At 34.6% G+C, this 235432-nt stretch overlaps 5 protein-coding genes across 9 annotated transcripts; 2 read left to right on the top strand and 3 right to left on the bottom strand.

The window, feature by feature from the left end:
* The first annotated feature begins 9566 nt into the window (after positions 1-9566).
* Positions 9567-106169, top strand: LOC131851981 (plasma membrane calcium-transporting ATPase 3). 5 transcript variants are annotated; one of them, XM_059202545.1, is made up of 24 exons: positions 9567-9846; positions 14690-14757; positions 32898-33105; positions 66827-67027; positions 70441-70561; positions 71711-71876; positions 74923-75016; positions 75763-75879; positions 78849-78896; positions 80768-80937; positions 81486-81701; positions 82381-82623; positions 83043-83281; positions 83700-83862; positions 84254-84355; positions 84753-84932; positions 85282-85476; positions 86066-86272; positions 87095-87293; positions 87986-88197; positions 88782-88933; positions 89494-89620; positions 101914-101982; positions 103870-106169. In XM_059202545.1, exons 3-24 carry the CDS (start codon positions 32949-32951, stop codon positions 104086-104088), a joined length of 3597 nt encoding a protein of 1198 aa, XP_059058528.1. In that variant the 5' UTR covers positions 9567-9846; positions 14690-14757; positions 32898-32948; the 3' UTR covers positions 104089-106169. The 5 variants fall into 5 exon arrangements, with proteins under 5 accessions (XP_059058528.1, XP_059058534.1, XP_059058551.1 ...); XM_059202551.1 differs by lacking the exon at positions 78849-78896; XM_059202568.1 differs by lacking the exons at positions 101914-101982; positions 103870-106169 and adding an exon at positions 98615-99135.
* A 3060-nt stretch (positions 106170-109229) lies between these two features.
* On the bottom strand, positions 109230-130333 carry LOC131851529 (nuclear receptor corepressor 2-like). The gene is made up of 21 exons (XM_059202039.1): positions 130213-130333; positions 126515-126683; positions 125121-125231; positions 124414-124581; positions 121240-122467; positions 120715-120852; positions 120169-120366; positions 118650-118775; positions 117622-117828; positions 116999-117131; positions 116306-116444; positions 115233-115810; positions 114687-114891; positions 113841-113962; positions 113234-113366; positions 112757-112880; positions 111953-112149; positions 111135-111204; positions 110724-110814; positions 110019-110466; positions 109230-109297 (listed from the first exon to the last, which is right to left on the bottom strand). Exons 1-21 carry the CDS (start codon positions 130285-130287, stop codon positions 109230-109232), a joined length of 4728 nt encoding a protein of 1575 aa, XP_059058022.1. The 5' UTR covers positions 130288-130333.
* A 1690-nt stretch (positions 130334-132023) lies between these two features.
* On the bottom strand, positions 132024-137893 carry LOC131851540 (uncharacterized). The gene is made up of 5 exons (XM_059202050.1): positions 137861-137893; positions 136418-136518; positions 133391-133560; positions 132868-133046; positions 132024-132488 (listed from the first exon to the last, which is right to left on the bottom strand). The coding sequence occupies exons 1-5, from the start codon at positions 137891-137893 to the stop codon at positions 132024-132026; spliced, it is 948 nt and encodes a 315-aa protein (XP_059058033.1).
* Positions 133488-170911, bottom strand: LOC131851275 (tyrosine-protein phosphatase 69D). Its single transcript, XM_059201757.1, has 27 exons — positions 170827-170911; positions 163551-163686; positions 162679-162959; positions 161615-162354; positions 160398-160580; positions 159981-160087; positions 159330-159474; positions 158077-158162; positions 157503-157640; positions 156476-156721; positions 155744-155874; positions 155131-155234; positions 153471-153598; positions 152458-152602; positions 152032-152217; positions 150597-150805; positions 150101-150204; positions 149214-149374; positions 147650-147841; positions 147172-147321; positions 146615-146792; positions 145421-145536; positions 144875-145006; positions 144350-144498; positions 143721-143856; positions 142636-142730; positions 133488-133560 (listed from the first exon to the last, which is right to left on the bottom strand). The coding sequence occupies exons 1-26, from the start codon at positions 170909-170911 to the stop codon at positions 142659-142661; spliced, it is 4440 nt and encodes a 1479-aa protein (XP_059057740.1). The 3' UTR covers positions 133488-133560; positions 142636-142658.
* A 1137-nt stretch (positions 170912-172048) lies between these two features.
* LOC131851507 (uncharacterized) lies at positions 172049-204444 on the top strand. Its single transcript, XM_059202018.1, has 22 exons — positions 172049-172300; positions 178349-179041; positions 184113-184286; positions 185061-185212; positions 185780-185887; positions 186585-186745; positions 187867-187970; positions 188685-188883; positions 192706-192815; positions 193190-193246; positions 193498-193618; positions 194195-194367; positions 195387-195550; positions 195959-196117; positions 197117-197307; positions 197693-198301; positions 198392-198503; positions 199633-199765; positions 200239-200396; positions 201070-201956; positions 202216-202470; positions 203121-204444. Exons 1-22 carry the CDS (start codon positions 172201-172203, stop codon positions 203152-203154), a joined length of 4854 nt encoding a protein of 1617 aa, XP_059058001.1. The 5' UTR covers positions 172049-172200; the 3' UTR covers positions 203155-204444.
* The last annotated feature ends 30988 nt before the right edge of the window (positions 204445-235432 follow it).

A 235432-nucleotide genomic window follows, 5' to 3' on the forward strand; every position in this document is an offset into this window, starting at 1 on the left:
ATATATCTATTTTATAGTCGTGCCTTCCATTTAAGTCCATATCCATCATATTCACTTTCCTCACCATCTTAGAGATGGTTGCCATAAACTATTACACCACTTTGCTCTCAAGGACTTCGATACTGGTTTAAGTTTATATGCCTTATATTAGCAACTACATTTCAACTTGCAATCGAGTTAACATGTAACCGATTTTTTGAGCTCAAGGCGTAAACCGAGACGCTCACACCACCGTTTACGCAATTGTCATTGTTTAGTTAGATGTTCTCGGTGAAAGACAGTCTATCCAGCGCTATTTTGCAGCGCGGTACTTTCCTTCCGCTTCATTTTAATACAATACCGCTGAATAAATGCATATTGTCTTGCATATCTTGGAATATATTGAATAGCTATGTAGTATGTCTTGTTTGAACAATAATGTTGTCTGACAGTCAAAGCCGGTTTACTCCTCTTCACGGGACTCAACGGCGTTTAAGATTTTTTTTATTTAAATCGTCGCATTAAGTCAACAAAGTAGAAGGTCTGAAAAAGAATTTTATTTAAGAAACACTGTAAAAGTAACTTTTTCTCCGTATTTCCTAATTGAGTTAGTAAATGCAGGAGCTTTTTCAAAATGAAGAACATTTAATTGCGATCGCCAACTGGCAAAGCATTTGTAATCTTTAAACAATACAATCCCTGACAATTTTTTATAAAAACTTAGAGAAACTATTGTAATATGTAGTGTTTTTTTTTTCATTGGGCTAAACATATTCTAGGATACGTAAAGTACGCAAGATTTAGTAGTTAAGATGTCATGTAGTCAATAGTAGGACGGCAACCCATGAGGGATATCGTGGGTCATGAAAACACATATCGGTGTCAGTGATGCTGCTCAATAAATATACGATGATTCCTACTACCAATAGGTACACCGTCACCTCTTGATTATCATTTCAGTTACATAAAAATTATGATACTGTCACTTGCCTTTATTCTGGAAATATTTAACCAACATTCATAATATATAAGTATAAACAAAAACTCAGTAAATGTAATACCAACAAGGAGCAGATTTACATTAGGGTCTCAACATCTCGATTAAGCAGAGAACGAAGAAGTGACAATAGACAATTGAAGCTAAAGCGGGCTCCCAAGTGTTTCTCTGCAACGCTTTGAATCCGACTACTTGAAATGGCACTTTCGTCTCACATTCTTGGGTTGGTTTTGTGTAATACAAGACAAGGTTGATTGTGGAATATGCATAATGCATTTTGTTCCACAAATAAAACACTTTAATATTGTTTCCAAAAGATTTATCAAAATTGTTTAGTTTGAATAACATCCTGCGGTTGGGATTGTTACCTTAGTATAATTATAGAAAGCTATTAAAAAGAGAGAACTTAATAGTCGAACTTCAATAAAATCAATATACTGGCAGTAGAGTCCTAGATGTTAATAACGGTTTTCTACTTATTGCTATAAATATAATTGTTTCCTGTTTGTTTTCAAACCTTTACTAATATTGTAAAGATACAAATACTAATATTACAAAGAAGAAATATTGAAAACAGTTTCTATTTTTACAAAGGATTAACTCAACTTGAATGTTTTTAATATTTATTTCAATTATAAAAGTTACACAGGTCTAAGTCAATGCGGGTAACATTGTTGGAAGGTCCTGTGAACTTGGCACACGATATTCAAAAATCGACTTTTTTTTTAGAGTTCTGACATCCTTTTGAATAGTTCTAGAGTTCTTTATAATCATTTTAAATAGTTCCGATGTTTAAATTTAAAAAAAACAAATTTTAAAAAATCGTGCGCTAAGTTCACGCAGCGCACGAAATCACGAAAATCACAAATTTCTTCGGAGTTCTAGCTTGCTTTACAATAGTTCTACAGTTCTCTATCAGTTATATCAATAGTTCTAGCGATTAAAACGAAAAAATCGATTTTTGAAGTTCCGCCGCGTCCAAATTATAATTCATATAAGAAAAGATCAATTTCCGACGCGAGTTCTAGCCGATCTGATAATAGTTCTGGGCAGCATTCTCCGAGTTCTACAGAAAAGCTTCATAACTTTTTCCTGGAAAATAATTATTTTGCAAGTTATAGCAAAATATAAACCTACAAAAAAAAAAAAAATACGAGTTCCAGCTGATCTGATCGGAGTTCTGGGTAGCGCTACCTGAGTTCTATCGAAAAGTCTAGTAACTTTTTCGTGTGAAATAATTACTTTCCAAATTATCGCCATTTTTTACTTTTCAAGACTGACTTCTAGGAGAATTTTTTTTTGACGAGTTCTAGTCGATCTGATCGGAGTTCTGGGTAGCGCTACCTGAGTTCTATCGAAAAGTCTAGTAACTTTTTCGTGTGAAATAATTATTTTCCAAATTATCGCCATTTTTTACTTTTCAAGACTGACTTGTAGGAGAATTTTTTTTTGACGAGTTCTAGTCGATCTGATCGGAGTTCTGGGTAGCGCTACCTGAGTTCTATCGAAAAGTCTAGTAACTTTTTCGTGTGAAATAATTATTTTCCAAATTATCGCCATTTTTTACTTTTCAAGACTGACTAGTAGGAGAATTTTTTTTTGACGAGTTCTAGTCGATCTGATCGGAGTTCTGGGTAGCGCTACCTGAGATCTATCGAAAAGTCTAGTAACTTTTTCGTGTGAAATAATTATTTTCCAAATTATCGCCATTTTTTACTTTTCAAGACTGACTTGTAGGAGAATTTTTTTTGACGAGTTCTAGTCGATCTGATCGGAGTTCTGGGTAGCGCTACATGAGTTCTATCGAAAAGTCTAGTGACTTTTTCGTGTGAAATAATTATTTTCCAAATTATCGCCATTTTTTACTTTTCAAGACTGACTTGTAGGAGAATTTTTCTTTTGACGAGTTCTAGCCGATCTGATCGGAGTTCTGGGTAGCGCTACCTGAGTTCTAGCGAAAAGTCTACTAACTTTTTCCTGTGAAATAATTATTTTCCAAATTATCGCCATTTTTTACTTTTCAAGACTGACTTGTAGGAGAATTTTTCTTTTGACGAGTTCTACCCGATCTGATCGGAGTTCTGGGTAGCGCTACCTGAGTTCTAGCGAAAAGTCTAGTAACTTTTTCCTGTGAAATAATTATTTTCCAAATTATCGCCATTTTTTACTTTTCAAGACTGACTTGTAGGAGAATTTTTCTTTTGACGAGTTCTAGCCGATCTGATCGGAGTTCTGGGTAGCGCTACCTAAGTTCTATCGAAAAGTCTAGTGACTTTTTCCTGTGAAATAATTATTTTCCAAATTATCGCCATTTTTTACTTTTCAAGGCTGACTTGTAGTAGAATTTTTCTTTTGACGAGTTCTACCCGATCTGATCGGAGTTCTGGGTAGCGCTACCTGAGTTCTATCGAAAAGTCTAGTGACTTTTTCCTGTGAAATAATTATTTTCCAAATTATCGCCATTTTTTACTTTTCAAGACTGACTTGTAGGAGAATTTTTCTTTTGACGAGTTCTAGCCGATCTGATCGGAGTTCTGGGTAGCGCTACCTGAGTTCTATCGAAAAGTCTAGTGACTTTTTCCTGTGAAATAATTATTTTCCAAATTAACGCCATTTTTTACTTTTCAAGACTGACTTGTAGGAGAATTATCTTTTGACGAGTTCTAGCCGATCTGATCGGAGTTCTGGGTAGCGCTACCTGAGTTCTAGCGAAAAGTCTACTAACATTTTCCTGTGCAACAATTATTTTTCAAATTATCGCTAAAAAATTCTCCTACAAGTCAGTCTTGAAAAGTAAAAAATGGCGATAATTTGGAAAATAATTATTGCACAGGAAAAAGTTACTAGACTTTTCGCTAGAACTCAGGTAGCGCTACCCAGAACTCCGATCAGATCGACTAGAACTCGTCAAAAAAAATTCTCCTACAAGTCAGTCTTGAAAAGTAAAAAATGGCGATAATTTGGAAAATAATTATTTCACAGGAAAAAGTCACTAGACTTTTCGATAGAACTCAGGTAGCGCTACCCAGAACTCCAATCAGATCGACTAGAACTCGTCAAAAAAAAATTCTCCTACAAGTCAGTCTTGAAAAGTAAAAAATGGCGATAATTTGGAAAATAATTATTTCACAGGAAAAAGTTACTAGACTTTTCGATAGAACTCAGGTAGCGCTACCCAGAACTCCGATCAGATCGGGTAGAACTCGTCAAAAGAACAATTCTCCTACAAGTCAGTCTTGAAAAGTAAAAAATGGCGATAATTTGGAAAATAATTATTTCACAGGAAAAAGTCACTAGACTTTTCGATAGAACTCAGGTAGCGCTACCCAGAACTCCGATCAGATCGGCTAGAACTCGTCAAAAGAAAAATTCTCCTACAAGTCAGTCTTGAAAAGTAAAAAATGGCGATAATTTGGAAAATAATTATTTCACAGGAAAAGTTACTAGACTTTTCGATAGAACTCAGGTAGCGCTACCCAGAACTCCGATCAGATCGGCTAGAACTCGTCAAAAGAAAAATTCTCCTACAAGTCAGTCTTGAAAAGTAAAAAATGGCGATAATTTGGAAAATAATTATTTCACACGAAAAAGTTACTAGACTTTTCGATAGAACTCAGGTAGCGCTACCCAGAACTCCGATCAGATCGACTAGAACTCGTCAAAAAAAAATTCTCCTAGAAGTCAGTCTTGAAAAGTAAAAAATGGCGATAATTTGGAAAATAATTATTTCACACGAAAAAGTTAGTAGACTTTTCGCTAGAACTCAGGTAGCGCTACCCAGAACTCCGATCAGATCGGCTAGAACTCGTCAAAAGATAATTCTCCTACAAGTCAGTCTTGAAAAGTAAAAAATGGCGTTAATTTGGAAAATAATTATTTCACAGGAAAAAGTTACTAGACTTTTCGATAGAACTCAGGTAGCGCTACCCAGAACTCCGATCAGATCAGCTGGAACTCGTATTTTTTTTTTTTGTAGATTTATTTTTTTTGCAATAACTTGCAAAATAATTATTTTCCAGGAAAAAGTTATGAAGCTTTTCTGTAGAACTCGGAGAATGCTGCCCAGAACTATTATCAGATCGGCTAGAACTCGCGTCGGAAATTGATCTTTTCTTATATGAATTATAATTTGGACGCGGCGAAACTTCAAAAATCGATTTTTTCGTTTTAATCGCTAGAACTATTGATATAACTGATAGAGAACTGTAGAACTATTGTAAAGCAAGCTAGAACTCCGAAGAAATTTGTGATTTTCGTGATTTCGTGCGCTGCGTGAACTTAGCGCACGATTTTTTAAAATTTGTTTTTTTTAAATTTAAACATCGGAACTATTTAAAATGATTATAAAGAACTCTAGAACTATTCAAAAGGATGTCAGAACTCTAAAAAAAAAGTCGATTTTTGAATATCGTGTGCCAAGTTCACAGGACCATTCATGTTGCTAGTAAATAAATAAATGTAACCAAATTAATTTCTAATTTTCTAAATCATCTACATAAACCAATCAGAGCATCATCTAATATCTAATTTGTAGTCAATTTTGAAATTCAATTCAAATCTAAATATATTATACGTTTAAACTTTATTATGAAGGAACTTGCAGTCTTCAAATTGTACCTTAAGAAGTTTTATTCCACATATTTATTTGTATAACAGTAGGATATGTATCCTAGACAAACTTATAATTTACCTTAATACACTGTAGCAAAATACATAGTGTTTGTCTGCGTTATTGTTTTATTATGTCTTGACTTTTGTTCTAGTGGGTGTTAGATAAAGTTTTTGTTTTCATCTGTTTGTCCGCTTACTTTATCTAAACCACGTAACGTAGTAACTAAGTATAGTAATACCCTTTTCACTGGCATTTTGAGAATTTCTTCTGGAATGTTTATGTCTATAATATAATACATGCATATGTATGTAGTTATACCTACAATCTCCGTTACATTCGAGCGAAGCAAGAGCGAGTGGCTAGTATTTTATTAACCACATAACCATGCTATTAAATTGTAGTACTTTGAATCGATCTTTGCAAATGATAGGGTGACTAAGTAATGAGCAATAATACTACTAAGTTAGTCCTATTAAGTTATTATTATTAACAAAGTCAAGGTTTTACGATGGAGGCCCATTAAAAACTTACAGAGCTGCAAAGTTTTTATTTGATAGCTTTAATCAGGGTATATCTTAGTAAGTAAACTTTTATTTCGTTTAACTATTACTAGATCTCCAACTATCGTTATACAGCAGGGTAACGTATTTTTAATTTATGTGTTTTTAATTTTTTTGAATAGTTTTTTATTCTTTTGAGGTGAAATAATATTATTTAAATTGAAGCGGATATCATTTGAAGTTAGGTAAAATATTATTCTATGTATAACTTGAATACAATACTAATTTAATATCTACGACCATACCTTCATTAAAATACAGCTCTTTAAATTTAATTGAGCAACATTTACAATAATAGTAGGTAATATGATACTTGTCTTAATAGACATTACCCTACAATTTGGATTTTTTTTAATGATACAAAAATAGATCGGTATGGAACCATCAAACTGTAACAACTACTCGTCGAGTATTTTCTACTTTTTAATAATAGCAAGTCTCAAATCGATATACTCGTTATGACTCTCCTAGAATGATGTCATATAAACGTTACGATATTAGCTTTTTAAATGAATAACGTTTCCAATAACGCTGACTTTCCAAGCCTAAAGTAGAGCAGGTGATGTGTCACACATAATATCCCATGGGATCGGATCATCCTATATACTAAGTGGTATGAAGTTACCTGCGCCCGTAGGTCGTGTTTCGGCGTGGACCGTTCTCAAGCTCTTGTAAAGACATGGCACGTTATTTGGTCTTTCTAAGCTTAATACTTTTTCTACAGAGTAACAATTTTTTTAAGAAGGGTATATTATATTTTTAATGTTAGTGAGTGAAGACGATGATGATTATGATGATGATGACGACGTGACAGAGCAAGTGTTTTTGATGTCCAGAAGCTACGGTAACCGTTTATCAACTGATGGGTCGTATGCTTGACTATCACCATGGTGGTACAAAAAAACATCATTTGATGAGTTTCTGGTCGCAGTAAGAGGCATTAACAACTGTCAGATTTCTCTGGGTATATTTGAATCCAAGGTTCAATCCAAGTGGCGACCCTACCGTACTCTCAAATCAGTATTATGATGAATTATCTACGTTCGCCATCACCGCAGAGTCAATAAGATATATATATTAATACGCAATGTTGTTTTTATGTTTAACCTTTTAAGATTTTTTTGTCCGAGTCGGATTAGTGAATTCATAAGACGAGTAGTGGTCCATTCGTGTTATAAAATATTCCACTCAATGGCATGTAGATACTATATCGCGTATGTCCCTTAGTAATACCTGAAAATCAGTGGTTTGCTGCTCGAGCAAACAATACACTGAGGTGCTGCCTTTTTTGCACTCGTTTTTTTGTACTTACATATATTGTATTTTATTAACTGACCAATGTAATTGTGTATCTATTTTTTTTTGTTTTTTTGTAACTTGTGTACTTTAACGCAAATAAAAGTTTTATTTATCTATATATGTAAAATTTTAAACCCAGATTACGCAGCATCTACAATCAGCAGGCGATAGTCCGTAATTGCTCAATAATGGATGTCATTTGCCGTTCGTATAACATAAATGCGATTAGCAAGCGAGTAATTAACGTCGACTCTGCCTCTGCAGAGCGATTTGGGATGAGTTAGTTCTATTTATTCCACTTAATTAACAGCAGTGCTGTTTTCACAGCAACGTTTAACTATATAAGTGCATACTACAGAGTTACTAAATGATGTATTCCGCATGAGAAAAAGCATTATTCATTAATGAGTATGTGATAGTTAGGCGTGTCTGATCGAATGGTAGCAATGTCAGGTTGCTCTCCACTCGGTTCCCCCTGGAAATCATAATGATAAATTCCTGGTGATTTTATCTCGATGAGCTACCGGACCTGTCCTCTGACCTGACCTCATCTATCATTCTCCACTGGTGCCCCGCCAGGGTATACAGTTATCGCAGGAGGTCGAAGTCATTGTTTCCTAGTGGGGTATCATTCTCTCAATTGAATATGTATACTGAACTGGACGTAGGGTAAAAATATAATATGAAAAAATTGATGTTCATAAGCGGCAAAAATATCCTACATGAATAAATGATTTTTTAATTTGAATTTGAATTTAAACTCAAAACCTATTTCGTTAACGTACTGCAAAATCTAAAAAAGCCTCTTCTTTGAAATATCTAACTTTAACGCATATTTTTTTAATAATTTAAATAAAATATTTATAATTTATTAAAACACGAAAGAACGTCGTGTGTTGCTTGTTTGCCGCTATCGTAGTATAAATATATAATAGTGGTCCATGTCATTGATTTTTTTGTAGTTTTATTACTAATACGCTGATTACCTACTTTATTTTCAATCACCCCATATTTAATAGCCTTGTACTGTGTATAGATTATAGGAAATTCGACTCAAATTCCGATAAGCGTACTCCTACAATTATGTACCTGACTATTCAATTACGCAACCATATATTTAATTCTATAGCAATATACTAGTAGTAAGCGATAAACCCTAAGAATTACTGAGTACTTAATTATTGCTCAGAAATGTAAACGTTTCTTTTAACTCTTAAGAAATATATGAAAGTAGTTTAAATCAACTGTACAAACTTCCCATCCATAATTTACACCCCACCAGATTTCTTTTAAGATCGCCTACATTTTTTTTACCCCTACAGGCGCTTAGTAGTGAAAAGGTAACAATCAGATAGACACGCTCGCATTTGTAATATTTGTATTCATTAAAGTGTTACATAACACATGTAAGTCTAAAACTAAAAATGGATTCATTAACTATTCTATCTTTTAGCCTAAATGACGTACGCTTCATGCATACTTGGCCTTTTTGTACTGTGAACCCATTATACAGGACTTTAATTAAAAATGAAAAGTTCTATGTGAAGTGTCGTAACTCGTAACTATACGTCGGTTATTCTTTCAGTTCCTCTCTCTCGTATTTGCTGACGTCCTTTTCTGGCAACCTACATTGTTTCCGTGCCAAGTCTGTATATCGAACCGTATAAGCTAGCCAGCTTTATAGATTTTCATATCAAAGAGTGTAATGCTAGGGATTCATTAGAGTATTAACGCAGCTAGACCCAAGCGGGCATACGGCTACGGAATTCCATGAATAGTCTTGCAGTAAAAGGAGCAGGAAGTGCATAACTGGTAAGTAGGTACGTAGGGGTAACCTTGATGGTGCAACTGAGCGGGCCTCCCGCCGCGTCTGCCCGGGCCGACGTTCGATTTTCACTTGGAGCATCAGCGCCCCGTGTCTCGCCCGGGTGGGCGTGGTCTGCAGGCCGGTCAATAGCACGGCATCTACCCTCTCGCTCTCACTCACGACGAACGTATATCTATGTCTCTATCCCCCCGGGGATGATTGAAACGTCTGATGCCGCAGGCGCCCCGCGCGCCCCCTCGCCAAGGACGTTCAGTGAATCCGTCCCTCTCTGCCCCGAAAGCACGTGTCTCCGTTACTATTTCTTATAATGTGTGCCCCCTTGATACCCCGCGAAAATTCACAACCAATTATGAGTCAAGTGCCTGATAAATTAGGAGACGTATTCGATGTCTGAAAGGAATCGCGAAGTCGCTTTTAGCGATGTGTGAAGAACTCCACTTTCTTGGACAATTAGGTGCCCATGTGAAGTGATATGGAGATAAGGAAATTTTCCGGGAACATAATCTCTTCGTGTTTTCCGTCCTGTGTACTATCTTGCCTTTTTACTACTGCTCTCGTGATATACCTTCAGGTACGTTGTGATTTTGATAATTATTTCGTGATAGTCTATCAAGAACATACATAGCCATTTAACCTTCTCATAGATTTCATCTGCATTATTCTTTCCAGTCAAATGTTTCAGCTCCATTATATTACCATAGTCGCCTGGCTGTCGCCAGCAGTCTAGACATATAATTATTACACATCGAGCCAACAAGGGCGGTTCAGGAGATGTGACTCATCCGAAGCCGTCTTCGGCATCGATCGTATCTCCTCTACATGTCGAAAAGGTCAGAGAGTAATAGAATACAGTCAGTAGTTTCTGATAAAAGCCTATGAAACATACACAGCTAGTCAACAAATTTTGGTACCACCATCAGTAAGCAACATATTCATGCGATACCTTCGGTGAGTTGTTACGTGATCACGATTGTAATGAAGTCAGTGAATCGATTAAATATATGATTGCCATGACATGCACATTAGCTGATGATGTCAGAATGACATCACCCTTCCCTACTATAGCATATTAGTTTCAATACTACTGCAATAGTATGTCCTACGCCCAGCGATAGTGACTGGTGGTATAATCATAGCCAGGGACGTAATTTACGTAACCGATATAAACACATTGTGAGATAAAACGCCTACCGCAGCGACGATTTCGAAATTGTGTGGTTCTTGAACAGCTTTTTGATGGACTCGCTTGGTTTCGGCATATCTACCGTATGCTGTTTATAGTCCATTGACGTCCAAGATTAATGTAATCAAATTTTCATTAATTTACTAGTTACCTTTCCTTCTATTAAGACATCATGAGTTTTTATTTAGCTCAAAATTTTCACTTTTTTAAGCGCATCTTCTCGCGGCTGCCATTCGTATGAAATGGGCGCTATGCGTGGGATTAATTATTTAATTTCTTGAAAGAGTCTGGAAATCTTAATTTCAAAATGAAAATAGATTACCTTCTTAGATACGAACGAACGTGCAAGGATAGACATACTCGTTTATACATATAAAATACAAATACTCTTTTAACCGTGAACGCCTTATATAGTACGTGAAAGGTGACTAATGTAGAAATCACTGTTGGATCTACATCACTTGCATGTCAATTGGTCGTGTCTCCTATTTTATATGTAGATGAGATTCATTCCATATACGACAGTATAACGTGAAATAACTCTTCAACAGAGTTCGGATATTGGGAGTAAATCAAAATATTTTTTCCAGAACAAAGTAACTTGTCTATTGGTACTATTATTATAATACTGTCTGTCCATAAAGTTATAAATCGCACAGAACATAAATATTTGTATTTCAATATAAAGGAATGTAAAATACCTATACTTTAAATATAATATTTCCTGTTCAATACTGAGTTTGTGTAATAATATACAGCATTTACATTTATCTGCATATTAAAAAAGTTTTATTCTCCAGATTTCTCACAAGGATATTTTGAGAAAAGTATTAATTATTCTATCATTGAACACGTTAGATGCTGTTCCGTCTATGAGTTTGGTCTTCTCTCTTATAATAACTTCAGCCTGACTAATTCCTCCTATCTCTAAATTCTATTATCGTTACACTTTCTGTTGATTTAAGAATGTTTTCTCTTAATCTTGGAACTACAATATCGATGACTAATTCAAACTATTAATTGAATATTTTTACTTTATTTCTTAGGTTATATCTAATATTTTTCTTTTACTATTTTTATCATTTTATTTCCCAATAGTGCCTTGAAACGATTGCTTTCAGCAACTCGACAACGACTTGCGTGTCATTGTTAATCCTCTGTGTCATACCTGTACTGTAAATAGAAAAATATTCTCTCTTATTTTAACTTTATGTGTTACAGCTGGTCGTTTCGCGTATATCATTAGTCATAGATATTATCTTGAATTCAAAACGCGTCATACTTAAGTCATCGCAATATCACCATAACAATAATTCTTGTATTACACGCCTTTTACGGTGGATGTTTATAGTTTTTAGTTGCAATGTCACGAATTATGATGTTTTCTTGCGACAAGTAATCTTTGTTTGCGACCGTGGTTACCAACGACGGAATATTTTCGGCTTTGCTGTGTCGGCGAATTGCAGATGTCTCAATTATTCGGTCACGTAAGTCTAAGTCGTTAAGATGCTAAAATTCGGATCTTAGAGATCAGTACAGCCCATTATAGCAATTCTGCTGACAATTCGCGTGATGCAAAGCAACCGTGTTCAAATGAACATCAAGGCATCGTACAATTCACGGTACATTAATTATATTTTATTATAGTGAATATAACAAGTTGTGTTTGCATACTATATAAGCATTGTTGCATTAAGTATTACTTTAAACCTCGAAAAGAGTACAAACATATTAAAAAGATTTCTAGAAATACGAACGTGTGAATTCGCACATTTTCTACAATCTTTATAACCTAATTTTAAGTACTACTTAATGTTAATTATAAAAACAACAATTATGTTGATATTAGATATACATTATGCGTAATGTAAAAACAGATATGCTGTTGCCTACCATAAATAAAATCTTACGAACACTATGTACATAAGAAAATACTATGTACACTCGAATAAGTCTATCTCGACATATCATGAGGAAATGTCACACTGAAACCTTGAAAAATATACTTTAGTAATTAAAAGGGAGCAAATAAAATGTAACGTACTAAAAAACGGCCTCGGTGGTCTAGCGGATTAGCACAACGCTTGAATCCGATGGTCGCACTTTCGATTCCTCACACGGTTCAAACATTTGTTTGAGTGTTGTTGTTTGTGTTAGGGTGCTTTCTATGTATATTATGTGTTTAAGTATTTATCAGTTGTTTAGTAACAGTACTACAAGTTCTGTGTATTTAACGATTGGAATGTGCTATGTGAATTGTTAAGAAACAAAATTAATAAGATTTTATTCAATATTCCATTATGACAGACACTCCTCTGAGCAAATATTTTCCAAATGCAAATTTAATCATAGAACTGTAATGTTTAATTAATATCGAAACAAGAAATAAATGTACTTGCAAATATATATAATTATTTTCTCGTTAAGTATTCGGAGACGTTATTACGTTTCAATTTTATTTCATTAAATCAATACATTTTAAGATTTTGATCATTTGAGATATGAATGTTTCATGCCTCAAGTGTTAATTTGTAACTACGTCGGAACTAAATGGGCAAGAGAAGACTTGATCTGTTAACAGAAAGATGGGAGAAAATCTCCTACCTAAAGTAAAAGACTAGGAAATCCACCTTGCTTAAAAAAATCTGAGCTGAATGGATCGATAATCCATACCATAATCAATACTTGTGTATACGTTATTTAGCTTTTTAAAAACGCTCTTATTTTATCTTACGCGCATCAGACAAATCTATCTGATGTTTTTTTTATTTGTGTATTATTTAGTTACTTATATATATGATTATTTTACATTATTAAATATTTAATTTAATTCATTGTAAGGTCGAAAAGAATCTGTATGTTTTACTTCATTGTCACTAAGTCTCATGTAAATAATGTCAGACTTGTGTTTGTTAGTATTTTGAATAAAAATAAATTATGTGAATGAAGGTTATCTAAATATAATAAATTTAAACTAATAATGTTATCACTTTTATATCTTTTTATTCTACCGTTTGTTTTACAGCCTCGTTCTTTATACCGTAGTAGCTAAACTTTAAATTATTTTAGGGTTTTCAAATCAGATCACACATTTTTAGCCAAGTCGGACATTTCGCGCACTTTTTGAAAGCACGTCATAATTTTTTATCACTATCGCGACCGTCCAATTCAGTGAGCTACTTCAGATGAAAAGAACTGACAAGAACTCAACTCACTCACTCAAGCTGTACCAGTTAAGTTATATATTTTTTTTTCCATACTTTTATTCTATTAATTTTCTCAGCTACAATATGATCTGGAAAAAATCGTTGTAAGTACAGAATGACCTTTTTTTTTTAATTAAATTGCATTTATGTGTTTGTTATAAAAAATAGTCCTTTTCGATTTTGTCTTCATTTTCTTCTATCTAAATAAATAGAGTTTGCAATTCAGAAATAAGCATCGCCATATCTACTGACGTTACGTCAACTCATAACTTGAACACATTTATGAAACTGAAAAATTACTGATTTTTCATAGTATACACGGCAATAGTTGTATTGTCATTATATTTTCAATGATGGCAACCCTATATCATCTAGCGAATAACAATAGCCAAGTAAACAAATTACCTGTGCAATGCGTCACAAGTCGCGGCTCGACATTTTGCAAATATTTGTACCATCGCCAGCCAGCGACCTTAATTGCTTATTTGTACTGGCATCTCAGGCTTGTGTGCTTTGCCCCGAAGATATCGAGTCTTCGGGGGTGTTGTGATAAAATCTACGAGGGGTTTATTCTCTTATCGTTATTAGGTCAAGGGTGTTTGAGATAAAATAGATACGTGTGACAAATGGATAGTATAATATACGTTCAATTCACACTAAACGGTTTTGAAATAATTTGTGACTTAATTACGAAATAGATTTTCAAACTTGACAAAAATTATTTAAATGGGACTTAAATCTGAGGTAGCAATATCGATTTTAAAAAAAAAATTGGTTTATTTGCTTTAAAACCAGGTAAAGTAATTTTTTGCTTCCCAAAAATTTTGTTTCATTCTCAAGTGTACCGATTTTATATTGACTTTGAAAGACAAGAAAAAAAATGTGAGACCAATGTAAAGCATACCTTACTTCCATGTTAATTTGGAAGTTATTACGAGTATAATAACATATTATATTGATATGCCTAATTTGTTGTAATATTCGAATTTTCAAACAATATGACATAAGATTTTTATTTGTTATAGGTCGCCACCTGCAGCATAATAGGGAGCCATACGCCGCGGCGGAAAGACGGGTGCGACACGCACTCGTGGTAAGTAACATCTTTAACAATTATTTGTCTTTCCTATAGTATAATTGCTTTGATATGGGTGAACATCGTCGACAATATACGCAAACAAATAGGCAAAAATGTAGCCTACCTTTTTTATCTAATTGGAATCCTAAACAAGCTGACAGGGCACCTGATAGTAAGCGGAAATCGTGGCCTATATACATGAATCACGTTATCATGTGACGCCCGTGATATCACTCATGCTTTGCTATTCTGTAGGTGTAAGATATCATGCCTCTTACACTGAAATAATTCTTACCTGATGGAAAATGCCAACCATTGCCCGTTATGCATCACGGACATAAAGATGAGGGACCATATTCCTCATATAATGTCAGATCCAAAATATGGAATGCAAAAAGAATATATTTTATCAAATCAGGTGTTATTTTGTGAAAGTCCAATTCATTACTTAATTAATACTTCAACTAGCTACTCGCCCCGGCTCTGCATGGGTGTATTATATATATAAACCTTCGTTTGAATCACTCAATCTATTAAAAAAAACCGCATTAAAATCCACTGCGTCGTTTTAAAGATTTAAGCATACATAGGGACGGAAACAGCGACGACAACGCTTTGACAACGACTTTGTTTTATACTATGTAATAGTAATGATATTGCAATATGGGTGTAGATAATCCAATAATGGTCAGAATTTGATCACTAATAGATAAAGTTATAATGCTTCCAGTAGCGATAGTCAAGTTTTCGCTCTGAATGCTTGAATTAGACATAATAATAATAATCCATTTAGTTAGAAATAGAAAAAGAAGTCATGGATATTAAAAAATGTCAGTCCAATAACCCGTTAGTTGTGATTATTATTTCACTTCATCTATTATTCGATATTCACTTCTCGATTCACAGTCTTTCACACTCACATAATATATATTGGCTGTCAATACGTCAGCCTGTTCAACCGATGTCCGATTCGGAGACACGTTCCGTTTCCATTCTATTCGCGTTCGGAACACTTTTGTATCGATTCCCACACGATACCAAACAGTGATTTTGTTCTCTTTAGTTCTCATCTTATTACTTAATAGTTTAAATTACTTATCTATCTGTTTTCGCTTCAGCTCTTACAAATAGATCTTATGTACTTTAGAGATTAGCAGTGATAGTGTTTACAAAAATACATATATATATATGGAGATAACACACAAGCATCATCTTTAAAATTAAAAAATAAATAAAAAACGGCTCACATAAAAATAATGAAAAATTGAGAACCTTTTTTCGAAGTCCATTAAAACTATTAATAACCTTTGTCTTAAATATTAGTCTCGACTTGATGTATCTACCAAAGGAGTATAGTAATATTCGTTGTAGACTTGCAGTGAACGTTACTAGATTTTTAACATTATTCAAAGCCCTAGTAGAGTATCAAGGCAGGTGAGGATCATACAAATCGGATTACCTCCGGATAGTATTTCCATAACGTGCCATTTTGCTTGCACTAGCGATACATGGTCGTAGTCAATTAGAATTGGTTCATATATTTGCTTATAGGCGAAAGAAATGAGATACCTAACGGAATAATTTCAAAACACAATATAACTTCTTTGTAAATTCTGTTTTGGTTGAAAGGTGAGATATGGCAGTGAAACTACAGAATAAGAGGCATAATATCTTAGTCACACATGAGAGTACTACTGGCGTTACAGGAGCATGTAATGTATGTGGTTCTCTTCGAGCATATGATGACGGTCACCATAGGGAAGGAGGCTGTTTTGCCATTCCGTTTCATTAAAAAACATATAGTATTGTTTTTCCTATATATGCATATGCACCCATAATTAACCAAATATACACGTTTCAATATCGTTGTATCACATCAAAAGTTATTTGAATACACAATAATGAGTATTTAAATAGGAGGACATAGCGTAGTTTACAACGTGTATTTGTATAGGACCCTATACTTCGTTCAGAAATGAAAAACGTCTTCTCAATTTAATTTCCGTTCAACGTTACAGTGATGGAAAACACCAAATTAACCCGAAAGAAATGGCACGCTCACCCGGTTAGACCGGGTTAGATTTATCATTAGATAATAGTAATGCGGGCGATTTGAGTTGTTTTGTTAAAAAAACAACAATTGACTAATGCCTCTCATTACCCACCGGAACATGTTCTTTTTTCAAGTACGTTTGACATTGTTATCGATTCGAAAGAAATGTTTATCCTTGTCTATGAATTCATGGAAAGTAAACCGTCATAATAGTTGACTAATACTATAGATTAACTATGTGTAGTAATAGTTATAATATGACAATACTATCTAATTACTAAGAACAATTGCCAGAGTATAAAATTCCAGTTAAAAATTGATTTGAATTGATTGATAATAGATTTTTTCAAAACTATCACACAAACAAGCTTAAACTGCTCATTTTCCGACCACAAATAATGAGATGTAGGCAAGGCAATATTCTCCATCAACACTTATCATGTAAATCAATTTCGATTTTGTGACATTATTTATTTTAATTTTCAAGTAGATTTCCAAAAAGCCAAATTACTCGTTGATAATACAGCTTTTTACAGGTGAAGCAATTTTTTAAATCTATCAAATATTATTCGAGTAACCATTATAAACAAAAAGTCAAATCTTTCCTCGGTATATGTTTAGATAGTGGAATTACCATTAGTTTCGTCGTGATCAGAAACCAGTTGTGGTCCATTATCGTTAATCTATCTGCCCTACACGTCACAACAGTTTCAATCATTCGTATTTCGAAGTCGTGAACTGAAATAACAGTTCAAACAAATGTATACAGCGATTGACATAATGTCTTTACTGGTTTTTCACGTGAGATTAGGTTTTTGAAACAATTATTATAACTTTACGTTTTCGAGACTTGTTGTTAACGTGGTTATGGCTAATGTTTATTGTGCTATAAAGATTTTTTATTCCATACATATATCAGTATGGTGTCTCCCATACCTATTAAGTATTAGGGTGTTAGTTTTTCACGGCTAAACGGCTGAAAACGGCGGATCTTAATGAAATTAAATATTGAGATAATATTATGAGGATGAACTAAACTAATCGTTTTTTTATGTTGAGTTTGAGTTGATGTCGAGAGTAATAACTAGTGTTTTATAAATAACTGTTTCTATGTGATATTATACAGGTGGCAGGAATAGTGATGGCAAAAAAATGTTCTGTACATATGATCGATTTTAACTTGAAAGCTATGTTATATTACATACTTAAATTTATTGATTTTCTTTTGTAATTAATATTGAAAATAAAGTAACACGTTTGAATATCATGTCAGCTACGTAAGAACGTATAAAATACAATTTTAAACGTTATTTTATGAATTGTACCAGTTGCAAGTAATTTATGTGTTCTATATTATTCATTTTCATCTTTAAATCAACTAGTGAATGTTTCCTTCTTTTTTCATCTTTAAATAATTAATGCCATATTCATCTACATAAATTTTGTAAACAATAGACTAGTGAATGTACTTGAATGTTCAAGCATGAATACGTGAAAAGTTAGATTGCTGTCTGGTGTTTGTGGCCATATCTACTCTAGCCCTAAATGTTTCCTTCTTTTTTAACTTTAAATAATTAATGTCATATTCAACTACGTCAATTTTATAAACAATAAACTATTGAATGTACTTGAATGTTGAAGCAGGAGCTCGTACGTACGAATACGTGTAAAGTTAGATTGCTGTCGGGTGTTTGCGGCCATATCTACCTCTAACCCAGTTCACAATCAATTAAACGTACACACTCCACGAGTTAGTTATCGAAATGGCACTTCTATATCTGAATGTGGTCTGAGTGCATGACATTTGGGTTTCACCTGTCTGTTCTGTTAGTTTAGTAATTCCACATTTTGCGGATTTGTTGAATTTGGGTCTATCAAATTGAATTTCAACTTTCCATTGCAAAATGAAATAGAACTATGATAAAATCATAAATTCCACAGATGTGCTTAATTACTTTTATCTGTTAGACAACCTTGCTATATTGGTTATAAGACCGCCTAGCCTTTCAGGTGGCGGGTTCGAATTCCACACGATATTATCGTAATATTTATAAAAAAATGTATTTCTGTTGGATAGATAAAAAAATATTAAGATAAGAAAAAATATTATTAAAAAAATATAGTAGTACACTAGTGTAGATTCAGATATAAGAAGAATACATTACAGAAGATGTAGAACAATAAAATTGAGTCTGGGTAAATCTGCATGAGTACTACATCAATACAAATTGTTTCATAGATCAGTGCATTGCAAACAACCGATTTTCAACAATGATCGCGAGAGGAGGAATGTACAATTAAAAAAACTCGCATGTTAACAATAGAAAATAAATAAGAACAATGAACTTGAAATTGAATGTATGTCTATCAGTTACATGTTTAATAGTCATAGTTAGTAAAACTTTACTATAGGTATAAGATGTACCCATAGTCAGGGTTTAGGTACTAAATTTGGAAATATGACACTGAAATAAAAAAAGAAAAATCTATCAAAGACGCGCCTCTATTAGTTGAAAAGAAAAACTCTTCCGATCAACTGATAAAAAATTCTCACAACTTTCAAGTAAAGGGGAGTAAAAAATGTCATTAAAGTATAACAAGACACGACAAAATAATCAAATAGGGCTTTCAACCTTCCTATAGTGTTAATAGTCACGCCACAGTGATTTTCTGGAAAGTTCACCGAACTCCTTTTTTGTCCTCATGTTTCGAAATAGCGCCTAGGCGTCGACTGTTTGATATTTAATAGCCCCGAATGTTGAAGTTTTGCTCACTTCTTCAATGGTACCATAATTTGATTTGAAGTTTTATACTTAAGGTAACTTAAGTTAAACATTTAAATTACTTTTATCTCCTTCTGAGCTATAAAAATTATTTCTTTGTATTTGTCCTCAGCGACATTTTCATCATGTTTTACTCTCATATCGGTTCTATGCAAATAATAATTTTGGAAGGTATTGTAAATGATCGATGGTCGTCACATTCATGACTAGATGCTGCTGTCGGGAATTGATCTTAAGTTTAAGACTGCTGATTAATTTATTAATATAGTTAAACGAGTTTTAACACGAATAACTTTATGGTAAATAAAGGCGTATATTTACCATAAAATTATCGTATTAAAACTTGTTTAACTAAATTAATAATGTGTACCAAACGAGACAGTTTAAAAATAAGTATTGCCGATTAATTTATTATTCATTAGTAGCATATACCAGTGCTTAGGTACTGTATTTATCTTAAACGGAATTGCTATTTATATTGATGTATAATCTCTTTTGAAAAATATTCGCTCTAACACTGAATCATCCGTTTAGTAACATCTATATCATTAATTCCGTCGGTTCATATTGAATTCTGAGCTGAAGAATATTTATTGGCTTATTATTTCTGTCTAAAGTAAACCTGCAGAAATATATTTTGAAAAACTACAATTAAAATGCGAGTACTATCGCATTTTAATTGTAGTTTTTCAAAATATAGTACCAATATATGTACATAACGGTAAGCAGCAGCAGATTCTATACTAATAGTGTAAAGATAAATAAAGGGGATATTCTTATGTGCAAAACTCTGAAACCACTGCACCGAATTGTAAAATTCTTTCAGTAGTTGATAGGTACATTATTTGAGTAAATGCAATGAAATCTCATAAAGTTATTAGCACTCGAGTAACGGCGACATTTAAACCATCAGTACTAGACATTACTCTTTAACCACAGACTTAAATAGCAGTGTCCAAAATCATTAGTTCTGTCCCATAAATGTTCTATTTCTTATTCCGTAGTTCCAACTAACAATGTTACCAGGTCATATTGACTGTTTGACATTGTGTCACATTTTAGTTTGCCGTGTGTATTTATGGGTCGCAACAACTGCTTCCGCTGGGTTAAATTGAGCTTAAACCAACGTGTATTTCCAGTAATTGACCACCCAGCTATTTGCTAATTGTAATGCATATTAACATTAAACACATGACTGATACTGTTATTGTAGATATCGGAATACAGTTTTAATTTAAACACTGTTTTACACCGTTTCTACTATTTATATACATTGTATAAATGGGATATTAGAATAGAATAGAGATATCTTTATTCAAATAAACTTAATATTAAACACTTTTGAATTGTCATGTTTTTTTTATTCTACCACTCATTCGAAATGCAGACTCGGAAGAAACTTGTGTGTTGTTGTTTTAAATAAATGTTGTTCTGAATATTTACAACGAGAATATTATTTAGGTATTAAATAAGGTTCCACGTTTGGTCGACAACGTGTGGTATAGATATAATAAGCACTGTATAACAAGACTTGGAGCAGTCACAAACTTGGTGTAAATACCCTAAAATTTGGGATTCCTCCCACCTTGTTTTTTTTTTTACACATTTCAATACTGACCAGCTGTGACAAGGTTGAGTGGGGTTTGATCGGAAACGGGGAGAGGAGGGTAAAAAATCTTTGAAATGTAAAGTTAATTGTCTTTTATATAAACGTCGTATTTTTGGTGTCGAAAAGTCAATAAAGCGAATCCCCTGGCTCGATATTACACTATATTGTACGTGAATTTAAAAATAAAAGCTACCTTTCGTATTGCTTCACTTAATTGCCTTATGAACCTTAAAATAGCCCGTAAACAACTTGTAAATGCAATTTACCGCTGCTAAATGGACCCGAAAAATCCGCTTAACGCGCAATTTGTCCAGAATTTCAATATAATTAAAACAACCAATTTTTATTTTGTACGTCAGCTTATTAACCAATATTCAGTTCATTGTGTGTGAAACTTTATATTCCAGCACATAATTGAATTTAAAATAGTAATTGTTGGTATTTTGTACGAAATGTGGTGTTAAAATACATTTATATCAATATTATAAAAGTATCTGTCTGCCTCTTTGCAACCTGAACACTTAATTAATCTTGACATGAAAATAAATTGTATTACGAGAACGAATATATGCTATAAAATTTATCTGAAAATGTAGAAGTAGCGGGTAACACAGTTATTATTTATTTATTAAAACTTTTTTGAAATTTTTTACAATAGCCGGCTTAATACTAATGACATTCTCTACCAGCCAACCTTAGAGAGTGCAGAGATACACGAAGGCGTCATTGATAACCACAATTGAAGCTGCGTGGAAGTTGACCTCATATGGATTATAGTTTCCTCCCCCTATTAATATTATTAGTTTAGTGTTAAATTTGAATTGAATTTGTGTAAAGTGTAGTAAATATATTCTTAGCTGTGCATATGTAAAATGTTACGTCAAAACGATCACGTACCAATAGTAAATTATATTTCCGTCTCAATTCAACGCATGACGTTGACCGCATAATAGCTGCTTATGTGCGACTGTAAATGTTTAAATGAATAAACATACAATATTTGGAATGGTTCACTATACTACGTAATTACGATAGAGTAGATTTTTTTATGGATGATAATAAAATGAAGTACTCGCTTATATAAATATACAACTAAACGTATTTTTACAATAGACATTGAGTGCCGAAAATTTATACATAATTATATAGTGAGCCTAGTGAACTAAAATAAAAACTACAAGTTAAAAAATAATTATTTTCAATATCTATAACAACTATTTAATTAAATTACAGACCCACGAATTTACAATCTTTTTACAAATAATATTAGTACCACGAATCAGAGGAGTAACTTACTACTCTGTTCTGTGTTTAGGACACACACTTTTTACGTTCTTTAAGGTTAAGGTAAAGGTTTTACTTAGACACTTCAGAGTAATAGCGTTATTATACAATTTGTCTTGATTCATTTATGTACAGCAATAGAAAGATCTGTAAGCTGTATTTTAAAGGATGAACGAGATAAAAGGTTCTTGAAGGCCTCGGTAGCAACAATTGTTTTTGTCCAAATTATATTATTTCTATTTAATTCTTTCAAGGTTTAAACTTGGTATATTGTCTAGATCAAAACAAAATTTTACTTTCTTAACTAAAGTCTGACAATTGGCACGCCCTCAGGAATTCCAAAGATTTTATAAATAAAATACAATTGTCTACATTGGTTCTTCTTTCTCACTTATTTATGTCAATGCATTTAAACTATTATATATTTCGAAGTAACGGTATATTTGACTTATAAGTGTCTGTAATAGCCCTATTTTAATAATAATAATAATAATAACCCCAGACAATTCACACAGTGCCATCTGGTTCCAAGCAAAACAAAGATTGTGTTATGGGTATTAGACAACTGATAGAAATACTTAAATACATTTATTTTTTAATTTATTCATAACACCCAAAACAACACAAACAAATACTAATGAATACAAATATTGAACCGTGCGAGGAACGTAACTCGCAACCATCGGAAGTAAGGCGGTGTGCTCAACCACTAGACCACTGACTATAAAATATATATATATGATTTGTGTTTTGAAAAACAGCTAGTACATCACAATTGCTGTTAGTAAGCATTGGCGTTATTATCGTCGCTATGCTATTATATATTCACGGCGCATTTTAGCGTTATCGTCACAGTACTAAACTCACACTCACTTCCACGGCATCCAATTCCGTGATACGAATACTGATTTGACAGCCAACTATATTGTCACCCTGAATATTTTGAGCCTTCTTAAATCGATAGTGTATGTGGATTGGCTTGATTAGGGTGTTAGGGGATATGTTCACATTCAGTGCTAAACCTATTTACTGTTTTATCCGAATGAGTTTGTAGTGAGTTGTAGCCTGTTTATACAATAGCCATCACTTTTAAAATCTCCTAATTATTGTCACATTCAGTGCTAAACCTATTTACTGTTTTATCCGAATGAGTTTGTAGTGAGTTGTAGCCTGTTTATACAATAGCCATCACTTTTAAAATCTCCTAATTGTTGTCACATTCAGTGCTAAACCTATTTACTGTTTTATCCGAATGAGTTTGTAGTGAGTTGTAGCCTGTTTATACAATAGCCATCACTTTTAAAATGTCCTAATTGTTGTCACATTCAGTGCTAAACCTATTTACTGTTCTATCCGAATGAGTTTGTAGTGAGTTGTAACCTGTTTATACTATAGCCGTCACTTTTAAAATCTCCTAATTGTTGTCATATTCAGTGCTAAACCTCTTTACAGTTCTATCCGAATGAGTTTGTAGTGAGTTGTAGCCTGTTTATACAATAGCCGTCACTTTTTAAATCTTCTAATCATCTATCTACTTGGCGTGTACCAGCTTAGACCATGTACTCATAATAGTGAGTTTTTTTATATATTAACATAGTATATAGTTTACGGCAAACTGAAATAATATACCTTTGAAATACTGAAAGAATTCCTCGAATCAATGCCGTGATTCAATGCTTTAATTTCGTCTTATTTATTCGTTCTCTGACTCTTCATTACTTTACTATTATATTATATCTCAGAACAATTCACACAGCGTCATCTAGTCTCAAGTTAAGCAGAGCTTGTGTTATGGTACTAAACAACTGATACAAACATTTATACTTATGAATTAAATAAATAAATGTTCGCATTGTGCGAGGTATCAAACCATCGGAAATAACGCGGTGTGATCATGTAGGCCGTCAATTGTATAGTATAGATTATTCAAAATGATAAATATTTTGATACCTACTACGATAGTATTTGGTATAGTATGTATACCGATAAGAGGGGTTAAAAATATAGATTTGTTTTTTTTATATGTCGAAAACAAGAATTTCTTATACTTTTTTATTACCGCAATTCATATGAAACCGTGTAAACTTTATTATACGACTCTTTTTACGTCAATTTTTCAAGACCGTGAACTGAATGTTAAAACGCCAGGCACCTTTTACGTACGAATATGGTAAAATTAGAACATACGATAACCCAAGGCGTATAATATTGCAAGTTAGTGAAATTATTCGTTTTCGAATGTTAAGAATATCTTATATATTGTATTTTAAAATGTCAATAGAATTAGGTATAACTTTATTGTGTTTATAACTAATATATGCAGTTGAACTTCATCTTAATTATCATAAATTATTGGAAATCCTTACAAAATTTATTAATGCCTTAAAATTCATAAGCAAAATATAGAATAACAATTACCAATCAAAATCAGTTTGGTTTTGGTAATGATATTTCGTAACAACCTTTCCAAGGAAGTGAGTTTGGACGATCAATTGAAAATAACACTATTCCCTTCCTCGAAATATAGTTCAGAGGAAACTTAAAATTCAAAGCTGACAACGTAATGTATTGAACTGTTCCTGTTCGTTTCGTGCTCGGCTTATTCCGGAAGTGACGTCGCGACGTGGACACATTTGTATTACTTATTGTATTAATACATCCATGTACATTTACAACTCTTCTAATTTCTAATACAAAAAAGTTCGCTCCAGGGTACATCCTGGAAAGAACTTTTTTGTCGTGCTCAGCAATCAGTATTAAACGATTCGGATCTGGAGGTTTTAATGATAATGGAATAATCTCCATAAGCTCGTGGAGCACTAATACAAGAATAAATGAATAATAGTAAAATCGGGTCTATACAGGCAACCATGCTGAATTTATCAGGAATTAACCACAATAGTTTACAGAAGAAACCTCCTCTTAATTTTTAATGTTAACCTTACAGAACATATCGCATATGCAAGGTCTGTGATTGGCCACGAGTGTGACGTGGCTATAAATCCATTTTGTGTTATCTTTTAACCCGATTTCAATTCTGTTCTTAAGAATAGAAGAGATCTGGTATAAATACGTGAGCGCCTTAATACAGGTCCAAACTTCTATATAGTTAACAAAGTATCAGGTTTAACTTGGAATTTAAATTCTTAGTTAATTTAAGTTTCGTCATATTTTCAATGGCCTTAGCCACCCTCGGCCTTGGATTACGCGGCTCTTTGTTAAAAGAGTCCAATGGGAAATTAGACCTTATTGTAGATAAAAAATATTCTGTTATCAACTTGACTTGGGTGGAAAGTTGTTACATTGCCTTTAGTCTAAAACGTCGCCATCGATCTTACAGTAAACACCCGTGGTAGCTCACAACTTACCTGGACAGTTATTTTTAAACTTTCATATTAGATACATATTATTAATATAGTTCCCTAGGTTAAGCCTATTTTTACCTTATCTTTTATTTACCATAAAATGATTCGTGTTAAGACCGAATTAGCTATATTAATAACTTACCTGAACAATAATACAAATTATATATTACCTGACCGCATCCTATCGAGTTTCATTACATTTAAATTGTTTAATTTGCAGATATTACAGGTCTTTACTCAAAGACTATGGGTACGATTTTTCAAAAGGATTATTTTTAAATCGGGTGTCACAATTTAATGTTGAAATATTTTTTTTTGCAATTCTTTCGACTCTCTTTTAGGCGATTGTTAGTCGTATTTTCCATCATCAGAAGTAACATAATTATATTAAAACTACTTTTTGAGGATGTTTCATAATATTTCGTGGAAACAGAAAGTATAAACGATCCTTTAGCAAACCATGTAACGTATCGCTATCTAGCTAATTAATCTTACCTAATAGAGAATGTAGACAGATTTTACATGGTAGAGATATAGGTACAGAATAATACATGGTAGAATGAAATCGTAAACTATCTATATTTTATTCAATAAACGCTTTTGGTCCATTTTCTTAAAACTTTTATTAACTCTAGTTTTTCGAATAAGGCATATCATGTCCCAAACGGCTAATTGTAAATATAACAGTAGCTATAAAAAACAATGTACTTACACAAAAAGTCAGTGATCTATTCGTAAGGCCGATTGTAACCTAGACTTGCTAAACATAAGTTGATTGAGAATTATTAAGCTTTCGGTTAACGGACTGAACGTTTTCAAGACAAACATCAATGAATCATCTGATCCGCCTTTGTTTTTGTTCACTGTTTTTAGGACGACTGTCCTATCTTTATCTAGAACGTAGTCCATCTTCGCGTCAATATCGTTCTGTGTGATCGAATAAGAAATTCATCCTAGCAAACTTTTATATTTGTTGTTACAAGATCTATCTGTAGTGCATGCAGTATTTTTTTAACCTATTATCATATTAAATTATCTTCAACAAGTCATGCAGTGACATCTAGTCCCTGAACAACATTTTTGCTCTGTACAAGACAAACATATAGTAGTAGACATACTACCCGAACCCATAGTATAATACATACTCATTAGATATTAAACTATAGCCCACGTTAATCCATAATAATCTTTGATGAAAATATTTATACTTAACTTAAAATTATATCTTTTCTCTTTATAAAATTTATTATACAAAATCTATTAATCATACGACTGTTTATTTTGTCTTAGCATCGAACCGATGACCAACAATATAAACGCGGCAATAAAATATCTGATAGCCCATAAAGCCTTAGTAATTGCAAAAATTAACCTAGCTAACACTGATCCGCCTAGCCTACTTGCGAAAACTGCAGGTGTGGCCAAGATAAAGCCTTTCCAAGCACGCGATTCGACAGTACATCAGAACTATTGAAAGCAGCTATAATTTGTCTATATATTACCAATTTCACCTTCACTGCTTATCCAATTTACCTGTAAACGCGTTCACAGACGTTGTAAAAATTGGTCATAGTAACCCTAGATTGCCTCTCAGATCACCTCATGTGTAATGGTATCCATTTACCTGTTCGCCCATCTATCATCAGTTCTAGATCTTCTATGACTCTTTCCATTACAGTTCCGATATTATACATACAAGGGCAGTATTTACCTTTCTCTGATCTTTGTGCCCTTAAGTTTGTAGTTATAAAAAAGTAATTTTGTAATAGATGTTGGTGAACCTAATGGATAAATAAATTAATATCGTCATCGATTTTAGGGCCGTGTGATGCTTTAAGGAAGTACTTTTGCAAAATGGGCACGTATAAGGATATCATTTAACGGCAGCAGTCTTACATCCGATGGTCGCGGGTTCGATTGCTCGCACGGTAAAAACATTTGTATTCATGAGTATGATTGTTTTTATCAGTTCGGTGTTTTCTATATATATTATGTATTACTCAAAAAATATGTGTTTAAGCATTTGTATGGTACCCATAGCACTAGCTCTACTTAGCTTGAGATTAGATAGCGCTATGTGAATTGTCCAGGGTTATTATTATTATCATTCATACCAAACGGAATACAGATTATGGTTTTCTCCCCAGAAGAGCATTTAACTTGATATTACCATGTTGACTAGATCAATTGATTTAGGGTTCTTACAAGTTTTCTTACTCTCTTATGAATGTATTTGTAATTTGTTCAAATGAACTCAATTACTATGTCATTGATATATAAAGTAGTAGTAACAAATTGTATAGTTACTTATCACCACAAGGACATTAAAGTAATACCTTTCAACATAAACATTGAATTTTTATATATATACCTATCAATACGTATTTCTATTGTTGGGTTTTGTTTTATTACAGGAATGGAGGTCAGTGAGCGTTTGCATTTTATAAAAAAAAAGTATAACAATAAGTACTAACGGTAATGACAACGACCGCAATTGTTGGTTACACAATAGTTCAACAACCTTTCTATAGTCGATGAATAACTAATTTGCATCAGCAGTAAAATGACTAAAATAAATAAAAATTTCAGAAATTTAAAAATCACATGTGAGATAAAAGAATTAACGAAAAAGAAAAATCTTGACGTCACGCCTGAAAATAATCGTAGTAAAATCAAATGATGTTTCAAGAAAAAACAAATCGACAATGAAGATTGTCGTATGTAATTACAGAAGCAAAATTCAACTTTAATATATCAGGGTCTCTAGATCCATTAATCAATGGAGGCCACGTACGCAAGCCGCACACATCGATTAATCCTGTTCAGTGTAACCGATTAGGGGCACTTTCAATCAAGATTGTTTGCCTCGTTGTGCCAAGTTTGCACTGAAACGCCATGATTGACCCACTTAAAGGCGTTCCTGTACGCTTTTCAGCCTAAATACTAGTACATGGTATAGTACTCGGAGCCCTTTAGTACACTTTCTAAGAGGCTTCTATAGTTTATAGAAATTCTCAGGCTCAATTGATCTATTTTGCTTTATCTTATTGTGTTATCTAAATTCGTTTTAAGAAGTAAGCAACATTTCTTAGAAAAAAATATAAAAGTGGAGATGATAGTAGAAATAGTATTTTGTTCAAATAATCTAGAAAAAATTTCTTCTGTCAAGTTCCAAAATTTATCTCTTTATTATTATTGATTAAACTCCCAGAAGAGCCCACAAGTTGATTGGTATTTCTGATTTCGTCTCATCGCAATTTAGAAATGAAAATTCAGACCACTTTCATTTGATCTAATTGTGATTTATTTAATTATTTCCACCCGATACTTTGACATTTTCTAAGTAACCGGCAGTCTCAAATGTCAGACGTCAAGAGTTTTGAACTGAAATTGCTTGGAAAAAAATATTTGTTGTATTACCGGCAGCGGTTTCTTAATTTGGATGTGGCAAAATCTATTTTCTCTAACTTATATTAAGAATGAGAAAATAGTATAATATATTTATTCTCTAAGTTCAATATTTTAGAAAAAATTATTATAAATTATGTTGAAATATTTTTGTTACAATATTTCTTAACCTTGCTGAACTTATACACATATCGGTAAAACTAAAAGATCCAACTTCAAGCTAGCGCATACTACAAAGCTGGCCACTCTACCGACCTAATTGCTGGCCGTTCAACACTACTCAACCCGGATGCAGGCAACCCTCGTAGGGTACGCCCTCTCGGCTCATCCCTCTTTACCGAGGGTTAATAGCGAACACGTACTTCAGATGTTGTTTATAATAATGAAGCTTTAAATAAGGTCATTGGAATTAGAACATTTATTTTTTAAATATTTTGTATGATTCTGAAAGAATTTCGTCTTTGTTTTCTCGTTCGTTCTATTGCCATTTTTAGTACGTTAAAGAAAATCTAACAACTAAGAATGTAATGTAGGAGTATGTTATGGGATTATCGAGAAGTGGTAATTTAGATAAGAATCATGATGATCTAATTTTATAACAATGCTTGTAATAATACCAATCTGAAGGTAACGTTAACCCTTGTTTACTCGAAGAAGACAGTGATGAATTATTAGCTCTGGCTAATAATTTAATTGCTTATGAAGCGAAGCAAACTTTGACAGGAACAATAAACAATCTGCAAAGATCTGGAGTTTACGTACATGTCGCTACGGCGAACATAATTTCCGCTCGAAATACTCAAAATGTTGCTCATAAAATACGGGAGTTAGTTCTGCCTTCCCCTCCTCATTCTCCCTCCTGTTGTGTATACTGTTCACTTTATGGGGTACTTAACCCTTTATTTTTGGCAAGGTCTTACTTTGTACTCGTAATCTACTGACAAGAATCAATGTGACATTGTGACATAGATAACTTAAAAAGTCTAAGTAAATTGTATTCTATACAGCTTTTTTATCTAATGTACTCTTATTAGAATTGTCACAAAATACATGGAATATATTTATATCCAATAGCAAGAGATTTCAAAGTTCAACAGTTTCATTAGCTTTCCAACTGTAATTTTGCAAAAGTTATAAATGTTGTAAGTGTATTGCAGATACGGATGTTATAACCACAACTCTCCTACAGTAAGCTAACGGAGGCCAATTTTATTAACTTCCAACAGCCCTTTAAATTATGCATAACATTGCAATAGGCACCAGATGATTTTATTGGTCTATAAAAAACGTGTTAACTGCCTTCGCAGGTGTTCAATATGCTACAAATATAACTTTGCCATCAAATTCTAATAGATCTCTGCAGGTATCTCTGTCTCTAATGCTTATTGTATCATGCCAATTTTTAAATATTGTACAATAACAATCCTTTTCGTTACACTTATGTCAGTGATATTTAAAAACAGTATTATATATTTGGGTAACGTATCCACGAGGCGTTGTTCTCCATATTATGTCTATAGTTGCCAAATCCTTGCTTCTACTACTAATCTGTTTGTACAGCTCGTCTGTGCGTAGTATACGCGCTGGCTTACCATAATGTTAACAACAAACACGTTTGTATAATGAATGAATTAACATTTTAGGGAAGTCAATTATTCTACTGTAATCTGCAACTGCTGACGTTTGAATGTTTAATATCATCTCTTCAATTGAATTACGCTTGCGTTTTAGTTGTTTCCTAAAACGTATTTGATTTTATTTCATTGACATTATTTATTGCTAACTATTACTACTTGTTTATCTGTCGTGTCATTTAACACGCTTTTGAACAAATTAACCATTACAATAAAATTACTGTTGACTGTCTGCAATTACTATACGTTATCAGTGCCGTGACTATGTATTTTTATATGCCATTACATATCCGTGTGTAATCGTCCTCAATTTTGTCCAAATCAATACTAACCATGGAAATAACAAATGGTGAAAGAAATGTTTTGTTGTGAACTGTTCCATAATAAATATCCTCTAAAATTTGACATTTATGAAAGATAAAAGCTTTCACGTTCAATATTCATAGCCGTTAACTGCATAATTGTCACGCCCTCATCGCGAACCCCACTCAAAAAAATACTGAACGCGCCGATGATATTAGAGGAAAATTTTACTCTAATTTTAATATCTGTATTGAATTTATATGTCTTATATATATATTTTTATGACTGATTTTTAATGAGAGACTAATAAGTCTACTACTTATATTATTTTATTCATAATTAATATTTGAATATATTAGTACAAAGAATAATATATACTAGTAGATTTGTATATAAAGGTCCCGTTGGAAATGGCGACAATCATTTAATGTATAAAAAAAGTCTTATTGCAATGTTTTTAGACTCATTTTGTTTTAAATTCTATGAGAGTGATTCCTTCTATGTCAGACTTTTACTAGTTTCCTATAGTAGTAGTAGATATACAACTGCTATAAGAAACAAGTATCAATCACCAACCAAGTAATCATTCCTCATCCATGTTAAATCGTGTGATTGGGTAGGTCATTCATCATGTTATGGGTACTGATTACTATGATCTAATTGGGTGAAACTAACACCAATAAATCAAAGTAGAATTGATGACGCAGGACGAATTCGGAAGGAAGTAACTTTCTATTAACGATATAATATCTTTCTTGCCAGATTTATCTTGCACGAACAATAGTCACATACCTAAGGCTCTTCTAAGTCTCTCTTCAACCTGTATCAGTAGTACTACATTTATCTTTTGCTTCATTTACTAGTAGTATATGTAGTAATTCGTCTCAAGGCTTATTTTGAGATTATTAATGCAATAAAAAGCAGTCATATTTATAATCCTACATACATCAATTAAAATTGTGTAAATAAATTAAAGATTTCTAGATAAATTATGTCCTACTTATGGTGAGTATTTTGCGCATACGGAATCAACACTCAACATAAATAATTCTGAGTGTTTACGTTCTTGAATTGTCAGATTGAATCAATATCTATCAATTTCCCTTATTACAAAAATAAATCCACAGGTGATCCTATTTGAACTTCTTTTTAAAGCTACAAAATCCAATTAAAATGTTGTTGACATAAAAACGCCCCCATCAACATCAACAACGACAAACAGTTTTATGGCATTGCAATCTGAATTGTAAATGAACATCAATTGCGTAGGGACACGAGTTACAACATTATCTTACATGAGAAGACGAGATTAAGACCTCACATTTAAGCAAAGTAGATTAATATAAAGGACTATATCGTGAGACTTCACCGCGTGATGATGTTTTTTTTTAATTTAAGTGGAATGGCAAAAATCTTCTCATGCACCACCTCATGTAAAACCTGCAATACCTCATGCGTTGCCATTTCCAGAGGTCTAAGGTGTCATGCCACTTAACCTGTAATTTCATTAATGTGGTATATAATATGAATTTAATGATTTTGTTAAAATGCTTAATTTTGTGAGAATTGGTAATACTTGACCACGATCAAGTAAATGAGTGTGTCATCGCAAATTGCTGATTTTGCTCTCTCCTTCGTTCGGCCTTATTCCATATCATCCGATTGTCCTGAGGTTTACATTTGTGATCTTACTAAATTGATGTTTACTTGTTCCAGAGCTAGAGGGTTGTCGGGCGTGGTGCGGGCGGCGGCCGCGAGCCCGGCACCATGGCGACGGTGGAGGGGCGGCCGGCGCAGTATGGCGTCTCGCTCCGGCAGCTTCGGGAGCTGATGGAGTCCCGCGGCGCCGAGGGCCTGGCCAAGATCAACGCACTCGGTGGTCCGCAGGAGTTATGCAAGAAGCTGTACACATCGCCCACAGATGGTCTGTACCCTAGTTTTTAACAATTAACATATTTTTTCATGCTCATTCAATTTTAACACTCTAGAAGTCAAGGCTTTATACCTCACGAAAATAAAGCTGTCTCAAGTAATACCAATACCTATGAACAACGTACATATTTATACAGACCTTAAATTGGTCTGCATACTGAAAAGCAATCTATTTTTAAGTTAATAAAATGTTAAACAAGCTATTACTGGCATGAATGACCGAGCTAATACTTTTTATGATGCTAATTTTAACACAATACATAGTAGGTAGTTGGCGAGTAAAAATTTATACAAACATTTTCCAGGGCATCTTTGATAGCGTCATTTATTTTTATTTTCCAAACAGTAATATCAAAACGACACGACAAGCTTTTTTTTTTATAATAGTACCAGAGACGTACAGAACACATTAAAATTACAAGAACTGATTTATAATAGAAAGCTACTTAAGTAAATATCAACCGCATCTCAGACCACTCTCATTTTGCATTTACAAATGTACTTTGTATAGCGATCTAACAAATAGTTGTCTTTATATATGAGTAAGAGGAATAAAAATGTAATGCCAACCTTACGAAGAAGTCACTTCGCGGAAATGGAGTTACGACATTAAATTTTCATGACTGTCACAAATTATTCTGATGTGCTCCCAATAACATGATTGCTAGACAATTCAGTTCCGTGCCATAAATTCTGTAGTAATCTGTAGCCTATATTGTAGTAATAAACCTTTTGAATAAAGAATCATTTTGTATTTTCCACTTACACTATTCTGCTTTTCTGATGCATTACTTGCCCTTTTCTTACACTTGTAATTGAAATATTTTTACAAACAACTATCACTTGATGAGGTTAATTTAGTAAAGTTGTAGTTTGTCTATAAAATATATCAATACTATAAATACTCACCTTTACATTGCTACCTCGTTATTTATTGAACTCAAGGGTAGACAATGATAAGTGTCTGGTAACCATATGGCAGTTACTTGTTCACATTGCTTATAATTTGTAATCAAAGGCACGCTTCGTGTCAAAATGTTATTCATAAACATGTTTACTCCTACGAACTCCGTTTCTATATGATGTTCTGTCACCTTCTACATGACAAGGTGATATAGTACCTAAATCAACAGCGAAATTTACTTTCCCTATTAAATTCTAATCCAAATTTTTGTACATCTACACATACTCATTTTATACTTAGAAAACATTTACGTTCTAAATTGTTCGTACTATAGTATACTCTTTTACTCAGTTATTATTATGACTATCATTGCTATCGCATTTTTGTTCAGATATCATGTCATATCTTGAATGGAATAATTTCATTCATAAATAGCGTACTTTTAAAATTTTCAATATCAACGTTTAATTTTCATCAATTTCAATTTTCATCCGCTCCCTCAAACTAAGTTTGGACTGCAGTTAATATTAATAAAGGAAGCTTAGGTAGTACTAATTTTGTGTAGCCAGGTTTAAACGGTGTTTGTACGGACTTATAATAGGCTACCTTTATAGATTTATAACCGTTACTCATAACTAATTCAATTCGTGCGATGTCCTTATAAGAGAACAATGCCTTCACGCTCGCATGAGTTACTAACTACTTTGTCCTTCGGGGACGCTAAGGTTTTATTTATACAATAATGGAATCAATTTCTAAATTATTCATTAAATATTCAACCAAAATATTGTTCAGAAAGAAATTTTACCATATTTTGAAGCTAAGTTTCAATACAAATCTGTTAGTTTTGAGTTTGTATCATTAGTCTTAATTCTAGTTTAGTTATAAATATATATATATATATTTCCAATAAAAACGATGTGTGTAAGTGAGTATATTTTATTCATTTCACATAATGCTTTTGTAATACAATTTATTTTACTATAATATCCTAAATGCATATTATGCTAGGTACTACTTTTCTCAGCAGATAAACTTCCCTAAAATTACAAAGAAAAATATTCACAGAATATATTATAATTCAATATGGACATAACAAGAAAATATACCGAGAAATGGCATGAAAACGTAGCCTCCAATGCTTTTGTCAATCTCATTCCGTAATTCCGAATAAGTTCACCGCAATCGGCTGAGGTGACGTGGGTTCTCCCAGGAGACGGCCTAGGTACGTGCCCTCCGGATCGCCCCGGGAATGCCACATCGATGTTTTATCGGTGCCCTGTCTCTGATGATGGATATCATCCCCGGATTGGGACTATCATATATATTCCATATGTGTTACTTGACAAAAGTATAAATTGCTTACCAAGCCACGCCTATATCAAATTATTTATACATTTTTATTCAGGACTTTCCCCAATTTTGTTTTACTGTAACTTTGATTACAAATTGAAATAGGTAGTAAGTTTCTTTTATGGAATAGGCATTTTCTAAGATAGGATTTGAATCTGTAAATAGGTGAAGGTAGAGAACAAAATCAAAATCGGTTGATTACATATATTGTATAACAAGTTATGTATCAAGATAGATCATACGTATATATGAGCAGGTTGTGACTTGGTACAACAACGCAGAATCACGTGCAAAAGCTAATTGATAATAATAATAACCCAAGACAATTCACATGGCGTCATCTAGTCCCAAGCTAAGCAAAACTTATGTTATGAGTACTACAAATACCTACATAGCTTTTTTTTTGTAAGTGCATATATAATATACATAGAATACACCCAGACCAATACAAACAATAATGCTTATGAATACAAAGATTTGCATCGTGTGAGGAATCGAACCCGCGATATCCACTAGACCACTGAGGCCGTAATTGATAAAACCATAAATCGTATAAATAGTTGTCAAAGTATAATTATCCCAGAGATAAATATATATAATATAGTTAGAACGACTCAACCAAAGTCTCGTACACAAACTGCTGATATATACATAAATCGCATAACAGGTTGTCAGACAAAGTTACAAATGAACGCGTTATTTTGCAACTATCTATTCACTGGCTTTAATATCGACGATGACATTATCGGTAAATCGACGTCACTCCCCCTGAATGTTGTGGTACTTATCTGCGATCGCTGCTTATTTATTTCACCGAGCTTCTCGGTACGAACTAACTGGAGCATCATATACATGATAAAATATACAGCAAACTTTTAGATAGCGAATTTTCATTCAAACTACCGTATCGTTAATAATTTACTATCGGAAATAAATATTCCATTAGACCCGAAACCTTTGACTGACCTCTCTCGACTCTTTATACATTTTTAATTACCTATAACGAAACCTCAACCCCGTTACTATGAAACTATCGACAGTGTATACAAAATATCCATTACCAAAGACGAAAGTCCCATAGACGAATACAATTTTATAGATACTGAAATGTTCGTACTTATTATTTGATAACAATTAAATACAATTTGGCATAATTGAAACATTGTTACAATCAATGGTAATGCAGAATTAGCGTTTGAATACAATGTTGAACCAGAATAGAATCGTCAAAAGGACGCGAAAGCAAACAGACTCGAAATTAAACTTTTCATTGTGACGTTGGAGACAATTCCGCAATAACCCCGACAGAAGCGAGATTAGCATTTGTAAACTTGGTTATGTCGTTTGAAGATCTTATCGATTGTTCGTTAAGGTTCAGTTTATGGTTAACCGCAATGTGACCAGCTGCTTGCGTTTCTTTGACTGAACTCTTAAACTTATCCCATAACGTTTCCCACTCATTTAAAAATGTACGTGCTAATAGCGCTATTATAAGGAAAAAGTGGAATGTGCGACGTACTTTTAATGCATCTCATAATCTTGTTACTCAGCCTTCTCTCATCAAAAAGTAATTAGCGCCAACTAAAATACATTGTGAGTCAAGCGTGACGACGCCATCACACAAATCCATTTTCTTTTCGAGACAGTTACTCCATTGGCGAGGCGTCTCGTCTCGGCTAATTTATAAATGGATATGACAGACACTCAAAGGAGGCTTAATTCTGGAATTTAGTAGGGATTTTTACGACCCTCGTAACACCTACTGGATCGTTAATGAGGTCACGGTTTGCTCAGCAATGTTTTACGATGCTGACATCTCTCTTTTGGACTATTTTGTGCGTTGAATCGAACAAAAGTGCCGCAGAATAGGACGCACCGATTTTCGTGGATGCCAAAGTGATTTATTGATAGAACGACCTCTTAGATACTGAAACGGTGACCTTTGAATGATATCACTTGAGTCCCAAGGTTAAACTTGTAATTTAACATTGGACATAATGAAATGATAGGAATATTACAATGTCTAGGTTCTCCCTTGGATCTTTGCAGTTATATGCCTGATATCGTACTCGACTTGAGGTAAAGGTATATAAAACTTGCTAATGTAAAAGTTTATAAAAATTGTATGTGCTGGTAACGCAAATGTATATAAGTACATTGTAATTGATATGACAACAATAAATGTAAAATGATAGTAAATTCTAAGTTCTAAGAAATTGTTAACATTAGCTACTAATGTAATTGTTAGACGAAATTATTTAAGCAATGATATAAAAAATGGAATTTTTCTTATAGAAAATATTTTTGTATAAGCAATGTGGTATATAGGATACATAAAATGTATATATATAGTTCCAACTCGTGTTGGTTCATTGAACCAACTAGATCGATACTACGAAGGTCCAATGTGAACTGTGAACTTTGTGGAATACGAAAGTATGATATCTAAATATTATACAGAGAAAAGATTCGATGTTTGTTTGTAACGAGTACTCTTCAAAAATATTCAACCCATTTTTAAAAGTCTTTCGCCTATTGTTAGCTACATTATCAGTGAAACGTAGGTTGTAAGTATATTTTTATAATTTTCGAGTTTTCTACAATTGGAACAGTGAGAATGTCACAGGAGTTTTTATATAAATAAATACCTAATTACCAATATTATAAAAAGGATTTTGTTATTCTACATAAAGTAAAGTCCTAAACTGCGGCACCGATTTTAGAAATTCTTTCAGTTTTTGATGGATATATTTATCCAGAGTCACATATGCTAAAGTAATATATTATGTAGATATATACAAAACTCAGAAAGTCACGAACATCCTGGCGAAGCGTGGATGGTGTAATAGTCTTTTATATTCATAAGTCAAATATCTGTGTATGTAATACTAATATTGTAATAGTACATAATATTTAATGCGGCACATAGTAATGACTTCAATAAATGTTAAGCGCCAATAACATATTATGATGTTGACTAATTAGATTTCGGAATTAATCGTGCATCATTTGCGTTGACGAGCTTACACCATTCCCGTTTACGATAAAATACTAATCGATTAGATGGCGCCACGTGTTTGTAACCAAAATATGAAAATACTAACTTATTCCCCTGACTTGGTCTATGATTGATATGGTATAAAAGAACCTAATGGTAAAATAGTAACGTTAACAAATAAACGCAAGTGTGTATATTAAGAGTTAGTATGAATATGCTATAATACATGTAAATTATAGTTCTATCGGTTTTCTACACCGCCTCATTTCCGATAGTCACGGGTTCGATTCCTCGCACGATATAAACGTATGTATTAATTAATATGACTTTGTATAGGTATGGAAGGAGTCCTGGGTTATTATCTTATTATTAGTAATAATGTTGGTAAACAATACATATACTAAGCTGCTTGCTTAGTATATGTATTGTTTTAATTTGAGATTCCTTCTCTGCTACTAACACTAATGCGACGGTTGCCATTTGTGAAAATGAATTGTAACCACGTTTTTGCTCTATCAGCACACAGAGAGCTAAGCTGTAGGATATAGATAAATAATATTTTTATCTCTGTATTATGTGACTAGGTTATCTATTACATATTTCAAAATCTTGTTACATAATTGTAAATACACCGTGATAAATGCCTGATAGTGCTCTAATCACTGTATGTACGTCCAATGACTATATATTTCTATTCTGGGACAGACATACTTTTTTGAAACCTCATCTACAGAAAATTTGTCTTGAAAAACAAAGATTAAACTGTTTAGCCTGATTAAAAGCTTATCCTTTGGAAAACATACAACGAGCACAACGAACCGAAATAGATTAGAATCTGAATTCAACGAATGATGTATGGAAAAACTAAAAATAGTAACAGGAATTAATTCTCTATTAGATCGCTACGTTTTAATTTGAACCGACCAATACTTCTGATAGAATACATTTGTATGAAGCAAAATGCCGAATATAAAACTAATCTATCATACATATTATTTCGTTTCTTTAATCGAAATATATCTTTAATTATATAACTTTAAAATCCACCTTTTCCCACAGAACAGACGTTTCAAAATAGATCAGTACAAATATACCTTCAGAATTAACGCCCGGACCTTCAGACCATTCTTTTGATATTCTAGATTCATTTATGATTTTACAACTCGCTAAATATCATTATAGTTCTAAAGCAATTTGTAATAAGGCTTATATTGTCTTGTATAATGCTAAGGAAATCTTTCTCGCTGATAGATCGTTTGTGTCATCCATTTCACTGAACTCTAGCGGTACAACGAAAAATGATATTCGACGTCCCGCCAACAAAAAATAACATCTTCATCTAGTGCAATACGTCTTATTACTCATTTTTACAAGCCTAAAACACTTATAAGTATTCAACCAAATTAAACGTCCGCTGTGAATATTTAAAACGTGTGGAACGGTGCCAAATATCCTACAACATTGTGATATTCATGAAGAATTCCTTTTGACGACTGAATTAGTGACTATCCTATAAACAGGTGGAGATCTAAACGGTTTCCATCGGTATATACCGTCGCTTTTCATACAATTTATCGAAGCTATTAATTAAAGGTCTAGAAGTTGTCGTCGATTATAAATTTTGGAATATTACCAAAGGTATTGTGGCCGACCGACCTCTATGGGCCCTTGTAATTAGTGAACCTCGCACCAAAGTCAAGGACATTTATGCCGTATGAACAGCATTTGCATACATTAACTTTGATTAAATGATAATAATAGAAATACAGAAATCGCTCGTGTATAGATAATGTATCAAATATTGTTTGAAACGTTTCTAACGATAATGTTTATTCAATAAACATTATACTATTAAATCGAAAGGAAATAGACAGGGACCAAACTCTCAGACTTACGAATAAATAAAATTTAATTTGACGATACTTCAGATCTACGGTAAAATTTACATATATTATTAAAATATTTGTAAATAGTAGTAGTAATGTTTATAAATAAAGCAAAACTACACCAGCAAGTTAATATAATCCTGTGGCACGCAGTCTTCTGCATTGAAGTGCGCTCAATGTCATCTCGTTTCCTATTATGCATAACTAATACTCGAACGTTCTTTTAAAGATGACTTAATCAATCGTTGTTCATATTTAATTTGCAATATAAAGTTTTATTGGTGTTAAAAAATCATAAAAAGCTGTCTTCTTTATCGAATATTAAGTACTATCAGTCGCAATAAATATGACCAAAATGAAGCGTGAATTTGCTAAGACAGTAAATAAAAATGTCGTCAAATAGTAGTTCGTTTTTGGAGTTTGTTTGAAAGACTGTCCTCTAACAGAATCAGAAAAGTTTTCGTAGCTCATGTTAACTTGAGTAAACCGCTACCGAACAAGAGGGCAAGGCGAGTCAAATCACATTACCTTTAATCGAGGCTCAATAAAGAGGTTACTCTTTTATTTCCCTTAGATATAACAGAGATAGATAGTGTTCGTGAAAGGAACATCAAAGTTAGTTAGAAGATATATTCGCTACCTAGACTATGTACTCTTAATGGCCTTTCTTCAGTCCTTGATTTGATTGATAGATGTTTAGATATATACGAGGAACTCTTTGTTTGCTCGTTTGTTAATAGAGGTTACTCTTTTATTTCCATTAGATAGAGACATACATTGCCGTGAACGGAATGTCAAAGTTACTTAAATAACATATATTAAGAAACTGAATCTGATTTGATTGATGGTTGCTGTTTATTCAATGACATTTTTATTTGCTCGTTTCTCTCTTATTTCTTCTATTGGGCGACCTAATACCATTATATACAGGAAGGCTGTCATTGACTAAGATTCATCGCGGCCTTGGATACTCTGTGGCTTTGAATCAATGAAATTTTATATCAGCAATCGACAACGCTTACATCATGCTATTAAATAACTTAGCAGACTATTACAAACTATATTTAGAACTTTATTTACTTCAGACATGTTTACAATGTACTTTTTATACATTGTATTATAGATGTTTCAGGTAATTAAAATTATAGCAATGTGAACGAAAAAAAAATCAATCTAAGTAATTATTCCTGCAGCTACAATGCCTTTTGTCAATCAGTCATGTCCCAGCCAAAAGTAACATTTTAGGTCCCATGCAAGAATACTCAAAATAAAAAAGTAAACATACTGTTTTACAGTTAGAGATTATCCAGGTAGAGTTAACCCTATTTATAGAGATCAGGCTACGAGTTATTGGGAGCATTGCCCAGAATAACCAGACCTATTTTAGAAATTTTGGTTTCCTAAATTGACAATGAAACTCGTAGCCGATTTTGCTGTTTATAACTGTAAAAAGCTCTTTCTTCCTACTCTCTTTCTCAAGTACAATTTTTTTTTTATTCTTGGATATGCAACCCTGAAAGTAATAGTTAATGTATTTTGATGCACACTGTTTCTAATTACTCATCGACTATGCACGGTATAAAATATATTTACGTAGGTTCTAGGTTAGTTTCTTAAGGCCGAATCATTAGTTAAAAAATAGCTGAATTAAGAAATACCTCTTCTTTTGAAACCGGTTTAAATCAAGCCCGCTATCATGGCCAAGACCTAGTTGGGACCGTGACATATGCATCACTCATGTGCTTATGAAGGACTGGGCGGGTCCGCTCAGCCCTCTGTCATAAGTGACGTCACTCAATCAACCCTCGTGTTTATGGCATTGACAGCTTGTACAAATGACATCATCTCTTTTACCTCTCCTACTGCCTACATTGTTTGTAGTGTTGTAGTTTATCTATAATTTTTAATCTTTACATAGTATAAATCATAAACATAAAAAAGTCAACGCCGCTGACTGTTCGCTTATATCTATTATATTTCAGTAATAGATAGAGTGATTCAAGAGGAACGTTTTTATGTTTAACACGTGTTTTATATAATATTAAAGAACAAACCGAGAAACTCAAAGATTTGTAATGCATCCGTGCAAATCCGGGTGAATTGATAACTAGTGACGTCTGTTTAAATATAAACATAACACTTGACATGCCCATATTTTGCTAGTTATATTTGAGTCCACAGTAGAAACTTCCGATTTATTTAGTCCTTCATAGAATCTATTATCGCTAGAGAATTAGTCAAAAATATAAATTCATTTCCAAAGATATTTAATCTAGGCTAGATTGAAACTGTCTACCTTTGGAGAATAAGTTAGGGTACTAAACCACCAAACAGCGGCGCTCTCTCTTTATTTTATCGCTAACTATTACTTTTGTAGGAAAATTGTATGGTGCCGACAACCATATTGTACCGTGATATCAAGGTTTTTATCGTCATTTTCATTGAATACTGGTTTTCATTGTGTGTCTAATAACGAAATAATGGCATATTTTTTTCGTATCTTAATTATAATTGCCGTTTACCAACAATCGTAGTTAACTGCTATGTAATCTGTCGTAGTGCTTTAACGTGTGTTCTTTCATTAACCAGTCCTAGATTCAATTCTCAAATCTTGATTTGATACAGATATATAATAACTCACTGTCTAACTCAAGTTCATTATAAATCGAATATTTAAAATTATTCATTTTCTAAATATTTTAGTACAAAATTAGATTAGTCATCAAAAGAAGGTACATTAAATTATTCCTATCGACAATATCCAGAAAATAATACAGTTCTAAAACTCTACTCATAGATAAATAATAACCATTTTACAAAATGTACATGTACTAAATACAAATTATAGTGTATATATGTAATTACATACGAACAGACTCACTTCCATGATAGTTTATGCATCATTGCATGACTAAGAGTTTATTAATTATTCATTAGTCTATTAATTATTGTATAATTATTAAATTCAAGTTATTTGTATATAATGTTGTGTTAAAATGTCTACTTTAATGTAATTATTTGTTCATAATTTTACCGATCTTTAAAAATTTCCACTGAATATTGTCACTTATTCATCATGCAAATTATTAGTCATCTGTCAATTCATAATACCATTATCACAACAAAATTATGTATCATGTATACATACAAAAACGTCAGCGCTTGATTATAATTTTAACTGCGATCTCCCAACTTCTATAATTAGTCGCATTATCGTGATAAATGGAGTCATGCACACTCTTACGTCATATTATGGTCTTACTCCAGTCAATACCATCAATAAAAATTGTGATCGTAACACGTTAATGACGGGGAGATGATCTCAGTAACAGGATGTTTGTCTGTTTGAGTTTGCCTTTGTGTTAAAAGCCAAATAAAAATAATGTTAATAACGTTATTAAACAAGATAAAATATTTTAAATTGGAATTCGGTACATGTTGGAAATGTGGAAATATAAAGACTACGTCTAAGTAAAATATGAGTATAAAACCTTCATTGCCTTCTCACAATATTTTACTTTTTATTTATATATTTAAAATATAATACATATATTATTTCGGTAAATATATAAATAAACGTACGTACGTTTTGTATTAAAAATATGGCAAATTTAGTGATGAGTGCTTAATCCGTTTAGGAAATTGAAAGTAAAACAGATAAAAGTAAATTATTATATTAAAAATATTTTTTATATATTTTATGTGAATTTTGATACAAGCAACATACGTCAAAAGTATAAAAAAATTACAAAGATTATTAATTAAATTAATTAAAAGGAAATTACTGTGGAATGACTGAGATATAACAACATGTAAAATTAATTACTAAAATAATACATACACCAATAATGATATAATTTAATAATACACTATAATACAATTAAAAGTATTTATTATTTCCATTAACTAATATATTATTACTTAAAGATCTAGAATAATAGAATTATCAACATATCTAGCATTGAAAATTCTATTAAACCCATAAACAATGATCAATTTATAAAATAATACGTCCAATAATGATATAATTTAATAATACACTTTAATCTAATTAAAAGTAACTATTAATACCATTAACAATGTATTAATAAAGATCTAGAATAATAGAGTTATCAATGTATCTAACATTGCAAAATTCTATTAAACCCATAAACAATTAAAAGATACAATAAAAGCAGCAATATTTGCATAATATCTTCATAACTGCTGACGTTAGTCCATTGGAATTCGGAATTACTACAGCAACTTTATTGTATGACATAAAGTTAAAATAGACCCATCACAAGTGGGAAGAGGTTGGAATTATTTTGAACAATGACATAATTGACTTTATCACTACGTCCGCAATATAACGCAACTAACTCATCTTGAAAACCGACCACGAACTGTTTGGCTACATTAGCGTCGTATAATGAATTTCGATTATGTTCTTCAATGAGAATAATATTTGATAAAACATTGTTGTCATCGTCTAAAAATATAAAACAGGTCCCTAATCTATGTTTCTGTCTACTTCACTAGAATTTACTGAGGCCATTATTGAAATAACATCCGTACACAGAATCTGTGCTGTACTAAGGACATTAAATGCTAACGGTTAGCGCTACCAATTCGTTCTTTTATCTGTACCATTTACTGTTGTACGAAATAGTAAGAGTAGTCTTCCCAACGATCTGGTGATGGTGGGTTCCAAGTGGGTGTCAGGTTTATAGACAATCTTTTACCATCAGGCGTGTCGTATTCTTATTTTCCATATGTTTTATATAAAACAAAGTATATAAATAAATGTAATTTGAACTGTTTAGCGTTTGAGCATCTGAATATACCTATCAATATAAAGTTTGAGAAGTCTTACTCATAATATCGATGCTGTCTACATTGAAGGTCACAGTATTCATCCTAGCCTAAAAGGTCATTGGCCGATACAGTTACATCATAAACTATCTGCATGTATCTAAAAATCCATTACGCAGAATAAAAGATGAGTCCCCATGCGACTTAGCAAATAAACCAGTAATTTATGCTTCGTCGGCGGACGCGGCGCCGGTTTTGTTGCGGCCTCGTTTTTCGCCCTCGAATCAATTTCCACGATGACGTCATCCACTCTCTCCCACTCCACCGCTCCCTTCGTGCCCCCTTACCAACATCGTACCCCCTAGGAACAGAGATACGACTATTTCCGTTCCTTACGTAGCACTGTCTTTACATTCCATCTCATCTTACTCACGATTGTTTCTCTTGTACAATGGATCGTTAACATTTGTATTGTCTATATTATTTTCTACAGATACATTGTCAGTATTATACAACCTCCGCTCAGGATGCTTAATGGATAAATCCACTCAAATATTTTATTTCATTTGTAATTTCCGAAGTATTTTTTACTAACTTTATTCATGACATTGGATCATCTATCATTATAAAAATAACATGTAGGTTTTTATTCATTCATCATCACCCACCGTATTGAAATAATTGAAGTTATTTTGATGTAAACGACTTGAATTTGTTTATATAGATTTATTTTATTATAATAGCCCAATCGTGAAAATGAGGAAAATATACAAATCTAACAGCACCCCACCTGTAAATATTTACTAGGTTTTGATAGCGGGATTTACTTACGCCGACTAAGTCTCTCGGGTTCGTCAGTAACATTACACACATATTCAGTCAATGGTGTTACTGTTCCGAGCCACACGCTCATTAGGCAACCACATAGCGGAAGCCCCAAGCGTAAACTGTATACCTAGAAAACAACTAAATCCGTGCGCAACAGAAACAAACCAGGTACCACTTATGATTGAACACTCGCAGGTATTTTCGTAACTAATATTAATACCAAGATTAAAATAAACTTTAACCCAACGAAAGACGGACGATCGCCTAACTACAAAAGCTGTAAAACAAATAACCAATATGTTCAACATACGAGCTCGGTAGCCCATTTTCTTGGTGGTACATCATTTTATTTACTTCACTTACAGGTTAATGTGGCTCGTACAGTAAACTATACGAAACAATCGAGCTATTTTAAACTCTGTTTACATCCAAAGTTATGAGGCCTGGTCGTAATGTAAGAAACACCAAAATATTCAATTAAAGATATGTTTGGATTATGTACCATAGTATTTCAAACAAGTGTAAATTAATGCCATTTCGGCTACTATAAATTAATATAGTATTGACAAACACGTCGATGTCTGCGTCAAACTTGGCAAACGGAAATTATTTTTACAACAGAACTTACATAACTCCTGATGTCATTCAAGGTAATAGCCCTGAATTCATTATCTTATATCGTGTCATAACATTTAATAGGAATAGCAAACGATCCCAATGTTTTTATGTAGCAAGAACACGTCATTTTTAAAACTAAGCAGTAATTGTAGAAGTGTTTTGCCTGCAATTAGCACGGATGTGACTCCCAACCGTGGTGTTTGTAGTAATTCTCAAGCTTCTACATGTTAATCTATACTGTTTTAGACTGTAGATCATTAGTCACATGATTTCTGATGTTACCAGACACATAGAAACGAATTCCGAGACATGTTTTGCGACGTGCCGAAATAGAACGCAGCGGGTACTATGCGTGCTCCCTGTGTGACGCCGGCTCAGATCTCCATCTCGCTCAATCTTATAACCTGGACATTATACCTTTCTCATTCACGCGCACTCAGTTCATTGTTTCAAAGCGTAACTCCGTTGGCCGGTGGACTGAAATAGGTCGGGAGCGTCCGAAACAGACAGTTCATGCTATCGAAAGCTATTGCGAGGTCACTGTCGAAAAATCAAGATAATTTTTTTCTTATAAAAAATATTAATTTTGAGAAACAATAGAATTACTTATATAACAAAAAAAAGTTTAATATAATTGGCTGATAGAATAATGTTTTTAGTCTTTCATTTCATGAATATTTCATTTATTTTAAATCATGAATGTTACAGGTAATCCAATTATTTCGTCAAGTAATTTAATGTTAAAAGAAAAAAGCTGATGAAACTACGGTTGATAACATGTCTACGGCATTACGAAAATCATTATTTCCTATTATTTTGACTTCCTATACGACTTGACACAACATTAATTCATTTTACATGACATGTTGATGAAGGGCGTGTTCATTATTAACCATAAATTATCGATAATGTAAACCAATTCTTAAGAAAAATAAAGATATTTTAATTGTAATTCATAGGGGTAGGCTATTCATAATCAATTCTCCACAAGTTCGTATTTAAGATTATATGTACAATGAAAATGGAATAACAACAGTTCACTCTTACATTGTTTCTGAGCTACAATAAGCAATAATTAGATTGTTACCATAACTGTAGCTCGTGTTATGTAACAAATTGTATAATGTTCTACTTCATTTCCCCACTATACGGAATACGCTATAATAATGGTCGCCATTTAGTCGCGACCTCAGCCTTCGCCGCCGTAATTGCTATGCCTTTGTAATCCTTGGGGTAATCTTATTGACGCCAAAGAAATGTCTGCATTTAAGGTTAAAGATCTCCAATCCTCTTAACCGCATTAATTTGGCGTAGGTTATACATCAGAAATTCAGCAACTATTTTGATATCTATCAAACCGGATTAGAATTGAGTATTTCGCAGTAACTATTTATTTGTACAGCTAAGCATTGTCGGTAGATAACACTGTTATTCCATCAGAAACGAAATGGGTTTTCTCTCCAGCGTGTATTTTCTATTTGCCTCTGGGGGATTAGTATCTAAACGGAGTATGTTTACTGCTACAATGCTCTCCAGTGACCGCTTTGCGTGTCGTCATCATGTATTTTATTTATAAGTTTGTCGGAAATGTCTACAAATGTGAAACCTGCTGCAAAGTATCCTGCATATTTTATATCAGCTGTAAAATTTACTTAAACATTATCTCTTCCCAGCGCCTTATCTATGAATACATTTTTATGACTGAAGTCATATACTTTTATTGTACGGTTGTACCTTGTCATTTTAGTATTGTGATATCGGTATAATATTTCTATGGTTAATCACAGTTAATAACCTTGAAAAGTCATGAAAATACGTACTTACCATTGATTTAGTTCTAGTTGGTCTGTATAATTTCTTTTGAATTGAAAAAAATATTTGTTTAATATTGATTATGCCTACGGTATGTGTAAATTATCGTTCTTAACCCAAAGTCTTTAACATTGACTTTAAAATTGTTCCTTAATCTAAATCCAAAAATTTAAAAACAAAGAATCTCTTTCTATAATATTATTTTACACTGCATCTGCTATATCGAGGTTCGAACATAAGGCTATTAACTATCAGACTCTCTAAGATAAAAGTGCTTGTACTAAAGAAATGACTGTAGTGAGCCGGTCGTATACACTTGAACAGATCTCAACAATGTCGTTGGGACATAATGTATGAATATCTATTTGTTATTCTTATCGTCCTTTAGCTTTCATGTTACAATATCTTTTCCATTTATTCATCTTTGACATGGTTTGAAAATAGTAGTAGGTAATTGTCAATTTAAAGAATAGTATGATGTATCGAAATTGTGTATTAAGCATTGACAATTGAAGTACAAACATCAAAGCTTTCCGTCTCAGAAAACTAATATTTCCTGTTCAAGTTTTTTACGATAGTTTACTCGGAAAACATTAGGTTCAAATAAATCGTGTAAAAAATTCAACAAACACATTGCCAAAGTCAATTCTTTCAAGCATCATATTCGTGTATGCAGTAGATATAAACGACAACCTCGCCCGCCCTTTGGCATTCGCCCGGTACCAGTACAACGTGACCAGATTTCGTGGACCTCTGACAGTTCATTGGCTTCACCTCCTCCATCGCTTTCGTTAGCTACTTTGGGGAGGCGGAGGAGGTCTTGTGGGCTGGGCGCTGTGTACTTGGCACATACGCTTACGTCTGCTTGCTTCGATTAATGTTTTGTTAGCTGACTCTGTAGCTAACATCAACTTACCTACCAATCTATGTCCTTGTATATAGTTGCACCCGCGCCTTGAAATGTGGGTCAAAACAGCGCAAATCTTACACTATTTGTATCTAAAATTATATATGACATATCATTTAAAAGGAAAATATTAGGAAGGATTTTAGATAGTAGTAATGCCGCCTTAAGATTCAAGCGATTTTGTTTTCTTGTTAATAGGTTGTAAAATTAAACAATAATGAGAAATATCAAGAGCAAGCAAGCAAGATCTCCGCCGATAACAGCGCAGCTCTTAAATTATGAATGAATGAATGAGGTTGTAAATAAGATTTTTTGCGTCATTATTTCCAACAACTACTGAAATCATCCATCAACTATTTCTTTTATTACTATTGCTATCTCATTTAGACAAGAATAGTGTGAAAGTGACAGAACAATTATTAGAAAGGTTGAATTAAGTCGTCAGAATTCAACGACCCCTATTACAACAGATAACAAGCCAAAACTGAATTAGTGCCATCCAATTTGTTAACGTTATAAAACCGCACAACCTATTAATGTCGAGCGAGTAGTAATAGAGTCAATTAGTTAAGTCACGTTCATTGTAACTAACGCGAAGGGACTTGGGGTTCTATTCTAACCAAATTTCTACGATTTCTCTTTCTCTTTCTTTTATTTTTCGACTTCGGTATCACATTTAGTTAAAGTATTTATTTTATTGTTAATAGTCATAATAAAGATAATGAAGAATCAAATGGTTATTTCAAATAGTAAATTTAACTTGAATAGGATAGATTATCTGTCTTTTTTTGAGTGCTAAAGTCACAAGACTCTTTTACAATCTGTTTTTTATAGAAACCTGTTTTCTTTCAACTTTAAAATATTACATCATATCGTAAAAGGTGTATAGTGACATCTCTGAAGACTAATGCTTTTCATCGACCATCATACGGACCTCCACCTATATACATAATATTTGAAGCTTTAAAATGCACAAAAGGAATATGTGTATTAACAAAAGCTGAAAAAACTTTCCACATGTGTTCATGTTTATTTGCTACTCACCCCAAATAGCCAGTTCGCAATCAAACCGAGCAATAATGTAAGCACACAATAAAAACGTCATAAAATAACACTTCCTTGTGTTGTTTTAAAAATAAAAAATCGCAATTTGATCAGACCAGAGATATTAGATAAACCGTATTCAGAGCATTAGTATCGCGTGACGTTATTTTTTCTACGTCAATGCGGTCGACATGACGTTGAAATTCTTCCAGACGTGAGACACGTCTCTACATTTTTTAAACAATAACTATAATACCTGTTATTTATGCCTGTGACGCGGGAACATACTATTTTGGTTCATGCCTGGGAATAGTTCATCTATATTTATAACCTTTCAACACTAATTAAATATTTGAAACTGAAAAGTATTCCCCGAATTAACGTAAACTCTAATCTAAAGCATTATTTACAGATAATAAAGTACTTTTTGATGAACCTATTAATACTAATTAATTATTTATTGTATTATGCAATTCAACTATTAAATAGGTTCTATAATAATTATACATGTCAGTATTACATTCTAGTTTATATCTCTAAGATCAATGGTGTAGTTTGTTTCGATGGGTTATTGTGTATTCTAGATGCCATTCTTAATACACTTTTAGTATATAATGTTGTTCTATATAGTTTTATGTGAATATCTCTTATTTCTTTTATTGCATTCAAACGCCATTTAAATTTAATTAAATACCCTTATTTTGACAAATGCTTGAATCGTCTTCATTTTTAATTGTTACTGCCTATTCAGAATGTAGATTCAGCGAAAAAGAAAGCATAAGAAACTTGACTGCTGTAACTTTGTAAGTTATAACAAAACCTGCACATAAAATAAAAATATACTTACTTCAAAATATATACACAATGTACTGGAATTTGTAATGTTATGTCTACTATATATGTTGCTAAATATGCCGAAATTATGTTTTGTAAACACAATTCGTTGAATACTACATTTCCTAAGCCAATGTACTACGTAAATTGGAACTCACGATTGCAATCTAAGTAAATCTAACCTAAGATTTGGATTCCGCCGACGAGGAACTATTTAAGCCAACCAATTTCAAACTACCCCTGCAGGTATTTCATTTGTCAAGCACAACCGTGTGCTCAAATTAGATCCAACGTTTTGCAAATAGGATTCTGTTGCAGTCTTAGTTTCTTCTACGGTATATATAAACTAGATTCTTTTATTAAATCCTCTTATTGTGTAACAACTATTGTCATCTATAATGTCATGTCATTCTGAATTTTCTTTATCACACAATTTTTGTCCAACCTTGAACTTATAAAAACTTAATTCAGTTGCATTTTGAAAGACAAAACAATAGATACTAATATAATAAATGCGGAAGTGTTCTGTTTGTTTATTACTCTTTCACGTCTAAATCTTAATAAATTGTATGAAATGGATGGTTATCATTTAACTTAAAAAAGCAGACGAAGTCGCGGGTAACAGTTAGTAGCGAATAATATTTAACAATTCTATTCCATATTGTAGTAATATCAAAGCCCAAAATGGACAGGGTATGGCTCCGCAAACAAAATAAGTTTCATAACATAAGGCTTTGTCATATGCGAGTACTGTAATCTCATATCTTTATTTGTTTCGTCTTATATAAAACCAGGTGGAGTGGAGTACCTTTACAACCACTTGCTTTTGACCCAATAACTTCGCAATATTTGTTTTGTAATTGATCGAAACATTCTTCACGTAATGGAATTAATAATATTACTATTAATTATATAGAAAACTAACTCCGATCACTTTATATATATTTACACTCATTATAATTCTTCTTGTTATTAAAATTTACCGTATCAATGAAATTTTATATTATAAAAAATAAAAGATACAAGCAAAGCCATTGTGAAAATAACACATTTATTCCTTAAAAAACTATACCTTGAATAACTTTAACTAGCTGTGTGGCTAAATATTCTTTATTTATTTATTGTTGAGTATATTGTATGGTTACGACATATATTACGTGTTTATTCTGACACTGAATTTATATCAGCTAAAATGTTGACTATACTAAACGCTGCCATCTATATCGAATCTGAAATGTTTAATCAATACGTATGTGAAGGTTTCTGGCACTGAATAGTCGTGATTAAACTTAGCTTTATGTACGTGAATACTGCAATTTGCTCAGGAAGCTACAAAGATAACTGGATGTAGATTAAAATTTATATCGCAATGGCAACCTCGTGTGCCCATTTCTAGCCGTTTAGTAAGCCGAAACTACCTTCTGGACTCCAGTTAAATTTGGAATCACGCTTCCTAAATGAAATAGATCTCGTTTAGACGATTGACAAAAAACATTGCAGGTGGTATCTTGGAATCGATTAGGCGCGGTAAAAATCAACAAATAGATCTTGTAACATCATAGTGAGTAGAAAATATAGGTCACGCTTTGTTTTCATAAACAATTTGTTCTTGCAAAGTCTTATGGAAAGAACTTGTCTAAGTGTTAGACAGTCTGAAATTGTTAATCTTTTAATTAATCTTTCTTTAATCTTCGATTTCAGGTTTAAGTAGGGTAGCAAGTGTGTTAAGTGTAAAGACAGTTTGCAATAAATATAGTGAAACTACTACAAAAAGTTTACCCGTAAAGACTTAAATAATATCATAATATATACATCTTGGACTAGCTTTTATCTATTATTATACATTTGCCGTATATCGTTGTTGCTTCTTTATAATAAATGTTAAATTCCACTTCTAACCTAGACAATTCATTTATTTAGCAAACTCAAAAGATAATATGATATATACAAAAAAGATTTATCATTATGTATACAAATATTGTATTTTAGTAAAATGTATTGGACCAAGAATTAGAGAAAAAAAAATGCAGGGTAATCCAAAATCTGGATGCGTGAATGATCTGCCCATTTTGAAAAAAAATATTTTTGATCTATTTTATATTATACTAAGAAATGCACGACGTCCATACGTACAGTTACTGTAATAAATAATGATTGAACTTTTTAGACTATAAATGACCATACCATGAGTAGTAGTAGTAGTAGCCATATCTGAGTATAAAACTATCTTCGCATAAAATGAAAATATCCACGGACAATTAATACCTCAAACATAAAACGAAAATCCAGCTAGGCTTTTGTTAAATCACTTCACAACATAACATGAGCAATGTAATTTAAATACAGTATTAATTTAGAGCAAAATATTATATTTAGACGGCGGTTTCTCTTCCGCGATTTCGTAACAATGTAACGCAAATTCACCTTTATGAGCTGGTGTTAGAACATAATTTGTATTACGGTGCTGCTTAAGAGGATTATATTTGGCTTCTGTTTGACGGGCTCCGTGTACACTTGAAAGTGAACGTTACGTATGACGCGATGGCAGCAAATAACTTTGGAAAACAGAACTTTGGAAGCTCTCATAGTAAAGACATCGATATATATTGATATCACATGATACAAGTTTACTTTACATGACTTGTAACTAGAAAAACCGGCAAGCAGCGAGTTGGACTCGTAAAAGAGGGTTCTGCGCAAATAATATAAAATTCATCTAAGCATGTTATATGAAGTAGAAATTATAAACGTGTGATAAGAAATTCCTTCACTTGGACTAAATGTAGCTATAAAATCAGACAACGTAACCTCTTCATTTCTGAAAAATTTGTACGGAATTTCTTATCACACGTTTATAATTTCTACTTCATATAACATGCTTAGATGAATTTTATATTATTTGGCAAAGAAACTTCAGTTTTTTTTCTTGTTTCAATTTTTTTTCTTGTTTCTGTAGTCTTTATCAACTTCATTACCAACTTTGCGTTTATCAACTGTAACTATTTAAAGTATTTGCTTCAGAACTCGGAAATAAGCATAGAAATTAAGATCTACTTCGCCTTCAATATGATTAGGTCAAAAGTATCTGAAACTATTCCAAATGTGATCGACAGTATCAGAAGTTTCAGAATTTTAATGTTGTAGACGGTTGGACATAAGGACAAAATTGTTCAAAAAGTTAAAATTCTAATTATTAGTGCTATTAAGCATAATTCTAAGCAACAGGAACATAATTCTAGGCTACGAGAAGCCGTCAAAGTGTATACCGTCTTCGTTTGTTCATTTTGAAATACTTTTTGAATCAACTTTAAAATACATTTAATGAACGCAAGCTGTCATGAATGATGACAGTTGTTTTCAAAATGACACGATAGAAACCAGTAAGTAACGTCAACAAATATTTTCGTGTCCAATGACTGTCTGCGAAGTGACAGGTTATATAAACTGTAGCAATCAATGTTCAATGTAAACAAAATTAAAACGGAGTTGATATTGTTTTTTTACTCCGAAATAATGTAATATATATTTACCTTATTTCTACTATGTAGAAATAAGGTGTAATTTCTCCCAATATCAGATATGTTTTATTTTTTAAAAGATACACAATTTAAAGTAGATTTGCAACTACAGAGCAAGCTTTTATTTGAAGTCTATTCATAAACAATCGGACGATATCAATAGCTCTCTATAGGTAGACCTGAAGAACTTATATGATCTTTACAGTATGCTATATATGTATATTCGTTTTGTTTCATTACTGTGTTAATCCAAAATACGGTCTAATATCTAATAATACATGCATTCAATTTCATTCAAATCCATTCTGTTACTTAACCTTGATTTAGCAAATCTTAAAAATGTATTTAAATATCAATCAAAAACACTTTTCATACTTTATTATTTCAACAATATCAAATATTTTACTTACCCGATACTTAGGGTTTGTGGGAAAATGCAGCTGCCACAGACACTTTTAAATCAAATTTAAACTACCTTATATAAATTTACTATCTAATGCAGATTTCTTGAAATGGTGGCAAATTTCTATACGGTAGTCGTAAATTTTATTATCCAATTCAATTTTATGATTATTATACTAATTCATTGAGAACTTATCAAGACTAATATAGACAGACAAATAGGCGTGATCCTATATAATATGTATTGAAGATATATTATATATTCAGTTTGTTAACTTGTGCCTCATTTCTTAGTTTACTCAACTGTACTGTAGCGCAGACTTTGTAGCTTCGACTGTTACGTTTGACTTAGAAAATTGCCTTGTCGTAAAAACAACAATGTTGTATTAAACGTCAAATCATAACCCTTTCTTTGTTGCTTAGAATATTACATCCACAGCAGGGTTGTCAACCAAGAATTTCAACATACATCCTTGTATGAGTACGATACTTTTTTTCGCATAACTAACTTACTTCGTACTTTTTTTTAATGTACATAACAAATGACAATAACTATACTAAAACTGTGACGACACTGGTCAAAGTATAGCAATTTACCGACGATACGAAGATGGAAAGAAAAATCGTGCCAAGAGATTTTTTTACATAATCTACAAGACTAAAAGTTTTAAGGTTGGCAACCCTAATCCACAGGGACTATATTCACGATTTTCGACACTATATTATCGATATCTCATCGCTCGCTGTAAGTGTTCCCGTTTCGGGCTTTACGTAAAAGAGTTGCCGAGATTTTTACGATCGTCAGAGCGTGCCAAAATTCGGATACGGGTGGTATCGGCCCGTAATCGAATGTCCACCTTATCTGAACCTTGGAGATTGTGGAAAGAAAATTGAACGTCGATGTTAATGACAATGCATGAAAAAATGTCGGAGTCTTGGGTCAGAAGTAATAAAATGGGTTTAGAATGATAATATCTGGTCCTATCGACTTGGAAACAAAATGCTGGCAGTCGACAATGGTAAAACATACCTGAAATATTAATGCTATTTGGGCAACAAATATATTCTTCGTAACTGAAAGAAGTGTTTTATAAATATTTATTATAGAGATGTAACAAACGGTCTTTTATATTCATATAAAATAAACACTTCCACATATTTATCACTGTTTTACCACTCGTCTACTTATTATGAATATATTTCTAAACAAAAGGAGAAAACAGGATATTTTACATTTACATGAATAAGGGTGTAATATTTTAGATATTGCATAATAATCTAGAGTAATCTCTAGGTATTTATTTCTCTTTCAACCAATATTAAAAGCCATAATGGTTATTCTTTTGAGGTCGATACTTCTTTATGTAGCTGTAATGGTATACAATATCTTCGCCAATTTTATAGCTATTTGAACGATTATTTCATTAAAAGTGTGCATTCAGGATGCGCTTATACTTATTTTGTTAAAATTAAAGGTGGTTTTTCATGTCATTACAAAACTGGTTGTATATAGTTTATATCACTTATTGTCTGTTTAAAAATGTATCGAGTATGTCAATTAAAAATAATACTGTACTGTACTTTGATAATGCAACTGTAACAGGATGCAGACAATTATGTCGTGTCACAACGGAAGGTCAGTTCATGGAACTTGTACTTATTTACATTTTTTTGGTATGTAATTATCCTTATTGTAGAATTATACGATTATGTATAAGTAAAATTATAGAAAATTTATAAAATATATCTTCAAAACAAGCCCTTGAGCAATGTAAGCTTAGCTCTCTTTTCTTATACACAACTGTTATTTCATCCACTTTCATAACTCGTCTTGTCTCACAAGCTGAACACTATAAAACTTGACTCCATGTAAATGCCCCATAGCTGGCAATATTCATTACCAACAATGGGGTGGCCAGTATAAGATTGACCTTCACGCGATCATCTGAAAAGCATCATAGTTAGTTCCTGGTGACACATTGGACAAACTGACCTGTCTTCATCCACATCCCACCATCTTCTACTAATGGTACACTTGTAATTTATACATTCGCAGTTTATATATTCTACCATGGTTTCCAGGCCTGTTGGTCTTAAAGAATTTTTACAATCGAACATATCTAATAATAGGTACAACACTGCTCTTTATTAACGACATTACGCCTTCTGTGATTTATTAGTAGTGAATAAATTGTCGGTATGTCTTATATAAACAAACAGAATCTCAAACTAACAATAACTATATGTAATAATAGTAACTCTGGACAATTCATACAAAGTTATTTAGTGGACCTAAATAACTTTGTATGAATTGTCCAGAGTATGCAGCTATGAGCTATGCAGAGCTTGTTCTTTGGGTATAAGACAATTGATATTAATTTTTTTATATAAATACATACATATTAGAAACAGAAAAACGCAGACCAATACAAATAGTAAAACTCAAGAATACAACTAGTGTGTGAGAAATCTAACCCGCGACCCGCAGAAGTGAAGCGGTGTGCTAAACCGTTAGACCACCGAAGCCGTCAATTTACCTTTATAACTTGACTTACATTACCAGTATTCACTAGGAACTAGTCTAATTATTCGACACTAGTATTAGTGCTCTATCACTATGTCTTCTAAACTTAAATATAGCAACAGTCGACAAACACGAGAGTCGAATTTAGGCTACATTCAGACGATGAATTTTTTAGTCAATTTTTCGTTAACAGAAACAATTTTGTTACATTAGAGGAAATGTGTTTTAATAAAGTAATAGTTGCCTTGTGCCTTGCTCCTTTTTAAATGACAAGTCTATATTTATGAATGAATGAATGAAACACTATTACAAAATACTATTCTGTCAAGTTTAATCGCTACGGAAAAAAGCGGCGTCACTAAAGTAATAAAATATATGCATAATATGTATACATATATATGTACATAGATTAAGCCGTTAAACCGCCTAGTGGCAGCGGAAAAACAAACTGACTTTCATTTAGATATAATGTTATTTATGATTGGTAATTATGTAGGTACGTGTTGTATCATTTTACTATGACAAACACGCTTTTTAATAGTACCGCCACTTTTGCAAATAACCTACGTTCTATGCCGACAAAAAAAACATATTAATACGTGAAGCAAAAACTTTGTACCCCTTTTTACGAAAATTGCGCGGAGGAGTATGAAATTTCGCACATTTATACATAGTTTATACAGAGGAAGAGTACAGAATACTCATTTTTTTTATTATACGTGAAACATACATTAAACGATATAAAATACATTACCTACATTATCATGTATTTGACACACACGCTTTCTTTTGTTTAATTGTTATTGCTGCTTCAAAGATTTTGTTGTTTTTTTTTATTATGGTCGTATTTCGCGTCGTATTTATGGCGACCACTGATCTTTATTCGTATCCGTCAGACAGGAGTTGGCCTTCAGCCGCTCCGTAAGTCCTTCCGCGGGTTTGGAGTGACATCTGCACTCGCACCCTAACGTCCGGTGAACCTGTAAAGGACAGCTGCGGCCAATATTAGAGTAGTCCGAAAAAAAAAATGGTCTTTATAAATATGTAATAAAAAAAAATGCAACACCGTACAAATAAACGTAGCGTGTAGCGTCGGCCTTAGTTCTGCGCTAGTGGCACCACTATCGACATTCTATTTCCGTAGTGGCCCAGACAACCGGCGTTGTGACGCTTCATCAGTTATTCAGATAACTTGTATTGTTTCGGTCACGTGACCGGCGCGTCCTTCCTTCCACTTCCACCACGTTCGCATACCATATTTGTGTATCACGAAATATTAGAATGACTTTCTTTGTTAGTTTAATTAAGGTAAAAATTTAGGTCTTTACCAAAGATTTTTAATTAATGTTTTTTTTTGTCTTATTCAGGTAAAAATTTAAATCGGTAATAAATTACAGGTTCAAAAGTAGTTCAATGAAAATAAAGGGATTTTTTATGTTTTAAAACAATGTACACAGCGCCATCTAGTCCTAAATTAAGTAATTAAGAGCTTGTGCTATGTAATACATGTCAATATACATAAAAAATACACCCGACAAACAAGCACACTCATGAATACAAATGTTTATACCGATGAAACGACCCGGAACCTTCTACCATCGGAAGTGAGGCGTATGCGTAACCGCTAGACCACCGAGGCCATCAAATCTACTTACATAATGTAATTGTTCTTTCGGTTTGAAGCCCAGTATAATTACATGGTACAGAGGCAAATGTAGACCTCGGGAATTGTAACACAACCTAGAAGGAGATGTCCTTACTGCTGTTAATGTATGATATAGTCGTAGGTTATATTTCACCAAGTAGATCGTCTTGTTTATCATGCCAGTTACATAAAAAAGTCTTAACAAATTCACTAACCCCTAAATCCGTGACCACCACAACCCCGTAAGAAGTGTACAGCTAAGATTCGGTACATAAATCTAACAAATAGCGCACTTAATCCCTCCCTGCAGCGCTCAGAACTTTTTCTATAACCAAAATGTACAACAGGACTTATTAGCTCGAGACTTTGTTCTATTTGAATTACTACTAACGGGTTTTAAACTAGATTATTTATTTCAGGCAAATTATATTCGTATATACCAATATTGACCCATATTATATATATCTTAGGGACTAACATATAGAGAAAATAATAAAACAAAATATTAATATAGATTTTGTGGTCACCACAATCGCTTTGCGAATCTGTCACGGTAACGGTGGTACAAAACTCCCTTCGGTCTTACTTCATGAAGGTGGACAGCATGTTGGTGGAGACCGGGCACGTACGCTTTCGACGCGTTGTGACTGGATTCCAGACGCGTCATCCTAAATGTCAAATTACTCTTGATCCTTATGTACATTTCCGGCTCGTTGGAATACGATTACTATATCTAATAGTTAACTATAATACTAGCTGAGCCGAGCGGTTATTTGAAACATTTTTTATCAGCTTGTAAGGGATGTAGCGACACATTGTCAACTGTGTTACGACATGGTGAACGCAAATTAGAATCCTACAATTCACACAGTACTTATAAAGTTTATTTTATTAAAGATTACTTCCAACGAAGTAATTTCTTTGATGATTATTTTTGCAACTGATGAACTAAGGGAAGTTAAGATAAAATGTACTCATGTATACATTATAAACTTTTCCTAGTAAATTTATTAATTATAATTTCGGTTACAGAGTTTCATTATCTATTTTTTTTTTTATTCACAATCGTCTAATTTTAATTCTATATCATTGATTTCAGTTTTGGCCTCTTTATGTACGTCTTTGTAATATATGAATATGTATTAACGCATATTTACTGTACTAATATATAAAGTTGAAGTTATTTTGTTTGAACTTGGTCATATCTGATCGGATTTCCAAGTTTTTTTTATGTGATCGGAATAACAAACATACTGACGTAACCTGACGGTAAGTGGTAACCAACGCCTATAGTCACGAATAGCACTGCGGACATCCTGTTAATATGTAACACCAGGATCCAACATTTGCGTTGCCATTCTAGAGGACGTATCATGTATCATGTTACCTATCATGCTTCGTATTGTATCATTTGATAAATACCTGAGAAACGTTATAGGCTTTTAAACTTTACGTTACGACCCATAAGTGCAGAGCAAAGGATAAAAGTTTTAGTATGCGGACGGGTGGTGCCATGCTATACGTAATGTGTCATAATCGTGGAAGACCAAAGGCATTTCTTTTAAATTAAACAACGGGTGAAACCAAACGTCTCAGCTAGTATGTATATATGCGATCCAAAGAATACCGTTCCATTCCATTTCCTGTAACGACCTCCATAACGTTTTTGTTGGTCGAAGGTCGAAATGGTACGCATAGCGAGGGTCAAGGACGGTTGGTCATATATTTAATATTTATTTAGCCGTGTGTACGTAAATACATTTCGCTTTTTATTTTGTAAAACCCTACTTACAGTTAAGGTGAATAAACTTATTAATCTTACTTTATTAGGTTCAGTTGGCTTTATTATATGTAATCAAATCGAATCAAAATATATTTATTCGTGTAGCTCTATTACAGACTCTTAAGGTATGTCAAATCTAATCAAATCTATCGTCAGTTCTTATTTTACTCATCAGTCTTTACATCACCGGAAAGACAGTTGAAAACAAAACAAAATAACAAATAAATTTTATGTCAGGCCAGATTCGAACTCCCGTTCTTTGAATGTAATAAAACACTAAGCCTCATCGCTCTACCTTTATTAAGCGCCATATATTTATGGGCGCGATAAAAGTATTAGATGCTTCAATTTCGATCGATAATTACGACTCATAAGGTGCATTATTGAAATCCAATATGCACTTGTACGTCAAACGTGCATGACAGATAACGAAGGGTCATGCATATACCCTTCACATTTAATTTTACGCTGTAATGTTGGATTGGAATCTATCCACAAATGTATAATATAGATAAAACTAATCCACTACCATGACTACATTTTATAAAACTAATAATAATGTCCTGCCATACCTACGGTCTTATTTAACAGTCGTCGCAGTGGTCTAGCGGTTTAGCACGCCTTTTTTTCGAGGGTTCGATTCCTCGCACAATGCAAACATCAGCATTCAGGTATATGATTGGTTGTAATAATTTCGGTTTTTCAGCATGTATATTGTTTGTGTCTGTTGTCTAGTACCCATAACACAAGCTCAACTTTGTTTGGAACTTAATGGCACTGTATGGCCTGTCCTGGGTTATTATTAATATTTATAACTAGTGCCCTGGGCTATTCACGTCATATTTCATTGAAAACTTATTTTATGATATACCTACTAGCATTTAAAACGTTTTTTAAACGTTCAATATTGTATGAGGATATATGCAGGCATCTTGGAACTTCAGAAGTAACAAGTACTTACTGATCGCATGTAAATACGACCCAACATATTAGGACCGTAACGCTCCATTTACAATTAATTGTCCATTAACATTGTACCGAAACTAATTTCGGTGTAGATTTTGTTTGTGCGTATTTTAATTTTATTACTCGGATAACATTAGTCGTGCGTGTGTGTTTGTTCAGTCACGAGTGCCGTAACACCGATTTATCGACAATAAACCGTTTTTTATATGTAAAGAGTAGGTGCCCAAAAAATAAATTGTTTATACATTAATCGATAAAAAAACGCGTGCATAAAATTCATTTGTATACAATACATTTTGAGTTATTCTTAGTCACAACATTGTAGATACTGAATTGTTTATGGAATCGATGTCGACGAATCGATTTTTATCGATCAAATTGCAATTTTGTAAATGTAAATAAATGGAGCAATTCAATTATTTTCGCAATTTATCTTAAAGAAAATATTCTATATACATATACAAGAATACCCAATTATATATCGTGGCAAAATCGTGGTGTTCTTCAAAGAAAAGATCGTAGTTATTTCCTTGTGAATTTTGTCACCACCTGACTGACTCCACTCTCAGTCTATTTCATATTTCACTGTCGCCCCTTCACATCGTTATCGCAAGCGATGAACACTATTATATCATCATCTATTATATTTTAGAAAACGGTAAGGTTCCAGTTCTAATGGAATGAACGATCCGAGCAAAAAATCGCAAGTACAAAGTGCGAGAAAATCGTAAATCGAGACGCTATCATACTAAACGTAAGCATAACGCGCGGTGCTGGGCAGGTAGTGTTATTTATGAATAGACTGACTCATCATCACATCCCACGCACACCGTACTGGAGAATCAACTCCCCGTGGTAATATTTCCGAACATCGGAACATCGGAACATTGAAATCTTTTATAAACAGGATTCTTGACAAAAGACTGCGGTAACCACTTACCACTAGGTGCCACTCATGCTGCTTGTCTTTTACTCCTCCGCTGTAAAATAACATGTAAACCATTCTTGAATCTTCTGTCATAAAATTATTTAATCTTAATTTGTGAACAGAGAAGACTTAATCAACGGAGTCTGTAAACCGTAATTACTAAAATATATCAGTTACGTAAATACCAAAAGTGTGCCTTTCCCATTACTGCCCTTCAACCGTTCTCTGTTTTAACGCTATGGTAAGCTGTACAGAATGCCATATCGCATTAAGCTTTCCAATTTATATTTATTTTAAATACTACAAAAAAAATATATATCAAAAGAATATATATATCAAATTTATAATTATATATTTAATATAGTTAATTACAATAATTATATCCTTCATACATTTGCATCGCTAATTATTTTTAACAAGTTGTGTTTTCTCTCATTAAAACATTTCAACAATTTCATATAGAAATTGCTTTCTATTGTAGGCGCTGTGTACTAATTAAACAGACTCTTAAAGAACATTTCATTGCTAACTAGAATATCTGGGTGCCATCCACGTTATGTTATCGATTACTATCGGTATTTATAGAATAATTGTTGTGCGCCTTTTTTATACTCTTGTATCTCTTATACTTACAAGCTACATATTAAGTCCATATTTTATATTAAAAAAAACTAACTGCCATCTGTACATATAAATAAAATTGGAGTGTCTGTTTGTAATATTGAAATAACCGGTTTTTACTACATGCATATGAATATAAATACACCAAAATAATATTTTTTACAATTTTTGTCTCTTTGTCTGTCTGTTTGGACCTGGACCGATTTTAACAGTACTTTTTTTGACAGGTAGCTAATGTAATAAGGAGTAACTTAGGCTACTTTTATTTTAGAAAAATGAAGTTAAATTTCACGCGGACGAAGTCGCGGGAGCAGCTAGTTATATATAAATGTCTTATTCGGTTTAGTTTTCATAACGTTTTAAAAGAATATAAAGATGACTTCAGGAATGAAATGCCGAATGAAATCGTCTTTGAGGTAGAACTGCTAATATTAATTATATATCTGCATATAGCTGCAAATAGCGGTACAGATGCGTTATATTTAACCGATTGAATCTGAAACTTACTGAACATTACCAAATTAGAACAGTTTTATTTAATCCCGTTAAGTAATTTTGAACTTTACAGACGCTATTTCTTCCACTAAGAAACTTGTTTAGGTAGTTATGTTATGATTTGTTAGGTGGCTATGTTTTTTTTTATAATACACACAACAATTTAGCAGAGCTTGCATATGTTGTTGTCAGTACAACTGATATATATTTTTTATAAATACATACATAATATACATAGACCAATACAAACAATAACACGCATGAATAGAAATGTTAGTGCCCTGCGAGGAATCGTACCCGCGACCATCGGAAGTAAAGCGGTGTGCTAATTCGATAAACCACTGAGGCCGTTAATATATGGTAGTGAGAACCATCAAATTAAAACAGCTTTCCTTTAATCAACGATTGAATTGTCTGAAAACAACGTAATTGGACCCCTACCATAGCATAAAACGGCATCGTCTGCCATCTATATCCAGAAATAATACAATAGCTGTTCCCCTACCCATACAATTTTATAGATTTAATCTTCTCGTAGCGAATATTTCCTTATGTTTATAAGAAATTTAAGATCTCAAAACGAGTTTCTCCCCCTTTCTTTCTTTGAGTCCCTTCCGGCATAACAACGAATTTATTCAACAAATTATCTGATACAATTCAGTAAATGTTGCATGCAGAACTTCTTCCTCGGTTGGGTGAATTGATGCTTTTTCTTCATTAAATTAAATCATCTACAAAGTCATTACTGAATTATTCATATTGATTACTCAAATATCTTGTTGTGTATGTTATACAGATGTTACGTAGATTTATAATTAATTATAATAGTATTAGGTGAATATTGTTTGTATATATGTATGGGGATAATATCTGAAACTACTAGTTCAAAATTTCCCGGATCAACTAATGACCTTTTTAGACCTGTACCCAGAAGTGAAACAGCATTAGCTACTATCAGTTTATTTATGTAAATAACAATAGTTACTTCAAATCTATAAGTCGTATTCAAAGAATTGTATTACAGAACTGATTCATATACTTTCCAATGTTAGTATGAATTGTATTGAGAGATATTTCACATTCCTTTCAAAAATCTTCCACAGTTCATTCCAATGATCATACAATATACGAAAATGTGTTTACATGTACGCATATAACTGGAGAAAAGCTTTACGCCTGATGTAACAATAAATTTCAAATATGACCTATGTTTATATTAGTTTTAATGTAGTAAACTACAAAATACCAAAGCACATGTGTTGAAAACTGTATAATATATTATTGGGGTTCCTGGATAGTGTTCGACGTTTTGCAATTTCAAGGAAATTTTCTTTTTTTATACGTAGTAACATCAAAATAGGAGAAATAGTAGTGGCTTCGTGTACTGATTATTATAAGTACGTATTGTATACTATACAAGTGGTGTGCAAACAAACAGATAACATAAGAGCTATGGAAAATATTAATCGATATGTATAGATTAATAATACCATACACTTCACAGAAAATACTGGTGCACCCATTGCGTTATCACTCTTCGGTACTAAATTATTGTTACTACAAGAAACATCATTGATCGTAAAAGAATGCACAAAAAAACATCACTAATTGATTATAGATTTAATCGAATTAGATGTTATTTTGCCAAAGTCTACGTAGTACTTAAAATACGTTAAGTAGTGAAGTATAAATTTCACTACTTAATGGATTTTTATTATTTTGTTTAATTCCGCCACAATTAATTAAACAAAATAATATAAATGTATCAAGTAGTAACTCATAAACTAATACTCATCTTGAACAAGTGCTTTTTATTGTCCAAAGTAAATCCAACATAACTTGGAATTTAACTAGCAATTTCCATGATATGTCCAAACTTAAGTATTAAGAGCCACGCCTTAGTTTTTTTATACTAGGACAGCAGCATTTACAAATAAATTAATATATTATTACTTTACTTTTTATTTCTTTATTTTATTGTAAATAGAAAAGACACCTACAGATGTTTCATTGTTACCCGCTTTGACTTCAAGATTGATTAAAATCACAATATATAGGAATATTTACTTCACTATTTATTTCATTATTATAAATCTATACACAGCAATCATGGTAGTTATATTATTAACAAATTATTTAACAACCAGCCATAAGAGAACGTTACTGAATGAATGCTAGCGTCCTAGTCGCTAGATAGTTATTTAATTGTTACACTTAAATTTTATTACGCGACACGTTTCGTTTCACGGATGGGTGTGCGTGTTATTTTATCACTAAACCGTTCATGCTCGTCTATTATGAATGAAAAGGAATACGTCCCAGTGAAACTGCTCTCGCATAAACTTTACGATTACGTGCCTACTGGAGCGGTTTCTGCAATCAAGTTTCGTGTCCAAGCCGAAGAGAATTTTATCTCACGTTATAGAAGGTCTATTTATAAATAAACTAATATAGAGAGTATAAAATTAGAAACGCTTCAAAGGTAGCTTAGAGCTACCGGGGGGAAAGAACTTCAAACGCATTTAAAGTAGTTTTAGTGTTTGTTTGTATAATTATAGTAACGGATGTCTTAGATTCTAGGCTCCAGAAATGCTCTTCACACTTTTATTGTTTTAAGTTACGTGAATACAACTGTTTGCAGGTTGCCTCTATCACTATGTAATAAAAAATAAATATATGTTACAATAAATAAACAAATTCTTGATCGGAAAAAGTAACTTTACAAATCAAAGTAAAATAAAGCGTGTAGTAATGAAATATAAAAAAACTGCCCAACTGAACTAGTAAGCATCAACCTATTTAAATCCACTTATTGACAGATTTATTGCAATGCTTTCTTTTTTTTGTCTACAGGTCTTAGCGGTTCGAAAGCGGACCTGCAGCATCGGCGCGAGGTGTTCGGTTCAAACCTTATCCCGCCGAAACCTCCCAAAACCTTCTTGACGTTAGTATGGGAGGCACTGCAGGACGTAACACTGATCATCTTAGAGGTGGCCGCCGTCGTCTCCCTAGGTTTGAGTTTCTACAAGCCGTCCGATGACGCAAATGATCCTGGTAAGTTTTACTTGTAGTAAATGAATTATTCACTGCTCTCAAATCATATGTAGGACTTACGTGCCATCAAAGTATTAGAATAAATTACAATAGATTATTAAATTTGCATGAAAATACACGATCTTCTCAAAGTTTCGTGTATCAAACGTGTACTCTGAATTATTCAGAGCGAGCTTTTGATGTTTTTTCCGCAATTCGTGTGTGCAGCTCACGTCCAAAGATTAATGTCCAGCCAGCGGAACATCTGCGCTGTAATTCTGTAACCTTACCCGGACCAAATTTAGTCATGATGTACATGTATACAGGGAGTGAATTTGAGTTGATTATCCTGTTTTATAGTCTTGCAAACTGGTATCAAATACGTTAAAGATCTGAATGTAGTTTGTACTTTTAAACAAAGTTACTTCAATACAAGGTTAAATATGTTAGTATTATAGATTACGTGTAAACACCGAAATCTATTAAAATTTATACAAATAAAGTTTAATAATACCGATAACGGTAATTAAATATAAATTAAAGTAAGTGCAAGTGTTTATTTGAAGCCTATATGTCCCTTCGGTACGAGATTCCGATTGTTACCAATTATTAATTAGATATGTTTGGTCAGGGAAATTAATCATGTAGAGTAAGTACTCTCTCTAATAAATTTATCGATGGCCATCAAACTAAATACTCATCATTTCTCGTAGCCATCGCATAAAAGATTAATTATATATATTTTCTTTTTCAATAACAATTTGGAAGTATCTGACGATCCTGGTAAGAATATATAACATTAATGATATGATAAGGCTCGTCTACCACTAATGTACTCAAGTCATTGCCATTGATTTCAAGTATTAAAACCATATGAATACAATACAATTTGCAACTAAATCAATGAGGCAACGTCTTCTGTAGTATAAATGTTTTATATTTGTTTCGTTTGTGTAGTTCAGTTAGTATAGTTCATAGCTTCAAACATATTAATTAGCAGAATGTGTGACGTATCATTATGCAATGGATCAATGGAAACATGGTTATACGGCATGTTGTTGGTTTAGTTGCATACGAGCCTTGAGTACAGTTTACTCCGTCTCAGTAGTTAATGCACCCTGACCATCCACAAGTGTGTCCTTTGTAGGTCTGTCTTTCCTGTCTGCTTGTATGCTAGTCTTATCTATATGTTTTTTATAATCACCATTTGTTAAAATTGTGTAATCATTATAAATTCTATTAATTGTGTTACAATTTTGACAAATTTCATAGTCTTTGTTAATTAATGTCAGTCAGTATGTCAGTGTAACTGAAACGTCATTATATTATAGTTAACTAATATAATGTTATTATTTTGTTTATATGTGAGTAATTGGTACTGATTTAAATTATATAGCTATTTATAATGTGTAATCATATTGTTTGCATTTTCCTGTCTGTACCAATATTAATGAAAGGAATAATTGATACTATAAATATAACACATCTATTTAATTTTTAATAGTACTTAACCCGCATATGATAATATGAAATTTATAATAAAGTACTGGACTAAAAGCTAGTAACAAAAATAATTATGATAATTTTACCAATAGATTTTAGTCTGGTACTTTTTATAATTTTAATATTACGTTAGTTCACCTCATTCTAAATTATGAAAGAGTTTATTTTATATTTGTTATCCAATACTTAACATTTTCATTAAGAATACAATATATTTTACATTTAAAATAAGATTAAAGCGGGTGGGACTTTTTATCTCTATTTTATATCTGTGTTCCATTTGCCACCGGGAACACAGCCTTCACTAATTGATTAAGCTACCGCCTTCGTAGACTCCTTCATCTCGATCTTATCAATCCACGACGCCATGTGTTTATGACAGTAATTGAATGAGTGAACGATCCGCTTCAATTTTAGCAATCACAAAAATATGTTTTTCAAATTTCGAATCGACAATCAGCAGCTAATTTTCTTTGTCTGTTGTAATATTAGGTAAAATATCTGTGTGTATATTGTATTCAGGATTGAACTACAGTCCAATAGGTTCATAATGATTCAATGAACCGAACTTAATGTACTACGTATTAGACCGCATATAACGAATTACTATCCAAAGAAATTCTTGGATTAATTTGTATTATTGTGATTAGGATTTAAACTACTTATATAAGTGTATAAAATCTGGCATCGGGATGTATGACCAGTATAAACTCCTACAACTACGAAACAAAACTACTGAAATCTGGTTCAACTTAAATGTATATATTTATATATAGTTTTTAAATAAATTATTAAATTGCGCTATATTAATACTACACTATTCAGCTCTTTGCTTAATACATTGTTACATGTTCTTTCTCTGTGCCTATATACTTAAGGACTTGGTGTAGAAATATTATAGCTAAATCTATAATACTTTTCTTACTGAAAATAACAGTAGCATACAAAGATTGAAAAAAAAAATGAATACATTACTACTGCCACAATAGAAATGGCTAAGCAATGAGTATGTTTTATACTTATTAGACAGTTTTCAAGGATTTCTGAATTTTCAAAACGAAGGCGACAAAATGCATCTAAAGAATAACACCCACAAATATGATGATCATGTCGCTTAAATTCAATATCTGCTATTATCACCGAGTGTGCTGCCTGATATGGTGGCTTAATATCCTGTTGTCCCCTTCACACCCATTGCTATAACCGTTCACGACCGAGAGAGAACTATTGACGTCGTCCAGTATCAGGGTATTGAATTAATAATGACGACTAACTGGGTGCCCAATTAACTAATATATTTATCACACTGCAGAAACACCGGATCTACAGTCTTAATTGACCCTGAATATCTTTATGATCTCCTTGATTTCTTGATGTGGTTAAATTAGTACAATGTGAAATAATATTTCAATTGTACTTGGTTTAGTGTTAAGCTCACTGAGTGATTCATTTAGTGGCACACTTTAATATTTTAGAAGAAATGTTCCTTGTCCTATAGTACCCTGGCAATTCGCTTATTATTGTAACAAATTAGTTTTTATTTGTTTAATACCACCACCGCTATATGTATTGTTATGACACGTGTTTTACCTCTAAACCCATTAATATTAAGCAATAGACATCTGTTTTCTTTTTAATTTTTATTCAATTCATATTTTTAATGATTAACTGCGTGATAACTGCTGGTAGCAATACACTAATGGTGGTAGAATTAAACAAACAAACATTACATCAGTACTTGGTGTAATGGACTTCCTGATTAAAAAAATATTTGCTCCCAATACAACACTTACAGTGTTTCAAAATACGCAGTATGAGTATAGCAATTATGACATAATTCCTTGCGTAGAATTTGTGATGTTTTATTGTCCAGTTGTATGCAAAATTATATCGTATGTACATTAGAGTAAGTGTGGAATTGTATGTTTCAGCTCATCTGGACGAAGAGGAAGGCCACTATCAATGGATCGAGGGTCTGGCGATCTTAATTTCTGTCATAGTCGTCGTTATAGTTACAGCGTTCAACGATTACACGAAAGAGAGGCAATTCAGGTTTGTAAACGGACCATTACATTATATATCTACTATAGCACATTACAATCGACCTCATTTATAAATATGATTGCGTATTAGCTTTATATTTGGTCCCAGTATGTGGTAATCCAACTACCACTACAGAGAGAGAACGATTGCACAAGGTTGAAGCCAATTGGGAAGGCTTTAATCCAACAGTTGATAATGATACATGCTGAACTGATGATGAAAATAATTTAGCCAACTATCGTTATCATCATCTCATGATAAGGTTGTTATTGTATCTGGCTGAAGAAGAATTTGAATAAATTTCTATGAATAATTCAGATTCCTGCCACCAAGCGATTTGCTTTATAAGCTAGGTTCCGATGAAAAAGTTGAGATAATAGAGTGAAATTACAGGTTTCGATACCTTGTCATGGTAGGCCCTTTTTACTCAGTAATGGCAGAGTATCATATGATGTACATGTATGTAAAGTCACCTACATTTCTTTTATTAATTCAGGTATTTTTCTGTATTTCATATAAGTTATGTGTCTATAATAATTGGGAATAAAGAATTTATCTACCTATCTATCTATATTAGCGACAGTTACCACTTAGTGTTAAGCAGTATGGTAGTATTCGTTTACCAGATGTGGAGTGTGGAGTCGCCTGCATATATATGTACCTCAGTCTCACTTATTTCAGCCGCTAAGAAGCTTACATTGTAGCTTTCTGTAGTAAGTAGTGAAATTACAGGCTAAAAGTCATGATATCTTAGTGCTTTGGAATGCATGAATGGTATCACGTGTAACGTTATATCCGTAGTACGGTTCATGTGTATAGGAATCAGATGGGTTGTCAGCTTGTTTGCCATTAAATAACAAAATACACCCTCAGTGGACTAGCGGTATAGCACACCACTTTGCTTAGTTGCGGGTTCGATTCCTCGTACGGCACAAACATTTGTATTCATGAGTATGATTGTATGTATCAATCTGGGTGTTTTATAGTATATTACGTATGTATTTACAATAAAATATATCTATGTAATTATACCAATTGTTTAGTACCCATAACACTAGCTCTACTTGGACTAGATGACGTTGTGTGAATTATCCAGGGGTATTATTACAATTAAAATGAAGGTCTTCGATTTTTAAAATTTCTTGTTGCTGTTTTCAGAGGTCTTCAATCTCGGATAGAGGGCGAACACAAGTTCGCAGTAATCCGGGGGAGCGAGGTGAAACAGGTGGCGATCAGCGACATAGTCGTAGGCGATATCTGTCAAATCAAATATGGTGACTTGCTGCCCGCTGATGGACTTCTGCTACAGAGTAACGACCTAAAGGTAACTTACTTTGTTACTATTATCAACATATACTATAGCCGTTTTGTAAACTACCTCGAACTAGAGTACACAGTCTCAGTCCCAAGGCAGTCTAGTCTAACTTCATTGTTTGTAAACTAATGGGACAAATAGAATTGAATAGAAATAATCTTTATTAAAATAAACTTAATATAAGCACTTTTGAATAGTCACTTTTTTTTATTCTAGGACTACACCAAATATAATTATAAAACAAACACAAAATTTGAAGTGAAGTACAATACATTAATGAAAATCGCACCCAAATTGCTTAAGTCGTGTCTAAGATTTGTGCAAACAAACCGACAGAAAATCTTACAAACATTCTCTTCAATGCAGAGATTAAATCTTCATTGTCATTGCCTTGTCTTAATCACCATTGTGTGGGATCGGCGCAGTATATCATATTCATCTCTTATCTGATTATTTTTAATTTTAGTAGTTTGTATTATTCGCATAAAATCAAAATGTCTAAACATATAACGATTATATTTGTAAAATCTTTCAATCGCTATTTCTTTCAATTTCTAGCTTAGATAATTTACTGTTGTTTCTATAATTATACATTGTTTATGGTTTACCATCGACATTTCTATTCTATTCAGTAAACTGGCCTGAAATGTCGGTCTAGATCGTGGTCATTGTTATTTATCTACAACAGAAATCAAATGATAAAAAGCCTTGTGGTGACATTACTGTGTCAAAGTTTTATACGGCTGCCTACATTTTGATAAACGAATCAATAGAACTCATAGAGTGTGTGTTGATTGTTGAAAAGTGATATGAAATCCGTTCAGATCTTGCTAGCCGATTTCAAAAAAGTTCAATTGAATATTTCAGTGTTAGATTTAATTGTGAAGTGATTTTTTCACTAATTAGTTTCAGTCCTTTGACTGAACGCTCATTAAGAAATAAATACGAGCAAGTATTTCTCAAATCGGTGCAATAGTTCCAGAGTTCATGTTCCTCGTAACAAAATCCGCTCTTTCTCTCTCTCTCTCTCTCTCTCTCCTCTCTCGTCTCTCTCACTATTTTTTGTCTTACTCCGTAATATTACTATAGTAACAATTTTCTAAACAAAGTGCAATGTTAAAAAACGAATACCGTCAAACAGTTTTAATAATAGTTATCTTTACAAATATCGCGGTATCAGCTGTTAACAGGTAGCAATAATTTATATATTTACTTTTTATCAGATTTATTGATACAACGTGCGTCACAGGTATGTAGATATCGAAGATTACTGTAATCGGGTCGATATTCGCATATTGGGTAACATATATATATAATAATACAACACAGCTGTGTTTATGCCATCTGTATTTGAAGTTCAATGTTTTTCCTGCAATTTTTCTAACGACTTTTTTTATACTATAACTAATTGTGCCCGCGGTTTCACCCGCAGGAAATTTATAGCTTCTATATTATTCTTATGTATAAGCTATATTACTGTAAAGTTTCGTATTTTTTGCGTGAAAGTGTAACAAACATCCATCAATACTCACAAACTTTCGTGTTTATCATATTAATAAAATATCTCAGGACAATTTACACAGAGCCATCTAGGCCCAAGTTAATCAGAATTTGTGTTATGGGTATTAGACACCTAAAAATACATACATAATATAAATAGAAAACACAAAGAACGATACAAACAATCATACTCATGAATACAACTGTTTGTGCGAGGAATCGAACCCACGAACATCGGAAATAAGGCAGTGTACTGAACCCCTAAACCATTGAGACCGTCAAACAATATAGGCTATTTTTTCCTTAACTAACCTGTGTGAAATTATTGCTTTGTTAAAATATTATTTAGCACATCCCATTTTTAATCGTCTTCTCTCGGAATATTTTGTTATCAATTTTTGTATCATGAGAGAGTAAGTAATTGTAAAATTGACAGAAATATTTGTCAGGTAATTTCAAATTCACTTACAAGAAAATTTTATGGCAGCAAATTCAAACTCACGACCTTTAAGTGTCTAAATCGGATTGTAAACCACAGGTACATAATGCCCTTCGGAAGATGTAATCAGTCTAAGATTACTCTATTTGTGTTTACTTCCGCGTTAGTCCTATAATTGTTTTATTTCAAGATAGAAATCGCTTTATCTGACATTTCTTTACGTCAATACAATATTATGTCATACAACAAATAAATATAATATCCGATTACATTGTAAGTCGCTGATAATATAGCAGAATGCGGCATTTTTATCTATCACATTTGTTGTATCACTATTTGTGGAGACATGTTGTAAACATACGATATGTATGTTTGTATGTTCTGCCATTGTATGTATATTGCCAATGCCATTGCATAGTATCAGCTGATAGCAGTTGAGTTGTATTTTCAACTACATTAAAAAAAGAGGTACTCAATGCAATTACATAGTATCAGCTGATAGCAGTTGAGTTATATTATCAACTAGCTGTACTCGCGACATCGTCCGCGTGGAATTTAACAAAAAAGTTTATTAAAGAATTTTTCTAACATAAAAGTAGCCTAAGTTACTCCTTATTAAAAAAACATATCTATACGTTTTTTTATACATATATAATAAACATAGAAAATAACTATACCAATACAAACAATCATACAGATAAATACAAATGTTTGTAGCGTGCGAGGGATCCAACCCACGATCATTGGAAGTAAAGCGGCTATGTTAAATGACTCTAAAACTTTAGTTGAGTTTCTTACCAATTCTTCTCAACTGAGGGTCTGCTCTTCTAATGAGTGGTAGAGTCAAAATAATATTATGTGACAATTGAAATCTGTATATGTGATATATTATTAAGTTTATTTGAATAAAGATTATTTCTTTCTATTTTTAATTGAATATATAGTCAGAACTGGACTGTAGGGAAAAAAATAATAATACAAAAGTCTTAACATGCATAAGTGCATTAATTGTCCTATAGTAATTATTTTTAAGTTTGATTTTGAATTAGTTCACCCTTATTTCACAGTAAAGAGGTTGTTTTAATCAAAGGATGCTAAAGTAGCTGCTTGTTACAGATCGACGAGTCATCGCTGACGGGCGAGTCAGACCATGTCAAGAAGGGTGAATCTTTTGATCCCATGGTGCTATCTGGTACACACGTTATGGAAGGTAGATATTGTGTACGCCACAAAGTTCAATTTCACTTGCAAAGATGTGTGTATAAAAAAAATTACTTTATCACATGTTTTTAAAAACAATCTTACGTTGGTAAGGTCAACAAAAATAGATAAAAAGTATTAAAATAAAACTGACATCAGAATAGGCATTAACGATGGCAAATATCATATAGGATTAATATATTATGTACTGCTAATGCCCTCGACATCATCTGCGCTGTATTAGTATTGTGAGGAATTTGATAAATTTTAAATAGTGACATAATACGTATAATTAGAGTAAATCATAGGATCTTACCACGTTTTTTTATTTCGTTCCCGATAGTTCCGCCGGTTAGATCCCGTGATTTACTAAATTTATACCTATAAATAATGACCGGGTCAAATTTAAAACAGTATATAAGTGATGATATAAATGTAAATTATAAATTCCCTATATTATATTTCGTCCTTTAATTTCCTCTCATGTGAAGGAATATATTTATCTCCCACTTTTAGATATCATCCATTCTGATAGTTCTCTTCATATGTCATCTGTATCTACACCTACCCTACGCCTTCTATATAATGTCTTCATTTCTCCGAATAACGAGATAATCTATTACTTCACAAACTCAATTATTAATGACTAGTATCATTCTTCTATAATTTTCTGTGACCCCACACATTCATACTATTTGTACATAAACATGCATATGTAATATATTCTATCATTAAATACTATGTTAAATGTTCCAGGCTCTGGCAAAATGCTTGTGACAGCTGTGGGTGTGAATTCACAAGCTGGCATCATCTTCACGCTACTCGGTGCCGCTGTGGACAAGCAGGAGAAGGAAATTAAACAAATGAAGAAAGGTCAGTGCCTGTTATAATAACAATTGGTTGCGGTAGCAAGTTGTCCTCTTAGTTGGTGCTTTCTGATGATTTTGTAGTGTTGTGCCCGATCGTACACTGCGCGATTCGACAGCGACAGCGGGAGTGAAATAGTTTAGTTGCTTGCGTATTAGTGGACCCAATTTATAAAACAATATTGAAACGTGTGTAAAATCACCACAGATCCCTATAGTATATTGTGTTAACTGAAATTAAGTCCTATGTGCTTAGATATAGAATTCAAATTGTATTAAGATACACAACGCGAGTTGTGACGTTGTTCGCCAAATATCGTCGTTGTCATTGTCAAATTGAGTGATCGACTTGATATATATACTGCATAGTGTTGTTAGTTAAGTTGATTAAGTTCAATTATCGTGCCGACAAGATACCGGCACGATGTGTTTGTGGTTTGAACGCAATTACAAAGCTGTGTATAGCATGCAAGGTCCCAATTTGCTTGGCAACGGATTGTCGATAGAGGAACAATCGAGTGTGTATATCCCGTGTAGCTTTAATTCTTGCGATATTTTAATGCTTTTACGTTCGGCCTCATTAACATAAAGATGAGAGTAGATGAAAAGAATAAAGAACACAGCAGTTCTAATATACATACTTAAAAAAGGTAGGTATATTTTTGTAATACTTTTATATAAAAAAGTATTAACATGATAACACTAAATACAAATTGGAGAAGTAGAGGAAGAATGAGAATTCTAATCTAGCAGATTAGTGACAAACGTGCCTGACTTTATTTGTTCGTGTAGGAGATATTCAGTATACATTTATTGCATGTAAATACAGACCTACTTAAGAAATTTTCGTTTAAATTTTTTAATCTCAATTTCTAGATTCGAACCTGCAATACTCAAATAGCATAAGAAATATAGATTAAGTACTATTTGTAGTTCAAGCTACTGAAATAAATTGTGGAAACTAGTACGAGATTAATATTATTGGTACTACTCCAACTGGGATAATTTATGTGGGTGTACTAATTTAAACAACAACGAAATCAAGTACTTTTTTTTTTGTGTTAAATTTTAGTTTAAATGAGGTCTAACGAAACGATATCGTAATGGAGATGTTCCCTTAGAAACTGGTTTTGTTTGAATTGTAATGATTGTTGGTTTCGTTTGCCGACTGGCTGTTGCGCAGTGTGCGATGGGCTTTATGTTTAAAGTATGGTGGTAGTTATTGGCATACATTTGTGTTACGCATTATTTTTTAATAATAAGTATTTAAATTTTGTTTAAATGTGAATTATACGTATAAAATATAATAAAGATTTCGGTATACATTAAAAAGAAATTCCTCTTTTCAATATATATTTATGTCCTATTTTGATGGTTTTAGATGAAGTAAAGTGAAAGTATTCGTTCTGATTTATAAAACTTTAATTGTCTCTGTATTACCATCACATTCCCTTTGTTACCATCCGTAACTTAAGTAGTACAGATAATTTTAAACCACAGATAAAATTATATTATATTATACTACATTTCAAACCAAAACTCTAGCTTACTTCTAATAGAACAAATGCGTTACAAAATATTTCTTAAACAAATCGGTCTCGTGTCTTAGTGACTAATAAACGTCAAGTTATTTTTATATATATAGAATATATATACGTGATGATACCGTTACCGTATTTCGTTCTAATAATTCTACTATTATATAGAAACAAACATATAATGTAAGTACTCAGTGTATTATTTTCTCATAGACACAGTGTAATATGAACATGTATGCCATAAAATAATTAATCATCACATCAATAGCTTCAAAATCATCAGATCGAGCTTCCCTAATAGTGATATTTGCAAAATATAGTTTAGCATTGTCATAACACTCTGTTCATTTAGCCATAGAGAAAACCATAGACTTATAGAAAAGTCAACATGTAAAATAGTAGTGTAATATAAAATATTAAAATATAACTCTGAAGGTAACAGATCACGAATCACTTTTTACTTTTTATATTTAATCTGTAATCTTCATGGTTATATTATATTAAAAAAAAGTGTCCCATCTTTTTTTTCATACACTAAATGAGCATAGTGTAAGGTTTATGCTTTATTGCATATTTTAGTGTATCCACAGTGAAGTAAATCTCCTGTACGATCCACCCTTGTTCACCGCACTCCCTTGACATTTAAACATATTATATAATGGAAGAGATTCGATAAAAATTGTCTATTTCTACAATTATTTTTTTAATTCATAAAATATCTTATATCTTTGAATTTAAATGCAGTTAAACTATCATTTTTTTATCAATTTCTTCCACAATATGGGATTATTTTATTTATTGATGGTATTTTATGACGACCAAATATGTGTTTTGTAAGGTTATAGTTGCAAATTTATTACATATTGTAATTGTTTAATGTTGTCCGTACAGTGTGTTTGACTAATAGCCTGAGTTGTCTTGTGGGAAGCATGATGTTAATTTTGAATTATTATATTATTATTTCTATGTACCTACATCAATAAAACAAATAATCTCACCGATTTAAATCATAAACATGTTTTTTAAAAACAAACCCTTAAAAGCAACCATTGTAAATGCAATTTTAGATGCCGCATTCAAGCACTTGTGGCGAATAAATAAACGATATGAATATATTTAATGTCACAAATGCTTGAATGAGTTACGACATTAATTTCCATAGAGTTAGTGCCACCATAGTGTGATCCGTTCAATGACATCCAAATTTTTTTTCTCCACCCCCGACCCCGGCCTGCTGCACGCCCACACCCATGTCGCCGATGAAAATAAATAAATAAATATATATACTAAATAAAAACATACACATTGATACTGCATCGTGTAACTGTCGTGTTGACTGCATGATGTAAAAAAATGAACTCGTTGCCATAAATGTGTATGCTTGTATGATATATCATTGAATACACTCGCAACGGATATGGGAAATTGATGAAATTAGAAGCTAAAAAGCAGCAACGAAAAGGAACCCAACGCAAGAGTTTGTCCGGTAAGTAGTCCCTTTTGCTATGTCCCCGCTTATGAACACCCTGCGTACACTCAGGGCCAGAATATTATACAGGGTGTAATGAAAATAACGTAACAATCTGAAATCCAGCGGTGCTCTCAAAGCCTCGCAGTTAAACTATGAAATAATTTATTGCACATATGAAATTGATAAACAAGACCGTTCGATTTTAATGAAAGCTACAAAAAATTGTTTCATATTTCTACTAGTGGAAAATTATTCAGTTTAATGAATACTAGCCCTGGGTTTCGGATTGATATAGAACTGTTTCCATTACAACCTAAATACGTTTTATATACCGGATAACTGCTTACCGTACGGAACAAAATATGGCATAAAAATAATATGTAATTAAAAAGTACATGAAAGCAACATGCTTTATGTGTATATTTTTTAATTGATTTGTCTAAAGGTTATTTCATTATTTATACAGTATTTAGAATTAGTTTTTATTAGAATTATTAGAGAAATAAATATTTTTTGAGAATTGTACAAAATATACAGGTATATCAGTATAGATATGTTCACCATCCAGGTGGCTTACGTGCACATCTCCTGGATGGTGAACATTTTTTTATAGTATTTTCAGGATATATTCAAATATTTTTGTATTTATTGTAATTCTTGTTTGACTACGTATAGCATAAGGTATGCCCTAATTTTCTCCGAACTGGAAAAAAGTCAGCCTGTATATCGTTTTATTGGGTAATGTTGGTGCTTAAAATTGTAGCTTTGCTTTATTGTGGTGGGATTATGAATCTGTCCTTAAGTGTACGCCGAGCTCGTTGACTCAATAAAAAAAAACCTTTAACATATTATAGTCTTATTTTAGGGGTCATCCATATTTATATTACGTCGCACCTACGATTTGAATGAGACTGATGTTTAACACCCCTTGTTATAGTTGAGGAGTCGCAAATTAGTGTAAAAAAAAGGTAAAACCTAACAGGATTTCCCATCTCTGAAATATTGTAATAAGAAATTTAACTTCACTCTATATCGACCCCCCCCCCCCCCCTCTTCCTAACCCGTTTTATCCCCCATTTCTACGACGTAATTTGTGGATGGTCCCTTACCCGGTACAGTTATATAGTTGTTTATGATCTTTTGAAAAACAACACTTAGTATTGGATTTCTAACGTTAGTATTAATGGTAAAATTGACTAACACCATTCTCATACCATAGTTTGATGCATTTTAGATTTTTTTTATACATAGAATCCAATCGTATCATTGTAGATTAATCTAAGTACTTTATATTTATTTCATTTGAAATAATACGAAAATAGCCGAGTAATAATATTTACTAAAAATCTTATTGTAATTATATATTTATATTCTAAATTCACAGTATTGTTTTAAAATACTTACGCACCTCTATACCTACTTGTTATATAATTTTTAATATTATAATAAATTTGTCCGGAAGTGTAATAATTTTGACTATACATAAATATTGTTTGGTATGGAAAGAAGTTTCATTAAATTAGTAAAAGTGTATTTCAATATGAATTAAATGTTGTTTATTGACACATAATTTTGAATATTATATATATATATTTTTTTTTTTATTTAAAGTATATATATCAATTTTATTTGTTAAAACATTCGTTGTAAAACTTTTTTTGGGTTTTTTTATCAAAAAATTAATAGTATACAGTTTAACCTACATACAACAATACTGTATAAAAGAACATACATTTAATTCAATAGCAATAAATATCCAATATTACTTTTAATTCAAAGAGAATTCAAGATTTTTTACTTATAACCGCCAATATAAAAGATTCGGAACCCGTACCAAGCAATATATACGTGTTAACAATCCATTGACGCGTACATTGGTGGTGTAGGTGACGAGGACGCAACACTGCCAGCGTCGGGCAACAGCCACGGCGCAAACCACGCGCGTCCTGACGATAACCACGTGCCCGCCCCGCCGGCTGACAAGCCCGCCGCCGAGACGGGACACAAGAAAGAGAAGTCGGTACTGCAGGCCAAGCTCACCAAGTTAGCTATACAGGTACGGTCGCCAATCTGCCAGCCAGTCACTCTATCCTGACCCCGATCGCTGCCCGAGGCACATTCTTATTAATCCCGACAACCTCATAACGACAGCAAACCTTCCAACGACACCGTCCTCGCCGACGAAGACGACGACCTCAACCACACCATACCGCGCAACCAACGACCTTTCCAAGCTTCTTAGGAGCAATGGTAGACCATCGTTCCTAAGAATTCTTGTCCCCGACGGGTCTAGTACAATAAGTACTATACTATATCGACTCCAGAAATGTTTCTATAATGTATTTATAAAAATATATATATTCGCAGTGGCATAATTACTAAATCAGTCTAAATTTTGAATACTTCAATCTTACCAGTTCGTGGATTTCCTGATTATTTGTCAATCAAGATCTCGATACTAATACTAATATTTTAAAGAGAGAACTGATTTTGTTTAAGTAATTATAACAGTTGCCTACTACCCACAAGCTCTGCTCAGCTTGAGACTAAATGATGTTGTGTGAATTGTCCAGGGTTATTATTATTATTTATTATATTCAACAGATCGGATACGCCGGTTCCACTATCGCCGTTCTCACTGTCATCATCCTGGTCATCCAATTCTGCGTGCATACCTTCGTCACTCAAGGAAAGAAATGGAGCGCAGTATACGTTAATAATCTCGTCAAACATCTTATCATTGGTGTCACCGTGTTGGTGGTCGCCGTACCTGAAGGTCTACCTCTTGCTGTCACACTCTCTCTGGCTTACTCCGTTAAGGTGAGAATGAGATACATATAGTTTAATTAATGTGTCTATCGTGTAAGAAACATTATACACAAAAGTAGAGAGAAGGGATAATGTATCCAATGCAGTTTTCGACTTTACTTATATTATTTGTATAATAGCATATAAAAAATTATATTATAGCTTAGTTATTATAAAGGCTGTTGTCCCATTAATTTAAGTTAACTGTTCTTTATTTTTGTTACTTAATATAGGCGCAATGGGGTGTCATAGTCACATTTGCTGCCTTTACACGACATTTTCGTTCATGCGTAACCAGGAGTGCGCCCGATTTAACGAAGTAAAATCGGTTGTATCTGTTTTTGCGTACACTTTTTCGCGCGTGTCACCCGTGTATTCATTTTTTTATTTTGCTGTTATTCTCCCATATACACATTTAAAATTCATAAATTAACATTAAATCTGTATTTAAGTATTTGTTTCATGGTCAGATGGGCGCCATTTTTCAGAGATATTATTATATTAATATAATTACGCGCGAAAGTACGCACGATTGTAGTACGTGGGATTGTGCGAATGGCGCGCTCTCTCTTTCATGTTCTCTTTGTACATTTACATGCACACTCTTTCCCGCGTGCGAAAGAGCGTACGTGTAAAAAAAACAAAAATATTAAATCAAAGTCCAGTACTTATTAAGTGTACATTGTTACAGAAAATGATGAAAGACAATAATCTGGTGCGGCATTTGGACGCGTGCGAGACGATGGGCAACGCAACCGCGATCTGTTCAGACAAAACGGGCACACTCACCACCAATCGGATGACGGTCGTACAATCATACATATGCGAGAAGTTGTGCAAAGTGACACCCAACTTTAGAGATATACCCTCGGAAGTTGGCGAGACGCTCGTCGAGGGTATATCGGTCAATAGTGCGTTCACCTCCAGGATTATGGTGAGTTTTTTTGTTGTTTTAACAAACAATAATGATAATAATAAATCTGTCATATTAAACACACGCTGTATAGTCTGAAACACATTACATCGCAATGATTAATTAGAGAAAACTATTGTATACTTGACATAAGCCCGTGTACAGTAGTAAATCAGTTAATACCAAGAAATAACGGCCTCAGTGGCTCGGAAGACGACTCAAGCAGTTTAGCAATAATAATGCTTTATCAGCAAAAAAAATATCCTGAATGAATGTCATTTTGCGTATTAATATTCCTTCCCTACCGTCCAGTTCAGTATACTAATTCAATTGAAACTGGCTAGAAACAAAATTGTTTTTTTTTAAATAGCCTGTTGCTGTACCTTTTGTCCTAAGATATATATTAACTACGCAAATCTTTAATAACCTTATCTCCGCAGCCATCTCAAGACCCTACCGGTCCCCCAATGCAAGTCGGCAACAAGACGGAATGCGCGCTACTCGGGTTCGTGATCGCGTTGGGCCAGAGTTACGATGGTGTCCGGGAGCGACACCCTGAGGAGTCCTTCACCAGGGTCTACACCTTCAACAGCGTCAGGAAGAGCATGTCCACCGTCATCCCGTACAAAGGCGGCTACCGGCTCTATACCAAGGGGGCTTCCGAAATTGTCCTGAAGAAGTAAGTACAGTGAAGTTTACAATCTTTCTTCTAATATATAAAACTCTCGTGTTTATTATTATACCGATTATTATGAAATTTTAGATGTATACTCGGTAGGTCTGAGTATAGGTTATCTATTTTTATACCCGTAGTGATAAGGTTCGCCCACACAAAAATTTTCTTTTTTAGATAGTTTTGCATTCCAGTCACCTAAAAAAAATACAGATACATACATACGTACATACATACATATGCATATGAAAATACACTCCTTATATTATGGTCTATTTAAATACATTTTTTTTCTTTTTTTATGTAGGTGTCAATTTCTTTACCATCCCAGGCACAAAAAAAATATCCTGTACTAAAATATATAGTCTATTTTTTTTATTAACCTAACTATTACAAACCGTGTAATGTGTACCTAACTGTACAGATGTGCATTCATCTATGGTCACGAGGGTCGGCTAGAGAAGTTCACCCGCGACATGCAAGACCGACTGGTGCGGCAAGTAATCGAACCTATGGCCTGCGACGGACTCCGAACCATCTCGGTGGCGTTCAGAGACTTCGTGCCGGGGAAGGCTGAAATCAACCAGGTCAGTTTATGTTTTTATTTGTGTTTTAAATATAACAGTGAAATTGTTTATCGAAATCGGCTTAATTTTAAGTACATCTTAATTTATCGAGAAACGCGGAGCGATCTTAGAGATCAGATGTGCACTCTTTGTAATGATACTCCGCCGAACGGCTTGACCGATCGAGACCAAAATTTCATTGAACGTCGACCTTCGGGCCTTCATCGTTTACCATTCAAATAAATTCCGATCGGTAAAAGTTTAATTTTTAAGAATAAATACGCTCCACTCAACGTGTGACTGAGTGTATAAACAACACACCAGAAACAAAGTTAGTATTAGTATAAACTCAGGTATAATAGGTATGTATATAATATAATCAGAAAACTAAAGTCTTAATGTTGTTATACAGGTGCACATAGACCAAGAGCCAAATTGGGACGACGAAGACAACATTGTGAACAATCTGACCTGTCTCTGCGTAGTTGGAATTGAAGATCCTGTCAGGCCAGAGGTACGAAACTGTTTATTATTATAATCTATTCTTTTATTGTTATGGAAATTGAAATTGAGACCAACTTTTGGTTTATATTTACAAAGTTCTCGTATTTGATCTGCCCAATAATAACAAAGATATATATGAATTTATTATTATAATCATGAATCTTAAGATTTTTATATTTGTTGTAATTCTACTCTCGTGGCAAAAAGTTGAGAACCCCTTCAATGAATGGTTATATTTATATGATGCAGATTATGAATCTAACACTAATGAGTTCATATAAATATAGCCAGCGAACGGTACGCGGCTCAAGTATTTCAGTCACCGCGGTAATTGACATATTTCTGACTACTCCAACAGAGGTAACAGTCATTACGTTGTGTTTTATTTTTTTAATATTATCCTTAAGGTGCCGGAAGCCATCCGCAAGTGCCAAAAAGCGGGTATCACAGTCCGTATGGTCACTGGTGACAACGTGAACACGGCGCGGTCCATCGCTGTCAAGTGCGGTATACTCAAGCCTACCGATGACTTCCTCATACTCGAAGGGAAAGAGTTCAACAGGCGGATTAGGGATAGCAACGGCGAGGTATGCTATTTTTTTATCCCTAACTAATCTCAAATAGACATATTAAAATGTTAGGACACTTGTTACGGCACGATGAATTTATGACAATTAATAGCTGTGCAGCTTAAAGCTGTAACAGTGCAGTTTCACCTGCGTGAAATTTATAGCCTGTGTTATTCTGATGTATAAGCTGCGTTATTGTAAAGTTTCATTCAAATCAATTCAGTAGTTTTTGCGTGAAAAAGTAACAAACATCTGTCCATCCTCTCTGTTTTCACCCAATGGATAGCTGGTAGAGAATTCCATATGGCATTAAGCTCGTCAATTGTACATACATTTCAAATATTTCAATATAAATAAATATTTGCAGGTCCAACAACATCTACTTGATAAGGTGTGGCCCAAGTTACGTGTGTTAGCGCGTTCCTCACCAACAGACAAATACACACTAGTTAAGGGCATGATAGAATCGAAGGCGTTCGACACGCGTGAAGTGGTCGCTGTCACCGGCGACGGGACCAACGACGGGCCGGCGCTGAAGAAGGCCGACGTCGGATTTGCTATGGTGAGTAACGTACTTTAACTCTGGACATTTCACACAGCGCCACTAGTCCCAAGCGAAGCAAACCTTGTGGTATAGGTACTAGACAACTGATATAAATACGTAGATCATTTTTTGTTAATACATTCATAATATAATACCGGAAACACCCAGACTGTTAAAAATGTTGGGAATGAGTACAATAATGTGCGAAGAATCGAACGACCATCGGAAAGTAAAACGATGTGCTTATATCAGCTTGATTGCATTTCCAATTACATAAAAATTAGATCTTGCAGTGAATTTACAGCATTCAGAAGTGTGACACCTTTGCAGTCAAGAAGATAACACATGATGTTTACCATAAGGGTCATAATATGATGATCATGATTGAATTTTACTATTTTTTGTCACCACTCTTTCACTGTGATGGCGCGAATGTTTCAAGTCCCTTCAATTTCTTGTTATATCTTTTTCCACCAATTTTTATTTTCTAAAAACACGTTTATGATTTTTAAGTACATTTACATGCACATTCTCCTGTGTAAAGGCAGCTAATATTAATACAGTAAATAAATATAAAATAATAACAGTATATAATGATGTGTTCCAGGGTATCGCCGGCACGGACGTAGCGAAGGAAGCTTCCGACATTATCCTAACGGATGACAATTTCTCGTCGATCGTAAAGGCTGTAATGTGGGGTCGGAACGTGTATGACTCGATCGCAAAGTTCCTCCAGTTCCAATTGACTGTCAACGTGGTTGCCGTCATCGTCGCCTTCATCGGTGCGTGCGCGATACAGGACAGTCCGCTCAAGGTGCGTACGCGTAGGGTTCATCTCACTCGGACATCTCTTAACTCGCGGATCTGTATTTGTTTTGCTATTATTATTCATATTTCTGTCCTTAAATACTAACAACACTGTTAAACTGTTTCAATCTCAAATAAAGAAATAACTACTGTGGCTGTTTTAAATATGAGTTTACAACATAACGTTCGTCTATATATACAGTCATGGTCTATTCCACAATATACAAGCTATAAGATAAACATTTTAGTTATGGGAATAACCTGGTACAGTTACGTCAAAAGAAAATTAACGATTAGGTTATAGAAGAGTATGATATATATATACAAACCAAATAAAATTAATAGCCTCTGTTAATACTAATAAAATTAGAATATCGTCAAGAATTTTTTTTACTACATGCATATTTTTTACAATATAAACATAATCATTTTAAGTATTAATGTGTTTTGTATTCGGAGTTTCGGATTTTTTTTATCTTAACCAATATGCTACATAGTTGATAGTTAATTATACAAAATTTATTACTTACTTATTGACTCATCATGTCCGCTATATTTATTTTACTGTTCTTATTGATTCTATAGTTGTTCTAGAATTTCAAACGTCATATTTAGTACACATTATTATCATCGATGAAGGTAAAGATCATAGAATTATTCATGTTAAGACCCGATTTACAGTATTAATAATAGACCAAGAAGTCACAAATCTAAAGACATTCATTTAGACAACATTAGAATTGATCAAGCAGCTTGCTTAACTGTAACGTCAAAAAATCGAACACAAAAACTATTATTCTACCCCAATTAATGCTCACGTCACCACCAGGCGGTGCAAATGTTATGGGTGAATCTGATCATGGACACGCTAGCGTCTCTCGCCCTCGCCACCGAAATGCCAACACCAGATCTGCTCCAACGGAAGCCATACGGCCGGACCAAAGCTCTAATCAGTCGCACCATGATGAAGAACATCCTCGGACAGGCCATATACCAGTTGTTTATAATATTCGCGCTGCTGTTTGTTGGTGAGTAACTGTTTCACTATATATTTTAATGATAAGAGGCGTGTACTATAATGTTTTTTTAGTATTTACCTGATTCCTACACTAGGCCTGTCCTGTAGGGGCCAGAAAACAATGTAATTGAATATACTATATGAGCGATCACACTTTTAAAGTTTATATTTAAATAATACATACTAAACAACTCTTAGATATGCTTAAATATATTTCTTAAATAATAAAAATAAAACACTTATTCATTCAAGTAAATATTGGTAGTATGTAAAAATGAACCAACCTTTTGAAGGTGAGGAAATGGTGCAAAACTTGTCGTTTTTGAACCGCCAAAGTAATAATCCTTGAACAATTTACACAGCGCCATCTAGCATCAAGATAAGCAGAGTTTCTGTTAGGGGTACTAGACAAGTAACATAAATACATAAATACATTTTTTATAATACTTACGTAATATCTATAGAAAACACTCAGACCGATACAAACAATCATATTTATGAATACCAATGTCTATCATGCGAGGAATTGAACCTGCGCCCATCGGAAGTAAAGTAGTGTGTAAACCGCTAGATCACCGAAGCAGTCATAAATATTTAATTTTTATTTAGATCAGTTGTTTGGTTTTATTATCTCATATATTTTACCTGCAAATATAAAAGATTTCGGGTTCAAGAAAGACCTTAATTCTATCAATATTCCAGGTGATGTCCTTCTGAACATCCCGTCGGGTCGGGGTCAGCCCCTGGGCGCGGAGCCGACCCAGCACTTCACAATAATCTTCAATACCTTCGTAATGATGACTCTCTTCAACGAGATCAACGCGCGAAAGATACACGGCCAGAGGAATGTGTTCCAGGGTCTCTTCACCAACCCTATCTTCTACTCTATATGGATTGGAACGGCGTTATCACAGGTCTGTATCCGGTCTTCTCTAGATTTTTTTTATAACTTAAATCGGTACAATATTCATGTAGGTCTATTACAGACAGTTATTATTCAAAGTTACCTCCAGCCGAATATAATTTTAAAGCTAAAACTTAAAAGAAATTCAAGAGTAAGAAAAGTTACAAGTTACAACTTCTTTGTTCACAACTTGTTAGTGTTGTTTCGTCCACATGGAATTGAATTATTTTTTATTTTATTAAAATAAAACCAACCAGGTTACTCCTTATAATATTAGCTATCAGCCGATTATGACGGGACTTTCAGAGATTAATAAGTCTAGATTGACAATTATTATTATTATATTGGTACCGTATTTAAAATAAAATTTAACTGTCTGTTTGTTATTTCAAATTAATAACTTTCTACTAAATGGATATGAAAGTGTATATGGTACTGACATAAAAAAAGGTCTACAAGTTACATTAAAAAACCGTGTTATACTTTATTTTACTTGTTCATTTTGAGAAATACTCTCAATAAAGAACTACTAAGAATGTTTGCTGTATATATATGAAGACAACTATTGTATTGGTGTATGCCGCCAATTTCCAGGTAATCATAATCCAATTCGGCGGGATTGCGTTCAGCACGGCCGGGCTATCGATAGACCAGTGGTTGTGGTGTCTGTTCTTCGGAGCCGGTACCCTCGTTTGGGGCCAGCTCGTCACCACCGTGCCCACTAGGAAAATACCAAAGACTCTCACGTGAGTATTGAAAGAGAATACAGGTTTAGGGATTACATCTGGACTTAGTATTTACCCCAACTTAGATTTAGGTCCAATACATTAAATTTAAATTTTTAACTAACGTTCGGTTATTGATGGAAACACCAATAACCAGATGGCCACCATGAGTTAATCGACCTGACCACATCTTATCATCCTCGGCTGGTGCCCTTAGTTGGGCTTATCCTTTAGCGTCAACACTATTCCATTATGATTAATAAATAAAAAACAAACCAAAATAATTCCAGCAACGAGTAGGATTTTTTTTTTGTTTTCTCTATATTCTGACACATACAGCCATTAAAAAACATATGCAATACATTATTAATAAATCTAAAGATATTGAATGCCGAGATATTATTAGTAGAAACACAAAGAGTCGCTTCTTTGACATATTGTAATTGAACATAACATTGAATACTGTAAAGACAAAGATTTAGAATTTGTTCTGTTATTTTATAACTCGTTTAATTTCTTCACTGGTCATCCTAGTATTTTGCATAAAAAACCCTAATACATCGTCATAACGTTGTACGCAGGTGGGGCCGCGGCCAACCGGACCCAGAGACAATCCAGCCGGGGCCCGACTACGACAATGACCTGGACAAGAAGCCTCGTGCTGGACAGATCCTCTGGATCCGAGGACTCACCAGGCTGCAGACGCAGGTACATAAACCCCTTCATTCTCCCCACAACCCCCGGGAACTGCTGGCGAGTTCTACCGCCAATTAGCCACTTGCCACTCGCTACCATCCCGGTTTTACAACCGGGGAGGTAGCGAGATCCATGGATGAGACAATTGTTACATAAACATAATATATATACATATATTAATTTACATAATTAAAAAGACTGACTATAAAATAAGATTTAATAAATATGTATTATTGGAATCGTCTCGTCCATGTATGACTTTTTCGGAAACCCTATTTGTTTTTTTTATCTCTTTAAGGGTACTCTTAAGTCTATATAGAATATTACACTAGTGGTAATATTTTATATAGACTAAAATTGGGAAAATGTAGTTTTGCGGTAATTAAATGTTGGGAATTTGTTATATATGTAAAGGTGTCGATTATTCATTACAAAATGGGTCCCAAACTTTTAATGTGAGTCTTAAAATATAATAAATATATATTTTTTGGACTCAGATTTGCATATAGAAGAAACTGTAAACAATTATCGCTAAATATAAAATATTTATTTAATATTCACAATGTATAATTCAAGTTTAATAGTTAGACATTATTAAGTTTTTGTTTTGTACAACGATTATTCTTTGCAGTTTTTTTTAACTTACGGCCAATTTCAAGGTTAATAGAATATATTCAAAATCATACATTTTGTACAATTTTGTCATTTAAAAAAATACTAAAATTATAAATCAATTGGCTGTTAGTTATTCCCTACAATAGACATCATGGGTATTGTCTACGAAACAAAACTAAATCAGCTGCCAATAGACCATGATGATTTATTTTTTAAGAATCTTGTTTGTTGTTACTGTATAAGTTTACTAGTTGAAATATAATTAAACTATAAATTTAATTATATATTAAATATATATGCTAAATTTTATACAGTAACAATGTGAATATAAAAATTTAAATATGGAATATAAAAATCAAATATGGAATATATAAAAAAAATAGGAGTGGCAGAAACATGTTCGTGCTTAATACGAAAGAGGGATAAGTTTTTAGTTTCCAGCTAATATATAAATATATATACAGCAAAGTCAACAGGTCAACACTGCGGATACCTTGGGCATCCTAACGCTAAGTTCGATATATTGTCCATTTATATATATACTTTTACTATTTTTGCATACAAAACGAATAATACCACCATTTTCAATTATACTATGCATCCATATATAGAATTATATCGCCATAGAAGTATAGAGATTACGCTGATTCATTTTTATTACACATTTTGATTTGTTGGTACTGTAAGCCGGAGATATCACTCGATATAAAAAATAAATAAAAATATATACACTAATATAATTTCGATAAGGATCAAACTATCGATATAACTACGTTTTCATACTTTTTGTTTTTCTTTTTCATTCTTTATTTCCACCTTTTAATCTCTTTTACGTCTCGTATTTTAATTTTGTTCTCCTATACTTCTGTTCTCGTTCTAATTATTTTATACCTACACAGAGAAACACTTTACAAAGTAATAATAGTAGTGACGCTCTATATTATTTTTGGCCCATACTTAACGTAGTTTAATTATTGTTCGGTCACTAATTTTACAATCAAAAACGAGCACTATGTGTAGCTTAATTAGTAACAAATCAAAATTGGCAACCGAGCAAACGCTATACTTACTAGATTTTTAATTTCGAGATACTATCATTGATTTCTCTAGTACTTGGTTTCATGACACAAATCTCTACGATTATAGGTAGTCACTACTTACAGCACGGTGCCGAAGTTGCAAACTGCGTGCCATTTTAATTTCGACTTTAAGTTGTGTGTAATATATATATTTTACTGTGACAACGGTAACCGCAATCACGCTTGCCGCGAACCGTTGACTATATTGTAAAATGTATTATATTTAACATGATTTAAAACTCAAATTGAAATGACAAGTAGAATTCTTAGTACTGACTGTTCCGAGTGACATTCCTATGACTGAACTTTATCTATCTCTTATTTCAGTCTCACCTTATCTACTTGTATATGTATCGTATATATAATATAGTATATATATTTGTTTCCGCCTGACGTTTCGTTGTCATGAAACCGGTACAGTTCCGTTAGTATAACACTAGTTAGAACATCGCGAGTTACTGCCGTGCATGATCAGCAGTACCGTATACAGTCTGACGCTTCCCGGTTTTGTTTATTTTACTTTTACTTCATAAAACCTGAGTTGACTGTACCGCCCCACCCTTACCCTATTGGCATGCTCTTTATGTAGGCTGTGACGATGTTACTTATCCCTCAAAACCTTCAAACAGTTACTATGACTTATCCTAGTATGTTATAAATATATCACTATACATAAACTACATCGCGGTATGAATATGACTATCTCTTTTTCTCTCTGTCTTTTATTTACTCTGAGTCATACTGACTGTTTGATTTTTTTTATTCACTACTTATGTTTTTATTTTTGTCTGTTTTTACGTTTTATTTTGAGGACTAGTGTTTTATTTTTGCTTGTAAAACGCCAACCCGATACATCCTCGCTACTATCCAAGCTACCCAGCTCTGAGTGCGGTGCCGACGACGCGGCCCGCACGCACACGTTCGCCTAACATTGCCGTTACCGATACGTAAGCAGTAACATGTTCGTATTCTAATTTCTCCACTATTATATATTGTTTTTAAATTTAATTTAATTTTTTACCGAATTGTGTTCAGTTACTGCTGTCATATGAACGTTAATTTGAGTGTGGAGTGGATTTTTCTTGAGAGAATAAAACAATATTGTAGACACGTGGCGAGAGCATGCCGACTGCCGAGTGAGCTCGCATTACTAACAGTTGGACCGTAGTCCGTTCGGACCTGTCTCATTCCTTTGCCGTTGTGTTACTGTCGATGTTTTGTGTTTTATCCTTTGTTTGTTTTTGTTTTGTTTTTATTGTTTTGTTATGTGAATGATGCCCCTTAGAACGTGCTATGTCGGGGTGTGTTGTCATTCAGGTGGGTGAAAGCGTCAAACTGGTCAGCGAAGGGTGTTCAAGTAGTTTTGCCTATGCCTTGCAGTTAAAAGCCTTCATTGTGTTATTTTGCGTTTTGTTAGGCTTGATGTAGTATCCGTATAATGTATGTATATAGTGGTACTTCGTAGGTGACGCTGCTATATCGGTAAGTATAGTAAATAGATGAAACTAACGTAATCGAAGTGTTTCCATAATTAAAACTGAAATTAACTTTAAACGATTTATTTTGTTTAGCTTCCTAACATTTGTCTGACTGTACATTTATGGAAATATTTAACATTAAACCCAAATTTTATTTTATATACAAATATATTTAAAGTTTAATAGTATATAATATTATATAATGATAATATTTCCATAATCGTGTAGAGTCGGAAAATAAAAAAAATATATAACATAAATTGTTCGTCCTTGACTCCTAAATTATATGTTTTAATAAAAAATAATAACTTGGCATGGTAGTTGTTAGACTAAGTACCTATTGTTAATGTCACATGTATATGTAACTCCGATTAAATGCGAGCCACCACCATAGAGGCATATGGAATTTGAATAAATCTAAATTTAAAATTACATATTATTATTTTTTAATTAAAAAAAAATATTTAAAAATTACGCCATTATACTGTGGCATATAAAATTAGGTGTTACGGTGAGGATGGTATACTAGTGCACCCTGTCCCCAACCCAAGCATTTGTAGGAGACATCTCCCTGCGTTGTATAGGCGTAGTGTAGTCGGCAGTCTATCTTCAGGGTAGTTAAGGCCTCGATCGAACCTGTTCTATTTATTTTCATTATGTTTGGTTTGTTTTCTTTCATTCGATTGGCACTCTTCCAAGTCATATTCGTATCACGTGACACCGGCCGCTCAAGTGCCGCATACACGCAGCAAATGACATATACACACATTTATTTCTTTTTTTTTTATAAAGGGTCTATTTTTCCGTGTTGGCCTGCTTGTGGCTAGGACAGATATGGGACAAAATTTGAACACCTGTATAACAATTACACTCATACACAATTACATTTACATAAGAAATATTTACGTGTTCATTATGTATATAATATTTTTATCTACTTAAAATTGTGCAGTCAATATGGTCTCTGTTTTTATTCATTCAATGTTAACTCATAATATATAAACTTTATATTCATTAGATATCAATACGACTGCACTTATACACTTTATATAAATTATATGTTTTATATTGTAATTCAAATTTTGATATATATACATATAACACAACATTATATATTTTTTTATTAAATAATATTCTCACGTTACATAAACATTCTTTTGGGATATTTTCATTTCATAACTGAAGTAAATTATGTTAATTCAAAATTTTCATATCTATTCAAATCAATCAATTAAAATCCAGTATAATATTTTAATTAATATTCTAAGATTATTGTGTTTTTTAATGACTGTGTTATATTGTATATAGTTAACAAATAAATACTAAATATATACATAATTCATTCAGTAATTTTTAAACACATAACATACTACTGAAATAACAGTTAGCAGCTTTTTATATCGGCTGTTATAGCTCTTATCAAATTTATGCAAAATCAAATTAATTCTGACTGTTATTCTATTCTTAAAGTAATTCTCAATGTATAAATTTTATGTATTATATAATTTATATGAGGTAAACAAATGCAAACAGTTGGCTTCAAATTGAATCTTATTTTTTCATTTTACACTTTTACACACACTTGTATCCATTATGTTGTGCAGTCTACCATAAAAAGCTACCTTTTAGACCTATACCATTTACATCTTTTCACGTATACGTATTTATAATCTATATTTATATATATATATATTACACTATCACATACCGTGTATACGTATATCGACGATACACACGACACGCACCGTCCCATATCTGGCCCCCGTGCAGTTGTAAAGCTAGGGCGTATCCGCGTAGGACGGTGTCGAATGGGGCGTCGAGCCGCGCGTTGACAGATGTTGTTGGCAGCAACGGCCCGTGCTCGAGACCGAGGTGTAGTGGCGGCCGCGGCGGCTGGCGGCGCGCTGCGTGCGACGGACGCTGACGGTACCCGCACCCCTAGCCCTAGCCCGCCCTAGCCCGCCCTAGCTCGCCCTAGCCCGTCCCAGCCGGCCCTAGCTCGCCCTAGCCCGCCCGAGCCTAGCCTAGCGTAGACCCCCGGGCACCTATCCGCGAGCGGGGAGTGCGACGACACTGCGTTCTAAATATAAATAAATGTAATACATTTTCGATTTTTTACTCACATAGGGGGTTTTTTAATCCCTATATTGATTAATTCGACGAACAAGAAATATTATTATTTATATTGGTTTTGTCTAAAGAATATTAGTTTTTCTTGTACATTATAGGAAAAGGAAATATTATTAATACACAGATTGTTATATATCTACATGATTACATATGTTAATGTTCTCATACACACATTTAAAAAACAAATTGTATTATTATGAAAATGAAACAAGTGTCGTTCACTCGCCGCAAGCATATATAGTTCTGTTTGTGCGTCTGTTGCATCCCACGTCTTTCGTTTGTACATCGCCCTGTCTGAACATTCTCCGTGTTGTTTGTTCATCTGTCTCCATAGCACCGTCTCGAGCACCCGTCTCCGGCTCGACCGAGCATCGATGTCGCCACCCTGACGTCCCCGCTTTGTCCCGTTAGCCCCTAGGTTTGCCGCGTAGTACACGTCAGCAGTCCCGCTAGCACCTAGTACTTAGCTCTGGCATGGCCACCCACTCACCGGTCATCACTCGGTAGCGTAGAGTCAATCGCACAGGTCTCGATAGCTGCATGTTTAGCCCCACGATCGGCGACGTCTCGAACTCTGAATACAGACAGTATCGGCTATAAGAACATCCACACCACACTCTGACGAGATATCGGTGGCGAGTACGCGGGCGTGTCGCGCGGGCCGGGTCGCGCGGTCGGTCGCAGCGTCGCGATGTGCGGAGGATGGGACCGGGAGGCGGGAGGATGGGAGGATGGGAGGCGAGAGGTGGGAGGATGGGCGGTCGTGAGCGCGGAGGGTTGTTGTTGCAGCTGCGCGTGGTGCGCGCGTTCAAGTCGACGCTGGAGGACCTGGAGGAGCGGCTGTCGGCGCACTCGGCGGCCGGGCTGCGGTCGCGGCTGCGCGCGCCGCCCGCCGACATCGCGTACATCGACGCGGAGGACGTGCCCGCCGCCGCCCGCACTGAGACCACCATATTCTAACCTCCGCCACGCGCCACCGCCGGCACACACACACCGACACCCGCACCCGACGAACCGTTGTTTTTCTTTAGTTCTGTTTATTTGCGACGGCGGTCACGGGACGTACTTAACGCAGCGATCTCCGCGTAATCTCGCTCCGCGTTTCGGCTCCGCTCGGTTCTCGACCGCTTCACGATTCTTAATTTAGTATAAGGTTTTATTAATTGTTGAAAAATTTTAGCCGTAGGTAGTCGATAGCAATAAACTACTAATAGAGGACGTTAGAGGCCCGACGTTAGATTCCTAAACCGAATTGTGCCTGTTACGCGCCTCCGTTCGGCGGCGCGCCTGAACGTTTTCAATTCATGTTTGTACTCTGTTAATGTTTCACGTTATCGTTCCGAGCCGCGTCCTCGCCTGCGGGCGGGTGACGTCACCATCGGGACCCTATCGATATGAACATGTGTACGTAGATCATACGAATCTATCTGCCAGTATATCAAACACTGCTATTTTAGAGACGATCGTATTTGTACATAAATTAGAGATTCTTGACGTCTTATTATTATGTATATCGGAGCAGTGATATTTTGTATAGGTAGCTATTTAATGAAACAAATGAGGGGAAACTCCTTTTCCAATATTATATCTTTTTAACATTAGACTTTGAAATTTTACTGATCTTTTGAAATTTTCAATCTCATTAGCTTTTTGTGTAAGTAGTTTGTTACGAAATATATTTACTTATTGTAAAGATCTTAGATACTCGGAAGCCAGTGTGTTTTGTTTCATAGTAAATTTTGGGACCACTTTTAACCCGTTTCTAAACTTAATAACTGGGATACAATTAGATCTAAAACTATTGTTTACTGATACTATAATATTTTTATCTTATAACGTGTTAATCTATCTATGAATTGTATATGCAGATGCCTAAAGTTTAATATGAATGGGACACCTCACGCTTATCAGCAAACGAGAGCTCTTAAATATGTATTATCTGAATTACTTTGGTTTTGCCAATGTTACAAGGACTATTTATATTGATAAATAAATTTTCAAGCAAATTCCATAGCATTTTCTTTCGCCACTCGTATAGTTATGGTGGGGGCCGCCCAGTTTTAGAAAAATCGCTCTATTTCAGATGTTGACGGTAAGTTTAGGTCTGACTCGCATAGGGAGTAACGTTTGTAAGTATTCGTAAGAGACCGGCGAGGCCAACCATAGTAGGTACACCATAACGAGTGATTATATAGTCATGTCATTGTGTAGAGCATGATATCCGTGTCAGTGCACGATGACTGAGCAGCGACTGAGTCTTCGGTACATACTCGCTTTGACACATTGAAAAGTTCTTGTTAATAAAGCAAATAGGTTCTACAACAATTGTGTTCAATAAATCAGTCTTAATTCACGACCACCATTTTATAAGGTGAGAGCTCTGAGACGCCATTTTGTTTGCACGAGTGCACAACAAAATGGCGCCTCGTTAGTGTATAAGTATTGAGTATATATTGAAGATAACAATGTGTATTTTTGGTACGAAACATATTTTTTTAATCTTTTTTTTATTATGCTTGGCATTTATAGAGAGTGTTCGTGCTTATATTTACAGTGTTTTGCATGTATACAGATGTCTGTGAGTATGCACAATTTGTATATTTTCTTTTTAATTTATTTTTAATAGATGTTTGGTACAAAGATTCTGATAATGTTTAGCGTTAAACAGTTTTCATATTTTATATGTTATCAGTTTTTCGCATAAAAGTTTTATATCCGAATTTTATTTTAGAGTTTCTTAATATATTTAGTCTTTATACAATATTATAGATAATATAAACTTACCAAACTTCTAACATAATAGTATTTAAGACGATTTATTAATTATAAAACATATGTAGACGTTGAAAAATGAAAAGTATCTGTATAATCTCCACTACACCAAAGTAGCCTAATAAGAAATCATATATCACTATAAACTAAAACTAAATAAATGCGGCTTTACATTTTTCTTTCGCTTAGTTTTATGTCATTAACTCGGTTGTGTATGTACTTATTTACTAAGTTGGTTTCATAATTTATTTGAGTTTTATGTAAACGAGTCTTATTTATTGTAAAGAAAACATACTTAACCGGCTCTAAACTACCAATATAAATCATATAAACTCTTGAAATAAACTAATTTATTTCAATAACAATGATATTTCATTTGAACCTGAATCTAATAACACAATACTTGCGTGGACGACAGTTACAAAGCATACAACGCGCGATGTAGCTCACATACCGGATCCTATATTTACGTAGTTCTAGCTACCCTAGCCCACACGGTATTTACTTCCTGTTTATCTTTTTTATATAGTTTTTGCTATTGGATGCCCTCGTTTCCCTGACCCAGCTAGTGTGAATGCCCCCTATCCTAGTTAAAGTTAGGCACCTGTTTACTAACGAAACTGCTTTCTAAATTATCCTTTTCTTTTATAGATTTTTTCTACAGCTACAACTTCACTTCTAGTAGTTTTGAGATTCTAAAGCCAAATTTTATTTATTGTATATAAGTATATAATTATTTATAATCTCTATTACAATCCTTATGCAGTGTATATTCTGTAGTTAAATTCAATATATATTTGGTTTTGGAATGCCAAATGTTCCTACCCCACGTTTTATTTAGAATTGGCAATAAAGCAGTTTGGTTACGGCTATGAGAGTAGTTTGGGACGCGCCCGAGCCCGGACTGACACGGCCGTCATGTTATTTTGCAGCAAAAGGCGGACATATTGGCCGGCCGCAGGATATTTGTCAATAATTATTTGGCGGAGCACCGGAGGATCAGCGTGCAATCCGGCGGAAGCTCGCTGCCCGCGCTCAGCCCCACATCGCATCAAAGCGATGAATAAATTGTCCCAAAATTGTCTTAAATAAACACAAACACGTTAAAAATTAAAACAAAACAAAAACAGGAGTCGCGAAACTCTTTGAACAATCAAAAACAACGATGCTGTGCAGGTTTTCAGAATAGTCCAAACGTAACAAAATTAGTACTGCCAATAAAATAAAATAATATAAATTATATTCTAAATAATTCATAGAATCTTATTAAATTATTCAAAATTAAACGAAACGTTTCTAAAACTTCTTAAATCTGTAAAATGCAGTTAATATCGTAAGATTAATGTCTACTTAAATATTAGGTGTAAGACAAATATTAGTGAAATTGCAAAATATATTGAATAGATTTGTATGTAACTATGGTGCACCTTTATTTTGGTGGGATATTTTAGATTTCTAGTAGATTTATCTGTTTACCAGTATAAAATATTTAAAAAAATCTTTATATATAATATAACATATTATTAATATCTGGTAAAATTCTTTTTCTGTAAATACATAAAATCTTATATATGATAGTTTCATCCCTTTGTAATTAACATTATTATAATATTTATATTTATTATACTAAAGTATAAAATACATAATACGAGAAAAAAACATGTGCCATTTTTTATATAAAGAAATAAATTAACATATTCACAATTTGTGCTACTCAAGTGCTTTTATAAACGTTTTTAATCTAGGATGATATTTAAATTTGCTTGTTATCGGTTTATTTCTGTTTTTAGTTGTATTTAAAAGAATGCCATTATTTAGATGTGTGTCGATACCATGAACTGACCATGTATAAGTGTTAGTTATGTGTTTTGATAGCGGCTCGAAGCTAGTTGTGTGGCCCCTTTATATCTGTATTGTACCTACCCGTAGTGTGTGCAGTCGATCCTTGTATGTCAACATTTACAACCGACACACGACCTGCTAATTCTTAATTCTATTTTGTTTCATTTGATTTCCTTTATAGATTACAGATTATAGCAAACAGTAGTGCAACCTGCAAACTTGAATGCATAGTGCTGGTGGTTAGCACTAGGTTTAAATAGGAACTGCCGAATGCATGGAGATATAAAATGGTTGAATCAGCAACGAAAGCGATAAGCAAGATACCTTAGCTACTTATTTCAAGTGCCGTGGTAAGGGTATGTACACGCGCCAGTTGAGTATTACTCGTGAACAGTATAGTACCCCCTTACCACGGTGCGCCACTGTGACCTTCTTACACTATACACAATGCTCTATAACTCTCTGGTCTTCCATACTTTCCTATTCTTATTTCTTTATCATTCTTTTTTCTTTTCTTATCCAAGGTATCGGATGTCAAGCAAATTTAACTATCCGTCGATATGTACGGTGGGATATTAGTGAACATAATATGTTTATGTGTTAAGTATAATAGCTGAAGTATAATTATTGCTGTGTATTAATTCTTAATAAAACATCGTCTAACGCACTTCGTGTAGTGTTTAAATCGTTGCCTGCTACATGAATGTTAAGATTTAAATATAATATAATAGCATATTATATTAAAATATAAATTAATATCGTGTCTTGGTGTACCTTAAAAACAAAATTAGATGTAAAATTATTTTTCTTTAAAAGACGTAAATACGCTTAATAGTGAATTTTCACACGCCGAATAGTGGAATTATATATCACTGACTAAATAGTGAAGCATGATTTCCTGCTATACTTACCTACCTGAACTGGTACTGTCTGTTAATTGGTTATTTCTAACGCTTCTTGTCTCTTAAAGTTTAGTAATAAAGTATCTATACTCCAAAGTAACTTTCATTTCACCCAACTGTGCCACGTTGCGGAGCGCTGCATATTAAGGTAACTGGCCATCATGGGAACTGATGTTGTATCGATGTTGGTCCAAATGTTTGTTGTTGGCGGCCCGTGGCCGACATGGGCCCTATATGTCGTACGGTCTAGATCGATGTTAGACTCGCTTAGCGCTTACACGCTAGTGTACTGTAGATAAGTAGCATCACCAAACTAGATGAAACTAATCGACGTCATTGCATACACACCCGTTTGTCTATCGCATCAAAGTCGTGTATGCGTTGACTGAGCAATTTGTTAGACTGCGCTCGCTTATCTTTTTAGTGCCATATGACATGTAAATAGTTCCACACCTCTAGGGTACCAAATCCAATAGTTGTAGGTATCTCAAACATGTTTATTTGCGAATTCACAATGTCCATATATGCTTTTGTATATAGTTGTTAGAATGTAGCTTATATTTAGCGACTGTGGTCGATTTACATCGTCGAATTGATATCTGGTATGTGAGCGACGACGGCAAACCAATTGTGTGTGCTTCACTAGATCATATAATAATAGTTGGCATGGAGATAACATAAACTCAACAAACACACGGGTGCCGTGCTCAACGCACCCAAACACAAACACAAGCACTAAAACAACTGTTTCCTTCAACGAGAATTTAAACAATACATTGATATTGATGTACCACGCTTCACGGAGCTCTCAACTACCAATGTCGAATAGGAACGACGCAAATGTTCAATGTATCAGTGTTTAATGATTATTTTATGTTCTTTATGTTATTATTGTTTATATAAGTTTACGTTTATCAAACAATGTAACGGAGTCCTGGATGGAAAGTGTATAAATTAAATAAAGAATAGTTTTAAGTGCACAACCCATGAATGTGCTTCTTAAGGTAATAAATAGGACGAACCCTGCGTTATGTATTATTTTATTTTACTCTGTATTTATATATATCTTCTTCCTATAATGTATTCATCGCTTCGCGAGGCGCACTGCTTCGTCAGTCCCCAGTATTACTTCTATACTTTCTGATATACACTTGTTCGTGATGATACTTCCACTGCTATTGTATCGGACGCTTTTCTAAATTCTATTTAAAGACAATAAATATAACTTAAGATTCGGTATTATATATGTTATACTTATACAATATAATATATAAATTATATATTATGATTATAATGTTTATATTTAGATACGTTTAGAAGCGCGTTCGATGTCAAGCACCGCAGATATGTATATCTATGTTCAGTATCTATTCCTATAGAAGCGGGCACCTGCCCGTAGTCCCAATTTCTCTCTTCGTGTCGTGACTCTTTACTTCATGTTCTCGTTTTTATTTTCTTTTCCATGAATACCCCATTGCACACGGAAGGTCATAGGTGGCGAGTTACAAGAACGCTTGATACCGGTCCCCTACAGCAAGACATCAACCGATCAAGCTGTAAGAATTGATAAAATTTGTGAAGGAAGCCTGTTTCGTTTCACTCACGTCTCTTGTTAACTATGTTTATGTTGATTTTTTTTTGTTTTTATGTTCAACTGTTAATTACTCTATCTACCTACAACTTTATCCATTCTGTCTCTATTGTCCCATTAACTCTTGTCTTGTCTTACGCTGACCTTATACTTTCAAAACATGTATAATATGTATAATATAATTTTATTATATTATTAGCGATTTTTTATATATTGTTTTGCATTTGTTTTGTAATCGTTTGAAATTATTAGGTCAGTGTAAACCTGCATGTTCCAATTTTGTCATATTGCATGAATCCTGACGCATGCGCTGTGTTATTCATACGAACTGTGATTTGTAAATATAATTATTAATTAATGTATTCAATAATAATCTTTATATATTTATAACTTTCGATCGGCTTCAAATTATTTATTACTTTTTCTAAATTAATTAAACGCAAATAACCGGATATATAAATATAAAAATATTTTATATTTACATTTAATTGAAGTCGATTTTTTTCTATCTGTCCCCTTAAAATTAACCGCTTAATGTAAAAATGGTAGTACATGACCCTTAATTTTATGGAATAACATGTAATACCAGTATTTTTTTAACGAATAACATATTCTGTTGTCTATTTGAACGCTGTGGCGAGTATATAATTGCTGAAATATCTTTTGCGGATTAACACATAGAATGTTAGATATAATTTGCGCGACGCGGCTCCCAGACAACGCGACAACAGCTTTTCAATATTATTTTATGTTCGCCCCATAATTCATGGCATTGTAGTTATCGTATACATTTTTTTGCATCACATACTGCACTAAATGAAGGATCCGTGGGTTTAATCAGCGAGCCAGGGGTTCGTAATGACGCTTTCAATTCATAAAGATCTGCATACAATTATCGCTTCTAGCATTCAAACTTTACCTCTCCTAGGCTAGTGACAGTCGCTTCAATTACTAGGTTATTGGGTGGAGTTGGTATACAGGGGGTGTAAGCTTGTACGTTGCTTCACAAATGTTCGGATATAGGACATGGAGAGCGCTCGATGTTGCTTCGTATATCATGTGCATAGTTGTGTAATAGGGCAATAGAGCTTACGCGTACGTGTAGCCACTAGGTGAAGAGTCAAATACAGTCACAGAGTAACAGACGTACGTTGCATGACACGGGCGCGCCCACACACCGACGGCACTGCTCCCCGGCGAGATGTCTGTATTCAGAGGTGGTATACCGAGCAACTTATCTATCACGGAGTTCACTGCATGCAATGCATGAGCGCCGGAGGCCACCGGCCGATCTGTGACTGGGATTTTGAATTACCTACCGCTTTTCGCCTCTTTTTTATGGCTCGGTGTGCTTCCATTTATGTTCATTTAAGAGTAACGTATCGACTCGCCGGCCGCCCCCTGCGACACGACACGATCCGCACTCCCCAGTAGAGCCACCGTCGCAGGGAGGCCGCCCACACGCATCTGTGTCGCTCTGATTAAAACTATTCTTTACACATGCAGCGAATCACCCTCGCTGCCGTGCTCCTTTTGTTGCAATCGGTTGCAATTAAAATAATGTTGAACATTACCGAATCCACTTTCCCGTAGGCTGGTATTTTAAAATGAAACTACTAATGTCGCCAAATGTAATCAATGTTTATATGCCAAACGACCGATTCGAGTTGGAGTTACATTTGGGGATATCAGCCTGCGGGCACCGCTCGCGGAGTCCCCACACCGAGCGGTGCGCCGGGCGAACTCGATACGAGCGATTCGCGAGCGGTGCCCGGCGAGTCAGAGCGTCACGAATGCAGCGCGAGTCGGTCCGGCGTGGCGAACTAACCCGGGTGTGGTGGTGGTGGCGCAGATCCGCGTGGTGAACGCGTTCCGGCAGGGGCTGGACTCGCGCGGCTCGCTGGCGGACGCGGCGCTGGCGGAGGCGCTGCGCAAGCAGACGGCGCTCTCCAAGCGCTTCTCGCACTCGTCGAGCATCGACTACGCAGACGCGGCGCGCGACACGCTGGCGCCGCACGACATCGACGTGGAGCGGCTCTCGTCGCACAGCCACACCGAGACGGCGGTGTAACGCCGCCGCCCGCGCCCCGCGCCCCCGTGCCCCCGCGCGCCCCCCCCCCCGCGCCCCGCAGCTCACGATGCAATAATTTAGCGATATAATATCAGTATTACGCAGGCGCGGGCGCACGGACTTCTCCGACCGTTACGCTGCCATCGCTCTAATTATATTTATAATAATGCTAAAACGATTGTGTATAAAATCATATTTTTAAAGTAACGAGGATATGAGGTTTCGCATATGATTTGGAACATGTTTGCATGGTCGAGGGAGGGCCGCCGGCGAGCGCCGCGCCCTGTACTCGCATCCACCAGTGTATCTGAGCATAAGTTATATTGTTAACTAGTGTGTTTAATTATTCGATTGTTTTGAAAATATTTTATTATTATACGCGCGCGTCGTACCGCGCGCGTCTGTTGAACAAATAAAAATATTGTCTAATTATTAATTTTAGATTTAAGCGCAAGGACGAGCGAATGGACGTGTGTTTTTTGAAAATAAAAGTTTTCGCATACCATCGTGTCATCTCTTACACGGAATGAAATGTTTTATATTGCTTTTGTCAAAGACATGTTGTGGGAGTGCCGCGGGGAGGGGGCGCGGCCGCGCAGCCGCATCGACTCATCCTTTTGTATAAAGTTATTTCATTTGTAGCGCAGCATCATCGTTTGTACGTACGCCGAGTGATATTAGCCGCGCGGCGCGCCCCCCCTGCCGCCAGCGCACACTATATATACTTGAACTAAATTATTGAAGTATTAGTTAAGGTGTTTGTTATAAATTTCAATAACTTTTTTTGTTTTTACGACCTTTTTCCCCTAAATCTAAGTATACATTTAAGTCATATCTCGAAGCGTAGACGCATCAACTAAAAGTTTCTACACAAGAACCGAAAAAACAACATTCTTGTGTAAAAACCGACGTAGTCCACTTTAAACATCTTCAAAATGTTTAAAATAGAAATAAACATTAAATTGTATAGCTGAAGGTATTTATTTGTAATGCTAGTCTCTTATGAAAACAAAATACTAATTATTCAATTATTATAATGTACTTATTGATTATTGATAAATACTTCAAGTTTATTAAACAAGATATAGTCTACGATGTAACGAATTGATTTTGGAATTTTTTCTCTACGAGCAATAGCGAGGCGCGCGCCGCCGCGGAGCGCGTGCCCGCGTCGGGCTCGCGTACTGTGCCGCTCCCGACGCGCGTACTCTCCGCTGCGTACTGCGTACTGTGTACTGTGTACTGTGTACTGTGTACTGCGTACTACGTACTGTCGTACCGCGTACTGCGCACTCGCCGCACCGCGTACCGGACGCGCGCTCCGCGGCGAGCGCGCCCCCTCGGACATAGGCGACGTAGGTTCACAGCAGTGGCATTTTCAACTTATAACGTAAGACATGTACTTAATCGACTTAGTGACGGGTTGACTCGAGAGTCTCACACGAGCGGCCGACCGCTCGCCGCCCACTTGTTTTTAGTAATAAATAAATCAAAGCGATCTAGTGAATCGGCAATGTTCAATTTTGTATAGAACGTTTCATAGTAGCGGTATTGAGAAGTTGTTACGTTTTATTTGTGAGGTTCGTAGGCGCGTTCCGTTCCACGCACGCCCCTGTGTACAGAGTACAGACAGAGAGACGCGACAGTACGTTAGAGAAGGACGGACGAGTGGCGCGACAACTATTGAAACTATTATACAATCTTGTAAGTAATTAAGTATTAGCTTCGAATCAATAAAGCCTTTTTAAAAAATTAGTTAAAAATGAAACTATTGAAACTTCACATGTTTAAATAAATAATAATTAGTTATGATTTCAGTGAATTAGAGAGTTCATATGGTATCGTTTTGTGTATAATATCTATTTTTCGTTGATATTCTTTACCAGTTCCCCAATGAAAGACATAAATTAGGAGTCTACTGTAATGTAGTGCCGGTGCCGCCGTCTGCCGGCTGCCAACCGGACGTACCTAACAATAAATTGTTTTGACACGACAGTCTGCCACTAACCATTTTAGGTGATAAGTCCCATTGTTGTATTTTTCGTCTCACAATAAATGAAAATCTATTTTATTGTTTTTAATACTGTGGTTTTATTTATCTCCTAACAAGCTGTTGCCACCGATATCGATATCTCCAGATTAAAGCCCACACACTCAAAATTTTGACTGAACCGTTCCAAATGACAGTCAGAAATGAAGTTGTCGGTATTTGTTTATGAAGGAATATGGAATGATGCTGACTGAGTACGCTTGCGAACAGGGGCGGATCGTGAATTTGTAGGGCTCTGGGCTAATTCTACTTACCTAATTATATAACTCAACTAAAAAAATACATCGACCAAAAACAAGCTACCAGAAAATCCTTTCGATAGTCGCACACTTGCATGGGTTGATTGATCTCAGGGTTACCTTAAGATAGGTTTTTTATATTCTAAACGTTTCAGTGGGGACTGGGGCCCTTTGTATTCTCGGGACCCTGGGCTGCAGCCAAAAAATCCTTAGGTAGATCCGCCCCTGCTCGCGGAGCAGCAATGGAGAACGATAGGATGAGTATGCGGTCAACTCAGCCCAATATGACAAATTTACTAGGAAATCATGACGGTTTCCAGTAAAAATCTGACATAGTACATTAATAGCTATGAGGTAAGTATTAACAATTGATTAACTGGCCCGCACACCTTCGCTGCATCAGAGAAGAGTGCGTAAAGGAAAAACATCTTTAACTCACAGAGAAGAAACTCAAGAGGAATATATTTTCCTCGTCTTTGCAATGTTTGATGCTCCGAACCTTTGTCATAGCTTGCCGTTAAGGTTAAGGATTTTGGAGAGATTAGCGCGATTAACCAAACAAATACTCGTTAACTCGTACTTGTGATAGTAAGAAATATCTAAATTTATAAACACACATTCAAAACAATCATATGCATGATTACAAACGTTTGTCTCGTACAAGGAATTTGTTAGACATGCGTAGTGAAGACAAGTAAAACGTACACGGGTTCGTATCGCACTGGTTTATTATATGACAGCTTGATGGTGGGTGCAGCCACCAAGGTGTACCAACATACCTAACAGAATTGAACCCGAGACCATCTGAAGTAAAACAGGGTTCGAAACCGCTAGATCAACGAGGCCGTGAAAAACGGGTAGTTCTGTATAAAACTGACTGTAGAAGATAAATCAAAAGAAATTAAAAAGGATATCTAAAAACACAAGAATTATCATAATAAGGGTTTATTTACATAATGCAATATATTTATAATGAACATTTTTCAATACAAATGTCACAGATCAGAAACACAAATAGTCAATTATCCTATACCGGATGAGTTTTTGTCAATCGGAGAAAGGGGCATATACTACATATGAAATAGAAGTATTCTCAGGGCCGGATTAAACATTAGGCCGAATTGGCAACAGCCTAGAGGCCCCCACATCGGCTCGGTACCAGCGCGAAGTTAAAAATGTTTCATCGAATAAAAATTAATTTATACTCTTAACGACAGCAGGTTGTTTGACTGCAAGCTCCTGATATTAAGTGATGATGCGGTCTAAGCTTTTACACGAAATAGCAAACAAACTAACGGCCCACCTGATGGTAAACGATAACCGTCTGTTATATAAATGTACAGCACTACGGACATTGCGTTATCATGTAACATCTCTGAAAGAACTCCGTTGTCAGTCTAGAGGACGTAACATATCGTCCATTGTCCTGTAATTTCACTGCCCAATTGCCTTACAAGCGAAAGCGACTGAAATAGGATAGCCTATGTACCCACGCTGACGACACTTTGCAATCTGTGTTGAAGGTATTACATTACATTTTGTTATTTTTATTATATATATGTATATACATATATCACGCGCGACCTGCTTTCAAAACTTTTAAAATGGGAATCTCCGTGAGTTATCTAGGGGTCTCATGATGGTTAATCCTGCCCTGAGTACTATATGCAGTCAAGGTAGAATCCAGGGATGCTAACCATATGAGGATGCTGATACTAATACGAAATATTTAGCCTTCCAACTTAGTTAATGCTAAGAATTGATTAATTGATCATTTTCGTTATAAATATATAATAATTATAACTCTGGACAATTCACATAGCGCTAACTAGTCCCAAGCTAAGCAGAGCTTGTGTTATGGTCTGTATGGGTTCTAGACAACTGATGGAAATTATATTCGATATATACATACATAGAAAATATTCACACTAAAAACAAACAATCATACTCATGAATACAAATGATTCGAATCCAAGACCATAGTAAGTAAAGCGGTGTGCTAAGCAGCCAGATCTCCGAGGTCGTATAATTATACAATAAAAAAAAGTACGAACTGTCGTAAACTAGTTTCTATAACGGTACGCACGTTACAAGCATTTGTATTGAATACAGTTTTTCTATGGAAACATTTCAAACAAAAAATTATATGTTGTGTTTCAATTGAGTATTTTAGATACAGATGTTACATTATTGCATAATCAAAACTATACCGTACGGTACAGTTTGGATTAGATATATTGACCCTCAAATTGTGAAATGACCTACCGTATAATATGTAGACAACGTTTTCTTTAAAGAATTTAACATCAAAAACTATAAATTCAGGTCCACCAATTAAACGTTATGTCCAGTATTACAAGCATAACATCTGTGCCACTATGACATCATTGTCAAAACAAAGATTTTTACAACCAGTTAAACTGTTTTTTAATTGACAAAGCATAACTACCTACTATCATATGTATACTGGAAATGTAAAAATATATGTAGTAACTATCTTATTATACATTCAAGTTTAATGGGTGAGACATCTCGCCCTTACTTATAAAAAGGCCAATTGTCTTATTTAACATGTTATTTTCTTCATTTCAATAAATGGAAAAAATACTAAAATTATATTCTATTAAATTTACCATAAAGTTATTCGTTTTAAACCCGTTTAACTATATTTATAATGTGTACTAGACGCGGAAGTTTACAAATAAAAACAGTAAAATGTTGAGGTTTTTCTTTTTATGAATAATAGGATTGTCATTCATAAATTTTTATAAGGATGATTTAATAATTAGCTTCAGACGGGCTGAACAACTAATTATATAATATTATTTACACAATGCCTGCCACTGGTCAGGCTAGTGGAAGCTGATCAATCCAGGCGGCGGCTCCGGCGGCATGAACGGACGTATAGACGAATTTGGATCTGGGAACATATAATAATAATTTGATGTGAAAAAAATGTTGCGGTATGATGTGGTCGACTGGAATGAGTCATGCTCACTAAAATGTCCAGACATGTGGCGGCGTGATGGGCCGGGTCATTGGGCTCCCTAAAATATGGTTGAGCGCAGAGATGGCTGGTTCATCCGTCATACTCGTGAACGAGTGCTGCTTGTAGGGACTGGTCTGCTCTTATCACTACTGATTTAATCTTATTGTGTTTTTGTATTTGACCCTAATAAATTAGTGCCGGTTGGTAGTTTGTATTCACACGTTTCGACTTGTAAAATATGAACTTACAAGGATTATTTAAAATAGCAACACACAAGTTTCTTGCTCGTTCTATTTGTGAGCGGATGAGCGGTAGATTAAAAAAATTGTTATAACTATTCAAAAGTGCTTAAATTAAGTTTATTGAAATAAATGATTTTCTAGTCCATTCTATTCTATAATTATTATAACTTTGTTCATGAAGTCGAAAAAATACGAATTTCTAGTAATATTCAGGTATTACTAGCTGATATTTAGCTTATATAATTTACACGAAAATACCACTTTTTCCATACAATTTGTTCCCAGCGAAGAAAAAATATCATAGCAGAATACAATTGGATTAAATGAAGTTGAGTGGGCGTGAGGCTGAAACGTAGTAAGATATATACCGGGTGTTCTGGTAAAGTCGTACAATTAAACGAAGAGCTCACCGAAGTTGCGATGCGGGTGCGTGAGCGGGGGCGGGTGGGGCGGCAGCAGCACGTGCTGCGGCGGCAGCGGCAGCAGGCCGGGCCGCGGCGGCTGCATCATGTTCGGGAGCTGCGGGACCTGCGGGCCCCCAGGCAGCTGCGGGGCTCCAGGCAGCTGCGGGGCTCCAGGGAGCTGTGGGCCTCCAGGGAGCTGTGGGCCTCCAGGGAGCTGTGGGCCTCCAGGGAGCTGTGGGCCTCCAGGGAGCTGTGGGCCTCCAGGGAGCTGTGGGCCCCCAGGGATGGGTGGGCCCCTCGGGAGCTGCAGCCCCCTCGGCGGAGGCGAGCCGGGCGGCGGCGGCGGCGGCGGCAGCGCGTCCCACAGCGGCACGTGGTCGGGGTGCGTCGCCGGGCACGGCCACGCGCACCCCACGCGACGCACCTTCTTCTTCTGCTCACCGACAGGGAGAGACTTTAACACCCGTGTACATACTACATACCGGTAGACATAGAGTCATCTGAATGAGCACCTTGGTTTCTTTTAATTCAATTATCTTAATTTACAGTGAGCAGCGCCAATAAATATTCGTACGATTACGCCAACTAAAATTAGTAACTTAGTAACATGTATCAAAATAACGAAATAGTATTTCCTACAAAAATTCGCGATGGTATATGTCTAACTACTAAGATTAAAAAAAATATATTGTTATAGGAAAAAAAGCATACCTTTCTGACGGGTGGTTCCTCTGTATCAGAGTCCTGGCCAGGCTTATACCCGTCTGCGAAGCTCACGCGCTTACCAGGGCGTAAGCTTTTACTGAAACACAGTATGTCAATAAATTAGTAACCTTAGATAATCGCGGAGAAGGGAATTGTTAGTAATGTAAGTATGTAGTATGTATGTTACTAATAATCATACTGCTGGCTATATATTATGGCAGGTTGACACGCGGTTCCTCCTGTAAACCATTATAACAAATTCATGATGAATTTAACATGATGGGCTAACTGACCTGACCTCATGCTCACCTTATCATCTTCCACTGGTGTCCCGCCAGCGTAAATCCATAAGTAAGAATAATGAAAGACCGGCAACATGCACCTGAGCACCCTATAACTTGTATCGCTAATACTTACGAATTCAAGATTCCTTTTCCATCTTTATCAGCATCAGTTTCTTGCATCTCTTTCGCAACATCGCCCAGAACTGAAACAAAATCAACATTAATACAAAATATATTAATCGATAGCTATTTTTATAGCCTACTTAATAAGAATTCTAATTGATGTAATAGGTGTAGCATAGCACGTTCAACGCGCTAACTGCTGGCGCAACGCGAGCACCTCGGTCAAATTTATAAACACGCGACCAAAGGGCATATATTGCTGTACTCGACATGCTTATTAGATAGTACAACTATATCATTTTATGCACATAGCTTGTAAATTGACCCAAATATAGGAGTCCACGAATACGACTAATATAGTGGCTTTATTGTTACAAGCCACTACACTTCAAATTACTATTACTATTCATAACATTATAACTATTACCAGTAAACAACTAAACGGCAGAACGGATTTTTATTAAATGTAATAGGAGAGATAGATTGTATCACGAGGACAGGCATAGACTGTATATCTCCAAAAAGAACTTAGGAGGTAAAATTTTGTACAGACTAAATCACAGATTATATTGTTCAGTTTTTCAAGCATAATAAAACTTAATAGTTTTGGTCCTTCGAGGCCGATGTTCTGAGATATACGTCATGTATTTAGATCAATTCAATCAATCAAGACAAAATCTCTTTAACATTTTATGATATATCTTTATATTAATAATAATTTTTAGTTTATTAGGGCATCAATGGCCAACTTGTTAGTAATAATTTTCCTTATCTAATGTTAGTATAGTTCTTATTATCTAATAGTATAGTATGTTGCTCCCAATGTACCCGTATTTTGGAGCGCAAGATGTATTCGAGCGTCGAGTGAGCTTCGGCCGGCTGCCTGATGCGGCCGGGACTCCGGCTCGTGCTCGACATCCGTATCGGGCTCGGGCTGCGGAGCGAAACAGTCGCCGTACTGCAAGCGGTCTGCCGCGCCGTACGTGTCCATATATGCTTCGTCGTAACTGCACGGGAAACTGAACCTTGAAGATTACAATTAGAACAGACGTACACTGTTAGAAATTTTCTGTCACAATTTGACAATGCTCGGGTTTTTTGACAGAAAATTTCTGTTCATTTCACTCCGGCATAATGTATTGTTATGTAAGTTGGACACTATTACTCGCAATTAGTCTCTCATCTGGGCCGTCGTGCTTGTAGAACCGAGACTACTAAAGTAGCAAGCTAAGCTCCTCCCAGAAGCGCAGAAGCCTCCTCCTGTCTTCAAAAGCTTCACGAGGCGACCTCATCATTTTGAGAATTTGTGTGGCCACTGTTACGCATTTGCTACACACGCATAAAGTTCATAAACAAGAACTGCAAGTATTTAGTAAAATTGAGACTATATAAAATATAATCTTTAGTCATAAATGGGGACACACTGTCCCCATTTATGATCCCCATTGTCTGTCTCTTTAGAAACAAATCGGTGAAATAATCTTAATGAAATTTTAAGCGACAAAATAATAATAATAAGAAGCAGATATCACGGAAAACGATAGTATGTATGTATACGATACGATAATAAGCCTTAAAAATACAACTCTTTAACCAAAATGATCTTATATTAATAAGTAGTACCAATCTCACCTCATGGACGGATTGTCGTGTCGGTTTGCGAGACTCTCGATGCGGTACACAGGTTCCACGGTCTGGATAGGGTATTGTTCACCACCGCCGGTCAACACGATGTTCACCTCACCGGGCTTCAAACCTAATAATAAGGTCGCATATAAAAATACATTCTTTGTCCAACTAATCCATAAGTGCCAAAAATATTAACCCCCTTTTACAGCCGCTTTACTCGGGTCAACTTTTAATAAAGTTACACGTTATATTTATTTATTTATTACAGTTATTTATTTCACTAGGTTTTTATGTATGTATGTATTTAAAACTAGATGGTGGACTAGATGGTGCTGTCTAAAAATGTCAAAGAATATGATTATTGGAGTGTACTGATGCCCATTGTACGAGTGGAGCGGGTCGGTCCCCGGCTCGCCAGTCGCCCTTGATCTCTCCGCAGTATTGTTATTATTATAGTGTAGTGTAGTGTAGAGTACTGACCCCACCGCGAGGGTCTGTGCGGGGCGGGCGCGGGTCGGTCCCCGGCTCGCCAGTCGCACTTGATCTCTCCGCATCCGCGACCGCGGACCACCGTCTCGATCTGCTGCGACTCGCTCGCCGGCGGAGATATCGCCTGCGAACAGTGTACACATACCATCATACATTATACCAGCTTCAGCTCTTAACTTTAAAAAACTTGTTAACAGCAACTATTCGTGCTGAAACAGTTTTTTCTTGAAGAATGTGGCAACATTTTATAATTATTCGATTGAAGGACTTCAACCCACAGTCATGAAATAATTTAAGACCTACCGAGATAAACTTTGTAAGAAGTCATTTGTGGGTAGGATAAGTCCGTATCATCTATTGCAGCTACTAAATCATTTTGCTTAAAGGTAATGAAATTACAGAAAAGAAATCATAACACATTCGTCCTTCAGAATCACAACTTTGAATACAATCATGTACGTCACATGATAACGTAATGTCGGTGGTAATGTATATAGGCAACCACGTTACCACTTACCATCAGATATCTGTCAGCTTGTTTGTCATTCGAACTGCATAAAAAATTTGTAATGTAATGTTAAAATTTACAACATCATACCTGACTGGCCACGTCACTCTGATACGCCATAGCCAATTGTTCATACATTTCATAGTTGCCTTGCTCATAGCTTTCGTACTTATCCTCTTCATGCTCCATCCCCTTCGGGTACAACCCTTGACCTTAAGGGTGAAGGGTTTATTAGTAAGTAGAAAATATCATATTGTTCCAATGTAGTTATATCATTACATAGCATAAAATAAAGTCGCTGTCGCTGTCTGTACGTCCCTATGTATGCTTAAATCTTTAAAAGTACACAACAGATTCTTTTTTTAATTGATAGAGTAATTAAGAGCAAGGTTTATATGTATAATACATGTACACCCGTGCGAAGCCGAGGTGGGTAGCTAGTTACATATATTTTAGTTGTTGAAACCATCTTGATTAATTCGTGGTGAATTTGTAAGGTATTTATTTATTTATACAAGTAATTATTTTGTATTATTATTTTATTGTCATCGTCCAGTTGTCTTTCGGAACGATTTTAGTCCCTTATGCAAGTCAAGATTTTTGTATTATATATTTCACCTTTCAGTCTTTGATATCTATTTGTACAATTTTATACCCTTTCCCATAAACAATACTTAGGGACAACAAGGCTTTGGTTGTTTTTTGGAAAATAATTGAAGATTATAGATACATATAGAACGTTCGAGTATATATTGCGAAGTAACAGTCAGCTATTTGCTTCTTTAAATTTCTATTGACTACCACGACTCGTACAGTAAATCGAATATGAATATATTTTTAATATCGGCTGCTTTACCCTATTATAGATTCCTTACCATTATATACTGTGAGCCGTACACACCGTACCATTATCGTCTATTAAAAAAAAACTCGTACCTTGACTGGCGCTAATGACATCATTGAAACTGTAGTTGGAATTCTGCGATGACGGCCGCAGATGACTTTCATCCTTTTCATACAGGATCGGCTCTTTGATGCTGCAAGTAGACTCTTGTGAGGAACATTGGGATGCGTTCGATTCGTCCACCACGGGGATTTGTGATACAGTTTGGGGCACTTCAAAAATTGTAGTTTGAGGTTCCTGAAAATTTTAATAATAATTATTTCTTTGAATTTCTTTATTCTTTGCAACTTTGAAAGTTGTTTCGGTTTTTAGGGTGACATATTGAAATAAAATTAAATAGGTACTATAGTTTTCCGGAATGGCAACACACGAGAAGTATCAAGGGACCCATGTGATGAAGGCCGTGGTTCTGTTCTTTCTGATATATAAGTGATGCTTACCACTATGCATCAGATGGGCCTTCAGCTAGTCTGCCATTCTAGTGCATAAATAAAAAAAAATTGAGCAAAGAAAAAATAGTTCAATAGGCTTTCAATAATATAGTAAGCATTTTTATAAAATATGAAAGTTAGACCTACATTAGCAGATATCTTGTCAGTTTCAGGCTCGTGAATTTGTTCCAATTCAAGTTCAGGCGCGGGCTCAGGTTCACCTTTGCGCTTCTTTTCCACTGCAACAGGCTCTTCAATAGGACCAGGTGTTCCAGTAACTTCCTCTTCTACTGGTTTCTCTATATTTTCTACTATCTTCTTCGTCTCTTCTTCTTTTTCCTGCTTTATATGTATATTATTACCAACAAAATCATTTTGTAATTCTTTAACATTAATGATTTCTCTAGGCTTCTGTCGTCTTGGAGAAAAAATGTTTTCATCATCCGTTAATCTCTCAGTTTTAATGTTATTTAGTACATTAACATCAAATAATTCGTCGCTCTGACTTGATTCAGATGTAGACTGCTGTCTCTTTTTCGCTTTGTTTTTCTTTTTTTGTGCTGCTTTTTTCTTCTTACTTTTATGGTCTGTATCGACGTCAGAGCTACTGTCGCTGCTGGACGAACTACTACTTGATGTGGATTTAGCACGAGATTTCTTTTTCTTCTGTGCCTTTTTTAATTTCACTTCTCTTTTCTTTTTAGCTTTTTTCTCCTTTTTATCGCCTAAATACACAAGAAACATTAAATTAATATATTATTATACGTAAAGATACACCACAAAACATGAGTTTACAACTATACCATTCTGATTCTGGTTCAATGATCTTAAAAAAAAAGACTTCAAAAAACGTCTCCCTCTGCCGGTGAGGTAACGAGATGATTGTGTGTGTGGGATTCTTACCTACTACAAAACCACACGGTGTACCTACGAGCGTCATTGAAACTACAACCCCGTGGCGAATAGTAACTACACGTTTTTAAACTTTCGTGTTTAATATACATTATTTATATTGTTAACCAGGTAATTTTATGATAAACAAAGGTATTTACCCCTTTATTACCCTCCTCTCTGCACTAGCCATGGTCACGAGCCGACCTAGCTAGAGTCAGGCAGTAACTTCAATATAAATAAACTACATGTTTAATGGATATTGTGATACACGGCCTATAGGAATATTTGTTGAGCTTATACTACAGTATGGAAGTAAACAATTGTACCTATATCTTCATCGTCGGATTCTGACATCATTTCCAATTTTATCAGTTTTTTCTTCTTTTTCTTCTCTTTATCTTTTAACTTCTTCAAATACTTTTTATTAAGACGCCGTTGTTTGGCCGCCTTCGATTTCTTGCTCGCCTTTGTGAAAAAATAAACACATTTTATATATCTAATACAATATTTTTATTGATAAAAAAATGCAATTACATAAATGGTATAATAGTTAACCCGATTTCAACCTTAAAAATCGTGAGTTCTAATAGGCTAACAAAATCAAAAACTTTATTATTATTTCTATTTGCGATTGACTCTCCAGTGATTGCAATAACAAAGACAAGAATCCAAATTAATCCTAGAGATCTTGTTAGGCCAGACTCTTGCCACGTTTTAAACAAACATACTTGAAACGTAGAAATGTCAAGTATTGCGTTCAACCAATGTCGATAGTTGGTAATGTCTTTGACCACACCATTCTAGTATCCACACTAATATTATATAAAATTTAGATTTTGTTGGGACGAAAGTAATCTCTGAGCTACTACAACGATTTGAGAAATTATTCCACAGTTTGAAAAGTAAGAAAGTAAATTAATTATGAAATTGAATTAAGTAATTAAAAAAGTTAACAGGTTAATACATAAAAAATAAACCATAAGCGAAACTGAGGGCAATAATTAAACAAACATACATACCTTCTTCTTAACAATCTTCTTTTTCTTCACTGATGTTTCATCGCTATCAGACAGAGTGGAGAATGTAGACGTCGAATGCTTGCGTTTACGAACTTTTTCTTTTTCCTTGTCCTTCATTATTTTCGCTTTTCTGCTGGAAGAAATTTAGTAATTAGATCCAAATAATACTGGAAGAATGAAATTAAATTGAATACTTCAAAAGTTCATATAAAAATATTTGATATATTATTATTATTTACGTCTAATATAATATTAACAGTTTCTTTTATTCCATTCATGCGCCATCTACCACCTTTTCTCTCTCTACCTAATGGTTGTCTGGAAGAGACTGCTTAAGCGATAAGACTGCCTCTATAGATTACGTACATTATATTTACTTTCAGGAGCAATAGAGTAATAAATAAAAAAATAACTTAATAAATACACAATATTATGTATATAGAAACGCAAAAGTGTATCAGTATGTCTCGTTTGATTGTTTCCTTTTTAAGACTGAACGACAAAATTTATTTTAATACAATTTTACGAGATTTTATCACGCGGCCAAATATTGACTACATTTTATATCCAAATTAACAGATAAATTCGTGGGTAACTGCTAGTATTATATACAAATTACTAACCTTCTCTCCACTTCTTCTTCTAAATCCGACTCCTGGCTCCAACCCTCGCTGCTCAGCTTTATCTTTTTCGCTTTTTTCTTTTCTTCCGTCTCAATCTCCTCTTCATTCTTCTTTTTCTTTCTTGTCTCTTGTCGAACGGGCGTCGTACTTCTGGATACGTCAGTTTTTGCTTCGGAGCTCACTTCAGGCCATACGGCTTGCATGAATCTAAAAGTAAAAGTAGAAATTGTAACTTACGTAACGTACACTTACGTACAATCATAAAGACTTGCATATTGTAACTATATTTTTACCTAACGGCGCAACTCAAAGGCTTTATATACATGCTCGAAATTTCAATTCAGATTTTTGTTTGTGTCGATGAAAATACCGTATACCATTTTTAATTAACCCACGCCACGTTTATAAAAAGCGACTGACTACAAAAGATAGAATTGACATCCCATTGATAGGCCGACGTATCGGATGGAAATGGTGAGGTCTATAAAGTATGAACATATCAGAATTTTGTCATTGGGCCTATCAATTGAATGCCAAAAACTAGGACAGGTGCTTTAACGAATCTGTAGGCGGTGCAGTGTGTAGGTGAACCAACTTATACATTTTGTTGCTTTTGTAGTAGTGTAGGGTCAGTAGATAAATAAATACACAAATATTACCTATTTGTCTTTTATTTTTTTAGGATAATGTAAATATTATATGTAATTTTTAAATGTAAATTTCTTGAAAACAATGAAGTTATTACCAAGAATTAAGAAAAAAGAAAATGTCGTGATCTACTGATTCAAGCTACAAATGACTGATGTGGGTGTGTGTCCGCCACACACCCACACACACACGTCCGCCTGTTGGCAGTGAACTAGTTTATTCCGGTTTTAGCGATTTGATAAATGCTATATCTACTACAAATGCAAAAACGTGTTTAAGTTAATTTGTCTGTATTCTACTGTGACTGGCCAACAATTATATCTTAGCTGCTTTGTTAGACGGCTTAACAAATACAGATAACTGTTGACGACTATTCTAACCTTTGATACTCTGTGTCGAGACAAATCTCCTCATTCCTCCGTGGGGTTAGTGATCTGTCCTTGAGTTTCGATTTAATTGGCGACACGTCACTTTTATCTTTTATCTCGCATTCCTTGTTTTTAGATCTGAATATGTATAATAATGAAAATTATTGTACATTTATTTTCTACAAACTTCAATAACTGTTATGTTTATAGAAACAGTGTTTTTATATAACTGGAATGGTAAACAAGATGACGGATAAAGTGGTAACCGTGTACTATATACATGAACAGAATCACGGATATGACGTCGTCATGTTACGCCTGCGAATCCTAGATGCATTACCGTCGTGTCACCTTACCTTGTAACTTAACTGCCATATCTCACCATTCAAACCGAAACACAGCATATAATGCTGCTTGGCGACAGTAGTAAATGAGATATCGGCCAAGCATTCGACAACAAGACAGACAGAGATCGGCTACGCATACGAATTAGAATTTATTAATAGAAAATTCATCAAAATGTAAAGTAATAATAAAATTATTTAAAAGAGCAATGCGCAAGTTTCTTGCTCGTTCTTCTTGTGATGAGACAGCTTTCCGAACGAGCGGTAGATTAAAAAATGTAATGACTATTCAAAAGCGCTTCAATGTAAGTTTATTTGAATAAATGATTTTCTATTCTATTCTATTCTATTCTATTCGGTTAGTGCTGACGTCAAATAGCTCTGCCAATGTTGCTGCCTTTACACGTACGCTCTTTCACGCGCGAGAAGGAAAATAAAGCGCAAGAAAGAAAAAAGCGCGCGCGTGGCGCCGTGCGTACTTAATCCTTTGTTCAATTCAATCGTGCGTGCTTTGCGCGTTTTTATAATGAATAAAAATCACTGCAAAATGGCGGATATACTAGGAGCAAAGACTTTAGGTCTTTGTTCCCAGTATATACTTTATTGACAATTTATAAATCTTAAACGTGTCTATGGAATAAAAAATTTGAATATTATGAAATAAAAAAAAAATACGTACATGAAAAACAAGAGTATGTGCGCGCGAAAAAGTAAACGCAATAAATTAAACGCGTTAAAAACGAACGTACTACAGATCGCGCGTTAAAGAACGTGTCAAGTAAAAGCAGCTAATGTCAGAATAGAACTGCATGTTATTGAACCGCGCCTAGTCACAGTCCGTCATGTCCGCACAGAAATTAAATTAAAATCTGGTACATTACTATGGTTTATAGTAACGGTTCATTCTGGCTTCGCAAGGATGAACATTTCCGCAGCATATGTGATGAAAGACATTTTATGGCTGGTTTACACTTTGGGTTACTTTAGTAGGATCTAATAGGGATCCCTAATTTATTTCTAGTAATAAATCTAGAGAATGGTATTAAGAGATATGTAGTATTCTAACAATGAAAGAATCTTTGAAATCTGTCCCTTAGTTTTTCAGCTTATTGGTTACAAATTGGTCTGTAGTATCTACAGAGATTAGTTAGATTACAGTTTAAAAATTACGTTAAACCTCCACTTACGTCTGATATTTCCTATTGTAAATGTCATCTGTTCTCTGCGGAGTCATAGACCTCTCTTTTTCTTTGGTGTTTGGCACGTCAACCTGAGCCTCCTCAATCTCCCACTCGCTGGACAGTTCCAGCCCACTGCTGGTAGGGACACAGAACCCGAAACGAGGGTACCACGTACGGGCATTCGGGAATGGAAAATCTGCAATCCTGTTCAACATATTATATTATAGTAAGATTTTTTACACTACGATGATACCGTTACCGTTACTTATGGACGCCTGATCAACAGTAGATTCTCGTATGAAATAATTTTCAAATTCAAAATATTTTTCTTCATTTATGTAGATTTGGACTGTAGCTTTATCCAAGAACTAACAAGAACATTGTTATTTCAAGTTCTCAGAACAGACTAATATAATACGATGTAATAAATACAAATGTTTGTATTGCGCACCAAACCCGCAATCATCGCAAGTATAGCAGTGTATGAACGGCTATACACGACAGATTTAAAGATTGATTGTTTAAGATCTGATTATAAAATTCGAGACTCACTGATCACACCCGTAAACTCGGTCGACGAGGCTCATTTTGCACATTTCAAGTTCTTCATAGACAATGGAGCGGTCCTTCACACATGAGCACAGACGTGGGTTTTCTGTGTACCAGATCTTCGGGACACTAAGTGTCTCTCTGAGAACAAACATGATATATACATTTATTTATATATTATATATAAATATTATACATTATAAATTCGAAAGTGGGTCTATCTATTTATTTGTTACCTTTACACGACTAAACGGCTGATCGGATATGAAAGACATATTGTATGAAAATTGATTTTTCTTCTTCTCTCTCGAAGACAAACATAGGCTATCTTTTATCTATAAAAAGCAGACTAAGTCACAGGTAACAGCTAGGAATTTAAGAATTAACATACTGTAAAAACAGTTTCATAAAAAATAGCCAATGTCCGTCCTGGTAATACAGTCCAACTTTCCGTCCGATAAAATGTGAGATTATTTGTGATTCCGGTGACATATGAAGGAAAATATTTTTAATGAATATAATACTCACTTGTAACATTTATTTTTATCATGCCGGAACAGTAAAGGCTGACAAATTTTCAACACAAAGCTCCAAGTCTCCAAAGAATCCACAGTAAACTTCGACATCTTATCTGCCATAACATCCAAATCTTTTTCTACAGACAACCGGTAGCTATCAGATCTGTAACTATCCCTTGACCTGTACCCACTCTCGACAGACTTATAACCGCTCTCAGATGATCTATAACCATCTGAGTAATGACTCTGTTGACTAGTCAAATCCCTCATTTTCTCGTCCAGTTCTGGAGTCACAGATCCATGACTCGGATCTTCTTGTACATCACTCCTAGGTGGAGAAATATCGTATTCTACTAGACCTTTATCTTGACTCACGTCACTTAACTCTTCCTGTTTTATTTCATTTATAATCGACTCCAAAAACTCATCATTATTGTCAATTGACACATCTTTAGACAGATCATCATAATCTCCTTTTAAAACCGGAGATTCATACTTTGAATCTTTCTTAATAACTGGTTTATTATATTCTTCATTAGTATCTAACATTTCATCATCATTTAGGTCAATTTCGAATTTTAATGAATCGTTAACTGGCTTAAGTTTTTCCATTTTAACAGGGTTGATCAATGGGCTATCAGTGTGTGTCACTTTATCACAATCCTTTACGAGCTTTGATTCTTTTGTTTGTTCGCTTGCCGTTCTGCTTTTATTATCTATTGCTAATTTCATAGCCTTGTCTATTACTTTAGGGCTAGAACTATTTGTCTTATCTTCCGTGTCCAGGGACCAACTGTCGCAAACCAAATAATCGTTTAAGTTCACATTCGTTTCTTTTATTTCTTTATCAATCTTTTCTACCCTCTTAATTTCTTCTTTTCTTACATCTCTATCCTTATTTGTATCTTTTTCCTTACTTTTATATTTATATTTATCATCCTTATATCTACTTCTATCATCCTTATATCTGTCTCTTTCATCCTTATACCTATCTCTATCATCCTTCCTGAAATCGGAATGTCGTCTATTATCATACTTACTACTTTTTCTCATATCTCTCCTATCTACTATATTTTGACGATGGTCATCTAGTTTCTGTTCTGATTCTGGGTTTTCTTTTTTACGTTGGAAGGGATTATCATAGTCCGGTAAAAACTTTTGGATATCAAATTTAAAATTCTTTCCCTCTGCCCTAGCTTTTTTAGCTTCACGGATTAATTCATCTACTTTGGCTGGATCTGAAATGTGTATTAAGAAAACTTAATTTAAACAAATACAATGAGAATATGGTACTTTTAAACTAGGCATAATATAGGGTCGATTCTAGATGTTATTAATATTAATCACAGAAATGTTTATTGTTTTTTATCCACCCATATACCTGCCTAATTTAAAAGAGTATTTTTACTATATAAATAAATTACTATAACTTATTACAACTGTTAACTTAGATTAATTCTATCTAACTATAATACTTACAGCTAAAACTTTCTACTAGAGTTAACTAAAATATAAAAATTAGTTTTAAAGAACTTGTTCTATATAATCTAACTATCTATATATAAATCTATAGTACAATTATCTAATTTCTGGCATATGTTAAAATAAATATAATACAATCAGCAAAATAAATATTATTTGTTTATTATATGCCAAATATTTAATCTTGAATGAACATATAAATGTAGAATTCGTCACACTCCAAGGGTAAGTAAAGCAAACTACATTTATATTGCTGACTGTACAATAAAAGCAAATATAAATACACAACTACAAGGAAAAACTATAACGTCGGTCTCCGACTCACTAGCCATGTCAGTGTCGACACGAGGGATGGGTATCGGGTTCGAGCGATGAGGGTGTAGTGAGGGCCACGAGCGGTAGCTACGTACTGTAGTCGCAAGAGACAAGCAAACATAAACTTAAGCGCTGTTCACACGTATTCGAGTTAAGGGCCCATGTTTGGCCCGATAGTGTTAGTCAAGGACTAATATTCATATTGATTCCCGACTCTTTTTGAAATAAAAATCAAATAATATTTAAGCACAATAAATACTATTTTTGAAATCTAATATAATCTAATAAGACGTAAGAGACTACTCATTGGTTATTGGTGTGTGATAAAGTGAAAACATTAGCCACTTTTTTCATAAAGACTTCAAATATCTTTAACGTTGCGTGTCAACGAATCAAGAATGTGGAGAATTAGATACACAGTTCCATGCTTTATTGTTGCTTGGTGAGGGGTGGTGACAAATAAAACCCCCAACAACATGGATTAAATGTTACTTAAACACTGATTTATTTATAAATGATGAAGTAAAATTCATGCGTTGGCAAAAAGAGGGATTAGTGCGATTACCCATAAGTCTATTAATCCTATTTTATATTTCGAGCAGTTGTGTCCTTTTCTTTAAAACTGTTTCCCGGATTTGAAAGAAAATGACAAAACATTGGAATAATTAAAAATTGCAAATGTGTTTTTAAATTTGCAATAGTTTTTTAACCCGAAAACCGAATGGGTATGAATAGTACTTAAAGCAAAAATATGCAGCGATTATGAACCCCGTGTATATTATTTATAATAAAAATATGATATTACACAGGTTGTCACAAAAAATTATGTCAAGCTGGATAAGCTGAAAAATCAGTATCATAATAATTCTAAAAAGTTATTTGTGGCCCTAAATGCTTACTTAATACGGTTTACTGTTTATATGGAATATTATTTATTTCTTATGAAGTATGATAAAACAATTATACTGAAAATAAGTTAGAAATGAAAAACACTAGTGTCTCTATTGTGTGCATTAAACGTAAAACATGCATCAACACGTAAATAAAATAAAGGAATTTTTAATGCAACATAAAATTACGAAAATAAAGTTTATAAAATATGCATGTAAAACGTGAAAAAAAGCATTCGAGAGCCCATTTAGAGAGAACTAGCAAGTATCGCCTTCATAAAATCTCAATGTTTCACAACATTGCAATTGCAATAGCAACAGTGCACTACACTACACTGCAACTCGCTATTAACTTTTTACAATTTAAATAATATATATTATGTAAAAAATGACGCGTGCTATATTCGAAAACCGTAATCTGACACCATGACTTATATAAAAATGTTTAATATTCATAATATGTTTAAAAAATATTAATAGCTAATTTGGACACATACCTAAGAAAGATTTGATTGGTGGCATAGCTTTACTAGGCATTCCCTTCTCGCTTGTGGGCGTAGGACATATGAGACCTAGTGGTATCCCCAGATCAACCAGTTCCATCTTACGCTTCATATCCTCTATTTCTGCTATATTCTTCTTCTGTAGTTCTAGATATGAGGTATCTGCGGAACAAATTACCAACAAAAAGATAAAATTTAATTTACAGTTGACTATCAACTTCCGTTATTTAAAAAAAAAGTATTTTATATATCTATGCTTTTTTTTGGGACTATCCTAACACTTTTGGTCCTGACTGGTCCTTCAATAGAAGGAAATGGGTATGAGTACAGAATGCACTCCAAACCCGCGAAAAGCCAAGAGTGGCTGTATGATGCCTTCCTACCTGCCTGACAGATACGGGTATAAACTGTGAGTACCGCTAAAGGTTAGAAGGTGAGGGTTAGGACCTCTAGTCAAAGGGAGAGAGATTGTGTGATCGTTAATTTCTGTTGAATTTACCACGATGGCTTAACTGACCTGAATTCATGCTCATCCTATCATCTTCCACTATTGCCTACCAACATATAGATTTAGCGCAAGATATGCCCCATTCCATAATCATCTATTAAAAAAGGACCTCGGCTCAGATCTTTGTACTCTAAATACTCGTTGAAATCTGATAGAAGATCAATAAGGCCGTACGCGAGTGATATTAACTTACCATAATAAGTTCCAGGTCTGGGCGGTTTTGGTGGTTTCTTAACATCTGGATCTGGTTCCGGTTTTGGAGTCACCTTCGCACTGCTCAGTTTCCCTATTAACACTGTGGTGTCTGAAGAATAATAGGCGATTAAAATTTCACTTGCATTGTTATAGTTGTTTGTAATAAATTAATTGGTGATTTAATGAGAAATAAGATGCAGTAAGACGCGTTGGAATATTTATTTGATAATAATGAAACAATTTTTATTATATAAATTCATAAAATAAAATAATTATCGATTTAAAAAATGTTTCAACGTGTAAATATGTGTTTATTTTTTTTTATTTAGAAAATGATTGTTAGTTTAGTTACTCACACTAGTGAGATAGAATAATTACCCTTTACATTACCTTTTACATTTTTCAATTATATTCAGTAGTTGCTGTTGCAGGTTAGTTCTTATTTTATTGTATTCATTATATTAGTCTTTGCATACATATTATTTGAATATAGTGAATACATACATCTTAAAACATGCTATCAAACAAGATGCCAATAGGGGATCGGGATTGTACCATGCATGGAATTAAATTAAAGCTTCATAATAAGAATCACAGAATAAGCATCATCCAGAGTAATACGCAGGGTTAGTCATAAAGGATATAACCCAGATAGAGTATTCACAAAACTGAACCATTACAACTAAGAAATAAAGTACAAAATCGAAAAGGATCTTTAGTATTTCATAGGACCTGTGCTGTTATGGTCAATTTAGTATAAATAGTTTAAAATGTATTTTCAGATTTTGACTTTGTTGCTTGATTAATAGTGTTCAGATTCACGAGCGTACTACCTGGCTTTCCTCTTATACACAATTATTATTATTAACAATTTTTTTTACCTTTTTATATTTTATAAGAGATGTAATAATTCATGTTGGACAAAAATAATAAATAATAAAACAGAAAACGATTGGACACGAGAATTATATGCGAAAAAATTTAGAGTCCTTGCATTGGGTTACTCACCCTTTGTACTAGTAAATTACCTAGTTTTAATTATAATATTCACTCTCTCTCTTACTTTAAGTTAATTATATTATTGTTTTTATTTAATACTACCATTAAACCAACCAAACAATAGAGTTTGTTCTAAAATTTATATAAGTATGCTTGAACTTCCATGATTGAGACTGACTAGGATTAAAAGCACCCTATGATTATCTATATACCAAACCATTTAGATGTAAAATTTCTTGACTATTAGTTGAGCCGTACGTGCCCACAAATTGAATTACATGTAATATGTAGTGTTAGTAAGGATTATATTTGATTGAGAAGCACTTGGGATGAATAAGGAATAATGTAAATTGGATGTGGTGGGATGAATAAAATACATATAAATAAACATACTCCCGGCGGTGACAGTTTTCGGAACTGCAACAGGTACAATTGCGGCCTTCTCTTTTTTCTGAATCGAAAACGCACGTAGCTTCTTTTTTGCATTTAGTATGGGCTTGCGACAGGAAACACTTGCCAATGGCGATGGTTTTAAACGTAACTTCACCGGATGAATGTTAGACTGAAACAATTTTTATGTTTAGGGCCGATCCATATATTACGCCACACCATTTTTTTGTAAGTTTACCCCTCCCCTCCCTCTTGTCACAGATTGTTTACATTTTAATAGTCATAAATAAGTAAATTTAGATAGATAGATAATTTTTTTTCTGTATCTTAGTACACACATAAAGGCTTAACTATAACATCACATAACAATTATAACAATCGATAAGGGTAAACCTGCATGTGTGTACTACTTGCTGTAGAACAAAACTGGTACATAGCTCAGTGTGGAGTATCACTCAAGGGGCAAAACACTGATTTTCAGCTATGTCCTAGATATTAACTTTCGTTTTTTAATACTAATATTGAAATATCACGTCACAAAATGTAAACTCCCTCCCAGAGGGACCTCTGTTGGATTTCACCATTTTTGTGACCTTTTTGTTATGTGACATGCAGTTTTTGACCTTTAACATGTGACGTAATTTATGGAGAGCGAGAAATGCCAATTGTAATCTATAGTCTTAAAAATTTCGTCTACGCACAGCCACTAAGTCTAGATAGTTAAAATTCCAAAAATAGTATATATTAATTAATTTTATAAAGTAAGCATCTGCTAAATATATCTCGGAAAATGGAAATAAACCGCGCCGTAATGTCACGGGAAACAGATAAAATTTAAACTCTCTCAGAAAACTTATTTATTATTTTCCTCATTTATATTGTATACTTATTACTTTAATTTTTTTTTTCTATTACATTGTGTTAAATTAAAGTTATGTACAATCTAGTATGCCAGAAAGAATAGCGTCTCTTTTATTATTATTACACTTAATTTTCTTTTTTTTTCTATTTGTATTCAAAAGTACTTAAGTTTTATTTTCATTCTTTATGTACACAACTGCAAATGTACCAAAAATGTTTACAGAATGTTGAAAAGAACTGGCTTTCGTGGCACAGACTCAGCAAGCTAGGGCTAACTATATTTAACTGAACCGTACATTTATGAATAAAGTTTATTATAATTATTTATTATGGTTCTGTCTCGATTATACAACACACCTAAAACTGTTTAACTGGAATTGCAAATAGGCCACCCAAAATACTATTGTGTATGCCAAGTTTCATTAACATTGGTTAAGCCATACAGTGCTAAATAATGAACAAACTTTCACATATTATAGCAGGAATATACATTAATATTTACTTACACACAATACAACAATAGACATTACAAAACTATTACTCTAAACTTTTTTCATTGTGTTAATTGTACACATTACATGAAGGTGATATTTATTCTGATAATATTATTAAAGAGATCCAATATTTCGATACTGTTACAAAATTATCTTTAATAATATTATTGTAGTAAACTAAGTATGTATGTACATTAAGTTCTTTCAGGGTTGATCACAATTGTACACATATACAAAGGAGATACTTTACATATGTGTACACTTGTGAACACCCAGAAAAATGTTTAAAATAGTAGTTTTAATGTTCATTGTGCTATATAGTAATAATATAATCATATGTATAATGTACAACCAAAAAGCAAAAATAACATAAGGGAGACACTTATTGCGCATGCTTCTACAAAATAGACTGAACTGTAAGTCCTTCATTTAGATCCATTACATACACAGATGAGAATAGCTACTTGTTTAGACATGCCATAGTCTGTATATAGTCATATCACTTCATATTATATGTTACAAGTGCACATAATCACACTTGCATCACTTAAAATAAATATAGTCATACTCTGGACTACTTGAATGACGAGTGTGCATGGCAATAGTTTTCATGTTCGGGATTTTCATTTAATGTTAGACATAGACACCTATATAAATACTTATGCATTGTAAATAAACTGGCTTTTAAAAAAAAAGTAATTCAATTGAGTTTCTTGCCAGTTCTTCTCAATTGGATCTATATACTGAACTGGACGGTAGGGAAAAAAATTATAATGTAAAAACTTGATGTTCATAAGCGGTTAAAATGTCTTACATGAAAAAAATATTTTTGAATTTGAAATCCATTAACCAAATAAAAAATTGTTGTTGAAAGTTTGGAACTGTGCAACCACTTTTTTGCATGTCTATTTGACCTGCTAAGCCAGTTCTTTTATATACCATAGTGGTGGGTTTGGAGTATTTAACTCAAGTCAAGGTAAATAATTACCCAGCTCATTGTTTTTATATGATTAACAAGAGATTACTTAGATGCAAATTACATTTTGATGTAGTCATAAGGGTGATACCAACCCTTATAGTGTTGTGATAATGGCACTGAGGTTGACTCTTTTTTAGTTTTTATTATTGAATCTGGGCTATTGTCAGATGTTTTAGACCTGTTGCAGTATGATCTACATAGATCTCTCCTGGTCACCCTTTTTCCAAAGTTTGCTATCGGGACCAATCAGGGAAAACAATTGAAGGATATTCTTAGGAGTGATGGTTTATATCTCTTCAGGATAGACATATAATTTTCAAAGGAGATATGTTGTTTATACATGAGTAGAGTACAACCAAATAAGATGTGTAGTGGCGTTTCCTCTTCAGCTTGGAAAAATCTGCAGATTTATAGGGTGATACTTACAGGTTTCCTCTTATACACTCATACCTAAATTGATCAATTAGGGCAATATTTATTATGCTTTTTTTTTTAAGAAAATGAATATATCTTTTCCATTGAACCTCTTTAGACATAACCAGATTGTATAATCTTACAGCACTACTTGATGAGGTACAACCAACAAAGTGTTAACTCATGTATTAGTTTTAACTCGGTCTTGTGACTGACTAAATTATCTTTAGATACGATTAAGAAATAGCAATAGAATATAGATGTAGTGAAGAGTCAGTGATCAAAAACACCTTCTTCTTTATTTTAAATGGCTGCTACCAATTTTAATTGGTGACTGCTTTGTCATGGTTTGAAGGACACAGTGTAGTTTTATACCTGTACTAGTTTTCAGAAAAGTTTAACAATTTTGTTTCATTCCAGTTTGCTCAGAAAAGTTTAACAATTTCGTTCAGGTTAGGTATATTATAATACAAAAACACCTAAATGAATATCAAATTTAATAAAAGTAAATTTAATGTTTTACAATAACATTAATGTAGAGTTCTATTTGTTTACTAAACATGTTCTCTATTTGTATCTCGCATTTGCAGCATCTTACGAAACTATATAACTAATTGCCTATTTATATTTGGAGGAAATGGCAACCAAGTAATCTGCCAACCAGACAGAAAGTGACAACAACTGCTTCCTCTACATACATGACCACCACAATAGACTGCATGTCGAGATATGACAACAGTGGTATTACTACTGTCTTACCAATCCTGAAGACTGAGATATCATGCCTCCGAACCCTGTAATTTGCTTGCCAAGAATCTTTACTTTCAAAACAACCCTCCAGACGACGGAAATAGGTAAACAGAGGTACCACCGCAAACGACGTTGTGCTAAATTTAAATCAGTAACTCGGAGTGTATATCAAAAAATATGATTAAATAGTAAGTTTCATGTACCTGAAGTCCTGAGACGCCAGGTTGCGCCGGTACCCCAGACCCCTGTGGAGTCACATTATCAGCTGAAGAATCCATTATTATTTATTACTATTATTTCTATATAATAGTAAAGTCACAAAAGATATAATAAAGAATAAAGGCGCATATTTTGTATTAATTAGTAAGATTCCTTAATGGACAAAAAGGGAACAAATAAATGAACACTAACAGAAACTAACAATTTATGACATTGACGTCACAGAGCAACAGATTCCTTGACATTTGATATTGAATTGACATACGTTGTAATTTTTTTGTATTTATTTAACGGGCTTGGAAGCTATAATATTAGTTTAAAGATAGATTTATATTTTTTATTTGCTAAATCCATTTTGAAGTATTTTTTAGAGAAAATATAGCAGTATGAAACCTTTGAAATTACAATAAAAGATTTTTTACTATTGTTTCATGTTTTACAAGTACGTGTCGACAGTTTCGGTGTTCCAGCGGTTTAGCATACTGCTTTGCTTCCAATGGTCACGGGTTCGATTCCTCGTAAGATGCAAACATTGTGTTAGTATTTGTCTGATTTCTATAATATATCATATATATATTTAGAAAAAGAAAATGTATTTCCATCAGTTGTCTAGAATCTTTCTACATAAACTCTGCAAAGCTGGGAAGTACAATATTTATAGATGACGGTGGATTATTATATTATGTATATATTATAAATAAAACAGATATTTATTTAAATAATAATATAAGACTTAAATTGTCATTCCTACTTTCTGGTAAAATAAATAAATGAATTTTTATAAGGATTTAAGAAAACGCGTACGACTTGAAATAATCAAAAATTATTTAATGAAATACTAACACATCATTTAATGGATTATAAATAAAGTATAGTATATTTATAACTTATTGATTTATTATAATTTTATATGTGAAATAAGCTACATAGTATACGGCGATTTTTGTATACATAAATAATTGTATGTACAAGTACCATAATTTAAATAAATTTATTAAACATATACGAGATTCACGACTGTTATCCCAGATGGGGTAGTTAGAAGGATTGTTAACTATTAACCACATGGTAATCTCAACCTTTAACAAAGCTGAGACTTCTCCAACTTTGAAGTATAGTATATTATCTATGGAAGGGGGTAATGTATAGATTTTATAAGGCCCCCGTTTAATGTGTGACGAAATTTACGGATAATCAGCTTTTCAGTTTTCTTGTTAGTTACTGTACTTATATATAACTTTTTGATTCGAAGAATTCATTTCTATCATGAGCTCAGAGAAATCGTCACTCAGCTTTACATTCATTAGTGATGCGTCTGTTGTGATATCTGAAACTAATAATTGCAACATAAGAATACTTATCATAAATAGAGAATTATTAAATACATTAGAACAATGATAAATTACTTTGTCATCTTATAAAACTGACAAGGTTGTTATATGTCTCCTTATCCATTCTTTTATATTTGACAAATGTAGATTTACTTTGTGTATTATGTGCATTAAAGTAATATATATAAAGAAACAACTTATAACAGAAATATTATATATTTAATACTTCTTGTATATTAGAAAACCTCATTTAGATTCCATAGTTCAAAATCGGTTTATCTGAAATTATTATCAAAAAAACTACATCCCTGACTAAAAAATCTGAATTGCTTTCCCCTGCCCCCTCTAGTCTAGGGGCCAGAAGAAAAACTTCCCCCTTCTCTTGTCTAGACATATTTAAACATTCTATCCCTGACTCAAAAGCTGGGTGGAGAATGAATGAAAAACAATACACTGTTATAATATTACAAACCATTCATAGGTGTTTCCAGTGACAGAGGTGTTTCGTTTTTAACATACACCACTTGTTCATTGACATCAGCAAAGACCATTTCAGGAATATCAACATGTGATTTGCTTTCTTCACATTGAACATCATCATCTTTACTTTTCTGTCTCTTACTTTGCTTATCGGTATCCTCTCCGCCTCTCTTTCTAGTTGTATTGCTATCTTTTCTCTTTTTTGCGTTCTTTTTCGACTTTGTATCTGGTTTTATATTCAGAACTCTAGTAACCTCCTTTCTAATTCTCTCTTTAGTGTCCTCTGATAGGTCAATGCCACTATCATAATGTTTTACATATTTTGTGATTGGTTCATCATCACTAGTGTCATTATCACTATTTGAGCCACTGGCCATATTAGATTTGGGGACAATATGTTTAGATTTAAAGAATTCTTGCCATTTCTTAACCAAATTGTCTGCTAGTCCCTGAAATTAAGATTATATTTGACAATAAAACCTCTGAAGTATTTTATTTGAGAACCTGAATGATGAAAGGAATTTGAACTTAAGAGTATGAATTTACATTGATCCAAATAATAATAATATCACAAGACAATTTACAAAGTGCCATCTAGTTCTAAGCTAAGCAGTACTTGTGTTATTGGCACTAGACAACTAACAAAAATCATTAGATACATTTTTTATAAAATTACTTTTTAAGAAATACATATATAATATACATACAAAAAACCGAAACAGATACAATCTGTCATACTCATGAATACTAATGCTTGTACTGTATTGAACCTGAAACCATTAGCAGAAAAGTGGCTAAACTGATAGATCACTGCGACCATCAACTTACATATTTCAGTGGTTTAGATATCCGCAACATGTAGTGTTCAGGATGTGTTTCTAGCATCTCACACTTGGAACACAAATCATAGTCAACACAAGTGACACACTTGTATCGGAACCCAAGAATCAAATTGCTGCAGCTATTACAGACTATATCTTGATGTACCTCTATATCATCTGAGTCATCTGCAATTGATCATTGTTTATTCAATGCACAATATAATTTATTTTTATTAAAAATAAAATATAATTTTTAATGACCATAGTATTAAATATTGTTATTATTTAAACTTTATGTTAAATGAAATAAAAATGCTTTATCAATTTCAAACATTCTTTCTGCTACAGAAAACTAGTTATAAGTGGCCAGTATTTTCTTTTTAAAAAATAATAAGATCGTGTACTTTCAATCTCATTATTTTTTAAAAAGAAAATACTGGCCTCTTTTTAGTTTTCTATATCTTAAATCACTACAGTAATACTTATTACTGTGACACTTAATTACTATTATTAGACATACAGCACTTTACCTTCATCTTTAGACCCTGGTAAACATTTATTGGGTACAGCATCTGAACTTAAAAGCTTGTTTTTTACACTTGAAGGGGGAAAATGGCGAGAGCAAAAGCGGTACGCTACTCGGTTTTGACTTTTCTCAATAAGATCCTCTCTGCCTGCTGCCTTGAGCCATGCCACTTGACTAAAAAAATATATACATATAATTTTTTATTTTATAAAGGTTTTTTTATATTATATATATTTTGTGAATATATATTTTTAAGTATGTATTTGGATATATATATTTCAATTTATTAAATCTACTTCCATTTAATATTTTTATTTCATGTTATTTACTTAAATGCACCACCCACTAATCTCTGTTTGCCCTAAGGTCGACTGGGAGAAAATACCTTATGGTGTCCACCACATGCACCTTTATTTTTGTGTTTGTGCATTAAAGATGTAATAAGTAAATAAATATTGTAGGGTATGGAATATAAGATAAAGTCCTCAAGAATAGTGAGGCAAAGATATAATGTATTTTGTAACATATATAGTGCTATTCATCTAACTGTTATCATTATCATGTTATTCAAATCATATAAATAAATCAATAATGCTTATTTCTGCAAATGAGCAAACAGAAAAAAAAAACAGTGAAATTACTGGCTTATTGGCCATCGAAGTTTATTTTGTGACAACAATGCATTATTTCATTAATTTAGCTTTACATGCACTGCTAGCTTATTTAATATTTTGCGAATGGTGTAAGAAAATGTACAAGAATTAATTAGGAACATAATTGCTCTTCGTTTTCAACTATAATGAGTAAGTAACTGTTCCTTACCGCTCTCTTTCCTTTGGTAAGCTGTAATATTTTAAATGCTTACTATGCCGGCTGTTACGTCCGCAACCAAATACGCAACAATAATTAACCATGATGATGATGATGAGATAATTCTTTTAATACAGTACTATATGTTGTGTTATTATTTATCTTATTGGTATTATTCTCTGTATTTTTAATTCATTTATATTATTATAATGAATACAAACTATAACACGGACACTTCTTATATTTATATAAGTACGATCTTAACTTATTACTAATGAAATTAAAGTGATAGTACTATTATAATGTAATGAATATTATTTGTAATTTTTCGTGTTTATGTAAGTTACTTTAATAAAAATATTATTAACAAACAATCTAAATTTTGTAATAAGTGAATGAAATGTTTATTATGAATGACTGAATGGATGGAATGTACGAAAGGTAATAACATGACAACTTATACCTTTTTTTTTATTACAAAGTTTTACGCTTCTGACAACACGTGCCAGATGTTTGGTATTTTTTTATTGATGATAATGGAATGGTGCACCCGCTTGTGCTGTTTACGCTGGCGGGTCACTAGTCGAGGATGGTAAGATAAGCATAGGGTCAAGTCAGTTAGCAGTAGTTAGCACATCGAAATATTCACCAGGAAATTATTAGGATGGTTTCAAGGAGGAATCGTATGGAAGTCAGTATGATATTGGTTTATTAGTCCACATTACTACCAATACTTATCAGCTAATCGATGTTATTCGTAACAATCTAAACGTCAATATTAAATTAGGTAAATCAACGATTAAAAAATCAGTCTTTGGCATAATATACTAAGCAGACTATAACACTAAGTACCATCAGTCTTTTGGTTAGGAAGCAGTAGGTTCTATTAAAAATTACTACAATATTTTTTGTGTATGAATGCACTGATATCATGGAGGATTTGGTTCTAAAGGGGACTATAAACTTCAACGCTAGAAGTAATAGTCCATCAACCAAGTCCTGTGAGGAACGAGTCTTCTTAAAAAGATTGAGTGCTACTATTATCATGCTGCTTGATAACTTGGCTAACTTTATTTCGATATTACTTCCGTTTGTATCATGTAGTTTGTCTCCTAAACGTCTACGGCATAAAGATAAGAAAAGTGGTAACAAATTATGGCTTACTATATCATCCCACGTAAATGACAAAGTTCATAGATCATTGTTAGTTACGAGAGATAAATTAAACAAGAACCTTCTAAATAGTGGTATATTTTCAAAAATATTGTATTACATGCGTATTTATTTACAAAATTATTAAAATAATAAAATTATAATTTTCAGTTTTACAAATGCCAATACTTACGTACGAAAATTATTATAAATAAAGAAATACATTCAAAGGCGATGCGGTTACTTACGAATAATATTTACAAAATAAGCAATAACTATGAGAAAACATTTTATAATGTTTTATCACTTTGTCAGTAACAAAATATCAATTTTGCGTAATTACTTCATATCTTTGTAACACAAATAACACGAGTTTTTTTATAGATTTGAATTTAAAATACTTATAAATGATGAGTTATACCAATACAAACTCACGTTTCTATTATTATTGTATTTTGTAAATTTTGTAGATTGTCAAAATTAAAAACTGAAACAAAATTTAATTTAATATTGATATGGATTATAGCGCTACATATAAAAAAAAAACCTTATTTTCTTATTAATTTTATAATAATATTGTCCATAATTCTATTATGCATTATTTTATATCATAAATATAAAACACATATTGTAAAAAATAAAGGCTGATAAGTTTCAGCTGATGCTACTATTATTATATTTATTACATAAATTACACTGTATTGTTAATATTCAATAATTTATTATGAGTAGTAAATCTGCCGGTTACACACAATGAAAATTGAAATAGCTTCAAAACAAATTCATAGAATTTATTTTGCATAGAAATCCCGATTATTGGTTTAAAATACTGAAACAATTTCAATACACTGATTGTGTTTTATGTGTTACAAGGTATGACGTGATGAAAATAAAAATATAACAAGTTATGTCCGATCCCCATATGAAAGAGATCGTCAGTCATGTAAGCGTTCTACTGCGAAAGCTACTGGATATTTGACACACCATTTTAGTTGAAACAACTAAATTAGTATGCCAAGGCTGGTAACATACAATAGGTTAATCATTAGTTTGCACGAATGCGACTAACATGTTCGGAACATTCAGTAGTTGGTATTTAGTAATCGCCTTTTCTGGGCAACCAGATGCGGCGATCAAAGCGATTAGACCAATCGACTGTATATTACCGGCCTAATACCGCATTTGTGCTTTTGTTATTGCAAAAAAAACGAACTGTGAAGTCATTTTTGTGGCGTAGAGTAAGGTACGCAAGTATAAAAATATTAGCATCACTTGTTGTTCATTTCTTTAAACAAAAACGGTTCACAGTACGTATCTAGAATTTTATTAGTGTCAAACCGGAATGAGTGAAATGTAATGTAACTTTGAAAATGTATTTAATATCTATAAATATGAAATTTAAAAATTTTCTAGATCTGTTCTTGATGACAATTACAAATTAGTCATTAATGTTATTTCTTTTTTAATTACATCTAAAAAACTTTTGTATATAAAGAGTGTATAGGTCAATGTCACGTCATAATATATTGCACTCATTTCGAATTACACTTAACGTCACAAAATTTGACCTAACCTAACTTAGTTTCGAATTTTTTTATAAAAAACATTGTAACATTCCTACATTAATCTTTATATTGTTACAAAAAGCTAAAATACATACGGAATCAGTCACTCCTAGGACTTGCATATGTATAAGCTTGATGATGTGATAAGTAAATGAAAAATGGGCATATGAAAAGTACAATAATATCTAAAACAGTTTCATCGTCATCATCATCATCGCAGCCCGGAAGACGTCCACTGCTGGACATAGGCTAAAAAAAACAGTTTAGTTTAAATATATCCTTGGAAACGAAGAGAAAGGAGTTCTGTAAGCGTGGACAAATTTGTATCTATATACAAATTTGTCCACGCTTCTATAAGTAATCTACAAATTTGTATACATTGTATAATCGATATATAGAGTCTATTACAAACATTCTGGTCAGACTCGGGATTATTTATGGGATATAAATAATATTATCATAGTAAATAACCCGCTTGTATACTGTGTACAATTGCTAACAACTGTAAAAATGAAAATAAAATGTGTGATTCCCCCATTTTTGTTATGGCAATGTATAAAGTTGATATTATCTATGACATTGGCGTTTGCGTTTACGGTTTACGCTCTCATTTAAAGAGACTGTTTTTCGCTTTTTTTTTATTTATAAACTAATTTGGTTTTGTTTGGATTAAATTAATGACCCCATTGAATATTATGCATTGTTATTTTAAGCAATATTTTTTTTACAAGTAAATAAAATGAAATCAGTTTGAGGTCAGGGCGGCTAACTACATATTATATGTCAGTATAATATCACTCCTATAATACTGGATTTTTTATTGCTTTCCAACTAAAAGACTTGGGCTATATAGATTAAAGAGAGATTCAAACAAAAATCATCTAAGTTAATGTTTCGGAATTATATGCAAGTCCCATTAACGCAAGCTTTATTTAGAGAGTACTGACTGGTAAATGCGTACTGTACTCTGCGTGCCTCATTACACTGTGCTGTTCAACATCTAATTTATTTATATTTTAAAAAACAATTGCAGAATGATTGTAGGACTTCAGAACAGCTACACCTGTATAAATAATTCTTTCTTTATCATGTAATTGTTAGAATAATGTTTATAGGAAAGAAAATATTTATAAAATCCTACGGAAAAGTGCAAACATTATGTAAAAAATATATATATAATTTGCCTTTTTTTTTCATAGCCGTATCGTATACGAAAATATAGTGTTCATATTACATTCTCGTTTTCTTCATTAGTGCGTCCATGCGAAGTCGGGGCGCGCAGCTAGTATACAAATATCAATATTTGTTAGTTTGTTTGTATTAATAATTGATAGGCAATTTAAATTTATTACTGATTCTAAAATTATAATTGTTTTCATAGATTAGAGACATAAAAAATACAATGAACAGCACAGTTTAGAAAAAAATGCATGACCCATCCATATTAGCATCATTAACATATTGTATATTTTGTTTAGCTCATACAAAATCTAATTACATAGCTTAATTAATAAATATACCTACGTAGACAGTCGTACATTGACAAGACAATACTGGTCTAGTCCTGTTCATACAAAAAACATACATTAACCAATAGTAAATATATCAAAAAAAGCGCGTTAAAGCGCTGTGCTTGTTGATAAAACGAAACTACGTCATGCATCTTATTACAACTTACGGAGTATTTACAATATGTATGCACGCACCTTTATTAAAAATTTGTGCTAACATTGGGGTATATTTTTCTTTTTTTTTTGGCCTTACTGATCTTTATGGTTCTTTTAAGAACCGCTCTAAACACCGATTCACATTCGTTAATCCCTAACATTACATTACAATAACTTAAATCGGTTACAAATGCACTATATGGCCATCTTTGTTCATTATTATCAAAATAAATAATTTAAAAAATTATATTTACTCCATGATATTTAACGTCTACACCTCTTTGGACACGATTTCTTTTGGTATTTACATTTGGATCGACTAAACTTGACGTTAAAGGCCATTCCACTTTTCGTTTCCACGAGCCGCCTTGTTAGTTTAACCTGCTTACTTATTATGAAAAATATTTATTTATTAAAATTACAAAAAATGTTGGTAAAATTATATAAATTCGGTTTACGAACGTTACTTTCCAGGCTTTCGATATGGCTGTTTCATCGTACACACAAAATTTCAGGCTTATTTTTCGACGATACACCACTATAATCAATGGTCAATTAATTTGCTGCTCATCCAATCATCCTCTACTGGGGCCAGTGTATACCGTTAATGCAAGGGTGCATTATGCCGTTTCTATCCTTAAAAAAACCGGCTTGTCATGTGCATTACATACATTCCGTCACCAACGCGGAGTATCAAGTTAAGTCGACCAAGAAGTATTCATACCAGACTATAATTATTTTAAAATCTTACTTAAAATATAGACAGAACTACCGCTAGGCTAGGACTTGCATAAGTAAGTCGAATGCAAACTTCACCTTTCTAAGGGATGATTCGAAAAACTTATACAAGTATTGAAGCATTGTATAAGAATTCTATTACATCATGCGATTAAAGAGGTCTACTCGCTCTCAGGACCCAAATATTGTTTCCTCAAATGAATGCAATGGAAAAAATATTATTACCCAAAAAATTAATCTAATCTAATTTCACATAAAGTGGTCATTTTACAAAACTTACTATACTGTATTACTCAAATTTTTTCGCACGATGTAATGAGATTACAGTTGTAGCAGAAACATGTTGAAAAGGCTAAGCGGATTTCCATACAACCTATCTATAAACTACGGTTATAAAAAACTTATACTCGAATATTCACTCATTTGTACATAAACGTCGAATAGATTAAATTAATTAATGAAGTTAACTGATATTCATTAACTTTATTAATTAACTAACAAATAATCTTAACGAGGTTCCAAATAATAGCGAACCGTTATAGGTTAAAAGCACTTACAAAGAAGAGTTTTTATTCAGTCACCTGTCTCTTTTACTTCACTATAATAGAACGAAGACAAAGCATCTATTACGAAATATATATACTTATCTACAAGTTTGAGATATCAGAATAAAGATCACATTATTATTGAGTATGGTACTATTAATGGGGGGTCAATTCTGAAAAATCATTCTCTATACCTATCCCTATACTTTATTATAATTATTATATTTGTTTGTGATAATTTTAGAGAATGGCAGTTTAATATTTATACTATCATAGTATGTTAATTGTTAGTTCCTAACAGTATACATAATCTAACGTAACTCTAAGTTTATTTAGATTAGAGAACAACATTTCAGATCCGATTTATATAAATAGATCCTAATTTAAAAAATAATATTATACTTGGGACAAAAATCCCCTTACATAATTGTCAAGATTAAAATACCTCTAAGAAGAAGAACGCTCGAAATTATATTTACTTTTTTAAAAATTAAGTAACGAATTTTAGAGCAAAGGAACATAATTTTAATACTTAATTTTTTTTATTACTATAAATTTGATTCATTAATAATTTCGTCATAGTACATTTTAGTACCAAACTCAATTAATACATTCAACTAGCAAAATAAATGCGTAGAAAAACACGTACAAAAACTAGACTTAACACTAGACTTGTGTGATATATTCGATAACATTAGCTTCAATCGGCGTCACGTTAAAACGCACACACTGACAAATCAAAATACTTTTTTTAATTAATCCCCGACACAAAAATACTCCAAAATCAAAATAACCAATATGCGTCTATCTTTATCGGAATTAACAAGATCTGATGACCTTGACATACCTGAACAGATTTCATAAATTGCAGCTAAAACAATTTCGATCCCGTCAGTTTTCATACAAAAACAACGTATCATAAACGGTTCTTTCGATTAGATACGTCAAACATAACACCTGTGTTTTTGTGTCGAGGTTTATAAAATCTCTCGAGACGTAGATAAAAGAATGAATCTTATACTATAAAAGTGCGTGGGCACTACTTAATACAATTTTGTTAAATTCAGTTTGGGACATGTTTCAAAATGTACATTACGTATGCATGTTGTTTAACCTAACTTAGGTTAAGCTTAACCAACTAACTGATTACAATTAATTGTAATAACTACACTTGGCTTTGTAAACAAGACAAATATAATGTATAGGGTGCTACCAAATTAGTTTCATTCCCTGCTACAGGCTGTAGGGTTCGTCATATATATTACGATAATAAAGAAATATCTATAAAAAAATATACCATACAAAATAAAATACTGTTTAATTGCATACCATGACCGATGCGTCAACAACCGTTATTTAATCACAAAACGGAATACTATAAATTGTATAAAAAAAATATTACACATAAACAATCATACTAATAAATGCAAATGTTTGCATCGTGTGAGGAATCGAACCCGCGACCATTAGAAGTAAGGCAGTGTGCTAAACCGTTAGACCACTGAGGCCGTCCGCTGTTTAGTAGCACCATATATATGTATATAAATAGCTAACACTATATGGCTATTTATATGGATGTTTCGTTCTTACTTGTATACAGTTTCATGTAGAGATGCGGAACTTATCATTACATATAATCATTGTTAGTGTGTGCATTAACTTATTTGAGCATTATAAGTTCGTACAAATAAATTGTACCTTTAAAATCATAGATACTACATAATTGTTTCTTTGTCATTCGGTAAAAAATACATTAAATTTTTTTGTTTTAGCGTTTGAAAAATATTTCCTTCAATATAATAATAATATGCTTTTGAAATGGTATTAGTACATATATTAGATTTTTATAAGTAACATCGTTTAATATGTTTAATTATTTGATGAATCCGAATGACAGAAACATAGTTTTCAAACAGTATTTACACCATCTACTGCTTTTATAAACAATGGTATATATAGGCCGATATATTACGACAGTTTTCCCATTTATTTCAATTCGATATCGATAGGCGATTACGCAGAATAATCGGAGTGTTGATGTTAATCGAATAGTTGTCAAGTAACTCATACGATTATGTACGAAAACTATAAGTTTACAATCGAATTAGTATTTCTCGAGTTAAAGCGATTCTAAAACGAAAAGAGATGGAACATACTCGATAATTGAGATAAACATTCGATTATTAAACCGATTTTTTTAAATTATTTTTCTATAATTAAATTCTAAAATCAAAAATGTAGAACGTATTCTATCTCAAGGGTTTTCGTATATGATTAAATATCTTGTAAACAGCTCTATTCTCTTGGAGTAATATGGACCCATCTCAATTAAGTATATTAATATGCATTACAGAAAACATAGAAGTGAAAATATCTATATTTTAATAAGTCGTCGTTGGAACTGACAAATAATCTTATCAGATTACAAGGTCAAACAGGCGGGTTCAAAATTAATTAAAATAAAGATATATACCTACTATAATTCTAAATAACCAGAAGGTCGAAGTCGGGGCGAGACGCTAGTATTTAATACAAATTTACTTTCATATTTACAATGAGCAAATAAATACCATTAAACGGTACAAGGTATTTTTACAAAAAAAAGAAATATATTTTTATATATTCCTAAACGTAGAAATATTTCATTCTAACGTCAAATAAATAGTAATTTCAAGCCAGTCTTGAGAATACTAATTCGAATTGCTATAAATTAGCAATCACTCTATACGTAATCGGGATAGATTAACAACAGTGAAACGATGTGGTCCATACCATTCCCGCGGTGCGATGGCCATTTAACTGTCTTCTAATAAGTTGTGAAGCTCCGCGTAGTTGAGTATGGCACGGTGTAAGAATTCATACTGTAACTGTGAATAGAAAACATTCATTGTGAGATACTTTATCTATACTAATATTCTATTTGTTATTTATATACTGAAAAAATGAAAAACTAATATGAGTCTGCTGTGAACCACACAATCTGGATGCTACGATGTATAAATGATAAGTCCGGGCTGCTTTCCGACTTTATTGAGTACACGATGATTGAGTGTGGACTGATGCTTGCTTGCGAGTACTTGGTGTACTGAAGGGAAAATGGTATGTGTGGGCGTTATATGGACGCAGAGCGGTGTAAAATGCTGATGGCTGTACAGCTACGATTAACAAGTTTATATTTGTGAGACAGCCAGTATTATATATAATAAATTTTGTTGGGTCACAGTATTAGAGTATTCGTTTCTAGATTACTATTGTCATTGTAATTTGTATAGTTGTTGTTTTAAATTTTTTTTAAGATTACTTTTATTGTTGTTATAATTATTATTACTATTAATGTATGAATTGTGTGCGTTTATTCCTTGGTGAGTGCACTGTAACACTCACAGAGAACATGTAACTTTATAAATAAATAAAAGGAAATATCTTTATTTTATACGCATAACATGCAATAAAAAAGAATATTTATTTATATATTATGTAGAATGTATATGTTTATAATATGTATTATTTTATATATTAATATTATTAATGCTTCTTCTACTCCATCATTCGCCATCCACCACCTTCTGTCTTTTCTCCTCTACCAAAAGTTGTCTGGAAGAGATCGCATAAGCGATAACCCTATGTACCCATATACTAAATATTGTTTTCTTTTGTATATATGTTTTTTTTTGTTATTATGGTGCAATAAAGAATAATAAATAAAAAAATATTAAATCAAATTTATAATGCTGGTTTGAGTCTAACTAAGTTGACATTAAATTTATATTCTCATCTGAAACAGCAGGGGTGTCACTCGTGCCGAGACTTAAGGAACCTAAACATGTGGTGGCGATTGTGGTGTGGGCGGTACTCACGAATGTGTTGACAGTGCGCGCGCGCTGCGAGCGCACCTTCCTGGCGACGCAGTTGACGTCGACGCGGCGCTCGACGCGCAGCTGCCGGATGAGCACGCACAGCGCCACGAACAGCGCCGACCGCTCCGTGCCCAGCCTGCAACACGCGCACGCTCACTTGTAGTGCTGTAGCACTCCACCACTCACACGCGGCACATTACACCATTATAAATCTCATCCGATTGAGTGTTAATATAGACCGGTGTTGGGGAGTATTATGGTTTTATCGGTTGGTTATTATGGTGATTGTAAAAAACTATGTAATTGTAGATAAATGAAAACAAATATCAACAATCAGTTTAACACAAGACTGCTTTCCGTTTCCTCTTCAACATGGCAAAATCTGCAGATTTGACATACTAATAAATAGAGTATACTGACTGGCACCTCTAATCGATCCTCTGTCCGATTCAAACGGGGATCGAAATTACGACGGCCCGTGCTGAGGTTCGAACCCCTAATGGTGCCGTCAGACTAAAGTAAATATCGGCAGGCAGAAATTTGCCTTCAACCGCTCCATAAGTCTGCGGATTTGGATGCCATCTGCAAACAACAGCATTAGAGTAATCCGAATTTAAAAAAATACTAACTGGCAGTGGACGAGCATGGGCGGGCGTTCGTCGGCGGGTGCGGCTGCATCAGCCAGCTCCGCCAGCCCGCGCGTCACCTCGGGGACGTGGCCGGGAGCCGTCGGCCAGCCCTGGTACTGCAGCTGGCGTACGCTTATCGTGTCACCGCTCTGGAAAAAGAAAAAAATAATTAACAACACAAAATATGAGTCCGTAGGCTACAAACTTAGATATTCACAATGGCCATATGACATAATACATTTACTGAAAAGTATATAGTTATAAAAAGTCAATTGTTTTATGTAATTTTTATTTGTTATTTTATTCTGTATATTAATTTTCAACTCGGTCCATTTCCGACTAACCCTTCCAGTAATGGTATATCCTAACCGATAGGATATTGAAACCTCCAAGAAAAGCGCTTATCCCTAATTAAAAGGCTGGCAACGCATTTCCAATTCCCCTGGTATTGCTCATAGGCGACGGTAAGTTCACCTACAGATGAGCCGGAAGCTCGTTTGTCCCTTGTGCCCTCTAATATGTTACCTTGGTGTTGGTGACTCGGAATTGTCGCCTTGTGTAGTACGGGCAGGACTCGCTGTCCTCGTACTGTACAGAGATGTGTTCGTACTGCGCGGTACCGTCGTCCCAGTACCGGGGACACTTGCCTTCGCCTATCTGCATTACAACACACATAATAATAATAACGCTAACGCCACGAAGCGTAAGAAACCACCAAAAGCTATAAAAATGAGACAATAATAAATAATACATCAGCCTCATATATCTTTTAAAGTTATCCACGCTTGGCAAAGGCTCGCATGTTTCAACGTATTACTGGATTAGTTTACCACCCAATTTAAAATATCACTAGTTCAATTCTCTATAAAAATATTTGAATTCATAAGAATGATTGTTTGTACTAATCTATCTATATATTATTAAGGGATTCACGTTTACGTTATCAATTTCTGTATTAACTTTAAAAACCCATTTCAAAACATTTTAGGTGCAGTTTGAAAACGAAAACAAATACACATATTCCACTATACAATAGCTCTGCTTATTATAAAAGATAATGTTTTAACATACCTCACTGAGCATAACAATAGTGGAGACATTATGCTCAGAAACCATTCGCCAGAAATCCATGATGGTGGCAGGCAGGGGATCCTGTGTGATGATGAATCCTTCCGAATTGTCGTACGCTGTTGATCAAACACAACCATAAATGAAGTCGGGTACACCATTAAATGAAAGATTTAGCACACCGCACACTTTACTTCCGATGGTCGCAGGTTGATTTTCCCGCATGATGCAAACAGTTGTATTCATGATTGATCGCATAGACCTGAGTTTTTACCCAAGTATATTACCAAAATGTATTTAAATATTTATGTCCGTTGTCTAGTACATAACACAAGCTCTGCTTAGCTTGGGACAAGATAGTACTGTATTTGTTCAGAGTTATTACTGCTTGATTTTCTATCATCATACAAATTTTCTTAATGTCCTGAACGAAATTTTACGGGTGTTGAAAGTTCTTTAAATACTTGGAGAAATCACTAAAATCATCGGGTTAGTGGTGTAGGGTATGTTAAGCTGAAAACTAGTGGAAAGAAACAATTCCTAACGATTTGTAGACATTTTATTAAGAACAATTTATAACTTATATGCGTAATATTATCGAATATAGTGAGTGAGACGGAAATACAAGCGCGTTCCTGCTCGCAGGTTATTAATATAACCGAGGCGCTCGCATTCCCCAAGTATGGTACTACCTCTTAGATAAGTTAGATACCGCTAGGATAAGTTAATTTAAATATATAGTAGTTTTAGAAACCCGTCCCAAGAGGTTGTTAACCTAGTTACCCGGGGGTTGTCCGCCTCCGAAGTCGATTCCGGGGCAAAGGGGCTCGCCCCGAGGTTCACCCCCCCCCCCCTCGCGTATTCTTGGTAGTTACCGCGCAGCTATACTGCGCGAATGTGATTGACGGCATTACATAATTTTAAGCAAGTGGTTATTAGGGTATTACACCATGAACTATAGTAACCAAATGTTTTTAATTCTATTTAATTTATTATTATATTTTCAAAACAATTGTACACCATCGAATTACTATTTTTACTATTTTATAATATATTAAATATGTATTTCTCTCTCGTCCTTTTTATTTTTTGTCAGTATTTTTATACTATACTGCCTATTCTCAGCTTTACTGGACGAAAACTGGATGCGGGAGTGACTACTTGGGTAAGGTTATAATCAGATTGAGTTAGAGATACCTTCAATGAATGACGCATTGATGTAGGTGGAGTAGTCGCGGCCGGGTATGGGCGCGAGTATGACGCGGTTGCGGTCGTAGGGGAGGCAGTCGGGGCTGCGGTTCCGGCTGCGGAGCTCCTCGGCCGCGCCCGCCGCGCACGACTTCAGCGGCTCCGCTATTGGACTATTTATCATTTTCTGTAAACACAATCACATCTCATTTATGACTACCTTCATCCGGCGCAGTCCTCTCCGTCCAAACATCCTATATCAATGTAAGATATGAAGGGGATTGTTAGTTATGTGGATTAATAATTCCATTACTAGCAATGTATGGTACATTGTTCATGGTCAAGTTCACCTCCACGCTATTCCCCTGAAGACCATCTTGATAATTTCTTGATAAGCTCCTGGTAAATTTGTTACAATGGCCTAACTGACCTGACCTCATACTCTTAATATAATCCTCCACTGATGCCCCGCCAGCGTAAACCGTTACCCCAGACAGGAGCAACATTATATTATATCAATTTAAAAAAAAGTACAACTAGGTGAATTTTACATTGAGAAGGCATACCTCGAATTCATGTTCCATGAGGCACTTGTCGGCGCCCTCAGGCGTGTTCCTCAGACGGTCGATGGTACTCTTGAGACGTGACGCGGGGATTTCCGTATCACCATATTGCGCGTATTCAACCAGCGCCCGGTATACGAACACGTACTGTTTCTGTTTACATAATAATAATTGTTGCTGACATTAGGTTGACCAGAACGCCCAGACCGATATAAACAGTCATGCATATGAATACGAATGTTTGTATCATGCGAGAGGTATAGTATGTATATATTTACAAAAAAATAATAATATCTAAGTACTTATAGTAGTAGTAGTACCCATAAGAGAAACTGCCCTATATACATATAATATGCATAGCTTTAGTATATTAGCACCGTGGAAGAGAGGCGGACGTTTTAATATTATTCATTTGTACCTTGCAAATATTCATAAATTGTTGTAGTCGTACCGAGAAGTTAGCTACAAAACCGTGACTGACCAGGGACTGCACGAGGAAGTTCCGCTGCCGGCGCAGCTCGGCGACGGTGTTGAAGACTGCGGCGGAGCCGGTGTCCCGCAGCTGGTCCAGCAGGCAGTCCAGCGCCACCAGCGTGCCCGTGCGGCCCACGCCCGCCGAGCAGTGCACCACCACCGCGCGGCCCACCATGCGCGACCACGCCTCGTTCATCCGCTGATGACCACACCGCACGTCAATTCGCCACTACGCTCACTTTCACCCCCCTACCGTCCTTGACTCGCAAGCGGATACACTAGTTCATATTAATCGATGCGATACGAAGACGCCTCATCACCTTACTTCACAGACCGTACTATATCCACTGGTGCCCCGGTGCCTGGTATACCGTTAACACTAAATCATATTTATACATTCAATTAAAAAGAGAGACACCACTGAGAGTACACACCGTTAAAGCATGCATGTACAGTAGTTCATATCTACTGGTGCCCTGACAGTGTATACCAGTTCATATTCATTAATTCAATAAAAAGACACCACATCTACTTACTATATAGATCACACTATAATTCTCCACTGTTGCCCTAACAGCGTATATTAATACAGGCGGGTACACTAGTTCATATTCATCCATTCAATAAAAAACACTCATAATCTGCCTAAGTTACAGACACTGGAGCCAAGTGGATCGCTAGAATCGAGGCTGCAGCCAAATAATGTATCTTTTTACCTATTATAATGCTATTGAACGGTTATACGACGGCTATCCCTTAACTTCAGGGGAGCTGTCAACTTGCCATTGTAATTTCATAAAAAAGAAAATTAGATACAATTTCATGGAAGAAAGGCCACGGGTGGACTTATCGAGCGGCTGAAGATCAACTTCTGTCTGATGGATATGAATTTAGTCTGAAGGCACCGCTATGGGTAAACTCCGATTATCCATTTGAATAGGACAGGAGATCGATTGGATTCAGTCGGGTTCTTGCAACTGTTTTGAGAAAAACCGAAGCTGAGGAGTATTGTGATAATGAGTTATATTATATAATATCTTCAGACTTCGGAGTTTAAAATATTATAAGACTATTTATATATGTCTATATACTCATATAGTATATAATCATTATATATACAAGATGACAAAACACACTCTTCAAATATATCAAACATATTTTGTTGGCAGACGATTTTTAGGTTGATTTTCTAGGTTTGCTGGAAGTAATCTCTTTTCACAAATTAGCTCGCCTTTGTACAAACATTTACCTTATTACTGTTGTTTTTCTAAGGATAACTTTTTTGCTATTGGCAAGTTTTAAGAGTTTTAGATATGGCTATGAAATTGCCCTGTAAACTGTGTATGGAGACAACTTAAATCTAAGGAATTGTGATGTAACAGACTCAATATATTTTTAATATCTATATTTATATATTCAGTCACAGTTCTCATTTGCATTCAGATTGTTTGCCATTCCAAAAACTGAAAAATTTGAGTCTGTATTTTATTCAGGCATATGAACGTTTCACGCGTCTATGCTCTTTTGAGACTTATAGTCCTGAGAATAAATTCTAAAATCCAGTTTCCGACCTTAATAAACTTAAGTATGGAGTGTGAATATTCGGGCGCTGCGAAATCCTTCCACATGAGGAAGTGGTACTGGCGCACGCAGCGAGAGTCAGCGTCTGAGGGTTTGGCATCCCGAGGGGGTGATGTACTATCGTCAGCATTCTCGCCGCCGCCACCGCAATCTAAGGACCAATGAACATACACCAGTGACTTTATATGAACTTGACTACATATATATAGATAGCCGCCCCGGCTTCGCACGGATATAGATATATTAAACATATAACCATTTTCTTGAATCACTATCTATTGCTAAAAACTGCATTAAAATCCGTTGCGTAGTTTAAAAGATATAAGCGAACAGACAGCGGAAGCCACTTAATTTTATACTATGTAAAGATAAATATATATTAACTAACTGTTACCAGCGACTTCATGTGCTTTATTGTAACAAAGAATACCTTACGTTCTTTTTTTTTCGGACTACTCTAATGCTGTTGACCGCAGCTGGCCTTTACAGCTGCACCGGACAATAGGAGACGAGTGCAGATGGCACTCCAAAACAGTGGAAGGACTTATGGAGCTGCTGAAGGGTACCGTTAGGGGTTCGATCCTGGGCTCAGACCGTCTTAATTTCGATTACCTTTTGATTTGGACGAGGGATCAATTGGAAGGGCCCTTACATCCTGGTGATATAACAATATTCATGTCAATAAAATCCGTTCTGCCCTTTAGATGTGAAATGGTAACAGACAGACAGACAAATTTTCGCATTATATATCTATATGGATAAAAATTGTTAGCAGATATATGTGATACAGAGGTACTAAGGCTGCCAACTATACAAGGTCTAATCGGTACCTTTTTGAGGTCTGTTACAGATGTATATATTATATTTCAATTCTTACCTCCATTCCTTTTAGCTATTCCGTTGTTTTCAACTATTGGCTGCCCATCAGCGTTGGTTGGTTGTTTTGTAATTCTGAGCTCTCTCACTATGTAATCTGAATACCTGAAATTAAACTTATGACTTACAACAAATTCTATAAACTGTATTCCTGGTTATAGTGCAGTAACAAAATAAATCATTCATTAATATTAATAATTAAACCACTAATTAATAAAAAATATTTTTCTTTGTATAATTTCTTAAATTCTACATTAATTTAACTTTTTTTGAGGGCTAATAAACATTCAATTTATTAATTGTATTTGATATTTTTTATTGTAAAACATTATTTGTATGATATATATTCCTATCTTCGTCTTAGTAACATACAAAAAGATACAGGTTTTTAAAATTACTTTTGTTTGTTATCAGCATTTAAGAAATAAAAATATATGTCAGATTGGAAACCTTATAGTTTACTTACTATGAAACTCTTAAACTTAAAAAAAACCAACCGTTTTTCTCCGATATGTTGCACGTTTATGTTGCCGAAGTTTCTGGTGCCTCGCTCCTCAGGCCAGTACTTGCTGCACTTAACCTTGGAATACTCCTCGAGATTGGTCAGCATCACGATCAGCTCTAGACCATGCTCCCATATCATACGCCAAAAGTCATTCACGGTGGTATCTGTAGGGCCTTGCGCGCATATAAATTTTTTGCTTTCCTGCATAACCAAAAAGAATAGCTTTAAACATTTTCACGGTTATTTATTATTGTACAAATTCAATATATGTCGTGACAATGACTTATGTCTTATAGAATGTATTTAATATGAACATATATGTATGATAATGGAGAGGACGGCTAAAAAAAGATGGATAGATGGTATGAAAGATGATATGTATGAAAAGAGAGTAAGTTCATATTCAATAGTGACAGGGATCAGTGGATCAGAAGATATAGGTTAATAATGGCATAAAGGCAATGTAATGATGATGACGAACGAATACAAAACTAAAATATCGGGACCTTATAAATACTATTATTATTTTATACCTACATATAATAAAAAGGTAATGGATACTATACTGGTCTGTCTGTACATAAAAGATATGAGAAAAACTATTATAGAGAGACTTTATCGAATCAACGATTGTTATAATTTGTATCTGTTTATCTGTGCAAATTTAAAAAAAGGTTAAAATAATGTATATATATTAATATCAATTTAAAAAACTAGCAATAGTATAAATAGTATTAAGTATAAAGGAAAATGTTCAAAATCGAATTTGAGGCATATACTACTTTAAAGCTAAGAACATTATGATTCAAACTTGAGTAGGGCAAATGAATTTAATTAATATCTAGTGTATGTATATACATATAGATATTTTTAGAAACGATTTCTCAATGACACATTTATATATGCGTTGTATTATGTATTTGTGCTTGAAATATCCAAAGATAATAAATAAAGCAGCTGATTCACTTTTTAACTTAGTCACTCAACAATATGCTTATCAAAGTATAATACAATGACACAATACCACAACTGTACACCGGGAAAACGTGCAGGATAATGTTTATAAATAGAAACAAAAGAGTTACATTTAACATATTACAGTGATTTACATGCTATACCTGATCAGGTTCCGAAGGGTCCTTAGCAAGCATAGGACATAGACAAATGTTAGACAATGACACAATAACAAACAGAACTAAGAACATATGTGAAAATAGACAAAGAACAGTCACAAAAACGCTTCCACAATTATAAGGTGAATATAAAAAAATCTGACTCTGTACATGATGAGTGAAACTGCACAAGAGAGATTACTACTAGTATTTCAAAAAAATGAAATCATGTATATAGACGACGGGTTGACTGTCAGGTTGGTTGATCATCAGGTAGACCTTTTGTCAATTAAGTTACATAAAACAAACACTCACCTTATATCCCATAACGTAATTGGCGTTAATGTAGTCCGATCCGGTGATGCTGTCGATCTGCGAGAGTTTCACTCGGGTCTGGTCGTAGGCCTTGATATCCGGGTATCGGTTCTTGGGCTGGTTCTCCCTTGCTTCCGACGCGTGGGTGGTCCGGTCCGGGAAACACTCTGGTAGCATCTGCAACAACTATATCGGTTTCGTGCCAATTATAGACAAATAAATCCTTGTTAATGTGTATTTATTTAGAACAATATTCATTTAAAAGAGTAACACGCAGGTTTCTTTCTCATTCTTCTTGTATTGAGTCTGCTTCCGAAAGAGTAGAATAAAAATAATAAATATGACATACAAGAGTTATATTATTTCTATTTCTGATATTTATTTATATAGTAATATAGATATTATTAACATAGTTTATGAATTTACCTCGAATTCCTTTTGGAATCCATAGTCAGAGTCGAGCTGGCGTTCGGCGTATGCAGCGGCGAGGTCCTCCTTGTCGATGGGCGGCATGTCCGGCGGCGCGGCCGTCACCAGCTGCTGTCGTCCGCCGATGTGCTCCACCACGTACCTGCACCGACCACCACTTATACACTATACGATCGGGTATGTGCCTCTATCAATCATCATTTATACACTGAACGGGCAGAGAACTTACACGGTATGGAGGGATGACATCTAGGATACACTATACTATTAGGGTATGGAGTATGACATTTTAGTCTAATGGCAACATATGAGATCACAGACGTTACATCATGACATAATAATAACGCTGGACGATTCAAACAGCAAACGCTGTCCATCCATCTAATTTTAAGCTAATCAGAGCTTGTGTTATGTGTACTAGACAAATGATGTAATATTTAGATATATTTTTTTGGATACACATTCATAATATCCACAGAAAACACCCAGTCTACCCCTACCCCCCAGTAATAAGCAATTATACTGATGAATACAAATATCTGTATGGTGCGAGGAATCTAACTTGTGGACATCAGAAGTAAGGCGGTGTCCACAAGTTAGATTCCTCGCACGCTTGTTGTGGGGTTTGGCCTATTGTCAGGTATTTGACCTTTTTGACCTGTAGCACTGCGTCCTACATACATTTATTGTTCTCGCCCCTTTTTAAATTTCACTACCTAGATACGACAAGGAGAATTGAAAGATATTCTTAGTAACGATGGTTTTTATCTCCTCAGGATGGAGTGTATACATTCTTAAAGGAAATATTTCGTTTATGCACTCATGGTTGTACATACTCGTGGTTGTAGTCCATTCAGGGCTACAATCACGTAGGATGTGTAGTGGCGTTTCCTCTTCAACTTGGCATACATACATGCATAACGTATATGGTACTGTTCATGAACATTAGCAACGGTTCTTTACTATCAGGTATTATACCACAAAAAAATGAGTGCGTGTAAATAGCGTACCTGTAGACGGCATGCAGCGGGTTGAGTTCTAGCGGCGCGTGCGGCGGCAGTTTGCGCGATCTTCGCGACTGAAGCACGCACCAGCCCACCGCCAGCACCAGCAGCAGGGCCGCCAGCACGCAGCTCACCTGATACATACACCGCGCGGTCAACACGCTATATATATATGACTATTAAACCTTGTGTGGGGTCATAGACGAGAGTTTACTTAAGTTTTCTGGAATAAAAATTGTTCTTATTTTTATATTTTTTTAAATGGATGATAATGGTATCGTGTACCCGCCGCTTAACGGTGTATGCGGTGGAAATTCATTGAATGAATAATATGAACTATTTAATCCATCGCTAACAATGTGGTTGACTTCCACGCTGTTTCCTCTGTAAACCATCGTTATAAAGTCCTGGTTAATTTCTCACGATGGGGTCACTGATCTGACATTTTATCATTTTCTACTATGGCCCGCCAACGTAAACCGTTAGCGCGGGATTGTCCACCTGTCCATAATCAACCATTATAAAAAGAAAACTAATTTTAGCATTAGCATTCTTAATTTATAGTATAAAAAAATATTTAAGCAATAGTTTTAAATATCTGGGGCACTGGGTGCAGGTGAAGGTAGTTTTTTCTGGCTACTGCAATTTGTTAGCAGTCAGTAGATCGTAATCGGCGGTATTTAGAATGACACACGTACACTTTAACGTAATGTCAGTACACGAAACATCGCATGCTAGTAGTGTCAGTTACATTTAACGCGCGCGGTTCTACGGACGCCTGAAATACCAGGGGTGACACCCCTGATGTTTCAGGCGTTCATAGACCCGAACTTTATACTATAGGCCGTATGCTACTGCACCTTTGTTGTATAAAAAAATGTAGTATACGGAGTAGCGGAGGGCACGCTGCAGGAGGGGCGCGGGGGCGGGCACCAGCACGTACTCGCTGTCCGCACGCTACTAGTATACAGACGGCCGTACCTGGAGGGCACGCTGCAGGAGGGGCGCGGGGGGAGCGGCGGGCGCGGGGGCGGGCACCAGCACGTGCACGTACTCGCTGTCCGCACGCTACTAGTATACAGACGGCCGTACCTGGAGGGCACGCTGCAGGAGGGGCGCGGGGGGAGCGGCGGGCGCGGGGGCGGGCACCAGCACGTGCACGTACTCGCTGTCCGCACGCTACTAGTATACAGACGGCCGTACCTGGAGGGCACGCTGCAGGAGGGGCGCGGGGGGAGCGACGGGCGCGGGGCGCGGGCACCAGCACGTGCACGTACTCGCTGTCCGCACGCTACTAGTATACAGACGGCCGTACCTGGAGGGCACGCTGCAGGAGGGGCGCGGGGGGAGCGACGGGCGCGGGGGCGGGCACCAGCACGTGCACGTACTCGCTGTCCGCACGCTACTAGTATACAGACGGCCGTACCTGGAGGGCACGCTGCAGGAGGGGCGCGGGGGGAGCGGCGGGCGCGGGGGGAGCGGCGGGCGCGGGGGCGGGCACCAGCACGTGCACGTACTCGCTGTCCGCACGCTACTAGTATACAGACGGCCGTACCTGGAGGGCACGCTGCAGGAGGGGCGCGGGGGGAGCGGCGGGCGCGGGGGCGGGCACCAGCACGTGCACGTACTCGCTGTCCGCACGCTACTAGTATACAGACGGCCGTACCTGGAGGGCACGCTGCAGGAGGGGCGCGGGGGGAGCGGCGGGCGCGGGGGCGGGCACCAGCACGTGCACGTACTCGCTGCACACCTCCGCATGCGCTACGCCCGCTGTTGACACATGATACCATGTTATACGACTACTTCAGATTATCTCGAGAGAGAAGTACATCCGACCAGAGGTACACTTTGTCTAAAATCATCTGCTTGTATCTCAATCATTTCTGCCGCTAAGCTGAGCTTGCGTCGTAAGCTGTATTTTGGTTTGAAGGGTGCGATATGGAAGTAAATTCAAAGAGTGGGGCCCCCTACAGAAACCATTACGGTTAATTACTGCCGAAAATCCCGCGAGGCTGAAACTGATTTTACTTTATTCTCATCACCCTCTATTGGTATTACGGCAGCGTTAACCTAACGAAAGGGGAAATAGCACCCCAAAATTGACTATATAAAACAAATACAAAGTATGGAGGCGTGTCTAGTTTTCACGACTGGCTAACGTTCCACAGATGGCAAGTGACATAATGGTCGTGTATCGGCCTACCTATAGGCCACTTTCCATCAAGTAGGCTGTTTATAATTCCACTTACATACAAAATTATCTCATTCAAAATACGTACATATAAGTTCCACAAAGAGTGTATAATTCGATGCCGAGTCGAGAGGCCCGTCCTTGACTCTAATATCCGTATCTGGAGGCTGCACCTCATGAGTAATCTTATCCGACATTATGTTGTCCTTGCTATAATCACTGGAATACAATCATTAAAGCATTAAAATTTATTTTTCACTAGCTATTCAGTCAATTCAGAAAAGGCAGTAATAGTAGTATGCAATAATTTCAGTATATAAAAAAATATATCTTAACAACCCTTAGCCCTGATGGGCAGTCAGAAGCACTGTCAACTGTCGACGTAGTGGTGAACGCAACACTTGACATGCTTCTAATTAACAGTGCCCGCAATATCTGTCAGAAATCTCTAAATATTTGTTTCTCGTAAATACTTAAATTATACATACATAAGATATCACCCATATCAATTGAAATATTAGTAATCTTGAATGTTCCCATATAAACTCTATTCATTACAGGATGGTGCCTCGTTTAGAGGCAAAACACATGTAGCAAAATGGGTGTAGAATAGCGCTCAGAATTTGATCACTAATGGGGAAAGTCATAACGCTTCCAGTAGCGGTGGTCAGGTGTGCGCCTTGAATATTTGTAGTCTCACACATGCTACTAAATTCATTAAGTAACAAATGTTGCTATCATTCGAGAATTGAAATCGCTACTATTACAATGAACGCAGTGCGCTAACCACTAAAAGCGTACGATAATAGCATGTACTTACACATCAATCTGCCTTCTCCTTCTAGCCGGAGTCGCCTGCGTGGTGATTTCGTCGTCATCCAGCAGCGGGTCACTGGTGGTGGTGGGGACAGTGGTGGTGACCGTCGTGGAGGTCGTGGTCGCGTCGTGCCGCGTGGGTTTCTCCCGACACCGGCGACATAGATCGTTCGCGAGCGAGGGGTGCCCTCTGTCATCTATTGAACGGTCATCGCCCATCACCAGTTCAGAGTCTTTTGGGAAATTGTCACTGTTAGCAGTAAAGAAAATCAAGATGTGATGATAAAAATATATATTGGATTATTTAATTTAGTGTAAAAAAGTAGGGTATAACAAACGAATGAAGACTTTCAAATTATATTTCTTACGAACTTTCTGTATTTGGCAAAACATACGGAAAACAAAATTTTAAGTATTTACTAAAAATTATTACACTATACCGTGTATTTAAGCCATAATTAACGTACACATGCATATTAACACATATACCCATAAATACAAACTAGCACATTAAACTACCACTAGCTACCCGCCCTGTCTTCGCACAGGAATGTATTATACATAAAACCTAATAGAATCACTCAATATATTACTTAAAAATTGCATTAAAATCCGTTGTAGTTTAAAATCTAAGCGAATAGACAACGGAAGCAACTTCATTTTATACTACGTAAAGATTATAATTTTGTTTATCAGTTTGTCAACAAGTTTTGTAATAATAGTCATTTGTTTAGTTTAAGTTTCGGAACTGTTTGGTTTTTACTATTAAAAATTGTTGCACTTGATTATCTAAACATATTAAAGTAAGTATTATATTGTTCTTAACACGAAACATTTTATGAGAAATAAAAGATATTTACCTCGCTCGAAGTTTAATTCAACGACAATATAAATAATGCAATAGATATGAAAGTAAAAAAATGACTATCTATACAATATATGTATATAACTGTTTTGAGGCACAATAAATAAAAAATCCTAGGACCAGGAGAAGTCTATGAAATAAACATGATTTCATTTACGTCACTCACTTGGAAATGATATCCGTGATGTAAGCACCGACTACTGGCTTTACTGCGTGCGCCTCCTCGTACTGGATGATGTTTATATCGGCGGGCCGAGGAATGTTCCTCCAGTCCATATTCGGTAGTAAACGGACCATATACACCCTGAGAACGAGAAGGATATAAATTTTTAACAAAGTCACCTGCATAGTTATTTCTATCCTGACGGCCTCGGTGGTTTAGAGGTTTAGCACACCGCTTTATTTACGATGGTCGCGGGTTCAATTCTTCACACGGTACAAACATTTGTATTCATGAGTATGATTGTTTTTATCGGTCTGGACGTTTTTGTATATTATGTATGTATTTACAAAAGAAAGTATATATGTATTTATATCAGTTAGTCAGTTATTAATATGTACAAAAAAATGTATTTAAATATTTATGTCCGTTGTCTAGTCCCCATAACACAAGCTCTGCATAGCTTGGGACTAGATGACGCTGTGTAGCAATTAGCTTGGGTTATTTATTTAATTGCTTATTATTGCAGTCTGCATTGAATTAACACATATTTATTCTACTTATAATTGACTTTGGTTACCTGTAACAGCAAATAGGTCCATTTCTTTCTGTGATTCTTGGCAAAAACATCTTAAAATAGTATTTATTGTTCTCAGCGTCGTGAATCTGAAAGAAAGGCGATAAAATTTAGATGTGAATAGTATAGTAATTAATTATAGACACTCTTGACTAATAAAAAAAATATTATGTATATAATTATATACTAGCTGTAACCGCGTCTTCGCGTAATTAATGAAAAAATATTTAATGTCTTAACCCAATAAAAGCCAAATAAAAAAGTTTTATCGATTTGGCTTCAAAAATAACGATACATAATTCCATACAATTCTATCGACAGCCTAAAAAATAAGTTTCAAGCATCTAGCTTTAATAATGACGACACTTCTATACAATCTTTCATCTTTATTTAAAACCGTTTCTTTAATTATATTTAATCAGTAGACTAAAAAATAAATTTCAAGCTACTAGCTTTAAAAATGGCGATACATCCATACAACCCTTTTCACATTAAGAAGTAACGTATGTCCTTTCTCAGGGACTCCTTTCTAGACTATCTGTATACCAAATTTCATTTAAATCGGTTCAGTAGTTTTGACGTGAAAGCGGGACAGACAGAGTTACTTTCGCATTTATAATATTATAAGTAAAATAAGCAAGGATTATGTCAACATAATAAATGTTTTTTTAGTGTGGGTCACCTTTATTACTTAGAAGTATAAGAAATAGACAACAACTTATTCTCAGACCTACCGAGTATACATATAAAATTGCATCAAAATCTATACAGTAGTTTAAGATTGCATTGCGGATAAACAACGTCACATGAATTTATTATATATTAAGATACTATTTTTATCTACTTTTTTTTGTTCTATGGGGAAAATAAACTATTACTAAATGTATCGATTACAATTTAGTAATAGTTTATTTTCCCCATAGAACAAAAAAAGTAGATAAAAATAGTATGCGCGCGAAACCAGCATGCCAATACTACAGTACGGCGGCTCAGAGTTTGCGTTTCTGACAGGTTGGGATCGAATGAGCTATGTAACTTTGAACTGACGTACAATTTACGACAAAATTTTAAACATCTTTTATTTGCTTTGTATACACGTATTAATTTTGAGCTAAAAGTATTAACTATTAACTTATTAACAAATATAAAAACAATACTCTTTAAAAGTCAAACCACATCAAACTGCGGTGTATCAAGGTTATGCCAACTGTTTGTTTATGTAGTGATGTGACCAAATAATCGGGGGTGAGGGGTACCTTCCTCCAGCGGGGGCGGGGCGCCGCGTCCGGCAGCTCGGGCGCGGTGGTACAGTAACGAGTCTCCTGCTCCCCGCGACGGCGCATGCGTGTCATCGCACTTAACCGCACCGTGTAGTTCATATTGGGCTGCAGGTCGTCCAACCTGACACCGACCACGATCGTATTATTTTCACAAGCTTTTATTTAACTTGTAACGTATATATAATGCTGTGTAAATTGTTCTGTGTATTATTATAATAATAGCATTTACAAAAAAAACATCTAAGTATTTATTTCAGTTGTCTGGTAACTAATAACACAAACTTACCGTGGGATTAGATGGCGCTGTGTTATTTATTATTAATATTTTTCTTTTTATAAATGATAAAGGAATTGAAGACTCGCCTGCGCTAACGATTTACGCTGGCGGGGCACCAGTGAAGGATAATAAGATGAGTATGATGTCAGGTCAGTTAGCTCATTGTAAAACCCGTTAAACTATATTAATAGTGTGTACTAAAGGCGAAAGTTTAAAAATAAGTAATTAAACAGTATATTGTTTTATAACCTTTTGACGGTTGTTAACAATTGTACATAGTAGCGTTTACTTACATAACAATGTGTAAAAATATTGTTATAAATATTGAGACTTAATATGAGATTACATACCTAATACTTTGAGAATCATTAGGGGTGAATCTAGTTAAAGGTCCCCATATTGCTTCCTTTACAATGCCGTTGCGATCTTTGTAGGTTGCGTTGCCAGTTAGTTCCATCTAAAATAATATGTATCGATTTTTAATAAATTTACAACAAGGATTTTTATGCATCAGATATTAAAACATTACAGTTAATTTTAACTATTTGAATAATATTTTATTTTAATCCTTTACTATATTGCATAAAATAGAGTTTTATGCTAAAATAACGGCATTAGACGTCTTGTTAACTTGTAATATAATGTAAATTGGACTCTATTTTCCGCATTTCGCCTCTTAATTGGGCCGTTGTGCGTATAGAGCCAAAACTAGCTCCTGCCTCAAGGACAGAAGCTTCTCAGCGATGAAAAAAGATATGTTTTCTTACGGTGTATCCTTTAATTTCTGCATTTGGTTTTAGAGGTGCTTTCCATGTGAGTAACAATACACGACTATTATTGCAATCTATGTGTACATCACTCGGCTTTCCTGGTATACCGTCTAACGTCGCTGCCTCCTTCTCTTTAGACCACTGCCCGCAGGTCTTGGTGTAGTCAGAACATGCGCGAACCTGTTCGATGATCAGAAAATTATAACACTACCTTTACCAGCGGATTCTGATGATATTGATTTTTGGAGTTAACGGCCTTGGTAGACCAGTGGTTTAGCACACTATACTTTCGATGGTTGCGGGTTCGATTCCTCTCATACAATCATTTGTGTTTGACAGGGTGCTTTCTATGTATATTATGAATAAATAAAAAAAAGTATTTCTATCAGTTGTTTAGTACCCACAACACAACCTCTGATCGGAACTAAAAAGCGCTATGTAAATTGTATTTTATTCTTATTGGAGATAAAAGATAGCTGATGTTCGTCCTCGTGATATGATCTATCTTATAGTCAAATTTCATTCATTCAGTTACTTAGACATTAAAAGGCAACGAACACGTTTTCGCAATTCTTTTTTATATTTTATCTCTATACTTTTGTGACCCCGTAGGAGTGCCTTGAACTTGCCATACTACAGTAAGCACGCTAATAATACTCATCAAGGTATTCATTCAATAGTTGAAACTGGGACTTCATACCCGTGATATTCAGAATAACAATCGTTTATAACTTAAACTGAAGTGAAGCTTACCACAATACATTACTAACAATCGCGGCAAATTGGTAGATGTTTCTCAAATTAGCGTGGTTGAAGTAAAATTGGAGTATAGAGGCATAACACAATGTCACATGATGATAAAGATTTTATCTATCTATCTATCTACAAGATCACATGCGAGGCGTCGTAGGTTCGATCTATAAGTCCTTACACGGGTTTGGAGTGCCATCTGCACTCGCACCCTATCGTCCAGTGAAGCTATAAAGCATTATAGTCCGGAAAAAAAACGTAATGCAGTGCATGTATATACATCAACAACACCGCAACAGCATCTTACCTTCAGATGAATATAAGTGGCTCATCACTAGCAAAATCATCCAAGATGATTTAGCTTATTCTATCATCCTCCGCTAGTAAGCTAGCGTATACCCACCCTTAGCGCAGCAGGATGCACCATTCCTTATTCATAAAAAAGTACAACTAAAATTTCTTACCCGAAAAATGTATGTGCTGTATGGCTCTAAACTATCAAACATGTATGGAAGATTTCTATTGTCTCTGGAGTGGTATGCTTGACGAGGTGTAGTCTCTCCCTTTTTCTTAGCTTCTAGTATGTAGTAATGAATTAAATTTGCTATTTCTTCGGGCGGAGCCATAAGGCCTAGAGTAACAGAAGTAGCCGAAAAACCATTCACAGAAATTTCTGGAATAAACGTGGGCTCCTTGTCTAATGTTGTCACCGTACGATTATAAATGTCACTAGCTTTCCCCATACTAGTAGTCACTTCAAGTTTAAAATTATATGATGTAGATTTTTTTAGCTCGATGACAATGAATGATGTGTTTTTGACACCAATTTTTAGTGGGATGAGAGTAAAGCCATCAGTTTTGTTATTGGAGTTTACTTCTTTATTGTACAAATAATAACCGTCTACGTCCACGTTATATGAATTTACAGTCCAATTAATATACACCTGTGTTGTATTAATAGGTACAACACTATCAATTTTAATTTCTGGCTCTGCATAGACAAAAACATCCGTCTCACCAGTTACATTTTTTGCGGCGACTTTATCGAATATCTCACAGACGTAGGTGCCATTGGCTTTTTTATCTATGTGAAGTTTATATTCACTCCTTATTTGTTTTGTGTTAATACGTATTGGCATTCTGCCGCCTAAATCATCAAAATTGTCGCCTTTCTTCCACCATCGTACAGAAGGCATGTTGTATACTGTAATCGAATATATTTCATTTAAAATTAGTTGCAATTTAGCATCGCAACATTAAAATATAAAAACCTACTTGATAGAAAACATGTCATTAAAAACATATTAGCGTTATGGTAAATTATTTAAAAAAAACAGCCATGTAAAAATGTTTCAGTAGAATTATAAATTGTCTTTTAGCATATAATAGCCCAAATCTTAAGGAAGATAAGTAATAGGCAATAAAATATTGTGTTTTTAAGTATTAAAACCAGAAATTATTACATATTATGGAATATCGACCGCTACCCAAGTGGAATAATGTAGAAATAATAATAAACAATAATTACCTTCGAATATGCAAGAAAGATTTACTACAATACTGTGAACGAAATCTTTAGTCGCATTTTTTTTAATAGGTCCCTTTGTGTTATTAATCAGTTTTGCAGGGAACCTCATATCGAGTGTTATGACTTTAGTTATTGGTTCCCCATCTTCTACTTCAGCTATGCACGTGTAATTTCCGTCATCTTCTTGTGTGGCGTTGTCGATGGTCAGATTAGAGATTGTCAATGTAATAGGTGTGCCATAAACATCTTTATGTTGCAATGTTGTTACGTTCTGTTTTATTCTGTGGAGAAAGAATATTGCTACCGTGTATACGACACTCCTTACCTTTCGTTATTAATGTATATGTATTTCTTTATATATAGTCGTAAAAAAATTACAACAGAAAAATAGAAATTATATTACTTTGGCAGGTATACATGTATTTCTGAAGCCTAATGTAGTATTCGTCATAATGGTAACGAATACTGCATTAATACATTTTTACCTTGTGATTGTATTTCTAGTAATAGATGTATACTAGTGTTTCCCAACATTATCTAAAACATGACCGAACTTATCCTTTCTAAAATTCTTATAATGTAATCTTAAAAAATATACTTTTTCATTTTATTTTATTCTTAACAATTTGTATTGCATCATTATAATTTATTAATTAAATATCATAATATTTTAAAAATATATACTTATTAAAGAAAGACAAATATCAATTTATAACTAGGGATAATTAATACAAATGAGTTCATTGCACTCATTTCATGAAATCATTAACCAATTTCCACACAGTTTAAATTCATACTTATATACTAAACTATTCAAATTGGTACGAGACTTATTATACAATTGTACAATAATATGGACTGGTAATACCAACCGTTTATCTTCTGTTAAAGTCTTGTTTTTGAACTCCCATGTTATATTTGTTGTTTTGGATTCTACAATGCACGACAGGTTTGCTTGTCCACCGATTTCACCTTTTGGTGGTACATCAAGTTCTGATGCGTCCAGGCCTGAAAGTGTGAATTGTCCAGGGTTATTATTTATTATTGACATCTGTTATCAACGGAGTGACAACCAAGATCTATTTCTTTAATACATAGTCCTCATGGTTTTTTTATATTAAAGTGGATGTAACAAGAGAAGATGATCGAAGATAAGATATATGGATTATTGGAAAAAATATATGCTCATAAGATATAACGGCTGTGACAAATGAGGGTCAGTGGCCGACCTCAAGTAATGCGATAATGGCACTGCAATGACAATAGGCATAAGTTTTCACTATATATAATTCCTGTCTATTTTATAATGCCTATACTAATTTGACAACCTCGATGGTGGAGTGGTTTAGCACACCGCCTACCTAAGGCCGACCTAAGGTCGCAGGATTCCTCGCACGATACAAATATTTATATATTTATTTTGCGGAAAATGATTTGATCAAATTTGGGATGGTATATATAGGTATATAAATGAATTGTTATTCTTTTGTCTTGCTGGCTTTACAGATTTGAATAAAAAGGTTTTACAGAAAATAAAAGTAAAAGAATCCCTACTAGAATTCATCTGAGAAAGTCAAATTAAATAAAATTAAGTTTCATATGGAAAACGCTACTTTACATGTATTATAATAGATGGCGAAATTCTCTGCATTTTATACTACAATAATTTTAATAGAAGAGGGCACGCCTGTGCTAACGGTATACGGTGACGGAACACCAGTGGAGCATGATAGGATGAGTTTGAAGTCATGTCTGTTAGATTATCCTGTCAAATTTACCAAATATTAGCTTCGATTGTTCTAATGATTGTCTATGAAATGAAGCATGAAAGTCATATTACCCGCAATAAGGACACCAGTCCGCATTATTAACAGTCCCTTCCCCCTCTATTGAGCATTACATCAGGCTATATGTAGAAACAAACCTAACTGAAGTATCACAAAATGTGGTTTTAATTAATGTTTAAGGAAAAATTATTATGTTGATTTATATATTAAAAATATCAATGTATGTTATTTATTCATATTAGTACATCCGAGATAGGTACGTAACTCAGTCCCAATATATAAATATATACATCTTACACATAACAAAAACATATATTAACCATTTTAGATTAAATAATATAAAGGAAACTGGCTGTTTACCGCGACTTAGTCGGCGTAGAATTTAACTGATTAATTAAAATAAATAAATAACTAAAAATATAAAATAAAAGTTGCTTAAGTTACTGCCTTTATAGCAATAGCTATCTGTTGGTGAAAGTATCATCAAAATAAGTCCAGCCGTTCCAGAGATTAGCAAGAACAAACAGACAAACTGACAGACAAATTTATAAAAATTTATTCTAAAAAGTACCGTATGTACTTTCATATTCATTTAGTGAACAGCTATTAATTTGAATATCAATACATAGTAATGACCATAGACTTCATAAATTCACACAGCGTCATCTAGTCCCAAACAAAGCAGTGTTTGTATTAAGGGTGACCTGAAATACTTATATAATATATTTTTTATGACGGCCTGAGCCGAGGTCCAAACCCCTAGCGGTGCTCTCAAACTAAAGTCGTTTCCGTCAGACGGGAGTTGGCCTTCAGGCACTCCATAAGTACTTCCGTGGGTTCGGAGTGCCATCTACACTGGCCCATCATCCCGTGAAGCTGTAAAGGCCAGATTCAGCCAACAGCATTACAGTAGTAAAAAAACAGTTTAAACAATTATACTCATGAACACAAATGTTAGTACAGTATGAGGAATCTAAACTGCTAACTTTGTCAGCAAGCTGGTGTGCTAATGTGTTAAACCACCAAGATTGTGTCTAAGTGAACATTTGAACATAATATAATAGGGACAATACATGATGACAAACATGAAGCTTTGACTCATGTGATTGTGATATTTTATGTCTATTGTTTTATAAATTACAAGTAAAATAAACTATACCTATAATTTAACTGATAATTACTATGTTGATGGAGGGCATATAGGTCCTACATAGTATTATATAGTACTAGTAGTGACCACTGTTTCACCCGCCTGAAACTTGTAGCCTATATGTTATTCTTATGTATAAGCTATATTACTGTAATGTTTTATCAAATTCCATTCAGTAGTTTTTGCGTGAAAGAGTAACAAACATCCATTCATACTCACAAACTTTCAGGTTTCATCATTATCATTGCCTTGCCTTTATCCCATTATTTGGGGTCGGCGCAGTATGTCATTCTCTTCCACTGTTCCCTATCAGTCGTCATATCTAAACATACTCTTCTTTTATTCATATCATCTTTCACACAATCTATCCATCTTTTCTTAAGGTGTCCCCTCCCTTTACATCCATCCACATTCATATTATACACTTTCCATAAGACATGGTCCTCATTCCTTCGCATAACATGCCCATACCAGCTCAATCTGTTACCTCGCAACTTTTCTATAACCGGCGCAACTTTTAAACTTCCTTGTATATACACATTCTTTATTCTGTCATTCCTGGTAACCCCACACATCCATCAAACTTTCAGGTTTATAATATTAATTAATAATACGATAATAGTATCCACATAGTATTTTTTATTTTCTATATTCTAGTGATGACATGACACTATTTTGAGTCATATTGCCTGGCCAGATATGTGGTGGTGCGCTAGGTCTATGGGCTCCTTGGTTGAATGTAATGATGGCTGGATCATCTATTGTACTTGTGAATTGGTGTTGTTGTAAGAGCTGCTCTGTCTTAAAGAGTCTGATTTAAAGAGTAAGAGTTACTGAGTTAGATGTCTCAAAGTTATGTACAACAAACTTTATTCTGAACTGACTGATCCTCTCTGCATATATATATTATAAAACAAAGAAATATACTATTCATTTTCATATTATTTTATTCAAAACTGTAACAAATCTCATTACACAGTAGCATGTCAATAGTAATTACATTTTAAGATAATTATGTCACAATTAGAAATTTAACTATTCAAAATATATTAAATTATATACAAATATATAAACCTAAATAAAGGCCATGTAATTGATTTACATCATTTTACATTGCAATTGCAGATATTCAGTCACATTGTAAAAGGATATTGCTCGACATTTCATTTTAATATATTCTTAAATTCTATGGATGTTAATTCCATTGTTTTATTAGATAGTTTGTTGTACATTTTTATTTTTAAGTAAGTAAAGACCTTGTTTTATTGTTATTTTTAGCTTCAAATGTGTTACTTACATGTAACTTTACAATAATAGTGTTGTAACACTTAATTTATTGAAAAGCATGTAAAATTTATGTTAGGCCATTTATATTTTATTATATACATCAGTTATTATTGGGTGCCTTGGTGCCTTCTAGTTACATTAATGTACAGTAGGTATTAATTGGTGTAGCATTAGAGCTGAAAAATGGAGAAACCTTACCAAAGATGGCTTGGTATTTTCAAAATGTGGAGGAAATTATTTATAAGAGAAGAAGGAAGCACAAGAAGAAGAAGTAAAAGAAAACAACAATTGTTTGTTGATCATATGATATAGTAAAAACAGTTTACTACTAAATCACAGACATAGGTCATCTCTTTGCGTCTGGGACCTCAGGGGGCATGTAAAGTATACAAAACTAAAAGGGTAAGTGAAGACCCTTTTAGGTTTGTATACTTCAAATATTTTTGGAACATTTTGATAAGTCACTTATGAAGACATAGCTCTCAATTACCATATAAAGCACACAATTAGTGTGTGTGTTTTGCACTACTAAATCTTGATTTAGTTACATACCTTAAACAAACTACCATACACAAAACAAAAATTGTGGAACACTATATATTTTACTACTCCATTTATTAATAATAATAATAATAATAATAAGCCTTTCAAAGTCCAACCCCGCGTCCGAGCTGACCATCTAGCTCACATGAAAGGCGGTCACGCGTATATATAAAACCTACGCGGCCAAAGGGGCCATGGCAATTATAAAGATGGCGAGTATAAATAAAGAAAACGGAATAGGGTCGCTGCCCGGGGGCCGCCGGGGCACGTCTACAACTGGCGGTAGGCGTGACAGAATGCAAGCCAGCCGACCGGCCCCACCACCTGGCCGGTCCGACCCCTTGCCATCGACATCAGCTGGCTTGGCACCGGCAGGGCCGTCACAGGCCCAGCAATCGGCGCCCGCCACTGGTGGTACACGTCGCATGAGATGGTCGAGAGCCATGAATGAAGACCTCATGCGAGCGTTCTACAGGGCTACAGGGACAGAAACAGGCAGATCAGGATACAGGGCAGTAATGCACCGCGAGTTTCTGCGACTTTTACCGGAGCTAATCGTCTCGGAACAGAACCTAGCCGATAGAGTTCGGTACATACAGCGCTCTGGTATGTTTAGCGCAACCGAACTCGAACGATTGCGAAGTGAAGTTGTTCCAGAAGCAGACCCCACGACTGTGGAGATGGATCGAAGGAGCTTCTCCTCATTGATACTGTCGCTGGCCAAGTGGTTAAGCGTAACCGTCGGAATTTCTCCGCCGCTTGGATAGATTATAAAAAGGCGTTCGATTCCGTGCCCCACACATGGCTCCGGAGGATACTCGAGCTGTACAAGATAGACGGTACGGTTCGGGTGTTCCTGGAGACATGCATGGGGCAATGAACGATGATCCTGACTATCCAGGGCGACCGATTGTCGGATACCGCTGACCGGATTGAGATTAAGAGGGGAATATTCCAGAGCGATTATTTGAGTCCACTTTGGTTTTGCCTGTCCCTGAATCCTCTCAGTACTTTACTGGAGAATTCGGGGACTGGATTTCAGTATCGGAGAGGAGGTACACGAGTGTCTCACCTTCTGTACATGGTCTGCACAACTATGACCCTCCATAGAATGCATCACCCGAAATCGTCAGTCATGAGGCTGTACATCCCGCGGAAGGCTGGTGGTCGAGGCTTGTTAAGCGTTAAGACCATGCACAACCGGGAGATTGACAGCCTCAGGACATATTTTCTGGAGAAAAGAGACGAGGGTTTGCATAGAGAGGTCATAGAATGTGACAAAGGATTCACCCCTCTTTCTCTGGCTAAAGAGGACTGGCGAAAACCAGAAGTCCTGGGTACCTCTCAGCGGGAGGCCGTATGGAAAGAGAAGGAGTTGCATGGAAGGTTCTTCAAAGCCCTTCACGGGCCGTACGTCAACACGAAGACCTCCGTGCACTGGCTACATTTCGGTGATCTCTTCGGAGAGACCTTGGGTTTTGTCTGTGCAATACAGGATCAGGTGGTTAAGACGAACAATTACCGAAAGCACATTCTGAAGGATGACACTGAGGACATCTGTCGGGCATGTCGCCATCCCGGAGAGTCACTCAGACATGTGCTTTCGGGTTGTTCAGCTCTTGCCAACACTGAGTACACAGACACAACCAGGTAGCCAAAATACTCCATCAAGAACTAGCTCTGAAGTACGGCCTCGCGAATGAGAGGTTGCCGTACTATAAGTACGAGCCCCAGCCGGTCCTCGAAAGCGACAGTGTCAAGCTCTACTGGGACCGATCCATCATCACGGACAGGACCGTTCTTGCGAACAAACCTGATATCGTAGTGATGGATCGGGCACTTTCGAGGGTGTTTTTGGTGGACATCACCATACCACATAACGAGAACCTCGTGAAAGCCGAAACTGAGAAAAAGAGAAAATATCTCGACCTGGCTCACGAGGTGACCGAAATGTGGGGGGTGATGTCCTCCGAAATCATTCCAATCGTTATGTCGGTGAACGGTCTTATCCCAACCAGTCTGGAACAACATCTCAGACGGTTGGGATTCCGAGGCGGCTCACTCCCAGGAAAGATGCAGAAAGCGGTGCTGTTAGATTCTGCCCGCATTGTACGCCGGTTTCTCTCCCTGGGGCCCTGAACCCCGGCCGACTGTGCTTCTGCCGGGGGTATGTTGAGAGGGGAGATGAGAATTTTTGGAAAAAATAATAATAACTCTTTATTGCGCATACATAAACATAGGACAGTAAGTACAAAACAATGAAAATAAATGTTTTACAAAAGGCGGTCTTATCGCTATCAGCAATCTCTTACAGACAATCCTGTGTTAAAAGAGAGTATTTACATAAAGAGAGAAGGTAGGAGGCGCACATAAATAAATAAACTTACACACCAATACATAAAATATACATACATATACTACATAATAATGGACAAGAGGATGTGATATTATTCTATCACAGGGATAGATAATGCGATTTTAATAATTTTTGAAAAATGGCTTATGTTTGTGCTGATCGAATGGGAAATGGTAAGGAGTTCCAGAGACGAATAGCTTGTACAGTAAAAGAATCAGCATAATATTTAGAAGAATGAGGTGGGAAGGTAAGACTTAAGAGGCTTCTTGTGCTGCATAATTCAGAAAACAATCTTTCTGTTGAAGTATATCTAAATATACATATTTATAATTATAAAATTATAATTTAGCCAGGGTTTGCCAGGATGTGGGTCAGTAACCATATTAAAACACTAGAGCAACCTACTATTCTGGGGGAGGGGTTTGTTAGTATTAGTGCATCCATTGCTAGCAATGAATCAAGTCAGGTTGGTTAGGTTACTTGCTGTACCCCCAGGAAACTATGTCATTCCTGGTGAATTCATACTCATTCTAGTTAATACTATTAGTACAGGCAGGAACTATATGTACTTATCCATAAAAAAAATAAGCTGATTGGTAATTGTGGTAATATTAAACAATATATTAGTGCCCAGTGGGATGTTAATGTTTACGATAAATAAGATACGAATATTTGTTTCTTTAACCAGCTTCAACTGGTATAGATAATGAATGATAATAGATGTGTGTGAGCTTTTTACCTAATAATATGATTGCAACTTTAAAATAGCATTTTACAATACACATTTAGGCCGTATACACGTATTTCGTAAACACCGTGGTCACTATATAAACAAACAGTGTAATTATCTCGTTTAAGAAACTTATAAGATGAAGGAAACGGGAAACAACAAATAGACAAAATGCGGCACAGGTAAAACCGACTCAAGTTTAGATACATATGTTTATATTGGTCTAAATAAATATTGTAAAGCTCATAACGGTTATGATAGATCTAAAAATAATATTAAAGTACGCATTACTCACCTACAATTGAATAACACAACGCAATACACACAAAATATAGAACAGGAATCGCTAGACACTTCCCGTCGGTAGAGCCCATTGTCATGGCGGAAGCTACTGCTTTTTACATAAAGTTCGTAAGATATTGTAATAATAAACTCATTTCACGGTGATTAAATCATTTTCTTTTCACTTAAGTAAGAATTGTAAGGATTATTTCTATAATTAACACTAAATTGCAAAGCGGGTGACACCCGAAGTCCCGAAGCCGAACAAACAATCCAGAACACCGATTGCCAGATTAAAAAAAATAAATGGTACAAAATTATAATAAAAAATAAAACTTTTTAGTAGAAATAAAATAAAAACATGGTACGGTAGAAATGCAAGCGGCCAGAAAATATAAATATACTTTATAACACTTTGTTAATTATAATATATATCATAACTATTGGCGTAACAGTATTATTGTTGTTGACATATCTTTATAGTTCAGATTTTGTATTGGAATTTTATAATTATATAATAATAATAATAAATGTATAATAATAAGATAGTTGTAATGAGTTTCATAACGTTGTCATAATTAAACAATGCTATTCTGTCTTAAAATTTTCAAAGTCCATATGTAATGGCAGTACAATTAAACTTTAATATTTATAAACAACAACAAACAAATAAAATTTAATTCAATAAAATTATACCCCTTATTTCATAATTCCGTAATTTTCTCTTATTACTAATAAAAAAAATCAGACAGTAATAATTTTATGGTATTTTAATTTTCCATCACTTTTTTTATTAACTTGTAGTTTGCGAATACATTCGTTCGTAAAAATACTTTAAACAAAATATATTGCATAATATACTATGTGTACATAATATGTAAAATAAAAAAAATAGACACTAAAGGCAGTCAGCTTTTAGTATCTAGTAATTTCTTTACCTACGAATAATAATTCTTTGATCTATTACCTTTTTCTAACTCGAGACTCGAAATAAAAGAACGAGCTAGACTACTGGTAAACGGTTATAATATTTTTATTGTCAAATAGGTGAATCCATTCTGATGTAATCCAAAGAGAGTAAATAAGCTTTCGTTTAAAATAGGCAATTCATTTATAATTTTGGTAGATAGTCTATGGTACCGGTATAGAAGATTTCTGTAGTAGTTTTTAGATTTTTGACACTACTTTGCACTACTTGTTTATTGACAAATGAATGACAGACGGCGGGGTCTAACGCAATGGTTGCTTGATTGGATAGATTTACACGAAATAAATGACGATAACGAGTTTATTTCTGTTTTCTTTTGTGTACTAATGTGAAAATGTGGTTTATTGATACTGTTTAATCATTTTGCACGCGTCTTTTACGTGTGCTTTGTGCATTAAAATGTATATTCAGTACACGCTAGGAGCCATTTTTGTTATATTTATTTTGTGCGTTCATTGTGATAATACTGATATTAACAACGAAAATAGAAAAATTTATGGTAAGTTTGATTTATGTTGTTATTTATTTCACCACACATATTAGATGCATATTATTTCGTAATAGTGTACTGAATAAATATATCTTAGCATGTATTAACTGTCATCTCGGAAGACGGTTGCCCGAAATGTGTGGGAAAGGCGTTATAAGAAACCATTATTATCTTGGCTTTGATATTAGTTTCGTTTTCTTTACACACTTAAACAATGATAAATAAATAAGTGGTTGCGTAAATCGAATGATTACAGTTAACCACTCTTATTGGGGGAAGGGAATTGTTAGTAACAATCCCCTTGATTGTTAGTAATGTGGACTAATACACCCATTGCTGGCAATGTACGATGTCAGGACGACCTCCACCCAATTCTCCCTGGTAAATTGCCAACGGGCCAACTGGCCTGTCTTCATGCACATCTTATCATCCTCATCTGGTGCCCCGCGAGTATAATAGCAGGCGGGTGTATCATTCAATTATCATCCATAAAAAAAACACTTATTACCCAGTATACCACTCTATACCATTATACTGAAATGTACGGACTGTCTGACAGACTACAGATTTATTTTATTTTTATTTCTCTAGACTATGCCTATTAAAAAATTAAAACCGTTTTTCATGAGTATAACCCAACAGTAGCCCTATTATATATAATATAATAGGGCTACTGTTGGTATTAACAGAATATACTGGTAGGGCATCAGTGTATGATCACAAGACAGGTATGAAGTCAGATGTATTAGCCATAATTGCAAATTCACCAGAATTTAACCACAATGATTTTCAGAAGTTTGCTAATGATGTGCTAAACATTTATAGCAATGGTTACATTTTATGATTGATTACTAGAAAGGTTTCATAGTATTATATTTAGCTATCTAATCAACCACCATAAATATTGACATTGCAAAACATTTAAAGACATATCAGCTATTTATAAAGGGCTATATTTTTTTAATTAAGACTATATTTCACCCTTTATTGAAATGTGAACTGTCAAACATGCTATTATAAAATAGTTAATAAGTTTCTATGGATTTGCTATTTTCAGTACATTTTTTATAAGATTCCATAACAACAAAGTATTAGATAACAATCAAAATAAGATAAATGAAATTGGTGAAATTATTCTCAGGTCATAAAGCTGAAATGTGCTTAGATAGCGTTTGTGAAAATAGTAATAACATAAAGATCTCTCTAGATCCTAGTGCAAGTCTAAAACGACTAGTATAACACAATGCCTCAATAAAAAATAGAGCTAACTGATATTATAATTGGTTTTAATAATAGTCCTCTCCCCTATACCTAATTTTCCCAGTGTGCGCACATTATACTTAGTTTACATTGCTCTCATCAATAATGGAAGAAATAAATTGAAATTTGTTTTACAAATTACATGCAGGTCATGACTCTTGCTTTATATAGATATGACCTTCCTGAGATGTTAGTTTGTAACTCTGCATGCATTACAGTATATACCTACCTTTATTAATTCTAGTAGATTGAGTTTATTGTAGGTGTTAATTAAACTCATAAATTGGATTATGGAACGTAAATTCTTGTTTACATTGTAACGGTATTTTTAAAACAAAGGTTCTCTGTAAAAATATTGTTTCCTAACTCTTTATTCTGATTTTAATGATTACTTTTAAAACCAACAGGGTTAATTTAATTACACGAATAGTGAATGGGTAAATGGTTAATAAATTCTATAATAATAATTAAATACTAGCATCGACACAGCTTCACACGGGTCTAATAAACATGTGGTTACACCCACGGCTTATATGTATGGACCCTGTAATTTGACTACCACATCACACCCTCTAAAACACCGGTTACAAAGCAATAGGCTTGGCAGCAAGAATAAGTAGCAGATGATTTGTACAAAGTGAAACTCTATAGTCAAGTACTCATTGTTGTATCATCATTATTAGATTATTATGTTGTTGGATAAGATACCGTAGATGTAGATACCGTAAAAGGCATCAGATTTAATTTCCGGTCAGTCTACTGTATACAGTCTCAACTAGCAAGCCCAAAACTTAACTACATTGAATGTGTTGTGTCCACAATTATAAAACAATGGAGAACCTTGACATCGTCCTGTACAGACAAAGGGACACCATGCCGCCATAAATCTCAATATAGCAAATTTGTTACGATCAATCAGTCGAATCAAACAATCGCGGCTAGCAGTATTACACTAGTTGTTTCGCGCGACTTGGCCCATCCGGAATCTTCACCATATAAAGTGTCAAATATAGTAAATATGCAGTATCAGTTTAATATTAATAGTAGTTCCCTCAATTTCTCGGACAATTCTAATGCCGTAGCTGGTCTTTATACCTCTACGGTACCAAAATAGGCATACCTATCCCTAAACTAAAGGGTATGTAGTAAAAACCCGCAGAACAAAATATATAGCGCCTAAAAGCCAACTCCTTCGTGACAAACACGAATTTAGTCTGATGACACCGATACGCGTCGGAACGTCGGTCCAGGCCGTCGTAACTTCGATCCCCATTTGAATGGTATAGGGCACTATAGGGGATCCAGAGAAGTCTCTTCTCAGATATGAAAGAAGAAACTATTAAAAAGTTATAAAACACTATCTAACTTGCGTAACTTTGTCTGCATCACATTTTCTCCGTAAATTATTACATACAGCTCAGCTTTTATTGGTCGTAGAATAATGTTATATATTATATAGCTCCATAAACTATCAACCACAGAAAGATTTTTCAAAATCGCTGCTATACCACTATATTAAAATAGTATAGATAATAATTTTCATAAAAAATATCTGTACGTTTAGGTCTAAACCGTTATAGTATGACGGATTTAAGAATCGTTTCCATTTTGCTATTGACTATAGCAGTGGCACTTGCTTTTAAGTAGGCCATATACTAAAAACAATTAAAAAATAATTCTGACAATACTGTTTAGTGGGTTATCTGTCTAGGACATACACACGTGAGAATTACATGACGTGAATTATGAGTAGTTGCAGTATCTAAATAATTCTATTTTACTTTATTAGATCTATTATTTTTTTATTTATATTTATCTAATGTCAACAATAATTTGATAATTAAAAACCTTAAAAAGTATAATAACTAAAATATATTATTAAAGGGAGTTCTTTCAAGCAAGGTTTCGAAGATACTGGCAGTGTTCCCTCTTTGAATTGTTAGACGAATTCTTTGTCCGAGGTAGCTGCCAGCTCTTCGGTCTTTTGTGATGTCGACTAAACTTTTTGCTATTTTCTTAAAAAGTCTTATAGCGCTAGGACCCCAAGGACCAAGACTCTCGACACCGAATAGGACAAAATCATATTCGGAGCCTAGACCTCTGTATTTGCATGCTTTAGCTTTTTCAGCCGCTTCGCAAATTTGATAATATATTGAATAATATATATTTCAATTATTTTTTGTTTAAATTCAACAAGAATCATTAAAAGGGACCAACGCGTTTGGTAAAGGAACAAACGTAATGTAAAACACATTGCCATTGTCTGTAGTCGCGTAAATAATAGGAAGTTTTCTTTAAGTTTTCTACCTTTATAGATCATAGATATGTTTTTGATTTAAAATATTGATGCTTATTTTTTTTAAAATGTTGAACCTATAGGTAAATACTACCATAATTTTTTCGCAATAATAAATCAGTTTTGTTCTATCACAGTCCTAATGCTTTTAGATGTTAAAGAGTTTATTCCAACAGGTATTATTGCGGAATATTTTGAGTTCTTCAGTTTCCACGCAAGAATCTGTAGGTACATAAAATATTGTTGCCGTACTGAAGTTTCGTCATGGCTGTTAGTCCCATAAAATTGTACCTCAGGGGTTAAGGGGTCTGCGTTATACGTAAGCGGTCAATCACGTACCGTAGACTTTCTTTTCATATAATTAAGTAAGCCGTTGTCACGTCTTATGGCATTGCCTCAAGACGCAATTTAACAAGGCATTATTAATATTTACAAGATTGGTCATGGTGATTAGACTCGCGGTCCAATAGTTCTTGCTGAAATGAAATGATTAGATTTCTAAGTAATTTTCGTTTTGCTTTTATTCCAAACTTTTATGACGTTCGCGTTTTTTAGTTAGTAGTCGAAATTTTGCAACTTAACATAATATTACTCATTGTTATAATCTTTACATAGTATAAAATGTAGTCGCTTCCGCTTTTGTTCGCATAGATGTTTTAAACTACGCAACTGAATTTAATGCTGTTATTAGCAACAGATAGAGCGACACAACAGGAAGGTTTATATGTAGAATACGACATTCGAAACCGGGGGGGGGGGGGTAGCTATTAATATTTTGGTTTGTTAAATACTCATTAATATTATATTATGGTGACATTAAATCAATGTAAGGATGGGATTTGATGGAATAGCACTAATCGTTATATGTAATAAACCAGTACAACCAAAACTATTTAGACTTTATGTTATTTAAACACTGTCCTAAACTCTTTTCACGGTTGTTTACAATTGTACACATTATATAAATGATATATATATAAATGTCTCATAAATAATAGTATCCTGGTAAAGATCTCGTTTATATCTAACTAGCTATTCGGCCCTGCTTCGTATGGGTGTAAAGGTATACATATAAACCTTCCTTTTAAAACATTTTATGTATTGCTAAAATGCATTAAAATCCGTTGCGTAGTTTAGAATATCTAAGCGATTAGACAGTGGAAACGATTTCATTGTACACTATGTAAAGATAATTTGTGCAATATTTTATTTATCTTGTTAATTATAAAACTTAATATTTCTTTTTAATTTTGTGTATTTTCTGTAATTTTTATTGTTGGCAATAAATGTTCAATCAATCAATCATAAGGCCTTACATTGAAGCGCCTACAAACTGCATTACCTTATTTGTATTATATTAATTAAATTATAAAAAACTACAATAATTTCTAAAAATTATTGATTATCAGTAACTAATTACTGATAATCACAGACTTTATAAAGTAGACATTGATTGGACTTGAATAATATTTTTTTCGACCTATTCCAAGATAACAATAGAATAGTTCGCAATATTTGGCCTATATTGGTTCACTGGAAAAAATAGGGGCGAGTGCAGTGTTCAGAACCCGCGGAAGGACTTACTTCGAGCGGCTGAGAACCTAATCCTGTCTGATGAATAGACTTAAGTTTGATAGCACCACTAGGGATTCGGCACAGGTCGTGTCGATATTTCGATCCTCTTTGGGCACACATCGGGATATAGGGATATATTCGAAGAAATAACCACTAATAAATAAAATGATTAATTAAAAATAGCAAAATCAAATAGATCATAAAATAAAAGCCTGTCAAAAGTCAGTGTGAAACGGTAAACTAATAATAAACTAGCTCATTAATGGAAATAGAGTAGAAAATTTCGGTAATATTATATCATAATTGTAGCACGCGTTTGATGTATAATAAAGCTATTGTCTACTGGGCCTCTGACCTCTCGGCACGTTGCACAACCATTGTTTTACAAAAGCAATTACGTTTATTGTCATAATTAGTAACGTTTACATTTTCTACGAACTCAATACGATGGGGAAGTGCATCCATATTGAAGCATAGTGCACTATTCTTACTTTAGGTAGTAGGTAATGTAAGAAAAGATTGCCCATGACTTCGTACATGTAGTATTTGGAACAACAATTTTGGAAAACAAATTAAAAAAAGAACAACCTACTTCTTCTTCTAATTTATCAATTACAACAATAAAACGATAAGAGGAAAGGAGAAGATTGTTAGTAATGTACACTCATATGCATCCCCACTCGATTGTTCCTATAAACCATCACTTTTTATATCTGGTGAATTCGATACATTGGGCTCACTGATTTGACATCATGCTCGTCTTTTCATCCTTTAGATGCCCCGCCGGCTTATACTGTTATTGTAGGCTGATTATGTCATAATCATATATGAAAATGCTATGTTTGTTTTTTTTGTCATGTATGATTAATGCCAATTTTTTTTCTCGTTATAGTAGAAGTATAGATAAACATATTTTTTTTTCGCAGTTCCGTCCGCGCCACAAAATCTAGCGACACGATCTGTAAGTAGCAACGAGATTCTATTGTCATGGGCCCCGCCGACGACGTACACGGAAATATATATACCCAGCCTTACGGATAAGGCTGTGGACGACACACAAGACCAATCCAAAACACAAAAACCTAATAAAAACGAACCCCAATCAGATGAACCTATCAATGACGAAAACATAAATCGAGATCCTATTGCTAATAAGAAATACACAGAGTACACAATCGATGGAAAATTGGACGATGAGCAACAAAAATATCCTACTAGGTTTGATATTAATAAAAGAGACCTAAGATCTCATAGACATAGAAGGAGACGGCAGGATGGAAACGCAACTGAAGCAAGAAGTCTTAGTTTAGAGGTTCTTGATTATCTAGAAATCCATGACTCTTTTAAAATGACAATGGTTAAGAAATCTAATACAGCATTTAATAAAGAGTTGAAAGACTCAACGCTATATGCTTATGTATTATACTACGAACCGGGAGTTACGAACTTCGAGAATAGTAATGTGACAGGAGTGCAGACTTCGGAAGACGTGAAAAGGAAGTATATGTTCCCGAGCGACCTGAGGATGGAGGATTATTCAAATGCGCAAAAAAATCTGACTCTACTGAACAAGTCCGAAAAGGTGACAAAGATCGTTGGATATAGATTGAAGAATTTACGTAAGTATTCATCGTTTTAATCAATTTTAGAAAGAAAGAAAAATATGTTTATTTGGCGCATACAAAACAATCATATAACATATTACAAAAATTATGACAAATTATTTTAAAAATACAGCTGGGACCAAATTGGTTTCTACTCAGCTTTGTGTCTGGGCTGTAATGCCCAAACGCTTATTTTCAGTGGAACCTTCTAGAAAATAATTTAAAATATAAAAATTGTGGACCTACTACTATAAGTTGTAAGTCTATGCTGTGACAATGTATGGAAATGAAAATATATAGATAAAACAATACAGTACGGACAGTTATCCAGTGGAAATTTGATTTTCTAATAGAAATTTCTTAAGGTAGTATAAATGCTAGTCGTTCAGTGGTCGAATTTCGACTATAATTTAAATTATAAGCTTGAACATTATTAAAGTTCTATTGTCAAAGACTTGCTTCATATAATGTACATACATTACTTTTATAAAAACACAGACACAAATCTTGATTCATTGATTTGACATAATTTGACATTGACGTTTTGTTATTTATCGTGTATCATAATGGTAGTGTATGTGTAATGTTTTATTTATTTATTTAGTTTTTTATTCAATATTAACATCCCGCACTCCCACTCTCTAGAAACTATAAATGTGCGAAATTTCGTACGCGCCATTTTCGCAATTTTATCAAAAAGCACTACTGTAGTGAGCTAGTTACGTATTAATAATTAGATTAATTAATATCTGTTTTATCAGAAACGTTATCAAATTTCAAAGAAAGTAAATAGCATTGTGATTTCTAGTCTCTATCTAAATCGTTATGGTAGACTAGCTGTACCCGCGATTTCGTCCGCGTGGACTTTAACTATATATTTCTAAAATAAAAGTAGCCTAAGTTACTCCTTTTTACATCAGCTACCTGCCAAAAAAAAGTCCCGTCGAAATCGGTTCAGCCATTTCAAAGATTTGCTGGAACATACAGACAGACAAAAATGTTATTTTGGTGTATGCACCGTATTTATATTCATATGCATGTAGTAAAAAACTGTTATGTCAATATTACAAACATACACAACAATTTTATTTATATGTATAGAGTATAGATAATTTCAGTTTTCTGGTAAAGATATTGTATATTATATGTAAGACATATATTATATATGATAGACATCTTGTAATTTATATATTATAAGATGTCTGTTAGAGACATGAGTGACTGATTTCTGTATATTATCTATGGGGAATACATAATGAACTATTTAACTGTAGGTTTAAGTAGTCCTTTGTTAGATCTGGATTCGTATTAATGCTAGGTTTATTCCATGGTTTAAACTTCGACCACGTTTTCGTCCGAGTTTTAACACATTTTTTGTAATAAGACCGTAAGAGATAAAATTAATATGTATATATAGGTATGTATATCCAAATTTTTTTTCACTATCCATAGTCTGGTCGTAAATACTGTTAAAATTGAAAACCGCTTATTGATAATAATAGGTACAATGAAACCGCCTCTGTTTGTGATAGAAAAAGAGCTGGCAGTGTTCGTACAAAATTATCACAGCAGTATTAGACAGAATATGAAGAAATTCTGTGAGAAAGTAAAAGGCTATCTTGCGATTTGAATGAAGATATCTCCTAGAACCGTGTCGCATATTTTAAAAGATGACAGGATTTCCAGCCTATAAGAGATGCACTGGTCATTATTTAACTGATGATTTAAAAAAGAATAGGGAGGTAAAATCAAAACAACTACTTAAGCGCTACGGAAAGGGAGGTCACAGAATTTTTGTTTTTACGGATCAGAATTTTGTAAATGACCAATATTTTACCAAACAGATTGACAGTGATCATATACTCAAAGCTTTAAAAAAAGCTTCCCAATTAGTCAATAGAGTATAATGTGGATATTATCCTAATTCAGCAATGGTTTGATCGGGTGTTAGCTATGAAGTAGTGCCTGATCCATATTTTTTAGAAATAGGTATCAAAACATCGGCGCAAGTGTATCAAGATACTATTCTTTAGGAGGTGGTTAAGTCCCTTAAGAACACTATATTTCATAGCCAAGAATGGTCCTTTCAGCGAGACTCAGCACCAGGCCATAAAGCTTGATTGGAAACGAACATTCCGGATTTAATCAAAGTTGAAGACTGGCCGTTATCTAGTCTCGAAATTAATCCGCTGGATTATGAGTTATGGCCAGTTTTAGAGAGTTTGGCTCGCTCTAATCGCCATGATAATATGGATACACTAAAGCAATCCATAAGATTGGCAGTGAAAAATTTTCCCATAGAAAGAGTGCATGCTCTCAATGATGACGAGCCTTTAAAGGACGTTCAAACGACTGTATTGCGATGGCCAATGGCGATATTTTCGAATAAACTATAAAATTTTAAAAACATCATTGCAGTCCACTGCTGGACATAGGCCTCTCCCAAGGCACGCCACTGGGCACGATCTTCAGCCCTTCTCTTCCATTTTTTACCCGCAACCCTACGTATGTCGTCGCTCCACCTAGCTGCGGGACGTCCTACACTACGTTTGCCAATTCGCGGTCTCCACTCTAGAACACGCTTACTCCAGCGAGCATCGGTTCTACGACAGATATGACCAGCCCACTGCCACTTCAACTTGCAAATACGAAGAGCTATGTCGGTGACCCTAGTTCTCTGGCGAATTACTTCGTTACGGATTTGATCCCTCAGAGAAACTCCAAGCATAGCCCTTTCCATAGCTCGTTGAGCGACTTTGAGTTAGTGGACCAGTCGTATCGTCAGTGTCCACGTTTCGGCACCGTATGTCATAACGGGTAGGACGCACTGGTTATAAACCTTGGTCTTAAGGCTTTGTGGTAGCGACGACGTGAAGACTTGACGAAGTTTCCCAAAAGCCGCCCAGCCTAGCTGTATTCGCCTCTTGGCCTCCCTCTCAAAGTTGTTTTTACCTAGTTGGAGCATTTGCCCTAGATAAATATACTCCTGAACAACTTCGAGAGGAACTCCATTAATGGCAACCGGTTCCGGACGAATGCGATCATTGAACATGATCTTGGTTTTGTCCAAATTCATCCGAAGACCGATGCGTTGAGACGACTCAGCCAGGCCATTCAGCATCTGCTGTAAGTCCTGCAGCGATTCAGCCATGATGACAATGTCATCAGCAAATCGTAAGTGAGAGATGTTCTCGCCGTTAACATTAATGCCGTAATTTTTCCAGTCCAGCATTCTAAACATATCCTCCAACGCAGTTGTAAACAACTTCGGGGATATAACATCCCCCTGTCTTACACCACGTTTCAGGTGGATATGCTTAGTCTGCTGGTTTTTTACTTGGACGGTCATTGTTGCAGCGTTATAGAGACATCTCAGCACTTCGATGTATCGCCAGTCGACTTGGCATCGCTGCAGAGACTCCAGAACAGACCAGGTCTCGATAGAGTCAAAGGCCTTCTCATAGTCAACAAAGGCTAGACACAGAGGTTGATTATACTTTTCGGTTCTCATAATCTGCCTAACTGTGTGAATGTGATCTATGGTGCCATAACCACTTCGAAACCCGGCCTGTTCCGGGGGTTGAAACTCGTCAAGCCTTCGCGCAAGTCGATTCGTGATGACTCTTGAAAACAGCTTGTATGGCTTAGCAATGAGATGGGCCGATAGTTCTTGAGTAGGGTTTTGTCTCCCTTTTTGAAGAACAAAATAACAGTGGCTCTACTCCATGCCTATATATATTTTTTATGTTTTATATTAATGTTTAAATTACATATATATTTTTAATGTTTTATATTAATGTTTAAATTACCACATATTACAGTAATAAATGTCATATGCAATAGGGTAAATAACGAGTTTTCCTTGTAACAATATTTGTGACCAGACTAAATAGGGATTATTTGGCATACGGCTAATCTGATCGTAAACGGTTACCATTGTTCATGAAAAATTAGGTACGTTAGTCACGTTTGCATTGTCCTTAATATACATTTTGAAAATCCACTGCTATTAGTCTCTAGAGAATATCTCGGTAGTTATGTCCCACAATCTAAAAGGAACTTCTCTAAATCCGCATTATCCGCGGCCACTTACATTCCATGGTTTGACGAAGAATTACCCGTCAATTTTTTATTACACCGGCTTCTTGTTTTGTTTACTATATTTCTAATTAAAATAGCTTTGTTCATGTAGATTTATTACAGACTCTTACGATATGTCAAAAACTACCGTCAAAGTATTGTAGTTAAGAAGAACTGACGATAAACTCGGCTCTTATTCTTTTCAAATGTGCTTGTACATTTTTACAAAAATACATATTCATTTTAAAATTCATAATAAGGGAGAATAGAGTGACCACCAACATATGCTATTGCAATTTTGTCAAAAGGTACTGTCTGCAGTATAGTGTTCGTATTAAAACTCGTTTAACTATATTAATAACTAGCTGTACTCGCGACTTCGTCCGCGTAGAATTTTACTTTATTTTTCTGAAGTAATATATTTTTCTAAAATAAAATTAGCCTAAGCTACCCCTTATTACGTCAGCTACCTGCCAATAGAAGTCCCGTCAACATCGGTCCAGCCATTTCAGAAATTAGCTGAAACAAGCAGACGGATAAAAATTGTAAAAAGTGTTATTTTGGTGTATATTCATATGCATGTAGTAAAAAACGGTTATTTCAATATTACAAACAGACACTCCAATTTTATTAATATGTATCTAAACGCGAAAACATAACGACCAGTTCCTAAGAATGATAATGCATGGCGTCACTTCTTTTGTGATATCCACGTTGATGTTAATGACTGATGTCGTCGCAGGTTCGACTCCTCGCACGGCGCAAACATTTTGCATTTATGAGCATCATTGTTTGTATCGTTCTGGGTAAAATAAGTGTTTTCAAAAAAATCTATGTATTTATATCAGTTGGTACTCTTTCGGTAATCAGTCGGTTCATCTGGTACTCTTATCACAAGCTCTGCTTAGCTTGGGACTAGATGGCGCTATGTGCGCTGGTTATTGTTGTCGTTATTATTAATATTACAATAATGTATGATTTTTAATGTAATGTTCATTACCTGCAGTGCCATTCACACCTTACAAGATATGGGTGAGAGCGTTCATATTAACCGACGGCTCTATATCATCCGATCTCCACCTGCGGCTCAGTAACAAGTCGGAGCCGTTGTACGTATTGACTGATGTAATACCGCCTTCACCGCCCAAGATACTGAATGTCACGTGCGACTTGATCAGACGTAAGTTTTTTAATACCTGATAAGACGAGCTATTTATATCTATACAAAGAACAAAACATACAGTTATGTTTACGCACGGATTTGCATGGTACGACGTGATTAGTTGTTTGTGCATATTCAAATTGTAAACTCATACACACACACACACATTCATATATTTATATATACATATACGTATACTATACAGAATTAAACAGAACAAAAAATAAAGAAAGTTATACAAAATAAATACAAGTAATACGTAGCATAAGTTATACAGACAGACATCTCAGTCTATTGTTTGCTTAGGTAGCTAACCAGATTTTCAACTAATTTTCAGACCTTAAACTGATGTATCCTACGATACTTATATTGTCATTATAATACACCTTAAGTTACTTTTTGTGTGTTTTCCAAATCCATAACCAAGCCATAGTATCAAATCCTGCAAATTGATCAAAATCATGTAGCCCAAGTACAGCGACCTCATTGCCCGTATGTCCTGAATCGGTTAGGGTTCGATTCTCAATGTCTCATTTAGGTTTAATTATTATAATTTAAAAATTACGAGTACTAGTATGGGACTAGGTACTAGTCCAGATTGCAGGATTGATACTATGATCGAAATAATTAAAAACTAATTTACCTAACTTTAACCTCTGGCCTTAATTTTAACCTATAATTAAAACCTCTGGGCACTATGGAAATTAAACATTTGTGGCCAAAAGTAAAAGAAAATCGACTTCTAAAATTGATTAAAAATGTACAAATTATTATGATTTACTTTATTTCCAGAGAACCTTTACCTTCAATGGCGACGACCCACCAGTTATAATAATACCCTGGACCACTATGTGGTGACCTTGAGAAAATTACCTGAACCGCAACCGAGGACCAAGCTGACACTGCCGACTAACAAAAACGATATTGAGACCACAATAAGCATAGTAAGTACTAGAATGCTTTCAAAAACTCCATAACTCTCACCACATATATCCACAAAATTGGCAATTTATGACCAGAAATTCCGCAATGATGACCTCGGTGGTGTAGCGGTCTACGTCGCCTTTTTTTCGATGGTCGCGGGTTCGATTCCTCGCACGGCACAAACATTTGTATTCATGAGTTTAATTGTTTGTATCGGTCTAAGTGTTTTTTATGTGTATTAAAAAAGTGAAAAGTGTTTTAAAAAAGAAAAATATCTCCTTGCAACAGAAATGTTTGTATTCATGTGTTGGTATGGGTGTTTGTGTGTATTATGTATATATTTAAAAAAAAAGTATTTCTATTAACTTATAAATTAAATAGCTGTTAAGTAGTAGTAGCAGATTAAAGAAATCAGGCTGGTAACATTATTTGGGGTAGTGCTGTACCTCCGATACCGATTTCTTCTTATTAGAAATTATGACATTTACACCTGTTAATTTAGTCTCTGAGATTAAAAAACATTAGTATGTTTTTACTGTTTATACTGTAGTCAGTATAGTTTTTGTTCGTCTTTATATTTGTTCTAGGAAGTGGAGTCGTGGAATATGACCCGTTATGAACTGAAGGTATACGCAGCGACCCAGTCTGTAGCGAAGTCGAATACATTCATCAATGGTTCAGAATCACCGCCTGAGGTATTTTTTTATATATTTTATTTTCTATCATACAAGGAATGTATGTAAATGCGTTGCCCACTTGTACATTTGTTTATTACTAGCTTAAAGGTAGTGCAATGATATGAAACACACGCGAAAGTGTGAGCACAATTTTTTTTTTAGTGCAATTGCACGCGCTGTGTCCTGATCACGCGTGTAAGAATGTATTGTGTAAAAGCTAAAGTCTGACCTCTCAGAGTTTGAGTTTCTGGTCAGGTCAAGATCAAATGGGCGATGTAACTTGAATTGACTTACAATGTACGGCAAAGTTTTAAATATGTTTCACTGCTATATTAACATTAAAAAAAAATGTTTTTAACACGTTAAAGACCTCATGCCCACTGGTGGGTCACTCCACAACGAAAGTAATTTTACACGTTGGAACCGGATGATCACCAGTGGACACTTTAATTGAAAAATTTAGGGGTTAATTAATGTCTACCTTAAATTATTGTACACTAAGAACATATTTTAAAAACAATATACTTTATTAACAATAAAAAAATGACGGTCCCTGTGAGAAATAAGATTATTCAATGCGGTCCACGGCGTGTTAAAAGTCAACCCACATCAAACTGCCGTTTGAAGGTTATGTCATCTGATTGTTTATGTAGTGATCAAAAACAAACCAATGACATAACCTTGAAACAGCGTAACACGAAGGCGTGGTGCACAGGTGGTGTCGAGCGCGTGGTGCACGGCGCACTCGGAGGCGATGTCCCCGGGCGAGGGGGAGCCGGCCCCCGCGCGCGGCCTGGGGGTCAGCACCACCGCGCTGCTCGCCGTCGCGCTCATCGCCCTGCTCGCCGCGCTGGGGGTCGCACTCGTCTACTGGAGGTCATTCTCTTTTTTTATGTAACCGCAATGCCAAAGCTAACTGACCACCTTATGGAAAGCGTTTTTTTTTCGGACTACTATAATGCTGTGGCCGCAGCTGGCTTTTACAGCTTCACCACACAGTAGGGGGCGAGTGCAGGTGGCGCTCCAAACCCGCGGATTTATAGAGCGGCTCAAGCCCGACTCCCGCTTGACGGATACGACTTATTTACGACGGAACCACTAGGGGTTCGATCTGTGACTCGGGCCGTCGCAATTTTGATTCCCGTTTGAATTGGATGCGGGATCGATCGGAGCAACAAGCAATATATGTTAAAGTAGTCATGTACGTCAAAATGTGACAGATAAAAAGGCAGATTCTACTCTGTGGTTCCGCTGTCTCTTCCTCGCGTTGCTCATGTGAGTGAAATAGTATTACGAAAAGTGGTTGTAAAATAAGTGAAACAAAGTACATCTATCTGTATTTGGGACTCTGCAAGACGCTACCACAAACCCGAACACAATAACTGCCGCTTACATTGATATAGTGTTGGCACATCACATTTGTGCTTATTCATTACAAGGCGATAAATAACCTTTAAACTAATATTGAAAAAGTAGAGGTGGATACGGTCTTAGAACCTACTACTTGTATGGAAACAGCTGGAATAGTTACGAAAATGAAGCCTAAATGGACATGACATGTAAATTTATTATTATGAAATTGACATTTTTCCTTATTAGAAATGTATTTATTTTAGACATATAATTCATTAATTAAAATTATGATATGTAATAAAATTCAACACAATGTAAATTGTTATGCATAAATGAAATGAAAAGAGAAATGAAAATTGTTATCATTTCTGTGTACAAAGATGTTACTCTGTAATCTAACTCTTACGAATTAGACCACAGCTTACAAAAGCAGCTTTACGCCTAAAATAGTGAGATATGGTCGTGGATAGTGGTAACCGCACTTAGTTTAATGACACCTCCTTTTTCTGATAATATTAAGACCCTTCATTACAGAAGTTTCGCAACGAATCGGTGTAACATTTTCTCATTTCTGATTCTAGTAGTCTTTTATATTAAACCATTATACATATCCGCATATAATAGTTAATTTAATGTTATTACAGATGTCGATCCCGTCTTAGCAAATGTATAAGTGCAGCTTACAATTACTTAGAAGAAGGCGGCGAAAGGGCTGCCAGGGCGCCGCTTAATGTTTACAAGAAGCCTGGTAAGTGCTTATTATAAAAATTCTTTTTAAAAGTAAAGAAACTTAGCTAACGACTTTAAACTTAATTTAAACTTAACTGGGAACACCCAGTCCTTCATTTCAACGACATTAATAGTACAATGCTTGTGTAGATATCCGCGATGTTCATATTAGTTACGGGATTTTTTTATTGTTTATAAGAGAATGGTGCATTGCATTCGCCTGACTTTTTGCTCATCCGTGATGGATGAGTAACAAGTCAGGTGAATTGGCCCATCATAGCGAATACACTAGGAATTAATCACGATGGTTTCTATGAGTAAATGCCCGGAGATCACCCTGATACGATAAATTACTAGCAAATGAGGTGTAAGGGTGAATTAAGGTATATATAATGTTATGATAAGTAAAGTAAAGTAGTACTATTACTCGGGATTTGGTCGTTTCTAGGTCGGTATCATGGCGACCCTGTAATATCGCGCGTTTAAGTATTGAATATCCCGCGCCCTCCTCATATATTGACATTACAAAGATGTGCCTTATCTAAATACAAGAATACCTATTTAATTGGGAATATAAAAATAATAATAAAAAAAAATTTCGTAAGAAAGAAATCAGCATGTATATATGTATGTATAAGACAGATCGAAACGGGCCACTGTCTAACAGCCACCTCATAGGGGGCCTACCTATAGTAACGGTTACTAAGTTCCCCGTCCCTGTGCGTGTGTCCAGTAGCGAACTGTTCGCCTGCGGGCGCGGCGTGCGGCGCGGGCCCGGGCGCGGGGTGCGCGGGGGCGGCGGAGGGCGCGGAGTGCGCGGCCGCGGCGGCGCGCCCCCCGCGCATGGCGGGCCCGCACCACCCCGCCGTGCCCGCCAGGGACTTCCCCGCGCACGTCGCCGCGCTGCACGCCGACGGAGACATCGGCTTCAGGTATCACTATTGCATACATTCTATTAAAAATACATTTTATTAAAAAGCGTGAGGAACGCTTTCGAGTCGACTCCGTAATACATATATTGATGTGTAAAGCGAGTAGTCCTTTTCACGAAAATTACTCTACATACAGTTTATATAAAAAAAGGGGCAGAGTGCTAATATCTTTTAAAAACTAGGCCTTTATGCCTATACATGAAATCAATAAAAAACACTACCTACTAGTATTATATTACACGATTGACAGCAAACGTCAATTTCAATATTGTTAATTGTCAACGAAACGAAGTTTCTTTCTATGCTACCTATTATTAGATTAAACAGGGTTCTGATAAGTAGATAGTAAAATATAAATTTTATAAAAATAAATTACCAAGTATCCTGTGTTAAGTTTGTCAAATTAAAAAATAGAAAAAATAGAAATAATCTTTATTCAAATAAACTCATTACAAGCACTTTTGAATAGTCATATTTTGATTCTACCACTCATTCGGAATGCAGATTCATCACAAGAAGAATGAGCAAGAAACTTGTGTGTTGCTCTTTTTGATAGATGTTTTTTTTTTTATATAAATAATTACAGTGTAACAAGTAAGAGGCATGCGACAATCAACATAGAAATCGCTACGCACTCATTATTAGTGTAATCAGATAATATTGTCAGTGCTATGTATTTAAAATTTTTCTACAAAAACATTATTATCGTTAACGAATTCTTCAATTTTATAGTAAGCTTTTTTGCAAAGGAAGTGTTTTATTTGACATTTAAATCTTTTTTCTGGCAGATTTATAACAGACTCTGGTATTTTATTGTAAAACCTTACGCAATTGCCATAAAACGAATTACTAACTTTAGCCAAACGACATTTAGGTAAAATCAGTTTGTTATTGTTACGTAAGCTTTTATTAGTGCAATCACTAACTCTTTTGAAACTGTCTATATTCCTTCTGGCATAGATGATATTTTCATAAATGTATTGAGAAGCAACGGTGAGGATATTTGATTCCTTAAAACACTCTCGCAATGACTCCCTGGAACCCATACCATAAATGGAGCGAATGGCCCTCTTTTGTAAAGTAAATATTGTATTTATATCAGCTGCTTTGCCCCATAACAAAATACCATACGACATAATGCTATGGAAATAGCTAAAATAGACAAGTTTAGCCGTTGCCACGTCTGTTAATTGTCTAATTCTTCTTACCGCGTAAGCGGCAGAACTAAGTCGACTCGCCAATTTAGTAATATGAGCACCCCATTGCAACTTGGAATCTAATGTGATACCTAGAAATACAGTATCGTCAACAAAATTAATAGATTTATTGTCCAATACGATTTTTGAATCTACCGGCCTTACATTGGGGAGAGTAAATTTGATACATTTAGTTTTATTTGCCTTTAGTAGCATATTATTTGCCGTAAACCATTTTAAAACATAAGAGAGAGAACCGTTTACTTCGTCCATATCATCAATATGTCGATTGACTTTGAATACTAATGAAGTATCATCAGCAAACAGAACTATGTCAGCTATCTTTTCTACCATATAAGGAAGATCGTTTATGTAAACTAAAAATAAGAAAGGACCTAGAATAGAGCCCTGAGGAACACCCATTTTAATACTAGTTCCCTCAGACTTTACACCATTTATTTCAACAACTTGCATTCTATTATTTAGATAGGATTTCATCATGCATAGTGCTTCATATCTAATACCGTAATATTCTAATTTGAGTAAGAGTGTTTCATGATCAACGCAATCAAATGCTTTTGAGAGGTCACAGAATACACCGATAGCATCCTGTGACCTCTCCCAACAGTCAAAAATGTGTTTCATTAAAGCTACACCAGCGTCAGTAGTTGATTTACCGGCCGTGAAACCAAATTGCCGACTGTGAAGCAGTCTATTTATTTTAAAGTGGTGAAGCATCTGATTGAGCATAATTTTTTCAAACACTTTACTTAGTACTGGTAAGATAGAAATGGGCCTATAATTACCTACTTCAGTTTTATCCCCTAACTTAAAAAGTGGAGTTATTTTACTATGTTTCATTAAATTGGGAAAAACACCGTCAAAAATACATTTATTGAAGATAGTTACTAAATATGGAGCAATAACATCTATAGCGGTGTTAATAACTTTAACAGACATGCCCCAATGGTCTTCAGTATTTTTTTAATTTAATTGTTTAAATGTTTTCGTAATTGTAGCAATGTCAATAAATGTAAATTTAAATGTAACCGGACACGAAGCAACATTGTCAATAAGGAATGATTTAGCTGTACTTGGAGAAGAGTCCAAAGAGGACGTAATATCAGTTGGAATACTAGCGAAAAATTTTTCAAAAATATTGACTATTTCTTTTGTGGACGTTACTAGTTTCTCATTATAATTTAACGTAAAATCATTATATGGACTTTTAACTTTGCCAGTTTCTTTATTAATAATATTCCACACTGTCCTAATCTTATCCTTGGATTCTTTAATTTTTTTATTTAGATAATTAGACTTTGCTACATTACATACCTTTTTAAAAGTTTTTGAGTATCTTTTTACATAATTTACGAATGTACTATCGAAACGGTATTTTTTTTGATCATATAAATCAAATAATATATTTCTACTTTTAAGAATTCCCTTTGTAGCCCATTCTGAAAATTTAGTTTTGTTACTAATACTGATAGTTTTTTTGTTAAAAGCCTTATTATATTCGTAAGAAACAATATTGAAGAAATCTGTATAAAGTTTGTTAGGTTCATCAGATTGAGGACAAAAATCTAATTTACTACGAACTGATATTTTAAATTTATTTATCTTATAACTAGTCAAGTCTCTTTTTAATAAATTAATTTTCCTAATTTTGTTTACGTGATTTGGAAAAATTACTAATTGACCACAGTGATCAGAAGGAAGGTTGTTTAATATTATTTTATCTAAATATTCACTGTTGCTAAATATGTTATCCAAACAAGTAGCAGACGTGGCTGTGATACGAGTGGGTTCGTGGAAGACATTACTCAAGTCAAAAGATTGAAATAAACTCATTAATTTAGTTTTTGTGGTGTTATGTGATAAAATGTCAACATTGAAATCACCACACACTATAATTTTTTTGTTAATATTAAATACTCTTTTTAAAATATCTTCCATTACCTCTTCAAATAAATTATAATCACTATTTGGAGGTCTATATACACACATAACTATATAATTTTCTAGTTCCACACAGGAAATTTCAATACAACACTCAACGGAAAGATTTCCAATATCACTACGTTCTTTTACTTTTATATTATTTTTCACCAATATCATGGAACCTCCTCTATTTACTATTTTTCTATTAAAGCAGCTGACAATATTATAATTGTTTAAGCTTAACATCATATTGCTCACTTTGAGCCAATGTTCAGTTAAACATAGAACATCTATATTATTTTTTTCTAAAAACAATTGAATAATTAATTCACAGCCGAGAAAACTTTGTATGTTCTGGTGAACAATTTTCAATTCTGATAGCTTTCCCTTTGTCTTTTTCAGCAGTTTAAATCTGCAGTCATATTTAAATTATTGTAAATAAAAGGATTCTTACTAGAATCAATATTTATGTCAATATTTTCAGAATGTTTAGTATTAACATTAGTACAAATACTACTAATTGGATTAGTGCAACCCATTATATTACTTATAGTGGGGTCATTTATATTATAAGCTAGTAAACTAGCTATATTTCTTATTTGTTTTTTAGGCAGATAAAATCTATCTCCAGTCATACAAAATTTGTAACAAATTTAATAAAAATAAATTCTAATTCATATAGCAAAGAGTACGAGATCGTGGTTACAAAGTCGGCGGCATTAGGCCATACCAGTCATCACAGTCAGCGACCTGAAAACAAACAGAAGAACAGATATCTGAATATTACTGCATGTAAGTATTTACTTATAGATATAGTAGATCGTTCGTAATACTGTTTCTATTTATTTTCATAATACATCAGGACAATTAACACAGCATCTCTAATCCTAAGCTAAGCAGAGCTTATGTTATGTGTACTGCTGATAGAAATATTAAATACATTATTTTTTGTAAATGCACACAATGTACATAGAAAACACCTAGACCAAACAAATAGTCATACTCATAAATACAAGTGTTCGTACCGTGCGAGGACTAGAACCAACGATCATCCGAAATAAATTTTCGGTCGTTAGACCATCGCGACCGGTCCGCGGAGTCGATTAAGCGGTGGTAATATATTCGCGTGGAGGTAGCGTGTCAATATAGTTGTTGCGTGTACGCAGACGACCACTCGCGCGTGTGCGTGTCGGCGGGGGCGCGGTGCGGCGCGGCGGGGTGCGTGGGCGCGGGCCGCGGGCCGTGCGTGGCCAACTTCATCGACGGCATGCCGCGGCGCCGCGCGCGCGACTGCGTCAATGCAGCGCCCGCGCAGGTACCTAACGAACACTAGACCGGTGCTCCCCGACCTCGTCTGTGGCGTGTGTGCTGGGCGCGGGCCGCGGCGCCGCCTGCGACGCAGGCTGCAGCGCCCGCGCAGGTACCTAACGAACACTAGACCGGTGCTCCCCGACCTCGTCTGTGGCGTGTGTGCTGGGCGCGGGCCGCGGCGCCGCCTGCGACTACGTCAACGCCAACTTCATCGACGGCATGCTGCCCGCGCTCGAGCCCGCCGCGCGCGCGCGCCTGCGACGCAGGCTGCAGCGCCCGCGCAGGTACCTAACGAACACTAGACCGGTGCTCCCCGACCTCGTCTGTGGCATATACGACAGCAGAGAAGCCTTTCTAAAATCCTTATCTAATAAGAATTTTAGAAAGGCAACACTCACGACGGCTATACGGTGAGGGGCTCCCCAAACCTTTTTTGTGCAATGGGGCCATGACCTTAGGGTTCCTAAAATTTTTATGTCCCTCCTATGTAGCGTACATAATTATAGATACAAAAATGTAACTGTTCACTTAAGAAACTTATAGTTTTTGGAATAAATCACTAGGAAAATTAATTATAATGACAAACTAAAATTCAAATTACAGTAACAAGTCTTCAGTACGGAAACTTGACTACTGTTACTGTAAGCGTTACGACCTTCTTTATTGGTGATCAAACCGACCGTTATTGAGTCTAGGCCCATGTGGCCAATCTCAATCAAATTGAGTTTACACCCATGTGGCCTAGACTCAATAAACAAAATAATATAAATCCATTAGGCTTATTTATGCAATAAAAAGAAAGAGAAAATGTAAAGTAATTTTCAAGTGCATAAGCTTATTGTATTATTTCATTCATACAGGCAACCATCATTAAAACCAGTGAAACCACCGCCGGACCTCGCCGAGGGAATAGAATCAGCATTTCTGAATATAGAATTCTCCGGCATCGTAGAATCGGATGATCAGAATGAGGACACCGACAGTGAGCACAGTGATGACGACGGCGAACTTGATGATGTATACGTCAATATGGGTGAGTTTATTTAAATTATTTAACTGGAAGGGTAAATAAGCTGACAGCCCAGCTGATGAAAATTGGTAACCGTCACAAATGTGAGAGTTCACATCAATATTGTAGAAAAAATCCGATATTTTAAAAAGATATTAAAAGAAGATAGTTTGTGTTTAGTACAAATGAAGTACCCAATGTAAATATTATTACAAATATTGTGAATAGCGCCATCTAGTATTTATAGATCGACCTACTACACTGACTTCGGTCTATAAATATGGAGGTAGGTAGTTGAATAATCTCTCTTTTGTTGGGTGAGCCACGGCATTCAGTCGACGAGCGCAGAGCGTGCCGGTTGTGTTTTGGATACTAAAGTGAATTGTATTAGGAATGGATTTATCCCAGTTTTAGTTGGGCCTGGAGGGGAAGCTGCAAGTAGTGAAGGTACCTACACCCGTGTCACAAGTCTCGGGCGCTACTTGGGATTTCCCTTGCGGTAGCCGACTTCAAAGCCTAAGTCGTCATCGTTTTATACCGCTTCTTACACAAATAATATACGTATCTAAATAAATCTAGTTTTCAGTTTTCTTTGCTCCTTTTTGTAAGATGAGGATCATGATTGTATAATAAAAGTCGGAGATTTCTGGCTAGTTTTTTTACTTGAAAATGGTATAATGAATGTGTAGGTAGGTATATTTATGTAGGTATGTATGTGAAATAAACTAACGATCGCATACACATATTTGTATGCGATCGTTAGTTTATTTCAAATATGAAACTGTAACCGTGTTGACGGCGTTGCAGTGTTGCAGTATTAGAATAAAATTTTGGGCCACATATTCATATAATCGCGCCTGAACAAGTTGTAGTGTATTTATAATATCAACGAAATAGAATAACTATTAAACATGTTAAGTTGTTAGCCAGTGATCAAAATTCGACCATAATTAATTTAGATTTTAAGTTCATTTTCATTCACTTACGCACTGAAGTAATATCTAGTGGTTCGTGAAATGTTGATAGATTAATTTTGTTTTCAGATGGTGTACCAACGCGCGTTAAACTCGAATGGCTGATATGGAGGCGGCGGTATATAGCTACTCAGGGTCCGACACCGGCTACACTGGATGCCTTCTGGCGCATGATTTGGCAACATCGGGTGCACACTATCGTAATGATCACAAATCTTGTCGAGCGAGGAAGGGTAAGTCAACATTTGGAAATGGTTACTTAAAATGTTGTTATTCAGTTTTGGTTTACCGCAGGGCTCCCAATTAGGGCCTATTTTATTCAATCTCTCAATCAATAAATGACATAATCATTTGTTTTCATTACTCAGAACCCTACTTGTATGCAGACGACTTGAATTTTGCGAAAGTAATAGAGTTATTGTAAATTGATGTCAATAGTCGTAATAGATTCGTGTAAAAATAAGAATACGCAACTGAATCTTAATAACAGCATGTTAAATTTTCAAGAAATACGACAATAATACATTTTGTCTATCACATAAACAACAATAAAATTCGCGAAGTGGATGTAATTAAGGATTCGGGAGTACTGTATGGTAGAAAGCTAACATTTGTACCTCACGTTTCTACTTTGATTGCAGCGCAAGTGCGACATGTACTGGCCGGGCGGCGGGCGCGGCAGCTCGGCGACGCACGGCGGCGTGCTGGTGACGCTGCTGCACGAGGACGTGCGCGCCGCCTACACCGTGCGGCACATGCGCGTGCGAGCGCACCCGCACAAGGTACTAGCGGAGCGTCACGTGCACGGCGGCGGCGTGCTGGTGACGTGCGCGCCGCCTACACCGTGCGGCACATGCGCGTGCGAGCGCACCCGCACAAGGTACTAGCGGAGCGTCACGTGCACGGCGGCGGCGTGCTGGTGACGTGCGCGCCGCCTACACCGTGCGACACATGCGCGTGCGAGCGTCACGTGCACAAGGTACTAGCGGAGCGTCACGTGCACGGCGGCGGCGTGCTGGTGACGTGCGCGCCGCCTACACCGTGCGACACATGCGCGTGCGAGCGTCACGTGCACAAGGTACTAGCGGAGCGTCACGTGCACGGCGGCGGCGTGCTGGTGACGTGCGCGCCGCCTACACCGTGCGGCACATGCGTGTGCGAGCGCACCCGCACAAGGTACTAGCGGAGCGTCACGTGCACGGCGGCGGCGTGCTGGTGACGTGCGCGCCGCATACACCGTGCGGCACATGCGCGTGCGAGCGTCACGTGCACAAGGTACTAGCGGAGCGTCACGTGCACGGCGGCGGCGTGCTGGTGACGTGCGCGCCGCCTACACCGTGCGACACATGCGCGTGCGAGCGTCACGTGCACAAGGTACTAGCGGAGCGTCACGTGCACGGCGGCGGCGTGCTGGTGACGTGCGCGCCGCCTACACCGTGCGACACATGCGCGTGCGAGCGTCACGTGCACAAGGTACTAGCGGAGCGTCACGTGCACGGCGGCGGCGTGCTGGTGACGTGCGCGCCGCCTACACCGTGCGGCACATGCGCGTGCGAGCGTCACGTGCACAAGGTACTAGCGGAGCGTCACGTGCACTTTTAACTTAACATTTCTTTGGTATATTAGTAGGTACATGATATTTTATTGGTAAGTATATTTAGGAGCAATTTGCTACACACAGGTCTATCAAAGTATTACTATTTACATATACACTAAATTTAATGTTTTTGCTACGTATTTGTATGTGTTAGTGAATACGAATTGTTTGTCTTGTATCTAATATAATTATATGTAATCAGGGTAGCGAAGCGAGCAACGCAAGCGAAGGCAATGGCAACGAAAGCACGGATGGCGAGGACGGTAGCCGTAGCGTGGTACAGTACCACTACACGGTGTGGCCCGACCACGGCACGCCGCGCCACCCGCTGGCCGTGCTGCCGTTCGTGCAGGCCGCCGCCGCAGATCCTGGCACCGTGCTCGTGCACTGCAGGTACGTGCCCCACTAAGAGGGCTCCCTAACGAGACGGAGCCTGCCTTATACCATCTACAAGGTGAGGTACGTTCCACACAAATAGGTCACAGAACAGGACCTATTCTACACTGCACCGGCAATGGCTCTCGTAGGTACACCGTGTGGTTTTTTAGTGTGTAGGAATTGTATACACCTCGTCGCTTCTCTGGCGGAGAGATTTTGTCACGCTATTAAAGAAAAGACATGTCCCGTACGTCTAAAGCGTGCTGAATATTCCGAAAATAAATAAATATGCAGTACCCCTACACGCTATTAGTGTTGTCTATGCTATTTGGAAGCTACTAAACTGTACTGTTTTTTAAATATAATGGCCACATGTGGATTGATAAAATATTTGTTACAGCGCCGGCGTCGGTCGTACAGGAACGTATATTGTCTTAGACGCACAACTGAACCAGTTGAAACTAACTGGCACCCTATCTCCTCTCGGGTTCCTATGTCGTGCTCGTACACAACGAAACCACCTAGTCCAAACCGAAGAACAATACGTTTTCGTCCACGACGCGTTATTAGAACACGTACGTTCCGGCGACACAGAAGTAGAGTTCGAGAAAGCTAGAGAATATTTAGTAAAACTACTGCTACCAATCACAGAAGACGAATTGGCTGTTCTAGATTTAAATTCCAATACTAAAAGTGTTAATGACCTCACGAACGGTGTAGATGAAACGTCAAGTGTGAAATCCAGTCAAGCGAATGAGTGTAGTGAGAAGGAAGTATTGGAGAACGGTAGTCAGATGTCTATAAAGACGGACGAGTTGAACAGTGAACAGAGCAAGTCACAGTCGTCCGCTAGGGACCTGGACGTCGACAGTGAACAGAAAGATGGGATGGTGAACGGTGATGAAAATGAGGGTGTGTACGATCTAGCGCCGCGGTCTACTGATACGTATAGTAAGAAGATGCAGGCGTATAACAACATGAGTGAGATTGAAAAGGAAGAGATTAGGAGGTAAGTTTGTTATTTATAATTTCAACTTAATAATGAGATTTATAAAGTTTCATTTTGTGTTATTAATTTTATGTAAATTAAATTATGCAGGGTGAATCGAGCTGAGAATTACGCGTTGTTGGAACGCATGCGATCGTTAGCTAACCGACATCACACGTACCAGGGACCGCCGCCTGTTAATTTGTTGGAGAAACAGTATCTGGTAAGTATCCTGTCAATATATTAAATTCGTAGAAATTTCCCAAATTACTCATTAATAAGAGAGTGTAGTTACTTATTTAACAGTTGGATGTATGATCATATCAGATACAAAATTCAAATTAGTTAAATACCCATAACAATTGCTATTTGGAAGTTTTTTCTCTTTATGTTATGTATGTGTGTAAGTATTTCTATTACTTGCATAGTACCCATAACGCAAGGTCTTTGGGATCAGATAGCACTGTATGAATTAAAAAATCCCTCATGTTACAAAACATACTGAACTACGCAAAATATTTTGCAGGATAGGTCGTTACAACTGTAGTCTGTTTTTTAATCTCGGTGACTAAATTGATAAGTATTAATTTCTAATGCGTTTGATATAACTTACACATTAATTCCGATTAAGTGAGATAGTACCACAACACTATTTAAGAATCGCAATAGCTGGCAAAATAGGTCTCGGCAAATTTTTATTCTGAGATATAAAAAACAGACTATAGAAATAGAAATAATCTTTATTCAAATAATCTCATTACAAGCACTTTTGAATAGTCATATTTTGATTCTACCATTCATTCGGAATGCAGATTCATCACAAAAAGAATGAGCAAGAAACTTGTGTGTTGCTCTTTTAATAGATGTTTTTTTATATAAATAATTACAGTATAACAAGTAAGAGGCATGCGATAATCAATATAGAAATCGCTACGCACTTATTATTAGTGTAATCAGATAATATTTTCAGTGCTATGGATTTAAAGTTTTTCTATAAAAACATTATTATCGTTAACGAATTCTTAAATTTAAGTAAGCTTTTTGCAAAGGAACTGTTTTATTTGACATTTAAATATTTTCTCTGGCAGATTTATAACAGACTCTGGTATTTTATTGTAAAACCTTACGCAATTGCCATAAAACGAATTACTAACTTTAGCCAAACGACATTTAGGTAAAATCAGTTATTGTTACGTAAGCTTTTATTGGTGCAATCACTAACTCTTTGAAACTGTGTATATTCTTTCTGGCATAGATGATATATACACAGACTATAGATCTCGTAGCATGGTGGTAATAGTAGCGTGTATATATATATATATATGTGTGTGTGTGTGTGTGTGTGTGTGCAGCTGATCACGCGGTCGTGCACGGAGGCGAGCGTGAGCGCGCGCGCGGCGCACAACGCGGACAAGAACCGCGTCGGCGGCGTGCTGCCCTCCGACGCCGCGCGCGTGCTGCTCGTGCCCAAGCCGGGCGTCGACGGTAACGCGCAACCTGGTTTATAATAAACAGTGTAGCTATTGGCAGGCTTTCTCGACCGTTTTTTTAGTATTATAGTTCATGTTAGTGTACACGATGTTAAAATAAACACACCATAAAAATATAAAAATTAATCATTCATAAAACCGACAGGGAAATAGTCGCGCGGAGAGCCGGAGTCCGCTATCGCGTTGTCAGAGAATGAGACTTGTTCGTTAAAGTTTTACTTCTATTGTTGTGTCCCAGCACACATTACTTTTATTCTATGTGACTTGTAATGTCAAATAAGTTGACGACCCACCTGTCGGTAAGTGGTAACCATTACATATAACTGGAGAAACTGGAATTGAGTTGTTTATTTACCAACTTATTTTCCATTCATATAAAATCATAGTCGCACATATACGGCTACTGTAAATCAATTTTAAGTGTAGCTGTAAAGAGTGGTGGTAAGAGTGGGAGTGTGGTATATGCAGGTAGCGAGTACGTGAACGCGTCGTGGGTGTGCGGGCGGCGGCGGCTGCGCGAGTGGGCAGTGGCGCAGCACCCGGCGCGGCTCGCGGCCGACCTGTGGCGGCTGCTCTGGGACCACACGGCGCAGCTCGTGCTGCTGCTCAGCGACGCTACCGACCCGGTATAATCTATTCTACAATCATCAATTACATATGCACAATCTTGCCCTAATTGCGTCAAGTATCGTACTGTCCAACTCTTCGAAGTACGTAGTAACGGATATATTTTTAAAGTGAATCTAGAAGTTTCACTTCTATATGCTCTGTTAGGATATTTCGGTCTCGAAAAAGCGTTACAGTCGCCTAGAGCCCTGGACGGCTGGTGAGGGCGGTGAGAGGACATCGGCAGTCGCACGCGCGGAAAGTGAGGAGTCCGCTGTCGTGTTGTGACAGAAAAAGACTTGTTTGTTTAAGTTTCACGTCTACTATGTCCCAACACATATTCCGTTTTTTTTATGTAACAAGTTACCCACCTGCTGTTAAGTGGTAACCGTGTACATGAATAGTACCACGGATATCATGTTATCAGTAACCGTGGTAACACCTAGACGTTGCAATTCCGGAGGATTAAGCCTTCAAATGCTGTAATTTTACTGCTTTATCTTCATTCTACTACTGATGCACAGTGAGACACACATTACTACTTCGGTAATATCTTATATATATAGAACTTTTAGAAATTTAATCGAGTTATACGACAGCATAAATTTCAATATGTGTTTTTAGGAAATATTGTATTCTAATGAAATCTACGAATGATTGGTTTTAATATGTATATGTTTTACACTTCTTTAGGAATGTGAAGTATTCTGGCCAACGGAAGAAGAAAAAGAGTTATTTGTAGCAAACTTCAGAGCGAGCTTCGTCTCTAAAGACACATATGTTGCGTATCGAAAATCAGACAGGAAACCATCGGTCGACACGCCCACCGAGCCGGAAACGAACGGATACAGGCGGCAAGAGAGCGACTGCGCGGACGACGAGAGGTTAATACCGGAAAACAATTCGCCCGTAGCGGACACCGAGCCCGCGTACAGGTACGATAGAACAGAACTGAGACTGGAAAGACTGAGCACCGGCAACCGCGATCTATCGACGAGGAAGTCCATAGCGAACGGTGATTTGTTTTCATCGATGTCAGAGAAGAGGAACGGGCCGAAGTCTCCGAAGAGTCCGTCAAAAATGTCCCTCAAGAATTTCAAGCTGAGCTCCCCGACTAAGTTCAAGTTCCCGGATTGGGGCTCCAGGGGGGCGGGGGCTCCGCCCGAGAGCGCGCCCCCGCCGCCGCCCGTGCCGCCCGCGCTGTCCGTGCACCAGGAGGCCGAGCTGCGCCGCCCCTGCTACACCTTCCGCAAGGTCGACCGCGTCCCGGACGACACGCCCGCCGACCGCGTCATCGAGGTCATCAACGTCAGCGTGCACTCGCTGCAGGACGACTATCAGCTTAGTGTCAAGTTTATCCGGTGTAGCGGTTGGCTGGAAGGCGATACCACGGAGTACGTGGCCGGGAGGCCCGACGACAACGAGTTCGTGCGGGGCGTGAGGCAAGCCAGCAGTGATACTGAAAGGGAAGAGGCGGTAGATAGGCTTATAGAGCCGTACAAGGACTCGTTCGCGTTGATAGAATTCGTCGCCGGTTGTCAAATGGAATATAAGAATGGACCGGTCGTCGTCGTCGACAAGTGAGTTGTCATTTTATATTTATAAAAAAGACTCAGCAACTTAGTCTGCATAACATTTACTTGACATTTATCATTATACTTCGCCCAATATACATAATATTTTTTTAAAATATAGCCTATGTTGATGCTATATTAAAGTTTCATCAAAATCCGTTCAGTAGTTTTTGCGTAAAAGAGTAACAAATACCAAACTTTTTATGACATCAGTAAGATCTACTCGACAGATTTTCAATATGTTTACTCATGCTCATCGTCCTAGATACGGAGGATGGAAAGCGATGACCTTCTGCACGCTGAGCGCCGCGTGCGGGGGCGCGCGCGACCCGCACGCGCACGACCCGCACGCCGCGTTCCGTGCGCCCGCCGACGGCCGCGCCGCGCTCTACCGCAGCAGCGCGCTCGCCGCGCACGCGCGCTGCGGCGCCGAGCAGCGGCCGCACTCCCTGCCCGCGCTGCTGGCCGCCTACTGCGCGCTCGCCAACTACGGCCGCCTCCTGCACGCGCGCGCCCGCAGGTCACTCCGACCACACACACCCCACACCCCACACCCCACACCCGATGCCTGTGGCCCGACGTCCGTCGCCCGTCGCCCGTTACACATCGTCGTTCGACTCCCGTAGTCCACCGACGGCCTATTTTGTAATATTTAGTGCAGTATTAGATCTCTTTAAATGTGCACATTTAAGAGTTAATGCTGTATAAAATGTCACAGTGTAATTTGTGCAATTATTTATGAATAAAAATGTCCGGCTCGGATCCGGCTCGAAGGACCATTTAGATGTACGGATTTGTTATACTGTACGTTTTATTGTATAATAACAACAAATAATAACAATTGAGAAGTCTAAGAATGGTCACAGAGTAAAATTATTGGCAATTAATAATTAAATGAGTAATGATAAAGTGGAGTTGAGTTGAGCACACGCGGTAAAGTTGGTGACCGTGCGAATGCAATATACGTGAACCCTACAGAATTTTAATTATTGTGGTAATTGAATAAAAATGACGATAAAGTAGAAATGAATGACAACAAAATGAATTAGACTCAATCTTGTAATAGGCGTATATAAAGTGTGCACCTAATGGTAAATACTAATCGTCAGTTTGTTTACTCTTATAACGTAAAACATATGACTGTATATTAACAACAGATTTCTGTTACAGGTTTTCAAAAACATCACACCAAGAATCGCGGTAATACTCTAGTTGTTATGGTATAATTATGGAATAAATACTCAGTGCGTTGTGTGGCCGGACGCCATCTTTGCAATCGCAGTGTCGCGATGACGTCACGCTTGACACTTGGCATTATGCGTCCCGTCGCATCTTGAGTCACGCGTCTTACGTTACATGTTAAGTGTCAGCAGTACAATTATAATTTGTAATATAAGAACGAACTGGCAGCTAAATAATTAGTTAGGACTGTACACAGAAATTGCGGATTAAACAGACTGTTCCTAATACGGTAAAATGCAGCTAAAAATTAGCTCAATAAATACCAAATTCAAAGTAGTTACAATAATTCCTATTGTGGAATTATTGGAGTATTATTTTATGATTGCTTGTATCATATATGTCCAACGTTGGCGACCAACTTTTGGCGTTGGAACCAAGTTTGTTACCAACTCAATTAACGCTAGAGATGAGTACGAGATAGAATCTCACGGAGTGAAATATGATGTATTTGTCGCGAGGATATGTCAATCTGATCACTGCCACTAATGTGTTCTCACTTAGTGGTTTCGTATACAATTTATTATCATGTAATTTGCAACCTTATATAAGAAGCTAATAAGGTAGGTTATACATTAACATCAGTGATAAGTTTGATTTATTATGTGATGTGTGGTCATAGTTCGCGTCGTGTGACTATCTTTTTTTTAATAACAATAAGAATTGACATATTCCGCATTTCTCAAATTAAATCTAAGAACACAAATATGGCATTTATTATTTTTTAGTTTATAAACCAGTACGTACGAGGCAATCAGTAATGCTCAAAGTGTTAAACAATAATTTAGGAGTGAAATTAATTTGAATTAAGGCTTTGTCTCTTATGAAATAAGATGTGGTTGTGGGCATTATGAATATTTATGTCACGAGAAAAGAAATACGGATTTTTCTAGCATTTTTTTCAAAGACGATCATTTTGGCTAAGTGACTTCGCTTGGGTGTTTTTCAGTTTTTTAGAGTTTGATAGGAAAAGAGTACAGAGCATCGCATTTATAACACATTCCACTTGATTCCCCACCATCACTTACAGCAAATAAAAAAAAAATCCTAGTATTAAACTGGTCAGCTTTAATATATCACATTATTTTATGTTATTATATACTTTTACTAAACAAAAGATATAAATTTCAAAATTGTATTAAAATATTACAATAGGCGACGGTTATAACTTAAAATCATGTAGGCCGTAAGCTTAGTTAACATTCCAGTTAAAAAAAAAGTTTTGGTTAGTGTGCATTATATTTCTCATCGTGTAAATGTGTTAAAAAGTTTCGTTTCATCAAACCATTTTTCGGAAATTGTTTTATGATATTACGGAACTAATTTTGCATTTTGTATAAATTGGGTTTAACGATCCAAATGTTCATTTTCTGTTATTTAAACCAAGTATGATACTGAACTGCGAAATTGTATGCATTTCTTAGTCCAGTAACGTACTCTGATAAATATCTGATTAGAAGAAAATTATCAATTATTTAGCCCAAGCAAAGTCACTGCCAGGTCGTGCTATATCCATAACCTTGAGTAGTATATCCATAGAGTAAATAGAGTGCAATAGTTAAAGCATAAAGAACGAGTAGATAGAGTTATATTTTTAATATTTTCTTTTTTCGTAGCAAAGTCTATGAGCGTGAGATATTTTGTCGATTGGCGACATTTTTTCTTTATATCTAAAATATACATGCGTATAATTGTGTATAACATATTTTATAATAGGACTTCGCGATACGTTGACGTTATGCTGTTCGAAAGTGAACTTTATTGATTCTATGTATTCAAGTTGTATTGTTTAGACTTATCTCACTTAATAAGTTTCAATTTTGAACGGCATATATGAAGTCAGTTTTGTAATGTACGAAGTGAATTCTATTTGTAATTCCTATTAAATCAAGTTTATGGTCCAGTATTTTTTATTATAATACAATTAATCTAGTTATTGTAATTACAATATAAATGTGAAGACTGCTTTTTAGTGGTTGGTCAATTAAGATGTGCAAAGCTTCGTTGTTTGTGTGGTGTAACTTTATCGAAAATATTAAATTAATATTTTTTTCTTATTCCAGTTTGGTTATGAAAATATTTCATATAGTGTTTGTGTTACTTTACAAATTTTTACTGTTTTTTTTAATATTATTTATTGTTTCCGTGCTCTGGGAGTCGCAATACGGACCGAGAAAGATTTTTCTATATATGTATATACGTATGTATTTACAAAATTCATATGAAACATAAACGAATTCTTGTGCAATATTGAAATGGTTTTTAAAAAGATTTTCGTAAAGTTATACCAATGTTATAATGGTTGACGGCGTTCTGATGATTTTTTTTAAATATATGATATAATGTATTATAAATCTATTATATGCGAACTGTACAATTTTCATAACTAATTAGTAATCATCAGTTCGCAGTCGTACGAGCGTGAAGCGGTCGATGTTTCAAAGGTTTTTTTTATCACATTATTATCGATTTTGTATCGGTCTGTGTTTTTCAATCCTGTATAAAATTTAAAGTATTCTAGTTATCTAATACTAGCTGCTACTTTAAGAATACTGCATTAGTTTTTTTTGGAAAATCAACTTTAAATCTTTAACTTTAAAGTACCATTTTTGATGTCTATACAGTTAAATATATAGGTTTAAACATAGGGTTAATTAAACTGAAAGCCAGCTACCATTTTCATAAAACTGAAGTACTTTCATCAAGAAATTAAAGTGTAATTCTATAAATTACAATATATACAATTATTGACCTTTAATACTAAATTGTGACGAATGAGATGACGAAGAGGACAAAGCTATTCAGTTTCTTGAATAATATTATTGGCATTCGGCTTGGCTGTACCGTTAACCTGTATTGTATTGTATTGTATTGTATGTTGGACTCTACTTTCAGCATTTAGCCTTTTTGTTTGTTTGGGCCGTCCCTTTACATTGATATTGTCACTTTGAAACATGGAAAGTTTCTCGCACGGTTTGTTAGTTAAATTACGTATGATAAGGACTATGGCGGGTTGTTTGTGCGTATGTTCCCGCGCGTGCCATTTTATACTTAGCTAAATATACATAGATAGTTTGAAATCTATTGCTTAGTATAGTTTCTTATTGTATCAATTGTAATAATATTTGTAGGAAGATTACATTCTTCCTCATTTTTGGTGATTAGGACATCAGTTAGTGTAGATGAGATGCATTCAATTACAATCTTTAATGACTGAACTATAAAGTACGGTTTTCTAAATCATTTTTAATATGGTCTAGTTCGTAAAAACTGTTTTTACTATTAGAGTTATGTCACTTTCTTGCATATTAAAAAAATGGAATGGAATGGATTAGGTTTACTATTAACAAGGCATGTCGTCATTTATTTAAAGTTAAATTCTTAATGTCAATGAAAGTGACAAAATATAATATTTAAAATACATTTATTGGACGTTTCACGTGTTAATGTACAATATTACACGTCAGTATTGTATTGTGGCTAAAAGTATCTTCACACGGCGCTAAAATTGGTGGAGATATCGGGGTACTGGTAGAGAGCTGCTAAGATCTTTTTTATAGACAGTGTCGTGTGGAGACAAATCATAGTTTGTTATTATTATTCATAATGATTTGCCTAGCGAAACCATTTAGCGTGCTCCCTATGATCTAGGATACGATCTAGACCACCACTTACGATGTAGGAAACAGTCTAAGATGCTTTCTACGATCTAGGGCGCTCCCTATAGTCTTGGAATCGATCTTAATATCCCTCGACCAGTGCTCCCATATCGCCTCGGATTATAGGCCCGTGTTTAGACGATTTATTGTAAACAATGAGAACGCGCAAACGCCCGCCCGCACATAAACCAAAGATGCGCGTCAATGTATAGTGTAGGTGTATACTGCGGTCGATAGCAAGTGTAGTGATGGATGTCGCTAATTAGGTACGTCTAAGTCTTAAGATAATCCTGTGTAATTATGATATTTATAATGTTATAGACTATGTCTGTACATTGAACTGAATATTCTAATTCTTATATTAGAGTTAATACACTGTCAAATATATATCCGTTAATTACGTAGCTAATCTCTTAGGGTCAGTTATTACCGACTCCAGGTGCTTAGCCACGCGGGTTTTTAGTAGTTAAAGTGCTAAACTGAAAATAAATTCATTTACATTCTTAAAAAAGTCTTTATTATATGAAAGGACTGCTTTTTGTCGATGATATATTTTAGGCTGTATTCAAACGATGTTATATATTTGATAGTGCAGTAACTTATGGAACAAATATATAATTTTAAAACATACTTTAGTGTATTCCGATCCTTAGTACAGACATTTCATAAATATGTAACATAGAAGTATCTTCAGCTCAATTTTGTAATCTTTGTATTATTGTTCATTGCGTTGTCATTATTCTTAACACGTTTTTATGGACACCATTCATAATCGATGATGAGATCAGGGTATTATCATGCAATCATGGAAACATTACTCACTGATCATTCTGAAACGTGTGCCTCTATTTAAAACCATTGTTTTGGTCTCTGACAGTTGAAGTGAAGCGAAATGTGTACAGTGATTGTCATAGATAAATTAAAATGGTTAAAAAGGTTAAAAAGAATTTCGAATAACTTGGCAACACCTCGTTTACATTATGAGTTGGGAGTCTTTCAATGTTATTAACACAAGAGGCAAATAAATAGATTTCAACATAAATAATCTTATGATAAAGGAGTTCATTTTGAAATATATTCTTCAGTTAACATGCATTTATGTAGATTTAAAGAGAGAGAGAGAGAGACAATGAAAGAGTGAGTGCTTTTTGGTTAGGAGGAAATTTAGGAGGAAACTCCGGACCACTGTCGATTTGAGAAACTTCACAGTTAAAAAAAGTACTTTATTCCTCATTGACATGTACCATGTGCATTGTGTCAATATATTCAAAATACATTATATTATAAAATAATGTTTTATGCAAGGTAATAATTATGAAAGACTCCCATTTAAAGTGCAATCCTAACGTTGCCATTTATTTAGAAGTGTACCTTAAGTAGATAGCGTATTATCAAATTACATCACGTGACTGTCTGTATATCTTCGATTTCTTTGCAACATCAACTCAATGATGTGCGTAGATGATCAAGCGGCTTGAATCGAGTGCGTGCGCTTTACCGCTAGTAAACAGCGGCACACGCTACGTCTACTATCACATTATATTTAAAACTCGTTCTACTTATTAGTGTCCGAATTATTTTATTTGTTTATCATTTGCGTTACATTGCGTAAAATATTTTAATATAAATATATACGATTATTAAACAACACATTAATATTAAATTTCTGCCGTTTCCTGTGTTTTAATGACTAGAAAAACCCATTTCATCACTAAAATAGTGTAGCTGTGGGCTAGTTTTTTATGCATAAAGAAGTTAGTACAATAGAAATGTTAAAAATAATACCAACTTCTATTTAGTTTATGTACTTGATTCAATCTATTTGTTCGTCTACGGACCTCCTTATATTGGTGATGGACAGTGTGCATACGGCCTTACAGTATATCATATTAGTGTACGATAACATATGTTTGTAAAGTCACTCTGTTGTAGATTAAGATATAACTTGATAAGTTTTCTAAATGTTTCTTTTTGAAATATTAATGTTTATAAATCTTGTATTCCATATTGTTGTTCCACAGTATTTATTGTCTAGGTTCAATATTATTTAGCAAAAACCATATCGAAAATCGTCAACTAATTTTTACAACCCATCAGTTATCTAGGAGAAAGGCGGTTAGGGGTACTCATAACCATAGAAAAACCATGTTATCATAGTAAATATACGGGACTATTACATAATATATTGAATTGAATATTAGATGACATGGGAAGACGCCTTGAAATACAGGGTGTATTTCAAGGCGTCTTCCCATGTCATATGATCATGATGATTCTTATAATCTCGTTAGCATTCCATGATTATTCCAATGTAATTCAATATATTATGTAATAGTCCCCTATATTTACCATGATACAATAAAAATCATCCCTAAAAGCACCCTATAGTAGTATTGAAACGGCATTTTCAACTAGTTTTTGGAGTGTTTGTCACATTCTTTTAAATTATGATAATAGCTTGCAGAAAAAGGACAAAATAGTCCAATACCTAACATGGATTTATCTCACATTTTTATGAAAGAAATAAATCGACTGTGGAACTAAATACAGGAATTTTATGATTAGGTACACTCTATAATAAACTGTATTAACTCAAAATTTATATATTTTTTGCAAATTAGACTTTAATGCTTTAATATTGAAGTCATTTTCTCAAAATTTGTAATTTTTCAGTTAATGTTTATTATTAAGTGCAATTTATCAGTGCAGTTGCAGTTCATCAAGAAGTGAACAGACAGTGAATCATAACGTAATTAATTTTTTTTACTCAATATTTTTTTTTAAATTGTACACAATTTATGTAGTTTCTTAAGGATTTCTAGTATTGAATAGTAAATGTTCCATGTTGTAAGTACGCCTGAGGGAGTGTTGCTGTAGCTTTTAAGGTGTAAAAATGTTGCCAGGTTTTTAATAAATAATTAAATATTAAAACAAATAACCGATATACCGCCTTCGTACAGTATTGTGCCAATTTTTGTAATATAACCCTACCGGTTTGAAGCATTCCAATTTTTTTTTATACTTGCCCAATTGCCATAGTAATTTTCTATAAATTTTATACTCATTTATGAATCTTCACTTATGTTATGTTCTGTTGTACAGATTGTACGGAAAGTAATTGAAAATGAAAATTTTGTATTTTTTTGTATTTCTAAAATTACTTTTTATCGAATTAACAAAAATTTTAGAAATGAAAAATAAAACAAAATTAGTAATTGTACTATTGTATTGTATTTTTATAATGATTTGAAAATGATTTTTCATTTTGAAGAGAAAGTTCAATGACATATATGTTGAGCATTTTGTATCTATATATTTTTTTGCTTGTATGATGTCACTATGTATAGTAATAATATACTAATTTACTAACAAAACAGCACAATACCATACTAACACCATCACAACTATATTATTTCGTTACTGACATACTTTTTTTATATTTTTTGTATATTTTATACTTAGCCTCCGTTATAATCTTGTAAGTATAGTTTTAGTAATTTCAAAATGTTTGTATTCACTTGAAAACTATTTTTAGTATAGTTCAGATTGTGCAATAGTTGAGAGTGGCGAGTAATTTAGTAAACGAACAGTCCACTCGACTAATTATAATAGTTACTTTTACCAGTTGACTAATTTTTTTTTCGGATTACACTATTGCTGTTGGCCGCAGCTGGTCTTTACAGCTTCACCGGATGGTAGGGGGTGAGTGCAGATGACACTCCAAACCCTCGGAAGGACTTATGGAGTGACTGAAAGCCAACCCGCCTGACAGATACGACTTTAGTCTGAGGGCATCGGAAGGAGTTCGAACTTCGGCACAGGCCGTCGTAATTTCGATCCCCGCTTGACAATTCAAGACGGGGGATCGATCGGAGGGGATGGCTAGCAATATAATTAATAGTTAAATGGTTGATTACAATCCACAAATACTATAAGTTAAATTAATCCCTGTCTGAGATTGATAGGATTTCTCACAGATAAAAACCCACCGTTGCTCACAAAATCTATTAGAAATCCATTATACATTTTAGACGCGTTTTACTATTAATTACTTGTCACTTGACTAAATGACTAGATCAGTGTGAACGAGGCTTTAATTCCACTTGATAGACGTTTAGATATTTTTTACATGTTGCGGTTAGCAATATAAAACATTTTTTTTACTAATTTTGTTAATGAGGTTTAATTTTTTAAAAATGCCAAAAGAGATTAGCTTGCGTTATGGAGATGTCACCTGTATTCTCGTTTTAATGTGAGAAGCATATTTTTTTTTTAAATACAACACTTATGCTTTCTTTAGTGTTAGCTATGTTATAGTTAACAAGTGTAACCTCGCACCTATTTTAATTATATACGCTGGCGGGTCCTAATGGAGGATAATAGGATGAGCAGGAAGTCAGGTCAATTAGCACGTTGTAACCACCAGTAATTAACCGTGATGGTTTCCAGAGGGGACCGAGTGGAGGTCGACCTGATAGAGTACATTTCTAGCAATCGATCGACTAGTGCCCATTTCTAACAATCTTCTTCCCGCTGCGTGACGCGTGTTGTGGGCGGCACTGTATAATATGAATTGTACAGGTGACAATGACAGGTACTACAGGTGACAATTATAAACTTTACACCAGGTGGGACGTATGTTTGTATGTAGTTTGTTATACACAAATAGAATTAAAGTTCTTGACTCAATTCTCCGATAGACAGTATATATTTATCGTTTAAATTTAACAAAATAAAACACGGGCGGCGTTTTGTTTGTATCGTGAATTCACATTTGTATCAATGAGTCATTTTAGTTGTATATTTAAAATAGTTTGTTACAGGCCTAATAATACAGGAAAATTCATATCAATAGGAATATATAAACAGCCTATACAGTTAATATATGGGCCATATAAAATGGCCCATTAATAAAAAAAATTGATATATATATATTTCCTAACTAGAAGCTCAAGTGACCAGACGGTTCACCTGATGTTAAGTGGGAACGTTAAATAAACAGTATCACGGATATTACATTATCTATCCATTCTAGAAGAAAACGTCAATAAAAATATCAATTTATAAAAAAATAAAATAATACAGGTGATATTTCTAAAACGCGTTGCATTTTTAAGTCACATTAGTAATCATAAATATAAAGTACATAGACAGTAATTGTTTTATGAAATAATAACTGATTTGTAAAATGCCAGATACAAATGGGTTTCACACAGAAATTATCGCATAAAAACATTTAGAGCAAAAAAAATATGATTCTTTTTCCCTTAATACTTATAGTTTGTTAACTATTTCACATGTTTTGTTAAAAGAATGTTTAGAAATTATCTTTAGATAGACTTTTTTTTAATGGATCATACAATACTTTTTATATCTTATTAATAATCTATCAAAATATATTGTTAGTAATTGGAATATTATAAATCTTTCTCCTTTTATGTGTGATACTAATTACTCTTAGCCGACTCATGTGAAATAGTGAAATGCTATTTGGTTTGTGTCGTTTATAGCACTGAACCGCCAATAGTCATTATAAAGGGACCTAAGAACCACACAGAATCCTGATTGGAATAGCAACTACACTTTTCTAACTCATCACTAACACCATAAACTAAAATGTGAGAAGTGTATATGCTAACGTAAAACGTATAATATGGTTTAGTTGTTATCATAGTTAGGATTCTCGTTCTTAGTATGTATGACGTTATGTATTGCTAATAAGTATGTCGATATATCCTCTAAATAGTTGCATATGAGTAAGTACGGTCACACATTAATCTGGTTATACGTGTTAGGTTCAGGACAACCATGCGTCCTAGGTAACTACCGTTCGATTGGTGCATTTGGCTGTATGCCCAACGCTCCGCGAAAATGCGCTAATAAGAGACCAGGTTTATTCAGTGCAAATCCCCTCTATTGGTGATTTTTTTTGCATTTCAAATGCGTCAATCAGAACATGGATAGGATAATTCAACTGAATCGAATAATGTGTGAGCGCACTAAGTCTAATCTAGACAGCTCATGTGATTATAACAATGTTATTTTAAAGTTTTACAGATGATCATGTCAGTTATATGTAATGTTAAAGAATAGCAAGACTTTGACAGTGACTGTAGAGTGCCGGGATGAGTATCGAGTGAGTTTCGGTAGTACGAACAAAGAAAGGCGTGTGAAGGTATACGAATATATCTGCCATTAATCTACCACCCACCCGCTGCTCTTCAGTGTACCCGAGATCATATGAATAATCGAAATATCGGGAAAAAATATATAAATAAAAGATTCTATTATTCTTCAATATTACATATAAAGGAAAATGCGTGTAATTAAAAAAAAAGCCAGGTTACAACAGCATGCGACACTTTGCATTATTAATAAATTTTGCAGTACGATTTGTAATTATAACAACTGCATATATTGAAGTATGTTTTCTATGACTTATACGTATTAGTGTTTATTCTCTTATATTTCATGTACAGTGTGTCTAGCCAATTAGTTTGTAAGTATCCATTTCAATTGTACATCATGACAGTGAATATGTAAATCAATGGAGAATTATTTATTTCTTTTGTAACCGCCTGTATTATTTCAAATGTAAAAATATATAAGAAATTATCTACAATGTTACTTTTATTTCGTCATTGAAAGTTGGGTAAAGCCAGCATTTCTTGTAATAACTGCTTCAGACTAATTTGTCTTCTTTTTTTAGTAATAGCGTAAATTAAGATACGTTCAAACGTTTAGTCATGAAAATATAAGCTGACACGTAGAAACATTTTCGATTTTATAATATTAGTATGGATACCATTTTTTAGTAATATTATAAACGCGAAAGTATATGGGTGTGGATGGATGGATGGATGGTTGTTTGTTACCATTTCACGCAAAAACAACTGAACGGATTTTGATGAAACTTTACAGTAATATAGATTATATATCAGAAAAACACATAGACCATAAATTTCACGCGGCTAAAACCGTGGGCACAGCTAGTAATGTAATATATCGTCATGACTGTTATAAGACATTACCGTGGTAAAAGTAACTATGTGCCAACATTTCGCTATGGCGGACCTACAGCCGTCTCGGATTAATTTTTTTTATATCGGTGTTTACATCGCCGGAGAGTCAATCAAAAATATAAATTGACTAAATTGGAACTTACGTCCTCAGGGTTGTACATTGTAAACTCGGATTGGACAACATTGGAAACTGGTTGCCCAACTCGCTACTTACCTATAATAACTGAAATAGTGTCCGCAGTGCAAAAAATACACTATCTACCATTGGTTCTCTATTCTCTATGACACTTGAATGGCAGTAGCATGTATCAAACGTCGTTTATATAGGTACATAAACAATAATAAAAACCCAGTAAAATTCACGCTTAGAGCTTGTATTATGGATACTAGAACTATTTTTTTTTGTAAATACATAATATACAGAGAAAACACTAAGCCAAACGAATACTTATCAATACAAAGTTTCTTCTCTTTCTCATTTGATCGAGAATATTTTCCAATATCAGCATCTCATCTGTATATTTGATACAGACAGCTAGGACAGGAGGTCTAAATACTTATTATGTATCTAGTGGTCAGAACTGTGATCAGTTCTGTATTAGCGCTAAAAAAAATTGGAAATAGGTACTTACTCTAATTATATAGAAACACGAATTTGAGCACCCACCAGTGCTAGCAGTTTGTTGATGGAGTCCCAGTGGAGTAAAATATAAGGAGCATGAAGAGCGTGTATAGTTCGGTTCTACTTTAATTTTTCTTAATTAGTCAGAACATAATACGTAATCTATACATACAAAGGAGTGTCTGTTTGTAATATTCAAATAACCGTTTTTTTTACTACATGCATATGAATATAAATACGATACATACACCTAAATTATTTTTTTTATAATTTTGTCTGTCTGTCCGTTTGTTCCGGCTAATCCATGAAATGGCTGGACCGATTTGGACGGGACTTTTTTTGTCAGGTAGCTGATGTAATAAGAAGTAACTTAGGCACACTTGCAATAATAAAAAAAAAATATTGTAGAAAAATAAAGTTAAATTCCACACGGACGAAGTTGCGGGAACAGCTAGTATAATAATATAATCTGATTGCGCAAATGGCACTAGCGAGGCACCAGTGGACGTTCATACCTATGAACGAACAAACTTCATGCCCACCTGGGCATGAAGTTTGTTCAGTTAGCCCATTGTAGAGAATTAACCACGATAATTTATTCTGGACCGCTCTAACGTCGATCTGAGACAATACATTGGAAGTAATGAAGCTACTACTTCCCAATACAAACAATAGCCTCCCTCCAGCCCGCTTCATTTGTTATTACCAAGCAAGCATATAGACAGAGTTCCTAAAAGGAATAAGGGTTTCAATAATTACGTGTGAAAATAGCTGTTGCGTATCGTATAACACTGTGATCCGAATACACTATGTTGTACATATAACTACGAATATTTTTTTAGTCATACATCTACCGCCATATCTGCCGTATCAATTATAGAGGCAAGGAGAGTGTATAATTAAATTGAATGTTTGTAAAATTTTTGGTAAAAGTTATATAGATAATTATGATGTATATTCATCATAATTATCTATTTTAATTTTATGCAATTTTTTTTAGCTTGTGAGAAATCTTTACTCTTCGTAAGGGCCAAACAATTTTTTATACAGGGCCCTGCCAAGACAGGTTACGCTTCTGGTTTTAGATATTTCTTCTTCTTTATTACTCATAGAAGCTAAAGCTTTAGAATCAGCATACGTCACAACGTGCCTAGTTGAGTAGGTATTTTTAAAAGGTTTACAAAACAATAGAAAAATATCACACATTAGTGAGGGTTAGTAATATTTACGTATATAACATCGCGCGTGATGCCCCAAGTTTTTGGGTTATATAAGGATATTTCTCAAGTTTTACCCTCGTTGGAATATTTTTAGACTTTTTCAGTCACGCCCCGGGTCTTCGTAAACAAGTTTCGTTCAAAGTACTTCGAAGGTCACACATGTTTTTGAGACTTAAGTTTTTGCCATTTGGGCGGTGTGTGAGGACCGAGGGCTCGCATGTGTTGCCTCACATTATTTGTATAGTAACCCTAAGTGTACATACGTACCTACATATACACTACGTACGTATACGTGCATAGGTATACATGTAACTTAATTTTTAACATGCCCATGTTGTATTATTGTGGATCTGAGAATGAGATTTATGTTTTTAGTTGTGGATACTTTAGTCAATAAATATTCTGTGATTACATTAGCGAGTGTCCATATAAAAAGTAAATACTCCTCAGCGATGATTATGTTAAAAATAACTTGTGTGCATTCTTTTATTATATATACCTAAGCCTACATAATCTTGGTGAACTTAAAACTTATTGCATATAGTAGTAAAACTTATTTCATAAGTTATTTAATATCAGTTTATTATGATTTATAACATTATTGACACCATTGCTAGCAATGTACGACGTCAGGTCGACCAGCGAACCATCGTGGTCAATTCCTAGCTAATTAATCACGATGTGCTATCTGACCCGACCTCATTCTCATTTTATCATTTACTACTGGTGCCCCTTCAGCAAATACCGTGAGCGTAGGCGAGTGTACCATTCCATTATCATCCATTAAAAAAATTGACAATTAATAGAAATATATGTAATCTATGTTCAAATTTAAGTCCAAGGCAAGGCAACAATATAAGCACTTTTGAATAGTCATATTTTTTGATGCTATCATTTATTCGGAACGCAGATTAATCACAAGAAGAATAACCAAGAAACTTCAGTGTTGATCAACATAAACGTTGTTCTAAGTAAACACACAGTAATAAGGATTAGGCATGTGACAATCAATATAGAAACCGCTACGCATTCAATATTTGTGCAACTTTAAAATATCAGCGCTATGAATCTTGAATGATAATAATTTAGTAGAAAAAATCTATTTTTCTACTAAATTATGATCATTATTAGGTATAAACAACACCCACATTCCAATCCTATTTGTTTCTAACACGGCAGGCAGAGTAGGTACTTATTATATTTTTATTGCACTTTGAATGAGTACATTATTTAAGTATGTTCATTAAAACTAATGTAAACTAAGGAGTACTTACCTGTAAAAGAGATTTTATCGCGTATTTATTTGCATATCTACAAACAGAGAGATTTTGCTTGGATGATGATTTTACTATTTTTATAATAATAAATAAATATTAGACCCTGGACAATTAACACAGAGCCATCTAGTCCCACGGTAAGCAGAGCTTGTCTTATGGGTACTAGACAACTGATAAAAATATATATGTATACATACATAATATAGAAAACACCCAGAGCGATACAAATAATCATACTCATGAATACAAATGTCTGTGCCGTGCGAGGAATCGAACCCGCGACCATCGGAAGTAAAGCAGCGCGGCGTGCCAAACCGCTACACCACCGAGACCGTCATATGAAAATATGTAATAAATATATAAAAAAAAGATACATTTTATTATTGCCTATTGCTATCTAATAATGTTTTATATTTACCTTCAGTAATATGTAGGTAATAACATACATTCTTACTTTATAGTTTGTACAAAAACATTCTATAAACTCATAAAAGCAGAGGTTACGATAGTTATCACGTAATATTAATAATATTCTAAATATAGACAGATGTATGTACTATAAATACCTATCCATTCTGATGTGACGCAAACACATAATGTATCTAAAAATATCTATACAAACATTATTTGTATGAAAGGCTTGTATCGTTTCATAATAAGTTATCCATTTAAGCTGGTGATATTATGTACGTCACGATTTTACAAGCTAACAATGAAATAAACCTATTTACAACATAGTTCCTGTCGTGTTTCCTCCAATATTACTTACCAAATATAATATAATATGTTAGGACAATTTATGGCGCCATCTAGGCCCAAGCTGAGCAGAGATTATGTTATGGATACTACAAAACTGATATTCTCTCAGTTTGTGTGAAGGATTAAAGTTTTTCACATTATTTCTTGGGACCATTTGTTTAATTTCATCAATATTATTACTAGTTTTCGGCTATATATATACCTTAATTAATACCTGCATAAATATGTATTAAAAATAGGCACTAATATACTTAATGGACATGGACAAATATTCAGTGCGGAAACTCGACTACCGTTACGACTTTCTCTAATGTGGATCAAATTCCGACCGTTATTGAGTCTATACCCATATTAAGACATGTGTTTCGCCTCTATCAGGCATTATCAGGCATTTAATACAGTTCGGATATAGATTGGAAGCCTATCACTAGGCTTCCAAGCTATATCCGAAGTCGACTGTTCAGCAACCAAGTAGCGGGTTGGATATTTGTGATATCCCAAATGCTAATTGTAGCGGAATTTAATAAAATAATATAAATTCATTATGTAGTGAAATGGACTTCCGCAAAATAGTACCTAATTCGATAAAATATAAATTAATACTTTACTCATATAATTAAAATGCTTTATAGCAAGTCTTATATAAAGGTTAGTATCTACTTTGTAAAATGTCGTCTACGAGGTACCTCAGTCTCACCTATATTAGCCGCCAAGCAAGTTGCGTTGTAAGCTATGTTTCGTTCTAGTGAGCGAAAAGGCAGTGAAATTACAGGTTGAGAGACATGATATTTTAGTCTTCCAGAATGGCAACACATGAGTAGTTTCACGGGTGTCATAATAGTGTCATTCTGCTATTCCATGTGCATATAGCACACAATTATACAATTACATAAAAAGACGACTAAACGAAGAAAGATTATATCAAAAGTATGGACATAGACTATCTTTTGTCGCAAAAATAATCTAGATTGGGATGAAAAAGGGGAAAGTGGATACTGTCGAAGTCGTGACTAACAGCTAGTAGGTACTCAATATACATATTTGTATAAAATAGTATCTATTCACGCAAACGTATGAAATTGAAGAGAAGAACAATATTTTACTAATAATAGTATAAAGGAATGGACGTGTAAATCTATAAATAAATTTCTAAAATCTCCATGTAGATAGAGTCTTGGTTTATAGCTTCGTACGTAAGGATAATAGTTATGTAGGTAAGTACACTATTTGCCAAACCGTAACATTCGGCCGGTGGCGTTTTCCACTGGCAACTGGGATGTGTCGGAATTGCTTTTTCATGTCAATTCGAATTCGAATGTCAAACTACCTGAAGGCCCATCTGAATAGACCTACTTATATATAACCTCAGGTGATGGTATTACGAACTCCGTTAGTTTACACTGATTATACAAACGAGATATTTTTTTAATGGATGATAATGAAATGGTGCATCCGCCTGCGCTAATGATTGACGCTGGCGGGGCACCAGTGGAGGATGATAGCATGAATATGAGATCAAGTAAGATAACACAACGCGACAAATTCGCCAGGAATTTATTATGATGGTTTCCAGCGGGAACCGCGTGGAGTCCACATTACTAACAATCTCCTTTCCCCCTAAATACAAAATATATGTACCATGACAATATTGTTAAAGAGCTCCCGATATTTCGACGCTGTTACAAACTGCTTTGTCACAGGTCGAATGAAGAGTGCAACGGTAATGTATCACGCGAGATTGTAAACTGACAAAAAGCACTTGTAGCAACACTGTCACTAAGAAAATCAAAAGGTGACACTTCTGAAAACGGCCGTCACCAAAAAATAATAGAAGTTTTCCCTCTAAAAACGGTACTGCACCAGACACCATCTCTTCAATGGATATATATCGTCCAAACACTTATAATTCAAACTACGGACGTTAAAAAAGGTTAATAAGTCTGTTTTATTGTGCAATATTGTGCATATTACGAAATATTATAAAGAAGTCTGAATACCTTACCTACATTTTAGACAGATTTTTCTTTTTATATGTGATTTACTATGAAAAAGCGTTAAGTGTATTGACGTTATCCTTATGCTCATATCCTCAAACTTAATAAAGTAATCCAATCCAATCCAAAATAATAAAATTTAAGAAAACAAATTCCAGTGATTGCTGATTATAAATTAACATGCTGTGGAATAATGTTACATTAAGATTGGTCATTAGACTTAAGAAAAGCACCTGCTTTTTTATTGTCCATGATTTTTTACTTTCGAAACAATATACGATTATTACAAGTAATCACAACTTCCATTGTATTATTATTACACCACCCGTCTGAATCTACAATCTTATAATATATTCATAAATCTTCACTTAGTATAAAATGAGCTCGAGTGCGCTATCTGTTCGTTTAGATCTTTTAAAATACGCAACTGATTTTAATGTAGTTTTTAGCAATAGATAAAGTAATGCACTAGGAAGGTTTATATGTATACATGTAGACCCGTCTGAAGCCGGAGCGGGTATCTAGTAACTAATAAAACTAAATACAGTTTATTAAAATGTAACGTATATATATAAAAAGATAAATAAAATAAACTACCGTATCAACGTCGATCGTATTTGATCAATTGGTACCGCACCGTCGTCACCCACCACCCGTTCTCACTCCATGATGGCGGATCGATTGCGCGCATGCGCACCGCGCCGCGCAGTATTGAATGAGCCCATTCATGGAGCAACTGGTGACTTCAGAATGAAGTGTAATGCTGTACTCTACAGACTACACATACATAGGTATCATACTCCCCGCCGTAGGCGTGGGTCCTGCCTCACGTTCCAAATTTGAAATTGGTTTTTCGATTGGCTGAGCGATTGATGTTCCAATTTTTTTTAACATGATTGATAGGTTTCGATTACTTCTCCATTTATATATGACTTCATTCTCAATATCATAAGGATGCTCTAGTAGTACCTAGTAATTAATATCAGACTTGTATTTCTAGGACCGTAAAACTACTTAATTAAAGGAAAAACTTGCTTTAACAGTTCATAAATTTTGAGCTGTTCACACATTTTATGTAATTCGATTTTAAAATGCAGTTATGGATTTACTTTTTTCAACAGAGCTTATATTTTTCCATTAATTTTTAATACGGAATGTGAAAGAATTATTATTACGAGAGCTCGAAATTCGACTACAATTAATATATACATTGTAAGTTAAAACATTATTGAAGTTCTATTGCCAAAGACTACTTGTATAATTACAGGCACATGCAATAAACAAATAATAAATATATTAGTGTGTGAATTTATTGGTTTAATGTATTTTTTATACATAATTTCAAATAAATATTGCCATTCTACTTTCCTTCTCTATAATACATACAAGTGTACGAAATTTCATAGTCCGTGCATTTTTCATACAAAATTTTTACTTTACGTAATAATGTAATGACATATTTATATAGTAAAAACGGGTTGTTGACTTGTTGCGCATAAACAAAAATGATTACAGAATTCTAATCCAAGTTGTGTGGGTCCGTCTGTCCTATACTAACACGGAAGAAGGTCGACCGCTCCCACGAAGTAGTAGTGATCTCTCGGTTTACGTCACTATCTCAAAAATGTTCAAGGAGTTAGTGGATTCAGTTATACCGAATATTAATAGACTACTTAAGATCTCATGAGAAGCTCCTTTCTATATTTAGGGTAGATTGGTTAGAAAGGAAACAATTTTGAAGACAAAGAGAAAAATCCAGAATGGTTTATTCTTTTATTTATTTGATTTTTTATAGAATAGGTGACATACATGCCTGCGGCTCACCTGATAGTAAGTGATTACCGCCGCCCATAAGCACCCTCTACACCAGGGACATTGCAAATTCGTTGCCGGCCTTTTATGAAGGAATCATCATCATCATATAATAAGCTCTTTTTTTTAAGGTTTCAATATTGTATTGGTCATGCCGGTACTAGAAGGTGATTCCACAATGTAGTTGTGCGTGGCAAAAAGTTTCTAGAAGACCGCACTGTCAAAGACCGCCATTCATCCAGATGATCAGGATGGTATTTTAGTATGGAACCCTATATGGTATTTTATTGATTTTATGGAGCGATATAAGCAGATATTGTATAAAATCTGGCGAAATAGATTAGACAAAGGTTTTGTCTAATTTAAAGCTGCAGGGAAGCTTTACTTAGTACTTCGTTTCGAATTATTTAAAAAAAAATCTAAAAATATTAACGCTGTAGTATTTTGAAGAAAAAAATTAGTGTATAATCAAACAGGGAATAAGTATCTTATCCACCGTTACAGCATTATATTATCAGCTTAGAAGAAAATTGGAGAATGATAGAACGAGAGAGACATGATCATATAGAGTGAGATAGAACGAGATGGAATGATTTTTAGATTTATGCACAGGTAATAATAGAAGGACCTCGGACCTCTCACTAGGGACGGTTTTCTACTGCTAGTATATGGTAAATATGGAAAATACGTAAGGGTGTACATTACTTATTTATTATTGAATTTTCGTGTTTAATACACATATATATATGTAATATAATCGATCGGTTTGAACAGAAACAATTGTGTGGTAAATACCAACTACTTTTTTTATACTACGATGAGATGATGGGGCGTTATTTGCCACCATCGTAGTATTAAAAAAAATAACGGCCTATCTGATGGTAAACGGTCAACTCGTATTGAGTTCCGATTAAATCATATATTAATAAAAATAACGTCCCATATTGGTTCTCCTCTTTTCATAAGGATCAACACTCTTATACTGTATATGGATTTATGAATAATATTCATAAAGAATACGTACCATAGAGGCGCCTCTTTCCACTATGATCAACAGTCTTTAACTTATTATGTACTAGCTTTTGCCCGTGGCTTCGCTCGCGTTAATTTATCCCCTTAGGGATGGAATTTATCAAAATCCTTTCTTAGGGGATGCCTACGTCATAGTAGCTTTATGCACGCAAAGTCTCAGCCCGATCGGTTTAAAATTGACAAAGTTTCATACAAACTTTCATCCCCTATTTTATCCCCTTGGGGGTAGAAATAATCAAAATCCTTCCTTAGCGAATGCCTATGTCATAACATCTACCTGCATGCCAAATCCGCCCAGTGGTTTGGGCTGTGCGTTGATAGATCACTATGTCAGTCACCTTTGAGTTATATATATTTAGATGTTGATTTACGAATAATATTCTTCTACTATTATCTTCTATTACTATTTTGTAACAAAAGAAACTGCATCGTGACAATATTAATCTAAAATCGACAAGAGAGAAAACTCTTAACCCTAATCGATTAACAATGGACTGGGATTTGACGACCTCGGCGTCCTAGCGATTTAGCACATCGTCTTACTTCCGATGGTCGCGAGTTCGATTCCTCGCACGACACAAACATTTGTATTCATTAATATGATTGTTTATTTTGGTCTGGGTGTTTTCTGTACATAATATATGTATTTATGAAAAAAATATATATCTATGCATTTGTATCAGTTATCTAGTACCCGTAACCCACACAAGCTTTAGCTAGCTAAATTTAGGACTAGATGGCGCTGTGTGAATTGTCCTGATATTATTATTATTTTTTAAATTCTTTCAGCTTTTGCTGGTTTTATTTTTTATTATTATTATTATATCAGACATTAAAAAAATGACAGAAAATGAAAATTGTACTTTAGTTGATTTTTCCTCTTTAAACGTTGGTAGAAGACATTATAACACTGTAATTATTCGTGTATTTAACTTTCAACAATATTTTCTTCCAAGGCGGTGCGGCGGTCTAATGTGTTTTTCATGTTATTTCAGTGTATGTAATCGTGAATATACGACCTCTAATGACCTGCACATCACGTCTATCGTCAGATATTGGTTCCATCTATTTGGGTCAGTTACCAACAGGCGATCGATCAAATCTGGAACGCAAGTACGTACAGACGGCAATGTACGAGATATATGTAGTAAAACGAGTATGACATATTATTTCGTTCTCAAATAAAATACCAAGGGAAAGCGTGAAAGTATATTGACAATTGAATGTTAACGGAAAAAATATTGAATCAAACTGAAATCGAAAACGATTATCGAAATCTTAATATTATCACAACTTATCTATGATAGTAGTATGGATGGATAGATGCAAGAACTGTGCAAAAAAAGTGAAGGATTCCCTTCATCCAGATGATCACGATGGTGTAATTTATATGTTTAGACTTTTATATGATTATTTGAATATAATTTTTAGTCACAGTTATTTGCTATTTGCATTATTTTGTGTAATAAACATCTTTCCATACTCACGTATGGATAGATGTTTCTTACTATTTCACACAAAAACTACTGAACGGATTTTGATTAAACTTTACAGTAATATAACTTATGTATATATTTATTGCTAAAATTTCACGCGTGAAATCTTGGGCACAATTAGTATTTAACAAAAGTATAAGTGAATGTGCTATAATTAGATACTAAATGGTCTAATCAGTGTGAACTAAATTATCGAGAGTCCTTTTGCAGAGTGCGTGCCACATTATCAGTGTCATGAAATTAATTGACAATTAACCTCCGCGACGTAGAATGTCGCCTGAAATGAAATTATGTCTGCATTTTACTTACAATGAGGTACGCAGACTATTTTTAGATAATAATCATATAAAAGCACATTCCTTCTCCATTATGGACGCTGCGAAGTTATATTGATATCAACATTCATATGTATTTATATCTATATAGTTAAATCAAATCAACATACAGATATATATTACACTAGCTACTCGCCCCGGCTTCTACCAGGTGTACATGTATCATATTCCTCCTCTCTCTATCTATAAAAAAAGCCGCTTTAAAATTAGTTGCGTAGTTTTAAAGACTTAAGCATACATAGGGACGGACAGACAGCGACAGCGACTTTATTTTATACTATGTAATGATGATTTGAAGACAAACATCTTGTTCCTAAGTATTATTAAGAAAAAGTTAAGCGGTATTTTATAGGAATGGGTATAAAATTTTACAATAAGCTACTAAAGAATATACTGGAATCATATTTATTGACAAACCCTATTACTCACTAAACGAGATGAGATTTACATTTAATATTAAATGTAGACACCTATATAAGTAAGCACCCAAGGGTGGAGTAAGTGTGGGTAAGACACCCAAGTTTCTTGTACGTTTTTCTAGTTATAAGTCTGCGTTCCGAAAGAGAACTAGAATAAAAAATATGACTATTCAAAAGCGCTTATATTAAGTTATTTGAATAAGGATTATTTCTATTCTAATCTATTTTATTCATTTATATGCTAGGTGCAAATAGTATATAAGTACTCGTACACTGTCACGAGAAAACAAAGTAGAAAATTGAAAATACTTTATGAAATCTCTATACCAATTGTGCAGTCGCTTGTCCGCTTTAATATAAAAAGTAGTTAATACTAAAGTATTAGATTTCTATATTATGTAGACACACAACATATTTGCTGGACTTAGTCTTGCACTGGACTCATTGTTATTTAATAATTGCATTAGAGTGGACTTCCCGGACCCGGCTTCACACGGATAATTTAGTAATTAATATATACACAATTAAAATATAAAATAAAAGCATATTGTGGCGTCTCAACAAAAACCAGCACAATTGGCCAAGCTGAAGAGGAAACGCTACTAGAAAGAAGAAAGAAAAGAAAGAAAAATATTTACTACATAATAATACTACATATTCTATTTGGTTGTACCCCACTCATTCATGAACGAGATATCTCCTTTGGAAAGTTTATACTCTATCCTGAGGAGATAAATACATCGCTCCTAAGAATATCCTTCAATTCTTGTACCTTGTCCCAGTCGTATCTAGGTAGCGAACATTGAAAAGGCGCAAGTACAATAGATCTATGCAGGTCGCAGTGCCACAGGTAGCACCTGAAAACAGCCCAAAATCCTCAATAAAAAAAAAAAAGTTGTGGCATCCCAAAAGAGGGAAACGCTCCAGTATTTAGGATCTTTATTTTTTTAAATATAAAACACAGCTATGATTCTTGCTCATTATGAGTAACTTGAATTTTATAGAAGAAAATATCAGTTAATTTATTTGACGAATGAGTTTATAGATTACAAAGAAATCTTACATATTTCTAATCTAATAATATAGTATGATGCCCTCGTCCGTTTCTTTTTTCGCTTACTTCTTCCAAATTATGCAACTGATTTAGATGCAGTTTTGTATATAATAAAAGATTTATATTTATAACTAGCTGTACCCGCAACTTCGTTCGCGTGGAATTTAACTTTATTTTTCTAAAATAAAAGTAGCCTAAGTTACTCCTTACTACATCAGCTACCTGCCAATAAAAGTCCCGTTAAAATCGGTCCAGCCATTTCAGAGATTAGGCGAAATAAAGACAGACAGACAAAAATTGTAAAAAAAATGTTATTTTGGTGTATGTACCGTATTTATATTCATATGCACTAAAAACGGTTATTTCAATATTACAAACCGACACTCCAATGTATTATGATATAATTATAATGTATAGATATTTGTATACTTTCGTTGTATAAAATGTATATTTGTACGATCCCGAATGAACCCAGTAGCTTGTATAACTATAATTATACGAGCAAGTATAAATTTATTTCGTTACATTTCATCGCAGTCTACAAGTCATTAAACCTACTCAAACTATGAATCACGAAATATATACGCTGTCCTCATTAAAACAAGCTATTAAATTCGCAGCTGTTACAGCTATCTACTTTTTACAAAGCATAATTAGTTATTTTTTAGATAAAAAGGAGCCATTTATCAAACAAGCCCGATTGGATCTCCGGCAACTGTGTTCCGCCAACGCGACTGTCCGGATCTTGTTTTACGCAGGATTTATGAAAATAAAAAGAAAACTGTTATGAATAATTACACGAATATTCGAATATTTAATATGCAATACAAAAAATATCACTATATTCTTAAAAAATATCTTTACAGTTATTTTATTTAATTTATTTAATTAAGCTACTAATTGACCATATTATAATTACCTTATAGTCTAGAAGGTACATATATGTATATGAATGATATTAAACTAATGTAAAATGTAAATATAAGTTGTCTGTGTTGTGTAAATATAAGATGTCTGTGTTGTGTGTGAGGGGGTTGTCTGAACCCCCTTCGGCCAGTAGTCTTCCTTCATGTAGGTGGTCAGCATATTGGTGGACCCGGGCCACGAACGCCTTGAAACACGCGTTGACTCGACTCCAGCTGCGTCATTCTTCATAAGTTATGTACAACTTAACTGTGCAACTTAAATGAAACTTAAATACTAAACAAACTTAGATTGTAATAAATTATCTTATTGTTTAATAATAGCTATTGTATATGTTTTAAACTTATTTGTGTATCGTATTACTGACGTGCACAAGCGGCAAAAAGTATTATTATAAAGAAATTATTTTTACTGAATTTTGTTGAGTAGGTACATATTCATGTTACACTGTCTATACTTGTAAGTTACATTATTCTAACATCATTTCCTAATACCACTTTTCCTTGTATTAATCATAACAATTTATTTATATCAACCATTTCCGAATTCAAATTTTCCCGCCAACCGGTGTTAGCTTTGTGAACGTGTGAACCCCGATTAAGGAAAAAATCTTTATGTATGGCTACCGTTAGTTCTTGAGTTTGACATTGCTTTTATTATAAGTGATAATTCACGTGTCCAGTGCGGTTTAATTGTAAATCTGGTGGTTTGTGGATTCGAAGTCAAAGAAAAGGGTGCACCCAAGTCCTTTAAGTTATCATCAAGTTAGATCGATTACCGGTCGGTGAGTATCACTTACTCTATTTTATTTCTGTCAGTACAGTCTTCTATTTAATTCTGATTTTCAAAATCTCTATCAGGCTGCAGAATATAATATTTATTTTATCTACAGATTGTACCTAGACGTAATATATCATACATAGACGGATCATATCTTACAACAATGAAAGCCACAACGGTTGCATAATGTGAACGGTATCATGGTCATGATGTCGTCGGTCGCGGATTCAATTCCACGGTATTTGTATAGTGTTTTGTAATATTTGTGTTTATGGGTATGATTGTTCGATGTATAATATGTATGTATTTAAAAAAAATCTATGTATTTATATCAGCTATCTAGTACCCATAACCTAAGTTCTGCGTAATTTGCAACTAGTTAGCGCTGTGTGAATTCTACTGGAATATTACATTAACACGTAAGACAGGTTACTTTTGTCATAATTATTGCAGATAAAGCCGCGTGACGTAGCTAGTGATACAAGAATTGGACGTATAATAGTTCAAATATAGATTTGTCGAGTTGAAATCGCAACAGTTTGTTTTTACTGGCACTTAAGAGTTAATCGCTGATGCGGTGTTTGTTGCTGGCAGGGCTGCTAACTGGTTATTTCAAACGCGTAATCGGTAAATATACCTGTCCAACAGACATCACGTTATCACGTTATCATGCACCGGCTTATTATAAGAAAGTAGGATTGTATTTTTTGTATTTGTTAATGTACTATGTAAATAAATCAAATTGAAGCGTCAAACATTATTACATATAATTTTTGTCTGTTCTTGCTAATGTCTGAAACGGCTGGACTGATTTCGAAGTGATTTTCAATCGCAGATAGATAGTGTTTTCTATGGAGTAATTTAGGCAACTTTTAATTTATTATTTTAATAAAAGAAATTAAGTCGCGTACCACGCGGACGAAGTCGCAAGTAACAGCTTGATTAATTTATATGTAAATAAATATGATTAATAATAATATTTATTTGCTCTCGCAGGCATTATATAATTTATTTAACAAATAACAATGGCGATTAAAAATACAGTCTAATTGTTAATATCCTCCTTTTTAAAGTTGTTTAAAAAAAGACAAGATGCAGACCCTGGCTGGTGGCGAACTGTAAGTATAATATCGTTCAAAGTATCGTAACGAACACTTGCTTAGACGTCGTGTAATAAATACTTTGTTTTTAGTTTGTACTTTACAACAATCCACTAAATTACGAGTAGACTTTCTGTGAGTTTTACAAAGTTATAAAATTTTGCTACGATTTGTAGGTTCTTGTTGTTTCTAAATGTATTTTTATTATATACTAGTTGAGCCCTGCAACTTCGCCTGCGTCATATTTTCCCCGTTTTTACAATATTTTCCATTACAACTCCCCTTGTATTGGTTGTACTTTAAACAATTTATACAGTCCAGCAAATTCTTTATAAATTCTGATTCATGTATAAATGAATAAGTTAATTATAGGCAGGTATCAATATATGATACTCGCAAGTTAATAACATTGTAAGCATACACTAAATTACTAAGATATTATTCTCAAGTCAGGTATTATTTGAGCCTGCGTGTAATGACGACCTCGGTGGTCTAGCGGTCAAGCCCACCGCTTTACGACCGATGGTGGCGGGTTCGATTCCTGGCACGGCACAAACATTTGTATTCATGAGTATGATTGTTTTTATAGGTCTGGGTGTTTTCTATGTATAATATGTATGTATTTACAAAAATCTATGTATATGTATCAGTTATCTTGTACCCATAACACAAGCTTTAGCTAGCTTAACTTGGGTCTAGATGACACTGTGTGAATTGTCCTGAGATTATTATTATTAAAATCTTAGACCACATTATCAGTTACCCATAGGATGAGATTGCGGTCAAATTTCGTAAGAAAAATGATAAAAATATAAACGCCTAATACAACATAATCCGTAAATGTAGAAATAGTGTATGTAATTTAAACTTATATCTAATATAGCTCGATAAGTGAGGGCTATATAACACTAAAAGAATTTTTAAAATCTGTTCAGTAATACTGGAGATAATCCTTGAGTAATATGGTCGCCCATTTTATATATTTTTTAAATAGAGAACATTTTCAATAAGGCACAAATAAATAAAAATGAATCACCCTGAATATTTCCCACATTAACAGGTTATGGGATCAGAATATTTAATATTTTTTCAAGTTGATCGCATATCGAAGTTCGTCTCATGTTGAAAATACATGATTTTCAACATCGATGGATTCGGTTATATGAACCCCATTATTAGTTTATTCAAAGCGGTTTTTCCATCTAAGTTTACTGAAGAAAAATGATAATCGCCCGTCTCCCACGCAGCGATGTGTAGGGCGCGGGCCGAGGGGCGAGGGGCGCGGGATAGCTCGAATTTATCTGGGGAAATGACGTCGGACGGAATATCAATGAGATGTAAGGCCGCGGACACAATGGTGTTTTGTAAAGTACTGCAAATAATATTCCAAATGTTTAGATAAGATTCGAATTTTTATATGTAATGTATAAACTCAATATCTAAATATATATAACTCAAAGGTGACTGACATAGTGATCTATCAACGCACTGCCCAAACCACTAGACGGATCGGGCTGAAATTTGGCGTGCAGGTAAATGTTATGACGTAGGCATCCGCTAAGAAAGGATTTTGATTAATTCTACCCCCAAGGGGATAAAATAGTGGATGAAAGTTTCTATAAATCTTCTTAGATTTTTGACTGATTGAATTGAAATTAAAGATATGATGAAGACGTTCGCTTAAATAGGATATTGACAAATTCAACCCCCCTGGGGATAAAATAAGGGATGATACAGGATATAAATGTATTAGTTTGAACCACAGATAACATAATATTACATAGTTTGAACCTATCAGTACCTAATGGAACGAATAAATTAAGACGAACAAAATATTTTTTAGTTCTTTAGGCTACTTTTATTTTCGTTATTAATAAAAATAAGCGCTATATTATACATTAGCGACTTGTCCCAGATCAGACCATTACAAATCTTGGATTATTCTTATCTATTGCTGAAAACTGCATTAAAATTGCATAATTTAAAAAGATATAACCGAACAGACAGCATCGGCGACTTAGTTTTATACTAAATGTAAAGATGTAAAGATTTATACGTATACTTAGTAAAAATCACAGGATCTCACCACGTTTTATTTTTATTAAGTTCCCGATATTTCGGCAGTGTTTCACTAATTATATGTAGAAATAATGACCACGTCAAATTTAGTATACCAGTATACCATTATGTAAAGATTATTACAAAATGTACCCAAATTGGACAGTACAATGTACAGACAGGTAGACAAAATTGTAACAATCATTGTTTTTTTGTGCATTTACGTTGAGAAGTTCCCCGATGGTTTTTCTCATATATCTTTCATTATGTTGTATTATATATTATGTTATATTCTATTACAGACATCAACTAGTTATATTTTTATTATATACTAGCTGTACCCGTGGTTTCACCCGCATAACATTTATAGCCTATATGGTATTCTGATATAAAAGTTATAACTGTAAAGTTTCATCAAAATCCATTTAGTGGTTTTTGCGTGAAAAAGTAACAAACATACATTCACACTCATAAACTTTCGCGTTAATAATATTATAATAAGATTGTTCATATATTTTTTAAATCTTTCAACTTTAGACATCCTCATATTGAACACGTAACATAGGGGGTATTTTGGCGTCAAAATCATAAGGAAACCCTATAATTTGTCTGCATATGTAAATCCGTGTTACTGCACCAATTCCCATTTTAAATACCAACTGTAATTTTAGTTTCAAACGACTTTAAATAGTAAATTGCAATCTATAACCTTACTGAGATATTTATGTATTAGTTTAGATTGATACATAGCTTTTTTGTGTAATTGGAATAGAAATTACACAACTAGTTGCTTTCTACACTTGTTATTTGCGCCTTTTCGTGAGATGAGGAACTTGATTGTGTAATAAAAATCTGAGATTCCTGGCTAGTTTTTTAATTACTAAAAAACAGTACAATAAATGCGTATGATTTGCATATGCGATCGGTATCTTATTTGAATATAAACTACAACCGTCGCCGTTTTGTCTCCGCTAAAATCCTGACGTTGCAGTGTGCAGTATTAAAATAATATCTTTGGCCATATAATCATACAACCGCGCATGAACAAGAGGACACCTCTACCTCTTTCCATTAGACAATATAGTGACGGAAGTTGAACAAACTGCTAACACGTACCGACATTCACATTGCTGTAATAAAGTCACTTTATGACCATGGCTAGTGTAACCCAGTATTTTTTTTTTTTGTGGACGATTCATATTTCGTACTATGTAATGCTGTTCGCCGCAGCTGGCCTTTACAGCTTATGTGGACGAATATGCAATAGTAATTTTTTTACGCTAACGCTATGAGCTAGCAGTGATAGGATGATGGCCAGTGAAGAATAACAGAATAAGTATGAAGTCAGACCAGTTGTTTCATCTTGTCGAATTCCCTAGTAATTAACCACGATGGTTTCAAAGAGGAACCGCGTGAAGGTCGACTTAACTTGGTACATTGTTAGCAATGAGGTATTATTACCCATGACTATAAATCCTCTCCTAAAACGTGAAGGCCATAAACTTTAGCAACATTTCGAAATTACACTATTAGAGGGAAACACCAAAAATGCGGCGGAAATGTACACAAGTTTGGAGGTATCAAAAAAGTTTTATTAATGGTTTTGTTAAAATCGTTCACGACACAAAAGGGTGCTCTGCCTACGCGTTTCTCGTTTAGCGAAATAACTCATTAACTTAGCTGGCAATTCCTTGAAATTTATTTGTCCAAAGGGATTCCATTTATTTATGTAATTGCAATAGCAAAGAAGCTAACGGCCCGGATGGTGAGTGGTGACCGTCGCCTTACATGAATATGGACAGTATAATGTGGCACCCGCGACCACTCATGTTTTGCCATTCCAGAGGACTATATATATAAATATATAATATAATTATAAGGACACAGTTACCCAGATACATTAATATAATAATTGCAGTTAATAATGACTAGTAAGACAAACTCAATATTGTCTACTAAGCACTGCCGTGTCTAAACTGTGTCACCCCATCTTATATTTTACTAGTATTATTTAGTATATAAGATCAATATTTTTATGTATATTTTGTCAGTCTATTACCATCTGTAATATAATATCGTTTCTACCGATAACATCTTATTATTACCCGCAACAATATCCATACATCTTATCCTTTAATTTTACTGTCTATTTATATCCTACAACCGATTTACACACAATTTAATAATTACAAATATTAACACAATACTGAGACAGAACAAATAGAAAAAGAAATAAAAGAGTATGTTGAAAAATATATAACAAAAGGCTATTTATTGGCAGTAGCAATAAGTCATCTGTAAATGAATATAGAGAACCTCTAATAATAATAGAGTATGATATATACTGTAGGAAATTATTTCACGCGGGTGAAACCGCGTTTATTTTACAATAATACAGCTTATACACCAGAACGACTTCTGATGTATAGGATATATTATTGTAAAGTTACATTAAAATCCATTCAATAGTTTTAGCGTGAAACAATAACAGAATAGACTATCATCCATTCACACTCACAAACTTCTGCCTCTAGTAAGGATACAGAAATATAAGACGGATTTTGCATGTGAACACACCCTAATATCAATCGTAAAGCTGTACCTATCATAGAGGCCATTTACCTATGTTAAATATAAATAATTTCTGTTAGTACTATGTGAGGGTTAACAGGTATAGTATGTTGAGGGGATTCTTAGCAATGGAGGATAGGAGGCTGTATGGCCAGCAGTGTAGCCAATCAGGTCGACATCCAGACTCATGGAAACCATGGTGTTTATTCCTGATGCATTCAACACTTGATTCTCATCCTATCATCATCTATTGATGTCTCGCCAGTGTATAGCATTGTCGAAGGCGGTTGCGGCATAGGTACAAATATTACATTGTCTTCCACAAAGAAAAAACATATTACAAAAATTCACATGAAAAAGATTTTAAAATAAGGTTTTTATTTATTATAAACTGAATCAACTCCAACAAGAAACAAAGTGGAAAATTGAAAATAAAGTAAATTTAATTTATTTTTAAATTTGTTCCAGACTCAGGGTTTAACATGATCTAATAGTACTTGTTTAATGTGTAATGGAGGAGGGTTTTTTCTTTGAAGTCGGTTGAAAAGTTGTGTTTCTTCAATTTAAAAGATTACACAACAAGCTTTTTGACATAAAGAGACGGTTTCATACGATGTATTCGATAAAATCGAGTTTCAGACGGAATAGTTTTACGGAATAGTGTTTAAAAACGGCCATCAATTAATTGGAATGGCAAATACGCTAACTGATGGTAAGTGGTAACCGTCAATAGCACCACGAACAGTAAGTTATCATGTGACGTCGGTGTCACTGACAGACACCACTCATGTGTTGCCATTCTGGAGGACTTCGATGTCGTGACTACAATCCTGTTATTTACACAGCCTAATCTCATGCAAAACACAGCTTACAAAGCAAGCTGCTTGGCAGCTGAAATAAGTGAGACAGCGGTACTACCAGATAGGTCCCAGCAGATGACTATTTTTAAACTACTTTGTTCTAAGTTTGAGTCTATTTTTAGTTATAAAAGCTAAATCTATAATCAAAGTTGGGGTACAAGCTTATCTGTCATAAAAGTCGCTCATAAATTACAGTGGATACTAACCAAAGAAACCTTTTACGATATTCATGTATGAATGGATCTCGAATATGTTCGGCGTATAACATTTCCTGTGTGAAATGAAGGCTTTACGATTGGGACAGATGTGTCCTGGGTAGCGTGGGCCGGACGAACCCTACTGAAGCGATGGGGTTAATAGGTATGAAGAAATTTTAGGCTACAGTTATATATCTACCTTCAGAGCGTTGAGGCCAAGTAATTTACTACTCTGACTTCTAGACTACAAAAGATCGTGAGTTTGAATGACTAGTAACTTGTTCTCATATGACGGTCTTGGTGGTGTAGTGTGTAGTAGGTTTAGCAGACCGCATTACTTCCGATGGTCGCGGATTTAATTTTTACATTGTGTATGTTGCTGTGAGTATCGTTGTTCTTTGTAAATTAAATAATGTATTTAAAAAAATGTATTTTATTTTTCTATCAGTTATTCAGTTACAACCTATGGAATCTGCTCTATATAGTTTTACTACTAGATGGCATTGAGCTGTTCGAATTGTGGGTTATTTATATTATTAATATACATAATCAATCTGGGTTATATTACTAATTTGCACTGGTACCCTATCAGTGGAAATGTTTGTAAGCAGTAGCACTTCATTAATATCAAAATATTAACCAATTTCAATTGGTTAATATTTTAATTGCCATAGTTAGTGACAAAAAAACGCCAACAACTATCTTTTTTTATCTAACTATAATGGCAAACAAACGACTGTTTAGATGGTGGTAGATGGTAACCGTCGCCTATACATGAACAGCGTTAAGGATGTTATTACTTAAATATGATTTGTGTTATGTTCATGGTCTTGTTTTTGCCGTCAACTGCATACTTGCATGTTTACATATTTTTTTATATTTACTTGTACTTTCAAAATGAAGGATCATATTTATAAAAAAATATAATGTCTTGCACGCACTGCTAGTATACTACACAAGTATTTGATTTGGAACACCATGTATAACATAATATAATGGCCTTTTAATCGAGGTTTAAACGGCTTATGTATGAAGTGAACCCGGGCGATAAG

This window comes from Achroia grisella, unplaced genomic scaffold (assembly GCF_030625045.1).
Source record: "Achroia grisella isolate CSIRO2021 unplaced genomic scaffold, CSIRO_AGI_Agris_v1 utg1174, whole genome shotgun sequence".
NCBI classification, from domain to species: Eukaryota; Metazoa; Arthropoda; class Insecta; order Lepidoptera; family Pyralidae; genus Achroia; species Achroia grisella.

Bases quoted from the DNA above. Each gene is read 5' to 3' on its own strand.
- LOC131851981 (XM_059202545.1), top strand. From the start codon at position 32,949: ATGGCGACGGTGGAGGGGCGGCCGGCGCAGTATGGCGTCTCGCTCCGG. The intron at 67,028-70,440 runs GTAAGTTTTACT...TGTATGTTTCAG, and splicing joins CGATGACGCAAATGATCCTG to CTCATCTGGACGAAGAGGAA. The intron at 70,562-71,710 runs GTTTGTAAACGG...TGCTGTTTTCAG, and splicing joins ACGAAAGAGAGGCAATTCAG to AGGTCTTCAATCTCGGATAG.
- LOC131851529 (XM_059202039.1), bottom strand. From the start codon at position 130,287: ATGGATTCTTCAGCTGATAATGTGACTCCACAGGGGTCTGGGGTACCG. The intron at 120,367-120,714 runs GTGAGTCTCGAA...TATGTTGAACAG, and splicing joins CGAGTTTACGGGTGTGATCA to GATTGCAGATTTTCCATTCC. The intron at 112,881-113,233 runs GTCAGTACTCTA...CCTTATTATTAG, and splicing joins GCACAGACCCTCGCGGTGGG to GTTTGAAGCCCGGTGAGGTG.
- LOC131851540 (XM_059202050.1), bottom strand. From the start codon at position 137,893: ATGAGGCACGCAGAGTACAGTACGCATTTACCA. The intron at 133,561-136,417 runs GTTAGTCGCATT...ATATTTTTTTAG, and splicing joins CTACTGAATGTTCCGAACAT to TCAAGTGGCATGGCTCAAGG. The intron at 133,047-133,390 runs GTAAAGTGCTGT...GATCAATTGCAG, and splicing joins ACCAGGGTCTAAAGATGAAG to ATGACTCAGATGATATAGAG.
- LOC131851275 (XM_059201757.1), bottom strand. From the start codon at position 170,911: ATGACAATGGGCTCTACCGACGGGAAGTGTCTAGCGATTCCTGTTCTA. The intron at 160,581-161,614 runs GTAAGAAATTTT...ATCATCGAACAG, and splicing joins ACAGCACATACATTTTTCGG to GTTCGCGCATGTTCTGACTA. The intron at 150,806-152,031 runs GTGAGTGTTTGT...TTGGTTATGCAG, and splicing joins ATTACGTTATGGGATATAAG to GAAAGCAAAAAATTTATATG.
- LOC131851507 (XM_059202018.1), top strand. From the start codon at position 172,201: ATGTATATTCAGTACACGCTAGGAGCCATTTTTGTTATATTTATTTTG. The intron at 188,884-192,705 runs GTATCACTATTG...TAATTCATATAG, and splicing joins GACGGAGACATCGGCTTCAG to CAAAGAGTACGAGATCGTGG. The intron at 195,551-195,958 runs GTAAGTCAACAT...CTTTGATTGCAG, and splicing joins ATCTTGTCGAGCGAGGAAGG to CGCAAGTGCGACATGTACTG.